Source organism: Eurosta solidaginis, chromosome 2, assembly GCF_040869045.1.
Source record: "Eurosta solidaginis isolate ZX-2024a chromosome 2, ASM4086904v1, whole genome shotgun sequence".
In the NCBI taxonomy this organism is placed as follows: domain Eukaryota; kingdom Metazoa; phylum Arthropoda; class Insecta; order Diptera; family Tephritidae; genus Eurosta; species Eurosta solidaginis.
In genome coordinates, this window is record NC_090320.1 from 173,512,809 (window position 1) to 173,777,627 (window position 264,819).

At 38.9% G+C, this 264,819-nt stretch overlaps 1 protein-coding gene across 4 annotated transcripts; it reads left to right on the forward strand.

Annotated features, from left to right (window-relative positions):
• The first annotated feature begins 10,044 nt into the window (after window positions 1-10,044).
• On the forward strand, window positions 10,045-201,894 carry Cul3 (cullin 3). Of its 4 annotated transcripts, XM_067766441.1 has the most exons (13): window positions 10,045-10,298; window positions 16,082-16,323; window positions 16,417-16,760; window positions 47,461-47,844; window positions 47,901-48,164; window positions 48,410-48,907; window positions 48,974-49,144; window positions 49,215-49,385; window positions 49,440-49,554; window positions 143,373-143,524; window positions 143,582-143,805; window positions 200,981-201,119; window positions 201,183-201,894. In XM_067766441.1, the coding sequence occupies exons 3-13, from the start codon at window positions 16,701-16,703 to the stop codon at window positions 201,333-201,335; spliced, it is 2,331 nt and encodes a 776-aa protein (XP_067622542.1). In that variant the 5' UTR covers window positions 10,045-10,298; window positions 16,082-16,323; window positions 16,417-16,700; the 3' UTR covers window positions 201,336-201,894. The 4 variants fall into 4 exon arrangements, with proteins under 4 accessions (XP_067622542.1, XP_067622540.1, XP_067622541.1 ...); XM_067766439.1 differs by lacking the exon at window positions 16,082-16,323; XM_067766440.1 differs by lacking the exons at window positions 10,045-10,298; window positions 16,082-16,323 and adding an exon at window positions 10,385-10,522.
• Window positions 201,895-264,819: the final 62,925 nt, after the last annotated feature.

Consider the following 264,819-nt stretch of genomic DNA (forward strand, 5'->3'; position numbering starts at 1 on the left):
AGTATTGAGAAAACGCGAAATAGAAGGGTGGTTCATTTGGAAAGCTGGCAGCGGTTAAATGGGAAAACTTGTCTGATCGAGACGATCAGACTTAGGTGGAGGTAGTGTGGTGAATATTAGCATTTATAACATCACTATGCTGTTGGTAAATAAACACAACGACAGAAAGCCATTTACACACATACATAGAAGGAAACGAAGAATATTTCACACACATAGACAGCAGCTTGAAGCGAAGAGATTATATCACATAAACATACATATGTAGTCAGCACATCAGTTATCATTAAATAAGAGCAGAAATTGTTACTCAAACATACACACGCATATAGCTAGTAGAAAAATATAAACTACAGATATACATTATATAGCTAAATAACCAAGTATACGATACAACTGTTCCAGAAGGCATGTGCGTGAAAAGTCTAGAACTTAGGAGAAATAGGTGAACGAGGCTAACTGAGAATATAAAAGCAGCGCGGTGCAAGCGATAAGGGATCCGTTTAATTTTAACAAGCTATTAGTGAAGTATGCGAGTATTGTGTTAACCTTGAGTGCAGGGACTAGTGTCTTCATACATATCATAAAGCGTAAGAACAAGTATTGGCTATGTGAGCGAGCTATACCTATGCCCAAAAATTAATAAGCAGCTAGAATTATTTATAGTCCTTTCGAAAAGGTCAAGAGGGAGAGCGTAGTTAACGTTACGGAGACCGCCTTAAACTGACATAACTTCGGAAGACTGTCGTAAAAGTAACAATTCTTAGAACCCGTGGAGCTTCTATATGCCTGGTACCGTACTGCCAAACTGTTATGTTATTCTACTGAAACATGGAGTTGGGCATTGAATATACCGTTTTCGTTACTCAAATAGGTCTAACACCTGCAAAAGAAGCTAGCAAATGAAACCGTTTTGAAATGCACACGTCATAATTTTGCTGTGAAAAGCTTCACACAAGGATTCCCCCTTATAATTGTGCACAGAAATCCCTTTCCCATTTTAAAGAAAAAAAAAACTAAACTAAAGACTACTCCGTGTTGCAAAACGTTGAAAAAAGGACTGCGAAGTAAACAATTTTCACAATAAAGGTAAAAAATAAACAAAAAATGTAAACAAAGTTGGACAACCACCAACCACCAAAGTTTGACAACCATCACCAGCCCCCTACAAAAAATTAGGTCACAAAACTTACCCGCGCCCAAGCAAATGTGATTATGAAAATAACCTATGACTGTCAAATGACTAGTCAAATGACGTGGAATGACGAGAGCGTTTTTGCAGGGCCTCGAATGAAGAAACATATAAAATGCAACTCTAATGCTTCACAAATTACACACACAAGATTGCGCATTGCGCATGTAAACAAAAGATCAGCTGTTTTTATGGGCAATTTTTACGTCACTTTCCTTTAGCTCTTGTTTTTTTCTCTCTTTAATTCATTCGCTCAAGCAGTCAAGTGTGACGTAGATGCGCAGAACGAAGCAGTTTTCAACTCGTAAATGCGCAATCTTATTTGTGTGATTTGTGCTAATGCTTTTACCTGATACCCTACCCTACAAGGCAGGTACTCGTCACCTAAGCGATTACTTAATCGTCACCGATCACTTGGTCACCTATCTTAAGCCGCAGTCATTGGTGCCATAATCAGCTGTTTATCGTTACGACGGTAAACCAAAACCCAATTGGTTGGCTACGATACGGTTACGACCTTAGCGGCACCAATAATCGTTTGCATTGATTCTCATAAGGTTGGTCGAATCAGCTGCTATAAGGTTACCGATACGGTTACCGATGAAGCTCCAATGTCTCCAGCTTTAATCACTTTTACATTGATGTCGTGAAAAAAGTAACGCACGCGCTCTCTCAAAATAATGCACGTGTGACTCGCTTTCTCGCTCTTACCTATTGTGTTTTCGACATTCCTTCTCGCTCGATGTTATTTACATTTTGAAGTTACTTCTTTAGGTATGTTTTCGTTATCGCTAACCAAAACATATGCAACAACAACAATACGGGTAAAGCGTCAGTTACCCACGAACGTACGTAGAAAAAACGTGTCAGCTGACACGACCAAACTTATGAGTGTGAATGTAATCGAAAACCCACCGACGTTCAACGTACGTACGTACGTAGCCCGGAAAGTAGAAATCAAATCAATTTTGATTTTTTCCGTGAGAAGGTGTCAGGTGATCCTCTCTCACATGACAGAGTTGCCTATTAAATATCTTGTGTGCCATGTTTGGACCGTTTGCAGTTAATATACAACAAGGCCTAATGCATGTTTCAAATTTTGTTGAAAAATCTCGAAATTATTATAAAAAATTGCAGGTTACAAATATATAGTATTTGTTTCTGCCATTTACGCCATGGAAAATTGTTATTCCAAGAGTTTATATTTGCATAAGCATGCCTGCAAACTGGTCAATGGCAACAGTGCTTTGCTGTAAACAATACACACACAAATATTTTATGTACATATACACAGATGCACACATTGATTTCTACGGGCTTGAGGGTTCGCTCAAACGTATTTCGTACGACAAACGTCCTTACGTACGACATACGTCGGTTCATAACTGAAGCTTAACTGGCCTGCCGGTTACCTTCTGTCAAATCGCTTTTTACATGAATGAAAGGCGTTATTTTTGCTTAAATAACATTTAATTATAAATTATGTATACAATGGTTTTTACAAATAATTTTCGAGTAAACCTTACATATGTGCATATTTATATGTACAAACTACATATGTAAACACATGAATTCATTCGTAGTCGTGCCCTTTCTGAAACCATTTTGAGTTTCGGAGCTCAGAGTGATGGTGCCCAATTTTTCCTGCGCTGGTGGTGTTGTTAGCATCAGTTTGCAGAGATATGGGTGTTGTAGATATAATTCCGGAATATATGCAGCCCCAATTCGTGCTATCAAAGTCGATTTGTAGGTGATTTTGAGCCTTTGAACTTGACCCTTTCCCAAATACGGCACCTGAGAACACAGCCGTATGAAGCTGAAAAATACAAGCAGGTCCTCAGTGAACTGCACAAACAGGCGTCGGACCTTGTTGTTGTAGCAATGTTTCGCCCCACCTAATAGCTGAAACCGATCACAAATTGTCATCAATATCCTCTAACGGGAGGCCAAGGAAACTTGCTGTTTCGACAGGGGTGGACCATAATGAAAGGGGTGTTAAAGGCGTTGGTTGCACATTACAATTAAAGAGATGGTTGGAGTCATGTGGGGACACATTGCAAGCGGGGCATACATTTTGTATGTTGGGTTGATTCTGGATATGTAAAAGTTTAACCTGTTACAGTATCCAGAACGAAGTTGAGCCAGAGTGAATCGTGTTTCCCTGTGGAGTATGCGTTCCTCTTCCGCAAGTTTTGGGTACTGTTCCCTGAGTACTAGATTCACCGGGCAATTCCTGGCATAAAGGTCCGACACCTGTTTGTGGAGTTCACCAAGGACCTGCTTGTGTTTTTTGTTTCATACGGCTGAGTTCTCAGGTGCCTTATTTCCTCAAAATGCTTACGGAGATGACTCCTTAAGTCCCTAGGCGGTGCTGGCTCATCAATCAGATGTCTGTTGGTATGCCCAGGTTTCTGGGTATTCAACAGGAACTGTTTGGTTAGCATCTCATTTCTCTCCCTGATGGGGAGTGTTCTCGCCTCATTATGTAGATGGTGTTCTGGGGACATAAGAAGACAGCCCGTGGAGGTTCTGAGCGCAGTATTTTGGCAGGCCTGTAGCTTCTTCCAGTGGGTAGTTTTTAGGCTTGGCGTAGCACGCAAACGGCTAGCCAATTGCTTTGTATGTGGTAATGAGCGTTTCTTTGTCTTTTCCCCAAGTACTGCCAGCAAGGAATTTGAGGATTTTATTACGGCTCTGGATTTTCGGAACAATTGCGGCTGCGTGCTCACCAAAATTTAGATCCTGATCAAACGTCACACCCGAGATTTTGGGGTGTAGGACAGTCGGTAGCGTAGTGCCATCGACGTCGATATTCAAAATGGTCCACATTTGGGACGTCCAAGTTGTAAATAAGGTCGCGGATGATTTAGTCGGTGATAATGCCAGGTTTCGCGAGGCGAAAAAACTGGAGAGATCTGGGAGGTAGCCATTTATTCTGTTGCAAAGCTCATCGACCTGTGGGCCCGGGCCTGTGGCCATTATTTTGCATTCATCGGCGTAAGTAACGATAGTAACTCCTTCCGGTGGCGAATGTAGTTTTGATATGTAAAAATTAAACAAAAGTGGGGATAGGACACCACCCTGTGGCACCCCTTGTTTAAGTTTTCTTGGATTTTATTTTGTGTTTCTGAATTGCATAGATGCCTGCCGACCACCCAGATAATTTGCGGTCCACCTTTTAAGACATGGGGGAAGGGTAGACTCTTCCAACTCTTGCAGTAACGTGCCATGGTTGACCGTGTCAAAAGCTTTTGATAGGTCTAGCGCTACGAGTACTGTTCTATGGTGGGGCTTCTGATTTAACCCACAATTTATCTGGGTGCTAATGGCATTTAGCGCGGTGGTGGTGCTATGGAGTTTTCTAAAGCCATGCTAAAGACAGGCTAGCTGCAAATTTGCTTTGCAGTAGGGGAGCAAAATGGCTTCAAGCGTCTTGGCTATTGGAGATAGGAGAGATATCGGGCGATATGACTCTCCTATGTTAGCTGGTTTCCCAGGCTTTAGTAGCGGGACCACCTTGGCCATTTTCCAATTTTCGGATATGACAAAGGTGGAAAGAGACAGGTTGAAGACATGTGCTAAATATTTGAAACCCTCTTTCCCTAGGCTTTTAAGCATCGGCATGGCTATGTCGTCTGGGCCCACTGCTTTGGATGGTTTAGCATGACCGATGACATTCTTAACCTCTTTGGCGGCGATGGTAATTGGTGACGCGCTGAACTTATGTTTACGTGCGTGTCTGTTGGCCCTCCGTCTATTTTTGTCGACCGTAGAATGCATTATGTATTGTGGGCAGAAAGCGCTCGCGCATTTTTGCGCATCCGACAGCACTTTGTCGCAAAAGGCCATTGTGCCTAGACGGATTCGATAGGAACTTTACAGTGGACCAAAGTTTACCTACACCGGCAGAGAGGTTACAACCGCTTAGGTGCTCCTCCAATTTCGCCCGCTTGTGTTCATCCACAAGCAATGTGATGCGTTGGTTTATATCCCTTATTTGAGGGTCGCCGGGATCGAGCTGTCTAATAAGGTCACGTTCTCTCGCTAAACTTGCGGCCTCTGCCGGGAAGCGGGGCCGAATTTCGGGAATTCTACCGGCAGGAATGAAACGAGCCGAGGCGGATTCAATGACCTTGCGGAAAGCACGCTCCCCTTAGCGGGCATCATTTGGGATAGGGAGGGCAGCAAAGCGGTTGTCTGTAAATGATTTGTAATTGTTCCACGTTTTTCTGCGACGATGAAGTCGGCGGGACGCTCGAGTGAAATAAGTATAGGCAGGTGGTCGGATGCCAATGTTACCATCGGCTGCCAGTTGACGCAGTTTACGAGTTCTGCGCTCACGATTGGAATATCCGGCGAACTGTGACAGCTTCCTACCATACGCGTGGGGGCGTCTCCGTTTATAGTGCAGAACGTCGTTTCTTCTATTTGATCCGCTAACATCTTACCCCTACTGTCCACCCGCATGTTTGAATGCCATAGATCGTGATGGGCATTGAAATCGCCTAAGATAATGCGATTCTTTCCAGTGAGTACGGCGCTTGGGACACCGCCTCCATTTCCGCTGGCAAACAGTGCAAACGGTGGTAGGACTAAGAGTCTGTTTCCCTGACCTACACGATTGCTGCCGGTTAAACTCTTACCTATCCAGAATCAACCCCAACCGCGGCCTTCAGACGTGGCAATTGAAGTTTATTACGCCTTGTCCATTCACATACAAAATTTCGCGAAGCACTGTTATAAACATTCTCCCTATACAACAAAAATACTTGCTAACATAGTTTGTGACGCATTCGATTGTTATATTGCAGTTTTTAATTGCGAAAAATGTTAGAAAATTTATCAACCATTGGGAAATATAATTTCACTTGCAGAATTTGCCAACACCTTTAGCCAAAGCAAATGTCAAATTCTCCTTCATATGATTTGCTTGGAACATAATTGGGGAGTTGGCTACTTTTCAATATTAGATGGCGCCAGTGTCGCTCATTCTACCGTTCTCCATAAAAATGCATGCAATCCACTCATAATGCATAAGCATGTGTTAAACTAATCTATATGAAAAAGTGCTTATGTGTCGATCCTATGAATGTGAGTTAAAGCGACGCAAACATTCACGGTGACATACATAATATGGGCCTTAATTTCGATCACGGATCGTATAACCCGATACGAGCTATTCGCTCAAAGTGTATACTCGATTATCTGGCAGGACTTTGACATTTTAAAGTATTGATCAATAAATATTGCTTTTGTTATGTTGTTGTTGTTGTAGCAGTGCTTCGCCCTACCTAATAGACGCGACCGATCACAAACTGTCATCAATATCCTCTAACGGGAGTCCAAGGAAACTTGCTGTTTCAACAGGGGTGGACCATAGGGAAGGGGTTTTAGAGGCGTTGGTTCCACATTACAATTATAGAGATGGTTGGTGTCATGTGGGGACACATTGCAAGCGGGGCATACATTTTGTATGTCGGGTTGATTCTGGATAGGTAAGAGTTTAACCTGTTACAGTATCCAGAACGAAGTTGAGCCAGAGTGACACGCGTTTCCCTGGGGAGTATGCGTTCCTCTTCCGCAAGTTTTGGATACTTTACTTTGAGTACTGGGTTCACCGGGCAATTCCCGGCATAAAGGTCCGACGCCTGTTTGTGGAGTTCACCAAGGACCTGCTTGTGTTTTTTCGCTTCCTACGGCTGTGTTCTCAGATGCCGTATTTCCTCAAAATGCTTACGGAGATGACTCCTTAAGCCCCTAGGGATGCCCAGGTTTCTGGGTATTCAACAGGAACTGTTTGGTCAGCATCTCGTTTCTTTCCCTTATAGGGAGTATTCTCGCCTCATTATGTAGATGGTGTTCTGGGGACATAAGAAGACAGCCCGTGGCAATTCTGAGAGCAGTATTTTGGCAGGCCTGTAGCTTCTTCCAGTGGGTAAATTTTAGGCTTGGTGACCATATGGGTGACGCGTAGCACGTAATCGGCTGGCTAATTGCTTTGTATGTAGTCATGAGCGTTTCTTTATCTTTTCCCCAGGTACTGCCAGCAAGGGATTTGAGGATTTTGTTACGGCTCTGAATTCTCGGAACAATTGCGGCTGCGTGCTCACCAAAATGTAGATCCTGATCAAACGTCACACCCAAGATTTTGGGGTGTAGGACAGTCGGTAGCGTAGAGCCATCGACGTGGATGTTCAAAATGGTCGACATTTGGGACGTCCATGTTGTAAATAAGGTCGCGGAAGATTTAGTCGGTGATAATGCCAGGTTTCGCGAGGCGAAAAAACTGGAGAGATCAGGGAGGTAGCCGTTTATTTTATTGCATAGCTCATCGATCTGTGGGCCTGGGCCTGTGGCCATTACTGTGCAGTCATCGGCGTAGGAAACGATTGTGACTCCTTCCGGTGGTGAAGGTAGCTTAGATATGTAGAAATTAAACAGAAGTGGGGATAGGACACCACCCTGTGGCACCCCTTGTTTAATTCTCCTTGGCTTTGATGTTTCGTTTCTAAATAGCACCGATGCCTGCCGACCACCCAGATAATTTGCGGCCCACCTTTTAAGACATGGGGGAAGGGTAGACCCTTCCAGGTCTTGCAGTAACGAGCCATGGTTGACCGTATGAAAAGCTTTTGATAGGTCTAGCGCTAAGAGTACTGTTCTATGGTGGGGGTTTTGATTTAAACCGCAATTTATCTGGGTGCTAATGGCATTTAGCGCGGAGGTAGTGCTATGGAGTTTTCTGAAGCCATGCTGATGGGAGGCTAGTTGCAAATTTGCTTGGAAATAAGGGAGCAAAATGGCTTCGAGCGTCTTTGCTACTGGCGATAGGAGAGATATCGGACGATACGACACTCCTATGTTAGCTGGTTTACCAGGCTTTAGTAGCGGGACCACCTTGGCCATTCTCCATTTCTCGGGTATGACAAAGGTGGAAAGAGACAGGTTGAAGACCTGCGCTAAATATTTGAAACCCTCTTTCCCTAGGCTTTTAAGCATCGGCATGGCTATGCCGTCTGGGCCCACTGCTTTGGATGGTTTAGCGCGACCAATGGCGTCCTCAACCTCTTTAGCGGTGATGGTGATTGGTGACGCGCTGAATTTGTGTTTATGTGCGTGTCTGTTGGCCCTCCGTCTAACTTTGTCGACCGTAGAATGCATTATATATTGTCGGCAGAAAGCGCTCGCGCATTTTTTCGCATCCGACAGCACTTTGTTGCCAAAGGCGATGGAAACTTGGTCTTTGTGCTTAGTCGGATTCGATAGGGACTTTACGGTGGACAAAAGTTTACCCACACTGGTAGAGAGGTTACAACCTCTTAGGTGCTCCTCCCATTTCGCCCGCTTGTGTTCATCCACAAGCAATCTGATGCGTTGGTTTATATCCCTTATTTGGGGGTCGCCTGGATCAAGCTGCCTTATAAGGTCACGTTCTCTCGCTAAGTTTGCGGCCTCCGCCGGGAAGTGGGGCCGGATTTCGGGAATTCTCCCGGCGGGAATGAAACGTGCCGAGGCGGATTCAATGACCTTGCGGAAGGCACGCTCCCCTTGGCGGGCATCAGTCGGGATAGGGAGGGCAGCAAAGAGATTGTCTGTAAAGGATTTATATTCTTCCCACTTTCCTTTTTTAAAGTTTATGAAAGTGCGTTTTTCGGTGACGATGAAGTCGGCGGTACGCTCGAGCGAAACAAGTATAGGCAGGTGGTCGGATGCCAATGATACCATCGGCTGCCAGTTGACGCAGTTTACGAGTTCTGCGCTCACGATTGAGTTATCTGGCGAACTGTGACAGCTTCCTACCATACGTGTGGGGGCGTCTCCGTTTATTGTGCAGAACGTCGTTTCTTCTATTTGTTCCGCCAACATCTCGCCCCTACTGTCCGCCCGCAAATTTGAATGCCATAGATCATGATGGGCATTGAAGTCGCCTAAAATAATGCGATTGTTTCCAGTGAGTAAGGCTCTGATATTAGGGCGGTATCCACCGGGGCAACAGGTGGCAGGGGGGATGTAGATGTTGATGATTTCTAGGTTTGCATCGCCTGACCGGACAGATAGGCCTTGACGTTCTAAGACGTTGTCCCTTTGGTCGATGCCAGGATCAAATATGTGATATTGCACAGAGTGGTGTATTATAAACGCGAGGCCGCCTCCATTTCCGCTCTCGCGATCTTTTCTGTGGACATTATACCCAGAGCAGGTCTGCAATGCAGATCGTGCTGTGAGTTTAGTCTCTTGAATCGCAGCGATGCGGATGGTGTGCCGCTTCATGAAATTGACTATCTCCGTAATCTTCCCAGTTAGTCCATTACAGTTTAACTGCAGAATTCTGAAGTGCATGATGGGAGACGTCGCCACTCTGGGGGTAAGTGACGGGTGACTACGCCTGGGTTGAGGAAGGCCAGGACGCAATTGCTGTTGTGGCCCTGGGACTGGCCGTCCTTGGGCAAGCATTGGGGTACCCGGATGATTTGGGTTTGCGACCTGGCAACATGGCGCGATGAAACCCGTCGAGGGGTTGCCGTCGCGGAGACCAGAACATCTAGGAAAGTGGCACCACCCAAGGCAGGAGCTGCATTGGGCGGATGTCGCAAACATATATATTCTGTGCTGGCAAACGATGCAAACGGAGGTAGGGACTAAGAGTCTGTTTCCCTGACCTACACGATTGCTGCTTTTGTTATCATAGTGAAGTGTAAATAATAAACAACTGATCCTTAAAATGTAATGATAGTTATTTTATTTTGAAGGTGGCGCGACTCGTCGTTTAGAGAACAAATTTTTTATCACTCAACTAACGGAAACACGTTTACAACGTATCAACAAAAAAGGTGTTTGCTGAAAGCGCTCATTGTTTTCACCTTTCTCGTGTGATTATTTTTGCAGTAGCAGCACATACATATAAATAAATGTTTATTATTGGAACTATTATTTAAACAAGTTAGTTTACATAAAATAAACATTCTTGGTAGTAATTGAAGCAAGTGCGATTTATTTTGACCTTTATAAAAGTGATTGTAAAGTCTAATAATTTGGTGTAAAATTTTAATTGTGAAAACCGAATCTAGGAGTTGTTTGTAGTATATATACATATGTATATACAGAGGTAAATAATGGGTATATCCATGCATAATTTTTGTATGACAATTTAAACCTGAAATCATTCCTAATTTTCACGCCAATCTGACACTATTTCATTAATCGATAGTGAAAAAACGGTAATTCTATAGCATGACACTGCTAATACGCCTCCAAAAATATCGAAAGAGGTGTCAAAAGACGCGTATTAATCTCGACAACAATAATCCGAAGCCGGAAAATATAAATTTGGTAATTCTATGCGACAGCATGACACTGCTAATACGCATCCAAAAATATCGAGAGGTGTCAAACCGTACCCACAAAAAATTGTGCATCACCGTAGCGGTATCCACGGTTATACCACACACCCGGACTTGGCATGGCGTAGCCTAGGGTTATTTTTTATGGTAATAGTCTAGTTGAGGGGTCGACTGGGTAATAGTCTAGTTGAGGGGTCCACTTCTAATAAGCTACCAAAAATATCGAGTGAGGTGTCAAAAGAAGTGTATTAATCTCGAGAACAATAATCCGAAGGCGGAAAAGAAAAATTTTATCTCTGTCCGGAGATATTTGCAGTTGAAGTTGGCGATTTCCATGTGGTTGTTGTTGTGTTTATACCCACAAAAAAATGGTGCATCACCGTGGCGGTAGCCACGGTTATACCACACACCCGGACTTGGCATGGCGTAGCCCAGAGTTATTTTTTAGGTAATAGTCTAGTTGAGGGGTCGACTGCTAATACGCTACCAAAAATATTGAGAGAGGTGTCAAAAGACGCGTATTAATCTCGAGAACAATAATCCGATGGCGGAAAAGAAAAATTTTATCCATGTCCGGAGATATTTGCAGTTGAAGTTGGCGATTTCCATGTGGTTGTTGTTGTGTTAGTACCCCCAAAAAAAAGTGTGCATCACCGTGGCGGTAGCCACGGTTACACCACACACCCGGACTTGGCATGGCTTAGCCCAGGGTTATTTTTTATAAGCGCGGCCGAAGGCCGCCAACGTAGAAAGGTGTTCTGCGCAAAAATATCCGAAGGCGGAAAATAAAAATGTTAACGCGTTCAAAAGATATTAATGAAAAACAGAAAAAAGACCCGCGGGTACCTCCGAAACCGGGGGTCGGATCCATAGTATTTTTGCGCAGAACACCTTTTTGCGTTGGCGGCCTTCGGCCGCGAATTTAAAAAATAACCCTGGGCTACGCCATGCCAAGTCCGGGTGTGTGGTATAACCGTGGCTACCGCCACGGTGATGCACAATTTTTTTTGGGGGTACAAACACAACAACAACCACATGGAAATCGCCAACTTCAAATGCAAATATCTCCGGACAGAGATAAAATTTTTCTTTTCCGCCATCGGATTATTGTTCTCGAGATCAATACGCGTCGTTTGACACCTCCCTCGATATTTTTGGTAGCGTATTAGCAGTCGACCCCTCAACTAGACTATTACCCAACTCACAAAGGTGTTCTGCGCAAAAATACTATGGATCCCACCCCCGGTCTCGGAGGTACCCGTGGGTCTTTTTTCGGTTTTTCGTTAATATCTTTTGAACGAGTTAATATTTTTACTTTCCGCCTTCGGACTATTAAGATTATTTTTGGTAGCGTATTAGCAGTCGACCCCTCAACTAGACTATTACCTTTTTTATAAGCGCGGCCCAAGGCCGCCAACGCAGAAAGTAATGTGATAAAAGTAAAATTGTAGCTGTGCCCACAAAAAACATGCTCCTGAAAAAAATTTACACAACCAAGTGCTTCCACTTTTCTGCCTCTACCTTCAAAACTGAAAGGGGCACATCGAATTTGAAGCCCCACGTATTTTTAGTCCCTGGCAGGCTATTATCGTGAATAATCCAAATTTCAATACTCAGATGCCTCAAACAGCTATAAGCAAAAAACTGTCAATATTGAAAATGACAAAAAAAAGTATCGCTACTTTGATTGATGATAGTTTTGAGTATTGGAGGGGCACATTAATTTTGCCCATACTTTTAGAATCTCCGTCTCAAAAACAACATTCAGTTTGAACTCCATAGCGTTTCAGCGCTGCCTCATAATTTTATCGAAAAAATTAAAAAAAAAAAAATTAAGAGTAATCGACGTTTTTTACGTTTCGAAGTTCTGCAAAAACTTATTACCAACTTCTTTGATTTTTAAAATCATCAGATCGGATAGTCAAAAGGTCAAAGTTAATGCCCTTGTACTTTTTTCTGGCCTTAAGTTTTTTGCCCGTGTGTAAACCCCGAGTATCCAAAAAAGTAAAAGTTTTTGGGATTTGCCCATATATCAATCGTGAGCGCAGGACTCGTGAACTGCGTCAACTGGCAGCCGATGGTTACATAAGAATCCAACCACTTGTCAATACTTATTTCGCTTGACCATATCGCCGACTTCATCGTTACCGAAAAACGCACTTTCACAAACTTTAGAAAATGATAGTGGGATGAATAAGAATCCTTTACAGACAGCCGCTTTGCTGCCCTCCCTATCCCGACTAATGCTCGCCAAGGGAAGCGTGCTTTACGCAAGGTCATTGAATCCGCTTCGGCTCGCTTTATTCCCGCCGGAAGAAATCCCGAAATTCAGCCTCATTTTCCGGCGGAGGCCGCAAATCTAGCGGGAGAACGTGACCTTATAAGACAGCTCAATCCCGCTAACCCCCACCTATCCGCGGCGAATCCTGTTTCACTAACAGACGAGGCTCTGGCGACCCCAAGCTCCTCATGGAACTTGCGGGTGGGGAGGGAGGGGATGGACTGAAGGTTTCATGTGGACACATAAATCGTTCCCGTGATGGTCGGGCTAGCACCTTAATAGTGCTATGGTACCGGATCTGTATCCGGCAAAGGACCATCACATCGATAACACTCCCCAAAGCCTTCGGGGAGGAACCTTAACGCTACAACAACAACAACAACAACATCCCGCTGACCCCCAAATAAGGGATATAAACCAACGCATCAGATTGCTTGTGGATGAACACAAGCGGGCGAAATGGGAGGAGCACCTAAGTAGTTGTAACCTCTCTGCCGGTGTGGGTAAGCTTTGGTCCACCGTAAAATCCCTATCGAATCCGTCCAAGCACAATGACAAAATTCCCATCGCCTTTGGCGATAAAGTGCTGTCGGATGCGAAAAAATGCGCGAGCGCTTTTTGCCGACAATATATTACGGCGTTTTAAGCCTAAAACTTAGATTATTACAAATTATAAATACATTTTAATAATAATAGGATTTCTAGCGTTTGGGGTGTCGGAATGCATGAGATTCCGATCAGCACGGGAACTGGTGGTCCCAACGGGCGAGTCTTGGAGTCATATCATTGGGAGGTTGGAAGGACGTGTTCTCAATCCTGCCCTACTCCAAGACGTATGATTACACAGTTTTATTATTTATGCTGTCGGAATGCATTTGATTCCGGTCAACCCAAAAGCTAGCAGCTCAGCAGAATGAGCCACTCTTATCGGACGGTTGGAAAGGTCGTGTTTCCAATCCTCCCTATACCAACTTTTATGTAAACATAATTAACTATAATATTTCATTGTTGTAGGAATATACGTGATTCACATGAACACTCCAACTGTTTGTCTGGGACGATATTTTCAGGAATTCTTTCCTAATTTGATTGCGAGCGATATATGTATTTGACCTGATGCATAAGGTTCCTCTGTGTCTATTTGGATTGCCGTGTACGCTCAAGGATCAGTAACATGAAATACTGATACAAAATATTTTATCTTATTAGAAGGGTTTTGCAATATTCTAATAAACTTTTTATGAAATCCGTCGGGGGGTTGCCGTCGGGGAGACCAGAACATCTAGGAAAGTGGCACCGTCCAAGGATCTGCATTAGGCGGATGTCGCAAACCAGGGATGCAACTTAGCGTTAAGCTAATCGTTTATCAAACAATTTTCACCGTTTCCGTTGAAACATTTCGAAATATTATCGATAATGAAATTATCAAGATAAATTGTATATCGTTTTTAACCGAAACGAAAAGCTTTCGTTAACGTTAAAAACGTTAACAAAAACATGATACTTTAAGTTTGAATTGTGCTGGCAATGCTATAGCCATGGTGAAGCCGTAAGGTGGTAACAGCGAGCGGACATACACGCAAACTCCATGTAATTTGTTTGTGTAATTCGTTGGTGCTAATGTCAAAAATACTCTGAGAAATGTTCGTACTGTCAAAATTCATGAGAAAAGTTGCAATCAGCTTGGCTAATGCTTTCACCTTTAATGACTCCGCCATCAATCAGCTTTGCCAGCATAGTTTGAAATTAATAATCAACATAAACGATTTGATTTCGTTTTGATATGGCAGAAAACGAAACCAAATCATTTCGTTAATTTGACGTTCTTAACGTTAATAAACGAAACGAAATGACTTTGTTTCGTTTATTAACGTTAATTATCGTAATGAATGATATCGGTTCGTTGGTTAACATGCCTGAGTCTGTTTCCCTGACTTACACGATTGCTGCCGGAAAAGAGGGGTGAGAAGACGGGGGGCCGGGGCTGACGCTACCCCAGCGGGTTAGGGGATCAGAATATACCCGCGGTAGGTATGCCTGTCGTAAGAGGCGAAATACCAGATTCAAGGGGCTGTGTAGCGCAACCTTTCAGGTTGCCAGCGCAATATATAGCTTCTCCAAACCCAATTTTCAACCTCAACTATCCGCGGCGAATCCCGTTTCACTAACAGACGAGGCTCTGGCGACCCCAAGCTCCTCATGGAACTTGGGGGTAGGGAGGGAGGGAATGGCCTGAAGGTTTAACGTGGCCACATAAATCGTTCCCGAGATGGTCGGGCTAGCACCTTAATGGTGCTATGGTACCGGAGCGTACCGGATTTGTATCCGGCAAAGGACCATCACATCGATAACACTCCCCAAAGCCTCCGGGGAGCAACCTTATCGCTACAACAACAACAACAACAGGGGCTGACGCTCGGCATTGCTACCGACTCTACTACGGAGATTGTAGATATGAGTGGGAGCAGCCGTATGAGTTGGTGGCGCCGTGGGGCGCGAGCAGCAGCGAGTACTTGTGGCTTGCTGAGCAGCGGGGCTGCTGAAGGTAGTGGGGGGGGGGGGGCGCTAAGGCGTAGACTAGGGACGCCCTTGGGCGTGAACAGCAAGGAGCACAAAAGATTTATAAAAGTTACGTGGACGTCGGGTTTTAGCCACCAGCAGGAGTCACCATTGTATCCTACGCCGATGACTACACGGTAATGGCTACAGGTCTCGGCCCACCCATAGATGAGCTATGTAATAAAATAAACAAGTAGCTCCCTGATATCTCCAGATTTTTCGCCTCGTGAAACGTGCCATTGTCAACGACCAAAACATCGGCGACCTTATTTACTACATGCACATGGAAAAATTTGACAATATTGGATATCCACGTCGAGAGCATTACGCTGTCTTACACCCAAAAATACGTGCGGTTCACTGCAAGTTCCTTGGACTCCCGTTAGAGGATATTGATGAAAACTTGTGAGTGGTCGCGCCCTTTGGACGGGGCGAAGCACTGCTACAACAACAAGAGATATTTGCAAGAAAACTTTAAAAATTTCATGTGGCTGTTGTAATTTTGATAATTTTGTCGTACACAGAAAGAAACTTAAGAAAAGTGTTTTGTTCGGACATAATTTTGATCCCCAAACCGGTGTTGGGTAAGAATTTACAATAGGGGTCACTTCTAGTACACATACGAAATAGTCGTCAGAGGTGGTGAAAGACCCGTCTAACCTCTGTATAATCTGAAGCAAAAATATTAACTTCTGCTTTCATTTATAGGGTACAAAACGCGTCTATTGACACCCTTCCTTATATATGAACGTCGTATAGAATTGTCATTTCTTATAAGAGGCCGAAACCCGCAAATCGGTTTTTTATCTAATGGTAGAACAAAATTATTGATACATAAGTCAAGACGCGTCTTTTGACACCTCTCTCGAAATATTTGGACGTGTATTTGCAGTTGAACCCCGTTATAAATCATTAAAACGAATTGGATATGTATTTCTCAGCAAACAAAGGTGACATGGAACGTTTTGCAGTATCACCGACAATATAGAGACACCCGTCAAAAACTTCTACATTATTAATATAAATAAATTTTTATTTTGCAGCCACTGGATACTACGAAATTGTTCTGCTCAAAAGTGCACAATTTAGTCCATTAAGAGAGTTAGTGGCATCGCGGCTGGAGAAAATTGTGGAAAATCAGCTATACTGCATATGTTTTTATCTCAATAGTCTAAGCAGTACCTGAAATTAAAATTTTTTGGAAACAGGATACCAAACGGAAAATACCGCTACATATCTGCTCGCGCTTTCATCGGCCAGCGATCAAGATTGTCACTGGTGAGGGTTTTGCAAAAAAGTGGAGGAAAATTGCCGACGTGTTGAAACTATGAATATAAGGGGCTCTGCTCCCAAGAAGGAGGGCAAAATGCGTATTCGCGCGTTTCCGGTAAGTAACATTGCATAGGTATATGAATAAACAAAACTAGGCACCGGAGTTACATGGGCTTTTTTTCGGCCTAGAGCTGTAGTCTAAATGTAACCACATTTACAGCCAAAATCGCCAGCTTTGTTTTTGGTCGAAAAATTATAAAAATATTAGTAGAATTTTTTTGATGATATCCAACGGATTACCGCCCCATCCGACACGAGGCGCGCATCCACATGATGTTGTTGTAGCAATGCTCGCCCCACCTAATAGCCGCGACCGATCACAAATTGTCATCAATATCCTCTAACGGGAGTCCAAGGAAACTTGCCGTTTCAACAGGGGTGGACCATAAGGAAAGAGGTGTTAGAGGCGTTGGTTCCACATTACAATTAAAGAGATGGTTGGTGTCATGTGGGGACACATTGCAAGCGGGGCATACATTTTGTATGTCGGGGTTGATTCTGGATAGGTAAGAGTTTAACCTGTTACAGTATCCAGAACGAAGTTGAGGAAGAGTGAGACGCGTTTCCCTGGGGAGTATGCGTTCCTCTTCCGCGAGTTCTGGATATTTTTCTTCAAGTACTGGATTCACCGGGCAATTCCCGACATAAAGGTCCGACGCCTGTCTATGGAGTTCACCAAGGACCTGCTTGTGTTTTTTCGCTTCATACGGCTGGGTTCTCAGGTGCCGTATTTCCTCAAAATGCTTACGGAGATGACTCCTTAGGCCCCTAGGCGGTGCTGGTTCGTCAATCAGATGTCTGTTGGGATGCCCAGGTTTCTGGGTATTCAACAGAAACTGTTTGGTCAGCATCTCATTCCTCTCCCTGATGGGGAGTATTCTCGCCTCATTATGCAGATGGTGTTCTGGGGACATAAGAAGACAGCCCGTGGCGATTCTGAGAGCAGTATTTTGGCAGGCCTGTAGTTTCTTCCAGTGGGTAGTTTTTAGGCTTGGCGACCATATGGGTGACGCGTAGCGCGTAATCGGCTGGCTAATTGCTTTGTATGTGGTCATGAGCGTTTCTTTATCTTTTCCCCAGGTACTGACAGCAAGGGATTTGAGGATTTTATTACGGCTCTGAATTCTCGGAACAATTGCGGTTGCGTGCGCACCAAAATGTAGATCCTGATCAAACGTCACACCCAAGATTTTGGGGTGTAGGACAGTCGGTAGCGTAGTGCCATCGACGTGGATGTTCAATATGGTCGACATTTGGGGCGTCCATGTTGTAAATAAGGTCGCGGAAGATTTAGTCGGTGACAATGCCAGGTTTCGCGAGGCGAAAAAACTGGAGAGATCAGGGAGATAGCCGTTTATTTTATTGCATAGCTCATCGATCTGTGGGTCTGGGCCTGTGGCCATTATTGTGCAGTCATCGGCGTAGGAAACGATTGTGACTCCTTCCGGTGGTGAAGGTAGCTTAGATATGTAGAAATTAAACAAAAGTGGGGATAGGACACCACCCTGTGGCACCCCTTGTTTAATTCTCCTTAGTTTTGATGTTTCGTTTCTGAATTGCACCGATGCCTGCCGACCACTCAGATAATTTGCGGTCCACCTTTTAAGACATGGGGGAAGGGTAGACCCTTCCAGGTCTTGCAGTAATGAGCCATGGTTGACCGTATCAAAGGCTTTTGATAGGTCTAGCGCTACGAGTACTGTTCTATGGTGGGGGTATTGATTCAAACCGCAATTTATCTGGGTGCTAATGACATTTAGCGCGGAGGTAGTGCTATAGAGTTTTCTGAAGCCATGCTGATGAGGGGCTAGCTGCAAATGTGCTTGGAAATAAGGGAGCAAAATGGCTTCAAGCGTCTTTGCCACTGGCGATAGGAGAGATATCGGACGATATGACTCACCTACGTTAGCTGGTTTCCCAGGCTTTAGTAGCGGGACCACCTTGGCCATTTTCCATTTCTCGGGTATGGCAAATGTGGAGAGAGACAGGTTGAAGACATGCGCTAAATATTTGAAACCCTATTTCCCTAGGTTTTTAAGCATCGGCATGGCTATGCCGTCTGGGCCCACTGCTTTGGATGGTTTAGCGCGACCAATGGCGTCCTCAACCTCTCTAGCGGTGATGGTGATTGGTGACGCGCTGAATTTGTGTTTATGTGCGTGTCTATTGCTCTCCGTCTATCTTTGTCGACCGTAGGATGCATTATATATTGTCGGCAGAAAGCGCTCGCGCATTTTTCCGCATCCGACAGCACCTTATCGCCAAAGGCGATGGAAACTTTGTCTTTGTGCTTAGTCGGATTCGATAGGGACTTTACGGTGGACCAAAGTTTACCTACACCGGTAGAGAGGTTACAACCTCTTAGGTGCTCTTCCCATTTCGCCCGCTTGTGTTCGTCAACAAGCAATCTGATGCGTTGGTTTATATCCCTTATTTGGGGGTCGCCTGGATCAAGCTGTCTTATAAGGTCGCGTTCCCTCGCTAAGCTCGCGGCCTCCGCCGGGAAGTGGGCCGGATTTCGGGAATTCTCCCGGCGGGAATGAAATGTGCCGAGGCGGATTCAATGACCTTACGGAAGGCACGCTCCCCTTGGCGGGCATCAGTCGGGATAGGGAGGGCAGCAAAGCTGCTGTCTGTTGCAGATTTATATTCTTCCCACTTTCCTTTTTTGAAGTTTATGAAAGTGCGTTTTTCGGTGACGATGAAGTCGGCGGTACGCTCGAACGAAATAAGTATGGGCAGGTGGTCAGATGCCAATGTTACCATCGGCTGCCAGTTGACGCAGTTTACGAGTTCTGCGCTCACGATTGAGATATCTGGCGAGCTATGACAGCTTCCTACCATACGTGTGGGGGCGTCTCCGTTTATTGTGCAGAACGTCGTTTCCCTACTGTCCGCCCGCAAGTTTGAATGCCATAGGTCGTGATGGGCATTGAAATCGCCTAAGATAATGCGATTGTTGCCAGTGAGCAAGGCCTCGATTTTAGGGCGGTATCCACTGGGGCAACAGGTGACAGGAGGGATGTAGATGTTGATGATTTCTAGATTTGCATCGCCTGACCGGACAGATAGGCCTTGACGTTCTAAGACATTGTCCCTGCGGTCGATGCCAGGATCAAATATATGATATTGCACAGAGTGGTGTATAATAAACGCGAGGCCGCCTCTATTTCCGCTCTCGCGGTCCTTCCTGTGGACATTATACCCAGAGCAGGTCTGCAATGCAGATCTTGCTGTGAGTTTAGTCTCTTGAATCGCAGCAATGCGGATGTTGTGCCGCTTCATGAAATCGACTATCTCCGTAATCTTCCCAGTTAGTCCATTACAGTTTAACTGCAGAATTCTGAAGTGCATGAGGGGTGACGCCGCCACTCTAGGGGTAAGTGACGGGTGACTACGCCTAGGTTGTGGAAGGCCAGGACGCAATTGCTGTTGTGGCCTTGGGACTGGGCGCCCTTGGACAAGCATTGGGGTACCCGGATGATTTGGGTTTGCGACCTGGCAACATGGCGCGATGAAACCCGTCGAGGGGTTGCCGTCGCGGAGACCAGAACATCTAGGAAAGTGGCACCACCCAAGGCAGGAGCTGCATTGAGCGGATGTCGCAAACCTATATATTCTGTGCTGGCAGACGGTGCAAACGGAGGTAGGGACTAAGAGTCTCTTTTCCCTGACCTGCACGATTGCTGCCAGAAAAGAGGGGGGGAGAAGAAGACGGGGACAGGGGCTGATGCTCAGCATTGCTACCAGCTCTACTACGAAGGTAGTAGTTATGAGTGGTATCAGCTGTCTGAGTTGTTGGCGCCGTGGGGCGCGAGCAGCAGCGGGTACTTGTTGTGGCTTGCTGAGCAGCGAGGCTGCTGGAAGGTAGTGGAGGGGCGCTTAGGCGTAGACTACGGGACGCCCTTGGGCGTGAGCAGCAAGGAGCCACAATAGATTTATAAAAGTTACGTGGACGTCGGGTTTTGGGATCAAGCCCAGAACAACCTGTCCGATGCAACCATCCCTTGCACGAGACACACTGAACAGAGTATGACCGTCCTAAAAAGATTCTTTTCTGGCAAATGCAGCAAAACCATTTCTCAGGACCGGGGTCAGGAGACGGACCCGGATTGGGTTCGATACCTTCCCGGAGTAAGAGAATATGTAGCAGTCCTGCTGCAAGGAGCTGCTGGGAGGATGACAATTTGTGGGAGGGACGAAACAAATTAAATGGGGTCACACTGAAATGACAGTCCTTGGTCGGGAAAAATCCCGAGTCGCTCCGGTACATAGAACCGACTGCCTTGGGAAGCGCCAACACATGTGTGTTAATTTGTTGTTGTTGTAGCAGTGCTTAATTTGCCGCTTATTACTCTCATATTATTGTTGCTGTACCAGTACTACTTATATTGTTGTTGCAGAAGTGTTTCGCCCATCGAATAGGTGCGACCACTCACAAATTGTCCAATGTCCTATATCGGGAGTCCGAGGAAAGTTGCGGTTTCAGCTGGGTTAGACCAGAGATATTTGGCTGTTAGAGGTGTTTTTGCACATTTATTTATTCAGTGCAGTCTTTTGGTCTTAGATTAAATGTATCTTTCGATTTTGCATACATGGTACTCCCTCAAAATATATATATTTTTTTTATAAAATTCCGATCTTACAATTAGCAAATAAAAATTATTTAATAATTTGCGAAAAATTTGAACAACATCACATCAGGACGGATAAGGACCCCCAGCGGGTTAGGGGGTCAGAATATACCCGCGATAGGTATGCCTGTCGTAAGAGGCGACTAAACTACCAGATTCAAGGGTTGTGTAGCGCAACCCTTTCAGGTTACCAGCGCAATATATAGCTTCTCAAAACCCAATTGTCAAACTCACCTATCCGCGGCGAATCCTGTTTCACTAACAGACGAGGCTCTGGCGACCCCAAGCTCCTCATGGAACTTGAGGGTGGGGAGGGAGGGATGGCCTGAAGGCTTAATGTGGCCATATAAATCGTTCCCGAGATGGTCGGGCCAGCACCTTAATGGTGATGTGTTACCGGAGCGTACCGGATCTGTATCCGGCAAAGGACCGTCACATTTATAACACTCCCCAAAGCGTTCGGGGAGAAACATTATCGCTACAACAACAACAACAACAGGACGCACAAGGGGGCCAACAGACGCGCACATAAACACAAATTCTGCGCATCCCCAATTACCATCACTACCAAAGAGGTTGAGGATGCCATCGGTCGTGCTAAACCATCTAAAGCAGTGGGCCCAGACGGCATAGCCATGCCGATGCTTAAAAGCCTAGGAAAAGAGGGTTTCAAATATTTAGCACATGTCTTCAACCTGTCTATTTCCACCTTTGTCATTCCCGAAAAATGGAAAATGGCCAAGGTGGTCCCGCTAATTAAGCCTGGGAAACCAGCTAACATAGGAGACTCATATTGCCCGATATCTCTCCTATCGCCAGTGGCAAAAACGCTTGAAGCCATTTTGCCTATTTCAAAGCAAATTTGCAACTAGCCTGTCATCAGCATGGCTTTAGAAAACTTCATAGCACAACCACCGCGCTAAATGCCATTAGCACCCAGATAAATTGCTGTTTAAATCAAAACCCCCACCATAGAACAGTACTCGTTGCGCTAGACCTATCGAAAGCTTTTGATACGGTCAACCATGGCACGTTACTGCAAGGCCTGGAAGGGTCTACCCTTCCCTCAAATCTTAAAAGGTGGACCGCAAATTACCTGGGTGGTCGGCAGGCATCGGTACAATTTAGAAACGCAACATCAAAACCAAGAAGAATTAAACAAGGGGTACCACAGGGTGGTGTCCTATCCCCACTTTTGTTTAACCTCTACATATCAAAGCCATATTTCGCCACCAGAGGGAGTTACTATCGTTTCCTACGCTGATGACTGCACAATAATGGCCACAGGCCCAGGCCCACAGATCGATGAGCTTTGCAACAAAATAAACGGCTACCTCCCTGATCTCTCCGTTTCTTCACCTCACGAAACCTGACATTATCACCGAATAAACCATCGGCGACCTTATTTACAACATGGACGCCCAAATGTCGACCATTTTGAACATCCACGTCGATGGCACTACGCTACCGACTGTCTTACACCCCAAATTCTTGGGTGTGACGTTTGATCAGGATCTACATTTTGGTGAGCATGCAGCCGCAATTGTACCGAAAATCTAGAGCCGTAATAAAATCCTCAAATCTGTTGCTGGCAGTACTTGGGGAAAAGATAAAGAAACGCTCATTACCACTTACAAAGCCTATTCCATGCTACGTGTCCCCGATATGGTCGCCATGCCTAAAGACTACCCACTGGAAGAAGCTACAGGCCTGCCAAAATACTGCCCTCAGAACCGCCACGGGTTGTTTTCTTATGTCCCCAGAACACCATCTACATAATGAGGCGAGAATACTCCCCATTAGGGAGAGAAATTAAATGCTAACCAAACAGTTCCTGTTGAATACCCAGAAACCTGGGCATCCCAACAGACATCTGATAGATGAGCCAACAATCACATTGTGGACATATTGCGTCCATTATTCCAATATATCCGTACATACTATAATCAATCTGACTGTTGTCTGTCAATCTAAAAGTTGCGTTCGTGCCGAACAGACGTGTTTTATCTCGCTCTCTGTTTTTTATTCTTTTTATCCAGTTTTTATATATTTATTTTACCTATTTTACCTATTACGGTATCTGGTGTAATGGATAAATATTGTGCCAAGTGTGACAAGCATTTTTCGCGTTCGGATACCCTTATTGTGCCTTGTGGTGGCTTTTGCAAGAAAGTCTACCATCATTCTTGCTGTGAAGGCAACTTTTCAGAGTACGACGTGAATTTGCTTATGAAGAACCGCTACCTAAGTTATATGTGCGCGGATTGCCTAAACGCCTACGGCAAGCTTTGTAACGCCTATGACGCTGTTATGGCATCCCATAAAGCTACAATGGAGTCCACAATGCTTGCCTTGGACCTTAAATTTAAGGATTTGTTTGCGGAGATGGCTGATATGAAAAGTGTCATCAAAAAACATTTTAAAGATAATGAAGACGACTCTAACAAAAACAATGAAAGGTGTGTGGAGGTGATGGCTGATGGCATAAATAAAATAAAAAATGTTGTTAGCTCTATCACTAATCCGATCCGATTTCACCTACACTAATGTAGCCATGTATACATTGTCACTTGCTCGCCCGAACACCTGTTTATGCGAGTCCAATTTCTGCTGATAACAATAGTGAGCCTTTTTGCGTTCACTCAGCCACCCCCTCGCATGATTTCAATACACAAATGTCTTATGCTAAACGATTGACAGCACCTGTTAATAATGATGATATTCTCAATACAACTGTTATCCCCAGTGCTGCTGCTAACTTTGCAATGTCTAGTAAGAAGAAGACCCCAGCTTCAAAAAACAAAGCGAATGCTGTTGGGAACAGCACTAATTCTGTTAATGCTGATGATTCTGATGCTGTTAATGTTCCTGCTATGCAACCCAATTCTGGAAATGATTCGACTGCTGTAACAACAACCGCACTCGCAGCCCCAATCACAGCCCCTGTTTCCGAATCGGTTGCTTTAGAAACTGGTGCTCCTAGGGAGGTGACTGCTGTTCCCCCCCGTAGGTCCATTTTTGTATCACGGCTCCACGCATCGCTGACGGAAGCTGATATATCTAACTACGTATGCTCAAAGCTTGGTGTTGAACTTAACAGCAATATTAATGTTTATAAATTTAATTTTAAGTCTGGGAGAGAGATCTCTTCTTTCAGAATCTTAGTTCCTGACACATTTTTTGATAGGGTACTCGATTCTACTTTCTGGCCGAAGCACTCTGTGGTGAATTTGTTTACTAGAAAGTCGAACCGTGACCGCGCTACTCTAAAAGCATCAAAAAACTTGCCAGACAACACTCCAGAAGTGGTACAAACTTAAATTATGTCTTATCAAACGTAAATAATATCTCACTTAGTATACTTTACCAGAACGTTAGGGGGTTGAATACCAAACTAACGGAAATTTTTCTACGGAGTCATGAGAGTCCTTATGATGTACTCGTTTTTACTGAGACTTGGCTAAAACCAACAGTTTTTAATGCTGAAGTTTTATCGAGTTCGTTTCAAGTGTTTAGAAAAGACCGACTGGCCAGAGCTGGTGGAGGTGTGTTAATTGCCGTTCACACTAGGTTTTCCGCGGAGGAACTACATTTTCCTGACTTTGAGGATGTTGAGCTTCTTTGTGTAAGAGTAAAACTTTCCTCAACCTACAAATATTTTATAGCCAACTACGTTCCCCCACAATCTGACATTTCCTTATATTTGAATCATTCCTCAATAGTGAAATCTGTGTGCAGTACTGCCAGGGCCTGTGATTCTGTCACTGTACTTGGCGATTTTAATCTGTCATGTGTGTCATGGAGTCTTATCGATGGGAAGCTAGTCCCTACTTCTTCTCGTGCTATCGACTATGATTTCCTAAACGAGTTTGCAGGTGTTGGACTTTTTCAAGTTAACAACATTCAGAATAACTTCGGTAAATGCTTGGATTTAATTTTCTCAGACGATTCAAATTGTTTTGTAAATCGATTTGACCCCCTTGCCCTGCCTGAAGATGTGTATCATCCTGCTCTCGCGATGTTTATGGAATCTTACAATTTTTCTGAGCGTTCCTCCAACGTAGTGCGAAAGCCCCTCACCGATTTCTGTTTAGAAAAGCTAATTGGTCTAAAGTAATACTCGAAGTATCGAGAATAAATTGGCCTGAGTACGATGGGTATATTGATGACAGTATATCCCATTTTAATAATGTATTATACGGAATATTTAAAAAATGCATACCTACGTCAGAAACCACTACTATATCATCATCGGCTTGGAGCACTAAAGAATTGAAACGCCTGAAAAACCAGAAGACGCGTTCATTCAAACGTTACAAACTTTCTGGATCAATGACTGACTATGCGGCCTACTCAATTTTACGTCACAAATATAACACATTGAACAGAATTTGTTACAAGAACTATATCAGTAGGATTAAATGCCAAATTTTTGTCAATCCTAAGTCGTTTTACAGCTTCGTTAATTCAAAAAGGAAGATAAAAGGGTTTCCTTCTACAATGAAGCTAAATGATCAGATTTCCAACGATAGCTTCGAAATTGCTAACATGTTTGCGGATTTCTTCGAATCTGATTATTCAAACACCTATGATTACCCGCCATCGAATTATCCTTTCAGATTGTCTCCTCTGGATTCCCAGGCAGTCCCATATATATGTACTGATGCTGTTTTAACTCATCTGGAAAATCTAAAAATTTCTTACTCTAGTGGTCCGGATCATATTCCGTCGGTAGTGCTGAAATTTTGTGCTCGATACTTACATATATCGACCTCTAACCTGTTTGTTTAATGCGTCCCTGAAGCTAGGGGTATTCCCCAAGAAGTGGAAAGAATCATTCATTATACCACTGCATAAAAATGGAAGCAGAACGTGGGTTATAAATTATAGAGGAATAGCCAAACTCAACACTTTTCCTAAGCTATTTGAATTGATTATCACAAAACAGATTGCTTTTAGAGTATCTTCATTAATTGACTTTTCACAACACGGCTTTTGCAAGGGTAAATCAACGGTGTCCAACCTGCTCGAGTTTACAACCTTTGTATCCAAAAGTTTTAAGACTAATTGTGAAGTTGATGTTATTTATACTGATTTTAGTAAGGCATTTGATAAAGTTTCTCATTCTATACTTTTATTCAAACTTGATCGGTTAGGGTTTCCTCCTTTGCTTCTATCTTGGGTTTCTTCTTATGTGAGGGAAAGAAAACAAACAGTTATATTTAATAATTGTTGGTCTCGGTTCATAAACGTAATTTCTGGTGTTCCCCAAGTTCTTCGAAAGATTTATGGACCTCTACGCGTTGGCGATGGCGAGTACCGAAGAAGATTTAATGATGAGCTGTACGAGCTATACGCAGACATCAACATAGTCCAGCGAATTAAAACGCAGCGGCTGCGCTGGCTAGGCCATGTTATGCGAATGGAAGATGACGCTCCGGCCAAGAAAGTGTTTCTATCGGAACCCGCCTATGGAAGCAGAGGTAGAGGCCGACCCCCACTCCGTTGGAAGGACCAGGTGGAAAACGATTTAAACTCCCTTGGTGTGACCAATGGGTGCCGGTTGGCAGAGAGAAGGAGCGACTGATGCGCCTTGTTGGACGGCCATAACCGTTTAAACGGTTAAGCGCCAGTTGAGTAGATAATTAATTGAGGATCGCACTGCGACCATTGGTCTATTGTGCGCTCAACTGCTTCACAGCACCTCATCCAAGCCGACTTCTCTGATGAACCCTAGCAGTTCACCTGGCTTGAGGGATTTGATGTGAGAATGCTCTGGCCATAGGGAGCCAATAAAATTAGCTCTTGCGTCACATTCCAGGAGTACATGTTCCGCCGTCTCCGCTGATCGATCACAAAATCGGCATGTGTTGTTCGATAGTATGCCCAGCTTCTGCATGTGGCTGTTCAGTCTACAATGTCCTGTAAGAATAGCTGTTAGGATCCTTAGGTTATCTTTCGAGTGGCCTATTAATGCCCTATATCGAGTTGTGTTGTAGCCCCCTAACAGTAACTTAGATTGCCTCAGGCCGGGCATACTGCGCCAGTGTTCTTCCCTCCCTTTCTTCTACTAGTAGATGCCCTCTGATTTCCTGCGGGCCTACTGGCAGGAACGACTCAGGACCAATAGGTCGTGTCGTTGCCAGGCTGTCCGCCTGCTCATTACCCTCAACTCTCCTGTGGCCAGGAACTCAGGCCAACATCAGTTCCTAGTTGATTTAGCTTTTCAACGCACTCAAGGACTAGTGCTGATTTTATTTCAGACGCCGAGATCGCCTTGAGGGCGGCCTGACTGTCACTGAGTATGGCAATTGTTTCATTGGAGTATTCGCGCTGAAGGTTCAGGTCAGCACACTGGCTTATAGCGAATACTTCCGCTTGAAAAATGCTCGGGTGTGCTCCCAGAGGCGTTGATATCTTGACTCTGGATCCAATGACTCCAGATTCAATCCCCTCTGTCGTCTTGGAGCCATCGGTATACCATACTATTCTATTTAGCTGATGAATGTACTCACTTCTGCTTTCTTTCCACGTACCCTTGTCTCCCAGTTCTACTTTATACCTTCTCTCATAGACTATCTGCCGGAGGACATCATCCCTCGGGAGTTGAGAAATTGGGTCATTATCTCTCAATTCCTCCATATTTCGGGACGATATGACTTTACCTATGCCCGAGCCCTCCTTAGCGAGATTCAGGGGGGTTCGCTTGGCTGACTGCTCTATTGATGTATGCATCGGGATCAGATCGAGGATAGCCTCCAGCGCTACTTTAGGGCATGTACGCATAGCTCCCGTGATGCATACACATGCCAGTCGCTGAAGTTTCGACAGTGCTTGCCTCGTCGTCGCCCGAGTTGTTCTCGATGCCCAGGTTATCGAGCCGTATGTTATCATAGGTTTTACTATCATGGTATACATCCATCTTAGCACGTGCGGGCTACAGCCCCATGATTTGCCTGCTAAACGTTTGCATACCATGATGGACCTAGTGGCCCTAGCTCTCATGGAATCGAAGTGCTGTTTCCATAGTAGCTTGGCCAGTTGAGTAAGTAATTAAAAAAAAAGTTTTTTTTTCTTTGAATTTTAGTTTTCAACGAATATCTAAATTTTTGGCTTAACTTTCATGCCATTTTCAAAACTCTTTAAATTGTTATTAGATATTTTCGATGTCTGATAACAATACATTTTTTGCTTTTTAAATTAGTACAGTACTCATATCAAACATTCTTTAGTCGGCAATTAAGGGTTTTAATGAAATTTTGTGTGTATATTCACGAGAATGGGCTTTTATCTCTATTCGGTCTGGAAATATCACCACCCATCAAATCGCTACCAAAATCTGTGAAAAATGTGTTGGTTACGGCCTTTGTCAATTAAGGTGACGATATGGGTATCAATCAAATGGTATTGATGAGGGATTCAATATGGGAGGGTTATTATTTCAGAAATCCACTTAGGTTTGGGTGTATTGGACTAAATTTGGACCCTGGAAAGTGTTTATGCAATATAGGTATCAAACGAAAAGCATTGGCGAGGACATAAATACGAGTATACATATGTAGGGTGCTTTACTTTAAATACGTCATTTTGCTTCGGAGATTTGTGAAAGGAGCGTAGTTTTCAATATTAATTTTTGGCACGTATATACTATAGTGTCACAATAGTACGCTTACCATTCCTAAATACAAATTCTCTTTCAACTTGGGAGCAATCGTCCTCTAGAGAAAACATCAAATGTGTACCCAAATTGGGCGGCCTACTAACAACAAATATTTAATCTATTTATGTAAGTGAATTTTGTTTTGGTGGCATAATATTTGTGAAAAATCTTATTTATGTAGCTTTTTTCGTTAGCGAAATATAGCTTTTCGAATTTTACAGACACATTTTCAGAGTTATTATAAAAAAGTTCATTTTCATATACTTCAATCACGTTGACCTGGAACATCCAACGATTCCAGAAGATATATTCTAATCGAAATCGAAATACTGATAAATAAAACGACAATATATAACGCATATAAACAACAAGCTTTGTACACCTGCTAACGTTCGAATCGCTGAACTGCGGAATAAATAACTCCAGTATTCAGTATTGCAAAATGGTATATATTCGCCTAATTTGGGTGTAGTACTTCACAACTAATAGCGTGTTTAAATCAAAGTGATTGACTATTGCTTGCATCGCGCTGCTTTTATACACATTTTTACCTCGTTCGCATATTTCTCCCAAGGTCTAGACGTTTCACCTTCTAGAACACTTGTATCCCCTGCTTGGTGTATGTGTGTGTATGTGTGAGGAACAACTCTTAGCTAATGTCTACATATGTGTATGTGAGAGAATTGCTTTAAGCTGCTGGTTATGTGCATTAATTATTCTTCGTCGCCTTCTATGCATGTGTGTAAATGAAGATTGGTGTGTTAATGTACACAATCGTAGCTTGCTTTATTTAGTAGCAGCACAGTTATATATAGAACTGCTAATATTCGCCAAAGTATATTATTTAATATTGTATGGGCTCGAGCTTGGGAATTTACAAACATTATTAAAACCAGGCATGCTTAACCAACGAAACGATATCATTTCGTTACGATAATCAACGTTAATAAACGATACGAAGTCATTTCGTTTCGTTTATTAACGTTAAGATCGTCAAATTAACGAAATGATTTCGTTTCGTTTTCTGCCATATCAAAACGAAATCAAATCGTTTATGTTGATTATTAATTTCAAACTATGCTGGCAAAGCTGATTGATGGCGGAGTCATTAAAGGTGAAAGCATTATCCAAGCTGATTGCAACTTTTCTCATGAATTTTGACAGTACGAACATTTCTCAGAGTATTTTTGACATTACCACCAACGAATTACACAAACAAATTATATAGAGTTTGTGTGTGTATGTGCGCTCGTTGTTGCCACCTTACGGCTTCACCATGGCTATAGCATTGCCAGCACAATTCAAACATAAAGTATCACGTTAGTAAATCGACCCATTCTAATATATATATTCTAAGTATTACATTTAAATACAATATACAATGAAAAATAATGGAATAAAAACAAATATATATGTTTTCAAACGCCCAAACGAGTGAAGTGCAATGTAACTGCGCCATAGAGTAGAAAAGATCACTTTTTACGGTTATGTTTTTCAGCATAGTTAAAAAAGATCTCTCCACAGTCCACATGCTCTACTATATAGTTCGTAAAAGTAATTTTTCCCTCAATACCTTGCTATCGTTCTATGTTGTTTGGTAACCCGTTCGGCAAAGAGAAAAGCATAATACAGAGGATTCAACCGATGTGTTAGTTGTTGTCATACAGTGAATAGGAAATACGCTCACATCATGCTCTTTGGTTCCTTCTCTTTGTTCTCTACGTTGCTTTATTCCTACGTTATTAACGAAGTATATGTAGAAGAAGAATGTGGTTTATATATAAGAGGAGTAGTTACAAGTAAAAAATAAAGGTGGTTATTTTCAGTGGGTGGTTAAACTGTAGTATATAAGTTGCCTAGCTTATAACGCTGCTACTTTATCTATTAAAAAATTGAAACGATCAAAAGGCAAGGTTAAACTAAGCCGACCTTAACTGCAGCTTAAATTCACAAAGAAAATTTAACCAAAAATGTTGCCTTCAATGTGGCTAATTAGAAATAGTTGTGTTAAAGAAAAATTTGATAAATAGCGTTATAAAGTACGATATAAATATATTGACAATTACCTTAGTAGTATGGTTTCATTTGACTTGAAAAAAGTTTCATTTGACCTGAAAATGCTATATATCATTTTATTAACATTAACACCACGCAAATCGACATAGCAGAAGTAACAGTCATCGAAGTGATTTGTTTGTTCTCTCCATTGCATAGGCACCCCGAATCTCATATGACTTCTTTTACCATTGACCCACTGTCTCCAGTGTTCACAGCACATTTTGCAAACTATTCGAGGTATCCACGGCTTGTTTTTGTCTACAACTTGAAATTTAAAGTACACAAAATAAGCACTTTTTATAAAATCTTTTATTCTTTTCCTGAATTTTTGGACTGTGTGTTCCCCACAAATGTAGCAAAACACATTTGGGTCATTGACACAAACAACTTCCTCGTGATGAAGACATGATATTGAAATATTTTTGTTTATTTATAGAAAGGCACTAACACTTGAAACCGCGCTCCCGAAAGTACTAATTACAGAAAATTAAAAAAATAAAGGGGAAGGAAAAATTTTTATAAAATATAATTTTTTTTTTCACAGTAGAAATGTAATAAAGTAGAAAATCCCAGGAAGATCTACGCGGATATAAAAAAGTTAAATGTCTTTGAAAACAGAATTAATAGGGGATTGTTTTAAAATAATTTATATAGGCACTGGTTGACAAATCATTCGAGATAACTGTGATTACAAATGAAAAAATTTAACAAAAAATTTAATTTTTCACATTATTTTGGCAATTTCTCTGACGTTTGTGAAGACATATTAACAACTTGTATACTGATAGAAGCGGCGAAATGTACTCTTCGACATCAAAACTGTGTTGATAGAATAAACAGAAACAAAGTTATGGGGCCACACATGCCTTAACCTCTTAAAAAGGGGTTCTTGACCCTATCTAGAAAACTGTACGTAGTATTAAAAAAGTAAGTATACAGTTCTTATCAGGGTACTGATTACTACCAAATTTGGTTACAAGTAGAGCTGCACCAAACCAAAAGTCTTATTTTGTTGACCTGTGTTATCGAAGGGAAAAATTTATATGGGAAATCTAGTAACAAAACAAGTAAGGAAGGCTAAGTTCGGGTGTAACCGAACATTACATACTCAGTTGAGAGCTATGGAGACAAAATAAGGAAAATCACCATGTAGGAAAATGAACCTAGGGTAACCCTGGAATGTGATTGTATGACATGTGTATCAAATGGAAGGTATTAAAGAGTATTTTAAGAGAGAGTAGGCCATAGTTCTATGGATGGACGCCATTTAGGGATATCGCCATAAAGGTGGACCAGGGCTGACTCTAGAATGTGTTTGTACGATATGGGTATCAAATGAAAGGTGATAATGAGTATTTTAAAAGGGAATGGGCTCTAGTTCTATAGGTGAACGCCTTTTCGAGAAATCCCCATAAAGGTGGACCAGGGGTGACTCTAGAATATGTTTGTACGATATGGGTATCAAATGAAAGCTGTTAATGAGTATTTTGAAAAGGAGTGATCCTTAGTTCCCTAGGTGGACGCCGTTTCGAGATATCGCCATAAAGGTGGACCAGGGGTGTCTCTAGTTTTACGATATGGGAATCAAATGTAAGGTGTTACTGAGCGTTTTAAGAGGGAGTGGGCATTAGGTCTATAGGTGGACGCCTTTTCGAAATGTCGCCATTAGGGTGGGCCAGGGGGGACTCTAGAATGTGTTTGTACGATATGGGTATCAAACGAAAGGTGTTACTGAGCATTTTAAGAGGGAGTGGGCATTAGGTCCATAGGTGGACGCCTTTTCGAGATATCGCCATTAGGGTGGGCCAGGGGTGACTCTGGAATGTGTTTGTACGATATGGGTATCAAATGAAAGGTGGTAATGAGTATTTTAAAAGGGAGCAATCCTTAGTTCTATAGGTGGACGCCTTTTCGAGATATCGCCATAAAGGTGGACCAAGGGTGACTCTAGAATGTTTTTACGATATGGGTATCAAACGAAAGGTGTTACTGAGCATTTTAAGAGGGAGTGGGCACTAGGTCTATAGGTGGACACCTTTTCGAGATATCGCCATTAGGGTGGGCCAGGGGTGACTCTAGAATGTTTGTACGATATGGGTATCAAACGAAAGGTGTTACTGAGCATTTTAAGAGAAAGTGGGCATTAGGTCTATAGGTGGGCGCCTTTTCGAGATATCGCCATTAGGGTGGGCCAGGGTGACTCTAGAATGTGTTTGTACGATATGGGTATCAAATGAAAGGTGGTAATGAGTATTTTAAAAGGGAGTAATCCTCAGTTCTATAGGTGGACGCCTTTTCGAGATATCGCCATAAAGGTTGACCAAGGGTGACTCTAGAATGTTTGTACGATATGGGTATCAAACGAAAGGTGTTACTGAGCATTTTAAGAGGGAGTGGGCATTAGGTCTATAGGTGGACGCCTTTTCGAGATATCGCCATTAGGGTGGGCCAGGGGTGACTCTAGAATGTTTGTACGATATGGGTATCAAACGAAAGGTGTTACTGAGCATTTTAAGAGGGAGTGGGCATTAGGTCTATAGGTGGACGCCTTTTCGAGATATCGCCATTAGGGTGGGCCAGGGGTGACTCTAGAATGTTTGTACGATATGGGTATCAAAGGAAAGGTGTTACTGAGCATTTTAAGAGGGAGTGGACATTAGGTCTATAGGTGGACGCCTTTTCGAGATATCGCCATTAGGGTGGGCCAGGGGTGACTCTAGAATGTTTTTACGATATGGGTATCAAACGAAAGGTGTTACTGAGCATTTTAAGAGGGAGTGGGCATTAGGTCTATAGGTGCACGCCTTTTCGAGATATCGCCATTAGGGTGGACCAGGGTTGACTCTAGAATGTACGATATGTTTGTACGATATGGATATCAAATTAAAGGTATTGATGAGGGTTTTAAAAGCGAGTGGCCCTTAGATGTATATGTGAAGGCGTTCTCGCGATATCGACCAAATGTGGATCAGGTGATCCAGAAAATCATCTGTCGGGTACTGCTAATTTATTTATATATTCAATAACACTAACAGTATTCCTGCCAAGATTCCAAGGGCTGTTGATTTCGCCTTGTAGAACTTTTTCATTTTCTTCTACTTAATATGGTAGGTGTCACACCCATTTTACAAAGTGTTTTCCAAAGTTATATTTTACATCAATAAACCAATCCAGTTACCATGTTTCATCCCTTTTTTCGTATTTGGTATAGAATTATGGCATTTTTTTAATTTTTCGTAATTTTCGATATCGATAAAGTGGGCGTGGTTATGGTCGGATTTCGGCCATTTTTTATACCAAGATTAAGTGAGTTCAGATAAGTACGTGGGCTAAGTTTAGTAAATATATATCGGTTTTTGCTCAAGTTATTGTGTTAATGGCCGAGCGGAAGGACAGACGGTGGACTGTGTATAAAAACTGGGCGTGGCTTCCACCGATTTCGCCCATTTTCACAGAGAACAGTTAACGTCATAGAATCTATGCTCCTACCAAATTTCAAAAGGATTGGTTAATTTTTGTTCGACTTATGGCATTAAAAGTATTCTAGACACACTAAATGAAAATGGGCGGAGCCACGCCCATTTTGAAATTTTCTTTTATTTTTGTATTTTGTTGCATCATATCATTACTGGAGTTGAATTTTGACTTAATTTACTTATATACAGTAAAGATATTAAATTTTTTGTTAAAATTTGAATTAAAAAAAATTTTTTTTTAAAAAGTGGGCGTGTTTTTCATCCAATTTTGCTAATTTTTATTTAGCACATATATAGTAATAGTAGTAACGTTCCTGCCAAATTTCATCATGATATCTTCAACGACTGCCAAATTACAGCTTGCAAAACTTTTAAATTACCTTCTTGTAAAAGTGGGCGGTGCCACGCCCATTGTCCAAAATCTTACTAATTTTCTATTCTGCGTCATAACGTCAACCCATCTACCAAGTTTCATCGCTTTAACCGCCTTTGGCAATGAATTATCGCATTTTTTCGGTTTTTCGAAATTTTCGATATCGAAAAAGTGGGCGTGGTTATAGTCCGATATCGTTCATTTTAAATAGCGATCTGAGATGAGTGCTCAGGAACCTACATACCAAATTTCATCAAGATACCTCAAAATTTACTCAAGTTATCGTGTTAACGGACGGACGGACATGGCTCAATCAAATTTTTTCTGGATCCTGATTATTTTGATATATGGAAGTCTATATCTATCTCGATTCCTTTATATATGTACAACCAACCGTTATCCAATCAAACTTAATATACTCTGTGAGCTCTGCTCAACTGAGTATAATTAGAGATTAGGGGTTAGGTGCGATCTGGTGTCCAGATTTGAAATCTCCAATAGAACAATTACAACAAAAATGGAAAGATAATAATCCGAGGTATGAATAACAAAAACTCAGTCATATATGCATACATACACAGTAGACAGTACAATTATTATATGCATATTTGCAAGGTATTCATACATTTTCGAATGAAAGTCCTTGATATATATAATGTTACGGACTTACTGTCATTGTTATACATCTATCATTACAGTAATTGTTGAGGAATGATGTTCATTTCTATAAACGATGAGAAAATGCCAGATCAATTTACATACATAACCAATAGAGTAATATAAATTTTCCTTCCTTTTCTTGCCAGAATATCCAGTATCTGGTCATGTGCATGTTAGATTGAACTGGCCGGTCAATAAAGACCTCACATAAACTGAATGTGTCCATAGTTTTACCAGAATTTGTTTGACGACCAAACGGAAGAACCGCAATCACCTGCCAGGACATACGTAATAGAATAACTCCGACCTATTGGCAAATACTAGCAGTTTTCTAGGACCCAGCTTAATTGCTGCCTCGAGATCTGGCAACTCTGCCGCCCCTAATAGCTTGAGCCTTGAGCTGGTGAGCGCAGGACACGAACACAGAACGTGCTCAACCGTTTCTTCCTGTAGCTCACACTTCCTGCACTTGCTGTTACTGACGAGGCCTAACTTATAGGCATGTGACGCCAGAAGGCAGTGTCCAGTCAGTATGCCCATGTGAGCCTTAAGTCTTCTCTCTTCAGAGATATGAGCCACTTTGTGAGTCTAATATCGTAGGCTTTGCACATGATCTTAAAAATTTTGTAGCCCCGCGATTTTGTCCCCGCCTCTCCCGCTTGATGGATCATATGCAACTGCTGTCTCCTTTTGATTTCTCCCAAGCGGATTGGGACGTCCATCGTCGACTCAGCGAGTGTTGCACCCTCCTTTGCCAACTCATCCGCCGTTTCGTTACCTTCTATCTCTGACCGGGAACCCAGTAAAGATGTATGGTCCGACCTAAGCGAAGTTTTCCCAATGCTTCTTTTCATTCCAGAACACGTCTTGATGAAGTACTGTGTGAGATTATTGCCTTAATCGCAGCCTGACTATCAATATATATATTGACGCTTTTTTCACTGCTATAATTTCCGTCTGAAAACGTTGTGGTAATCTGGCAGCCTGCAGGATCTACTTATTTGTGGGTCGACACAGTAAACAGCAGACCCAACCCCTTTCATTAATTTGGAACCATCCTTATACACGTGTATGTATGTTCTGCACCCCGGCACCAACCCTCCGGCTAATTTTCCCGATATTGGATGGCGCTATACTGCGGTGGCCATAAGGTCTGCACTCAAGCTGCCCCGAAGCCTTAAGCCTTGTTGCAGTTTGCTAATGTGACGTTTTTGGCCATTACGTCTACAGGCGGGATGTGTAGAATGGCATGCAATGCTGCTGTCGGGGTAGTTCTTAAGGCTCCCGTTATGCTAATCATAGATACTCTGCATACCCTCTCAAGTTTTTTGGTAAACGTAATCTTTTGTGTGGCTGTCCACCAAACAAGAACCCCATAGTAAAGTATACCGTAAATACCCAATGAGAGAGTTTGGGTGATAGGTCCCAGGTGCATCCTAGGATCCTCTTGCATGCATAGAGTGCCGTGGAGGCTCTCTTTGCCACAGTAGACAGTACAATTATTATATATTTGCAATGTATTCATAAATTTTAGAATGAAAGATATATATAACGTTACGGACTTACTGTTATTGTTATACTTCCATTACAATAATTGTTGTGTAATGATGTTCATTTCTATAAACCTTGAGGAGATAACGCCTGATCAATATACATTAGGCCGGGTCGATTTGTGGGGAGGTAAAAAATCGCCCATTGCTCTGTGAAAATCATATTCTAGGGATCAAAATAAGAAAATTTGCCGAAGGAACCATACCTCTAAAACGAATTCTGATGTCCCTCCCTTTGGGTCGTAGGGGCAAATTTTGAAAAATCCCACTTTGAAATGCCTATGTTTTTTTCTTTTTGGAGTTTATTTTTCTCCTTAGAAACTTATTTAGTCAGAACATATGTAAATGAAAAAATGAATTTAACTTAGTAATAGAAAAGAAATTAAAAAAAATTATTAGAAATTAGCGTTTTTACAACCCCCTTTTAAAACCAAGGCATCACTGTGATGCATTTGCATGTCGTAAACATAGTTGTGTGGGTTTTTTATTCAACCGTTTTAAAAAATGAAGGTATCACAGTGACACAATTGCCAAAAGTTCGACCCAAAGGGGGGGACATCAGAATTCGTTTTAGAGGTATGGTTCCTTCGGCAAAGTTTCTTATTTTGATCCCTAGAATACGATTTTTACAGAGCAATGAGCGATTTTTAAATCGACCCGCCCTAATATACATACATAACGTATAGAGTAATATTCACCCTTATCGCGAGTTTTGTTTTCACCCGAAAATATTCACAGTTTTTGTTCACCCTATCGCAGAGGATTGCGAAAAATTTTTCGTGTTCGAAAAAGATTTCACCTTGTCGGAAACTCTTTGTTCGGGCGAAATGAACAGCGGGGAAGCCCAAATTTGTTCACTTATATTTTACAGGCGAACGAGAGGAAAAGTAAATGTTAAGTAATTTTTTGTTTTGAAATTTGATACTCTTATGATTATATGTACTTTTGTTATTAGAAATACATCAATAAATAATGCATAATCGGAAGCTGAGTGGAAAAAAGTGAAATTCCTGTATTCCTAAGTATGTAAATTCTATTTTTTATGACAACGTATCACTCGGCCAAGTTATCCATTGTGGACAAAGCGACGATTCCAAAATGTTGAACACCTCACTGGAACAAGATTGACTAATACCCATTTCGTCCTTTCCATTGCCTTTTCCCTATGCGAAAAAACGAATACATGTACTCATCTTTACAATTGGTGGAACTCAAAATTTTTTCTTCAATGGTGGCAAGGAGTTGGTAAGAATATCTAGCCAATATTAGAATGCCGGCTTGTTTAGCCTGTAATATTGGCGAAAGCTAATTGAATAAAAATTAACTTGTTATTCAAAAGTGCTGACAATAGTAATTTTTAGCTTACAGTGAATCAATTAGCTCCAAAGGGTTAGAACCGTCCCTTTATTGTTCCGAATCGCTTTCACATTTATATTATCCCCTCATGCTCAATCAATACCAACCTAATTGCAATACTAAACATTATTTTATAAATTTTTTATTTCTTTTTTTGTTGTATTTTAGGGAAATATATACTTTGTTACAAAATTTACACAATTGTAAGTAAATTATTTGTTCACTGCTAATTCACAATAGAGCATCAGCTGTTTCGAAGTGAACTTTTGTTCGCCCGAAATTGCCGATAGGCGGAAAAAGTTCACCCGAACAAAAGAAGTGAAGGCGAACACTTTTCCGCGTGAACTTCGCGATAAGGGTGATTAATTTTCCTTCCTTTTCTTGTCAGAATATCCAGTATCTGGTCATAAGTAACTTCGATATCTCTGTGAATAGTCAACATTGCCCATCCATTCAAACGTTCTTCCCCAGTTTTATTATGCAAATAGGTGTTTACGCTCGGTAAAGTAGGGGATGAACGTTCGCTTGAAGCTACAGTAACTGGCAGTGTAGCACCTATACTGAGAAAACTGTTTATTTTGTGACGGATTTTTCCTTTGGTTTTCCGGGGTAAGTGTGCATTCAATTCAACTTTACATTCAATAAAGATTGGGAAAGGTTCCTACATTCACACTCTATATTTAATTATATATATATAAGATTTATAATATGCAACCAAAAAAGCACAAATTTTTAAAAGAATGCTGATAGAATGCACACTGAATTGATTTAATCTTTTTACAGCTCTGGGGATTATGCAGTTCAGTATTTATTGGGTATTTGTAAATTAATTGCTTCTTATTTCTACTACTAATATTTTTCGAAAAATCGCAAAGGAACAACACAGTTTACGGATGTCAATTCGATTCGGAAGCAAAATGGCTGCAATTTTCAAAAAAATTGTCAGCCGAGCAAACCTCTTGTGATTGAATAATGGGATAACATCATGATTCAATCACAAGAGGTTTGCTCGTAATACACGTTTTTTGACAATTACATCCATTTTGTTAACTGTGTTGTTTCTTTGCGAATTTTCGAAAAATATTAGTAGTAGAAATAGGAAGCAATAAGTTTACAAATACCCTATAAGTTCTTAACTGCATAATTCCTTAGAACAGTTATTTTAATTTTATGATGAATTTATTAACTATGCCATGATCTATTAGTGTGGCTGAACATAAGTTTTATGAAATGTACGGACATCAAGGGATCGTGCACTTTCGTAAACCTATGAACATACGAAACCTAAACCAATTCAAAATTCATCGTTCAACGTCAAAACCTCGACTATTAAATCGATTCATGTAAAAATGTCATTAGTAAATAATGGAGATGCCATAACGAAATGTACTCAAATTCTAACGTACGACAACAATAATCCTAAGGCAGAAAAGAAAAATTGTATTTCTGCCCGGAGATATGTGCAGTTGAAGTTGGCTATTTTCATGTGTTTGTTGTAATGTTTTTGTGTACTGAAAAAGATTTTGTGTACAAAGAGATTTTGCACGCATTTAATTTTGATCCGACCTCATTGGTGGACCGGCCAGGGCAATTTTTTATAAGCTCGGCTGAAGGCCGTCAACGAAACCCGGGGTAATTTTTAGTTTTTTGTCAATATCTTTTGAACGAGCTAGAATTTTTGTTTCCGTCCTCGAATTATTGTTATCGAGGTCAATACGCGTCTTTTGAAACTTCTCTCGATATTTTTGGGCGCGTAATAAAAGTCGACCTTCTGTTCTATTAATTCCGTATGTTCGGAACATTCGTCTCCATTTAAGAATTTGGAGAATCGTTGTATATTTGGAATATTATGTATATTCGGACCTCGTGAGGTAGTATCAAATGAACATATTCCGAATATTCTAAATTAACCGTTTATCCGGAACGCTTCCATGAATACTTAACGGAAAAGAGCTTTCCGAAATTTCAGAATAAAAAGGTGAATACTCCCTGTGTAGTGGCAGAACCGCACAAAAGCTTAACTCTTCTGTCAAAGTCAAGGTAGGAATATAAAGTTCTAAGACAATAAGCCATTTTCTTTTATTTTTGTTTTTGTCAATTCATTGCGGCTGCTAAGTAGCGTATCACCCCATGTCGGCTGCCTGTTCAAAATCATGCTATCTCAAAATATTTTTCAAAAATTTCCCAATTCAGGATTTGTCACAAAACCGCCCTATATTAGAGTTAAATTGAAGAACGCTTCATCTCAGAATGCTTTTCATTAACACCCTCTTATGACAAGATGCATTGAACTTATTTATGCACATGTAGGGAGTTTTGGAAACAAATTTTGAGATAGTGCATTTTTGAATAAAATTCTAACGTACGGCATTCTTCAAACAATTTCTGAAAGAATGACCAAACCAACGTAACTTTATCAATTCACGAAATATTTAGTAGAAAATGAATTATTTTTCCAAAAACTTTTGGCATTTACAAATTTATTATCACTATTATTATCTACCAAGATACTTGTCTACTACAATTTCACTGAAGGGGATTGAATTATTCCCCATTTTCCTTACTTCGTAAAAGCAACCCGTCCAGAATTTTCAATTTGGGAGTGTCAAAGATCTGTCATCATTGAAGAACAAACCTCTAGTAATTGAATCATGTGATAGGAGTTCCTTCGTTAATGTAGTACAAATGAATAGGTGGACTTGTAAAAAATTTAACATTTTTTAATTAAATAACATTCTTTATACAACCTACTTTGTACGATTGATAGTGCTCTAAGAATCCAATAATTTCAAGTCTATATAAAGTAAGCCTCATTATTGGCACCGCTAACAATTTCTTTTATTTCATATAGTTCAATGACTTCTTCAGTAGTTTTTGTTAAATAAAATTAAAGAAAAAAAAACTTTTTTAAAAATAAGCTTTTATTATTTTGGTTAATAAAATTAACTAAAAAGTAAACAATAAATTGACTCTAAAGAAATATAACACTTTATAAGTTCATTGTAAGCTTAAACGATAATTAGGCTTTTTCGTCTGCGACAAAAAAATTCTATATTGTACATAATTATATATTTTTAACATTAAACAATTAGGACTGTGATATAAACTGTAAGATTTAATAATTTAGGTGTAAAGTTTTAATGTTAAAAATATATAATTATGTACAATATAGAATTTTTTTGTCGCAGACGAAAAAGCCTAATTATCGTTTAAGCTTACAATGAACTTATAAAGTGTTATATTTCTTTAGAGTCAATTTATTGTTTACTTTTTAGTTAATTTTATTAACCAAAATAATAAAAGCTTATTTTCAAAAAAGTTTTTTTTTCTTTAATTTTATTTTTTACTTTTTAGTTCGTTTTATTAACAAGTAATAGAAGCTTGTTCTTATAAAAGCTTTAAATATAAGTATAGGGGGTGAAACCAAAACACATATATCAGTTACATCTGCGTATAATGCGTATTGGAATTTATTAGTACACATTTTATGCGCAGCAACTTCAGAGGTGTATTTAAAGTTTAAAGCATTGTAAATATAAGTATTGAAGTCATGAGCCTGGGCATTCGCGCAATTTTAGTGATGTAAATTGCATGGCGCCAGCGCCAATGCGGTGCCAGCTCAATGGTAGCTCATTGACGAAATTACTCCAAGCGAATTTTTGACGCTTCTTAGTAGTGAGTGCGTAGTACATTTTACTTGCGCTATTGAGTGAAACGACTTTTGTGTGTCAGGCACGAGTTTGGTGTTATTGGCGCTACCGGCAGTGATGACACTGAGCTGTTGACGGTAGCGCTGGTAGTTCAGATTTTGAATCAGAGAAAGAATTGATGACCCGTGTGAATTATTATGGCTTTGGCCGTGTAAATTATTATGGTGTATTTGTATATTTTAGATTTGATGCACAATTAATATTTGTGTGTTTGAGCGGCCAAATAATAACAGTAGTATTGCTAAAGTGCTGCTTAGTTGATGGAATGTCGCTAATTTCTTAGCGATGATCAACAGATTGTCAATATTTCGTTCAACGGACGCGCGAAATTGCCACATCTGCTCAAATTTTCCAAAGATTTTCCATTCTTGATTTAACTTAAGCTGTTATGCCAATATTTTTCAGCCAGCTTTTTTCAAATAGGTAATTTTTCCAAAAGCAAAATAAATTACAGAAAAGATTACAGGGTTAAACAGCCTTAAATTCAGCTATGTTGGTTATACACAGAAATACAACAGAGGGTTGTGTCTCCGCTTTTCGCAAGCGATGAGATTCACCACGCGTGACACGTGATTCACCACGTCCAAATATCACAATCCACGGATAGGTACCGGCGTGTTTGTATGGGACTTAGGCTGTTATGCCAAAGTAAATACAAATCTTTACCGATAACTGTGTTATCGATTAATTTATCGAATTCTAACAAAGTAATATTGCATTGTCATCGGAGTTATACATGTGTGCAAAATTTCAGCTCAATCGGACACCGGGAAGTGTATCAAATTTAACTTGCGAGATTCCATTACAGACAACAAAAGTGAAAGTAAATAAAAGCTTATAAAAATAGCGCTTTTTATACGTCGTCCCCTTAAAGTTGACTGATTTGGCTTTAATATTATTTGTGAACATTGATTAAAAATTTGAAAGTTCACGATATTTTTAAAATAACTGCATGGCTTGGAAACCCTTTGTTAAAACATGATTAGTTACAAAAGATTTTTATTATAAATAAGATAAACCATTACCATAAAACTTGTCGCTAAAGCTTTAAGGTACTCCAGAGCAGCAGTACCAACGAAAAATATGCCCTGCTACTGCTCCGGCTCTGAACATGAACAGAGTAAGGAGCAGAGCCGTAGCACAAAAAGTGATAAAACATTTTAGGCTCTGCATTTTTTCTGCTATTTTCCCCGCTCTAAAACGCGACGTAGTTCATAGCCTAAGGGATGCTATCACTGTATTATGCTACGGCTCTGCTCTATGCTCCATACATGTTCAGAGCAGGAGCGAAAGCACAAAAAAAAAACAAGTAAGGAACACTAAGTTCGGGTGTAACCGAACATTACATACTCAGCTGAGATCTTTGGAGAGAATGTAAAAAAATGTAAGGCGCGATAACCTCCGAAGAGATCTAAGGCCGAGCTTCTCTTCCAATTTGCATCGTGCTCCTCTTGATTTTCCCTACAAATTGGCCGGACGGGACCTACATGTTTTAAGCCGACTCCGAACGGCATCTGCAAGGCAGATGAGTTTTCACTGAGAGCTTTTCATGGCAGAAATACACCCGGAGCGCTTGCCAAACACTGCCGAGGGGCGACCCCGCTTAGAAAAATTTTCTTCTAATTGAAAAACCTTATTTCTAAAATTTTGATGTTGCTTTGCCCGGGGTGTGAACCCAGGCCATACGGTGTGGTAGGCGGAGCACGCTACCGTCACACCACGATGGCCGCTTTGGAGAGAAAATACGGGAAAATCACCATGTAGGAAAATGAACCTAGGGTAACCCTGGAATGTGTTTGTATGACATTGGTATCAAATGGAAGGTATTAAAGATTATTTTAAAAGGGAGTGTGCCATAGTTCTCTAGGGGGCGCCATTTCCGGCTATCGCCATAAAGGTGGAACAGGGGTGACTCTAGAATTTGTTTGTACGATATGGGTATCAAATGAAAGGTGTTAATGAGTATTTTTAAAGGGAGTGGGCCTTGGTTCTATAGGTGGACGGCTTTTCGAGATATCGCCATAAAGGTGGACCAGGGGTGACTTCAGAATGTGTTTGTACGATATGGGTATCAAACGAAAGGTGTTAACTCTTCTGTTTTTAAATGGGAGTGGGTCTTAGTTCTATAGTTTGACGCCTTTTCGAGATATCGCCATAAAGGTGGACCAGGGGTGACTCTAGAATGTGTTTGTACGATAGGGGTATCAAATTAAAGGTATTAATGAGGGTTTTAAGAGGGAGTGACCCTTAGTTGTACATGTGAAGGCGTTTTCGAGACATCGACCAAAATGTGGACCAGGGTAACCCAGAATATCATCTGTCGGGTACCGCTAATTTATTTATATATGTAATACCACGAATAGTATTCCTGCCAAGATTCCAAGGGCTTTTGATTTCGCCCTGCAGAACTTTTTCATTTTATTCTACTTAATATGGGAGGTGTCACACCCCTTTTACAAAGTTTTTTCTAAAGTTATTTTTTGCGCCAATAAACCAATCGAATTACAATGTTTCATCCCTTTTTTCATATTTGGTATAGAAATTTTAAATCATTGGTTTAAGAATGCTTTCTCTTCATATATTCATTCCTTGCTAAGGAATGTGGCTTAAAAGTCAACCCATTCTTCATTCAGTAGTGGAAAAAAAGAATGCACTCCTTAATTCATTCGAAGAAAGAATGAATGAAACACAAACATTTTTCAACACAGAATAAGCATTCAATTGAATGCAGTCTTTGCTGAGTGTGCGCACACTTTTCTATTACCAATCAATTATGAAAAATATCGTACATGCACAAAACCCGCTCAAATATCACATGGTTTATCGAAATTCTCGGAATTAGGAAGCTCCAACCAAATCGCCGATGGGCCTATGCACTTTTATGTATTTAAATGACTTAAACTCAAGTATCTGTTTTTATTATATTATCGACAAAAAATATCCACAATTTACTCTATTTGGTCAATGCACAATGTGGTCCTGTACAAAATGCATTTTACAACAATAGCAAAATAAGTAGTAACATTTTGACATATAGCAAGAAAGCAATAGATTGTCTTTGCGAAGTTTCAGCCAAATTCGACTATATCTTCATGTCTTTTGAATACTTTATATAATCAAGAGCCCTATGGTTTTATGTAAGCGAGTTATCCGCGAGATTTACCTAAAAAGGTAACCAATCAACTCATAAGAGCCTAACATTTTTTGATCTTACACGATTAATTAAAAAAAAATCAGCCCAATTACGAAGTATACAAAATCTGCTATGAAGTACTATTTCTTGTATGTCTTATGTTCGGACACCATGAAGATGATTTAAGACTTTCCTGGTATATAATTAACTACTTGTTTGTTTGTTTTCGAAATGGTACCATCGGAATATACCAGTAGATGCTTCTTTCTTTTCAGTTGCGCTCTTAAATAAACATAATAATTGATATTCAATAATTATAAGCCGGTGTTAAGCTCATGAATTCTTAAATATTAAACTACTTGAATAATTAGAAGGGGCTATTTTTCCTATTGACCAATTTTACGCCTTTTTTGCACCCAACTCCTAAATTGATTTAACATATCTGTTGGCGATGAAAGTATACAAAAAAATAACCTTGGGGAAAAAGTATTTAGTACTGAATGGAAAAAAAGTGTGCATTCAATTCAACTTTACATTCAATAAAGATTGGGAATGGTTCCTACATTCACACTCTATATTGATTTATATTTTACCGTTCAATAACACACACACTTTAGTTTTGAGTTAAAGTATTTTAAGCCATTCAGGAATGGAGATTTGTTATATGCAACCAAAAAATCACAAATTTTTAAAAGAATGCTGAGAGAATGCACACTCAATTGATTCAATCTTTTTACAGCTCTGGGGATTATGCAGTTCAGTACTTATTGGGTATTTGTAAATTGATTGCTTTTTATTTCTACTGCTAATATTTTTCGAAAAATCGCAAAGGAATAACACAGTTTACGGATGCCAATTCGGTTCGGGAGCAGAATGGCTGCAATTGTCAAAAAAATTGTCAGCCGAGCAAACCTCTTGTGATTGAATAATGGGATAACATCACCATATATTTAATTAGCCTTGATTTCAACCTTGCTTTGATAATTGTGTCATAACAAAATCTGTTGTCTCCGAAAAAATTTAATAATTCCAGAAGTTAGGAAAAAAAAAATTTATATTTGTGAAAAAACACATCATCTGTTGCAGAGTTGTTATATTTAGCAAAGAGAAGGGGCCGAGAGCGAAAGTGGGGATCGGATGAAAAACTCATACACGTAAAAGGGAATTTCTTCAAGCACCACAAATAAAAATATATGATAATTTAGTTGGTGTTTGGTATTCTTTCAATCACTAAAGCCAACAGGAATCAAAAACAAAAATTAGTGTTCCTATATGGTGAAGCGGAGGAGTAAAAAGTGGAAGAGCAACAATGTTAAAACTCTAATAAAAATAGAAACCAATGATTGAGATTAACAGATACAAACGGCCAGTCTACCCTCAGAAGGAAAAGCAAAAAATTATTAAACCCCTGTCTTTATCGTAACAAAATTAAATTTCCATCTATAATTTGCATTGGTACTACAAGTGCGAAACGTTTCGAGTTACTTTGCGTCCAGAAAAGCTGTTTAGTTTCAGAATATACAAGCTAAAACGCCTATAATCAAGACAAAAGTTAAGCGGAAACCCAATGCCCAAAGATAACAAATTTGGAGCACAGGAGCGTCAAAAGAGTTTACTATTTAGCAATAGCAATAACAGCCATTCATCGAGCAGTTCTGCGAATGGTGGTCGTTATCGAAAATTTTTTATACGTGGGCGCACAACAGTGGGTGTTCAAAGTTCGACAGCTGCTGGCAGTGGGCTACGTGACCAATATGCCGGAACCGCAAGTACCAGTATCCTTCAATCTACTACAAGTAGTAATGTACCTGCTTGCGCAAATCCCAAGCAACAAAAGTTGCACGAAATTCAACGGAAGTTCCCTCTTTGGCTGCCTGAATATAAAACCAAAGCTTTCAATGTTAGCCTCACAACGATTGTAACCTTTCATGGTTTTTTACTATATTGAAACTTATTTATCATTTAGCCTCATTTGCAGAACGGCAAGTTAATTTTTTAATTCAGAGTTAACCTGGAATGGAGGTTACCAATCATACATGTTGAACAATTTTTTAAATTAACTCTGAGCTAACAAAATAATTTGCCGCTCTGGAGGTGGGCCCTTAGGTTTTATTTCTTATTCTCATTTCTCTCTTTACCTAATAGGCCTCCATGGATGAAAAATATGTTGAATCAATTTGGGCAAGCTTAAAAAATGCTATACAGGAGATTCAAAAGAAAAACAACTCTGGACTGTCATTTGAGCAACTATACCGTAATGCTTATAATATGGTTCTTCATAAGCACGGTAATCGGCTCTATTATGGTTTACGTGAAGTGGTATCCGAGCATTTAGAACACAAAGTGCGTCAAGATGTTCTTGAAAGCTTGCACAATAATTTTTTACCAAGGCTGAATCAAGCTTGGAACGATCATCAAACCTCTATGGTTATGATACGTGATATATTAATGTATATGGATCGCGTTTACGTACAACAACGAGAAGTGGACAATGTGTACAATTTGGGACTGATATTGTTCAGGGATCAGGTAAAACGTGTATATATTAATATATATGAATATACAATATATTTTTTTCTGTATAGATTGTCCGCTACTCTGAGATACAGAAAGCTTTACGCGAAACTTTACTTGGCATGGTAATGGACGAGCGTAGTGGTGAAGCTATTAATCATTTAGCAATCAAAAATGCTTGTCAAATGCTTATGTCATTAGGAATTAATACGCGTTCTGTTTATGAGGATGATTTCGAGAAACCTTTTCTAGCACAATCTGCATCGTTCTATAAGTTCGAATCGCATAAATTTCTCAATGAAAATAATGCTGGCGTTTACATTAAAAAAGTAGAGGTATGTACAGATTTGTCGGGTATATCAGTGAATTAATCGTAGTCCAAAAAAACATCTAAAATGATATGCTCACTGAGTCCGACTAACTATAGTTGAAAATGTATATTTAAAGTATAAGCTAAGCTCTAATAACAAGGCTTTAAGCGAAGGGGTTTTCATAAGTTTCAAGAAAAAAAAAATATATATATATATATATAAATATATATGTATATACTATAGTTAAATTTCGATTCAATGTCTTTCAGGCTCGTATACAAGAAGAATCTGCAAGAGCAGCTCTTTATTTAGATAAAGACACGGAACCGCGAATTGTTAAAGTTGTCGAAGATGAGCTTATTAAAAAACATATGCGCACGATTGTTGAAATGGAAAATTCTGGGGTAGTTTACATGATAAAAAACTCAAAAACTGAAGACCTTGCATGTACTTATAAACTATTTTCGCGCCTAAAAGAGGAGGGCCTGAAAGTAATTGCCGATACCATGTCTTCATATTTGCGTGAACAAGGTCGAATACTAGTAAAGGAAGAAGAAAATGGCAACACAAATCCCATAATATTTGTGCAAAATTTGCTAGATTTAAAAGATCGTTTTGATCAATTTTTGCATCATTCGTTTAACAATGATCGGTTATTTAAAAACGTTATATCAGCTGATTTTGAACACTTTCTAAATTTAAACCAAAAGTCTCCGGAATATCTTTCGTTATTTATTGATGATAAACTTAAAAAAGGTGGTAAAGGCGTAAGTATCTATAATGTTAAATTAAAATTCTTAAAAAAGTGGCTATAATAAATGAAAATATTTTAGATGAGCGAGCAAGAAATTGAAACAATATTGGACAAAACTATGGTTCTTTTCCGTTTCCTTTTGGAGAAGGATGTTTTCGAACGCTATTACAAAACACATTTAGCTAAACGGCTGCTACTAAATAAATCAGTCTCAGACGATTTTGAGAAGAATATGATCTCAAAACTGAAGGTGATGTTAAATATATTTTAATTATTTATATATACATTTTGATCATCATTCAAATTGTCATTACTTATAGACTGAGTGTGGCTGTCAATTTACATCAAAACTAGAAGGAATGTTTAAGGATATGTCTGTATCTAACACTATAATGGAGGAATTTAAGAATTATGTCAATATACACAATTTACCATTATCAGGCGTTGAACTGACAGTGAGAATACTTACTACTGGGTTTTGGCCCACTCAGGTACGTGGTTATAGTAGAATGTTGTGAACGGGACTACATGTGTAACAAATTTAGACATCAACGCCAAACTGCAATATACCATCGGCGCCGCGGGAAGCTTTTGAAATATTTAAAAAGTTCTACTTGGATAAACATTCTGGAAGACAGTTAACACTGCAACCACAAATGGGTAAATAACTCTTAAACTTAACAAGTTATAGATGTTAAGAAGTCCTTGATTTCCCAAGGAGTTTTTTACGAGATGCCCCTAAAGTTTATTAACGGCTTTATTATGTATAACGCATTGTGACGCGAGGAGTCACTTTCACCCAAGTGAACCCAAATTAGTATCATATAAGAGCATTCACTCCCTTCAGTGACTTGTTGTTGTGTCAGTGACTATCGGTGACTGCCGGTGATTGTATTGTCTCCCGTTTGCTTCATTCATTTCGTTTTATTATATTTTTGGAGTCAAAATTGAAGAATGTGGACATTTCATGAAAAAAAATTGCAATTAATTAGTCCATAGACCACCGATAAAGGTTATATTTAGAACTTCGTTCAGTGTGTGTGCATATTTGGTAAAAATTTACAGGAATAAATAAAATTTCCGAAACCTATAAAAATCATAACCCTTCTTCCCTTAGTAGTAAAAATTCGTCAGAGAAAATTATTTCGACTTAATTTTTTAATCCGAAAGAAATTATTAAATCCGGACTTTTATTTATATGCACGAAAATAAAACTTAAATCCGAAATTTTATTTTTTAGGGACAGAATAAAAGTCTGGCGCTATGACTATGGAACGGCTCCTCCAAATGAAACATGTTTTTTTGTACCGAACCCTTGTTTCAACAGAAATCCGTGCATCAAACTTTAAGGCAATATCTCAATTAGATCAAACTTTACTCATGGCGAGAGAACATGTGTACGTCTGCTATGGAAAAGTATAATTATTTTACTTTGAGAGTTATAGGTTTTCGATAAGAAATTTCCAGTATTATTTAGAAAAATTTGAAAGCGTTCCTTCAGGTTCCAAATCCAGATATTTAGGAGAATCGATTGGTAAAAAATTCGTTTAATTTGTATAAATCGTACCTTAGTCATGGGCCTGAACTTTTATTCTGTTCTTAAAAAATAAAAGTCCGGATTTTACTCTTATTTTCATTCTTATATAATAAATGTTCCAATGTTACTCTTATTTTCGGAGTTATTTAAAAAAAAATTTAGAAAAATAAAAAAAGATGCATGATTCGTCATGAAAACGCTATGCCTCGAAATCTGGAAACTCTGCCGCCCCTAATATCCGGAGCTTTGACCTGGAGAGCGCAGGATACGAACACAGAACGTGCTCAACCGTTTCTTCCTGCAGCTCGCACTCCCTACTGTTACTGACGAGGCCTAGCTTACAAGCATCCGAGGCCAGAAGGCAGTGTCGAGTTAGTATGCCCATTATAAGCCTTAAGTCTTCTCTTTTCAGAGATATGAGCCATTATGTGAGTCTCGTATGCTTTGCATATGATCTTAGAAATTTTGCTACCCCGCGCTTTTGTCTACGCTCCTGCTTGATGGATCACATGCAACTCCTGTTTCCTTTTGATTTCTCCCAAACGGATTGGGGCGTCTATCGTCGTTTCAGCGAGTGTTGCACCTTCCTCTGCAAATTCATCGCCAGATGAATTTCGCTACCTTATATCCCTTTATGACAGGGAACCTATACCAATGCAGCCCGATATTTTGAGAGGGTTCTGTTAAGCTCCCTATCTGGTTGTTCCCGTTCTAACATTAGTTCTTTGTCCGGGCTAGTATGCCGCTCCTTTACTGAGCGCACTGACTGCACACTATCAACGCTATCCGCGTCCGAGTCATCGCTGATAGCGATTTCCTCTTCCCCGGCTGGCGACGCCATGACCTTTTCCTTCTCATAGTTAATTTCGTTAAAAGTTTTTGAGCTAATCTTGGTCGTACACAAGGCGGGCTCAGCGGTCTAATGCTAAACATGGGGATAAAAGCCGTCCGCTACAACAGAGCCCCTTACTTTGGTAAGGTCATCATTACTTGCCGAGGCGGCCCGGTATCGCGAAGGCTGCGTCCAACTACAGCCGAATATATCCCCTGGCTGCAAATCGTCCAACGGGCACGGTCCGCATAACACCCTGGATTAGGGGGTTGGCATTCTTGGTCACCGACATCCCGCCTCCCTCCTATGAAGCGAAACGGCGTAGATGCAGGCCCTAAACCGCTCAGCCGCAGAGTCGGAAGCTACGGAGTTTGGCTAAGCCCTCACACCAATGACAAGGTGCCTGCTATAGTGAGATGGATAACTTTTGTTAGTAATGTTTTTCGCAGACTCTGTGTGGATAAGACTTAGGGGTTCCTTATAGTTTTTAGATTAAACAGCTGTGCAGGCCCAATGTCATCATAGTGCTTGATCAAGAAGTTGTTTGTTGGGGTGTACCTGTTTGTTCGAATTCACCAAAAACTGTCTGTTCAGCACTTCATTATGCTGCTTTATGTTGAGCCCTTTTGCTATACTATCTACTGAAAAAGTAAAAAGTTCTTAATAAAGATCGTGACTATGCTCTCGTGCCTTGAGCTTCGAAGGGCATGGGCCACAATTGAGCCGGAGGGTTGGTGCCAGGGTGCAGAAATGGCAGAACATACTATACACGCGTATACGGATGGTTCCAAATTAATGGAAGGGGTTGGGCTTGTCGGGTTCAGCCGATCGCTGCCTCTTGCCTTTGAAGGATTCTTCCTCTTCGATGCGGTTGTAAAATTGACGGTTGCTCGCAGAAAAGTTTTCGTAAGTGAACATTTCTCCTCTGTCTCGCGGGCCCATGCTAAGCGATGTGGTTGTTGTCCTTTGCCGGATGCAGGTCCAGTACGTTCCGGTAACAAGCACCACAAAAGTACTTGCCCGACCATCTCGGGAACGATTTGCATGCACATGCAACCTTCTAGGCCATACCGCCCTCCCACCCCCTAGATCCATCAGGAGGTCGGGGTCGCCAGAGCCTCGGGTGTTAATGAAACAGGATTCGCCTCGGGTTGGTGAGGTTGACATTTGGATTGGAGAAGCTGTATATTGCGCTGGCAACCCCTTGAGAGGGTTGCGCTACACAACCCCTTGAATTAATTTGGATTTTAGTCGCCTGGACTGGGGCGTTTACCAAGGAGGCTAACTAGCCGGAATGGCCGGAACCGAACCGCAAAATCTTCAAAGCGGATCGAAGAGGGAGTATAAATACAGGAAAGCCATGTACCTCAAAAGCTGTAATACAGGAAGGGGATTGAGAAGCAAATACACAAATGTTAATAACAAATGTTTTCACCGAAAAGATGAGTGAAGTTGCGAAGCAGTCCCTGACTGTGGCACTACTAGATTGCAGCGTCACCAATGCGCAGATGTCAACCTAAAGGTGGATATCCGTAGAAGGGGAGCTGATCACTATGATGATCAAAATGATGCATGATGAACCGAACATTCCGCTACCAGCCTTCGAAACAGCTGGATGGCACCATGGGGTTAAACTGATGACCTGCACCAATAACGCGACTTTATAATGGCTGCAGAGAGTTGGTCCAGACCTTCAAAAACAAGAAAGTGCAAGATTGAAGGTGGTGGATAGAGCACTGATCCCCACGATACCAAAGGCCAAGGTTTGGATACCCCGAGTCGTGAAGGTGGAAGACATACTAAACATGCTGCAGTGGCAGAACCCGAACATACTAACACGGGATTTGCTCCAAATTAATAAGGAATCGGATGATCTGTTGCACTCACAGCTTAGGGAAATGTCCTGGGGCGCAGGTAGGTTATTTTTGCGCCTTAAAAAGAGGAGTCCTCAGGACAATAACCCCGATACGCTAAAAGCAGGGGAGGTGGAAAAGGACCTCGATAACCAGAAATAGCGCAAATTGACGGGAGAAAAGGCGTAGTGGCAGAGGTGCTAATCAATGGTGCTGAGAACCGTAAGAAAAACCAAAACATGCTAAAAGCAGGAGAGGTGGAAAATGACCACGATGGCCTGGAAGTAGCAGGAAAAGACAAGGGCATACACGTAGAAGCGGAAGTATTGGAAGTAGACAAACAGCTCAATGATGCTGCGAATCTAACAAAGACGATTCGAACAGGAGAGGAAGAAACGGACCTCCAGACTCAGAAAACAGCGGAAAAAATCCATTGCGTGAGCGCAGTGTAACAGCAGCCTTATAATCTCACCCTGTTTCCCACTTGGTGCAACCCTGTTTTCTATTGTGAATGGACAACAGGTGTTGAAACAAGTTGGAAACGGGGAGGTCGGCTCGAAAAATAAGAGCGGCCATTAATATAAATTTGGACGAAGAAAAGAGGCGACACGAACTAAGTGGAAAGATTAAAAATCAATTTAAGTGTACAAACTAAAAATAAAACTAAATAAAGTGTACGGTAATTTAAGAAACATTTATTAAACTACAAACAAAAACTAAAGTAAGTAAAACAAAAGAACATAAACTTAAACATAAAATACGTGTTTGATAATTGGAAGTGTGTGCGCGTATTAGTAGGGTGTGCGCGCAAGAACAATTTTTTTGGAGAAGTTCCAAAATGGAACTTCACATGGCGACCGTGAGGCAGCGTGTCGGATCAAATGTAGGATGGAGCACCAGGCCACCTTCATAAGGCAGCACAATTTTTGAAAACCGTTAAACGGGCCTAAATGGAAAATATATAAAACATAAAATGCAGAAATCTACGAAAAAAATATAAAATACAAAAATCTTCACAAAAAAAAATACAAAATACAAAAACTTCAAAAAAATAAAAATCAACAAAAAAATCTTCAGTACTACAAAAATTTCATCATAAAAAATCAAAAAGAAACTGTACCACGTCATAACGGGATAAGGCAGATCACGCCACCCCGACACAAAAAACGAAGGCACCATAATTAGCGGCACATCGAAAAAAATAGCAGCAGTAAGAGGAAGCTGAACGGGAAAAATTAGCAGGGCGAATGGACGACGGCAGCAGCAGAACGCCAGCAGCGGCGGCAGCGTATGGTGCGGTTTGCAGTATGTATGTATGTATATATGAAATGTAATATGTAGTTGCTTTCGAAATGTGTACATATAATTTTTTCATAAATATTTTTCGCTAACATACTTAAATTCTTTTTAAATTCGATCAATCATAAATCTAATCGCAATATGTGTGTTTTATTCAATTTTGCCAATTTTCATAATATTTTTATACAAAATAGATTTAAATTTTCATAAGTAAAGGAATTTAGATTTGCAACAATAATGTGTATAGCTTGAAATATAATCAGTCTAAATCAAACTTGTATATGTATAACTCACAAATTTGCTTTTCAACCAATGTAATTACTAACATTCTGGCAAATACGTACTGTTAACATTGTTCAAAATTGAAGCAAAATGGACATTCTCAAATTTATTTGTTAATTAAAGTAGTTTGCGATATCTTCATATACGTAATAGACGTAGATCGAAACAAAATTGATTTTGAGATTTTTTTTTTTGCATCAATTTAAATTATCAACTATTTTCAAATTTTTTTTTTACACAAATCGAAAAAGTGAAATTGGTCATACATATATATTTTCTTTGTAAAATATACAAAACAATATATTTAGAACAATAAATTTTTATAGAGTGTGTATGTATATGCATATATTACATAAATTGTGGCTAAAAGCGAAGCATTAAAAAAAAAAGACGTATGCATATACATAGTACATAGTTTGAAAATTTAAGTAATTTTAAATATATCCAATACTTTTGAAATACTTTAACAAACTTTAAAAATTCAATACATTGAAAAAAAAAAACAAAACAGTTTTGGTGAAACGGTGCGGCCGACACGTTAAATAATGATGAAAACTTAATAAATTTTTACAATTATATACTCAACATTTTGCTGTGTAGCGGTGCGGCCGACACGTTAAATATTACAATTTAATACTTTTTGTGCAACGGTGCGGCCGTCACGTTAAACAATATTGTAATAAATACTAAATTGCAATAAACATATCACGTTTAAAATTAATATCATCTTGTGAAAATTGGGAAAAATAGATCAGTCTTCCATTGTAGGTCGTATATGGTAGCACACCCGGTACAAATCAAAATTTTTCAAAGCCAAAACTTAATTGACGGTTCATCTGGAATACAATTCAATCCACTTTCAAGCAATTCTAACTTCAAATAATCCCAACAAATTTATGCCAAAATTCAATACACAGTTCGAGTAAAGCGGTTTCAAATTAGTTTATACAATCATTTAAACTTTCTTTTCCCATTCATAACAAAACTTGCCACTTTCTCTAATTCAACTCAGGTGATAAAACCATTTCAACTTCTCTTTCAATTTAAATTTGTTCAAATTCATAACTCAAATCTGCAGCAACAATTCAATTTAGGTTAATACATTTTAGGTTTCTAAAATATTTGAAATCTCTTTTCCATTCAAATTTGTTCATATTCATAACTCAAACAATTTGGGTTATAAAACCATTCCAAATTTCTTTTTCATTCAGATTCGTTCATATTCATACCACAAACTTGCAACTTTTTCACAATTCGATTTAGATTATAAAATCATTTCAACCTTCTTTTTCATTCAAATTTGTTAATATCCAAGCATACAAAGCTGGAAGTGTAAGAGTTTTTCTTATGCTAATGTCAAATTTCGAAACAAAATTCAAAGAATTGAGAGAAAATTTCTTTAAAATTAGAAAACGCGTTTTACATACAGGTCGTTCTTTACCGACAAGGCAAGAGAAGTTAGATGAATATAAAAATTAATTAAATGAGTCTTATAATAACATTTTAGTAGAAGTAAAGGGTCATTTTGAAAACCGACCTAGACCAGTTGCTGTGAATAAAAGTTTATCACGTTGGAGGGAAGAATTAATTAAATGTTTTACAAAACTCAACTACACAGTTAAAGTACCAAACAACTGAAGCGACTTAGTCCAAGATAACATTTTTATATCAGATACTGATCGGGAAGAAAAATAATCCTTCGACGCATACAAAATCGATTTTGAGGAAGAAGAAGAATTCTCTGACTCAGCAAAGCCGAAAACACTCGACAGTCGTATCGGTGAACAAAGTTGTTCTTTACCTCATACTGGAAATATTTCATTACAAGAAAACTTCTGTGGTTTCGATAACCCAGTTGTTACATCAAACAATTCTTTAGGGCTTTTAACAACTTTTTCAAATTCCAACCAATCTCGTACTAATTTTCTAGAACCAACAATAATGGCTACACCAGAGCAAAAGAAACAGTTTATTGGGTCGTGGGCGCCCTATAACGGTGACCCCTTAGCGCTAGAGTCTAGATCTTAGAGATTTACAGATCTAGATCTTACGCCAACTTTCATTTCATTGGGTAAATAGAAGCTCGAAGGGAAAGCAAGAGAAGCAATTCCGACAAATATAACATCTATCCAAGAAGTTAAGATGCGCTTAAAAGTCGAATAAAACCAGACAATTCAAAAGTCGTTGCAGGAAATAGCTTCACTTAAAGTAACCAACAACAATCTAACCGAATTCGCTAAACGCGTAGAAGAATTGTCTGATGCTTTAGAGCGGTCTTTAATTATTTAGGGCATGTCAAAGGCCAAAGCGCACGAGATGGCAGTCGAACAGTCACTAAACGTTTGTAGGCTAAATACGCGCTCAGACTTAGTCGAAGCAATTCTGGCAACAACCTCTTTTTATGACGCGAAAGACGTCGTAGCAAAAATGATAGTCGATTAAAACAATCAGGCTACAGAAAGATAGGTATTAGCTTTTCGATCAAGGTTTAACAATCGAAATAATTTTCGCAATAACAATAGAGGCAATAACTACTACAGCAACAATAACAGATACAACAACAATAGCAATTTCATCAGGTTCAATAACAATAGGTACAACAACAACAACGGTAGATACAACAATAACAATCAAAATAGGCAAAACAACAATTATAGACAAAATAACGACAATCGAGGCAATTGTAATTCCTGTAACACTAGCAATAGTCAAAATAGGTTAGAAAACAGAACCAATACTAACGCCGGAAGTTCAAATACGCGAAATAATGCAAACGTTCGCTCTTTAAACTTGGACGCCCCTCAGTAGCGAACACTGAGGGACGAGGAGATGAGCGAATAAATACTTAAAATGCTTTTTGTCTAAACCTAAATTACTCAGATTTTATCGAAATTTATATAACCGGATCTAACAAATTATGTACATTTTTACTAGATACACAAGCTGATATTTCTCTGATTAAAATTTCAAGCTTCAATAAGCAAATTCCAATTAATTCTGACGATATAGTTAATATCACTGCTGTAACATCAAACTCAGTTCCTACCCTGGGTAAAATAAACATAGACCTAAATTTTTCTAATAATCTAGTCGAATATAGCTTACATGTGGTAAACGATGACTTCAATATCCTACCAGACGGTTTACTGGGTAAAGATTTTCTTCATTATAACAAATGTGTAATAAATTAGATTTGATTAAGCTGGTCAACACTTTTTGAATATGTATGTAATAGAAATAGGCTGCAATGACCAAAATTTGCTTTAGTGCAAGTCAAAGGACTCCACTATTCAAGCCCTACGTTTCGCTAATCTTCTTAGCTTCTTCAGGGGCAGACTGCATTTATTAAATAATAGTATAATACACCACAACCAACAACGTTGAACATGAAACATGAAAATAGAAAATTATAGAACTTAAAATTGAAGAACTTTTTGTGTAAATATCACATTAAGATAAAAAAATCTCATGCTCTCATAGCGTAAAGTCGTGCCTAGTCGAGCTCATTCAATTTTCTTTGACAGTAAGTGATACGTTAAACACACCACAGTCGGTTTTATTGTTGTTTTCTTCACAATCGTTTCATTAATCGATACGGAGTGAGCAATACCTAAGTGTTACACCACCATGGCCTCCGCCTCCGGAGGCAATTACTTTGCCTTATTAGATCCGGATGGATATAATTCGGCTCCAAAGAGGAGAAAAAATCAAACAAACAAGCTCAACTTCTCAAATAAAGCGGAGTATCCACTCCTCTCTACAACTAACAAAACAATTAAGACATGCTGCCCAAAATTCATTTTGATGAAGAACAAAAACGCTGATAAACCACTAAATACAATGAACATTTTTCTTCTATCGAAAGCGCTAGAAGGCATTACCTCTCAGCAACCAAAAAAAATTACATTCACACGTGACGGTGATCTTTTGATATTGACACAAAACGAAGAACAAGCAAACCGGTTTCTACAGGCCACACAATTAGCAAACATATGCGAAATAACAACTACACTACACCCGACGCTCAACACCATAAAAGGCGTAATATTTGCACCTCCACTGAAGGAATTAAGTGAAAGTGAAATTGAAGAAGGCTTAAAAGACCAAAACATAGTAGCATGCAAAAAAATCACTAAATTCATTGACGGCAAAGTCATTAATACCCCACTACATATTCTTTCTTTTAACTGCTTCGAACTCCAGAGGAATTAAAGATCGGATTCTTAAACTTTAAGGTAGAGGCCTATATTCCAACGCCACTTCAATGCAAAAACTGTTTCAGATTGGGTCACACAAAAAAACATTGCCGAACCGATGCTAAATGTGACGTTTGCGCCGTCAGCATACATGATCCTACTCCATGCGAAAAAGTTCAGTGCATCAACTGCGACTAACAACACCGCGCAAGTAATAGAAACTGTCCCACGTTCAAGAAAAAGCAAGACATTTTAAAAATAAAAACAATAAATAACTGCTCCTACAGCGAGGCTACTCAAACGGCAAACGAAACTACAAATAGCAGCTACACCTCACCCGTCGAATCGCTCGAAGAAGCAATAAATACAAGGCAAAAGAGAATAAAGGCAACAAAAATCAATAACGAAAACATGATCATCAATGAACACACACAAAATCAAAGTAAACAAATTCAAGAAGAAACAGGTATCCACTTAAAATTTTCAGACTCAAATCTAACAACAAAACACACGTTTAACTATTTAGACACCATAAAATCAAAACAAAATAATTCACCAAATCCCCTTCCTTCATATGCAGGGGATAATGTATTACATTCACTCACTCCAAACAACACACTTACTCAACCACACTACTCATTATACACTAACACATCCCTCCCACAGATCGTCGATGAAAATAAAATGCTCACAATATCTCCCAGTGATACAACAAAACCCAGATATACTATCCTTACAAGAGACTCACCTGAAACCCAATCAAACATGTAAAGATTTATTAAAAAACTTTAACTCTCACTTTAGCACGCAATATAATCCCATGCGTTGTAAAGGTGGTACAGCACTCTGCATCAAAAATCGATTCAGTACAGAATATTAAGTCCACCTAGTGATATCCAAGCTGTAGCTGTGGAAATCTGTCACGATATAAAATTCACAGTATTTTCAATTTACGTCCCCCCATCCGAAACATTGTCCGCGGTTAAATTAAACACTTTGCTAAGTATTAGCACTCAACCGGCCATTTTCCTTGGGGATTTTAACGCTCACAGCATTCTTTGGGGTTCACCCAAAACCAATTCTCGTGGAAAAACAATGGAAACTTTTTTCCTACAAGAAAATCTCTGCCTCCTGAACGACGGGTCTCCTACGCATTTATCCACCCACTCCACCTTATCGTCGGTCGATCTATCATTTGCAGCGGCCACCTTTTCGCCCCTTTTATCCTGGGGCGTAGATACCGAACCACACGGAAGTGATCATTTTCCCATTTGGATTACCATCAATGACGGAATAACCCCTCAGACCACAGCCCCCAGCGCAAAAATTCGTACACGATTTCGGACAGACAAAGCTGATTGGGAACGTTTCTATAATATTGCCTCAAGCAGCTTCAGTAATTCTGACATATCGGAAAATATCAACAAAGAGGCGGCTATTGTTCATAGAAAACTCATATTTGCTGCCAATCAATCTAATCCCCGTTACGTACAACCCCACTGCAATAAAAAAAAGGTACACTGGTGGAATAAAAAAATTGCAGAGCTTCGTGCGAACAAACAGCATCTTTGGCATATATTTAAAAATAATATCTCAAAGGAAAATCTGCTAGCATACAAAAAAGCCAATGCCATATTTAAAAGGGAAGCAAAAATAGCTAAAAGAGAGTCCTTTGCTGTTTTTACATCAACGATTAATCCCAATACCTCAATTAAGTATTTATGGAATGGCATAAATAAGTTATATGGTAGGGACAAACATTTCTCCATTAAGAACATAGTAACAAGAAGTGGCGATCATTTATCCAACGCATCCGAGATCGTTGAATTCTTCGCTGAGTCTTGGTCTAACAACGCTCGGGATACTAACTTCAGCCCGGAATTTATTAGAGAAAAATATCGCAACTTCGAAGTATCCTATCAGCCACCCCTATCGGCAAGACTAATAGAATCGGATATTACTATCATAGAAATAAATGCAGCCCTATCCACTGCCAAAGGTAAAACACCAGGTTTTGACAAAGTAAACTATGATATGCTCAAAAACCTGCCTCCAGCAGGAAAAATACATCTACTAAATATGTATAATTCAATTTTTAAACATGCAACTGGAATTGTGGAATGGAAAATGCATTAGTCATTCCACTTAAAAAACCAGACAAACCAGCGATTAAAATAGAGGGATACAGACCCGTTTCCCTAATTTCGTGCACTGGCAAAATATTAGAAAAAATAATAGCCAGGAGACTAGCGTGGTTTTTGAAAAGAAACAGTCTCATTCATACTAATCAAGTTGCTTTTAAAAGTTCAAAAGGCACAATTGACGATCTCTTATTCATAGATCTCAACATTGCGAATACACTTTCTGCAAAGGAACATTGCTCAGTAATATCATTAGACTTCGACAAAGCGTTCGACAAAATTGGGAGCCACACAATTTTGGACCAGCTACTGCAATGGAAAGTAGGAAATAAAATTTTTTCATTTGTAAAAAGCTTCCTATCCCACAGATTTATAAGGGTTCGAAATAGCTCAGCTTACTCTAAATTATATCCAATAAACAACGGAATACCCCAGGGTTCACCCCTCTCCGTTATACTATTTCAGATTGCCTTCGAGGCACTTAATAAAATAATTGTTAGACACACATTTTTTAAGCACTGTATTTATGCAGATGACCTGTATTTGATAGCTAAGAAAAAAGATAATTCAGGACTGCAAGTTAAGTTCGAAGCTTTGATGGAGGACATCCTGGTTTGGAGCAATATAAACGGAGCCAACATATCGATTGAGAAAAGTAAAGTCCTCCATATATGTCGTAAACAAACTTGCAATCCAGATAATCTATATATACGGACTCACCAACTAAACTATGTAGAAAGTCTGAAAATTTTGGGTGTTTATTTTAGTCATAATTATAAGTGGGATGTACATACAACACACATTAAAAAAGCGCTAGTAAAACGATTAAACTTAATAAAATGCCTTGCCAGCCACCATAGCAACGCTCATCCCAATATAATAGTAAGGGTTGTAAAGGCAATCATAGTGTCTAAAATCGACTACGGCCTTCCTATTTACGGGCATACCACAAAAGGAAACCTACCGATGTTGCAGACAGTATACAACGCGGCGGCCCGATATAGCATAGGGGCTTTTCGTTCCACGCCAATAAGAAACATTCTCATTGAGACAGGTCTAATGACAATAGAAGAAAGGTTTAAAATGCAAACTGCTATACTGATTCCCAAAATATACATGCCAACAGAACCGATGTTTCCACGAAACATTCATACCCACAAAACCAGACGGGTACAATCCGCTTTGGATCACATTACCAAAATAACTCACGAAATGGATTTAGTGCTGAAACCAAAACGAACATATATCAATACTAGGCCCGCTTGGTTGCTAAAGAAGCAAAGTTTGTTGAAATCTCTTGCACAACTGCCGAAAAGCTCCACGTCTCCAGCAACATATTTAGCTCACTTTGCCGAGATCACCAACACCCACTCGGACTGGTCTTTCGTTTTTACTGATGGCTCCAAGACAGATACTGGAACAGCTTTCGCGGTCGTCAATCAAAAATTCGAGGTACTCAAATTGGCACAATTAAAAAACCACTGCTCAGTTTACACAGCCGAAGCGGAAGCCATCTCGTACGCTGTTGAAGCACATCGCTCTCTACGTGGTAAATATATAATATGCACAGACTCCTTGTCCACTATCAACGCCATAGAAAACAGTCTCAATGAAACCTCTACGATAGCAAAAATCAGAGATATATTAATAACACACCCCAACAAACTAAAGTTAATGTGGATTCCAGGCCATATTGGGATAATAGGAAACCATAAAGCCGACGAAGCTGCAAAATACGCTACCAAAGCACCAATTCTGCTGAAAGAGACATATAATATAATTGATATAAAAAAAGCGGTTAGAACTTACTTCGTCAATGAACGCATACATGTATGGAACAACTATCATCATTTTTATAAGAGATTAAACCCTTGCGGGTACGCACCAAGATATCCGACAGAATGCTCAAGAATAGAAATTCAAAAATACACCCGCTTAAGAATGGGGCACACACGGCTGACACACGGTTACCTTATGGAAAACGCTCCAAATACTCCTTGTCCCCTATGAAACAATACTCCAACCACAGTAACACATCTCATCGACGAATGCAACGGATTAAACAGATACCGTATCGACAATAGCACAATCATTAACTTGCTTAAAGACGTTACTCACAATAACATTAAGAAAATTGTCCAAATATTATTAGACTGTCACATTTATTATAAAATATAAAACCCTACCACAAATAATTTTATTAAATATATGGCCGAAGACCTTAGTTGTTATTGCCTAGTTATAAGCTTATTTGTAAAATTTATTTTATAAATAAACTGTACATAATAATAATAATAATGGATAATTTGGAGGGAGACAAACAGCTCAATGGCGCTGCGAGTCTTACAGATAAACCTCCAACACAGTAAAGTGGCATCTAGCTGCCCTGACTCTTGAGATACGGGCCATGGCTCTCATCTGGAGGAAAGGTTTCTGGACCCAGCGCTCGCGGACTCCACGTTTATTACGCAAAGACGGAGAGCAGGGTTAGAGCTACAGTCGTGGTAAGGAAACCTGCACTCGTGCATGCTATCTAACTTCAGCACAGAAGACCTAGCGGTAGTCGCAATAGAGAGAAAGAAAGAACCATCCCTTATCCTGGCGTCCTGTTACATGGCCCATAACGTGGCAGCCCCACCAGAGGAAGTTTAAAAGGTTGGTGGATAAAGAAGGGTGCAGAGGACGGCTTGTCATAGGCGTGGATGCGAATGCGCATCACAGTGTATGGGGAAGAGACGATATTAATGTTAGAAGTGAGTCCCTCTTTTGTTACATACTAGAGTAGTCTACAGGTGGCCAATGGGTAGCGTGCCTACATATGCTGGTCCTACGTCAAGCAATGTGCTTTATATCACTTTGAGCTCTGAGCAGGATATATCGGGATATGAATAGAGAATCCTTGATAGGCCGTCATTGTCAGACATGCATATATCAGCTTCGGAATCCTCCTAAAGGGGGTAGAGAACGGACGGTAGGGCAACGGACTGGTACAAATTTCAGAAATGTGTATCAGGAAGACTGGGGCAGCCTAAAGGGGTTGCCACTGTAGAAGGGTTGGAGGAGTGCAACAACTTCTTATCAAAGGCGCTGACAACTGCGTACAACAGAGCTTGTCCTCTTAGAAGATTTAAGCTGAAAGCAAAGCCACCATGGTGGAGTAAGGAGCTGGGTCTTCCTAGAGGACAGGTAAACACGAGTTTTAATCTGGCAAAAGTTGGACATAGGGGAATGGTCACACAATATTGAAGAGTCCCTTGAGGCACTACTTTACACTTCCCATCAGGAGATGATGCGGAAGAGTTATGTAACCACGTCCACAGTCCTAATACGGAGCGAGAGGTACAAGGATTGGTGACAAATACCAAAATTGAATAGGTAATAAAAAAGTTTGCTGTGTTCTAATCGCCGGGACCCGATGGGATATTCCCTGCTATGCTGCAGATGCCCAGTGGAACGATTATAGCATGGCTAAGAATAATCTTTGAGGATTGCATGCAACTGAACCACGTCCCGCAATCTTGGAGAACGGCTCGGGAAGTCTTCCTACCGAAAGCGGGAAAACCCAGTCATCTGCACCGGAAAGACTACAGGTCTATTAGTTTGCCATTTTTCTACTCAAAACCCTAGAGAGATTAATAGATGTGTATATAAAATCAAAAATGAACCAGAAATTATTCTCTTCAGCAAAACATGCTTAGACCAAAGGCAAGTCAGTCGAAACTACATCGCATAGGGTGGTTATGAATATTGAGGAGGCCCTGGAACACCCGGAATATGCCTAGGTGTTTTTGTGGACATTGCCGGAGCTCTCAACAATGTATGGAAAAGAGCAATCATGTACAGTCTCAACTCGATTGAAGTTCATCTAGCTTTAGCAAATTGGATCGGCTGTAAACAGAGGAATGCCGCAGGGTGTGGTTTTATCACCAATGCTGTGGACGCTGGTTATAAACCAATTGCTTAGACGGTTCGACGGAGGACCAGTCAAAGTTACGGCATATGCAGATGACGTTTCAGTCATCATAAGCGGCAGATGCCCAACAACAACAGCTCTCTGGGGTTGGGTCTGCCGTTTACTGTATCGACCCAGAAATAACTAGATCCTACAGGCTACCAGATTACTGCAGCGTTTTTCAGGCGGAAATTGTAGCAGTGAAGAAAGCAGCATAAGCTCTGGAGGAAGCGTGCATAAGCTGCAGTCGGGTCAATATATGTATATATTGATAGTCTGGCTGCGATTAAGGGAATAGTCTCACACAGTACTTCATCAAGAAGTGTTCTGGAATGCAAAGAAGCATTGGAAAAACTTCGCTAAGGCCGTGCCATACATCTTCACTGCGTTCACTGTAATAAAAGGATACAAGGTAACGAAAAAGCCGATGGATCGGCAAATGAGAGAGAGGGATAAATCAAAAACAGGAGTTGCATTTGATCCATCAAGCATGAAAGGCGTGGACAAAAACGCGGGGCTGAAAAATTTCTAAGATCATGTGCAAAGCCTACGATATTAGACTCATAAAGTGGCTCATATCTCTGAAGAGAGAAGACTTAAGGCTCACAATGGGTCACATGCTTATAAGGTAGGTCTCGTCAGTAACAGCAAGTGCAGGAAGTGTGAACTGCAGGAAGAAAAGGTTGAGCACGTTCTGTGTTCATGTCCTGCGCTCGCCAGGTCAAGGCTCCAGCTATTAGAGGAGGCAGAGTTGACAGATCTCGAAGCAGCAATTAAGCTGGGTCCTAGAAAACTGATAGTATTTGCCAAGAGGACGGACTTATTCTATAACATTTGTCCTGGCACTTGATTGGGATTCTTCCGTTTGGTCATCAAACAAATTCTGGTAACACTATGGACACATGCAGCCTATGTGAGGTCTTTATTGACCAGCCAGCAGAGGGGAGCAGACTACCTAGGGTAGGGATGGGCCTATTTTCGGCTCCTAAATCAGTTTCAGTGCCAGCGAGTGCTAGGTGAGACGTTTGGAAATATCGTACGCTTCGTCTCAAACGATATTCATCGCAAGAAGGTTGCGGAAACACTAAAAAACTGAAATCGAAATATTCTTTCTCAACCTCGAAAACCAATTCCGAAACCAATACGAAAACAAAAACATACATTTTTTGGCAAGAAATACGAAAAACGGAATAACCATAGACTGAAGTCGACTTTATGTTAAGCAGCGCATTATTGACATTCATTTCGCCTTCACATATATTTAATTATATGCAAGCCGATTCATTTTGCAATATATACATAAAAGTATTTGAAAAAGTATTTTTAAAGTAGTAGCATTAGAGGAAGTAGTAGTATAAAAACGTACTAATGCACGTTTCGTATACAATCGTGGGAAAACGAAACCTTTCTCAGACTTGTTGGCAGTGTTGCCGTGAGCCTAGAAAGAAATGTATCGGTTTACAAATAAAAAAAGGTACCAATCGCATAAACAACGACTAATTTTACCAGTTTTGTTATAAACATAACTGCTTTCATTTATAACTTTCAAATTATGGAGAAATTTTCAAATTTCTTCAGCTCACATACATATATCGTTAAATCCACACTGCAAAAATTGTTGGAGCATGTGTTGCATGTGTATTTAATTTACGGCGACCATTTTTCTAATTTTAAAACTAGCTTTGTTTATGATTTGAATCGTAAAGGAACTTTTGAAATTACAACTGAAAATTCAGTTCGAGTTATGAAAAACAAAAGCGACGATACATATTTGTGGCCTTTAATGCGAGCGAAGCCGCCGGTAAATAAAGGCTAGTTTATCCTAAAACGCTTAATAATTTGAACATAATAAGAGCGATGGCAGCTCTATTTTCCACATATGTATAAGGCCAAATACTCTATCTTTATCAATCTTGTGTGTGTTTGTATATTATTTTGTTCCTGTGTTCTTCGCCCCACATACCTGCACTTGATCGTCCCTCACCAAGCACTTAAATGTGCAAAGCGTGCCCGTATGAGCAAAAGGATGTTCTTGGCTAGGTCCCAACATCCGTTGACCCCGTATTTTTTACAAATCGTTTGTGGCACCTTGCTGCTCACGCCCACGGGCGTTCCGTAGTCTGCGCCTTATCGCCTTCCACTACCTTCCAGCAGCTCCGCTGCGCAGCAACCACAACAAGTACACGCTGCTGCTCGCACCCGACCGCGCTCAACCTATTACTACAATCTCCCTAGCAGGATAGGTAGCAATGCCGAACACCACCCTCTGCCCCCGTTCTCCACCTCTTTCCGGAACTAGCACACGAGTAGATCAGGAAAACAGTATCTTAGTCCCTATCACCTTGTACACCGTTTAGCAGCACATAATATATATGCTTGCGACATCTGCTCAATGCAGTTCCTGCCTGGGACGGTGCTACTTTCCTAGATGCTATTGTCTCAGCCACGGCTAGCCCGCGACTGGTTTCATCGCACCATGTTAACAGGCCGCACACCCAACTACACCGGGTACTCCGATGATTACCCAGGGACGTCCAGTTCCAGGGCCCCAATGCGACCTAGCCTCCCTCCAGGCGCAGTCACCCGTCACGGAGATAGTTGATTTTATGAAGCGGCACAACGGGAGACTAAACTCACGGCAAGATCTGTTCTGGGTACAACGTCTACAGAAAAGATCGCAAGAGCGGAAATGGAGGCGGATACAATTTGTCCCCACTGCTCAGTGCAGTATAATCTATTGATTCCGCAATCGGTTTGGGGAAAGCGTGCTGTAACGAGAAGGTACATCTGTCCGCTCAGGCGATGAAAACGTAGAAATTATCAGCATATATATCCTTCCTGTCACCTGCTGCACATTTCCGCAAGGTATTGAATCCGCGTTGGCTCGTTTCACTCCCGCTGGAAAAATCCCAAAAATGCAGCCACACTGAGGCCGCAAGTTTAGCGCGACCCTGGCGACCCCCAAATAAGGGACATAAACCAACTCATCAGACAGCGGGTGGAAAGGGGGGAGCATTTAAAAAATTATATCTATCTAAACGTGTGTCACTCTAGCTCAACTCCGATCTGGATAATGTAACAGGTTAAACTCTTATCTATCCAGAATTAACCCCGACATACGTAATGTATGTCCTGCTTGCAACTTGTCCCCAAAAACACCAAACTATTTTTTAATTACAATGTGGAACTAACGCCTGTAACAGCCCCTTCATTCTGATTCAGTCCTGTTGAAACAGCAAGTTTCCTTGCCGTTCGAGGATATTGATGACAATTTGTCAGTGTGTCACGTGCAAGGAATGGTTGTATCGGAGAGGATGTTCTGGGCTAGATCCCAAAACCCGACGTCCCCGTAACTTCCATAAATCATTTGTGGCTCCTTGCTGTTCACGCCCAAGGGCGTCCCGTAGTCTACGCCTTAGCGCCCACCTTCCAGGAGCTCTGCATGCTCTGCTGCTCAGCAAGTCACAACAGGTACCCACTGTTGCTCGCGCCCTACGGCGCCACCAGCTCACACGGCCGCTCCCACTCATAACTACAGTCTCCGCACCAACCCCCGCCCCGTCTGCTGCGATTCAAGAGACCAAACTCACAGCAAGATCTGCTCTGCAGACTTGTTCTGGGTATAATGTCCACAGAAAAGATCGCGAGAGCGGAAATGGAGAGGGTCTCGCGTTTATAATACACCACTCAGTGCAATATCATTTATTTGATCCCGATCGGTCAGGCGATGTTAGCCTAGAAATCATCAACATCTACATCCCTCCTGCCACCCTTTGCCACAGTGGCGATAATCGCATTATCTTAGGCGATTTCAATGCCCATCATGATCTATGGCATTCAAACTTGCAGGCTGACAGCAGGGGTGAGATGTTGGCGGATCAAATAGAAGAAACGACGTTCTGCACTATAAGCGGAGATGCCCCCACTCGTATGGTAGGAAGCTGTCACAGTTCGCCACATATATCAATCGTCAGCGCAAGACTCGTAAACTGCGTCAACTGGCAGCCGATGGTAACATTGGCATCCGACCACCTGCCAATACTTATTTCGCTCGAGCGTACCGCCGACTTCATCGTTAACGCACTTTCATAAACTTAAAAAAAGGAAAGTGGGATGAATACAAATCCTCTCCGCTTTGCTGCCCTCCCTAACCCGACTGATGCTCGCCAAGGGGAGCGTACTTTCCGCCTCGGCTCGCTTCATTTCCGCCGGAAGAATTCCCGAAATTCGGCCCCATTTTCCGGCGGAGGCCGCAAATCTAGCGAGAGAACCTGACCTTTTAAGACAGCTCGATCCTGGCGACCCCCAAATAAGGGATATAAACCAACGCATCAGGTTGCTTGTGAATGAACACAAGCGGGCGAAATGGGAGGAGCATCTAAGTAGTTGTAACCTCTCTGCTGGTGTGGGTAAGCTTTGGTCCACCGTAAAGTCCCTATCGGATCCGTCCAAGAACAATGAAAAAATCTCCATCGCCTTTGGCGATAAAGTGCTATCGGATGCGAAAAAATGCGCGAGCGCTTTTTGCCGACAATATATAATGCATTCTATGGTTGACAAAGCTAGACGGAGCGCCAACAGACGCGCACATTAACATAAATTCCGCGCGTCCCCAATTACCATCACCGCCAAAGAGGTTCAGGCTGCCATCGGTCGTGCTAAACCATCTAAAGCAGTGGGCCCAGACGGCATAGCCATGCCGATGCTTAAAAGCCTAGAAGAACATGGTTTCAAATATTTGGCACATGTGTTCAACCTGTCTCTTTCCACCTTTGCCATTCCCGAAAAATGGAAAATGGCCAAGGTGGTCCCGCTACTAAAGCCAGGGAAACCAGCTAACAGGAGACTCATATCGCCCGATATCTCTCCTATCGCCAATAGCCAAGACGCTTGAAGCCAATTTGCTCCCCTATTTCAAAGCAAATTTGCAACTAGCCTGTCATCAGCATGGCTTTAGAAAATTTCATAGCACTACCACCGCGCTAAATGCATAGCAACAGACATCTGAATGAAGAGGCTCCACCCAGGGACTTTAAAAGCACCCAAGAACTTAGTCGTATGCAGAAGAACAACACAAGGAAGTCATCAGTGATATCCAAAAACAGGCGTCGGACCTCTATGCCAGGAACTACCCGAAAAACCCCGTTCTCGCAGAAGAGGAAAGCTATTCCATAGGGAGATGCGCATCACTCTAGCTTAACTTAGATCTGGATGCACTTACCTGTCCAGAATCAACCCAGACATACATAATGTATGCCCTGCTTGCAACGTGTCCCCACATGATACCAACCATATTTTCAATTGCAATGTGAAACCAACGCCTTAACACCCCTCTCACTCTAGTCCATCCCTGTTGAAACTGAAAGTTTCCCTGGAATCTGCTTAGAGGATATTACGATTTGTGAGTGGTACCACCTATGGGGCGAAGCACTGCTAACGATTTCAAAAAAAAAAATCCTATTTAACCCACGCTTGTCGCTGGTACATATTGACATGCACACGTGTACTTATCCAGCAAACATTCGGGGTCATAAAAGAATAAAAAAGGAGTCTGAAATTGGAGCGTTTACGCTCCTTATGAGCTCATTTAGGAGGCCGATACGAATGATATTCCTTCCTGTGATGGTGGTTCGATAGGAGCCTATTTCCATATACGATATGACCCTGAATATGACTCATATATGACATATCGGCGTCATAAACAGATCGCTTTCGGCCCATATTGGACTCCGAACGGAATCCATTTTGAACTTTTTCGGAGCGATTTATGATCCTTATAAATCTCATACATATGTATATATTGAAATTTTTGCTTTTGAATTTCATCTTTTTGACATTTGGATAAGGCTATTAAAATAGTGAAGTATATTCAAAGGATCGTTTGGAAAAATGGTTGTTGTTGTAGCGATAAGGACACTCCCCGAAGGCCATGGGGAATGTTATCGATGTTGACGGTCCTTTTCCGGATGCAGATGCTGTACGTTCCGGTAACAAGCACCATTAAGGCACCAGCCCGATCATCTCGGGAACGATTTTGTATGACCACATGAAACCTTCAAGGCCATACCGCCCTCCCACCCCCTAGATCCGTGAGGAGCTGTTAAACGGCTGTTAAAGTAAAAGGATTCGCCAAGGGTAGGTGACGTTGACAATTGGGTTGGAGAGGCTATATTTTGCGCTAGCAACACCGTGAACAGGTTACGCTGCACAACCCCTTGAATCAATTTGGTATTTTAGTCGCCTCTTGCGACATGCATACCTGCCGCGGGTATATTCTAAGCCCCCTGACCCACTGGGGGCAAATTGTCTAAGCAGCTAGCTTGGAATTAAAAGGGAAAGTATCCATATGAACAGCAAACCAAGGAAACAATAATGCTTTGAAAATGTCTAGAGTTTTTACGCTTGTGGGATACAATGAATGGAGACGGCCAGCAACAATGAAATAAACCACTTCCATATCAATGTGCAACTAAAAGCGACAAAAGTTCAAAAAAATTTACATAAACAAATTTTTATTGAAATGAAAAATTTTCCATAATCAAATATGAATATTTGTTCAAAGTTGCGTTGTTAACAATACATTCCTAGCAACGGGTCATAATTTTCATGATAACGGAGTCATAAATGACTCTTATAGGATGACATTTCTCAGGATCATATTTTTCACTTATTTCGGACTCATATCAGGCTTCTAAATTATGAGCGGTTCGAGAATTCTTGATGAAGATATATTTCTGTATGTACAGCTGCATATGTGCGCTTATTTTTGTTTGTTTGGGGTTACTTTGTTAATATTCATTTAATTCAGTTATACATACTTACGTAAACAAAGTTGTGCTAAAGTCTTTAGCAAGAGATATCGGGATCGATAATCACTGCACTGATCATAAAATTTTGTTTATTAGTACACGTGTGTGCCGGGCTTGGTGACCGATACCAAGATCGAATGGGAAGTGAAGACGTTTTCTAAGTTTAGATCTCCGGGCCCCGATGGTATATTCCCGACTATGCTACAAGTTTCAAGTAAAGCGGTCGTGGAATGGTAAAATAATATTGTATGGGTGCATAAGACTGAATCATGTACCACACTCTTGGAGAACTGCTCGTGTAGCTTTCCTACCAAAGGCGGGGAAGATCGGTCACGTGTATCCCAAAGACTAGACCCATTAGCTTAACTACATTTCTGCTTAAAACCTTTGAGCAATTATACAATGTATGGCAGGATTAACATATGAAAAAGTAGTGAAAGTAAAACTTATGAATAAGTGGTATGATTATCTTTTAAACGAGTCTAGACAAACAGGAAATTGGGACAATTATAAAGCAATAAACAAAAGATATAAAGAACTTATCAAAAAGAAAAAGCTGAAATATATGGAAAACAAAATCTTAATTAGTAACAAATAAGGAAGGCTAAGTTCGGGTGTAACCGAACATTACATACTCAGCTGAGAGCTATGGAGCCAAAATAAGGGAAAATCACCATGTAGGAAAATGAACCTAGGGTAACCCTGGAATGTGTTTGTATGACATGTGTAGGTAGGAATGAAAGGTATTAAAGATTATTTTAAGAGGGAGTGGGCCATAGTTCTATAGGTGGACGCCATTTAGGGATATCGCCATAAAGGTGGACCAGGGCTGACACTAGAATTTGTTTGTATGATATGGGTATCAAATGAAAGATGTTAATGAGAATTTTAAAAGGCGTGGGCTTAGTTCTATAGGTGGACGCCTTTTCGAGATGTCGTCATAAAGGTGGACCAGGGGTGACTCTTGAATTTGTTTGTACGATATGGGTATCAAACGAAAGGTGTTAATGAGTATTTTAAAAGGGAGTGGGCCTTAGTTCTATAGGTGGACGCCTTTTCCAGATATCGCCATAAAGGTGGACCAGGGGTGACTCTAGAATGTGTTTGTACGATAGGGGTATCAAATTAAAGGTATTAATGAGGGTTTTAAAAGTTTACACCAATACAAAGTGAGTTCAGATAAGTACGTGAACTGGGTTTAGTAAAGATATATCGGTTTTTGCTCAAGTTATCGTGTTAACGGCCGAGGGGAAGGACAGACGGTCGACTGTGTATAAAAACTGAGCGTGGCTTCAACCGATTTCGCCTATTTTCACAGGAAACAATTATCGTCATAGAATCTATGCTCCTACTAAATTTCACAAGGATTGGTTAATTTTTGTTCGACTTATGGCATTAAACGTATTCTAGACAAATTTAATGAAAAAGGGCGGAGCCACGCCCATTTTGAAATTTTGTTTTATTTTTGTATTTTGTTGCACCATATCATTACGGGAGTTGAATGTTGACATAATTTACTTATATACTGTAAAGATATTAAATTTTTTGTTAAAATTTGACTTTAAAAAAAAATTTTTTTTAAGTGGGCGTGGTCGTGGTCGTTCTCCGATTTTACTAATTTTTATTAAGCATACATATAGTAATAGAAGTAACGTTCCTGCGAAATTTCATCATGATATCTTCAACGACTGCCAAATTACAGTTTGCAAAACCTTTAAAAGTGGGCGGTGCCACGCCCATTGTCCAAAATTTTACTAATTTTCTATTCTGCGTCATAAGTTCAACTCACCTACCAAGTTTCATCGCTTTATCGATCTTTGGTAATGAATTATCGCACCTTTTGTGTTTTTCGAAATATTCGATATCGAAAAAGTGGGCGTGGTTATAGTCCGATTTCGTTCATTTTAAATAGCGGTCTAAGATGAGTGCCCAGGAACTTACATACCAAATTGCATCAAGATACCTCAAAATTTTTTCAAGTTATCGTGTTAACGGACGGACGGACGGACGGACATGGCTTAATAAAATTTTTTTCGATACTGATGATTTTGATATATGGAAGTCTATATCTATCTCGATTCCTTTATACCTGTAAAACCAACCGTTATCCAAAGTTATTATACTCTGTGAGCTCTGCTCAACTGAGTATAAAAATAATAGCAAAGAAATGTGGAAAAACCTAAAGCAAACCATAAACCTGAAAAAAGATCATCAAGAAATCAATAAAATTCAAATATTATATAAGCAAATCGAAGAAAAGAAAGAAATGGAGGCAGCAATTCACCGCGCAGAGATGAAGAACCCGATCCCGCAATCGATGATGATGGAATATATGTCCCCCCGCCCGATTATGACGAAGTTAGAATAGCAATAACCAGATTGAAAAACAACAAGGCCGTGGGCGCTGATGGATTGCCTGCGGAGCTATTCAAGTTCGGCGGCGAGGAGTTGGTAAGGCGCATGCAGCAGCTTCTTAGCAAAATATGGGCGGACGAAAGCATGCCCGACGGTTGGAATCTAAGTGTTCTTTGCCCAGTCCACAAGAAGGGGGATACTGCAAAATGCACCAACTATCGTGGAATCAGCCTTCTTAATATCGCATATAAGGTCCTTTCAAGTGTATTGTGCGAAAGATTGAAGCCCCCCGTGAACCGGCTGATTGGACCTTATCAGTGCGGCTTCAGACCTGGTAAATCTACCATCGACCAGATTTTCACAATGCGCCAAATCTTGGAAAAAACCCGTGAAAAGAGAATCGACACACATCACCTCTTCGTCGACTTTAAAGCCGCCTTCGACAGCACGAAAAGGAGCTGCCTATATGCCGCTATGTCTGAATTTGGTTTCCCCGCAAAACTTATACGGCTGTGCAAAATGACGTTGAGCAACACCATCAGCTCAGTCAGAATTGGGAAGGACCTCTCCGAGCCGTTCGAAACTAAACGAGGTTTCAGACAGGGTGACCCCCTATCGTGCGATTTCTTTAATTTGATGCTGGAGAAAATTATACTAGCTGCAGAACTTAACCGCACTGGAACAATATACTATAAAAGCGTGCAATTACTGGCATATGCTGATGACATTGATATCATCGGCCTAAACACCCGCGCTGTTAGTTCTGCTTACTCCAAGCTGGAAAAAGAAGCGGTAAAGATGGGTTTGATGGTGAATGAGGACAAAACGAAGTACCTGCTGTCATCGAGCAAAGAGTCAGCGCATATGCGCCTTGGCAACCACGCTACTGTTGGCAGCCATAATTTCGAAATAGTAAAAGACTTCGTTTATTTGGGAACCAGCATCAACATTAGCAACAGCATCAGCACTGAAATCCAGCGAAGAATCAATCTTGCCAATAAATGCTACTTTGGACTAGGTAGGCAATTGAAAAGTAAAGTCCTCTCTCAGCGAACGAAAATCATACTCTACAAGTCACTTATCGTACCCGTCCTGCTATATGGGGCAGAAGCATGGACCATGACAACAGCAGATGAAGCGGCTTTGGGAGTGTTCGAGAGAAAAGTTCTTCGAAAGATTTATGGACCTCTACGCGTTGGCGATGGCGAGTACCGAAGAAGATTTAATGATGAGCTGTACGAGCTATACGCAGACATCAACATAGTCCAGCGAATTAAAACGCAGCGGCTGCGCTGGCTAGGCCATGTTATGCGAATGAAAGATGATGCTCCGGCCAAGAAAGTGTTTCTATCGGAACCCGCCTATGGAAGCAGAGGTAGAGGGCGGCCCCCACTCCGTTGGAAGGACCAGGTGGAAAACGATTTAAAATCCCTTGGTGTGACCAATTGGCGCCGGTTGGCGGAGCGAAGGAGCGACTGGCGCGCCTTGTTGGACGGCCATAACCGTTTAGACGGTTAAGCGCCAATTAAGTAAGTAAGTAAGATCAACGCCTTAGATTGATGAGAAGTGTCATGGCTACTATCTAGGACCTACCTAATTATTTTCTAGCTTTTAGTATTATTATTACTTAATGTGAGTATTGTTTTAAATAAAACCGTTTAACAAAAAAATTTTTTTTAAGTTATTTTATTTTCAAGTTTTTAGTCTTTATTTGATTGCCTATTATTTCTCATTCTATTTAGTTTATTTAGTGACTCATTACAAGGACTTTCCTGACAATTTGTTACAATCTACGTCCTCGAACTCCAAAGTATTTTGATGTCACTTCTACCGGATTATATGTAATATTTGTTCCAAATATGAGCCAAATCGGACCACAGATACGAGTATTTTTAATATCTCGATCCTTTTTTCATAGGTCGCTTTCTATTCCTGTATGTATTATGTGTTCCAAATATGAGCCAAATCAGACCACAACGTTCTGCACAATAAACGGAGACGCCCCCACACGTATGGTAGGAAGCTGTCATAGCTCGCCAGATATCTCAATCGTGAGCGCAGAACTCGTAAACTGCGTCAACTGGCAGCCGATGGTAACATTGGCATCCGACCACCTGCCCATACTTATTTCGTTCGAGCGTACCGCCGACTTCATCGTCACCGAAAAACGCACTTTCATAAACTTCAAAAAAGGAAAGTGGGAAGAATATAAATCTGCAACAGACAGCAGCTTTGCTGCCCTCCCTATCCCGACTGATGCCCGCCAAGGGGAGCGTTCCTTCCGTAAGGTCATTGAATCCCCCTCGGCACATTTCATTCCCGCCGGGAGAATTCCCGAAATCCGGCCCCACTTCCCGGCGGAGGCCGCGAGCTTAGCGAGGGAACGCGACCTTATAAGACAGCTTGATCCAGGCGACCCCCAAATAAGGGATATAAACCAACGCATCAGATTGCTTGTGGACGAACACAAGCGTGCGAAATGGGAAGAGCACCTAAGAGGTTGTAACCTCTCTACCGGTGTAGGTAAACTTTGGTCCACCGTAAAGTCCCTATCGAATCCGACTAAGCACAAAGACAAAGTTTCCATCGCCTTTGGCGATAAGGTGCTGTCGGATGCGAAAAAATGCGCGAGCGCTTTCTGCCGACAATATATAATGCATCCTACGGTCGACAAAGATAGACGGAGAGCCAATAGACACGCACATAAACACAAACTCAGCGCGTCACCAATTACCATCACCGCTAGAGAGGTTGAGGACGCCATTGGTCGCGCTAAGCCATCCAAAGCAGTGGGCCCAGACGGCATAGCCATGCCGACGCTTAAAAACCTAGGGAAAGAGGGTTTCAAATATTTAGCGCATGTCTTCAACCTGTCTCTTTCCACCTTTGTCATACCCGAGAAATGGAAAATGGCCAAGGTGGTCCCGCTACTAAAGCCTGGGAAACCAGCTAACGTAGGTGAGTCATATCGTCCTATATCTCTCCTATCGCTAGTGGCAAAGACGCTTGAAGCCATTTTGCTCCCTTATTTCCAAGCACATTTGCAGCTAGCCCCTCATCAGCATGGCTTCAGAAAACTCCATAGCACTACCTCCGCGCTAAATGTCATTAGCACCCAGATAAATTGCGGATTGAATCAATATCCCCACCATAGAACAGTACTCGTAGCGTTAGACCTATCAAAAGCTTTTGATACGGTCAACCATGGCTCGCTACTGCAAGACCTGGAAGGGTCTACCCTTCCCCCATGTCTTAAAAGGTGCACCGCAAATTATCTGGGTGGTCGGCAGGCATCGGTGCAATTCAGAAACGAAACATCAAAACATAGGAGAATTAAACAAGGGGTGCCACAGGGTGGTGTCCTATCCCCGCTTTTGTTTAATTTCTACATATCTAAGCTACCTTCACCACCGGAAGGAGTCACAATCGTTTCCTACGCCGATGACTGCACAATAATGGCCACAGGCCCAGGCCCAGAGATCGATGAGCTATGCAATAAAATAAACGGCTATCTCCCTGATCTCTCCAGTTTTTTCGCCTCGCGAAACCTGGCATTGTCACCGACTAAATCTTCCTCGGCCTTATTTACAACATGGACGCCCCAAATGTCGACCATATTGAACATCCACGTCGATGGCACTATGCTACCGACTGTCCTACACCCCAAAATCTTGGGTGTGACGTTTGATCAGGATCTACATTTTGGTGCGCACGCAACCGCAATTGTTCCAAGAATTCAGAGCCGTAATAAAATCCTCAAATCCCTTGCTGGCAGTACCTGGGGAAAAGACAAAGAAACGCTCTTGACCACATACAAAGCAATTAGCCAGCCGATTACGTGCTACGCGTCACCCATATGGTCGCCAAGCCTAAAAACCACCCACTGGGAGAATCTACAGGCCTGCCAAAATACTGCTCTCAGAATCGCCACGGGCTGTCTTCTTATGTCCCCAGAACACCATCTGCATAATGAGGCGAGAATACTCCCCATCAGGGAGAGAAATGAGATGCTGACCAAACAGTTTCTGTTGAATACCCAGAAACCTGGGCATCCCAACAGACATCTGATTGACGAACCAGCACCGCCTAGGGGCCTAAGGAGTCATCTCCGTAAGCATTTTGAGGAAATACGGCACCTGAGAACCCAGCCGTATGAAGAGGAAAAACACAAGCAGGTCCTTGGTGAACTCCTTAGACAGGCGTCGGACCTTTATGTCGGGAATTGCTCGGTGAATCCAGTACTTGAAGAAAAATATCCAGAACTCGCAGAAGAGGAACGCATACTCCCCAGGGAAACGCGTGTCACTCTTGCTCAACTTCGTTCTGGATACTGTAACAGCTTAAACTCTTACCTATCCAGAATCAACCCCGACATACAAAATGTATGCCCTGCTTGCAATGTGTCCCCACATGACACCAACCATCTTTATAATTGTAATGTGGAACCAACGCCTCTAACACCCCTTTCCTTATGGTCCACCCCTGTTGAAACGGCAAGTTTGCTTGGACTCCCGTTAGAGGATATTTATGACAATTTGTGATCGGTCGCGGCTATTAGGTGGGGCGAGCATTGCTACAACAACAACAACAACTCACACTTCGATCACGGAGCGGGTAGTGCCGGGCTTGGTGACCGATTCCAAGATCGAATGGACAGTGAAAACGTTTTCTTAATTTAAATCGCCGGGCCCAGACGGTATATTCCCGGCCATGCTACAAGTTTCAAGTATGGCGGTCGTGGAATGGCTTAAAATAATATTGGATGGGGGCATAAGGCTGAATAACGTACCGCACTCTTGGAGAACTGCTCGTGTAGCTTTCCTACCAAAGGCGGGGAAGGGGGAAGATCGGTCACGTGTATCCCAAAGGCTATATACCCATTAGCTTAACAGCATTTCTGCTCAAAACTTTTGAGAGGCTGATAGATGTGTACATAAAGTCCAACGTGGATGAAAAGCTGCTCTCCACAACACAGCATGCGTACACCAAACGCAAGTCGGTAGACACCGCATTGCATAGGGTGGTAATATGTATAGAGGAATCCCTGGAATATAAGGAGTATGCTCTAGGGGTCTTCTTGGACATTGCCGGGCTTTCAATAATGTTTCTAAATGGGCGATTATGGATGGTCTTAATTACATTAAAGTACATCCCGCCTTAATCAGATGGATCGGCTGCATGTTAAATTGCAGGAAGATTACATCACAATGAGGATTGTACGAGGCCACGAAATCAGTGGACAGGTGCACGCCGCAGGGAGGGGTGCTATCACCTCTGCTGTGGACGCTGGTCATCAACCAACTGCTGAGGCGATTCGATGAGGGACCCGTAAAACTTACGGCTTACGCAGATGACGTTGCAATTGTCATAAGTGGAAAGTGCTTTCCAACGATTAGTTCTTTGATGGAACGGGCGCTTCGGGATACTCATACCTGGGCATCTAATGTCGGGTTGAAAGTCAATGCGGAGAAGACGGATATGGTCTTGTTTACAAAGAGGTACAGAGTCTCAAATTGGACTAGGCCTAAGTTAGGAGGGGTGACCTTACAGGAGAAACCTTGTGCAAAATATCTAGGAATTATCCTAGACAGTAAGCTGTCATGGAAGCTCAACGTGGAGGCCTCAACGGCACTCTATGCATGTAAAAGAATGCTGGGGTGTACGTGGGGCTTATCACCCTCTCTTTCTCATTGGGTTTTTACAGCGACTGAAAGCCCTATTCTATACTATTGAGTTCTTGTTTGGGGGAAAGCCACACGAAAAACAACATACCTCAAAAAATTAGAGGGGGTATGCAGACTATCGATGCTTAGCATTAAGGGAGCCCTGAAAACAACCCCGACGGCTGCACTGTATGCCATTCTGCACATTCCACCTGTAGACCTGGTAGCAAAGAACATAGCATTAACAACCGCAACCAGGCTCGGTGCCTCGGGGCAGCTTGAGCGCCGACCATATGGCCATAGTAGTATAGCGTCATCAATCACAAGACGAACAGACTACCTGATTCCCTATATGCGCTTCGAGGGAGATCTTAAGGCGACAATAGAGGTGGACACTTGGCGCAAGGGTGCGCAAATGGCGGACGAAGCGATACATGTGTACACAGATGGTTCCAAAGTAATGGAAGGAGAGACCCTACTCCATACTCCGGTATACTGTGCTGATCCGGAAATAAGCAGATCCTACAGGCTGCAAGATTACTGTAGCGTTTTCCAAGCGGAAATATTAGCAGTAACCAAAGCAGTAGAAACCCTGGAAGAGAATAGCTTAAGCTGCAACCGTGTTAACTTTTATATTGACAGTCAAGCAGCAATTAAGGCAATAATCTCGTATAGCACAGCATCTAAATGCGTGTTAGAGTGTAAGCAGTCTCTGGAGAGAATCGAACTAGCTAAAAAGAGCGCATCCCAATTAAACTGGCGAGATTAAGCGAAGGCGAGAGGTGCACATGATCGACCAAGCGGGAAAGGCGTGGGTTCAAGCGCGGGGCTGTAAAGTGTCGAAGATTATGTGTAGGTCTTACAACCTTAGACTAACAAAGTTGCTTCTATCATTAAAAAGAGAGGACTGTATACTCATGACTCTGACTGGACACTTCCTTCTGGCGTCACATGCCTTTAACTTAGGCTTGGTCAGTGATAGCAGATGTAGGAAGTGCAGTTTGGAGGAGGAAACGATCGCACACGTTCTGTGTTCGTGCCCTGCACTTGTGAGGCTAAGACTACAGCTATTAGGAGTGATACAGCTGTCAGATCTAGAAGCCGAAAGTGGCTTAAGTCCTAGGAGGCTTCTAGTATTTGCCAAGAGGACGGAGTCATTTTATAACATAGGTCCTGGTTTTTGATAGGGCTTTTCAGTTTGGTCGTTAAAACAAACTTCTGGTAACACTACGGACTCAATCAGTCTATGTGAGGTCCTCATGGACCGGCCAGTTCAACCTAACCTATAATTTTTTTATAGTTTTTAATAACAAAAATACGTTTTTTTTAACTTTTGTTTTGTCACTTGGTGGTAAGGTATCGGTAAAAAGTAAGCCGTATTTTGCACACTGCTACGATGACGGCACGGCTATAGATTCGCCAAAAATACGACTTTCCAAAATGTTGGCCGATGAAAATTACTTTAAATTTTTCCAATTTTTTTATTCCATTTTTAACGCCCTATGGTGTAACGACCGCCTTCCGACTAACTACGCCCCTGTGCACCTATTAGCGCAAGCGCCCCTGTCTTTGCAGATAACCGTGCCAACAGTCCGAAAACCGCTCTTGTACTACGTGGGGATGTGTGTGTGTATAGAGTTGAACGCAACATGTCCGACGCCTATGTGAATTTTTGAGTGTTTTTAGTAGGCTGGTTTAACCGCAAACTATAAGGCAAAACGGTAGCTGCAACAGGGCAGAGATTGTCTTTAAAAGGGGGTTACTGCAGTCCCGGCTTTCAAAAATAGTTAACCGTAGTGCCGTCAGTTAAAGTCGCGAGTGCAGTGAAAGTGATCCAAGTTAAACAAAGTTATCGTTTCTAAAAAGAAACGGCATAGTGCAAAAAATTGAACAAAAAAAAAAAAAACCCAAAAAAGTGCAGCAACCCAAAAGGAACACCAAGCATCCGACCCCACCAATCCATCAACACCAACAACGGTAGGTTGAAGCCAAAAACCCTAATTATTTAGTTTTTTTTAATTGGTTATGAAATTCAAAAGCCCCTAACAAAACCTACCCCTGAGTGACTGCTAAGAGTTTTTTTGTTTATTCTATTCTAGAGCAACGCCACACAATGCAACATAACTGTGACTTCATCCACCAGCGTCATCGGCGCTCAGCTTTCAGTAGCAGATATCAACCACCATATACATTCATAGAAAAAGTACGGAACACGATAGTTAACAATACACACATCAGGTGCACGCATACATATAAAACAACCGGCAACAAACTAAGGAACTCCACCATACTTACGATAACACCACCAAAACATCAACATCACTGGTGCGAGGCACCCAACGGTCACAACCACCACCTACAACAATTGCAGGAAACCAACACAGAACACAAAACACCAGCACCTCATAACAAAACACTCAAAGCGCAAAACATACAAGCACAAACACCACAGCAACCCAACACCAGCAGCATACAATCACATTAAACTAAACAACAGCGACTCGATTCATAACAAATATACCCAAAGGCGCGCAACAATAATAAAAAAATCCTGGTAAGATCGAGCATCTCTAAAACACATAGGACAGGTTGGTGGGTGAGTTGCCATAAGCCGGTCGCTGGCGTGGTGTGATTTCATCATAAGTGAGCAGATTCAGCGGGCGTTCTGGTGTAAAGATCGCCAACGGAGAGAGCGCACTACACACTACCACTGAAGGGTGGGCACTAGCCCCAGCGGGTTAGGGGATCAGAATACCCGCGGTAGGTATGCCTGTCGTAAGAGGCGATTAAAATACCAGATTCAAGGGGTTGTGTAACGCAACCCTTCAGGTTGCCAGCGCAATATATAGCTTCTCCGAACCCAATTGTCAACCTCACCTATCCGCGGCGAATCCAGTTTCACTAACAGACGAGGCTCTGGCGACCACAAGCTCCTCATGGAACTTGGGGGTGGGGAGGGGGGAATGGCCTGAAGGTTTAATGTGGCCACATAAATCGTTCCCACTCCCCAAAGCCTTCGGGGAGCAACCTTATCGCTACAACAACAACAACAAAAACAACAACTGAAGGGAAAAACACCAAACTGCAAGAAAACTTAGGAAGGGCGACCGACCAATGTTCCAGCTAACTAACCCTTATATTTAACCTTTTATACCTTTCATGAAAATGAAATGGTATATTAACTTTGGCCCGAATCTCAAAATGTAAGTCCTTAAAGGAAAATAGATAGACCCACCATTAATTATACCGAAATAATCAGGATGAAGAGCTGAGTTGATTTATCCATGTCCGTCTGTGTGTTTGTATGCAAACTAGTACCTCAATTTTTGAGATATCTTGGTAAAATTTGGTAAGCGGGTTTATTTAGGTGTCCGATTAGACATTTGTTGGAACCGGCCGTATCGGACCACTATAGCATATATCCTCCACACAACCGATTTTTCAGAAAAAGAGGATTTTTGTCATATCTTCCTCAATTTTCAGATCGAAGCTTCAACTTCATCATATGCTTTCGCACATTGCACATATCGTTGTCTGAAAAAATGGATGAGATCGGTCGTATATATAGTATATATCCCCCACAACCGATTGTTCAGATAAGAAACTTTTCGTAATTACTTCCCCATTTTAAGAGCTAGAGGTTTAAAATTTCAACGAATGCTTACGTATATAGCATATATTAATGTCTGAAAAAATCATAGAGATCGGTGGTATATATAGTATATATCTCATACAACCGATTGTTCAGATAAGAAACTTCGCAATTTCTGCCCCATTTTAACAGCTGGAAGCTTCAAATTTCACCAATTGCTTACGTATATAGCATATATTGATGTGTGAAAAAAGCATAGAGATTGGTGGCATATATAGTATATAACTCATACAACCGATTGTTCAGATAAGAAACTTTTCGCACTTTCTGCCCCATTTTAACAACTAGAAGCTTCAAATGCGTATGTAGCATATATTGTTGTCTGAAAAAATCATAGAGATCGGTGGTATATATATATATATCCCATATAAACTGTAATTTTTGCCCCTTTTTACGGCTAGAAGCTTCAAATTTTATCAAGTACTTACGTTTACGTGATATATTAATGAAATAAGTGATTCGTAGTCATAGTTTTTACATGCAGACTACAAAAAACTTGAAACTTTGCATCCTCGTACAAAGTACCTACCTGTTTTTTTATTTTATATTTATCTTAAAAATCGTTTAGGTATGTACATCTGTTCACTATATATTTCTTATTTTATACAGCCAATTATTTGGAGATTACGAATGGGATAAGATTATTGTTCAGCCCCATTCATGAAAGATATGAAGTCTTCGGCACAGCCGAAGACAGTCCCGTCCTTACTTGTTTATATTTGTCCTAAAACACACTTTTTTTTTGCATATTTGTATCATTACTTTTATGTATATTCATACTTTTTTTTTATTTAAATTTTACGGAATTTTTTTGGTTCTACGACCATTATTAAGAAAAAGAAATTCGCCACTGAATTTGTAGAAGATAATTTTTTTGTTAAATTCCTTTCTTTTCTTCTTTTACAATCGGATTTGTTTCTTTTGAAATTTTGAATTCACGATTACCACGAATTTATTTTTGCGATTAAAACAAAGGAAAATTTGAATAAAAAGGAGAGCAAGAAGATTCCTTAGTAAACCATCACATGCTTTGCCTTCATTCATACGTTTGTATGAAGATCCCTAAGCCACTATAATTCATTTCCCATGCTGTGGGAAAAGAAAACGAGTTTCTTTTTAATTTTTTTTAACTAAGAAATTTTTTTATCACTATTAAACACAAATTTTTACCTTTTTGTTTTTAATGATTAACGCGATCACCATGAAAGTGTGTATACTAATCTGGGTCGATTTATTAACCTATATCGCGCCATCGATTTTTCTATAGGATTTGGGCTCAGGAAAAAAAGTTCCACTACGCATACCCAAAAAATAATTTTTGAGCCTGCAAAATTTCAACGATTTTTCGGTTTTTATGCATTTTTTCATTTTCATTTTTCGTGTCAATTTTATGGAGATTTAGAAGAATTTTGGTCGAAAAATCGACCAAATAATTTTTTTGGGTATGCGTAGTGGAACTTTTTTTCCTGAGCCCAAATCCTATTGAAAAATCGATGGCGCGATATAGGTTAACTTTCGTCCATACAAATCGACCCAGGTTAGTGTATACGCATACTTTTATAAACCGGAACTAAAAGTTCTTCGAGGTGACTTCCATTGGTCACCCACGTGAAGACATTCTGGTGTACATAAGTGCATATACATATAGAGAACTTGTTTTTTTTTCTTCTCTTATTTTTATTTGCAGCTTCCCGCCGCTCCAGCTTTGGTACCATCGTCTGGAGATGAGCGTGGTGAGTTTGGTAAAAGGGTAAATTTTGTTAACATTTCTTTATAATCTCTTTTTTTAGCTCTGTATACGCACATACATATACACATATTTAATTGGTATTAAAAGAATTGAGAGTTAGTTGAAAAAAGGGTGTTCCCTTGGATGAGTTATATTTTCTTTTTGTATTCCTTTCTTTTATGTTTACCTTAATTAAATTTTCCTTGGTTTTAGTTGGCCCTCACTTGAATTTATAAAAAGAGTGTTCCGTTTACAAGTTTATATTTCTTTAGTTTTATTTCATATTTTATTTTTCAATTAATTAAATACCTAGTATCTAGGATCCGGTTATTGGGAATTAATAGTTAAAACCGTATTCGTGTTGTTTGTGTCTGTCATTTCAATTATTGCAGGTTTTAATCTATCAATAGGTATAGTTTTAATATTATTATCTATTTCAAGTTTAAAACATTTTTGGTCTTTTTCCACAAATTTGTAAGGTCCTTCATATGGTTGTTGTAATGAATGTTTATTAGTGACTCGAACAAATGCAAATTTACAAGTTTGAAGCTCTTTTGGAACATAAATTCCAGTATCAGCATCTTTATGACGACTTAAATTTGATCTAACATTTCGAAAATGTTCACGTAAATTACTTAAAATTTCAGTTGATGAGAAATTTTTAGCTGATGGCACAACAAGTTCCCCTGGCAAACGTAAATTCTGACCGAAAACCATTTCGGCTGGCGTAGCCGAAATATCTTCTTTGTAAATAGATCGCAAACCAAGTAATATGACATTTTGTATGACGATAAACTTTAGACTTTTGACAATTAAGACACTCTTTTGACCAAATATTAATATCCTTATTCATATTAGGCCAATAATATTTTTTAACTATGAGCCGTCGTGTAGCTCTGTACCCGGATGTGCTATTCCATGTAAAATATCAAATACTATCTTTCGCAAATTACTCGGTACAAATGGCCTAGGAGGAGTTTGTCCTGCAATTTCACACCAAATATTAAAATTTAAAATGGGAATATTAATTAACTTTAAATTTAGATATTGAGAATCAGAAACAAGTTGATCTAAGTCATCTTTTTGTTGTTCAGTTTGTAAAATTTTAAAATTCAGTTCTGTATTATATATTGCATTAACCTCAAAAGCTCTAGATAGCGTATCTGCTACAACATTGGATTCTCCTTTAATGTATTGTATGTCATCAGTAAATTGTGCTATAAATTCCAAGTGTCTCGTTTGTCTAGGACTTCGTTCTGTTTTTGAATTTAAAGCAGTAGTCAAAGGTTTATGGTCCGTATAAACTGTAAATTGTCGCCCTTCCAAAAGATATCTAAAATGTTTTATATTTAAATAAATCGCCAATAATACCCTATCAAAAGCACTATACTTAATTTCAGTTGGAGAAAGTTTTTTAGAGAAGAATGCAATGGGCTCAATTTTATTATTGTAATTTTGTTGTATAACGCCCCAATCGCTGTGTTAGATGCATCTACTGTTAAAGATAATTTAGCATCTTTGTTAAAATGATTTAACAATATCGTAGATGCAAATTTATCTTTAATGCATTCAAAAGCTTCATTCGAATTCTCGTCCCATACCAAAGTTTTGTCACGTTTCTTACTTACTTTGTTAATTAGATCATAAATTTTGTTTGTAAATTCTGCTAGTTTTGGAATGTATTTATGATAATTATTTACCATACCAATAAATTTCTGTACCTGCATAACTGATTTTGGACGTTCGAAATTGCGAATAGCTGATACCTTTTCATCGGAAGGTCGAATACCTGTTCCAGAAATGTTATGTCCTAAAAAATCTATATATGTTACACCAAAAGTACATTTAATTGGTTTAATGTTTAAACCGTACTCTGTAAGGCGTTGAAAAAGGATACGTAAATCTTTTAAATGTTGTTCTTCGTCTTTACTTGCAATAAGTAAGTCGTCGATGTAAGCATATACAAAATCTAAGTCACCTACTACCTCATTTATGAATCTTTGAAAGGTTTGTGCAGAATTTCTAAGTCCGAAAGGCATTCTCATGAATTCAAACATACCGAAAGGAGTTGTAATAGCAGTTTTGTAAATATCTTCTTCAGCCATAGGAATTTGGTTATATGCCCTAACTAAATATAATTTTGAAAATATATTTTTATTATGAAGGTTCATATTAAAATCTTGAATGGTAGGTAAGGGATAACGATCGGGAACAGTTACAATATTCAATCTTCTAAAATCACCACATGGACGCCAATCATTCAACTCTTTTTTAGGTACAAGAAGGCTATCGGAAAGAGATGGGAACTCTCGCCAAGAATAGTACACTGGCTTTATGAGATGGTGGTCAAACCGATTCTGCTATATGGGTTGCTGGTCTGGTGGAAAGCACTGGACACGGCGAGCACCTCCAAAATGTTAGTGTCAGTGCAACGGACGGCGCTGATCGGTATCAGTGGCGCTCTCAGAACAACACCTACCTTGGCACTGAACGTCATGCTGAACATATACCCAGTAGATATTGCGGAAAGGCGGCCGCGGCAAGGTCGTTGGTCAGGCTTCGTGATATGGGATATAGACTTTCTGACCGCGGACACTCTAGCCTTCTTACCAGTTTCGACTTCATCCCGGACAGAACGGACTACTGTATGCCGATAACTGCTCCCTATACAACCTTCACCCCAGTTATTCCAGAGAGAGAGGATTGGGGAAGTGGAATTATCTGGGGCATGGTACCGGTTAACTTGTTCACGGATGGGTCAAAGCTGGATGGAAAGGTTGGTGGGGGGGTCTTTTGTCAAGAGCTAAATTTAAGCCGCAAGTTTAAGTTGGCTGATCACTGCAGTGTATTCCAAGCGGAAATTGCTGCGATTAAGGATGCGGTGGATGGAATGCTATCCCGTGCTATCACGGTTAGGGAATTTAACATCTACTCTGATAGCCAAGCGGATATCAAGGCCTTGAGCTCAACTACAGTGCGATCGAGGGTGGTCTGGGAGTGCCTGACCTCGCTTGCGATTGCATCGAATTATTTTACAATTAAGATTATCTGGGTCCCGGGTCATAGTGATATCCCGGGTAACTGTCAAGCGGATCTCTTAGCCCGCATCGGTACAACTGAACCGGATGAAGATGGCTGTAGGGATTCCGGGATCCCGCTGGCCACCTGTGGATTGCTCCTCCATAGCTGGGCCTCGAATCAGCTCAGCAAACGTTGGGCGAATACCACGTCTTGCAGGGTAGCAAGATCTTTCTGGCCAAAAGTGGATGGCAGGAGGTCTGCTGAAATAATTGGGTTCACTAAGGCTCACCTATCAATGGTCATTGGGGTTTTGACGGGGCACTGTCCCATGGGTATCCATGCGGTACGTCTCAATATACTGGAAACTCCATCCTGCTGCAGCTGTATGGAGGATGATGAGGTGGAATCACCAAATCACTTTATGCTTGATTGTCCAGCTTTTGCCAGAACTAGGCGAAAGTACTTCGGTCGCGACTCACTTGGATCTCCCGAGGATATATCCAAAGTTGAGATCGGTATCATTCGGAGCTTTATCGTTGCTACCCAGCGATTCTCTAAGTAGCTAGATCTAAGTCACCGTTATTTTTGGTGTATGTGGTATCACAACGAACCTTCGTGTTGTCCAAGTGAGCTATCCTTATCAGGGCAGCTACCACCTAACCTATCCTATCCTAGGTACAAGGTGAAGTGGTGATGCTACTGAAGAATTTGAAGGCCTACAAATGCCTGTTTTAACTAAGAAATCAAACTCCGTTTTCGCGACTTTGTATTTTACCGGATCTAAGCGTCTGGGCTTAGAAAATGGAAGACTACCTTCTGTTACAAGTCGGTGTACTGTTGTATGTTTAACAGGTTTAGTATAATCTGGCTCTGAAATAAGTGACGGAAACTCTTTTAATAATTTTGTAAATTTATTGTCAACCACAAATAATTTAGGTAATGGAATATCACAAAAGTAGGATACTGCATTAACTGAGAGATTGGTTAATGGATCTACTAAACGTTTATGTTTAATGTCAATAAGAAGACCATATTTACAAAGAAAATCAACGCCAGTTATTGGCTTGGCTATATCCGCAATCAAAAATGTAAAGGGAAATTCACGTCTTAAACCTAAATTTACGTTTAAAAGTAAGTGGCAATTGTTGACCCATTAGCTGCAGTGAGAATTATGTCTGAACGTTTCGTATGAGGAAATCTAGACGCGGGTAATACCGAAATTTCTGCTCCACTATCAATTAAAAAATTTTGTTTGTTTTCTCTATCAAAAATAAATAAGCGACCCGTCGAAAATTCTAAATTTCCGTTGTTCGTCGCTGCAGCAACGGAAGAATTTAGTTTGTTGAATCTTTGTTTTTGTTATAAGAACAAGGATGTTCACAACTTCTAGCATTAATTCCAAATTTGTAGTGAAATCTACACAACCAATTTGGATTATTACGCGAGTTAGAACGATGCCTAAAAGAATTTCTAAAATTATTCTTAGAATTAGGAACTAGGTCGCGTAGATTTATTCCGGTACACTTCTGTTTTAATTTCTGCTAATTCCAAAGAAAGTTTCTGAAAACTTTCACACATCAAAGAGGTGGTTTTAACTAGATTTTCAATAACTGAATTTTTAGCTTTTGTATCTGATATTGTATTTACTGAGAAAACTTCTTTTTTATTCATAACTTCAAAAATGTTATCCGCTAATTTTACTAATTCATTAATATTATTAGTACTTGAGCTAGCCAAAATTGCATTTATATTTTTGGGAAGTTTTCTCAACCAAATCCTCTTTAAAATATTTTCACTAAAATTTGAACCAGCTAACAAAATTAATGACCGATAAAATTCAGAGGGCTTCCGATCACCCATTTCAGAATCATTTAAGATTTTATCAAGCTTTGAATTTTCACTAAGAGAATGTCTTTCTATTAAAACTTTTTTGAGTTCATTAAACTTGTTAGTGAGGGGAGGGTTTTGGATAAAATCTAAAATTGTTTTATTACGTCTTGTGGAAGTGCTGTTATAATATGTTCGTATGTATTTGGTATTCTCTTGAGTTATATTTTTGGTGCTAAATTGTGTTTCAGCGTGTATAATTTATAATAACTGTTTAAATAAACAATTTATATATATTTAACTTAGAACAAACCAACCTCAAAATTCTTCTTCCAAAATTTTGTTCCCTTTTAAATTGTGTAATTGCTTTAAAATTGATTGATGAAATTTGACGATGGTTTTAATATTGTGCAATGGCTTTAAAATTGATTGATGAAATTGGACAATATATTGTGCAATGGCTTTAAAATTGATTGATGAAATTGGACAATGTATTGTGTAATGGCTTTAAAATTGATTGATGAAATTGGACAATGTATTGCAATGGTAAATCAAGTATGACAGTAGTTAGTGAAAATGCACTCCGCTGCTTTCAAAAAATTTAGTTGTGCAGTAGCCCTTCTCCCTTTATTGATATTTTCCAATTTTCGTTATACAATGTTTGGTCATTGGTATTTTTTAGTTTTAGTTGTTGTTGTCACTGCTCCGAATTTTAAATACGCGTTCTATGTATGTAGGTATATGTTAATGATTGGATCGCTGATCGAACTGTTGTTGATGTTTTAAAGTTTATATGTAAGGACGCTACGTAGAGCGTACAAAAGAAATATACACGCTTTTCGGTTTTTTTTTGCGTGTGACAAGCAAAGTTTGAACTCTGCTTGATTGTGACTTGGCTCACTGGGTACACGTGGCTAACGAAGCTCTAATTTAGTTCTTTAGGATGCGGTGCTTATTGTTTATTAAGTAAATGTCTGGTTATCGTTGCGTGTGGCTTCTGTGTTGTAAGCTTTTTATGTGACTTTTGGTTGCCTTTATATTAAAACACTTTTCTTGTTATTGAGTTCTTCCAACAGCACACTACACTGGTTCAAGTTTTTCTTTTGTCAATTTACTACACCTTGATATTTTTCACTTGTCTCCGTCGAACTTCTAAAGTCGCGTTGGTATAATGGTTTTTGCTTTATGTCCGCTTTTGATTTACGGCTGGTGCTGCTTTATTGTTGCTGCCACCTTTTGTCTGCTTTTTGTTGTCTGTTTTGATAATTTTCCTCCGATCAGATTTTGCTATTGTGTAAACAAATTTGCTTTATTTAGTTGAATATCGCGAAAACTGAATTGCAGCGAATGCGTTAGAACTTTTTATGTTTCACAGACTGGCTGATCGCCAATGTAGTAATTGAAACCAGGTTTTTATTTTATAACAAAACTTTATATTATAGTTTTTAAAACGCCTAAAAGTATGCGTCAAGTTCTTTCTAAATTTTTCACCATAATCCAAAATTTTTGAAAATTGAAAAATCAATATTGAAAATTAAAATATTGATAAAACATTTTAAAATTACAAATGGCAAAGTAACTAAAATACAAAGTTATATAAAAATAATAAGAACCCTACACACACGTATACATATTATTGTACTTATACAATATACTCTTTTATATTATTACAAATATTAAACACTGAACTTTTAATTTACCTCCAAACGTTTATTTTTGAATTTTTTATTTGCGAAATTATTTAATTGATTATCTTTTCACCTTTTTAACATAAGTTTTTTTGGAATCTTCGGGGGTACTTCCATTTCCATATATATTTTAATTTCCTTTTCTTTTGATTGTTTATTCGGTACCTCATCGAGGTTGTGCATGGATAAGCATCAAAATCGGGAAAAAATACCGAGGTCAGGGTTAGGAATTCTTAGTCGCAACAGAGAGGAGCCGGTTACACGCAGCATTACTAGGGCACTCGAAAACCAAGTGGCCGGTTCTATATTCACCCAGATAGACACGTGTATAGAGATACCGGTAGACTTTCTAATGGAAAGAGGTTGTTGTCTCAAATTCGATAATAATGGATAACGTACAGAATTCCCTTAGATTTTTGCGCAAGTTGTCGTTGTTGGATATGTCCGAGTCGGGGGATGTTCCACAAATGGGAGGTGCTTTTGGAGGTGCTATACCATGAAGGCCAACCGGAAATACAGAGAAGGAACGCGGATCCGCAACAGCACGGCCGGCAGCTCACATCGACAACCTCAACGCCATTATGGAGACGATATCCCAACAAAATCAGATCGTTCTATAAACTATGGATGAAATCGGGAAAATGAGAGCCGATGTGTCAAGATTAAGTAATCGTCTAGCTGACGTAGAATTGTCCGTGCAAGGACCAGCGCCACGACCACAATCAGCGTCAACTTCGACACCAGGTCGAAATAATGATAGGGAAAATAGGGAAACGGTTAACGAGGGAGAGCAGCGGGACGAGAGGACCAGGAACATTTATGGTAGGAAGAGAATTGATCTTAACAAATGGCACGTAAAGTTCGATGGGTCACCCAAGGGGATGACTGTGGAAAGCTTTGTATTTAGAGTAGAGAAGATGAGGATGCAGTAAAATTTGACATATGAACAGCTTCTAGCTGACTTTCACTGTTTGGTGATCGGGTTAGCTCTCAAATGGTACTGGCTGGTCCTAGAAGATAATGCTGACGAAAATATTTCGACTACTTTCGCCTTAAGGCTGAGATTTTAGCTCAATTTAAGTCTGCAGACTCTGATTATGAGGTGACTCGCGAGATCATGGAAAGGAAGCAACTCCCACAAGAGAGTTTCGATGAGTTCTACGCGGAAGTCCATGATCTCACGTTCAGACTGAGGAAAAAATTCCAGAGCAGAACTCGTCAATATAATAAAAGGCAATCTTAAGCCCTTTTTAGCTAATTTAACGTTTGCCACCAAATTATGGACCCTAGCTGAGTTAAAAAATTAGTGCAAGCGAGCTGAAAAGCTCATGAAGGAGAATAGGGCTCGGTTTAAAGGGGTGTGTGAGCTAGAAGTTAGCAAAAGGATTTGGTGTACAGGGGCAGACGGGGAAGTAGAAGTTGAAGCCTTCAATAGGGATATCTCAGGGGCAAGCAAAATGAAGGCCGGGCCCGCCTCTTCCCGTGATCCGTCCCAATCCCATCCTCCATCCTATGATGGAAACGTACGTGATTCGTCCCATAATCAAAGTAAGTGTGTTATAGTGTCCCAAACCAATCCTTTTGTCCATCTCCATTCCACCCCATGAAACGCAGGAAAGAAGCGGGTGAGTTACATAGCGAAGAGCGTATGGGAAGTAAACAAATAGCAGGAAAGGAGAGCCTATATACCAGAAAACTGAGGTATGAAGAAGCTCGGAGACGTATATTTTGCGAAGAAGTAGGTAGGCAGAAGAAGGGAAAAGGTGATAGGAATTTCAATAAAATAAAGAAAATGAGGGAGAAGAAAAAGAATTTTAAGGGAATTAGAAGCAAAACAATAGCAATAATCGTCACAGTGAAAGGGGATAATAGATTCTTTGTCAAGACCGAGATAGGGGGCGTTGTTAGACTCGGGTGCAGGAGTTAGCTGTTTAGGTAAGAATTCGAGTTTATTGTTAGAGGGAAAAGAGCACTTGATCTAGCAGTCAGTGTTCAAAATATACGAACGGCAAATGGAGGCGAAACACCTGTCAGAGGTGTCATCACGCTGCCAGTTGTGTGGGATGGCATGACGCAGGATCTCGAATTTCTGATTGTTCCTGGTCTACAGCAGGAAGTCCACTTAGGGGTTGACTTTTGGCAGGCCTTAGACCTTAGTGTTATTAGTAGGGGACGGGTTGCTGCGGCCAGCAAGGCCGTGGTATTCTCGCACCCGCCGAGGAGGACCTGTGTTTTGATGCGGTGCAACATATTCTGAGCCCTGAGGAGTGTAAAGCGTTAGAGAGCATAAAGGAACAGTTTCCGTCGTGCGCTGTTCTTGGTTTGGGGAAAACAGACATTGAGGAGCACGTGATTGAGGTTACAGATGAACACCTACCCGCGAAGCAACGCCATTATCCTATATCGCCAGCCATACAAAAATAATATTCCACGAACTCGACCGCATGCTAGAGATGGGAGTCATAGAAGAAAGCAACAGCTGCTGGAACTCGCCGGTGTCCTTAACCATCAAGGCAACCAAGAACAGACTGTGCCTCGACGCTCGCAAGGTTAATGAACGCACCAAAAAGATGCTTACCCACTCCCTCATATCGATGGTATCCTAAGCCGACTTCAAAATACACGCTATATATCTGCCATCAACTTAAAAGGCGCCTTTTGGTAGATACCCTTAGAGACAAAGTCTAGGGAAAAGACGGCTTGTACGGTGCCTGGTAGACCTTTGTACCATTTTACGGTCATGCCCTTTGGGCTGTGTAACGCTGCGCAGGGCATGTGTCGTTTAATCGACAAGGTCATACCCGCTTCCCTTCGTGAATCAGTGTTTGTTTATTAAGATGACTTACTTGTTTGTTCCGAAAATTTTTAATCCCATTTATATTTGTTATCTGTTGTAGCTAAATGTCTTCGAAATGCGAAATTGACTATCAACGTTGAAAAGAGTAAGTTCTGTTTCAAGGAGGTGCGCTATCTCGGATACGTGGTCGGGCATGGATCCATTGGGACAGATGACAGCAAAATAGCGCGGATCGGGGACTTTCCCGAACCACGAACTCCGAAACAGCTCAAGAGGTTCGTACTGACACATTCGGACTTCAACAGACATTTTTATATATATTGTGACGCATCGTCTGACGGGGTGGGTGGAGTACTGTTCCAACTGGACAAGACAGGCTGCATACACTCAGAGAAAAAATCATGCAAGAACTTAAATTAGCACACGAAGGGAGTAAGAAGACATACAACCTGAGAAGCAGGGAGGTGGTATTCAATGTAGCATAGTAATTTGTTTGTATATTTGTGTATTGGTATAGAAGGTACTGAGGTGCGGATAAGAATGAATATCAATCAGCGGCGCAAAGGCTACGAATAGAGGAAGCCCTGCATTGGGAGTGGGTCGAAGCCACACGTTGGGTTAGAAAAGACTGAATTTGCGGCTGCGTTATAATTTTTTTACGCACACGCTCCATGACGCAGGCAACATCGGCGGATGCGAACCTGTAGCGACAGTCTTCTGCCTAACTACGCCCCTGTGCACCTATTAGCGCAAGCGCCCGTGTCTTTGCAGATAACCGTGCCATTAGTCCGCAAACCGCCTTTATACTACGTGGGGATGTATGTGTGTATAGTTGAACGCAACATGTTCGAAGCCTAAAAGGATTTTTGAGTGTTTTTAGTAGCCTGGTTTAACCGCAAACTATAAGGCAAAACGGTAGCTGCAACAGGGCAGATATTGTATATAATTATATTGTATATACATATATATTGTGTTACTGCAGTCTCGGCTATGAAAAATAGTCAACCGTAGTGCCATGCAGTTAAAATCGGGAGTGCTGGGAAGGTGATCCAAGTTAAACAAAGTTACCGTTTCTAAAAGAAACGGCACAGTGCAAAAAATTGAAAAAAAAAACCCTTAAAGGTGCAGCAACCAAAAGGAACACCAAGCATCCGACCCCACCAATCCATCAACACCAACAACGGTAAGTTGAAGCCAAAAACCCTAATTATTTAGTTTTATTTTTTTTAATTGGTTATGAAATTCAAAAGCCCCTAACAAGTCCTACTCCTGAGTGACTGCTAATAGTTTTTTTTTGTTTATTCTATTCTAGAGCAACGCCACAAATCGCAACAAAACTGTGACTTCATCCACCAGCGCCATCGGCGCTCAGCTTTCAGTAGCAGATATCAACCACCATATACATTCACAGAAAAAGCACGGAACACGACAGCTAACAATACACACATCAGGTACACGCATACATATAAAACAATCGGCAACAAACTAAGCAACTCCACCATACCTACGATAACACCACCAAAACATCAACATCACTGGTGCCAGGCACCCAACGGTCACAACCACCACCTACAACAATTGCAGGAAACCAACACAGAACACAAAACACCAGCACCTCATAACAAAACAATCAAAGCGCAAAACATACAACCACAAACACCACAGCAACCCAACACCAGCAGCATACAATCACATTAAAAAAAAAGCGACTCGATTCATAACAAATACACCCAAAACACGCAACATTAATAAAAAAATCCTGGTAAGATCACTGCAACATCCAACATCAATAACATTCCAGAAGCCAAGCAAAATACACCCCTATGTACACAGCACTAACACCTTCACAGGTAACACAAAACGATTCGCCAACAACAAACACCAACATCCACAATAAGCACAAACACATGCATCTTTATAGTAGGTGGAAGATTCACCACATGCAACACCCATCACAGCAAGCGCATCAGGAGTCTCAGATATTCTTTACGAATTGCACGCACCGAGCATCACTAAAACACATCGAACAGGTTGGTGGGTGAGTTTCCATAAGTCGGTCGCTGGCGTGGTGTGATTTCATCATAAGTGAGCAGATTCAGCGGGCGTTCTGGTCGAAAGATCGCCAACGGAGATTGCGCACTACACACCTCCACTAATTCACCACCACTAAAGGAAAAAACACCAAACTACAAGAAAACTTAGGAAGGGCGACCAACCAATGTTCGAACTAACTAACCCTTATATTTAACTTTTTTATATTTTTCTTTTAAATCACACTTTTTTTGCATATTTGTATCATTACTTATATTTATATTCATACACTGTTTTTATACTCAGCTGAGCAAAACTCACAGAGTATAATAATTTTGTTCGCATAACGGTAATCCGAAACGGCATAAACTAATCGAGGTAGATATAGACTTCTATATTCCAAAATGATCTGGGCGAAAAAAGAAATTCCTTTAGCCATGACCGTCCGTCCGTCCGTCCATCCGTCTGTCCGTAAGCATGATAACTTGTGTAAATTTTGAGATATCTTGATGAAATTTGGTATCTAGCTTCCTGGGCACTCATCTCAGATCGTTATTTAAAATAAACGAAAGCGGACTGTAACCACGCCCACTTTTTCGATATCGAAAATTTCGAAAAACCTAAAAAGTGCAATAATTCATAACCAAAGACGGATAAAGCAATGAAACTTGGTAGGTGGGTTGGCCTTATGATGCAGAATAGAAAATTAGAAAAATTTTGGACAATGGGCGTGGCACCGCCCACTTTTAAATGAAAGTACTTTAAAAGTTTTGCAAGCTGTAATTTGGCAGTCGTTGAAGATATCATGATGAACGTTACTCCTATTACTATATGTGTGCTAAATAAAAATTAGCAAAATCAGATGACGAACACGCCCACTTTAACAAAAAAAAATTTTAAGTCAAATTGTAACAAAAAATTGAATATCTTTACAGTGTATAAGTAAATTATGTCAACATTCAACTCCAGTAATGATATAGTGCAAAAAATACAAAAATAAAAGAAAATTTCAAAATGGGCTTGGCTCCGCCCTTTTTCATTTAATTTGTCTAGAATACTTTTAATGCCATAAGTCGAACAAAAATTTACCATTCCTTGTAAAATTTGGTAGGGGCATAGATTCTATGACGATAACTGTTTTTTGTGAAAATGAGCGATATCGGTTGAAACCACGCCCAGTTTTTATACACTGTCGACCGTCTGTCATTCCGCTCGTTTGGGCGTTTAACACGATAACTTGAGCAAAAATCGATATATCTTTACTAAACTTAGTTCACGTACTTATCTTAACTCACTTTATCTTGGTATTAAAAATGGCCGAAATCCGACTATGACCACGCCCACCTTTTCGATATGGAAAATTACGAAAAATGAAAAAATGCCATAATTTTATACCAAATATGAAAAAGGGATGAAACATGGTACATAATTGGATTGGTTTATTGACGCAAAATATAACTTTAGAAAAAACTTTGTAAAACGGGTGTGACACCTACCATATTAAGTAGAAGAAAATGAAAAAGTTATGCAGGGCGAAATCAAAAGCCCTTGGAATCTTGGCAGGAATACTGTTCGTGGTATTACATATATAAATAAATTAGCGGTACCCGACAGATGATGTTATGGGTTACCCTGGTCCACTTTGTGGTCGATATCTCGAAAACGCCTTCACATATACAACTAAGGGCCACTTCCCTTTAAAACCCTCATTAATACCTTTAATTTGATACCCATATCGTACAAACGCATTCTAGAGTCATCCCTGGTCCACCTTTAAGGCGATATCTCGAAAAGGAGTCCTCCTATAGAACTAACGCACACTCCCTTTTAAAACACTCATTAGCACCTTTTATTTGATACCCATATCGTACAAACACATTCTAGAGTCAACCCTGGTCCACTTTATGGCGATATCTCGAAAAAGCGTCCACCTATAGAACTAAGGCCCACTCCCTTTTAAAATACTCATTAACGCCTTTCATTTGATACCCATATTGTACAAACAAATTCTAGAGTCACCCCTGGTCCACCTCTATGGCGATATCTCGAAAAGGCTTCCACCTATAGAAATAAGGCCCACTCCCTTTTAAAATACTCATTAACACCTTTCATTTGATTCTCATATCGTAGAAACATTCTAGAGTCACACCTGGTCCACGTTTATGGCGATATCTCGAAAAGGCGTCCACCTATAGACCTAAGGCCCACTCCTTTTTAAAATACTCATTAACACCTTTCATTTGATACCCATATCGTACAGACACATTCTAGAGTTAGCCCTGGTCAACCTTTATGGCGATATCTCGAAAAGGCGTCCACCTATACAACTAAGGCCCATTCCCTTTTAAAATACTCATTAACACCTTTCATTTGATACCCATATCGTACAAACACATTCAAGAGCACCCCTGGTCCACCTTTATTGCGATATCTCGAAAAGGCGTCCACCTATAGAACTAAGGCCCACTCCCTTTTAAAATACTCTTTAATACATTCCATTCGATACCCATGTCATACAAACACATTCCAGGGTTACCCTAGGTTCATTTTCCTACAGGGTGATTTTCCCTTATTTTGTCTCCAAAGCTCTCAGCTGAGTATGTAATGTTCGGTTACACCCGAACTTCGCCTTCCTTACTTGTTATTATTATAGTTGTTTTATCAATTTAGTTCCCATTTTAGGGTTTAAATTTGAAGAAAACAAAACCGGAGAAAGCAGGACGATGAAAAAATTGTGTCTAAATGTGTACATAGTCAAGTACAGAATAATACTATGAGTGACTAGCACATAAAATAGAAAATGCATACGAGTGCCCCGCAACACATAGGTCCCATGCATAAATAACATTGTTGAGTATAAACTGAAATCATAGTCGCTCTAACTCAGTAGCACGTTGGTTTCGTGTGTAATACACTGTATACTTCGTTTATTATCGGTTTTTCTTTAGCGCTGTATTCAGTTTAGTTTCGTGTACATCGTTGTGTTGCTAGCGCCAGAAGCAGTGTTGGCAGATTGACGACGCCGTCGTCATTTTGACGATTTTCAACTAGAATGACGCTTGGATGATTTTGTAATGAAAAATTACGATTTAAGCCTGCCTTCCATGTAAGATTTATTTTAAATATTCAAACACCAAGAAATAGATCGAATAATGTTGATTTTAGATGGACACTACAGTAATAAATATTGAAGTGATCAACTTAGCTCGTGAAAACGGAGTGGTGATGATATCGTTGCCTCGGCATTCCACTCATAAAATGCAACCGCTAGACAGAGCATTCATGAGCCCACTCAAGACTTATTCCAGCAACGAATTAAAGCGTTTTATGAGAGAAAATGGACGAAACGTTACTCAATTCGATTTAGTTGGTCTCTTTTCCAAAGCGTATTATAAAGTTCAGACTGGCCAGGTTGAAGTTAACGGTTTCAGATATACTGATATACCCATTCGATAGAAATATTTTTACTGATGCAGACTATTGCTGCAAATGATATGTATGAGCACGTAAATGCCGACAACTCTGAAGTTTCCGAGCAAAATAATGCAACTTCGGATACTGGACGTACTCTAACTTCACCGACATCTAATAAAGATCGAGTGACTTCTCCAGAACCTGTGGCATCAACCAGTAAAGTAGTCGTTTCACCATGGCAGATTTTACCATTGCCAAAGATTAGAAAGCCAGTTGCTACCGGAAGAGACAGAAAGTCAAAAGCGACAGTATTAACAAAATCACCATATAAGAATCAGTTGGAAGAAAGCATTCGGAAGATCCGGGAAAAAGTGAAGCCAATAATTAAAATAGAAAAGGAACCTTCAAAAACCCAGCAGCGAAAGCTAGAAAAGCTGAATGTGAAGAATCAACCAGTGACTCCGAAGTAAGCGTCGTCTACGCAGAATCGAACCAAGGGGATTTTGTTGAAATACCTCCAGACGGAGCAATTTGCTCCTTTTGTGAAAAGTTATGCAAGTACGAAAGAAATATATCTGAATGGAGTGCTTGTTTACAGTGCCATACCGTTTGGGCTCATAACGTCTGCATTCCCAAAAAAAATCCAATTTTTATTTGCGAGTCTTGCACAAATTGAAGTTTTTAAGCAATTTATTTTATCTTTTGAGAAGCTATTTATCTTTTATTAATAAAATGGGTAAATTTTAAAAGAAGTTATATAAAATTAGTAAAACTGATCTGGTTATTATTCGGGTTAAATGATATATTATACCAAATTAGCCTACGTTTGCGTACCACATTACCCGCCAATTTTTGGGGAAGCGGCATTTCGTGCTCACCCGAATTTCGTCTTATAAATTGTAAACTGATGGTGGTACATGCGCGGTTCCAGGGAGGGGGGGGGGGAATTTTTTTGTATTGACTGTAATGAAGTATATAATACAAATCTGCATAGTAGTTTCTTATCACAAAACGGATTTTTACTAATTTTTAATTTTTCTTGCTTTTTTACGTTCTAGGGGGGGGGGGGGGGGGACTTTTTTTTTTAAATATATATAATAATAACGTAAAAAAGCAAGAACAATTAAAAATGAGTAAAAATCCGTTGTGTGATAAGATACTACTATGTAGATTTGTATTATATACTTCAATACAGTCAATACAAAAAAAAGTCCCCCCCGCGCATGTGTGGTATACAACTTTTGATAAAGTACGCTATAGATGATATTTCACCAAACAAAATGTGACGAAAAAGAGGTGAATTAGACTTTGGTTAGGCCAAAATTTCCCAAAAACTAAACGCTATACCACAGCCGCAGTTCATCTTTTTTGAAGACATTTCTAAGGTTCCTCCAGAAGTTCTACTATCAAAAGAGCTGACTCTACATACGCTTTTTCTAATTTATGTGCATTCGTTGCAGATCTAATGTGCTTGCCACACTCTTCAGCGAAAGTAGAACAAATTTTTTCTAAAATAAATTTAAACCAAACAAAAATTCGAAACCGTCTGGAAACTGATACATTAAAAGGAATATTGCTAGCACAAGATTATTTAAAATTGAATAACTTTTCCTGTCATAATATTGAACCGCAAATAAATATGCTAAAAAAATGAACGCGAAAGTGTATTACTGAGAAACTAAAATGATATAGGAAGTTCGATTCGAGCTCAAAGAAAAGAAAAATGATAATTGCTAAAATGACTGAAAACAAGTACCTTTTGTATGTAATACAAAATTTTTCTTTTAAGACGTTATTGTTATTTGTAAAATAAAACGAAATAAATTAAAAACGATTTTATATGTTCCATATGACAACAAAAAATAACAATCAAGACAATTTTCAGAAAAGCGCTTTAAAAGTTAATATTGTTGAATGAAATCCGGCGACCTCATCTCAACTTCGTCCTAACTCAATTGGTTGTTGCCATAGATATGACGATTTTTGACAATTTTTTGGGCGGCGTCTGACGACTTGGAAAAAAAGTATATGGCAACGCTGGTCAGAAGACTGATATGACTATATTCATTTTATTGTACTGTAGTCTTACTTATTCCAATTAGTGTTTCGTATAACACAGCTGACTTTCTTGCTCAATAAGACAATTGAGTACTGAACTGCTTCGTTGCTTATGAGTGGTTATTCATTTTACGAAGCATGACTATGTAAATGTGTTTTAGTGGATATAAGTGCTTGATATTCTTTGTTTGTGTCCGCACTAATACTAATTTTTTGGTTAGTCCACTAATAACCTTAAAAGATTAATAATTGCAGCTCACTGATACATAGCCAAGCTATTTTTATACTCAGCTGAGCAGAGCTCACAGAGTATATTAATTTTGTTCGCATAACGGTACCCTGTAACGGCATAAACTAATCGAGATAGATATAGACTTCCACATATCAAGATGATCTGGGCGAAAAAAGATATTCGTTTAGCCATGGTCCGTAAACACGATAACTTGAGTAAATTTTGACGTATCTTGATGAAATTTGGTATGTATGATCCTGGGAACTCATCTCAGATCGCTATGAAGTCGAACTATAACCACGCCCACTTTTTCGATAGCGGAAATTTCGAAAAACTGCGATAATTCATTACCAACGACGGATAAAGCGTTGAAACTTGGTAGGTGAAATTAGCAAAATCAGATGGCGAACACGCCCACTTAAAAAAATAATAATTTTAAAAGTCAAATTTTAACAAAAAATTGAATATCTTTACAGTGTATAGGTAAATTATGTCAACATTCAACTCCAGTAATGATATGGTGCAACAAAATACAAAAATAAAATAAAATTTCAAAATGGCCGTGGCTCCGCCCTTTTTCATTTAATTTGTCTGGAAAACTTTTAATGCCATAAGTCGAACAAAAATTTACCAATCCTTGTGAAATTTGGTAATGGTATAGCTTCTATGACGATAACTGTTTTCTGTGAAAATGGGCGAAATCGGTTTGAATCCACGCCTAGTTTTTATACACAATCGACCATCTGTCCTTCCGCTCGGCTGTTAACACGATAACTTGAGCAAAAATCGATATACCTTGACTAAACTTTGTTCACGTACTTATCTGAAACCACTTTATCTTGGTATTAAAAATGGGCGAAATCCGACTATGACCACGCCCACTTTTTCGATATCGAAAACTTCGAAAAATGAAAAAATTCCATAATTCTATACCAAATACGAAAATCGGGATGAAACATGGTGATTGGATTGGGTTTTTGACGCAAAATATATCTTTAGAAAAAACTTTGTAAAACGGGTGTGACATCTACCATATTAAGTAGAAGAAAATGAAAAAGTTCTGCAGGGCGAAATCCGAAGCCCTTGGAATCATAACAGGAATACTGTTCGTGGTATTACACATATAAATAAATTAGCGGTACCCGACAGATGATGTTCTGGATCACCCTGGTCCACATTTTGGTCGATATCTCGAAAACGCCTTCACATATACAACTAAGGGCCACTCCCTTTTAAAACCCTCATTAGTACCTTTAATTTGATACCCACATCGTACAAACACATTCTAGAGTCACCCCTGGTCCAAGTTTATGGCGATATCTCGAAAATGCGTCCACATATAGAACTAAGGCCCATTCCTTTTTAAAATACTCATTAACACCTTTCATTTGATACCCATATCGAACAAACACATTATAGAGCCACCCCTGGTGCACCTTTATGGAGATATCTCGAAAAGGCGTCCAACTATAGAACTAAGGCCCACTCTCTTCTAAAATACTCATTAACACCTTTCATTTGATACCCATATCGTACAAACACATTCTAGAGTCACCCCTGGTCCACCTTTATGGCGATTTCTCGAAAAGCCGTCCACCTATAGAACTATGGCATACTCCCTTTTAAAATACTCTTTATTACCTTCCATTTGATACCAATGTCATACAAACACATTCCAGGGTTACCCTAGATTCATTTTCCTACATGGCGATTTGCTCTTATTTGTTCTCCGAAGCTCTCAGCTGAGTATGTAATGTTCGGTTACATTCGAACTTAGCCTTCCTTATTTGTTTTTGCATATTTGAATTTTACGGAACTTTTTTGGCTCTTCAACCATTATTAAGAAAAAAAATTTGCCACTGAATTTGTAGAAGATAATTTTTTTGTTAAATTCCTTTCTTTTCTTCTTTTACAGTCGGATTTGTTTCTTTTGAAATTTTGAATTCACAATTACCACGAATTTATTTTTGCAATTAAAACAAAGGAAAATTTGAATAAAAAGGATATCAAGAAGATTCCTTAGTAAACCACCACATGCTTTGCGGTCATACATTCGTTTGTATGAAGATCCCTAAGCCACTATAATTCATTTCCCATGCTGTGGGAAAAGAAAACGAGTCTCTTTTTATTTTTTAAACTAAGAAATTTTGTATCACTATTAAATACAAATGTTTACCTTTTTATTTTTAAAGATTAACGCGATCACCATGAAAGTGTGTATACGCATACTTTTATAAACCGGAACTAAAGGTTCTTCGAGGTGACTTCCATTGGTCACCCACGTGAAGACATTCTGGTGTACATAAGTGTACATATATACATATAGAGAACTTGTTTTTTTCTTCTCTTATTTTTATTTGCAGCTTCCCGCCACTCCAGCTTTGGTACCATCGTCTGCATTTGAGCGTGGTGAGTTTGGTAAAAGGGTAAAGTTTGTTAACATTTCTTTATAATCTCTTTTTTTTGCTCTGTATACGCACATACTTATAGACATATTTAATTGGTAGATTATAACTAAAAGAATTGAGAGTTAGTTGAAATTTTTAATTAATTAAATACCTAGTATCTAGGATCCGGGTATTGGGAATTAAGAATAGTTAAAACCGTAATTATAGATTTAAGTCTTCGAGTATGTCGACAAACTAAACTTAAAGTTGTTAAAAATAAATTTTCAGAAAAAATATGCTTTCTTTAGTATTCATTTGTTGAGAAGTAGTAGAAATGATGCAGGCTTAGCTTCCCTTTGGTGCTAGTGTGGGTGTTGCCCTTGCGGCACACTAGGAATGAGTGAGGTGTTGCTACTAGACTGACAGACCATGTATTAGGCCCGACTTTAGACTTTAACAGACGGACGAAGTCAGGACAAGGGAACTCCACTCGGTTATCGGAGTCAAAGTGGAGTTCAAGGTTGTTCATGCCTCATGAACAAGAGGGGTGGGATGACTCCTCCTGACACGGACGGTCTCCTACCACTTTTCTTTTTTTCCTCTCCATTGTTTTCTTTCCTTTTTTATTACCTTTTCTGGTCTCTGTTTTCCACAAACAGGCATGATATTTCTAATTTTGTTTTTGTAATTGCGGTTCGAGGGAGGTGGCAAGAACCGCGCCTCAACACCGACGAGCCTCAGCCGGGCTACCAGCATGCCAACCCGCTACCCTTCTCGTCCCGGACCAAGCAGTTACATTACAACGGGTGTACGAATCGGCACTAAAATACACGTGTGCGAATGCAAGTTTATGTTGGGATATGTTTGAGGGCCTTAGACTTCAAAATATATGATTTCGTCCTCAGAAGATGAATTGTTATTTTTGCTACACTCATAGATATTTTTTGTGTTCATTAATTTTAAGAGATCGTTGTTTATTTCAAAGTCATGACAGCATTTATTCAGTTGTTTAAGACCACTTCTTATTGTCAGAAACGAATTCAACATAACTAAACTCATGTTGTTTCTGTATTTACTTTTATTAAACTCATGTTTGAAAACGTTCTTGCAGCATTTCTTAGTGGCAGCACAAAATCGACAAGCTTTTGGAATTATACTGTGACTTAATGTTGAAGTCACATTTTTCTAATTTTGGAGATAGATATTTTTCCACTGTTTTTGTAACCTCGTTATTTCATCAGTGTTATACTTGTTTTTTTCATTTGTGACTCTGATGAGATAATTTTTCTTGGCGACTTCAATCTAACTCATCTATCTTGGTCATTGTACAGTAATACTTTGCTGCCTCATAACTTTCGTTCTGATATTGATAATAATTTTATAGGTACTATATTCTCCTATGGTTTTAATCAGCACAATTCAATTTTCAATGATAACGGTAGATTACTTGATTTAGTTTTTTCTTCCAGTAACTTGAAATTGTCCTGTGAGGATTGCCTGCGTCCAATTTTAAATAGCAGCTTGCATCACAAAGCGATTTTAGTTGTGACCCAATTTTACAATTTCGAAACTATAAAATCCAATGTTTTGGAGGAACGCGATTATTCGAAGGCGGATTATGTAGCGTTAAATAATTTTTTAAATTCAGTGGACTGGGTGTTTCTTAACGGCTTGAACGGCCCGACCCTTGCATATAATACTTTTCGGGAAAATTTAAATTTTGCCATATCTCGCTATGTCCCTGTCAAAAGACTAATTATCCGAAATAAACCACCTTGGGTTTGTTCTAGGCTTTGTAATTTAAAGAATAAACAAAGCATTAAAAAAGTTTAAAAAAAGTAATCTGGAAACTGACCGACTTAATTTCCTTCCCTTAAGAAAGGACTTTGATTATCTCCATGGATTTTTGTTTCGGAATTACATGTATAAAATTAAAGATAACCTTAAATCTAACCCATCATCTGGCGTTTTATTGACTCAAAAATGGTCTCACCACCAGCTTCCATTATAATGGCGATTCTTCTGACAACAGTTTTCCAAGTTTTTCCAAACTGTGTATGAAACCCAAATAATACATTCATGTCCGTCGTTTTCAGCTACTTCTTTGCCTATAATAACTACTTTCACGGTTTCTGAAGAGGATGTCATTTCGGTAATTTCCTCGCTGAATTCTAGGCCAAAGTCGGATTGCGAAGGTTTCCCACCATTATTTTTCAAAAATTGTTGCAGTGCAATTGCTCTCTATATTGCTCTTCTCTTTGAACTATGCCTTAATAATGGAATTTTTTTGAATCAATGGAAGATATGCACTGTTATTCCAGTCTATAAATCTGGTGATCGTAATGATGTCCTCAACTACAGACCAATTGTTAAAAAATGCACCTTGGCTAAATTATTTGACCATATTCTCCAGTCAAAATTATTCGACCCTGTTAGTACAGTTCTTTCAAATTGCCAACATGGTTTTTTCTCAGATAGATCAACCTGTACGAATCTAACCATACTGACAAACCAGATAATTAATGCTTTTGAAAATCGAACGCAATTGGATGTTGTGTACACAGACTTCTCCAAAGCATTTGATAAAGTCACTTTATACTTTTGAAAAAAAAACTGGAGTGTAATGGAGTAAGCGGCAAGCTACTTAATCTCTTTAAGATCTTTCTTACCGGAAGAAAACTCCAGGTTAAAATGGGAGCTGCATCATCAAGAACTATGATAGACGCTGTATCAGGTATACCTCAGGGTACCGACTGTGGTCCACTTCTATTCTTATTATTTATAAATGATTTACCAAATTGTTTCAACTCCACACACTGTCTGATTTTCGCCGACGATGTGAAAATTTTCTCAGTTATACTTACGTGACCACTCTTGTTGTCGTAAAATGCAGCGCGATCTCGAAGCTCTTGAAAAATTGTGTTCTTTTAATCGCCTATAACTGAATATAAATAAGTGCTATTTAGTAATGTTTTCTAGAATGCCTACGAGAAACATTACATTTAACTATGAGCTAAACAGTTGTAAAATATCTCGTTGTGACGAAATGAAAGATTTGGGTGTTATCTTCGATTCGAAGCTCACATTCTCGAAACATATAAGCTATCATCCGGTGGCAAAATCCTGAGCCAGATAAATAATTTTGCATGTAAATGCAACAACAACGATTTGAGCCAGATAAATCCAGATAGAAGTTTGGTTCAATTTGTGAGCCAGATAATTTGTTAATTACTTCTTTTTAGGTTGGCAACGCGGCTTTAATATACCAACTTTTTCAAAAATAGATGTCGCTGCTTAGCCTTTCGCCGTATGAGTTAAGCTGCAGACATTGGTGCTTTATCGGTAACCGTGTCGGTAACCTTTTAACAGCTGATTCGACCAATCTTATGGGAATCATTGCAATCGATTATTGGTGCCGCTATGGTCGTAACCGTATCGAAGCCAACCAATTGGTTTTTGTTTTACCGTCGCAACGATAAACAGCTGATTACGTTAGGGATACGACAGGCATGCTTAACCAACGAACCGATATCATTTCGTTACGATAATTAACGTTAATAAACGAAACAAAGTCATTTCGTTTCGTTTAACAACGTTAAGAACGTCAAATTAACGAAATGATTTTGTTTCGTTTTCTACGATATCAAAACGAAATCAAATCGCTAATGTTGATTATTAACTTCAAACTATGCTGGCAAAGCTGATTGATGGCGGAGTCATTAGAGTTGAAAGCATTAGCCAAGCTGATTGCAACTTTTCTCATGAATTTTGACAGTACGAACATTTCTCAGAGTATTTTTGACATTACCACCAACGAATTACACAAACAAATTACATGGAGTTTGTGTGTATGTCCGCTCGCTGTTACCACCTTAGGGCTTCACCATGGCTATAGCATTGCCAGCACAATTCAAACATAAAGTATCACGCTTTTGTTAACGTTTTTAACGTTAACGAAAGCTTTTCGTTTCGGTTAAAAACGAGTCTCAATGATCCAGAGCATTCCCGTGAGAATTGAGCGTGAGCCGGAGCTGTAAAACTCACTGAAAGACGGCAATAGACTTTATGGTGTCTAAAGCCTATGCTATGCTAGGGTTCATAAGATTCAAAAAATCGAACGCGTACAAAAGATATTTACAAAATTCGCATTATGTAAGCTTCAGTGGCATAGTTTCCTCCCTTCTTATGATGGGAGGCGTAAGCTGCTAGGTTTGCAGTCCTTGCACGACAGAAGGAAATATTTCTCAATTATCTTTGTGTATAATATAATTAATAGACGCATCAATTGCACAGCTCTAGAAAATTTGTTCATTCTACATATTCCTCCTCGTAGTCTAAGGAACGTTCGTATATTTGAAATGAAGTGGTGAAAGTGGTGATAATGAGCCAATTACTAGATGCATCAGGCTTTGTAATACTTACCCTAATTTCGTTAATTTTAATTTGAATATTGATAGGTTTAAATTAAATCGGTTTTTGCTATATAATTAATAATTAGCTTAGAAAGTTTTCTAATATGCCAATTAGTCTGTAAGAATTGTATTTTGTAGAATAAATAAATAAATTAATTAAAAAATATGAAAACCCTTGAGGTTTTACAGTTCTCAATGTGTTTTCAACCGAAAGAAATCTATTTTGTTAAGCGCTTCTATATTGTGCGGCATGCGTTGCCTTAATTGCTCTATTAATTTAATTATGAACTCGCGACATATATTTATCTTTACAATGAATTCGTCTATGTATTTATCTTATTTTTTAATTCGTATATATTCTTCAAAGGTATAATGAAAACAAGTAAGGAAGGCTAAGTTCGGATGTAACCGAACATTACATACTCAGTTGAGAGCTGTGGAGACAAAGTAAGGGAAATCACCATGTTGTAAAAGGAACCTAGGGTAACCCTGGAATGTGTTTGTATGACATGTGTATCAAATGGAAGGTATTAAAGAGTATTTTAAGAGGAAGTGGGCCATAGATCTATAGATGGACGCCATTTAGGGATATCGCCATAAAGGTGGACCAGGCCTGACTCGAGAATTTGTTTGTACGATATGGGTATCAAATGAAATGTGTTAATGATAATTTTAAAAGGGAGTGGGCCTAAGTTCTATAGGTGGACGTCTTTTCGAGATATTGCCATAAAGGTGGACCAGGGGTGACTCTAGAATTTATGTTGTACGATATGGGTATCAAATAAAAGGTATTAATGAGTATTTTAAAAGAGCGTGGGCCTAAGTTCTATAGATGGACGCCTTTTCGAGATATCGCCATAAAGATGGACCAGGAGTGACTCTAGAATTTGTTTGTACGATATGAGTATCAAATGAAAGGTGTTAATGAGTATTTAAAGAGGGCGTGGGCCTTAGTTCTATATGTGGACGCCTTTTCGAGATATCGCCATAAACGTGGACCAGGGTACGATATGGGTATCAAATGAAATGTGTTAATGATAATTTTAAAAGGGAGTGGGCCTAAGTTCTATAGGTGGACGTCTTTTCGAGATATCGCCATAAAGGTGGACCAGGGGTGACTCTAGAATTTATTTTGTACGATATGGGTATCAAATAAAAGGTATTAATGAGTATTTTAAAAGAGCGTGGGCCTAAGTTCTATAGATGGACGCCTTTTCGAGATATCGCCATAAAGATGGACCAGGAGTGACTCTAGAATTTGTTTGTACGATATGAGTATCAAATGAAAGGTGTTAATGAGTATTTAAAGAGGGCGTGGGCCTTAGTTCTATATGTGGACGCCTTTTCGAGATATCGCCATAAACGTGGACCAGGGGTGACAGTAGAATTTGTTTGTACTATATGGGTATCAAATGGAAGGTGTTAATGAGTATTTTAAAAGGGAGTGGGCCTTAGTTCTATAGGTGGACGCCTTTTCGGAATATCGTTATAAAAGTGGACCTGGGTTGACTCTAGAATGCGTTTGTACAATATGGGTGTCAAACAAAAAGTGTAATAAGTTTTTTAAAAGGGAGCGGGCCTTTGTTCTATGGGTGGATACCTTTTCGGGATATCGGCATAAACGTGGACCAGGGGTGACTCTAGAATGCGTTTGTTTAATATGGGTATCAAATGGAAGGTGCTAATGAGTATTTTAAAAGGGTGTGGGTCTTAGTTCTATAGGTGGACGCCTTTTCGAGATATCGCCATAAAGGTGGACCAGGGGTGACTCTAGAATTTGTTTGTACGATATGGGTATCAAATGAAAGGTGTTAATAACTATTTTAAAAGAGCGTGGGTCTTAGTTCTATAGGTGGACGCCTTTTCGAGATATCTCCATAAAGGTAGACCAGGGGTGACTCTAGAATTTGTTTGTACGATATGGGTATCAAATGAAAGGTGTTAATGAGTATTTTAAAAGGGAGTGGGCCTTAGTTCTATAGGTGGATGCCTTTTCGAGATATCGCCATAAAGGTGGGCCAAGGGTGACTCTAGAACTTTTGTGTACGATATGGGTATCAAATGAAAGGTGTTAATGAGTATTTTAAAAGGGTGTGGGCCTTAGTTCCTTAGGTGGACGCCTTTTTGAAATATATCGCCATAAAGGTGGACCAGGGGTGACTCTAGAATTTGTTTGTACGATATGGGTATCAAATGAAAGGTGTTAATGAGTATTTTAAAAGGGCGTGGGCCTTAGTTCTATAGGTGGATGCCTTTTCGAGATATCGACATAAAGGTGGACCAGGGGTGACTCTAGAATTTGTTTATACGATATGGGTATCAAATGAAATGTGTTAATGAGTATTTTAAAAGGGAGTGGGCCTTAGTTCTATAGGTGGGTGCCTTTTCGAGATATCGCCATAAAGGTGGGCCAGGGGTGACTAGAATTGTTTTGTACGATATGGGTATCAAATGAAAGGTGTTAATGAGTATTTTAAAAAGGCGTGGGCCTTAGTTCTATATGTGGACGCCTTTTCGAGATATCGACATAAAGGTGGACCAGGGGTGACTCTAGAATTTGTTTGTACGATATGGGTATCAAATGAAAGGTGTTAATGAGTATTTTAAAAGGGCGTGGGCCTTAGTTCTATAGGTGGATGCCTTTTCGAGATATCGACATAAAGGTGGACCAGGGGTGACTCTAGAATTTGTTTATACGATATGGGTATCAAATTAAAGGTATTAATTAGGGTTTTAAAAGGGAGTGGCCCTTAGTTGTATATGTGAAGGCGTTTTCGAGATATCTACCAAAATGTGGACCATGGTGATCTAGAACATCATCTGTCGGGTACCCCTAGTTTATTTATATATGTAATACCACGTACAGTATTCCTTCCAAGATTCCAAGGGCTTTTGATTTCGCCATGCAAAACTTTTTTATTTTCTTCTACTTAATATGGTAGGTGTCACACCCATTTTACCAAGTTTTTTTCTAAAGTTATATTTTGCGTCAATAGACCAATACAATTACCATGTTTCATCCATTTTTTCGTATTTGGTATATAATTATGGCATTTTTTTCATTTTTCGTAATTTTCGATATCGAAAAGTGGGCGTGGTCATAGTCGGATTTCGGCCATTTTTTATACCAATACAAAGTGAGTTCAAATAAGTACGTGAACTGAGTTTAGTAAAGATATATCGATTTTTGCTCAAGTTATCGTGTTAACGGCCGAGCGGAAGGACAGACGGTCGACTGTGTATAAAAACTGGGCGTGGCTTCAACCGATTTCGCCCTTTTTCACAGAAAACAGTTATCGTCCTAGAAGCTAAGCCTCTACCAAATTTCACAAGGATTGGTTAATTTTTGTTCGACTTATGGCATTACAAGCATCCTAGACAAATTAAATGAAAAAGGGCGAAGCCACGCCCATTTTGAAATTTTCTTTTATTTTTGTATTTTTTTGCACCATATTATTACTGGAGTTGAATGTTGGCATAATTTACTTATATGCTGTAAAGATATTAACTTTTCTTTTAAAATTTGAATTTAAAAAATTTTTTTTTAAAAAGTGGGCGTGGTCGTTCTCCGATGTTGCTAATTTTTATTAAGCAGACATAAAGTAATAAGAGTAACGTTCCTGCCAAATTTCATCATGATATCTTCAACGACTGCCAAATTACAGCTTGCAAAACTTCTAAATTACCTTCATTTTAAAGTGGGCGGTGCCACGCCCATTGTCCAAAATTTTACTAGTTTTCTATTCTGCGTCATAAGCTCAACTCACCTACCAAGTTTCATCGCTTAATGCGTATTTGGTAATGAATTATCGCACTTTCGATTTTTCGAAATTTTCGATATCGAAAAAGTGGGCGTGGTTATTGTCCGATATCGTTCATTTTAAATAGATGAGTGCCCAGGAACCTACGTACCAAATTTCATCAAGATACCTCAAAATTTACTCAAGTTATCGTGTTAACGGACAGACGGACGGACATGGCTCAATCGAATTTTTTTTCGATACTGAGGATTTTGATATATGGAAGTCTATATCTATCTCGATTTCTTTATACCTGTACAACCAACCGTTATGCAATTAAAGTTAATATACTCTGTGTGCTCTGCTCAACTGAGTATAATAAGGTGCGGGAGACAAAAATTTATTATAATGTGAACTTAAAGTGTCGAAACTCTTAGAAGGTGACACTATGCTGTTGCACAAGCTGGAAAGCAAATATACAACCTCATGACACAGTTTATCTATTAAAGTTTTTGTTACCAGTTGAGTGCCGAGATGCCACTTGATACATAAGGAAACAAATAAAATGAAACTTCTCACACACATAAAACACATTACAAATTTCACAATACGTATAGCCGAAATAGATTTGGAGCCAAAAAGGGGCAAACATTCTAAAGAGGGCAAAAAAAAAGAGCTAGGAGCTAAACCGGAGTTTTTCGAGCAAAACGCAAAAAAAGGGCTAGATCTGGCTCCAAAAGCACCAAAATGGCAACACTGCTATACACACATAAATATATTGTAACGATTTTGCGGCAATCCTCTTATTTGCCCTTTTGCTAGATTCGTATCGCTAAACTGTTGAATAAATAACTCCAATATTGAATAATGGAAAAAAAATGGCCTTTATTAAAATAATTCACAATAACACTCAAACTGTGCAACGAATAGCTTAATAACGAAACTGATAGCTTAAATGAAACTGACTTTCAAAATAATACTGCTATTGCTCGCTAGATATCGTCTTAGTCGTAACTGTTTGACAACTCAAATCAAACTGAATTACAGCGCCTCTACATCTGTCGCCTTTTATACTCTTTGGTTTCCTCGTTCGCATTTTCTAGAATCTACTAGCATTGTCCATGAGCTCTCAAACTTCTAAGCTATAACTAAAATTGCACAATTTTATACATCTTCTAGCCGCTTCCAGAATCTACTAGTCCAGTAGCTCTCAAACTTCTCAGCTGTAACTACAATTGCACAATTTTATAATTTTTCTCATTGCATACTTATAGGAGTATCTCATATATATGCATGTGTTAGTGTATTGACTCTCCGCTGCTCGTATACGTACATGGTACATATATGTAGACGCAGTTATTGTTTCGTTTATGTAGATACATAATGATTGAATTATTGATGTGCATTCACGTCACTGCTTAGCATCGGCTTAGAGACGGCAGCACTCCTTAGTTTTGCTAATATTCGTAACACTGCCCTCCACCTAAGTCTGATCGTCCCGATTAGACAAATCTCTCGATTTAACCGCTGCTAGTATCTCCAAATGAACCACTTCCATTTTGGTTCGTGGTTTGCCAATGGTTTGTATGCGGTACACTACATCGTTGATCCGTTTTACAACTTTGTATGGGCCTTCCCAGTTACACTGCAATTTCGGGGCAAACCTTTTTTTCGTTGTGGGTTGTATAGTAGCACCAAATCTCCTTCCTGAAACCCTTCCGAATTAATTGCTTTATCGTACCTCGCTTTCATCTTGTCACTCATAATCTTTGCTCGTTGCCTTACCATATCGTGTATCTCTCTCAGCTCTTCTTCCAAGACACCAGTGGATTTCTTGACATTCCTCTCCGGATCGGCATCTATCCCATACTTCAAATCAGCTGGCAGTCGAAGGTCATTGCCAAAAATTACCTTTGCGGGAGTTTGGCCCGTTGTGTCATGTACTGCCGATCGGTAGGCCATCAAGAATAATGATATGTGTGTATCCCAGTCCTTATGGTACTTGTCTACTACTTTCCTTAAATGCTCCTCCAATGTTCTGTGGAAGCGTTCCACCATACCATCGGATTGAGGATGCAATGCAGTTGTCCGTGTTTTTCGAATGCCCAACTTCTTGCACATTTCTTGGAACACAGCTGATTCAAAATTCCTGCCTTGGTCAGAATGTAACTCCATTGGTACACCATACCTTGCAACCCATTCGTTTTTAACCACGTCTGCTACTGTTTCTGCTTCTTGGTTTGGGATTGGGTGAACCTCTGGCCATTTTCTGAAATAATCTATAACCACCAGTACGTATTTGTTTCCGCGGTTGCTAGTAGGAAATGGACCTGCGACATCCATGGCGATCCTTTCAAATGGTGCACCTGAAATATACTGCTTCATCTGGCCATGACTTCGGGTTTTGGGCCCTTTCGCTCTGTTGCATACCTCGCAGTTGGCAATCCACTCGGTGACCGACTGACGGCAACCAACCCAATAGAATCTCTGCTTAATTTTCTCGAGTGTCTTCGTGATTCCAAGATGACCTCCACTTGGACCATTATGCAGCTCGCTGAGCACGTCAGGAATCCTCTTCCTGGGAACAACTATCAGTTTCTTCTTGCATTGACCATCCTCACTCTCCCATACTCGATGCAAGCAACCGGATATCAATTCTAAACTGTTCCACTGTGCCCAATATGACTTCGCAATGGGACTCTCTGCTGACATCTCCTCTCTGCTTGGTCTTTCGTTTCGTTCGAGCCCTTGCATAACATGTGACAGATCTGTATCTTCCAGCTGACACTTTCTTAGTTGTTCCTTGTCCCATTCATCCGTACACGTTATAGTCATAAGCTGGACATCTATATTGTCTTCTTTAGCCTCGGCCTTTGAGCAGTGCTTGCATTCCAGACACCATGGTCTTCGTGACATTGCATCAGCATTTCCATGGGTACTACCTTTCCGATGCTCAATGGAAAAGTCATAGCTTTGTAGTCGCTCGATCCACCGTGCCAATTGTCCTTCCGGATTACGGAACTGCAGAAGCCATTTCAACGCTGCGTGATCTGTCCTGACACGGAATCGCTGGCCGTAGAGGTATTTGTGAAAATGTTTAATGCACTCTACCAATGCCAACAGCTCTCTCCGTGTAACGCAATAGTTCCTCTCTGGTTTTCCAATTGAACGGCTGTAATATGCAACTACCTTCTCTTGTCCATCGATCAGTTGTGATAAAACGCCTCCTATAGCATATCCGCTCGCATCTGTATCTAGAATAAACGTTGCTCCTGGAATCGGGTATGCCAACATTGGGGCAGTGCACAACCGCTCTTTCAATGTTTGGAAAGCTACTTCTTGCTCCTTCTTCCATTCAAAAGCTTTATTTTTTCTTGTTAGCTCGTGGAGACTATGGGCTACGCTGGCAAAATTTGGTACAAATCGGCGGTAATATGTGCACAGCCCAAGGAAACTTCTCAATTCATGCAGATTCTGTGGTCTTGGCCAATCCTTTACTGCCTCTATCTTTTCATTCGCTGTACAGACACCTTCTGTTGTTACCTTGTGGCCCAAATAACTTACTTCCTTTTTAAACAGCGTACACTTTTTGGGACTTAACTTCAGACCAGCGCCAGCTATTCTCTGGAAAACTTCCTCCAAGTTCTTAAGATGTTCATCAAAATTCTTGCCCAATATGATGATGTCGTCCAGGTACACCAAGCATGTTTTCCAATGTAGTCCTTTCAGTACCTGGTCCATGAGTCTCTCAAAAGTAGCTGGTGCATTACAAAGTCCAAAAGGCATCACTGTAAATTGCCAAAGACCATCACCGACACTGAAGGCTGTTTTCTCTTTATCTTCCTCCTTCACCTCAACTTGCCAGTAGCCGCTTTTCAAGTCCAGTGTGGAAAACCATTTCGTACCAGATAGCGAGTCCAGAGTGTCGTCAATTCTTGGCAACGGGTAGCTATCTTTTTTCGTAACGTCATTCAACTTCTGGTAGTCCACGCAAAACCTCATTTTTCCATCCTTCTTCTTTACAAGTACTACCGGTGAGCTCCATGGACTAGCTGATGGTTCGATGACGCCGCTGTCACTCATTTCTTGTATGATTTGACTCACAACTTCCCGCTTCGTCAGTGGAACACTACGTGGAGCTTGACGGATCGGCCTCGCATCTCCAGTGTCAATTTGATGTTTTACAACATTGGTGCGGCCTGGTTTGGAACCATCCTGGTCAAATATGTTCGCGTACTTTATGAGCAGTTGTTTTGCCTTACTCTGATAGGCTTCCTCTAGCCCATGCGTCCATGCCGTGATATCATTTGAAAGATCAGTATTACTAGATGAAACGTGTTCCTGGAGCTGTTCACAGTTAATAACTACTTCGGCCTCTTGTCTTCCCAAAATAGGTCCTTTGGTCAAATTGAATGGTGATTTGAACTCATTGAGTACTCTTACCGGAATACGTCCATCTTGTTTTGTCATAGCAAGAGTTTTTCCTACAAGTATGTTCAGTGCTGATTTTTTTGCTGCTTCGACAACCCACAATTTGTTTGTCCCACAATCTCCATCAACATTTGCCCAGATGACTGCTTCTGATTTTGGTGGTATTTGCTGACTCTCTTGCACCAGCACTCGTTTACCGCTGTAGCCTCTCTCGTAGCCGAAATTAGGTGGCACATCCATGTTCTTATACCGCATCGTCTTGCTTTGCATATCGATTTTGATGCCTTGGTTGATTAAGAAGTCCACTCCAATTATTATTTCATCAACAATATCTGCCACTATAAAATTGTGTAGTACCGTGACGTTCCCAATTGCTACTTCACATTCTACTTCTCCAATTACCTGGATGTCCTCTCCCGTGGCTGTACGTAATATTGCTCCAAGCAATGGTCTTATCTTCTTGTTGACTAAATCTGATCGAATGATGGAATGGGATGCACCCGTATCTACAGTCAGTAAACGTTCCTTTCCATCCACACTCCCTCCAACAGTAAGATTGCTTGATCTTCTTCCAATTTGCGAGATAAAGATTATGGGGCATTCAATTGAGGGAGCCAGCTGTCGCCCCTTGCGGCTGACTCGCTTTAGTTTAACGATTGAGTGGATTTTGAGATTTGCTCCTCTCCTTCAGCTCTGCGTTTACGGCCACCCACATTGCTGGAACTGTTAGGATTGGCACTGCAATAACGTGCAATGTGCCCTGGCTTTCCACATTTAAAGCATTTGACGGCACCATCGTTTTTCTGCTGCGTTCCTTTTAATGCTTCCAAAATTGTGTTTACCCAGTCTGGTCTTTCCACTTCCACGCGATGGGCTTTGTATGTGGGCTTACTCAAAGGGACGCTGTTTCCTGAGTCAGCACATGGGATACCGTTTCTGCGAATGTGGGTTTTGGGTTTGCATATGTCGCTCGCTTCGTTTCTACGTCCTGTATGCCGTTTATAAAACTCTGGATTTTTACCCTCTCGGTGTACTCCACGGGTGCGTCCGCATTTGCCAAATGAGCCAACCTTTCAACATCTGAAGCAAACTCTTGCAAAGTCTCATTAGCTTTTTGATAACGGTTTTGCAATTCTATTTGATACATCTGTTTCCTGTGTTCGCTTCCGTACCTTCGTTCTACAGCAGCCATCAATGCGTCATAACTGTTCCGTTCGTACTCTGGAATAGTCTGTAAGATTTCCGCGGCAGGCCCTTTCAGTGCCACGAACAGAGCTGCAACTTTATCTTCAGCATTCCATTGGTTCACTGCTGCGGTCTTCTCAAACTGTAGCTTAAAGACCTGAAAAGGAACAGAACCGTCAAAGGATGGTGTCTTTACCTTTGGATTACTCGCTGAAACTGTTGGGCGATTTATTTGCAACTCCTGTATACGACCTCTCAAAGCATCCAACTCGGCCTCGAATTTTTCTTCAAACTGTATTATTTTTTCGTCCATGCGCGATTCGAGTTTTGATGATACACGCGCCTCTTGTGCTTCTAGTTGTACTGTTATGCGTGTCTATTGTTCTTTCAGTTGGGTTGCCATATATGTCTTTTGTTCTTCCAGCTGTGGATATTTGTGATGACATTTCTGTTATACGTGCCTCTTGTGCTTCAATCTTCGCTGTTATACGGTTCTCCTGCGATTCCAGCTGAGTTTCCATCTTGGACGTAATCTGTGTCGACATTTCTGAAATGCGTGCCTCCTGTATTTCCAATTGTGGTGCCATATATGTCTTCTGCTCTTCCAGTTGAGATGACACTGTCGATGTTTGAGCAGATATTGCAGCTAAAATCATGTTCAAGTCTGTGCTGGTAACCGTCTGCGATGTTTCGTTTTTCTCTTCAATTTTTGTTGTCTCCTCGCCATCAAGATGAAAGACATACTCTTCCATATCAATTCCTTCTGCTTCCATTGCCTCTCGTAACCGTGCTTGAAGTTCAAGTTTAACGCCGCTTGTATTCAATCCACGGCTCTCCAACTCCTTCTTTAGTTGCTGGATCTTCAATTCATTGAACTTTGCCATGTCCTTGTTGTCCTCTGGAATTTATTCAACAATTCCTCTTCTGACACCAATTGTAACGATTTTGCGGCAATCCTCTTATTTGCCCTTTTGCTAGGTTCGTATCGCTAAACTGTTGAATAAATAACTCCAATATTGAATAATGGAAAAAAATGGCCTTTATTAAAATACTTCACAATAACACTCAAACTGTACAACGAATAGCTTAATAACCAAACTGATAGCTTAAATGAAACTGACTTTCAAAATAATACTGCTATTGCTCGCTAGATATCGTCTTAGTCGTAACTGTTTGACAACTCAAATCAAACTGAATTACAGCGCCTCTATATCTGTCGCCTTTTATACTCTTTGGTTTCCTCGTTCGCATTTTCTAGAATCTACTAGCATTGTCAATGAGCTATCAAACTGCTAAGCTATAACTAAAATTGCACAATTTTATACATCTTCTAGGCGCTTCCAGAATCTACTAGTCCAGTAGCTCTCAAACTTCTCAGCTGTAACTACAATAGCACAATTTTATAATTTTTCTCATTGCATACTTATAGGAGTATCTCAGATATATGCATGTGTTAGTGCATTGACTCTCCGCTGCTCCTATACGTACATGGTACATATATGTAGACGCAGTTATTGTTTCGTTTATGTAGATACATAATGATTGAATTATTGATGTGCATTCACGTCACTGCTTAGCATCGGCTTAGAGACGGCAGCACTCCTTAGTTTTGCTAATATTCGTAACAATATGTACGTCTACATACATGTGTATGCTCATATGTTCAAGCGATGAGCGTAAGATAAACAGAATTTTTTATTTTACTATTCGTACTATTCGAACTATTCGAATACTTCGGACGTAATATTCGAATAGTGCGTACCGAAGGGAAGGAATTCGAATAAATGGAAGCGAATAAACGAATATAAAGTTCGAATAAAAATTATTCGAATTACGAATACGTGGCGAATAAAAGAGTTTATTATTCTAATAATCTTTATTCTAATAGTCCCATCCCTGCTGCTTATTTTTTTACGTACACTATAAAGCGGAAATCGTAAATTTACTACCAAAACGGTAGGCAACACTTTAACCACTATAAATGTGTAATATTGCACATCTTTATTTTTATAAATCTCGTGTTGAATTTTAGGAAAAAATGTGTAAACTTTAGATATTATATGCCTAAAATTGTACGCACCAATTGCTTATATTTACACCCTAAGAGCGCGATTTTAAACACTAAGGGACTAATTTTTTGTAGCGAAAAAGTTGCAAGAAGCCATCGAACAATTGAATTCGTGGTACACAGTGGTGACACCTTCAACTACGGCGACTTTAGCAGAATGATTTTTTGAAAAATGGACTTCATAGACATTGTGGATTGAAGACATTTTATTGCATTTTGGAAACCAACATTCAAACAAATTGGAACTCAGTTCTCTATGCGCATATAAATGCAAATGATAACTCCCTAATTTGCAGAACTGCTTTGCACACACAAACATATCCAATATATTTGTAAAGCTTATTCGCTTATTTATATTTACATATATTTTAAAGCTTATCACTTATTTAGCTATAAAATATATGTATAGCTTATTCACCTATTTATAGTTATATTTTAAAGCTTATTCACCTTTTTCTACGAGGCGACAAAAGCGACGATTTCACAGACAATAAATATTTACAGTTACGTGAAACAAAATACTGTAACGAATTTACTGCAATTCCTCTTATTTCAAATTCTCTGCTAACGTTCGAATCACTAAACTGTTGAATAAATAACTCCAATATTGAATAATGCAAAAATGGCCTTTATTAAAGTACTTCACAATAACACTTATACTTTGCAACCAATAGCTTGCTTAAACCAAACTGATTTTCAAAATAATACTGCTATTGCTCGCTAGTCTTAAATCCAACTGATTCTCGCGCCTCTACTGTTGCTGCCTTTTATAGTGTTTGGTTTCCTCGTTGACATTTCTAGGCGGTTATGTTCTAGCTTCTACTAGATGGTTATCTGCTATAATTATAACACAGATGTACGTGTATTTGTGAGCAACACTTCCACAATTATAATGGCATATCTCAGATAAGATATCTGCATGTGTTTGTGCGTTGCTTCTCCGCTGCGTGTACGTATATGTGTAGACATAATGATTGAATTATTGATGTGCATACAGTGTCTGCTTAGCATCGGCTTAGAGATGGCAGTACCCCTTAGTGTTGCTAATATTCGTAACAATACGATAAGTGACAGAAATTTACACATTGTGGTGTGTGCACAATGGCACGTTTGGCATTTATACTTTTGCACATTTCTTGCGTAAAACTACGTACTTTTCGGGTGTAAATCAAAATATTACATGTTTTTTTTTATAGTAATATCATCCATTTTTTTATTTTCAACATGAATACGTACAAAAAAATTCGCATTTTTACACCAAACAATTATTTCAAAAGGAATTTAATTTTAATTTCATACAAAAGTTTTAGAGTGTACACAATAGACATATTTTCTGATCGAAAAAGTTTTCGCAAAATAATAATTTTTCTTCCCAATCAATGTCAAACATCTTAAATCACAAAAACAATCGCATACATAACAAGTAAGGAAGGCTAAGTTCGGGTGTAACCGAACATTACATACTCAGCTGAGAGCTTTGGAGACAAAATAAAGGAAAATCACCATGTAGCAAAATGAACTTAGGGTAACCCTGGAATGTGTTTATATGACATGGGTATCAAATGAAAAGTATTAAAGAGTATTTTAAAAGGGAGTGGGCCATAGTTCTATAGGTGGATGCCATTTCGGGATTTCGCCATAAAGGTTGAACAGGGGTGACTCTAGAATGTGTTTGTACGATATGGGTATCAAATGAAAGCTGTTAATGAGTATTTTAAAAGGGAATGGGCCTTAGTTCTATAGGTGGACGCCTTTTCGAGATATTGCCATAAAGGTGGACCAGGGGTGACTCTAGAATGCGTTTGTACGATATGGGTTTCAAATGAAAGGTGTTAATGAGTATTTTAAAAGGGAGTGGGCTTTAGTTCTATAGCCTTTTCGAGATATCGCCATAAAGGTGGACCAGGAGTGGCTCTAGAATGTGTTTGTACGATATGGGTATCAAATGAAAGCTGTTAATAAGTATTTTAAAAGGGAGTTGGCCTTAGTTCTATAGGTGGACGCCTTTTCGAGATATCGAAATAAAGGTGAACCAGGGGTGACTCTAGAATGTGTTTGTACGATATGGGTGTCAAATGAAAGGTGCTAATGTGGATTTTAAAAGGGAGTGATCCTTAGTTCTATAGGTGGACGCCTTTTCGAGATATCGAAATAAAGGTGGACCAGGGGTGACTCTAGAATGCGTTTGTACGATATGGGTGTCAAATGAAACGTGTTAATGAGTGTTTTAAAAGGGAGTGGGCCTTAGTTCTATAGGTGGACGCCTTTTCGAGATATCGCCATAAAGGTGGACCACGGGTTGCCTCTAGAATGCGTTTGTACGATATAGGTATCAAATGAAAGATGTTAATTAGTATTTTAAAAGGGAGTGGGCCTTAGTTCTATAGGTGGACGCCTTTTCAAGATATCGATAAAGGTGGACCAGGGGTGACTCTAGAATGTGTTTGTACGATATGGGAATCAAATGAAAGGTGTTAATGAGTATTATAAAAGGGAGTGGGCCTTAACTCTATAGGTGGACACCTTTTCGATAAAGGTGGACCAGGGGTAACTCTAGAATGTGTTTGTACTATATGGGTATCAAATGAAAGGTGATAATGAGTATTTTAAAAGGGAGTGGTCCTTAGTTCTATAGGTGGACGCCTTTTCGAGATATCGACATAAAAGTAGACCACGGATGACTCTAGAATGCGTTTGTACGATATGGGTATCAAATGAAAGGTGTTAATGATTATTTAAAAGGGATTGGGCCTTAGTTCTATAGGTGGACGCATTTTCGAGATATCGCCATAAAGGAGTACCAGGGGTGACTGTATAACGTGTTTGTAAGGTATGGGTATCAAATGAAAGGTGTTAATGATTATTTAAAAGGGATTGGGCTTTAGTTCTATAGGTGGACGCCTTTTCGAGATATCGCCATAAAGATGGACCATAGGTAACTCTAGAATGTGTTTGTACGATATGGGTATCAAATGAATGGTGTTAATGATTATTTAAAAGGGAGTGGGCCTTAGTTCTATGGGCGGACGCCTTTTCGAGATATCGCCATAAAGGAGGACCAGGGGTGACTCTATAACGTGTTTGTACAATATGTGTATCAAATTAAAGGTACTAATGAGGGTTTTAAAAGGGAGCGTCCCTTAGTTCTATAGGTGGACGCCTTTTCGAGATATCGCCATAAAGGTGGACCAGGAGTGACTGTAGAATGTGTTTGTACGATATGGGTATCAAATGAAAGGTGCTAATAAGTATTTTAAAAAGGAGTGATCCTTAGTTCTATGGGGTGATGCCTTTTCGAGATATCGCCATAAAGGTGGACCAGGGGTGACTCTATAATGCGTTTGTACGATATGGGTATCGAATGAAAGGTGTTATTGAGTATTTTAAAAGGGAGTGGGCGTTATTTCTATAGGTGAACGCCTTTTCGAGACATCGACGTAAAGGTGGACCAAAGGTGACTCTAGAATTTTTTTGTACGATATGGGAATCAAATGAAAGGTGTTAATGAGTATTTTAAAAGGGAGTGGGCCTTTGTTCCAAAGCCTTTTCGAGATATCGCCATAAAGGTGGACCAGGGGTGTCTCTAGAATTTGTTTGTACGATATGTGTATCAAATGAAAGGTGTTAATGAGTATTTTAAAGGGAGTGGGCCTTAGTTCTATAGGTGGACGCCTTTTCGAGATATCGCCATAAAGGTGGACCAGGGGTGACTCTAGAATTTGTTTGTACGATATGGGTATCGAATGAAAGCTGTTATTGAGTATTTTAAAAGGGAGTAGGCCTTAGTTCTATAGGTGGACGCCTTTTCGAGATATCGCAATAAAGGTGGACCAGTGGTGACTATAACATGTTTGTACGATATTGGTATCAAATTTAAGGTACTAATGAGGGCTTTAAAAGGGAGTGACCCTTAGTTGTATATGTGAAGGCGTTTTAGTGATATCGACCAAAATGTGGACCAGGGTGACCCAGAACATCATCTGTCGGGTACCGCTAATTTATTTATATATGTAATACCACGATACTGTTCCTGCCAAGATTCCAAGGGCTTTTGATTTTGCCCTGCAGAACTTTTTCATTTTTTCTACTTAATATGGTAGGTGTGACACCCATTTTACAAAGTTGTTTCCAAAGTTATGTTTTGTGTCAATAAACCATTCCAATTACCATGTCTCATCCCTTTTTTCATATTTGGTATAGAATTATGGCATATTTTTAATTTTTCGTAATTTTCGATTTCGAAAAAGTGTGCGTGGTCATAGTCGGATTTCGGCCATTTTTTATGCCAAGATAAGGTGATTTCAGATAAGTACGTGAACTAAGTTTAGTAAATATATATCGATTTTTGCTCAAGTTATCGTGTTAACGGCTGAGCGGAAGGACTGACGGTCGACTGTTTATAAAAACTGGGCGTGGCTTCAACCAATTTCGCCCATTTTCACAGAAAACAGTTATCGTCATAGAATCTATACCCCTACCAAATTTCACAATAATTGGTAAATTTTTGGTCGACTTATGGCTTTAAAAGTATTCTAGACAAACGAAATGAAAAAGGGCGGAGCCACGCCCATTTTTAAATTTTATTTTATTTTTGTATTTTTTTGCACCATATTACTGGAGTTGAATGTTGACATAATTTACATACTTACATATACTGTAAAGATATTCAATTTTGTGTTAAAAATTGACTTTTAAAACATTTTTTTTTAAGTGGGCGTGTTCGTAATCCGATTTTGCTAATTTTTATTTAGCACACATATAGTAATAGGAGTAACGTTCCTGCCAAATTTCATCATTATATCTTCAACGACTGGCAAATTACAGCTTGCAAAACTTTGAAATTACCTTCTTTTAAAAGTGGGCGGTGCCACACCGATTGTCCATAAGGTCAACCCACCTACCAAGTTTCATCCCTTTAGCCGTCTTCAAACTGGAAAAAGAAGCGGTAAATATGGGTTTGATGGCGAATGAGGACAAAACGAAGTACCTGTTGTCATCGAGCAAAGAGTCAGCGCATATGCGCCTTGGCAACCACGCTGCGGCAGCCATAACTTCGAAATAATAAAAGACTTCGTTTATTTGGGAACCAGCAACAACACTAGTAACAACATCGGCTCTGAAATCCGGCGAAGAATCACACCATCGAATAAGGTGGGCAGTTGAAAAGTAAAGTCCTCTCTCGGCAAACGAAAATCATGCCTTGCAAGCCACTTATCGTACCCGTCCTGATATATGGTGCACAAGCATGGACCAAATAAATAAATAAAATAAGGCGGCTCTGGGAGTGTTCGAGAGAAAGGTTCTTCAAAGATTTACGGACCTTTGCGCGTTGGCGATGGCGAGTACCGAAGAAGATTTAATGATCAGCTGTACGACCATTACGCATACATCAACAAACGCAGCGGCTTCGCTGATGACGCTCCGGCTAAGAAAATATTTTTATTGGAACCCGCTCATACGAGAAGTAACACTTTCAAAATTTTGCGTATGGGATCTCTTTGTAAAAAATGAGTTTAAGAAAATTTCACGACTATGGTGGTGTTGAGCCATACTTATAATTAGCACCTCTGTTACCCGTTGACTAGCGTATTGTGAAGCGATGGGAGGCGATTCGGCTATATTTTCTAACCTCGTTTCCAAAAGTTTGTGGATAAAGAGTTCCAATCAGAAAAAGTTCGTCTGCCGTTTTTATACCATCTAATTAAGGAGCATTTCAAGCCAATTTTGAGTAATATATGCATAATAACTAAAAAAAAATGTTGAACAATTGCTAAAAAGTGGAACATTTTAAGACTATTCAACTTTAACTTTATTAGGGTTATTAAAACATGGCGTGGCAACCGTGGTGTCAGCAGCATTTCTTTAGCATTTATGCCATTTTAGCTTTTTTCAAGTTAGATTTAGCTTTTTTTTCTCCGCTTAGCTTCAAATGTTGCGACTTAGCTTTAAACTTTTTTTAGATCTTTTTAGTTTTTCTTTTAAATTGTAGATAATCTAGATAAATAGTTTTATGTAGATTCAATTTTAAGAACGTTGAATGAGTTCGGCCTAGATTTAAAAAATGTGAGGTGATAACGGCTTGGTTTCCTCCAAAAGCGTTGGCGCTATGTTACGACCGCCAAGGACCGGCCGGTATACTCACCGTTTTCAGCGGAACCGCTTTGGTGGAAACTACGAACTGTTACGGGAGACGATTCCCAAAATTTTATTTTGCGGTTTTGCGTTTTTTTTCTAGTTTTTTTATTATTTTCTTTAAATAAATGTACAAGAAAAAAGTTTAATTTAAAAATTTGTTCTATAAATAATTTCAATCATTTGACAAAATGTTCACTGCTTTGACAATAGCGGTGGCAAAAAACGGTGATGATGAGTTTCTACCGTCATGACGGCCGTATTATTTTAGGTCCTGCCGCTATATTACGTTACGGTGAACTTCACCGTCTTCCTATAGCGTTTTCTTTTATGATTTGTGCTAATCTAAAAAAACAGGAAACGCCTTTACGGGGTATTTCGTTCTTTTGTGAAAATTGTTACCTGTTCGCAACGCAAAAGAGTTACACTTTTACCCTGCATAAAATGACGGCGTGGCAGTGTATCCCTGCCAAACGAGCTGATCGTGACAATTTATTTTCGTAACTTCAAAAATTTTTAGCGAAGAAATTGCTAATGAATTTTTACTATTATTGCTACAACCGTGTTAGTTTTTATACTGACAGTCAAGCAGCAGTTAAGGCAATAATCTCGCATAGCACAGCATCTAAATGCATGTTAGAGTGTAAGCAGTCTCTGGAGAGAATCGGGACAGGGAGAAGCATACATCTGTACTGGGTCACAGGGCATATGGTAATAGATGGGAATGAAAAAGCAAATGAACTAGCCCAAAAGAGCGCATCCCTTGAAGCTTGCTCCGTAGACGTCCCAATTAGACTTGGCGAGATTAAGCGATGGCGAGAGGTGCACATGATCGACCAAGCGGGAAAGGGGTGGGTTCAAGCGCGGGGCTGCAAAGTGCCGAATATTATGTGTAGGCCTTAGAACCTTAGACTAACAAAGTTGCTTCTATCATTGAAAAGACAGAACTGTAGACTCATGACGGGTATTCTGACTGGACACTGCCTTCTGGCATCACATGCCTTTAAATTTGACTTGGTCAGTGATAGCAGATGTAGGCAGTGCGGGTTGGAGGAGGAAACGATCGCGCACATTATGTGCTCGTGCCCTGCGCCTGTCAGGCTAAGACTCTAGCTATAAGGAGTGATACAGCTGTCAGATCTAGAAGCAGCAAGTGGCTTAAGTCCTAGGAAGCTTCTAGTATTTGCCAAGAGGACGGAGTTATTTTATAACATAGGTCTTGGTTTTGGATCGGGTTTTTCAGTTAAACAAACTTCTGGTATGTGAGGTCCTCATGGACCGGCCAGTTCAACCTAACCTACTATTATTGACAACGCGCTTGTGAGAATCAGCTGATACTTGGGGTAGCCATTTATGTTCTTTTCATGCACTATAAAAGTTGACACAGCTATGCAAATATACAAATATCCTTCGTAAAACGACGGACTCGACCCGTTTCAAATCGCATCCACACGTATGGGATAACTCCTTGTTTTTCTGTACTTATGTCAACAGCCATAATATTTATTTGAAAGATACCGTTGTGTGTAAGGCTTATAGCTCATATAAAGTAAAATTAAGTAAGGAATTATGATAAGCCATAAGGCTTATGGACGAACAAAAGTAAGGCTTACTTACATAAGGCCTTATTAAGAGAAACTACTGGCTGTATTAGGACCTTTTATATAAGGCTTATATAGCCCACCCGAAATCAGGCTTACGTAAGCTGTTATAATAACGAGATTGAATAAGGATTGGTGTATCATGGTATAACCTTATCATAAGTTTTATTGCACATATAAAATTGCTTGGGCTTATAATAAGACACCATCGGACTTCAAATTCCTTTATTCTTTAAATTTACGGGGTTTCCGGTATAATCCAGGCGGATTACAGCTGATAAGTGTTAGTGAGTTAAAACACGTCTTTTGCTGTTTTTAGCCAAACCGGAAGTCCCCATTTCCTATTCTTTTTATTATCTTTGTTACATATATATGTATATATCCATGGCTGTGTTTATTGTACAATACAAAGTAGAGTTGCATTCATTACGATAGATTATATATTCCTTATATTAAGCTTACACTGTGTTTCATTATACCGCCTACGCTATATTTACAACTCGGCCAACCTGATACATGGTCGACCTCGATCAAACGCAACAAAGAAGCCTAACCTACATCTAGTGGATCCTTCTCTGTATTCTCGACGCAAACCTTCGGTTGTTGCCGCCACATGTTCATCCGGTGGATCTCTATGACCCAATCATAGGGAATTTGGGTAATCTGGCAATTACCTATGTCGCGAATGACGTCCCTGCCATTCCCTGAAACCTTGTGCACTATGTATGGCCCCTTTGTACAAGTGTATATATTTTTTGTTACTTCCAGCAGTCGTGAGCCTTATTTATAGAAGCCCGCGCGGTATCGTACGGTATGTACAGAGTTATTAATTGCGTATTCGACCTCGAGCAATTTTTTAACCCAGTACCCTGTTCACTCTTTCTCTTGCAGAGAAGCCAATGCGACCTGCACATAGCTAATTATTGCTTCGACAAAAATAAACTAAATTCGAGATATGTGAAGCAAGTGCCTCGATCACTAATTATCTGCCGCGGCCTACTGTAATAACTGAAGTACTTATCTATGGATGCAGAGGCCTCTCTGTGCTAGTGGAGTTAGTTGGATAGAGTTTTACATATTTGGTGAATGCATCAATGACAACCAAAATATGCTTTCTCTTTGACGTAAGTGATGGCAGGGGTCCAAAATGATCCACATGAATCGTATCAAACGGCAGTAGGGTTTTGGGGATGATATGTAAGGTCCTTTCTTTAGCCTGTGGTGGTGTCGCATACATACCTTTTGTCGCATGTTTGGGAACCAGTTATACCATTTTAATTAACGGAAGATGTTGAGAAATCGTCTGAGTATGTTGGTTGACAGCAGTGGACGAACTGCTTTGCGAAGATGTTGAGGCATGTGCGCATTGCAAACAGGTCTATGGGAAGAAAAGGTTGACCACAGCCCCCAAATTGGAATGATTATTGGAGTGAAAATTTAAGCGAAAATTAAGCGTAATGAAGATATATCTTGCATCTTATCGCTTTTTCAAGGGGCCGAGGGTTTGAGCAATTTGCATCGAGGTAGTGGCGCAAGAAGGTGCATAGCGTTGGTAAAGGAAGTACAGCTTTAAGCAATATCGAATCAAAGGCAGTTTGTCGTCAACAATGTATCGTACGTTGCAGTGCGGATCTAGGATTGTACTTCCTTGGGGGTTTTTACTTCATTATTTTATGACGTATATTTGATTGTAACATAATGTAGGCAGGGTGCATTTATTGAGATATGTAATATATTTAAAAACATTACTTATTTTTAGCATTTATATGCAACAAAATAAATATGTAGATATTATTGATACAAATCGATACACAATAAATATATGTTATCTGCCTAAACCACAGAACAGCGCTCAGTCTGCCCTATACATAACTGTATACTATGCATTCTGCTTTAAGGGCCAGTTAATGGTGACTTAACCATAACCAGATAAAACAGCTGATCGAACCAACCTTACGGAAATCAATGTAATCGGTTAATGGTGCCATACCATAATTATTATTGCGTGCTAACGGACGTGTTTTTGGAGCTCGTAAACAAATAAACATTCTTAAGTCTGTGTGCTTTGATAAGCAATAAAAATTGGTAAAACTAACAAAGAAGCAACAGGTGACGTACCAGTATTAATAATTAAAGTGCTTTTCCTGTGAATCTCAATTATATTTAATTTAAATAAAAAGGTTGTGAACATATATTTTGCTTGTGCAGTTATGTGTGACTGTTAAGCAGAAAATGGAAGAAAAGTGCGAGAAATGTGGCAAAAAAATAAGAGGGAAACAGGTGTAAGATGTGAGGGTGTGTGTGGTAAGGTTTGCCATAAAAGCATTGCGTGTGCATCTGTCGATGATTATGGCCTTAATTGTTTGCAAGGTTGTCAATTTTTAAGATTGGTTTGTGATGGGTGCATGACTTATTTTTCCAATGCTGATGAGGCTCTAAGGGAAATCAAGGCTATTGCAGAGGTAAATAGAATAAATTTGAAAGAGCAAAAAAGCGAAATTGAAAAAATGTTGAATAAGCATAAAAGGGAAATAAGCCATTCCATAACTCACAACGAAAGAGATGAAAAGAATAGTAGGAAATATCTATAAGGTGAATTCGGAAAAACTAGAGTTAATGAACAAAATAGAAAGTTTGTGCTTGGAAAATAAGGATAAACTAAGTAAAGCTAGTATACCGAATGCGGCTCTCACTAAGCAAAAGGATGAAATTATTAATGAGGTTAAAAAGGTTGCTAATATGAGGCGTTTAATACACAAAAAGAAGAAATTATAAAAGAGGTTAAGAAGGCTGCCAATCAGAATAAAGGTGTTGTCGGTGCAAATGTTTCTACATATGCCACTGTTACAAAAGGAATCCCTCCAATTGTTATTAAGCCCAAAGTGAAACAAGCCACTGAGAAAACAAAAATCGATTTAAACAAAATAGATCCATCCCATCTAAATATAGGAAGGGTATAAAACAAAAATAATGGCACGTTAATTATAAGCGCTAATAAAGCAGGCGACAAGGACAAAATTAAGATACGCTAACAGAAAAGTTAGATAAAAATGTATATAATGTAGCCGAGCCAAAAGTGTATTTTCCTAGAGTTGTGGTAGCTAATATTAGTGCAGAGCATACCGAGAGCGAAATAGTTAGCCGGATCCTTGCGCAAAATGAGACACTGAGGGAAGCTAAAATGAAATGTATTAAAATTAAACACTCTAAGAAAGAAAATAGAGGGCAACATGTTAATGCAGTTATAGAAATAGAGCATAAATATTATGAGGTCATCCTGATAAATAAGAAAATTAATGTTGGATGGGATCGCTGCCCAGTTTACGACGGTCAAACTGTAAAAAGGTGCTTCAAATGTTTAGGGTTTAACCACATAGCTGTCAATTGCACCCTGAAACAGAGATGTAGTAAATGGGAGAACATGGGGTAGAAAACTGCAAGGAGAGCATACCCATTAATAAATGTGGAAATTGCTTAGATGCCAATAACCAGTTAGGTTTTAAACTCAATATAGAACATAACATAAAAAGTCATAACTGCCCAGTTTATCAAAAGAAGCTTAAACTGGAAAGACAAAGAGTTGGTTTTCAGCTACCGAGACGTACTAGCCCAGTGATAAATGTTTTTGATTTGAAATGTGTCTACTTGAATATTTGTAGTTTGTTAGCAAATAAAGCGTAGCTCGAAAGAATGATAGAAGAAGTGGATCCGGACATTGTTTTATGTTCAGAAACACGTATAACTTTAGATATTCTTGTATTATATTTAGTTTCAGAAGGCGTTATTAAAGATTCGGTATGGTGCAAGGGTTTCTTTTATGCAAACGCTATAAACAAATCCATGGCTACTGGAATACTGCCACACATGTGGAAAATTTCGACAAAAGTACCAATTAGGAAAGTAAAAGATTCAATAATTGAGGAGAACTAAGACCGATAAATACATTACCGAACATAGGAAAAATTCTGGAAATTGTAATAAAAAATCAACTGGTTAATTACTTGGAAAATAATAAAATCCTTATAAAGGAACCATCCGGTTTCCGAGAAAGGCACTCTTGCGAGGCGGCGTTGAATTGCGTCATATCTAGCTGGAAAGAAGAACTGAGTCTAAAAAAACACATACTAGCAGTTTTCATTGACCTGAAAAGAGCGTTCGAAACAATTGATAGGAATATAATGCTCGATAAACAAAAAATTGGTATTAGGGAAAATGAGTTGCAGTGGTTTAGAAGCTTCTTATCAGACCGGAAACAAAGAACAACCATCGAGTTAGTAGTCTCATCCGAGGCACAAGTGCACATAGGCTTACCACAAGGGTCGGTATTAGCACCAATCCTGTTCAACATTTACATAACCGATATATCATCAGCACTGAAATATAGTAAAATTAGGTTGTTTGCAGATGATACGCTACCTGAAGTAAATGAAAAGGACATTTCAATAGCAAGGAGAAAAATGCAGGAAGTTTTGGACTAATTTTTGAGATGGCTTTGCATTAATAAACTCAAGTTTAACGTTAACAAAACAAAGTTCATGGTTTTATCTAGGACGACCAATAAAGAATCACTTAACCCATTAGTGCATAAAGTTTATCCATATACTTATAATAAGTTTCAGTGAAAATTACGGGTTGTGGAGATCACGTTTATCAAGTAGTGAGAGAAAAGTTACACATTTGTCTGTAGTTTGTTGTAAACGACCCGTCCGATTTATCGAACGCTATGCACACCGGCACCTTAAGCTACCTCATGAGAAATAAAAAAGTGTTAAGGCTTCTAGCAAAATTTATTTAAAATATTGCTGAAAATAAGGAAATATAAGTACAAAAATGTTATATAAACATATATTTATTTATTGGGCGCTACATGATACTCCATGAGACACTTCGGATGGAGACCTACTTCACATTTGAGGCACTTGTATTTCGACTTCCCTTCACACTTATTTGCACGCCGGTGTTCTGAATATATTGGAACAATAATTTGGGAAAAATTTAGACAACGTGACATCAGGACGGAAAAGGCGACAGCTGTTTCGATTATACCTTGTAAATCTCTTCAAAGCCTTTTCTCCCGGGAGTGGGAGTCGAACCCGCACGATAGTTGAAATGGTTATAAACGCATTCAGCTACGTCATGCCTTAGTTGTTGTAAAGTTTTTCCCAATTGCCTTCTTTTCGCATATATTATCTTCCACACATCACATAATTTGTATGTAGTTATGTGTTGAAGTTATGCCTGTTTGTAAGGCGGTTTTCAGAGAAACTTGGTATTTGTTGTGGTTTTTGTTCTATTTATAGAACTACAACGAATTAATCAAATGGTGTCTACTTATATGAGTTAACCGGGTATTGGTTATAAACGCATTCAGCTACGTCATGCCTTAGTTGTTGTAAAGTTTTTCCCAATTGCCTTCTTTTCGCATATATTATCTTCCACACATCACATAATTTTTATGTAGTTATGTGTTGAAGTTATGCCTGTTTGTAAGGCGGTTTTCAGAGAAACTTGGTATTTGTTGTTGTTTTTGTTCTATTTATAGAACTACAACGAATTAATCAAATGGTGTCTACTTATATGAGTTAACCGGGTATTGCCCGTATCGCTTTAAATGTATGACAACATTTATTTCAAGCAATTTTTAATTTTATAATTTATTTAATAATTTGGGAAAAATTTAAACAACGTGTCATCAGACGGACAAGGCGACAGCTGTTTCGATTATACCTTGTAAATCTCTTCAAAGCCTTTTCTCCCGGGAGTGGGAGTCGAACCTGCACTCCTACGATAGTTGAAATGGATATAAACGCATTCAGCTACGTCATGCCTTAGTTGATGTAAAGTTTTTCCCAATTGCCTTCTTTTCGCATATATTATCTTCCACACATCACATAATTTGTATGAAGTTATGTGTAGAAGTTATGCCTGTTTGTAAGGCGGTTTTCAGAGAAACTTGGTATTTGTTGTTGTTTTTGTTCTATCTATAGAACTACAACGAATTAACCAAATGTCTACTTATATGAGTTAACCGGGGATTGCCCGTATCGCTTTATATGTATGAAAATATTTATTTCAAGCAATTTTTAATTTTATAATTTATTTAATAATTTGGGAAAGCGATACGGGCAATCCCCGGTTAACTCATATAAGTAGACAACATTTGGTTAATTCGTTGTAGTTCTATAAATAGAACAAAAACAACAACAAATACCAAGTTTCCCTGAAAACCGCCTTACAAACAGGCATAACTTCAACACATAACTACGTACAAATTATGTGATGTGTTGAAGATAATATATGCGAAAAGAAGGCAATTGGGAAAAACTTTACAACAACTAAGGCATGACGTAGCTGAATGCGTTCATAACCATTTCAACTATCGTAGGAGTGCGGGTTCGACTCCCACTCCCGGGAGAAAAGGCTTTGAAGAGATTTACAAGGTATAATCGAAACAGCTGTCGCCTTGTCCGTCCTGATGTCTATGCGATTAGCTCGTAAAGTACCACTTGCATAAAATCCTATTTCTCGGAGGTGCTTCATCAAACTTACGAGATGTAAAGAAATTGTCAAAGTATATTTTTATCCCATTATTAGATGGTAACTTTACCTCTCAGCACTTCTTCCTGTGTACAAACTAAAGGCAACCATATATCCAGTGCTTGCACACAAAGCCCAATTTTTAAATCTAATGGGAATTCCCCTTATAAATTGTTTAGCGTAGTGCATTCCGTAATACGGAATAATGCTTTCATCGACACTGTAATGTTCGTCTATGCCGTGGTGCTTTGGGAAAGAATTCCCTAGGCTATCTAGTAATAGACGCAATTTATACAGTCTGTCAGAAGATGAGCCTATTTGGCTATTATCATTAAGGTGCAAGTTTTGGAGTATTAATTCGAACCGTCACATCTTATATTTTCGGAAAGCAGTTTTGGAACATCGTTGTCTCTGGAAAAATAAAGTCGTTTATTTGGTAACTTGGCGTATCCTGATAGTAGCATTCACATCTTATATTTTCGGAAAGCAGTTTTGGAACATCGTTGTCTCTGGAAAAATAAAGTCGTTTATTTGGTAACTTGGCGTATCCTGATAGTAGCATTCCTCGCAAAATGACATAAATTTCATCTTCACTAACCATTAGCTGTTTATTCCTCTGCCCAGCGTAAATATTGGTTTGCTCCACAATTCGTTTGATCAAATCTTAATTAAAAATAATTTAGAAAATCTACAGGAGTTTTACAGTTACAAGCCTCTTCTGATGATGTTTGTGGGCTGAGGTGGGCTGGGTACAAGTAAAATTTGGAATTTCTTTCTTCCATAAGTCAACCCTTCTTTTCTTTGCTGGTTGTAGCCGTTTCTTCAAGGTCGAGAGTGGTTCATCATCCTCGCATTCGCTACTCGAGGAGGCTTCGTGCAAACGCTGATCTTGATTAGATCCTTTATTTGTACGACAACGACGGAGTTCGTACTTAGTTCGCAATAATTTATGTACTAAGTGGTTCAAATTACCATTCTGCCCTTCATCCGATTTGTCACTGTCTTCATCTGTGGCTTGACCTTCTAGGTCGATTGGTGGCTCTACATAAATAATGTTTTCATTGTCAGTATTTTCATCATCGCGCTCCAAAAGGCTCAAAATTGCATCTACTGTCAATCTAAAAAAAGCAACAAACCAATAAACTTATAGCCTTATATGCATCTCAAATGATGACAGATCTTTGACACTGCCAAATTGAAGAATCTGGACTGGTTGCTTTTACGAAGTAAGAAAAACGGGGAATAATTCAATCCCCTTCAGTGAAAAGTTTAGTAGAAAAGTATCTTTGGTAGTATATTAGTAGTGATAAGAAGTTTATAATTGCCAAAAGTTTTTGGGGAAATAATTCATTTTCTACTAAATATTTCGTGAATTGATAAAGTTAGGTTGGTTTGGTCATTCTTTCAGAAATTGTTTGAAGAATGCCGTACATTAGAATTTTATTCAAAAATGCACTATCCCCAAATTTGTTTCAAAAACTCCCTATATGAGCATAAGTTCAATGCATTTTGTCATAAGAGGGAGTTAATGAAAAGCATTCTGAGATGAAGCATTCTTCAATCTAACTCTAATATAGGGCTGTTTTGTGACAAATCCTGAATTGGGACGTTTTTGAAAAATACTTTGAGATAGCACGATTTTGAACAGGTAGCCGACATGGGGTGATACGCTACTCAGCCGCAATGAACTGACAAAGACAAAAATGAAAGAAAATGGCTTATTGTCTTAGAAAGCTCTTTTCCGTTAAGTATTCATGGAAGCGTTCCGGATAAGCCGTTAATTTAGAATATTCGGAATACGTTCATTTGATACTACCTCACGCGGTCCGAATAAATCAAATAAGTATATACATAATATTCCAATGTAAACCTATTCCCCAAATTCTTAAATGGAGACGAATTTTCCGAACATACGGAATTAATAGAACAGAAGGTCGACTTTTAATACGCGCCCAAAAATATCGAGAGAAGTGTCAAAAGATGCGTATTGACCTCGATAACAATAATTCGAAGGCGGAAATAAAAATTTTAGCTCCTTCAAAAGATATTGACGAAAAACCGAAAAATGACACCGGGTTGCGTTGGCGGCCTTCAGCCAAGCTTATAAAAAATTACCCTGGCCAGTCCACCAATGAGGTTGGGATCAAAATTAAATGCGTGCAAAATCCCTTTGTACACAAAATCTTTTTCAGTGCACAAAAACATTACAACAACCACATGAAAATTGCCAACTTCAACTGCAAATATCTCCGGACAGAGATGCAATTTTTCTTTTCCGCCTTCGGATTATTGTTGTCGAAGTCACCTCTCTCGATATTTTTGGACGCGTATTAGCAGTAGACTCCTGTTCTAGACTTTTACCTGAATAAGTTAACATGCCCAATGAGTACATTTCGTTATGACATCTCCATTATTTACTAATGACATTTTTACGTGAATCGATTTAATAGTCGAGGTTTTGGCGTTGAACGATGAATTTTGAATTATCTATGTTCAATGTTCAGCCATACTTATAGATCGAGGCATAGTTAATAAATTCACTATAAAATTAAAAAAAAATGTTCTAAGGAATTATGCAGTTCAGTACTTATCGGGTATTTTTAAACTGATTGCTTCCTATTTCTACTACTAATATTTTTCGAAAATTAGCAAAGAAACAACACAGCTAATGGATGTTAATTCGATTTGGGAGCAAAATGGCTGCAATTGTCAAAAAATGTGTCTGTCGAGCAATCCTCTTGTGATTGAATCATGTCTATGCATAACGTTCGATATATTGGACGTCACAACTAAATACCACAGAAAATGTTCTCTAATAACGCAAACTTCGTAATTTTTCATGTTTTGCTTAGCAACACACCCGTACTCTAATAAACACTTGTCACCAAAAATTTTTTCTGAAAATATACCAAAAAATATAACAAAATATTTTACCCTTTGCGTGAAAAAGTCTGCTTGCAATCCGCCATACTGAAAAATGTAAAATAACGGGAACTTTTTATGACAGATCGATAAACGAAGTTTCCTTTCGACTACACCATTTAAGCCTCCACACATCACAAACTTGATGCATACAAATTTAATTTTATTAATGTCCGATATATCGAACGTGACGCTGGAATGGGTTAATCCAGATATACAAATAATGAATACGAGCATTGAGGAAGTTAAAATATTTAAGTTCTAAGGGATCCTGATTGACAATAAATTGAGGTTTGCGGATCATATCGATTATATTGTGGTTATATTAAATGGGCAAAAAAATTGGATTTTGGAAGAGATCATGTAAACTTATTAGTAAGAAATATAAGTTGAAAGTTTATAGATCAATCATAGAACCGCACTTCTTACATTGCCCTACAATATTCTTTATTACCAATGAAACACAAGTAGACAGGTTACAAGTTATGCATAACAAAGCTATGAGATTTATATTGGAAATGAGGTACGCCCCTTCCATAAAGAGTATGATCGATGCACTAAACTGGTTGAGTGTGAAACAGCTGATATTTTACCATAGTGTGAAATTTGTATTTAATATCAAGTATGGTAAATTACCAGTCTACCTATGTAAGTGAAAAACTTGTGCATGTGAATGGAACCCACTCTTACATAATCAGGGAAAATAATAATTTTAGATTACCTCTTTTCAAAACAGAAATGGACAATCAAAATATATTTTACAAAGGCCTGCATTGTTTTAATAAACTTCCCAATCCTGTTAATAATTGTGAAAATTTAAACACTTTCAAAAAAAAGTTTATTAGAATATTGCAAAACCCTTCCAATAAGATACAATATTTTGTATCTGTATTTCAAGTTACTAATCCTTGAGCGTACATGGGTAATCCAAACAGACACATACACCTTATGCATCAGGTTATATATATCACCCGCAATCAAATTGGGGAAGAGTTCCCGAAAACATCGTCGCAGACAAACAGTTGGAGTGGTCATAAGAGTCACGTCTATTCCAACAAAAATAATAAGACAATAATATATTATGATTATGTTTATATAAAGCTGGTGCAGGGACGATTGGAAACACGTCCTTTTAAACCGTCCGATAAGAGTGGCTCATTCTGCTGAGCTGCTAGCTTTTGTGTTGATCGGAATCAAATGCATTCCGACAGCATAAATAACAAAACTGTGTAATCTTAAGTTTTGGAACAGGACAGGATTGGAAATACGTTCTTTCCAACCTCCCAATAAAAGTGCCTTATAACTCTGAGATCCGAGTCATATATGTTGATCGGAATCTATTGTATTCAGGCAACAGAAGTAATTCAACTATGTATTCATAAGTCTTGGAGTAGGGTAGGATTCAGGAAACGTTCTTTCCAACCTCCCACTAAGATGACTCCAGGACTCGCCTGTTGGGACCGCCAGTTCCCGTGCTGAGCGGAATCGCATGCATTCCGACAGCCCGAATCTTAGAAATCCTATTATTATTAAAATGTACTTATCAATTGTAGTAATCTAAGTTGTAGGCTTAAAACGCCGTAATAATAAATAATAATAATACCATAGCCAACCAACTGGTTATTGGTTTTTCGCCATATCCAACTTTTTCTAGATTTTATTAATTGTTTTGGATATGTTTTGACTAAGAGATTTATTTTTTGTATATGTTTGCGTTTTCTTAATTTCTATGAAATTTTCACGATTTTTAGGTTAAGGCACCCATAACTGATGCCAATTTGATATGGATAAGTAAAAATATGGTTATGACGCTTTAAACGTCAGAACTATCTTGTATAAGTTAACACAGCCGCCATGAATTAAAATAAGCAATCATATCACCAGCGCAACGGTAGCTGACCGTCTGCTTTCGAACATGTAGATAAGAAGCAAATTAAAAGTATTCTTCGTACCTTTTTATGACATAAAAATTGGTTAGAAGCTGAAATCGGTCAGTGCTGGGTTGAACCCGTGGGGTTGGGTCTTCCATGACAGGTACCCATGTCACTTTTACACTAGCACTACTAGCATCACAGTGAAGCTCCGTTTCTTTAAACGGGTTAAATATTGCCAAGACTAGACTCTTGACTAATCTTGATTTGAGTTGGCAAAAGCGTCAAGGCATTTTTGGTCAAAGTTATGTGGTGAGTTTCTCTTAAAAATATTCTGCAACGTTTTGGCAATTTGGATAAAGGAAGGTACGAAGCGGCGAAAATATGAAAAGAGACCTATACACGATTGTAACTGCTTTGAATTTTCAGAACAGGAAAATTTTGTATACTTCTAATGTAGGAGGCAATATTCCTGAACGTGACACAACATATCCTAAATAATTGACAGCATCGTAGCCATATTGGCATTTATCCAAATTTTTCTTCAGACCCCGCAAGGTCAGTCGTTCTAATACTAATTTCAGCAAAGTTATGTGTTCGTCAAAGTTTTCCGTAGCTTTGATAATGTCATCCATGTAAATAATAATATTTCTGGTGTCTTACATGTCCCAAAAAATAGTATTTATAGATCGCTGGAATACGGCAGGGGCATTCCCAAGTCCAAATGGCATCTTCAAATATTCATACTCCCCGTTAGGTGCTACGAAAGAAGTTAGGGGTATTGACTCGGGAGTCATTTGCACTTGGTGAAACCCGCTTTTTTAGATCTAATACCGAACAGAAGCGTTTGTTTTCTAGGTATTCTATGAAATCATCGATTAGGGGCCAGTGGTGTAGTGAGGAGTGGTAGCAAGGGGGCATCTTGCCCCCGGGCGCTACTCGCAGGTGTACGCCAAATGGTCCGCAAAGCAGAACTTCCTGGATAATTTGTATTTTTATTATAACTGATTTCTGGGAAAAATTTGCTATACTAAAAAATGCATGCATATATCCAGAACACTTGCGATAGTTGTGAAATAATTGAAAGCATATATCTTTTTTTCTCACGTTCAACGGGAATTATTAAAGAATGCTTTAAAAAACTGTCAAACGTGAATCTGAAGCACGATGGAGCGCCAGAATGTGAATTTCTCGTGTTACGAAAAGTGTTCTCGATCGTTTCCAACAAGAAATACGTACAAGACTTACACGACTAAATTACATTAATTTTATATTTGGATTTCTCTTAGACGTAGGAAATTTGTTAAACAAGGATAATAACGACTTAGAAAGAAAATTTAAGAACTTGGGTGAATTTTATAATACAGATTTCGATGGAACAGAACTTTTTATCGAAATATGTACTTCGCAGTAGAAAAGAAATTGAACCTAAAACTCCGTTAGAATTACTTTTATAAGGCCTTGGTGATGTCTTCCTTGGAAGTTGCCATATTAATCAGTGTTTTCGCTGTTGTTCTCGAAAATAATATTATTTGTTGTTGATTTGAGTAATTACCCCACAGCTGGGGGCTTTCCGGTATAATCCAAGCGGATTATAGCTGATAAATCCCGGAAGTCCCCATTTCCTTTTTTTATTTTCTTTGTTACATATATATATGGCTGTGTTCATTGTTTAATACAAAGGAGAGATGCATTCATTATGATAAGATTATACATTCCTTATATCAAGTTTACACTGTGTTTCATTATACCGCTTACGCTATACGAGTATTTACAATTCATATTTGTAGTAACCTATTTTTAAACTTTATTTAACCGGGGGTCACTCAAACAAATTACGAAAACTTATAGACTATAGTGCAGTTTTTTTTATATGTATCCCTTTTAAATTAAAACACAGATATCATCTGCTGACTATTTTTTTAGTTTTTATGAAATTCGAGTGAAAACTACCTAAAATTTGTATTCTGTTACGCCTTTTATGAAAAAAATTAATAAAACGGATAGAAAGTTGCCTTAAACTTTTAGCCCTTAGTGAAAACTCATCTGCCTTGCAGATGCCGTTCGGATTCGGCATAAAAAATGTAGGTCCCGTCCCTATAATTTGTAGGAAAACAAAGGAATACGACGCAAATTGGAATAGCTCTGCCCAAAATATCTTCGGAGGTTATCGTGCCTTACATTTATTTATTTTATTTTATAAATGACTTACCAAAGCTGCTAATATTAGGCACACTGCCCTTCACCTTAGTCTGATCGCGACGATCAGACAAATTTCCATATCTAAATTTTCCATATCTATCGTTGTCAGCCTTTCTAAATGAGCAACTTTCATTTTGTTTCTGTCAGTAGTTTGCATGCGGTAAACAACGTCGTTGGTCCATTTAACAACTTTGCACGGGCCTTCCAGTTGCACTGAAATTTCGGGGACAAACCTTTCTTTCGTTGTGGGTTGAATAGCAGCACCAAATCTCCTCCCGGAAAACCTTCTGAATTTATTTATTTATCGTATCTGGCTTTAATCTTGTCACTCATAATTCTGGTTCCTTGCCTTACAAGGGTATTTTTCTCATTTCTTCCTCCAAGAAATTCGCTGGAAAAGTTCCTCCAAGTTGTTATGATGTTCGTCAAAGTTCTTTCCCAATACGATCTAGGTATACCAAGCATGTTTTCCAATGTAGTCCTTTCAATACCTGATCCATGAGTCTCAAAGGTAGCTGGAGAAGCTGCACGTTATCTTGCTCCATGGAATCATCCTTCAGATCTGCGTTTCTGACCACCCACATTATAGGAACTATTAGGACTGGTACTGTAATGACGTGCAGTGTGCATGTGATAGCGTGTCAGCAAATATTGGCTTTGAGTTCGCGTATGCAGCCTGCTTCTTTTCGACGTCTCGTATTACGTTTATCAAGCTATGACTTTTTACCCTCTTGGTGTATTCGACGGGTGCGTCCGCGTTTGCAAGATAAGCCAATCTCTTAATGTCCAACGCAAACTCCTGCAATATTTAATTAGTCTTATGGAAGCGGCTCTGCAATTCAATTAGGTATATCTGCTTATATGCTTATTTCCGTAGCCTCTGTCGACAGCGGCCATCAATGCTTCAAAACTGTTCGTTTCTCCTCTGGAATGGTCTGTAAGATTTCAGTTGCAGGTACTTTCAATGCGACGAACAGTGCAGCGACACTATCATCAGTATTCCAGTCGTCAAATGCTTGCGTCTTCTTAAATTGAAAGTTAAATATGTGAAAAGGAACAGAGCCGTCAAAAGATGGAGTTTTTACCTGCGGATTGTTTGCTGAGGCAGCTGGGCGATTTAGTTGTAACCGCTCCATACTACCTTTAAAATCATCGACTTCTGCATGAAAAAAAATTCCATGTATTTTCTCTTTTTTTTGTTTTGTAACACTGTTTAATTCGTCCAAAAACGTTATAAAATGAAAATTTCCGTATTCGACTATTCTGGATTCAAGTCCCGGGCAAAGCAGCATCAAAAATCGATTAGAAATAAGTTTTTTTTGGCGGGGTCATCCCAACAGTAATTCGGCAAACAACCCGGGTGTATTTCTGCCATGAAAAGGTACTTAGTGAAAATTCTCCTGCACTGCAGCTGCCGGTGGGAGCCGGCATAAAACATGTAGGTCCCGTTTCTCCAATTTGTAGAAAAAATTTAGAAAAAGGAGCACGCAAATGTGAAGAGGTAAATCGCGTCATTTTTTTTTAAATATAATACAACTGAGTAACCGTAAATTGATGCGGCATTGCCAACACGTATGTTTATATAAAACTTACCTATAACAATATTCTTTAATTTCGATTAGGTACCGCATATATTAACGCTGTTTTTTATGGTCGTAAAGTTGAAAGTGATAAAGATAAAGATGGTCCTAGCTCGAGCATGTCTTCGAGTTCAAATGGATTCGCGGTTCCAACAACTACTCGTAAGCACATCCTCCAAGTGTCCACCTATCAGGTATATTATAGACCAAAAATTATCTAATATTTTCTCATTATAAAGTGTACATTTTAGATGACTGTTCTAATGCTATTTAATAATCGCGACATGTTAACGTATGAGGATATACAACAGGAGACAGATATTCCGGAACGTGAGTTAGTACGCGCCCTTCAATCTCTGTCAATGGGAAAACCTGCACAACGATTACTTGTGCGTAATTCAAAAACAAAGACAAAAGATATTGACCCAACTGATGAGTTCTATGTCAACGATGCGTTCATTTCGAAATTTCACAGGTAAATTCTATAAAAGTAAATTGACAGAAAATTTTCTGACTTAGACAAATAATTTTGCCCCTAATATTAGCGCCTTACTCACTGGCAATAATCGCATTATCTTAGGAGATTTCAATGCCCATCATGATCTATGGCATTCAAACTTGCAGGCTGACAGCAGGGGTTAGATGTTGGCGGATCAAATAGAAGAAACGACGTTTCACTATAAACGGAGACGTCCCCACTCGTATGGTACGAAGCTGTCACAGTTCGCCACATATATCAATCGTCAGCGCAGGACTCGTAAACTGCGTCAACTGGCAGCCGATGGTAACATTGGCATCCGACCACCTGCAATACTTGCTTCGCTCGAGCGTACCGCCGACTTCATCGATAACGCACTTTCATAAACTTTAAAAAAGGAAAGTGGGATAAATACAAATCCTTTACAGACAGCCGCTTTGCTGCCCTCCCTATCCCGACTGATGCTCGCCAAGGGGAACGTACTTTCCGCAAGGTCATTGAATCCGGCTCGGCTCGCTTTATTCCCGCCGCAAGAATTCCCGAAATTCGGGCCCACTTTCCGGCGGAGGCCGCAAATCTAGCGAGAGAACGTGGCCGTATAAGACAGCTCGATCCCGGCGACCCTCAAATAAGGGATATAAACCAACGCATCACATTGCTTGTGGATGAACACAAGCGGGCAAAATGGGGGGGGAGCATCTAAGAAGTTGTAACCTCTCTGCCGGTGTGGGTAAGCTTTGGTCCACCGTAAAGTCCCTATCGAATCCGTCCAAGCACAATGAAAAAATCTCCATCGCCTTTGGCGATAAAGTGCTATCGGATGAACAGTACTCGTTGCGCTAGACCTATCAAAAGCTACGGTCAACCATGCACGTTACTGCAAGACCTGGAAGGGTCTACCCTTCCCTCTCTTAAAAGGTGGACCGCAAATTATTTGGGTGGTCGGCAGGCACCGGTGAAATTTAGAAACGAAACATCAAAACCAAGAAGAATTAAACAAGGGGTGCCAAAGGGTGGTGTCCTATCCCCACTTTTGATTAACTTCTACATATCAAAGCTACCTTCGCCACCAGAAGGAGTTACTATCGTTTCCTACGCCGATGAGTGCACGATAATGGCCACAGGCCCAGGCCGACAGATCGATGAGCTTTGCAACAGAATAAACGGCTATCTCCCTGATCTTTCCATTTTTTCGCCTCGCGAAACCTGGCATTATCGCCGACTAAATCCTCAGCGACCTGCCGACTGTCCAACACCCCAAAATCTTGGGTGTGACGTTTGATCAGGATCCACATTTTGGAGAACATGCAGCCGCAATTGTACCGAAAACCCAGAGCCGTAATAAAATCCTCAAATCTCTTGTTGGCAGTACTTGGGGAAAAGACAAATAAACGCTCATTACCACTTACAAAGTAATTGGCCAGCCGATTGCATGCTACGCGGCCCCTATATATACCCCTAAATGGCCCTATATACCCAGAAACCTGGGCATCCCAACAGACATCTGATTGATGAGCCAACACCGCCCGGGGGCTTAAAGAAGCATCTCCGTAAGCATTATGAGGAAATACGGCAGTTGAGAACTCAGCCGTATGAAGCAAAAAAACACAAGCAGGTCCTCAGTGAACTCCACAAACAGGCGTCGGATCTTTATGCCAGGAATTGCCTGGTGAATCCAGTGCTCAAAGGACAGTACTCAAAACTTGCGGAAGAAGAACGCACACACCCCAGGGAAACGCGAGTCACCTAGCTGAACTTCGATCTGGATACTGTAACAGGTTAAACTCTTACCTATCCAGAATCAACCCCGACATACAAAAAGTATACCCTGCTTGCAATGTGTCCCCACATGACACCAACCATCTCTTTAATTGTAATGTGGAACCAACGCCTCTAACACCCCTCACATTATGGTCCACCCCTGTTGAAACAGCAAGTTTCATTGGACTCGCGTTAGAGGATATTGATGACAATTTGTGATCGGTCGCACCTATTGGATAGGGCGAAGCACTGCTACAACAACAACAATAAGACAAAATTTCACGTGTTTTGATGTTAGTTTAATTTTTAAAATTTCATACAAATAAAAAAAAACGCCCAGGAATTAGAATTTTGCAAAAATTATAATCACCCTGGGAACAACGAGGTTCTAATTTAAAAGTGTCTACTGTATTAACTACATATCTGTTTTTTAATCTAAAACTTTTTTACGCCGTTCTGCATGTTATTTTTAAGTCTTCAGAACTTAAAAATTAAAAAAAAAATGTTTTCCTTATTTCATGCATCCTTGATAAAAGCCATCTTTTGGTGGCTTTTAGTTGGATGTGATGCATCGCAGATGGGAATATATTTTAGCATACCAGTTATATACAACAGGTGGCAGAAACCTGTCTCGTACTTCGACACAAATTAGTTGACCAGTAGTTAGCTGAAAACTATTGCATCCTTTAACGGAAGTCCAAGGAAACTAGCAGTGTCAACACGGCTGTCAGATTTTCTTCACCCAAATTCAGTACTTCCGTCTTTTCATCTCAAAAAAATTAGTACATTTCAGTATACTTTTATTAAACACAAAATCTCTGCAATTTACAAGTACTTTTATCCAAAAAAATATAATAAAAATCCAATTCATTTTAACCAGGGCTTGAAAATGCTTAACCATTTTTAAGTTCTACAAAATATGTTGATTTCTAATTTGGAAAGTACATAAGCTAGCAACACAAAGTAAGCCACCCCAGCGGGTTAGGGGGCTTAGAATATATCCGCGGCAGGTATGCCTGTCGTAAGAGGCGACTAAAATACCAAATTGATTCAAGAGGTTGTGTAGCGCACCGCTTTCAAGGGGTTGCCAGCGCAATGTATACCTTCTCCAACCCAATTGTCAACCTCACCTACTCGTGGCGAATCCTGTTTCTTTAACAGCCGAGGCTCTGGCGACCCCTAGTTCCTTATGGATCTAGGGGGTGGGAGGGCGGTATGGCCTAGAAGGTTTCATGTCGTCATACCATATCGTTCCCGAGATGGTCGGGCTAGTAGCTTAATGGTGCTTGTTACCGGAACGTACTCGGTCGGTAAGGGACCATCAACATCGATAACACTCTCCAAAGCCTTCGGGGAGTGCCCTTACGCAACAACAACAAAGTAAGTTGATTGCAGCTGCCGTCGTCAGCAAAAAATAAGCTTGAATATTTTACTGAGCTTTGAAGCTGTAAGTATTTCACAATCAATCATTTATAAATTTAATTTTTTTTTTTCGGTTTTGTAACAGTCGCAAAAAGGTGGAACCCTTTATTACTGAATAATATCAAAAGAATATTGTTGAGCACCAAATGGTAAGGAAAAAGCTGCATTCGTAGATGCTGCCTAATTATACTACTGAGGACCTCGGAGTGGCCGCCGTCCAGCAAAAATCCTGGCATCCTGCTATATCTTACATACTACGAAGGCACTACCGGGGAAGTACAGGAGGCTAGTGGAAGAGGGTCAAAATTCGGTTGGGTATAGGCGCGAATACAAATATTGACCTTAGAACGTGATATATCAAGGTCTGATTTGATGGTCCTTGCTAGACCATCCTTCTCTTACCATCCGTATTTCAGATTGAGCATGCCTCTAAAGAGGGTAGATAAGGCAGGAACTCTTAGAACCATAGGTCAACGAACTGGAGCAAGGGTAGGTTAGGTTAGGTTTAAGTGGCTGCCGTCCGCATCGGTGCGGTACACCTAGGCCTTTATAGGCCCATTGTGAAACCACACGGATTTGTTCCTAAACTCTCCTAATCAAACCACCACTTTGAGTTTGTGAAGCTAACTAAGCGCCGATGCTGCATATTTTACGCCTACTATATCTATGGGTAGTAGGTTCAGTATTACATTCATAGCCTCCGTTGGCTCCGCTTATGCATAGTAGTGCAGATTTTTGCACCTTTTGAAGAGCAAGAACCGTCGAGGATTTATTCAGGCCGGGCCACCATACAGCCATCCCGTATAGCAATATTGGCCTAACTATGGCCCTGTATATCCAATGCACTATCATAGGGGACATACCCCATTTCCGTCCAATACGTTCCAGATACGTTCCGTGGTATTTTGTGTCCAGTTCAATTTCTTATCAAGTGTGAGCCCTAGATAGTTGGCGGACTAACTTAAGTTAAGCACTGTGTTTGCCAGCACCGGAGTTGAGAGAGGTGGTATCTTATACTTCCTCGTAAAGAGCACCATTTCCGTTTTATTTGGGTTCACGCCCAGACCATTATCAGCGGCCAATGCTTCGACTCTTCTTAATTCCACCTGCATCATATCGCAGAGAGTTTGTGGAAACTTCCCACTTATCACCAAGGCAAGGTCGTCAGCATATGCTATATCTTTACAGCCCCTCTCCTCCTCTATGTCTCTTAGCAGTTGATTCACCGCCAAGACCCACAGCAGACGGGATAAGGCTCCACCTTGGGGAGTTCCCCTACTGACGAACCTGCTCACCGATACCCCTGCAAGGTCTGCCTGTACTACCCTGCATAGCAGCAATTGGTGTACAAGCTCCACCAGCTGCGATCCGATGCCCAGATCAGTCAGTACCTTAATAATCGAGTCGAGTTTGATGTTGTTGAACGCTCCTTCTATGTCTAGGAAGGCTGCCAGGTAGTATTCCTTGAAGGAGAACGATCTCTCTATGCACGATGTAATTTCGTGTAATGCCGTTTCCGTTGATTTTTCCTTCATATAGGCGTGTCGTGCTTCAGAGAGTTGGTCATTCACTGCCTCCCTGATATTTGTTTCCATCAGCCTCTCCACCACCTTTAGTTGGAACGAAGATAGACTGATGGTTCTGAAGTCTTTTGGTTTCGCGTGGCATGCTTTGCCTGCCTTGGGAATAAATACCACCCTAGATCTCTTCCTTTTACATTGGATGTGGTTAAGTGCCACGACACCTCTTATAGCGTATAACCAGTTAGCGCTACATTCCAGTGATTGTTGCAGCTGTATAGGTATAACTCCGTCCGGCACTGGAGTTTTGAATGGTGCAAACGATTGAATGGCCCAAGATATCTTTTCTCTTGTAATTAGCAGTTTCGGTCCACGAACATCGGGCCTTTGCAAGCCTCCTGGGCCGGTTTAGCCGATCTGGAAAGTACTTTCCTGAGTCTCCCCCTTCAGACACTGTTTCCATGGTGCTACAGAAATCTCGCCAGGTGGATCTTTTGGCTTTCCTTAGCTCAAACTTAAAATTTCTGAGTTGTTGTTTGTACATCTCCCAATGCTGCTCATCGCCAGAGGTTGTTGCTGTATTTAAAGCTGTCCTACTTTACCTGCGAAGGTTTTCAACTTGTGAGTTTCACCATGGTGGCTTCTTTTTACCCCTTTGAATTCCCTTGCGGCAGACTTTATCTAGTGCCTTACCGCACGCCCCCGTGAAGTTATTTACCAGCCTTTCCAGTTCTGGTATGCTGCCTGGCGTTTGAGGTACGCTCTCAAGTGGCAATATCTTAACTAGTTCCCTATTGTATTCTTCCCAGTTTGTACTTTTAATATTTCTGGTGGCACCGCTCTGCTTCTTCACCAAGTCTAATTCGAGCTGGATGTAACGATGGTCAGAGAATGAGTGGTCCTTAAGGACCCTCCAGTTTCTGACCAACTCTTCCGCATCTTCTGAGACTAGGGTGACATCGAGAACTTCCTTTCTTGTTTATGTAATAAAGGTTGGTTCAGTTCCCCTATTGCTTATGATTAGTCTAGAGTTTAGGATGAAATGAAATAGTAACTCACCCCTTTCGTTTTCGTCATTACTACCCAAGGTGGAGTGGTGCCCATTTATGTCTCCTCCCAGTATCAATGCACCTGATATAGCTTCCACCAGCTTCCTGACAGTCGATGTCGGCACCATCTTGTCATGGGCTAAATAAATTGATGATAGCCTGCTTTGAACTATACATAAGCCCAGGCTGATCGTTGTTGTGTCTTCATCGCTAAATTGAGGAAGAATCAAAACATTAAGTTTGGTACTAACAAGTATACACGATCTAGGCTTTCCCGAGGTGCCACAATTTACCAATGTCTAGCCGTTGGACTTGAATCCGCAAATGTTTTGTCCTACCACCCACGGCTCCTGGATGAGGACAATATCAGCTCCCCTTTAAATGCCAGTCGGAGCAGCAGTGCAGCCGGGGCTACCTTACTATTGTTGTTGTTGTTGTAGCAGTGCTTCGCCCCATCCAATAGGTCTGACCAATCACAAATTGTCATTCAATGTCCTCTAACGGGAGTCCGAGGAAACTTGTGTTTGAACAGGCGTGGACCATAATGGGAGAAGTGTTAGAGGCGTTGGTTCCACATTACAATTGAAGAGATGGTTGGTGTCATGTGGGGACACATTGCAAGCAGGGCATACATTTTGTATGTCGGGGTTGATTCTGAAGAGGCAAGAGTTTAACCTGTTACAGTATCCAGATCGAAGTTGGGCTAGAGCGACTCGAGTTTCCCTGGGGAGTGTGCCTTCCTCTTCCGCAAGTTTATGGTATTGCTCTTTGAGTACTGGATTCACCGGGCAATTCCTGACATAGAGGTCCGACGCCTGTTTATGGAGTTCACCAAGGACCTGCTTATGTTTTTTGGCTTCATACGGCTGTATTCTCAGGTGCCGTATTTCCTCATATTGCTTACGGAGGTGACACCTTAAGCCCCTGGGCGGTGTTGGCTCATCAATCAGATGTCTGTTGGGATGCCCAGGTTTCTGGGTATTCAACAGAAACTGTTTGGTTAGCAGTTGTTGTTGTTGTTGTTGTTGTTGTTGTTGTTATAGCAGTGTTTCGCCCCCGATCACAAATTGTCATCAATAACCTCTAAAGGGAGTCCAAGGAAACTTGCTGTTTCAACAGGGGTGGACCATAATGAAAGGGGTGTTAGGGGCGTTGGTTCTTAATTACAAGTAAAGAGATGGTTGGTGTCATGTGGGCACACATTGCAAGCGGGGCATACATTTTGTATGTCGGGGTTGATTCTGGATAGGTAAGAGTTTAGCCTGTTACAGTATCCAGAACGAAGTTAAGCTAGGGTGACTCGCGTTTCCCTGGGGAGTATGCGTTCCTCTTCCGCAAGTTTGGGGTATTGCTCTTTGAGTACTTGATTCACCGCGCAATTCCTGGCATAAAGGTCCGACGCCTGTTTGTGGAGTTCACCGAGGACCTGCTTGTGTTTTTTTGCTTCATACGGCTGAGTTCTGCCGTATTTCCTCATAATGCTTACGGAGATTACTCCTTAAGCCCCTAGGCGGTGTTGGCTCATCAATCAGATGTCTGTTGGGATGCCCAGGTTTGTGGGTATTCAACAGGAACTGTTTGGCTAGCATCTCATTTCTCTCCCTGATGGGGAGTATTCTCGCCTCATTATGTAGATGGTGTTCTGGGGACATAAGAATACAGCCCGTGGCGGTTCTGAGAGCAGTATTTTGGCAGGCCTGCAGCTTCTTCCAGTGAGTAATTTTTAGGCTTGGCGACTATATAAGGGACGCGTAGCATACAGTCGACTGGCTAATTGCTTTGTATGTGGTAATGAGCGTTTCTGTAGCTGTAGGACAGTCGGTAGCGTAGTGCCATCGACGTGGATGTTCAAAGTGGTCGACATTTGGGACGTCCATGTTGTAAATAAGGTCGCGGAGGATTTAGTCGGTGACAATGTCAGGTTTCGCGAGGCGAAAAAACTGGAGAGATTAAGGAGGGAGCCGTTTATTGTGTTGAAAAGCTCATCGATCTGTGCGCCTGGGCCTGTGGCCATTATTGTGCAGTCATCGGCGTAGGAAACCATAGTAACTCCTTCTGGTGGCGAAGGTAGTTTTGATATGTAGAAATTAAACAAAAGTGGGGATAGGGCATCACCCTGTGGCACCCCTTGTTTAATTCCCCTTGGTTTAGATGTTCCGTCCACCCAGATAATTTGCGGTCCACATTTTAAGACTTGGGGGAAGGGTAGACCCTTTCAGGTCTTGCAGAAACATGCCATGGTTGACCGTATCAAAAGCTTTTGATAGGTCTAGCGCAACGAGAACTGTTCTATGGTGGGGGGTTTTGATTTAAACCGCAATTTATCTGGGTGCTAATGGCATTTAGCGCTGTGGTGGTGTTATGGAGTTTTCTGAAGCCATGCTGATGACAGGCTAGCTGCAAATTTGCTTTGAAGTAGGGGAGCAAAATGGCTTCAAGCGTCTTGGCTACTGGCGATAGAAGGGAATATCGGGCGATATGACTCTCCTATGTTAGCTGGTTTCCCTGGCTTTAGTAGCGGGACCACCTTGGCCATTTTCCATATTTCGGGAATGACAAAGGTGGAAAGAGACATGTTGAAGACATGCACTAAATATTTGAAACCCTCTTTCCCTAGGTTTTTAAGCATCGGCATGGCTATGCCGTCTGGGCCCACTGCTTTGGATGGTTTAGCATGACCGATGGCATCCTCAACCTCTTTGGCGGTGATGGTAATTGGTGACGCGCTGAATTTATGTTTATGTGCGTGTCTGGTGGCACTCCGTCTATCTTTGTCGACCGTAGGATGCATTATATATTGTCGGCAGAAGGCGCTCGCACATTTTTTCGCATCCGGCAGCACTTTATCGCCAAAGGCGATGGAAACTTTGTAATTGTGCCTAGACGGATTCGATAGGGACTTTCCGGTGGACCAAAGTTTACCTACACCGGCAGAGAGGTTACAACAATCCACAAGCAATCTGATGCGTTGGTTTATATCCCTTATTTGCCCCTTGGCGAGCATCAGTCGGGATAGGGAGGCAGCAAACCGGCGGTCTGTAAAAGATTTATATTCTTCCCACTTTCTTTTTTTAAAGTTTATGAAAGTGCGTTTTTCAGAGACGATTAAGTCGGCGGTACGCTCGAGCGAGATGAGTATTGGCAGGTGGTCGGATGCCAATGTTACCATCGGGTGCCAGTTGACGCAGTTTACGAGTCCTGCGCTCACGATTGATATATCTGGCAAACTGTGACAGATTCCTACCATGCGAGTGGTCCGTATGCGTCCTAGGCTTTCAAAACCCAGGCGTAGTCACCCGTCACTTACCTCTAGAGTGACGACGTCTCTCCCGCTGCACTTCAGAATTCTGCAGCTAAACTGTAATGGATTAACTGAGAAGATCTCGTAGATAGTCAATTTCATGAAGCGGCACAGCATACGCATTGCTGCGATTCAAGAGACCAAACTCACAGCAAGATCTGCTCTACAGACTTGTTCTGGGTATAATATCCACAGAAAAGATAGCGAGAGCGAAAATGGAGGGGGTATCGCGTTAATCATACACCACTCAGTGCAATATCATTTATTTTATCCCGGCATCGGCCGCAGGGACAGTGTCTTAGAACGTCACGGCTTATCTGTCCGGTCAGGCGATGTTGACCTAGAAATCATCAACATCTACATCCCTCCTGCCACCCTTTGCCACAGTGGATACCACCTTAATATTAGCGCCTTGGCGATAATCGCATTATCTTAGGTGATTTCAACGCCCATCATGATCTATGGCATACAAACTTGCTGGCTGACAGCACTGGTGAGATGCTGGCGCATCAAATAGAAGAAACGACGCACAGTGGCGCCTCTGCCGTTAAAGCATGGCAAAAATCAAAAAAATCATGAAAGCGTTCGCTAAATCTAATACATGTTTCTAATAGAGAATTTTCCAGGGATCAAGAATATACAACTGTTTTTTCACAGAAAATTATAGTTTACCAGGTAGAGCCGCTCAAAGTTGACCAATTTTCAGCATTGGGAAAAATTTGAAATTTTTCTTCTTTTTCGTTGTATTTAAAATGGTTTTGTGAGTAAATAAGGCGGCCGGTTGTCGTTTTCTTGTATAGCAATTAAATATAATTTAATTTAGGATTGAAACAAAAAAAAAATTTTTTTTTTTTGTTAAAAGTTGGCGGATATACCTGTTTTTCGAAATGCCTATTTTTAGGCCCTTTTTAAAACTTTGTTGAAAAAAAAAAAAAATTTTAAAATATGTGCTCCGTCAAATTAACAGTAGTTATTTGTGAAATATTCAGTTACCTAAATTCACAAAGTCTACCTGCGTCCAGCTGCAACTTCACTTTTTACATCAAATAAAGTTAAACAACCTTGGGCATAAATACGCGCCTGAGCAGGTATATATAATTCAGTACGGCCGTAAGGTCGTTTTTGTTATTGGAACTTGTTAACAACATACATTTTTTTAGTTACGAATTGTATACCTGAAATTCATTTTAATAATTTGAGTAGGTATATAAAGCTATCCATCATACAATGCACATTATCATTCGTCTTTTGGAGATTAAGGAACTAAGTATTTTGTTAACTTAAATTAAGTGAATAGTATTTTTAAATATAGTTCACAGATTAATATTTAGTCAGATACACTCGAAGCCAATTCTAATATGTATCTAGAAAACTCGAAACTAGTTGCGGTGTTTAAATCTACAAAGTCAAATCTACAAAGCCAGTGCGACTGATGGCGATCAAAAACAGCATTCCCACACCACCAAATGCGCTACCTAGGAAATACACTCCCGAAGAAGCTTTGGCGCTGTTTATAGATATCGGTTTAACGAAAAAAAAAATTTATTATATTGCGTAAGTAATTATTGCAACGTAATGCCGATATTTTACCTGGATACAAAACAATTACTCAAGCCAAGAAAGAAGCAGTTCCTCTAAGTCCCAAAATAACCGAATTATCAGCTGAAATTGAGCTAAAAAACCTAATGGATCATACATCTACACGACTTCTTCAAAGTTTTACTGAAGAAAAGTTGAAATCACTGCCAAAGGAGCTTGCATTGATAACTAAGTGGGGCTGAGATGGATCATCAGGACAAAGCGCATATAAACAAAGAATAAATGTAGACGATGAAACAATTACAGATAGTAATATGTTTATGGCTTCTATTGTTCCATTACGACTCAAAGATGAAGCTTCAGAATATTGGAAAAATCGACGTCCGTCATCAACTATATTGTGCCGCCCGATATTATTTAAATACGAGGAGTCGAAAATCGTGATGATTCAATAACTGACGACCTAAATTTATGGAATATCTCCTTTGCATGCTAGGATAAGATGTATGGAATTTGTTTTGAAGCTGGCTTATACACTACCACAACAAGGAGAAGTTTTCGACGACAATACAACATGTAAGGAGAAACAAAACAGGAGAAAAAAAAAAATTCAGGATGCATTCTATAAAGAGATTGGCCTTAGAGTTGACTGTCCGAAGTATGGATACGGAAATACAAATGATGGTAACTCCTCAAGAAGATTTTTTGAAAACGATGAAGTGACTGCTCGCATAACAGGAGTTGATAGAGATATTGTGAAAAGATTGGGAGTATTTTTAAATATTTTAAACTGCCATGAACCAGTTAATGGACCCAAATTTGGAGAATATGCATCTAAAACTACAGAGCTGCTGCATCAAAAGTAACCTGCGAAGAAACTTGCACCAACGGTACATAAAATTTTAGCACATGGAAAAGATTTAATAGAGTACCAGTGCTTACCATTAGGAGAATTGTCTGAAAAAGCTCAAGAATCTAAGAACAAGCACTACAAAAGATATAGATGTATGAACACCTGCAAAGTATCACGAGTTAACAAAACGAATACCTTTTCAACGTGTTAGCTATCTCTTCTGATCCAGTCATATCATCTATGAGGTATGTAAGAACACAGAAAGATCTTACAGATGCGTATAGCTCAGAAATGGTTCCAGTGACGATGACTATGTTAAGATAAAATAAGTTTCCCACTTCTTATCACAACAATGAAAAAGAGATTTACTAATCAATTTTGTTACTTTACTGAGATATCTATGTACTAAGATATCTATGTACAAGCAAATTTTTTATTTCAAAAAAAAAGAATTAATTTAGTAATTTATAAATATATACTTTTCGTTATTGCATTTCTCTAAAGTTTATCAAATTTATTTTAAAGCCTAGGCATTTCGCCTTCAAACGAGTATTAAATTTGTATAGAAATCAATACGTCTATCGAGTTTGGTATAAATTGGTAAAGCGGTTACTAAGATCAAACTTTTTAGCATAAATGGGCAGTGCCCCTCCCTTTTTCCAAAATTCGTTGGCTGTTTAATCTTTAGCTGAAATAAAATTTCATTGAACCACTTTCAATAACTTTTAGTTATTAATAAAATACATATTTGGCTTGTAATTAAAAAAAAAAAAAAAACCTGTAAAATTTTACGATGAATTTTGAAGCACCTTGTTATTGTGGCACCAAAAACGGACATTTGAGTTTTATAGGAGTATTGCCATTTAAAAGAAACAATACCTCTATCGATTTTGGTAGTTATTGATTACGTGACTACTTAGATACAACTTTTTATCATAAGTGGGCAGCGCCACGCTTATCAAAATCATTAGTTTATCTTATTTAATGCTTAAATACGTCATTATAAGACAAATCTCATTTTATTTTTTTTTTTTATTTTTTACTAAAAACATTTTGTTTTGGCAATTTTCTAAACATTTTCGAATTGGACGAATTTTTTTGAAGCACCCTGTATCTGTGACATTCTGAGCTTTCACACAATAAAACTTCAAATAATTAGCTTTCATTTGCATTTTAAATTTTTAAAATATCTTCATTCGTTCAATGATTTTGCAAAGAAAAAACTCAAAAGGCGCCACTGTGCGACGTTCTGCACTATAAACGGAGACGCCCCCACTCGTATGGTAGAAAGCTGTCACAGTTCGCCACATATATCAATCGTCAGCGCAGGACTCGTAAACTGCATCAACTGGCAGCCGATGGTAACATTGGCATCCGACCACCTGCCAATACTTATTTCGCTCGAGCGTACCGCCGACTTCATCGTTAACGCACTTTCATAAACTTTAAAAAGGAAAGTGGGATGAATACAAATCCTTTACAGACAGCCGCTTTGCTGCGCTCCCGACTGATGCTCGCCAAGGGGAGCGTTCTTTCCGCAAGGTCATTGAATTCGCCTCGGCTCGCTTTATTCCCGCCGCAAGAATTCCCTAAATTCGGACCCATTTTCCGGCGGAGGCCGCAAATCTAGCGAGAGAACGTGACCTTGTAAGACAGCTCGATCCCTGCGACCCCCAAATAAGGGATATAAACCAACGTATCAGGTTGTTTGTGGATGAACACAAGCGGGCGAAATGGGAGGAGCATCTAAGTAGTTGTAACCTCTCTGCCGGTGTGGGTAAGCTTTGGTCCACCGTAAAGTTCCTATCGAATCCGTCCAAGTACAATGAAAAACTCTCCATCGCCTTTGGCGATAAAGTGCTGTCGGATGAGAAAAAATGCGCGAGCGCTTTTTGCCGACAATATATAATGCATTTTATGGTTGACAAAGCTAGACGGAGGGCCAACAGACACGCGCACAACATAAATTCAGCGCGTCCCTCAATTACCATCACCGGCAAAGAGGTTGAGGATGCCATCGGTCAATATAAACCATCTAAAGCGGTGGGCCCTGACGGTATAGCCATGCCGATGCTTAAAAGCCTAGGAAATGAGGGTTTTAAATATTTGGCACATGTCCTCAACCTGTCTCTTTCCACTTTGTCATTCCCGAAAAATGGAAAATGGCCATGGTGGTCCCGCTACTAAAGGCTGGGAAACCAGCTGACATAGGAGAGTCATATCGCCCGATATCTCTCCTATCGCCGGTAGCTAAGACGCTTGAAGCCATTTTACTGCCCCATCTCAAGGCAAGTTTGCCACTAGCCTCTCATCAGCATGGCTTTAGAAAACTACACATCACTACCACCGCGTCAAACGCCACTAGCACCCAGATAAATTGCGGTTTAAATCAAAACCCCCACCATAGAACTGTACTCGTTGCGCTGGACCTATCAAAAGCTTTTGATACGGTCAACCATGGCACGTTTCTGCAAGACCTGGAAGGGTCTACCCTTCCCCCAAGTCTTAAAAGGTGGACCGCAAATTATCTGGGTTGACGGCAGGCATCGGTGCAATTTCGAAACGAAAACATCTAAACCAAGGGGAGTTAAACAAGGGGTGCCACAGGGTGGTGTCCTATCCCCACTTTTGTTTAACTTCTACATATCAAAGCTACCTTCGCCACCAGAAGGAGTTACTATCGTTTCCTACGCCGATGACTACACAATAATGGCCACAGGCCCAGGCCACAGATCGATGAGCTACGTAATAAAATAAACGGCTATCTCCGTGATCTCTCCAGTTTCTTCACCTCGCGAAACTTGACATTATCACCGACTAAATCATCGGCGACCTTATTTACAACATGGACGTCCCAAATGTCGACCATTTTGAACTTCCTCGTCAATGGCACTACGCTACCGACTGTCCTTCACCCCAAAATCTTGGGTGTGACGTTCGATCAGGATCTACATTTTGGTGAGCATGCAGCGCAATTGTACCGAAAATCCAGAGCCGTAATAAAATCCTTAAATATCTTGCTGGCAGTACCTGGGGAAAATAAAAGAAACCACTTACGAAGTAATTGCCCAGCCGATTGATGCTACGTGTTCCCGATATGGTCGCCAAGCCTAAAGATTACTCACTGGAAGAAGCTACAGGCCTGCCAAAATACTACCCTCAGAACCGCCACGGGTTGTCTCCTTATGTCCCCAGAACACCATCTACATAATGAGGCGAGAATACTCCCAATAAGGGAAAGAGATGAAATGCTAACCAAACAGTTTCTGTTGAATATCCATAAACCTGGGCATCCCAACAGACATCTGATTGATGAGCCAACACCGCCCAGTGGCTTTAGGAGTCACCTCCGTAAGCACTATGAGGAAATACGGCACCTGAGAACACAGCCGTATGAAGCCAAAAAACATAAGCAGGTCCTTGGTGAACTCCATAAACAGGCGTCGGACCTCTATGTCAGGAATTGCCCGGTGAATCCAGTACTCAAAGAGCAATACCCTAAACTTGCGGAAGAGGAACGCACACTCCCTAGGGAAACGCGAGTCAGTTTAAACTCTTACCTATCCAGAATCAACCCCGACATACAAAATGTATGCCCTGCTTGCAACGTGTCCCCACATGACACCAATCATCTCTTCAATTGTAATGTGAAACCAACGCCTCTAACACCTCTCTCATTATGGTCCACCCCTGTTGAAGCAGCAAGTTTCCTTGGACTCCCGTGAGAGGACATTGATGACAATTTGTGATTGGTCAGACCTATTGGATGGGGCGAAGCACTGCTACAACAACAACAACAGTAGTGGCTTGCAGACCAGCGGAGCTGCTGGAATGTAGGGGGGGGGGGGGGGGGCGGCGCTAAGGCTCAGACTACGGACGCCTTTGGGCGTGAACAACAGTGAGACACAAAAGATTTATAGAAATTACGGGGAAGTCTGGTTTTAGGGTCTAGCCCTGAACAACCTGTCCAATGCAAACATCCATTGCACGAGGCACACTGACAAGAGTATGTCGTCCTAAAAAGATTATTTTCGGACAAACCCAGCAAAACCATTTCTTAGGTCCGGGGTCAGGAGACGGGCCGGATTGGGTTCGTTACCTGCCCGGAGCAGGAGAGTATGGATCAGTCCCGCTGCGAAGAGCTGCTGGAGGGATGACAATTTGTGGGAAGGACATAACGAATTAAATGGGGTTACACTGAAATGATAGTGCTTGGTCGGGAAAAATACCAAGTCGCTCCGGTACATACAACCAACTGCCTTGGGAAGCGGCTACTTTACTGTGGTGCAGGTTTATCTGGAGGACCCGCACCATCCTCGCACCCTATCGCTCCCTCCTTGAGCGTGGAGTTAGCCGCATCTTCCAGCATCCGGCTCACCCCCATTTGCCTTCATATCTACGTCCCCGTCGCTCCCTTCTTCTGGCTCTACCTCGGCTGCCAAGTTTTTATCGGCGTTGACGTAGTTACTATAAACCTTTATGGTGACTATGTCTAGACCATAGTTTATCTCGCCTCCAGTTTTCTGCAATACCGTAAGCGATTCCTCATTTAAAAGACAGCCTGACGTTTGGCTCTGTCCCATTTCTCAACGTTGACAACCCTCCAGTTGGCGGCTGGCAGCGTCGGGTTGAGGATCCTTATCATATTCAGTATCCTCTTTGGTTCAGCTGGTTTTTCCGGTAGCCACACCCTTGCTCGTGGCCGTGACGGTATATCCTTGAAGTCAACCACCCTGAGCTTCGCTCCAGGGTAGACTTCACCAACGGAATCTATCGCCTTTTTGTAGATAGATGCGGACTAGGCCAAATACCAGAAACATTCGGAAAGAAAACCTGGAGAACCCAAAGAGGTTGCCAGTGTGGGGAACTGGGCGAGTGCAATGACTTTCTATGAAAGACGCTTATGACTGCGAATAAAAGAGATTGACCTCTAAGAAGATTCCGGGGTAAAGCAAATCCGCAATGGTGGAGCAAGGAACTGAGTCTTCTTAGAAAACACGTAAAAGAAATGATGAAGATTTACAAGTCTGAAATTCAAGGGGGAAGAGTCTCATGGAAAAATTTCCGTGCGGACATCGAGTGCACCAGCGAAACAGTGCGGTTTAGAAAAGTCCTAGCAAGCGGAAACATAGTCCAGGGACTAATAAAGAACGAAAACGGATAATGGTTACGTAACAGTGAAGGGCCCCTTGTAATGCTTATCGACAAACATATATCATCGGGAGTTTGATTCCGAAGAGCCAGAACTTACACTTCGATAACGGAGCGGGTGGTGTCAGGCTTGGTGACGATGCCAAGATCGAATGGGCTTTTCCCACGGCAGCCGGTTCTGTGTACCGGAGCGATTTTTTCACCGACCAATGGCTGTCATTTCATTGTAACGCCATTTAACTTGTTACGTCCCGCTCACAAATTGTCTTCCTAGGAGCTGCATCTTTGTGGGGAACTGTTTCATACCCTCCCGCTGCCGAAAGGTATTGACCCCACCTCCGGTCCTTAGAAGTGATACTTCTGCATATGCCGGGAAAGGTTCTATCAGACGGTCGTACTCTTATCGGTTTGTCACGTGCAAAAGATGGTTGCATAGTTCGGGATGTTCTGGGCGAGAACGCAACATTCATCGACCCTGAAACTTCTACGAAACTATGGTGGCTCCCTGCTATTTGGCTGCTTCTACCTTCATACATCTTGCGAGCTTAGCTATGGCAACCGTCCGACGGGTTCATTCGTTACCCCGTGCTGCCAGAACATAAGTACCAACCCATCAACACCAGGCACACAAGCAGCAGTCGAAGAGCACACGACAAAGCGCGCTACTTAGTCGCGAAAACGGTCTTATTCTTGGCGATTTCAACGCACACCACGAACTCTGGCATTCCAGCTAGCCAGTCGACACCAGAGGTAGGCAACTAGCACAGCAAATATACAATACGACTTTCTGCACGATAAACGGCGATGCTCTCATTTCCATTGGAAGCGTAGGGTTCATAAACTGCATCCAATGGCAGCCGATGCTTACTTTAGCATCTGACGACTTGCCCATACCCCTTTTAATACAGCGACCAGCTAACTTTAAGCGGGGACTGCCCTGATTGCTTTTAAATGTTTGAAAACAATTACTGGAATCAATTTTTAATTTACAATCTATTTAATAATTTTGGAAAAAAATTAAACAACGTGACATCAGGACGGACAAGGCCGCAGCTGTTTCTAATATACCTTGTAAATATCTTCAAAGCCTTTTCTCCCGGGAGTGGGATTTGAACCCGCACTCCTACGAGGTTTAAGTGTTACAAACGCATTCAGCCACGTCATGCCTTAGTGTTGTAAACTTTATCCCAATTTCCTTCCTTGCATATTTTATTCTTTTTGCACAGTACATACTTTGTATGTAATCATGCGTTGAAGATATGCTTTTTGTTGGCGGTTTCAATGAAACTGGTATTTTTGCTTTTGTTCTATTTATAGAACTACAAAGAATTAATCAATGATTTTTGTATAACTTTAAGCAGGGTAAAATATATTAAATGTTTTATTCTCGGTTTCCTTAAAATTTGAAATAGTAAAATGATACAAATTTCATGTCATTGCCATTAAATTTTCTTAATATTTTGATTGCCAGCATTGCTTTCCAGCTTCAAATGTAGCTTATCTAATGCCCCTATTACCGTTTACAACTCAACTCTGGTTGGGTAGAAATTTCGCAATTTGGTATTACAGATTACAACTCAACCTGTAAAAAAATGTCGGTTGAGTTGTCTAGTCTAACAACTTTTTGTGGCATTACCGTTTACAATCTTGTGTTGGTGTAGTTGTCAAAGGCGTCAAAATCTTACAACTGATTACTAGCAGTTGTCTCATACAATTTTGCAGTTGTTTTGAAAAAATGTTACGTTTTGGAAGACCGTTCACCCCTAAATCAACTAACTCATCAATTGTTTTATGTAATAGTGGCCTAAATATTTCTGATCCCACAACTGTAGCAAACCTTTTTAATAGTCACTTTTCAGCAATCGGGCAAACTTATACAACTACTTATACATACGAACTTTCAATGAATAACTCAGATATTTCAAATTTAGGTAGTAGTTTTTTCTTTGAACCTTTTACTGGCACTGAATTACTGAAGGTAGTAAAATCGTTGGACAACTCCAGATCTTGTGGCTCTGATGGTGTTTCAAATCAGGTTTTGAAAAAAGTCGCTTTAAATTTGGTTAACATTTTAATTTATTTGTTTAACAAAAGCGTGTACTCTGGAACTTTTCCTACTGATTTAAAATGTGCTGTTGTCATTCCTTTATATAAAAAGGGGAACAAAAAAGATATAAACAATTACCGACCAATCTCTTTACTTTCTTTTATTTCCAAACCTTTGGAAAGCTTGTTAAAAGTAGAATTCTTTATTTTCTTAACAACAAACATTTTTTCAGCTCGATGCAATACGGATTTAGATCTGGACTCTCAACAGAAGATGCCCTGCTGAGCTTTTGTTCCGTTATTTATGGCGAGTTAGACAAAAAGCAGAACTGTGCTGGCCTGTTTATTGATATCACGAAAGCATTTGATATGGTTGATCACCAAATACTGTTAGATAAATTGTTTTGCATAGGCTTTCGTGGCTTTATGTACAATTGGCTCAAATCATATTTATCAGGAAGAGTGCAGAAAGTAAAGGTTGGCAATTGTTTAAGCAATTCTGTGACAACTACCTTAGGAGTACCCCAAGGGTCTGTTCTAGGTCCAATACTGTTCCTTGTTTATTCGAATTCTTTATTTTCTTTGCCGTTCTATGGCAAGGTTACCGCTTTTGCAGACGACTTTGCTATAGCCTATAGTTCATCGAACTATCTGGATTTGGTAGCAGGCGTCAACTTCGATGCTCATTTGTTGAGAGTGTGGTTTGCAAACATAAACTGATCGTCAGCAATAAAACTAAACTGATGTATTTCAATTTACATCCAAGAACCTCACCTGATATTGCCATTATATTCCACGCCACTGACTGCAGACGTTTCTCCCTTAGCAATATGTCGTGCTCGCCTGAAGGTATACATGCGATCTACTCTGCGCTATTTTTATAGTCTAAGGAATATATGTTCAAACGCAACGCTGAAGACGCTTTATTACGCTTTGGTTCACTCTAAGCTTCAATATGGCATATGCTGCTGGGGTGGTGCGTCTTACAGTAAAATCCAGCTACTTCTTACTATTCAAAAATGTGTCATAAGGAAAATATGTAATGTGAACCGTTTCCACCACAGCATGGAGTTGTTTAGAGAGTTGAAAATTCTTCCAGTAAAACACATGTACTATTACAAGACTTTAAAAATATTCTTTATTCATTGTGGGTATTTACACAGCCTAGTCACGGATAATTATAATTTGAGGCAAAACTCACTCGGACTTGTTGTTGTTCCCACATCTCGTACTACCCATTATAATAACTTTTTTACTATCGTATCTTTTAAAGCTTTCAATACGCTACCTGCGTCTATACGTGTCATTAGAAATATGCGTGAATTTTTAAAACATATCAAATCATTTTTATTAGAGCAGTCACACGACGACATCAAAACTTTGCTGACCCCTGTCACTTAGTAATTTAATTTCAACATTGTTATTTTCTATTGTTATACATTTTATTTTACATTTTGTAACTTTAACTTCAACTTATTAACTATTTTCACCCCGCACACATTTGTATATATTTATTAATGTTTTTGAGATGGCATTCAAAACTAAAGTTTTAGATAACTTTACAGAATGTCTTACTTTTCTTTAAATTTCAATGTATTAATTTAAGTGGCAATTTTATATATGTAAACATGTAAAAAAATATTTTGATTTGAAAGAAAATGAATAAATCTAATCTAATCTAATCTAAAAATCATCACTTTCCTAGGTTGGCAACACCAATTCAATTCAACTGAAATAAGTTGTAATTCGTAATACCAAACAGGAGTTGAATTGTCTTAAAGTTGAGTTGTTTTAATTACAACCCAACTAAGTTGAGTTATATACCATAATAGGGGCATAAATTCGCTATTTTGTTAGCAAACTCAAAATTAAGTAGCTCGAGTTGTTAATGTTTTAAGTGCGCACATAACTAGTTTTATTACAAATTACCATTCTTATCATAACTTATATTCGACTTTATTATCGGGATTTTATTTGAAAAATTATAAGCAAACTTGTCGCAAACTTGTAATGTTTCGGTCTGTATTTGTCGGCTATCGGGTTGTATCTGTATTTCCACTTTTTGTTGTGTCATTGACCTTGTTTGTACTGCCAATATATGTTTCGTCGAATTTTTTATCCCATCTATAGTTATACAGGAAAGATCATCTGCACCTACAGTTGTTTTACCTTTCATATAAATTTTATAAAAGCATTTATTTACGTTGAGTATCTTACGAAGACTGACTTGCTTAAAGCTAACATAACTTAATTCTTGCCCTAACCTTCCCGTTGGCGCTGCCGTGACAAAAGGTTTTGAAGATGTTGCATGCGCGAACTTCAGTGAAAAGCAGCGGAGCTTCACAAAATTCTAGTAGGTCACTTCCACCACACCACAAATTTTAACACGATTTTTAACATAATTTAAGCACACAAGATACACCGATTGTAGTTTTGGAGTGTAAAAATGTGAATTCTGAATACATTAGCTGAATAAAAAGTGTACAAATAATTGTTAAATAATAAATACAGACAGTGGTAGTTTAACAAATTCTGCTGTGGTAAGTGGTGAATGTGCCCTACTAGAGGTTTTGCGAAGCTTGCTTCACACTATTTTTCGTCCCTGCAATGTCTCTATGTTAATATTGTCTCTGGCCGTGATCACCGTTGTTGTTGTTGTCGCTGTCGACTGCGCGTGCTTGCTTTATCGCTGCCGCTAAGACGTTGCGCTCACCAGACGCTAAATCAGCAAAAACGGTTTCCCACACAAATCGTGGGAATCTTTACGAATGCTTAGTACTTAGCTTCTGTCGAAAATTCACCAGACGCTATCGTCACCAAAAACAGATTCCCACACAGTGCATGGGTATCACCTGCTTATTGCGTAGCTGACGATAACTCTTAAAAAAAATTAATTTTTTTCAGTTAAAAAAAAAAATTTCTTTAGCTTTAACATTAAAGTACGTGTATTTAGAATATGATATGAAAAAGGTTACATTAAAAACTCAAGCGCATGCGTCGGCTTTTTTTTTGCCATTTCATCTAAAACTTCATCAATGGTAATAATTTGATCACGGTGGATGCTTAGTGATGCACAGCCATTCAATCGATTTTCACTCATTGTGTTTCTCAAATAGTTTTTAATCAGCCTAAGAGTTGAAAAATATCTCTCGTTCGTTGCCGTTGTTACTGGAAGCGTACACAAGATTTTCAACAACATGTGAACATTAGGAAAAGCCACAGAATCGCAATATTAATCATAGATAAATTGATAAAAAAAAAACCGAAGTACCTCCTTCAGGAATAAGTAGAATTCATGCTTTTTTGCCTATGCATGAGATCTAACGTATACGTATATAAAATTCAAAAGAAAGAAACTGATCGAATAGAAAAAAAATTTATTTAAAAAAGTCATATCTACACGGAAAAAACACTAATGTGTTTTTTACATTTTACACATTATTTTTTCATTTATCAAATAATTTGAATTTTACATTTTTGAAATGTGTTTTTGATATGAAAAAAAAAATCTAGATATTACATTATAATAATGTGTTTTCCACATTGTAAATAATGTCAAATTTCCATTATATTTCAAAATAGGAAATGTGTACTTCGAAAAAATGATGTAAATTTAACATTATTTAAATGTGGAGAATAAAATCAAAGCACGAGAATCAGTATCGTTTAGTTCGGCAAACAAACAGAACCGTAAGCAATGTTTATATGTAGCTTGTCGCCGTGACGTAAGGGCAGAAGAATCATGCAAATATTCAGACGCATGGGGGGGCAAGGGGGGGCGGGCTAAACCCCCAATTATGTACAATATGGAATTTTTGTCGCAGACGAAACAGCCTAATGTGTTTGTACGATATGGGTATCAAATGAAAGGTGTTAATGAGTATTTTAAAAGCGCGTGGGCCTTAGTTCTATAGGTGGACGCCATTTAGGGATATCGCCATAAAGGTGGACCAGGTCTGATTCTGAAATTTGTTTGTACAATATGGGTATCAAACGAAAGGTGTTAATGAGTACTTTAAAAGGGCGTGGGCCTTAGTTCTATAGGTGAACGCCTTTTCGAGATATCGTCATAAAGGTGGACCAGGGGGGACTGTAGAATTTGTTTGTACGATATGGGTATCAAATGAAAAGTGCTCATGAGTATTTTAAAAGGGAGTGGGCCTTAGTTCTATAGGTGGACGCCTTTTCGAGATATCGTTATAAAGGTGGACCACGGTTCACTCTAGAATGCGTTTGTACAATATGGGTATCAAACGAAAGGTGTTAATGAGTACTTTAAAAGGGTGTGAGTCTTAGTTCTATAGGTGGACGCCTTTTCGAGATATCGTCATAAAGGTGGACCAGGGGTGACTCACTAGGTATCAAATGAAAAGTGTTAATGTGTGTTTTAAACGGGCGTGGGCCTTAGTTCCTTTTCGAGAAATCGCCCTAAAAGTGGACCAGGGGTTACTCTCAAATTAAAGGTATTAGTGAGGGTTTTAAAAGGGAGTGACCCTTAGTTGTATATGTGAAGGCGTTTTCGAGATATCGACCAAAATGTGGACCAGGGAGACCCAGAACATCATCTGTCGGATACCTCTAATTTATTTATATAAGTAATACCACGAACAGTATTCCTGCCAAGATTCCAAGGGCTTTTGATTTCGCCCTGCAGAGCTTTTTAATTTTCTTCTACTTAATATGGTAGGTGTCAGAGCCATTTTACAAAGTTATTTTCTAAAGTTATATTTTGCGTCAATAACCCCAATCCAATTACCATGGTTCATCCCTTTTTTCGTGTTTGGTATAGAATTATGGCATTTTTTCATTTTTCGTAATTTTCGATATCGAAAAAGTGGGCGTGGTCACAGTCGGATTTCGACCATTTTTTATACCAATACAAAGTGAGTTCAGGTTAGTGCGTGAACTGATTTTAGTAAAGATATATCGATTTTTGCTCAAGTTATCGTGTTAACGGCCGAGCGGAAGGACAGACGGTCGACTGTGTATAAAAACTGGGCGTGGCTTCTACCGATTTCGCCCCTTTTCACAGAAAACAGTTTCGTCGTAGAATCTAAGACCCTACCAAATTTCACAAGGATTGGTAAATTTTTGTTCGACTTATCGCATTAAAAGTATTCTAGACAAATGAAATGAAAAAGGGCGGAGCCACGCCCATTTTGAAATTTTCTTTTATTTTTGTATTTTTTTGCACCTTGTCATTGCTGGCGTTGAATGTTGACATAATTTACTTATATACTGTAAAGATATTCAATTTTTGTTAAAATTTGACTTAAAAAATTGCTTTTTTTAAAGAGTGGCGTGTTCGTCATCCGATTTTGCTAATTCTGTTTTGGAACATATATAGTAATAGGGGTAACGTTCCTGCCAAATTTCATCATGATATCTTCAACGACTGCCAAATTACAGCTTGCAAAACTTTTAAATTACCTTCTTTTAAAAGTGGGCGGTGCCACGCTCATTGTCCAAAATTTTACTGATTTTCTATTCTGCGTCATAAGTTCAACTCACCTACCAAACTTATCTTGTTTGGTTGATTTTCCGACAGGGTGGATAAATGATGTATATTGGAACGATTTTCCGTCATCCCTTGTCAAATTTGGTTTTGAGACAAACCGGTTTCGGCGTTGTGCCATCGTCAGTGTCGATTTTCGTTCTGACGATGGCACAACGCCGAAACCGGTTTGTCTCAAAACCAAATTTGACAAGGGATGACGGAAAATCGTTCCAATATACATCACCTACCAAACTTCATCGCTTTATCCGTCTTTGGTAATGAATTATCGCACTTTTTCGGTTTTTCGAAATTTTCGATATCGAAAAAGTGGGCGTGGTTATAGTCCGATATCGTTCATTTTAAATAGCGATCTGAGATGAGTGCCCAGGAACTTACATATCAAATTTCATCAAGATACCTCAAAATTTACTCAAGTTATCGCGCTAACGGAAAGACGGACGGCGGAGGGATATGGCTCAATCAAATTTTTTCGATACTGATGATTTTGAACTCGATTCCTTTATATATGCACAACCAACCGTTATCCAATCAAAGTTAATATACTCTGTGAGCTATGCTCAACTGAGTATAAAAACCATAAGTTTAAACTTATTTATAAACAAAACCCTTCACGTAAACTGAATTTTCTTAATATAAAAAAATATAATAAAATAATTTTAAGACTTCCTTTATATAAATGGACATAAATCAGCGAAAAATGTTGTCATAATAATTAATGTTATCTCAAAAAATTTAAATTTACAAATATTTAAGAGCGTTCTATTAAAAATAAAATTTTCCGTTTAAGAAAAGTATTAAACTAACCACTAGTCATAGTAATAAATATATTTTTTTGTTATATTAGCATTGTAACCAGAACAAATTTACACATTTCAGTTTTTTTTCTAAAGGATTTCATTAAGTTTAATTTTATAATTTCGAGTACCAAAAAGTAAATATTCATTAGATGAACAATCAAAAATAATTTTTAAATGTTTTAGGTTTTTTTAACATTAAATTTTAAATTGAAGAAATAAATTCTAATACTTTAATAAGGTCTTTGCATCATTAAAAATCCCGAATAAAAGTTAAATAAATTTTGGTACTATTTTAATGTATGAATATGGCAACGCTTCTTTTATCATAGTTAGAAACCTCACCGAAAGAGAAACGAATATTTGAATATCCATTCGCTCACCAACAAAAAAAAAAAATGGGAGAAATTAAAAAAACAATAAAAACTTACCACTTAGGCTCCAACGTTGAAAGATCTTTCAGCAGAGGACCTGGAACTAAAATGATGACTGAAATCAAAATACATGGTTATTGTTATGGCTTTCGATTAAACATTTTCTTAATTAGCACTTATTTATTTCCCTTTCCTTTCGCAGGTTCGAAATGATATATGTCACTCAACATTAAAGTGAGATTATAACAAACGCATGCAATTTATATTGCATCCGAAAAATCGCACGCGATAAATATCGCAATTAGAACTCTATGGCATTTATAATAATGCAAAGTTTACTAATTTGGTACACTAACACATTAATTATTTAAATTTTCAACTTCCATACTAATTAAGAAGAAAACCCCTAATTTTGAACTTCTATTTTACGTATTTTTAGCTAAGTTTCAATAAAAAATATTGTTATTCTTTATCTATCGAAGCAAAACAAAAAGTACTAAAATATGTATATACAAGTGTTTGTAAACTAATTGACGATTTAGGTATACATATTTTATTTCGCACAATATGTTTTTAAAACATGCTTTCGTGTTTTATGTATTCTTGATTGACACTAAATAACAAAGTTATTTTATGAAGTGTTTTGTTTTAAAACCCAATGGTTCGAATACTAACAATAGTTCAAAATTACTTTATTTACTTGGCATAGTGAAATAGCACTATATTATTTCTGCTTCTTCTTCTTCAAGCTAGAAAAGATATAGGCACTCAACTTTTTATGTACATATGTATGTACATGATTAAATGTTTGTACACGTTTTATGATATTTTTAACATTTTCTTTTTTATAGAAATTTTTAAGAAGAGTTTATTTTTATGCAAATTTCTCAATTTTATTAGAAACAGACAAAGGAATTTCACAATACTAAAATAAATATTAGATATCTTGTATCTTAGAAAAATAAAAAAAGGTCCAAAACTATATTAAAGTCTAACATTTAACTGCACTGTCTTATGTACAACTAACAAAAATTATGCGGCATCCAATTTCTTGACGGGAGGTAGAAAACGCTGCCAAACGTCGTCCTCTAAAGTGATTATAGTGATGATGATTGCATCCTGGTTTCGGGAACCTTTTCCCATTAAAGATGTATAATGAATTTCGTAGGTTTAGAAGTTTATTAAATATGTGTGTTTATTAGATTTTTGTATCGCGATTATCGCAAACATTTTCAGCGAATTAAAACGACTTTAAATTTTTAATAAAAGGTGGAACACGATAGTCACACTTTAGAATCTATAAATTTTGGAAACGTTAGAAAACGATGTTCACTGTCTGCTTGTCCAAAACCAAAAGGATCGAACCACCCCAGTCATAGCCTTCGCTAAGCCGCTCTTTGCGGAAATTTTCCAATATCTTAATTTTCATGCTTAATCATCGCGAGTGGCGTGATTTTCATGGAAATTTAAAAACACGTAAAGATAAATGTCCGGGTAAAATAAAAAATGTACTAACTTATCCGAGAACAAACCCATAAGTTCGATCTTTTCGATATAAATGAAATCCAAATTCGGTACTTCTTATTAGAATTTAGTAATAATTATATAAACTAATTTTAAATATATTAGTATATATGTATAAGTAAATAATTATTAATATGGTAGAATAACCTATTTGAAGAAAATTTATACAAGTAGTATAGTAATAATTAGAAAAAATAGCATAACAGTAGTAGATAGTATAAGTGTGTAGATAAAGGTATACTAAACGTCCAAAAAAAATAATGTACTAATAGCAAATTTATGTGGCTTAGGTCTTGTAGAAAAAAAATAATTAGCAAGGAAACTAAACTGTTCGTTTTGAGGTAGGAATGATCATTTGGCTACAAGCGCCACTACACCATGTAAAGCATCGTATGATTGTGGGCCACCGGGAAAATTAAAATTTTCTTACACACTAATTTAGGTTTGGGATATTTAATAAGTAAACAATACATCATTATTCTGTAGTACTTTGAACTTAAAGACCAACATTAAATCGGTTATTGTTGTGTCTAAGAGCTGTTCATGTTCCATCAATGCATTAACTTCACGGTTATGAAGCAATAGAGGATTCAAAATACCTATCTTTGCCAGAGTGATGAAAAAATTATATTATCTAATTGAATTATTATTGCTCGATTGCGGGCAAGCAGCATTTCAAACAGATGACATGTCTCAATGTTTTCCTTACCTACCTCCGCAATCATTTTATTTACTACTTCTGTTATATCATTGATCTGTTCCTGAAGCTGAGTGTTTATTTGTATTTGATATTTATTCGCGTCAATTAATTCTTCTATTTTTACCGCTGTCTTTTGAAAATCATCTAAATCCGGTGTTCCCGCTTTATCTTTACTGTCGTTCCCAGAAAATTCAAACTTCGCTTATGTTGGTGTTGAATGCCTGTTGTATTCAGCAATTGATGAATTTGGTTAAAGTCGGCCTCTAGCAGCTTAGTCGTAGAGGACGTTGGAAAAACTTATACATCGGGATATCTCCGCTAAAATACTATAAATCTTTGCACTTGACCATTTGATGTGCTATGATGATACATAGTTAGATAGCATTGACTTTATTGTATTCGAGTTAAATTATCGCTCATTGTCGCAGTAGATCACAATTTTACCCGAAAAAAGTTCAATATCTGCAACAACTTTGGCTCAACATCTACATTTGTCCGCGAGTCTATTGGTTGTACAATAGCAAACTTTGAGAATTTATCAATACAAGTTATGTAATGCCTCGAGTCCGTAGAACAAATATCAATGTGAAGTATTTCGCCAGGATGGGTAGGAATCGGGGTGCTGGCAATAGGATGTTTCACCGGATGTCTATTATATTTTGCCAGTGAATAAATTTTACAGTATAAAGCCACCTTCCCCACCAACTGGCTCATTTTTGGAAAGAAATAGTCATTTAACATTTGCTTGACGTTCTCTTGAGAGGCCCTGTGCGCCCTATTATGTTCAGTTACTACAATTTCCTTTTGTTCATTAGGGTCCACTATATAAATTACAAACCTCTTTTTGCATACACAAAGTTTGTAGTTGGAAATGCCTCTACTAGGTTATGTTGAATATGGGCAAGAATCGGTAGTACGCAATGCATTGCATTCACCACATCTGCGTTCACCGCATCCCGAAGCAAGTCCAATAGATAATACCTATCAACAATATTTAAAATATGTCTCGGTTTCTTCCAAAACATTATAAAATTCGCTTTGATGGATATTCAGCTTCCTCAATTATAGTTTGGTTCCTGTAATAATTCACCGGTTTATCAGTGGTGTTAATTGTGTAGGTCCAAGATTCCTTGCTGTGCACGGTTGCACAACCAGAGGCTACGTCTTCCTCCAAAACATTTATTGGCTGTCGCGACAAAACATCTGCCACATAGTTTTCCTTTCCTGGTTTATAGTGTAACTGTAACGTTCGTCGATGAAAGCTTTCCAATGCTTAATCTTTGCGTTAGTGTTTCTGTTCGAAACCGCAAAAGTCAACGGCTGGTGATCAGTAAATATGCTAAGATTTTTCACACCATAAAAATATTAGCTAAGGGTCTTTAGAGCCCACATAATCCCAAGTAGTTCCTTTTCGTTAGCAGCAAAGTGCAGTCCCCGTCTTTTAGAGTTCTCGAAATCATCGTTATGGGTTTCTCTTCTTGGGAGAGCATTGCTCCCAACCCATAAGCCGATGCATCCGTCGTTAAATCAAACCCCTTTTCAAAATTTGGATATTGCAAAATTACTGTAGAATACTTTGTTTTTATTAATATTAATATTCACAGAAATTACTCAAAAGAAAATATTATAGGTATCTTGATGTAAAGTTTAATAATAATTGAAGTTTTAAAATTTAAAAATTAATAGTTAAATTAAAATATTGGTAAAACGTATTAAAATTACAAGGTTCAAAGTAACTTAAACACAAAGTTAAATAAAAATAATTGAATCAATATAATTTAAACCCCCTACATTACTCCCCCTTCCAGAGAATTAATATTAAATAAATTAAATGTGACTTTATTTTTTGTTCCAATGTTATGTGATAAGTGTTAGAGTTGTTGGTAACGTTTCAATAATCGCTGGTTTGGCCATGTCAATCGGAATAGTTTTGATTTCATTATCAATTTCAATCTTAAAATACTTGTTTTTTGAAGTACCTTGTATGGACCTTCATACGGTTAATTAAACGAATAAAAACAAATTTACATGTTTGTAAATCTCTCGGAATGTAAATACAATACATTGGAGTTGTGATGATTAAAACTCGGATGAACATTTCTAAATTTTATACGTAATTTACCCAAAAATTCATTTGACGATGAATTTTCAAATGTTGGAGCAATACCTAAGCTCACCGGGCAACCATAAATTTTGTCCAAGAACCATTTCAGCCGGTGTAGCTGAAATATCTTCTTTAAATGTTGATCGCAAGCCTAATAGTATTATAGGTAGCTCACCATACCAATCTCTGGTTCTATTTGTAGCCATTAAAGAAGATTTTAATTGTCTATCAAATCGCTCTACAATGCCATTCGCTTGAGGATGATAAGCTGACGTTGTAATTTTATGACTGCCTAATTTTGTTAATTCTGTAAATAATTTTGAAGTAAATTGAGCACCCTGATCAGTAGCTATTTCTAGAGGTACACCAAACCGAAGTATATATTCACATAAAAATTTATTTGCAATTGCTTCTGCAGAAATTTTCCTTAATCCGTGTGCTTCTGGCCAACGTGCGAACCTATCGATAATAGTCAAAATATACCGATGTCCCTTTGAAATAGGTAAAGGTCCTACAATATCTAAATTAATATGTTCAAATCTTTTGCTCGGTATTGAAATTTTACTAACTTGTGACTTCGTATGTCGATAAACTGTAGATTTTTGACAAATAATACATTCTTTGGACCATGTTTGGCCAAAAATATTTTTTTATAAGTAGATGACGAGTAGCTTTAGTTATTCCATGTAACTTATGTTGTTGTTGTTGTTGTTGTTGTTGTAGCGATAAGGTTGCTCCCCTAAGGGTTTGGGGAGTGTTATCGATGTGATGGTCCTTTGCCGGATACAGATCCGGTACGCTCCGGTACCACAGCACCGTTAAGGTGCTAGCCCGACCATCTCTTGAACGATTTATGTGGCCAAATTAATCCTTCAGGGCATTCCCTCCCTCCCCACCCCGCAAGTTCCATGAGGAGCCAAAAGGCATTCGAATGAACTCAAACATGCCAAAAGGAGTAGTAATCAACGTTTTATAAATATCTTCTTCTGCCATTGGTATTTGGTGATACGCTCTAACAAGATCTAACTTTGAAAATATTTCTTTATTTTTTAGATTCATATTAAAATCATGAATATGTGGTAAAGGATAGCGGTCAGGAACAGTAATAATATTAAGTCTTCTAAAATCACCACAGGGACGCCAATCATTACTCTCTTTTTTTGGTACTAAATGAAGTGGTGATGCTAACGAGGAATTTGATGGTCTACAAATTCCAGTTTTTACAAGAAAATCCAATTCAGTTTTAGCTACCTTAAATTTGATTGAGTATAGACATTTTTAATATCAATGAGAAGTCCATATTTGCATAAAAAATCCGCACCTATAATCGGTTTCAGCGATCAAAAAAAAAAAGGAAATTCTCGCCTTAAACCTAAATTAACGTTTACAAGGTTTTTTTTTTTTCATATGTAAAAATCGTTGAACCATTAGCTGCTGTTAAGATAATATCTGATGATTTTTTTGTACACGTGAATTTTGAAACTGGAAGCACTGAAATTTCTGCTCCACTATCAATCAAAAACTTTAATTTGTTTTCTATGTCAAATATAAAATGATACTTCTGAGATTCCGTTATTGGTCGCTGCAACAACGGAACATTTTAGTTTGTTGGATTACTATTTTTCACAAACGCACACGGTTCTTCACATCTCCTAGCTTTATTTCCGAATTTGTAATGATATCTCACATAACCAGTTGGGATTATCACGAGATTTCCAAGGATATCTAACGGGACTTCTAAAACTACTTCTACTTGTTGAACGTGATCTTGAGTAATTCTGAATAATTTTTTTTTTAATTTCACTTAATTTCAAAGATAATTTTTGAAAATTTTCACAAATTAAAGATGTTGTCTTAACCAAATTAGTAATAATAGAATTTTCTCCTTTTGAATTTTGGGAACTGTTTATCAAAGCAATTGCATTTTTACTGATAACTTCTAAAACGTTATCAGTTAATTTAGTTAAATAATTTATGTCATTGGAATTCGAACTTCTTAAAATTACATTCAAGTTTTTGGGTAATTTTCGCATTTAAAATTTCTTGGCTAAAATTAGAACCAGAAAGTAGGACCAGAGATCAGTAAAATTCCAAAGGTTTACGATCACCCATTTCAGAATCGGACACCACTTTATCTAACTTCGCATTTTCACTTAAAGAATGTCTTTCAATCAAATTTTTTTTAATGCAGAATATTTATTTATTTCCGGTGGATTTTGAAAAAAATCTAAAATAGTCATTGTGACTTCCTGAGGTAATGCAGTAATAATATACTCGTATTTAGTTGTTTCTTGAGTAATTTTTTTAGTATTGAACTGCATTGTGTATGTATGAACCATGCTTTAGGGCAACTTGTCCAAAACTGAGGAAGTTTCACTGAAGTGCAAAAAATTTCGCTATTGTTTTGGTTCGCATATGGATTTATTAGATCATTTTGCGAAGAAGCACCTTCTAAATCAATAAGCGAATCGTTAATCCGATGTGTTGGTGTAGACGTGTTTCTATCGTTTGGTGGCGTGCGAAACATAATTGAAATGTAATGTCAAAAATTTATATTTAAAATAACGTTCAAAACTCAACGTGTTGTTAAATGTAAAATATTCTTTTAAACCTCCAGAAGAGGGAGTTGACAACTCTTTAAAACGTATTAAATTTAATTTCAGATAAATTTATATTAATATAGCTATATATGTATATATATTTAAAATATATGAAAATGTATATAAACAGTTCTAAATAATATGATAGCTAACCATTACTTTCTTATTTTGATTTGTTGTTACTTGTTATACATATCTATCGTTGTGGTTATTGTTGTGACTTACGTTTCTTCCTATACCTTTTAATTATTGTTCCTTAATTTTTTCGAGTTCTGCTAATTGATGTTACTTGTTGTTGTTATTTGTATCAATTGGTTTACTTCCCACACTGTTGCTGCAAGCACAAATGTAACGTTGTCTTTAACTTTATAATTTTCGCATAAAAGAAATATGATTTTGATCTGTCGATTTTTTTTGGTTGTTAATTGACTGCAATGCGTTTAAGCCTTTACGCCAGGGATGCACCTTTACGTTAAGCTAATTGTTTATCAAAAATTTCCACCGTTTCCGTTGAAACACTTCGAAATATTATCGATAAAGAAATTATCAAGATAAATTGTATCTCGTTTTTAACCGAAACGAAAAGCTTTCATTAACGTTAAAAGCGTTAACAAAACCGTGATACTTTATGTTTGAATTGTGCTGGTAATGCTATAGCCATGGTGAAGCCGTAAGGTGGTAACAGCGAGCGGACATACACACACAAACTCCATGTAATTTGTTTGTGTAATTCGTTGGTGGTAATGTCAAAAATACTCTGAGAAATGTTCGTACTGTCAAAATTCATGAGAAAAGTTGCAATCAGCTTGGCTAATGCTTTCACCTTTAATCACACCTCCATCAATCAGCTTTGCCAGCATAGTTTGAAATTAATAATCAACATAAACGATTTGATTTCGTTTTGATACGGCAGAAATCATTTCGTTAATTTGACGTTCTTAACGTCAATAAACGAAACGAAATGACTTTGTTTCGTTTATTAACGTTAATTATCGTAACGAAATGATATCGGTTCGTTGGTTAAGCATGCCTGCTTTACGCAAAAGGGACGGCGACTAATATTGTCAGTGTTATTAATGCTGTTTGGGCTCTTGTGGGCCACATACATTATTTTACAAATCGAACAACTTTTGAGATTTCATAATTTTGATTCGGCTCAAACTTTTTTAAAATTGCTCGCACGAAATAAGCCTAAGAATAAATATCTGTATCAGGATTTCCTGGAAAAAAATTTTTTTTCAAGGATCTGCATGTGCTCAGATTCGATGGGGAAGCAAACTTGCCCACATTCAAAATGCTATATCTTTGGTTCCACTCGTCGTATCTTATTAAATTTTGTTTTATTTTGAAGGTAACAATATTTGCTTTATAACTGCGTTGAAAAAATATTTAATTTTATAAAACCAAAAAAAAGAAATGAATTTTTTAAATAATTATTACGTACTCACCCTTATTGTCATTGTCGTCGTCGACATCGTCGTCGTATTTGAGTCGACATCACATCGTATCGACGTAGTCGTCACTTCGACACCAAATCGGTATTGGCTAAGCTTTTTGAGACGACGACAATTTATCGATAAAACGAAAGGAAAATATACCATCTCTGTCATTTATGGATCAGATGCTCGATTTTTTTTACTATTTCTGTATCTTTTTTCGTGATTTGAGATTTGTTTAAATATTTCATTTCAATATTTTACAAAAATGTTTTATTATGAGCTCTAGTGATGAAAATAATAAAAATTAGAAATAACTCCGATTTTTTCCAGCCCAGCTACAGGCCCTCGAATTATTGCGCACTCGTTATTTTCATTTTGAATATCTAAAAAAGCAATGCATATTACATATTTGTATATTTAATTAGTTAAAAAAGAAATGTTTTACTTAAAAATTTTCCTTCTGTCGTCAGTAAAACAGCGTCGGCAAAATGGCGTCGTGTGAGTGCGACGACGACAGCAAATTTGCTTAACCAATACTAAACATGTATCGATAGTCGTCAATAGTTATCGAAAACGACGATGGCAATACCGAATTTAATACGTTGTCGTGAGTCGTCGTCGTTCAGTGACGACGACGACAATGACAATAAGGGTGACTGTTTTCCCCTACGAATATATTCGAAAAAATATATTTAATATGCGATACACTTTCATCTAAAAACGGTTTTTATTTTAAGTTGGACAATTTTGTGGTTCAAACGATATTAACTCATTTCTGACCTGACCTCAAGCAACTTGCTTACATTTACTTGCAGCAGGTATGTACGTGCTACAATTGTATACAGCCAACGTCTGCATGTGTATGCATGCATGGTCACCTTAACTACACCATACATACATATGTATATACTTGTAAACAAACCTACTAATCACTTAACATTAGCTAGTATTTGTGTTTTACCAAATCATTATTGTAGTACATTAGGCAATAGAATACAAATAAAAAAACAATTTCTATTTTTTTAGTTATTTTTAAAATGTATTTACATATATTATTGAAAATAAAATGGGAATGCACACTTCAAAACCGTCGTAAGAAAATATGTATATGTGTGTGTGTGTTTAGATACTACATGAAACAGTTTTTATGTTTGTTTGTTTAATGGTGTGTTCAATTTATACTTATTATTAAGAATTCATGAGCTTAACACCGGCTTATAATAATTGAATATTCAATTATTATGTTTTTGTAAGAGAAACTGAAAAGAAAGAAAGAAACATTTACTGGCATATTGCGATGGTACCATTTCGAAAACCGCCAACGTAATCATCATCAGGCAATTTCGTAATGTTATCAAAGGTTTCTCCGAGATTCGAACCGCGACTGCAGTTTCACCGTGTGATTCGCGGTTCGAATCTCGGTGAAACCTTTGATAACATTACAAAATTTCCTGATGATGATTACGTTGGCGGTTTTCGAAATGGTACCATCGCAATATGCCAGTAAATGTTTCTTTCTTTCTTTTCAGATTCTCCTAGAAGAACATAATAATTGAATATTCAGTTATTATAAGCCGGTGTTAAGCTCATGCATTTTTAATAACATGTAACAATATAAAAAACTTAGTATTCGAAAATAGAATTTAATGATTTCTAATAATATGGGATTTAATAATTTATAATAAAAAATTATAAATTATAATACTTATTTTTGTAAGATTATGATTTTGCAAGTTATTTTTATATTATTATATTTTATTATTATAAGTAGAAAATGAGCAAGGTTTATTGAACGTATTCGGTCTAATATATAAACAAACTTATACAATATCAATTTTACAAAAATAACAAACTCAGTCTTGAAGACGGCAATTGATATACTAATTAATTACTACAACCTAACAATATTTTTAATTTAATTTAAATTTATACATATTTCATAATAATTATTTTATAACATGAACTTCAACTGAATGATCATCCAAAGAAAAAAACTTTCCTTTTACTGTTCCTTCTGCCACTGGAATCATGCAGTGGTATGTCAACGTCCCTTTCACTGCTACTGCCTTTTTAAATCTATTTTCAAGTTTCTTTTCTTCTTTGTAGTATTCCTCGTTTTCCACATATTTAAATGAAATATTAGGGATAGCCGCTATTGCCCAATCAAATAATTCTCTTGGCGTTTAAAATAAAAATAAATAAATGTAAGGCGCGATAACCTCCGAAGAGATCTAAGGCCGAGCTTCTCTTCCAATTTGCGTCGTGCTCCTCTTGATTTTCCCTACAAATTGGCCGGACGGGACCTACATGTTTTATGCCGACTCCGAACGGCATCTGCAAAGCAGATGAGTTTTCACTGAGAGCTTTTCATGGCAGAAATACACCCGGAGTGCTTGCCAAACACTGCCGAGGGGCGACCCCGCTTAGAAAAATTTTCTTCTAATTGAAAAATCTTATTTCTAAAATTTTGATGTTGCTTTGCCCGGGAGTTGAACCCAGGGCATACGGTGTGATAGGCGGAGCACGCTACCCATCACACCACGGTGGCCGCCTCTTGGCGTTTGAATTGGATTATTCGCTCTCTGTAGACTTGCTCTGGCAGCCAATCTTTTCAAGGTGCCACCTAAACCATCGCATGCATTTTTGCCATGTGAAGTTGGAAAAAAGTGCCACTCCGCACTCAAACCGATATCTTGTTGATGGTGGGTAAGATTAACAAAATTCTTTTTGTTTTTATAGTGTGCACTTGCCACATCAGAAAAATATGTAATTTTGGAAATATTTTCAAAGTTATTTTTAACATATTCCACTAGATATTTTTGAAAAAAAAAAAAAATGCACGGCAATTGTGTTGTGATGTAAACAGTCCGAAATGACAACAAAGCTTTTCATACGAATTTCGCCGCTTTCATGCCTGTAATAAATGGCAAATGGATGAATTGTTGCCTGACTGTTATTCCAATGAATTCCTTGAGCCGCATTTTGCAAGACAAATGCATAATTTTCGAAAAAATCACAGAGATAGATGCATTCATTTTCTGGTAAAGATTATTTTTTGCTGCTTATAAACGTTTTGGATTTTAACTATGTATGAATGCAACACTATTTTTTTTAAACCCGACTAATTTTTGTAAGTATTCATCAACTGGCGGCCACCGTGGTGTGATGGTAGCGTGCTCCGCCTATCACACCGTATGCCCTGGGTTCAACTCCCGGGCAAAGCAACATCAAAATTTTAAAAATAAGGTTTTTCAATTAGAAGAAAATTTTTCTAAGCGGGGTCGCCCCTCGGCAGTGTCTGGCAAGCGCACCGAGTGTATTTCTGCCATGAAAAGCTCTCAGCGAAAACTCATCTGCCTTGCAGATGCCGTTCGGATTCGGCATAAAACATGTAGGTCCCGTCCGGCCAATTTGTAGGGAAAAATCAAGAGGAGCACGACGCAAATTGGAAGAGAAGCTCGGACTTAGATCTCTTCGGAGGTTATCGCGCCTTACATTTATTTTTTTTTTTTATTTTTATTCATCAACTGGGGATACCATTACTTGTAAAGTGGTTCTATCGTCGCACAGTGGCGCCTTTTGAGTTTTTCCTTTGCAAAAATCATAACTTTTGAACCAATGAAGATATTTTAACAGTTTAAAATGCAAATGAAAGCTAATTATTTGAAGTTTTATTGTGTGAAAGCTCAGAATGTCACAGATACAGGGTGCTTCAAAAAAATCGAAAATTTTTAGAAAAATGCAAAAACAAAATGTGTTTAGTAAAAAATAAAAAAAATAAAATGAGGTTTGTCTTACAATGACGTATTTAAGCATTAAATAAGATAAACTAATGATTTTGATAAGATAGCGTGGCACTGACCACTTATGATAAAAAGTTGTATCTAAGTAGTCACGTAATCAAAAACTATCAAAATCGATAGACGTATTGTTTATTTTAAATGGCAATACTCTTATAAAACTCAAATGTCCGTTTTTGGTGCCGCAATAACAAGGTGCTTCAAAATTCATCGTAAAATTTTACGGTTTTTTTTTTTAATTTACAAGCCAAATATATATTTTATTAATAACTAAAAGTTATTGAAAGTGGTTCAATGAAATTTTATTTGACCTAAAGATTAAACAGCCAACGAATTTTGGAAAAGGGGAGTGGCACTGCCCATTTATGCTAAAAAGTTTGATCTTAGTAACGGCTTTACCAACTTGTACCAAACTCGATAGACATATTGATTTCTATAAAAATTTAATACTCGTTTGAAGGCGAAATGCCTAAGCTTTAAAATAAATTTGATAAACTTTAGAGAAATGCAATAACGGAAAGTATATATTTATAAATTACTAAATTAATGAATTCTTTTATTTGAAATAAAAAATTTACTTGTACATAGATATCTATTTTTTCAATAAAGTAACAAAATTGATTAGTAAATCTCTTTTTCATTGTTGTGATAAGAAGTGAAGGAAGGTTTTAAGACCGGGGCAAACTCCTGTAGGAATGAAAACGGCGACCTTGTAACTGATGTCCAGAGAGTGCTTAGATTATGGAGGGAACACTTCTCTGCTCTCCTAAATGGAGGCAGCAATTTACCGCGCAGAGATGAAGAACCCGATCCCGCAATCGATGATGATGGAATATATGTCCCCCCGCCCGATTATGACGAAGTTAGAATAGCAATAACCAGATTGAAAAACAACAAAGCCGTGGGCGCTGATGTATTGCCTGCGGAGCTATTCAAGTTCGGCGGCGAGGAGTTGGTAAGGCGCATGCAGCAGCTTCTTAGCAAAATATGGGCGGACGAAAGCATGCCCGACGGTTGGAATCTAAGTGTTCTTTGCCCAGTCCACAAGAAGGGGGATACTGCAAAATGCACCAACTATCGTGGAATCAGCCTTCTTAATATCGCATTTAAGGTCCTTTCAAGTGTATTGTGCGAAAGATTGAAGCCCACCGTGAACCGGCTGAGTGGACCTTATCAGTGCGGCTTCAGACCTGGTAATTCTACCATCGACCAGATTTTCACAATGCGCCAAATCTTGGAAAAAACCCGTGAAAAGAGAATCGACACACATCACCTCTTCGTCGACTTTAAAGCCGCCTTCGACAGCACGAAAAGGAGCTGCCTATATGCCGCTATGTCTGAATTTGGTTTCCCGCAAAACTTATACGGCTGTGCAAAATGACGTTGAGCAACACCATCAGCTCAGTCAGAATTGGGAAGGACCTCTCCGAGCCGTTCGAAACTAAACGAGGTTTCAGACAGGGTGACCCCCTATCGTGCGATTTCTTTAATTTGATGCTGGAGAAAATTATACTAGCTGCAGAACTTAACCGCACTGGAACAATATACTATAAAAGCGTGCAATTACTGGCATATGCTGATGACATTGATATCATCGGCCTAAACACCCGCGCTGTTAGTTCTGCTTACTCCAAGCTGGAAAAAGAAGCGGTAAAGACGGGTTTGATGGTGAATGAGGACAAAACGAAGTACCTGCTGTCATCGAGCAAAGAGTCAGCGCATATGCGCCTTGGCAACCACGCTACTGTTGGCAGCCATAATTTCGAAATAGTAAAAGACTTCGCTTATTTGGGAACCAGCATCAACACTAGCAACAACATCAGCACTGAAATCCAGCGAAGAATCAATCTTGCCAATAAATGCTACTTTGGACTGGGTAGGCAATTGAAAAGTAAAGTCCTCTCTCGGCGAACGAAAATCATACTCTACAAGTCACTTATCGTACCCGTCCTGCTATATGGGGCAGAAGCATGGACCATGACAACAGCAGATGAAGCGGCTTTGGGAGTGTTCGAGAGAAAAGTTCTTCGAAAGATTTATGGACCTCTACGCGTTGGCGATGGCGAGTACCGAAGAAGATTTAATGATGAGCTGTACGAGCTATACGCAGACATCAACATAGTCCAGCGAATTAAAACGCAGCGGCTGCGCTGGCTAGGCCATGTTATGCGAATGAAAGATGATGCTCCGGCCAAGAAAGTGTTTCTATCGGAACCCGCCTATGGAAGCAGAGGTAGAGGGCGGCCCCCACTCCGTTGGAAGGACCAGGTGAAAAACGATTTAAACTCCCTTGGTGTGACCAATTGGCGCCGGTTGGCGGAGCGAAGGAGCGACTGGCGCGCCTTGTTGGACGGCCATAACCGTTTAGACGGTTAAGCGCCAATTAAGTAAGTAAGTAAGATAAGAAGTGAGAAACTTATTTTATCTTAACATAGTCATCGTCACTGGAACATATATCTAACAATCAACCATTTCTGAGCTATACGCATCTTTAAGATCTTTTTGTGTTCTTACATACCTCATAGATGATATGACTGGATCAGAAGAGATAGCTAACATGCTGAAAAGGTCTTCGTTTTGTCTAACTCGTGATAGTTTGCAGGTGTTCATACATCTATATCTTTTGTAGTCCTTGTTCTTAGATTCTTGAGCTTCTTCAGACAATTTTCCTAATGGTAAGCACTTGTACTCTATTAAATCTTTTCTATGTGCTAAAATTTTATGTACCGTTGGTGTAAGTTTCTTCTCAGGTTACTTTTGATGTAGCAACTCTGTAGTTTTAGATGCATATTCTCCAAATTTGGGTCCATTAACTGGTTCATGGCAGTTTAAAATATTTAAAATTACGCCCAATCTTTTCACAATATCTCTATCAACTCCTGTTATGCGAGCAGTCACTTCATCGTTTTCAAAAAATCTTCTTGAGGAGTTACCATCATTTGTATTTCCGTATCCATACTTTGGACAGTCAACTCTAAGGCCAATCTCTTTATAGAATGCATCCCGAATTATTTTTTTTCTCCTGTTTTGTTTCTCCTTACATGTTGTATTGTCGTCGAAAACTTCTCCTTGTTAAGGTAGTGTATAAGCCAGCTTCAAAACAAGTTCCATACATCTTATCCTAGCATGCAAAGGAGATATTCCATACTCATAATTTAGTTCGTCAGTTGTTGAATCATCAAGATTTTCAAGACTCCTCGTATTTAAATTATATCGGGCGGCACAATATAGTTGATGACGGACGTGGATTTTTCCAATATTCTGAAGCTTCATCTTTTAGTCGTAATGGAACAATAGAAGCCATAAACATATAACTATCTGTAATTGTTTCATCGTCTACATTTATTCTTTGTTTATATGCGCTTTGTCCTGATGATCCATCACAGCCCCACTTAGTTATCAATGCTAGCTCCTTTGGCAGTGATTTCAACTTTTCTTCAGTAAAACTTTGACGGAGTCGTGTAGATGTATGATCCATTAGGTTTTGTAGCTCAATTTCAGCTGATACTTCGGTTATTTTGGGACTTAGAGGAACTGCTTCTTTCTTTGTTTGAGTAATTTTTTTGTATCCAGGTAAAATATCGGCATTACGTTGCAATAATGACTTACGCAATATAATATATTTTTTCTTCGTTAAAACGATATCTATAAACAGCGCGAAAGCTTCTTCGGGAGCGTATTTCCTAGGTAGCGCATTTGGTGGTGTAGGAATGCTGTTTTTGATCGTTATCAGTTGCACTGGACTTGCTACCGCAACTGCTTCTGTTATATGAGACTTCACGTTTTCTTCATATTTTTTATATTTAATAGCCAGTGCTTCTGAAAGATGAGCCGTGGCCATAGCTTTTGTGGTATCAGACAGCTTCCTTTTCCTTGCGTAGGTAGAACACTATTCTATGGGTTTTTTTGGTCTCCCTCTAGTTGGATTGGTCGACGTGCTAGGCGTTCTTTCGTCCAAAAAAGTTTTGTCAGCTAGCCACTTTTCATGCTTACTTAGAAATTTTGAATTGTTACGATAGACGTCCTTCCATTTTCTTTCTATCATAATGTAGTGTAAACCAATTTTTTCTTCCAGGCCTTTCTTTTCTTTAATGCTTGTTTCACTCGCTAATTCCTTCATAATAGGCTCAACTAAGTCCCGTCTTGACTTTGTAGATTTAAACACTGCAAATAGTTTCGAGTTTTCTAGATACATATTAGAATTGGCTTCGAGTGTATCTGACTAAATATTAAACTGTGAACTATATTTAAAAATACTATTCACTTTATTTAAGTAAACAAAATACTTAGTTCCTTAATCTCCAAAAGACGAATGATAATGTGCATTGTATGATGGATAGCTTTATATACCTACTCAAATTATTAAAATGAATTTCAGGTATACAATTCGTAACTAAAAAAATGTATGTTGTTAATAAGTTCCAATGACAAAAACGACCTTACGGCCTACTGAATTATAAATACCTGCTCAGGCGCGTATTTATGCCCAAGGTTGCTTAACTTTATTTGATGTAAAAATTGAAGTTGCAACTGGACGCAGGTAGACTATGAATTTAGATAACTGAATATTTCACAAATAACTTCTGTTAATTTGACGGAGCACATATTTTAACATTTGTTTTTGTTTCCATCAAAGTTTTAAAAAGGGCATAAAAATAAGCATTTCGAAAAACAGGTATATCCGCCAACTTTTAACAAAAAAAATTGTTTTTTTTTTTTTTTTTGTTTCAATCCTAATTTAAATTATCTTTAATTGCTATACAAGAAAACGACAACGGGCCGCCTTATTTACTCACAAAACTATTTTAAATACAACGAAAAAGAAGTAAAATTTCAAATTTTCCCAATGTTGAAAATTGGTCAAATTTGAGCGGCTCTACCTGGTAAACTATAATTTTCTGTGAAAAAACAGTTGTATATTCTTGATCCCTGGAAAATTCTCTATTAGAAACATGTATTACATTTAGCGATCGCTTTCATGATTTTTTGATTTTTGCCATGCTTTAACGGCAGAGGCGCCACTGTGCGCCGTTCACCCATTGTCTGTAAGTTATTTCCTCAATGAAGCTATCCTTATTTCATCGATCAAATTTGTTGCCCCAGGGCACTGGGCACATTTTCCGGAATAACAATTTGTTAAGTGTTTTTTTTTACTTTTCTCAGAGTCCCGTAGTTTTTGGTGTTTGGGTGCGGAGACAAATCAAATGGATTAAAACATTTAACTTTCGGCTTTTTCCGTATAATATTTATTTAAAACTCGCTATAATAAAACAAGAACTTTCTGAATTAAGGAAATGAACGATGTTTCTACATTGAAATAAAATTTAATTCTGTTTTCTATTTACAATCTTACATCTACTTATACTGATTCCGACCTGCTAAGTGATTAGTAGGTTTATTTACAAGTTTTACAAGTACATATATGTATGTATGTTGTAGTTAAGTGGACCATGCATGCATACCAGGGATGCATCTTAACGTTAAGCTAATCGTTTATCAAAAAATTTCCACCGTTTCCGTTGAAACACTTCGAAATATTATCGATAAAGAAATTATTAAGATAAATTGTATCTCGTTTTTGGCCGAAACGAAAATCTTTCGTTAACGTTAAAAACGTTAACAAAAACGTGATACTTTATGTTTGAATTGTGCTGGCAATGCTATAGCCACGGTGAAGCCGTAACGTGGTAACAGCGAGCGGACATACACACAAACTCCATGTAATTTGTTTGTGTAATTCGTTGGTGGTAATGTCAAAAATACTCTGAGAAATGTTCGTACTGTCAAAATTCATGAGAATTTTAATAATATTTTTATTGGAGCTTTTCGGCCGGCGTTTTTTTTCCTTACATCTATAAATACATCATTGACACACTGTACACCCTTTGCTTTCACCAGTCATTTAAAACATTGTTTGATTCTAAAAATTTTTCGGGGAATTTTGCCCCAAATGAATAAAATTCAATTCTACATGCTTCAGTTCTGATTGAAATAAATAAGAAACATGAATAAATGAGTTAATACATTCATAAAACATAATTGGAATAAAATATTATTTCCTAAAAAATAATTTCCAATCATAAATCCCAAATGTGGTTCTCGCATTCAATAGTGACGGTAACTCTGACTCAATGTTTTGACATTTTATATTGTTAAACTGTATTTTGGTATTTTCTACAAAAATAAGCATAATTTTTTTAAAAGTTAAGTAGAAATCAATTGCCACATAAATAAGGAATATAATGAAGTGCTTTTTGTAGAATATAGTGCAGTGAAGGTGGAGAAAAATGCGTTTGAAAACCTGAAACGGTATACGTCAAATAGTTGTGCACAGTGTTCCACTTTATATCAAAAACACATAAAATGTGATTTTATTATTCAAAGGCCCAGCATTTCTTGATCTTCCCCAAATATATATTCTCAGACCACGAGACTATTTCACTTGCAGATATAAGCTTGCCTTTGCAATACAATCATTTCTTGATATGGAATTTTGTTCCTCTGTCTATTTCAACATGCAGAAGCAACTTGAATTCTTTTTGAGGTTTCGTTCCTAAATTAAACCCACACTTGTCGGCGATTCAGATAATTTGCGGTAAATCTTTTTAGACAAGAAGGAAGGCATGCATCTTTCGACAGGTCTAGTGCTACGAACACCGTGATTTATCTGGGTGTTTATGGCGTTACGCGGGGGGTATTTTACGCATTTTGGGGAAGCCATGTTGATGGGTGGCTGGGCGAAGGTTCGCAGTGAAGTGAGGAAGCAAAACGGTTTCCAATGTTTTCGCCGCTGGCGAAAGGAGTGATATCGATCGATATGACTCGCTCTCTCTAGCTAGTTTCCCATGTTTTAGTAGTGTTATTTTCCATTCTTCGGGAATGACAAATATCTTCAATGACAGGTTGAAAACGTGCTCGAGGCAGTTTATTCCCTCAACGCCAAGGTTTTTTAGCATTGGCATGACTATTCCGTCTGGGCCTATTGATTTAGAGGACTTGGCTTTTATGATGGATTCTTCAAAGTCTTTTGGGGGGGGGGGGGGGGGGGGTAATTCTAATTGGTGAAACATCGTATTTATGTTTGTGTGCACGTCTGCTCGCACGACGTCTGGCCTTGTACACTGAAGAACGCATTACAAATTGCCGGCAAAAAGCGCTCGCGTGGTTCGTCGAGTCCGACAAAGTTTTTTGGCCAAAGGCGATGGATACTTTACCATTTAGTTGCTTTATCGATTATACAAGGATTTAACGGTTGACCACAGTTTATCAACAGCCGCCAACAGATTGCAGTTCTTTAAATGCTCTTCCCATTTGGCACGTTTGTGTTCATTTACCAGCCGCATAGTATCCAAGTTGAGACTCCTTATATGGGGGTCTCTAGGGTCGAGTTTTTTCTCTCGGTCGAATTTTCTAACTAAGTTTTCACCTTAAGCCGCTAAATGGGGTATTAGTCTAAGAGCCTGTGACTGCCAGACCTTTATAATTTTATAAAAGTTGGAATTTCGTCAGTGCATACTTCCAACTGAAGCAGGATCGTTGGTCTATTATAAAACTTGAGTCATCGTGGGTTTAACAGATATCGTGAAAAAAATTTGCTAAAAAATATACCTTTCTTTCGTCATTTTATAAAGACTGATTTTTATATATGGTCTTCGTCAAGATATAAGATGCCACTAGCCTTATTGCCATACACTTTCCATAGTGGCTTTGTTTGGGAGTTTATGGCCTTTAGCGCGGTGGAAGTGCTATGCATTTTGCGGAAGCAATGCTGATGGATGGCCAAGCGAAAATTCGCAGTAGATGAGAACGGTTTTCAACGTGTCGCTACTGGTGAGATGAGTGATATCGGTCGATATGACTCATCTTTGTACGCTGGTTTTCCATGCTTTAGTAGTGGAATTATCTTTGCCATTTTCCATTGTTCGGGAATGACAAAGTCCTTCAAGGAAGGATGAAGATGTGCGTCAGGTAGCTTACTCCCTTATCGCCAAGGTGTTTCAGCATTGCCATGGCTATATCGTCTGGGGCTATTGACTCAGAGGGCTTGGCCTTTTGAATGACTTCTTCAATCTGTGTGAGCTATGGTAATGGGTGGCTGTTTGTGTTTATGTGTCTGTTTGCGTCTAGCCTTGTTTACTGAAGGATGCATTAAAAGTTGCCGGCAAAAAGCGCTCGCGCATTTCTTCGAGGTCGACAAAGTTTTATTGCCAAAGGTGAGGGATACTTTATCATTTTTTTTTTTTTTTTGTTGGATTAGACAAGGGTTTGACTGACGGTTGACTACAATTTACCAACACCCCTGCAGAGAGGATGCAGTTCTTTAAGTGCTCTTTTCATTTAGCAATTTGTGTTAATTTAAAAGCCGTACATTATCCAAGTCGAGTTTTTCTACTAGGTCACGTTCTCTTGCTTAGTTTGCGACTTCAGCCGGGAAATGGGGTATTATTTCGGGTATTCTACCCGCCGGAATAAAGCCGAAGCTGAAGCGATGACCTTGTGAAACGCACGCTTGCCTTGCCGGATATCAGTAGGAATGGGAAAATCAGCATACGATTAATTTGTGAAGGCTGTATAGTCTTCCCAGTTAGCTTTTTTGAAATAAATTAAAAAACGTCCCACTCTTCAGAAATGATAAAATTAGCTGGTCGCTGTATTAAAAGGAGTATGGGCAGGTGGTCAGATGCTAAAGTAAGCATCGGCTGCCATTCGACGGAGTTTATGAGCCCTACGCTTACAGTGGAAATGTTTCGCGAGCAGTGACATTTACCCGCGATGCGATTGGTGTTAGAGATAGGTGAACACGCCTTGAAGGATTTAGGCTTTTTCGTGTGTGCTGTTTGCTTTTGCAATGCTTTCAATATCAAATGCACAAAACTCTGAACTGCCTTCATACATATGTTACATAAATCGTAGTTCACTGCTTCAAAACTAACATCGTTTGATTTCTTTAAAATTGCCATAAAGGTAGGTAGTAAAAAGTAATATCCATTATGGATAAGTACAAGTTTAAGCGTTAAAATAAAAGAAACGTCGGCTATTAAAGTTCGATTTATTCTGCCTCTCTTCAACTGTACAAGGTTGGCTTCTTCGAAATCATGCAATCGTCCGTTACAATATGGCTTTTTTGGTTGCCATGCCTACTGCGTCGCTTTTATATATATTCAGCCCAATTCTAAACGAAAATTCCGTGCGAGTTTTTTCCCTTCTCCCATTCCTCGTATTCTAAATAAAAATTCCTGTTCGAAAAAGCGGAAACCGGTTACGGAAGAAAAGTAGGTATTATGAATGTGAGTGAGAGGGAGATTTCTCTGCTATTTCTTAGGAGTTTTTTCACTTGTTAAATTAAAGGGAATGCATCAAAATAATTAAAGAAAAATGATTCTTTTAAGAAAGAACTTATTTGTACAAATTTGTGCTAAAATATGTACATTTTAAGTCGAAAAGTATATCATAAGCAACGGAAGAGCTCTTGGTATATTTGATGCAGCCATCCAGAAATTGTGCAAAGATTTTTTAAGAAGGCTTAAATAGATTTTGGCATATGACGAAAGACGAATTCAACTCGACTTGTCCGCCAGAAAATTGCTTTGCTGAATGGAAGAAGACAACTCCAACGGATTTGTATTATCCCGCCGTCTAATTCTTCTTCTTCTGCTCCTTTGTCGATGTTGCTGTGGCACCAATTCATTACTAATTTTAGTCAATTCCATATGAAATGCAATATTGTGTATTGATCATATTTTATTTCTAAATTTTAACAAACTCGCAGCAATAATTAAACTTTTCAATTTCTTAAACAAAAATAGAAATGCGCAACGAAATTTCAATTGGCAAGACAGCTGACTTCGAAAATTCGAATTTCCTATTCCCCAATTATTCTTCTCCCTAGGAGAACAGAATTGGTGGAATTTTTCCGCGGGAATAAAAAAATCCGCGAGAACAAAATTCCGCGAGAACATTTAGAATTGGTCTGATTATGTTGCACATACAAGCATGCTATCATGGTACATATACTTATTTGTAGTAGTTATATATTTATGTACCCTATCACATATACTGATATGCAGCAGTATTACATATACTTTATTGTGGCTGTCATTATACCACGGTTACATACCTATGCAATGATATGCGACAGAGCTGCTACAACTCGGTCATCCTGACCAGAGAGATCTCCCGATCTCTTAGGTCAGCATTTGCGCTCCCATTGAACCATGGACACATGTTTCCTACTGCCCACACGCTTTTATAAGGTACTCTTGACTGCTGAAATCCTTCTACATCTTCTAACATGTATCTATCGTTACGTAGCACTTTCACTACTTTATAAGGACCTTTAAATTTTGGAATTAATTTCTTTGACGTGCCTGAATTTAAATCAAAACTTTTGACGACGACGTAGTCGTCCACTTTATATATATGTGGGCTTTGCCTCTTTTTATTTACATAATTTCTATTGTATTATTGTAGCTTTTCTTCATTTTTAGCTGCTTTTTCTCGTATTTGTGCATGATTTTTACATTCTGAATCTGACCCATTTTCCGTTAATTTTTCTTTTAGGGCATCTTCGACCAGACCGCGCTGTCTTACTCCAAAGAGCATCACGCTTGGATATTCCTTAATTGTCCTATGTAAAGTGTTATTAAGGGCATACTCAACGGATTCTACAACATTATCCCAGTGTATATTTCTCTCAGGGTCTGTCAGTTTTGCAATCATTGGCGCCAAGTTTCTATTAACTCTCTCCACTTGTCCATTGGCTTGTGGCGACCCAGTTGCAATTTTTTTATGGCGTACGTTTTCTTTGTCTAGGTACTGGTGAAATTCTCCTGATGTAAAGCAACTACCTCTATCCTCAATGCATTTATAACCTCCCTCGTATTTGTTGCCTTAGTCGGGTATAACGTCACAAACTTTGTGCTCGCATCAATGATAACTAATAAGTGCTTTTTCGCCCTTTCATGGTCAACAGGACCAAAATGGTCTATATGTATTACCTCGAATGGTTTACCACCCTTCGGAATGTTGTGCAAATAACCTTCTTCACGTCCATGCTTTGAAGAATAAACGATGCACTTTAGACAATTTCGGATGTGGTTCGCAATTTTTTGCTTCATATTTGGAAACCAGAAGTTTTTCGAGACAAGATCCAACGTTTTTTCGATCCCTGTATGACCCAGTTCATCATGATATTTGAGAAACATATGATTTTCCATACCCTCCGGTACGTAAAATAATAATCTATCATTTTCTTTTTTCCTATACACCACCCCGTTGCGCATTTCATACTATTTCACTTTTTTTGCAATATTTCACGTAACTCCCTAATCTTAGTATCTTTTCCTTGACAAATTATAAGGTTTTCTGAAAACGTATTCGATTCTAACACTACAATATTGCTAAGAGCATCAACGTGTTGCATACGGGTTCCTGAACGATGCTCCAGAATGTAGTCGTAATTTTGAAGCTCCAAGGCCCACCTAGCGATTCTTGGGTTTAGCTCTTGTTTATTTAATGTCATTGTCTGCGAATTGCAATCTGTGACAATTTTAAATTTTAAACCCTGTAGGTAGACCCTGAAGCGTTGTAAAGCATAAATTATCGACAAAGTTTCAAGCTCGAAAATATGGTATTTCGACTCAGCTTCACTAGTTCGCTTCGAAAAATAAAATACTGGATGCAATTTGGAATCACCCTTCTTTTGCATCAGAATTGCACCGAAACCTGTCGCGCTGGCATCACAGTGCAATTCTGTTAAGTTTGAGGGACCATACAAAGCCATTATTGGTGCCTCTAAAACTTTTGCTTTAGTGTTTCGAAGCTCCTCGGTTCCAAATACAAACTTCTTATCTTTTCTTGTCTATTCGTAAAGAGGCTTGGCTATTATGGAGAAGTCTTTGACAAACCTACGGAAATAGGAACATAAACCTATAAAACTCTGTACTGAATGAGCCTTAGTGGGGATAGGACAATTTTTTATTGCCTCTAGACCTCTCTCGTCTGCTCGGGTACCATTTTACGTGATGGTATACCCTAAGTATTTCACTTCCGATTGGAGAAACTCACATTTGTCTCACCTTAATTCCAGTTTATTATCTACTAGTCTACGAAAAATTTCTTTCAGAATATCAAAATGTTCATCTAAATCTTCGGTGGCTACCATTATGTCATCTAAGTATATTATAACCCTATTGTCCATGACCATGTCTGCAAAAATTTTATTAACAAAGCGCTGAAATGTGGACGGAGCATTTTTAAGTCCAAACGGCATACGAAGAAACTCAAATTGCCCTAATGGGGTGGTAAACGATGTAAATTTAATTGCATCCGGATGCATGAAGACGTGAAGGAAGCCATTTTTCAGAAAATTTCTTTTTAGTGGAATCGGATAATTATGCTTTGCCGTTACTTTATTAAGGACCCTGTAGTCTACACACATTATTAATTCGCGTGTCTTCTTTCGTACCAAAACAAGCGGAGATACGAATTCCGATTCACTGGGTTGTATATACTTTTTTCCTAAATATTCGTCTAACACCTTTTCAGCTCGCCCTTTTCAGCATACGACAACCTTCGTGGTGGGCAGTTGAACGGTTTCACATTATGAAAATTTATTTGTTTATTAGTTGAACAAAGTGGTTGTGACAGTAAGACGGAGTCTTTTATAGCACACCATCCGTTTTATAAATACAATATAATTACCATAAAATTAAATTCGAGTTTAAAATTAAAAATAAAACGATTTTCTTATAATTCAGATTAATGTTAAAACTAAATTTAATGTTAAACCTTAAATACACACTTAAGACTAAAGAGTAGAGACATTTAAATATGGTAGGAAAGAAAAACAGAGTGAGCAAGTGAAAGAGATATAGTCATACAGTTATGTTGAAATCACAATATTCACACTGAACTGAAGTAATCACGGATCACCTTTTTGTAATTGCTCCTACTCAAAGCAGCCTTGAGAAAATCGGGTATAGAGTTCCAAAGCCTTGCGTCATTTACAAAAAATAGCCTCGATGAGGTCAGATAGTAATGTTTGGGTATTATCAGATTGCGGTGCCTACAAGACTTTGGGAATTTAAGCTTTTCATAAAGATATTGAGGGGTTTTGAACTCGATGAGCGTGAACATATAAATACAGTTTCGCGCCTCAATGTACTCAAAAATACTGCATCCTAGAATTTCTCGCTTAAATAGAGAGATGTGATCATATTTTCTTAGGCCGTAGACATAACGCGTGATATTGTTGAAAGCAAACTGACTATAAACTAGCTCTGAGTACGTTATGTGTGGGACTATAAGCTGAACAGCTAGCTTTTTTCTTGTGTCTAAAGGAGTAACGAGGCAGACATTCTCAATCTACGTAAATCCGAATAAAGATTACTCACGACTTTATTAACGTGGTCAACACAGTTCAACTTAGAATTTATCACAGAACCCAAATTCCTAATTTTGTCAGTAAACGAAAGGACACTATTGCCAACTAACAATTTAGGAATATCTTCAACGTGCACAACACTGTTACTAATGGGCAACACATAGGACTTTTGAGCATTTAGACAGAGACAGTTTTCAAACGCCCATTTCGAAATTGCAGACAAATCACTGTTAATTTTAAAACACAAATCCTCTACGAGACCAACACGGCTAGACAAATATAATTGAACGTCATCGGCATAAGCATGGACATTTACGTACTGGCAAACAGAGAACACATCATTGAAAAAAAGACTAAACAGGAGAGGGCCTAGTACAGAGCCTTGTGGTACACCCGAGGAAACAGTACATGGTTTTGATGCAGAGCCTTTGCATAACACTTTCTGGGTCCTTCTCGCCAAATAACTGGTCATAAGCTTTACAGAACTGTCAAAGAATCCAAAATAGGACTCAAGCTTTTTGCATAGAAGACTATGGCCGACTGAGTCAGATGCCTTAGAGAAACCAAAAACACAGGAGAGTAAGGTCACTATTATTGTATGTTATGTTAATGTATTCTTATATTGTCAGGTATTTTTAGTATTGCAGTAGAGCAACTATGCTTGGATCTAAACCCTGATTAGACTGGGTTTAAAAGGAGCCATCAAGGACTTACACACTTGCAAAAGCAGATAAGATGCTAATAGGCCTATAATTACTAAGCTCGACTGCATTACAAACAAAATAGTCATTAAGGGTATCTGGGTCAACCTGACACTCAGATTGCTGCTTACTGTGTATATTTAGATTTTTCAAATTGCACCATAAGTCTTTTGAAGGTAGTGACGGGTTTAGCTTATAATCGCAGTACATCTGTCTCGCTTTTCTGGTAATAACAGTGGCTTTATTCCGGGTCGTTTGTACTGCGACCAGGCAAACTCTGTTTTGCTCCTCTTCCACTTGGAGTCAAGCTTGTTACGATTTTTAATGACATATCTCAATTTTCCGTTATACCAGGGAACAGAGTTAGCTTTAACACTCACTTTTTTTATTGGGACGTGTATATCATAAAGTTTACCAAGAGTTTTATTCAAAAAGTTCAGCTTCGCATCCACCGTAGCGATACTCCAACACGCGGTCCAGTCGACATTAGACAAATCCAAAAACAACGAGCGTACATTTATAGACTTAAAATCACGATATACAGTAGTAAGAGTATCAACAGGGCAATTAAAGGTAACATCTAGTGTACAAAAAACTAAGTCATGGTCTGAAATAAAGCTACGTTGGTAAAATTTAAGAATATGGTCCGAAGTTGACGTGATAAAGAGATCTAACAAGCTCGGAGTCGTATTTTGCGAATATCTTGTTGGTAAATGTGTGTTTACGATGGTGAGACCTGCAGCTGAGACATGATCAAGCAATTTATTGGTATATGAGTCATCAACAAGATTATTAACATTAAAGTCACCACGAGTCTAACAGAAAACACTTATGGGGGTTGTATACACAGGATACTAATACTTTTTTCGAGTTATCTGAGATTTCAGCAATAATAAACTCCGTATCATTGTTTTTTGATTCCACTAGGGTTCTAATTTTAAGGGAAGTCTTGAAATAGATGGCAACGCCGCCTCCCTTTTTAGATGTTCGATCAACTAAAGTTAATTTCATTTCGCATTTCACATTCGGCTCAATGGGACGCTTTGGTTCTAAATAATTACCGTTAAATAACTTATTGCACTTTTGCTTATGAAAATTGCTAATATCTTTTCCAATTTTTATCGATAATCTGTCTTTTTTATCATATGGCTGAAACGATAGCAATTCTTTGAACAACTTAGCATTTTCTATATCTTTCTCATCATTCACTCTTATTCTATCTTCATTGTCTTTGGTGTTTAACTTTTCGCCTATCTGTTGTCTATCACATATATTTATTATTTCAGGTTCTGAATCTATTTTATCATTTTGCTGATTAACTACTTCGCATTCTTCTTCGCTTATTAATTTATACTTACATACCCGAAGAAAATCTCTTCCCAGAACTGCCTCATAGGTCATTGTTTCGTCAGCAACAATAATAAAATTAATTTCAAAATGTTTTTCATTTATTATGATTGAACATGGAAATATATATTTTTACTTTTGACTTATCTAAACCAAAATACATTTCATTTTCATTTTTAAGAACATTTTTAAGGAATTTAAAATTCAGTTTAGATTGTACGATTGACCTCCGTATGAAGCTTATTGGGCTGCCGGAATCTATGTGGCATTCTAGGGAAAAATAAAATAAACTTTCGTTCTTAATAGTAAATATAAAAGACCTTACGTATTCGCCATCGTCAACCAGCTGGACCCGATTCTTACGTTCTGGACACTCTGCTACCCGGTGTGTCATCTTCCCACAAGCGTAGCACGCACCTTTTTCCCTTTTTGCCTTCTTACAATCGGAAGCGTAGTGGCCCAAACAATTGCAGCTGAAACATCTTTTCGTCTGTGTGGTTGCTGCGGTAGAAACATTTGGTTTACTGGGTTTTAAATTAATCTTCGAAAATGCTTGTAGCTGTGCTTTTGACGCATAGCATTGCAAGTACGCCTGTGTCCGGAGCTGTTCATCGCTTATGCCTTCAATAAGGTAGTCCATCATCTCATCGTCTTCGAAGTGTAACAAATTTGACAGGGCGATTTTGTCGCCGTAATATTGTAAAAAACTTTCGCCAGCTCTCCATTTCCTGGCTTCGAACTTTCGACGCAATACTAATTTGCTTTCTTTCGTACTAAACGCTTCCCGCAGCTAAGCCAGTAAATTTTGTAGCTCTTCTGTTGCAAAGTTTGGTTAAGAATGCATCCACGATAATGCCTTGCCCCTCAGCTTGCTTAACAGCAAAACGCGCTGTAGATTGTCGTCGATACCATAGGCCACGCTTACACTCTGCAACTGTGATAGCCAAATGTCTACGCTGGTTTTCCCACCGTACTCGGGTACTATATTTAAAATAACGTCAATGGGGACTGACTTGGCTTGATCGTACTGGTGCTGTTTCGCTGGCCACCACCGTATTAATGTTGAGATCTGCCAACCGTCGTAGAATTTGCAACTCTTTCTCTAATATTTCTTTTTCACGCCTCATTAGTTCGTCTTTCATGTGCTGCATCTGTGATATGGTCACATTGTCGCCGTATACACGTTCATCGCCCCCGTTGTAATTACCGCCAGCATCTGCACCATTTTCATCCTCATCGTTACCATTATTGTTGCTTCGCTCATGTATGTCGGTGGTTGGTTCAACAATTTCGACTCCATCGCTTCCAACTATCGGACATTGCCCACGCTCCGCTACCGGGATTTGGTTCAGCCGAATTGCTAATGCGCTCTTTACGCCACTCGATGGCAAATTCAGCTGCTGAAGCCAAGCACGCAATTGCTGGCTTGTAAAATCATTCGCACTGATCGATTTCATATTTCGTTTCCACACTTATTAAATTGCAATTTTTTCTAACTTCAATTAATTTGTCTGTCCGCTTAAAACGTGTTATTTTCACTCATTTGTTTCAACGCTCAATATATATTTTTTTTAAATGTCCGCGCCACAATCTACTTTTTATTTAAAAAAAAAAAATCTGGAAAGGGAATGCGGTCCCACTTCTGAGACTTTAAGCGTTAAAATAAAAGACACGTCCGCTCGGTTTAATAGTTCGATTTATTCTGCCTCTCTTCAACTGTACAAGGTTGGCTTCTTCGAACTCATGCAATCGTCCGTTACAATATGGATTTTTTGGTTGCCATGCCTACTGCGTCGCTTTTATATAATGTTGCACATACAAGCATGCTATCGTAGTACATATGGGGTATTCCATCCCATTTCGACCAATTTTGAACCCGACCCCTTTAGAATTGGCTGAAAGTTTTTCTTCTTTTTCTAACTTACGAAAGACCTTTTTCAGAATTTTTTCAAATTTTTTCATCCAACTCAAAAAAAGTTATGAATTTAAAAAAAAACACCGTTTTTGTTTTCAAACTGCTATAACTTTTTCAAAAATTGACCGTTTGGGACCTTTTTTTAAATTTTTTTTTAAATGTACTTTTCGGAAAAAATACAAAAAAATGTTTAAAGTTTTTTTTTGTAATATTTCAGTTTTTCGAGATTTTTCGAATTTCGCCATTTTTTTTTTCTCATAAAAAACTTCAATCAATTCTGCAATCATCCCCACTAATCCCGGAGTGGGCCGATTTTTGTTTTTTTTAATTGAAAAAAAAAATTAATTTTTTTTGTATTTTTTCCGAAAAGTACATTTAAAAACAAATTTAAAAAAAAAAAACAGATCCCAAACGGTCAATTTTTGAAAAAGTTATAGCATTTTGAAAACAAAAACGGTGTCCAACTCAAAATAAGTTATGAATTAAAAAAAACGGTGCTTTTTTCAAAATGCTATAACTTTTTCAAAAACTGACTGTTTGGGATCCTTTTTTTTTAAATTTGTTTTTAAATGTACTTTTCGAAAAAAATACAAAAAAATTTTTAAAGGTGTTTTTTTTTTCAATAAAAAAAAAAAAAAAAATCGGCCCACTCCGGGATTAGTGGGGATGATTGCAGAATTGATTGAAGTTTTTATGAGAAAAAAAAAAAAAAAATGGCGAAATTCGAAAAATCTCGAAAAACTGAAAAATTACAAAAAAAAAACTTTAAAAATTTGTTTGTATTTTTTCAGAAAAGTACATTTAAAAACAGTTTTTTAAAAAAAAAAAGATCCCAAACGGTCAATTTTTGAAAAAGTTATAGCATTTTGAAAACAAAAACGGTATTTTTTTAAAAATTCATAACTTTTTTTGAGTGGGATGGAAAAATTTGAAAAAATTCTGAAAAACGTCTTTCGTAAGCTAGAAAAAGAAGAAAAACTTTCAGCCAATTCTAAAGGGGTCGGGTTCAAAATTGGTCGAAATGGGATGGAATACCCCATATACTTATTTGTAGTTAGTATATATTTATGTATCCGATCACATATACTGACATGCAGCAGTATTACATATACTTTATTGTGGCTGTCATTATACCACGGTTACATACCTATGCAATGGTATGCGACAGACCTGCTACACAAGTGTATTCACTTACTTCTGACAGGATCTCGGTTAAGTTAGCATAACGGGAAAATCTGGGTTGCCACTGTTGTTTCGGTTGAAAGCGGTCAATTAGGGTTCTGTGCAGAGACGTTAAAGATTGAAATAGGGTTTATGTAATCACAAAAGTGTTGCTGTGCTCCACAACATTTTAATTTTATATCATGGCGAAAATTGTTCAGTTCAGGATTAGTGCATGAGGTCACTTCTCTAAGTCTTAAAAGCATAGAAAATGAAGAGTTTTTCAAATTATTGTGAAAATCTTTTTAAACTCGAGAACAAAGTATAGCTGTAAAATATTTTATAGTATTTCTGAATTTCTACACCCAATTTCATTATATTTGTGTGAACGGCGGCCACCGTGGTGTGATGGTAGCGTGCTCCGCCTATCACATCGTATGCCCTGGGTTCAACTCCCGGGCAAAGCAACATCAAAATTTTAGAAATAAGGTTTTTCAATTAGAAGAAATTTTTTCTAAGGGGGGTCGCCCCTCGGCAGTGACTGGCAAGCGCTCCGAGTGTATTTCTGCCATGAAAAGCTCTCAGTGAAAACTCATCTGCTTGGAGATGCCGTTCGGAGTCGGCATAAAACATGTAGGTCCCGTCCGGCCAAGTTGTAGGGAAAATCAAGAGGAGCACGACGCAAATTGGAAGAGAAGCTTGGCCTAAAATTTCTTCGGAGGTTATCGCGCCTTACATTTATTTTATTTTTTAGTATTTTTGATGAATAGGGAGAATGTTTTATAGTGCTTCGCGAAATTTTGTGTGTGAATGGGCAAGGCGTAATAAACTTCAATTGCCAAGTCTGAAGTTCCTTCATATTTACGAACGCAACATCTTGGTTGATTGTGGCGATGTTATTGGAATGCATAAGCTTGTGTTAAACGCATCTATATGAAAAATTTCATTGTTCCGCGGCCTTTATTGACACACTTGGTATGGTACACTATGGTAATATCTTCATTGCATTTTTTTTAAATCGTAGTTTTTTTTGTTTCTAGTAATAAATAAATTAGAAAAGGTTACGGACTGAATCATAACCAAATTTTGCTGGAACTATGAACACAGCCTTGATTATCTGCCAAAACAACATATGCCCTATATCAAATATAAAATTATCCCATTTACAGGGTTAAAATTCAAACAGTTGCTGCTAAGGGAGAGACTGAGCCGGAACGCAAGGAAACTCGTGGTAAAGTTGACGAAGATCGGAAGCATGAAATTGAAGCCGCCATAGTTAGAATAATGAAAGCAAGGAAACGTTTACCGGTATGAAAAGCTATGGTTTTATTTATCTCTTGCTTGGATATTAATAACCATTTTTTATTGCAGCACAATTTACTTGTTTCTGATGTTACATCACAGCTGAAGTCCCGATTCTTACCATCGCCCGTTTTTATCAAGAAACGAATAGAGGGCCTTATCGAAAGAGAATATTTAGCCAGGACGCCAGAGGATCGAAAAGTGTATATATACTTGGCATAAACTTTTATCGATATAAGCTCTCTTCTAAAGAGGACAGCAGTCAAGAGTAACGATCATGAGTTTTTAAATAATAGAAAATTAGCCTCTTATTCAGACTTTTATACACTCATGTGCATCGTCTGCATCAAAACAGAAACAGCTGTCGAAGTTTTCCCTACTCATTTACTCTCCACCTCTGATTCAGTCGAATATTAAATAATTTAATTTTTTGGGCATTTTCAAACGCCCTGTCCATATTCGATTTTACGTGTTTGTACACAGACGAAATTCCTTCGAAAAATCTTTCACAATTGCTGCTATAGTTTATAAACCGCAAAATGCTGACTTCATTGCTTACTGAATTAAAAAAACTTCTAATAATAAAAAATTCGTTTCTTGTAAAATTTCACGTAGGATTGGTGTATGACTGTGTATAGATGAAACCAGAGTATAACCATTGTGTTTTACATTTAGATGGCACCAATTTATTTATAAATTAGTTATACTTTATGCCTAAATTGTGAAGTAAATTTTTATGTGAGAACTGCATAATTAAACGCATCGAAAATTGACAGCGCCACTTCATTTTAAGTATTTTCCTGGTTATAAATCTGTTGTAATGGAAATACTAGCTGATTTGATGATATGCATATATTTCATATTCTCATATGGACATTTTAAAAAATTGCATCAAAACTGATAATGCCACTTCATAAAGTGTTAATCCTTCAAAAAAAAAAAAAAAAAAAAAAAAAAAAACAGTTTGGATTACAAGTTTTGAAATCCCAGCTGATTTCATGATAAGCATATTTTTCATATTTTCATATGGACAATATTTACTGCACAAAAATCAATCAAGAACTGAAAATGCCACTTATGTCTCTTAATCCTGATACAAAAAAAACAGGTTGGATTTCAAACCTGGCTGCTCCTGTTTTCAAGAAACTGTACTTTCGTGCACAAATTACTAAGATGAGTTCCAATGCAAGTTTGGATGGATTTTGGGTATATATATTCTACTTTTCATGGAACTTCTAGATACATCACTTATTTATTTTTATCATATATGACATTTCCCAAATGTCATAATCCTAGGGTTCAGCCAGCGAAACTTATTTGCAAAAAAATAAACTTTGAAAATCAACCAACGGGTTTTTTCTTTTTTTTTCAGCGTCTATGGGAACAAAACTCCACTGCCTACTTTGAAAGGTTAACAGCATCCAAACATGGCCCAATTCACATTTAAAAATGATGGTCTGGAATAAAAAACACTGATTTATGGTGTATATCTGGAGAACCTCTCAATAATCCTACTGTGATTTTATATATATGTATAACCAGATAGCTCTCAAGTTAATATTTAACTTCATTCTCCAATCACTATCCAACCTTTGAGAAATATTCTAAAGGAAGAGTTGATCTCTACGTCATTATAATTAACAAATTATTATCCAACCTTTGAGAGACTTTGAGAAATGTACAGTTCTCAAACGAATCTCCAACAGAAATCGCCAGTTGATATCATACATTGGATATCGAGCTGAGGTGGAGTTGTAAACAAATACTCACGTGGTATCACCAAAGCCAAGAGCTGTTTATTGTGGGAAATAAACACCTGGTTGATAGCAAAAATGAAGCGTTATTAATTAAATATAAATTATACACGTTTTATTTTATTTTTGTGAAAATAATGTAGTATTGGAATCTTACATTTGAGTCCAGTTAGAAAACCACAAGTTCGGAATTGTCTTTTTTCAAATTAAGTAATAGCATGTTTTGCTTTACAAAAACTCTAAAGATGAGCCACTGTTTCGAAACAACCCTAGATATTATAGAAGTATGCTTAGTTATCAACAAGAGCTCTAATGGTACTCAAGCAAAAATGCTTGTTGCAAATAACTGATAGGTTAACTAGAGTTTCACGCTGCCATATCGGACGCTTTAGCTCGGCTTGAACTTCAGGTAAGGTATACTGAAAACTACAGAATAAGTTCAACAGATAAATCTCCAACAGAATTAAGTGGCGTCGAGCGAGTACCTCCTGACTCTTGAGGAGGGTTTGTTTGATGTGGCGCTTATGCAACAGCTACGGCTCTCATCGGGTGGAAAGGTTTCTGGACTCAAATCGCGCTTATTCAACGTTTATTACGCAAAGACAGAAAGCAGGGTTAGAGACACAGTCATGGTAAAGAAACACCTAAACTCGTGTATGCAATCTAACTTCAGCACCTAAGACCTAGCAGTGGTCGCAATAGAGGGGAGAAAAGAACCGTCCTTGATCCTGGCATCCTGCTATATGGCCCATAACGTGGAAGCCCTACAAGAGGAGTTCAAAAGATTGGTAGATCGGGAAGGGTGCAGAGGACGGCTAGTCACGGCATCACAATGGGGAGGGGACGCTATTAGCGAAAATGCGAGTCCCTTTTTCGTTATGTACTATAGAGTAGTCTACAGGTGGCTAAAAGTGGCAGCGTGCCTACATATTGGGCTAATGTCAAGCAATGTGCTTTATGAGCATTATACATCAGGGTATGAATGGATGGTCCTTGACAGGCCATCTTTCTCAGACCGTGCATATATCAGCTTCAGCATTCCCCTGAAGATGGTAGAGAAGGGGAAACCCCTTAGAAACCCTAGTGCAACGGACTGGTACAAATTTCAGAAATGAGTAGCTGGAAGGGGGTTGGAATATACCTGCGGTATGTATGTCTGTCGTAAGAAGCGACTTAAATACCAGATTCAAGGGGTTGTGTAGCGCAACCCTTTCAGGTTGCCTGCGCGATATATATCTTCTCCAAACCAGACAGACAAACGAGATTTTTAAGCTGGCAAAAGTTGTTGAAAGCGAGAACTGCTGCGATGAATGTAGAAATCTGTTGAGGAACGTGAAATCAATAGGTCGAAGACGGTTTCATGGAAAAATTTCTGTGCGGAAATAGAACGCTCCAGCGAAACGGCGAGAGATATTGCGGAAGAGTTATGTAATAACGTCTACACTCCTAATACGGAGTAAGAGGTACCCGGATTGGTAACAAGTATATCAATTTAATGGGCAATAAAATCGTTTGCAAAGTTCAAACGGCTCGAGTAGTCTTCTTACCGAAAGCGGGAAAAAGCAGTCATGTACACAGGCCTCTTCGTTTGACTTATGTATTTTCTACTCAAAACCCTAGAGAGATTAATGTGTGTATTAATAAAATCAAATATGAGTGGAAAATTGTTCTATTTAGCACAACATACTTAAACCAAAGGCAAAAAGGTGGATACTGCATAGGGTTGTAATGAGGGATTTCCTATGAATTTTCTTATTACTTTCATATCCGCTGTCATATTTGCATCATTCTCTATCAGAATATGGAATGGAGGTATTCCCACTAAGTGCATCAGCAGGGGCGGTTCTCATCGCACCCGTTATGCCAACGCAAACTAGTCGATGCAGTTTACTTAGTTTAGTTGTTGCCGTTCTTTGCGTGGCCTTCTCCCACCAAACTAGGGAAGCATAGGTGACTATTGGCCTTACAACAATATTAAATGTCCAATATACCATTTTTGGACATATCCCCCATGTTTGAATATAAGACCAAGTGATTTTTCAAACCCTTCTCATACGTGCATATGTTTTCAACTTACGTATGAGATGAGAATCATTTCAAGGGAGTATTTAAACAACTGGAACCTACAACAGACCTTTTCATCATTCATATCGCTTATTCTTTTGGCAATCGGGATAAATCATTTTTGAAAATATCTGCAATTTTTTTGGATAACTTGCATTTTTAGACCAGTTGAAAACATGTTCGATATGGGTGATTTAATTTGAATCCATATTTTATTTATTATTTTTCTGGAAAAATTATGCAAAGTTAGCATTTAATTATACTCAGTTGAGCATAGCTCACAGAGTATATTTAGTTTGATTGGATAACGGTTGGTTGTACAGGTATAAAGGAATCGAGATAGATATAGACTTCCATATATCAAAATCATCAGTATCGAAAAAAATTTGATTGAGCCATGTCCCTCCGTCCGTCCGTCTTTCCGTTAGCGCGATAACTTGAGTAAATTTTGAGGTATCTTGATGAAATTTGGTATGTAGGTTCCTGGGCACTCATATCAGATCGCTATTTAAAATGAACGATATCGGACTATAACCACGCCCACTTTTTCGATGTCGAAAATTTCGAAAAACCGAAAAAGTGCAATAATTCATTACCAAAGACGGATAAAGCGATGAAACTTGGTAGGCGGGTTGCGCTTATGACGCAGAATAGAAAATAAGTAAAATTTTGGACAATGGGCGTAGCACCACCCACTTTTAAAAGAAGGTAATTTAAAAGTTTTGCAAGCTGTAATTTGGCAGTCGTTGAATATATCGTGATGACATTTGGCAGGAACTTAACCCCCTTTAACAATATGTGTTCTAAATAAAAATTATCAAAATCGGATGACGAACACGCCCACTAAAAAAAATTTTTTTTGTGAATCAAATTTTAACAAAAAATTTGATATCTTTACAGTATATAAGTAAATTATGCCAACATTCAACTCCAGTAATGATATGGTGCAACCAAATACAAAAATAAAAGAAAATTTCATTTAAGTTGTCTAGAATACTTTTAATGCCATAAGTCGAACAAAAATTTACCAATCTTTGTGAAATTTAGTAAGGGCATAGCTTCTATGACGATAACTGTTTTCTGTGAAAATGGGCGAAATCGGATGAAGTCACGCCTAGTTTTTGTACACAGTCGACCGTCTGTCCTTCCGCTCGGCCGTTAACACGATAACTTGAGCAAAAATCGATATACCTTTACTAAACTTAGTTCACGTACTTATCTGAACTCACTTTATCTTGGTATTAAAAATGGGCGATATCGAAAATTTCGATAAATGAAAAAAATGTTATAATACTATACCAAATACGAAAAAAGGGATGAAACATGGTGATTGGATTGGTTTTTTGATGCAAACTATAACTTTAGAAAAAACTTTGTAAAATGGGTGTGACACCTGCCTATTATGCAGAATGAAATTAAAAAGTTCTGTAGGGTGAAATCAAAAGCCCTTGGAATCATTGCAGGAATACTGTTCCTGGTATTACATATATAAATAAATTAGCGGTACGCCACAGATGATGTTCTGGGTCACCCTGGTCCACAGTTTGGTCGATATCTCGAAAACGACTTCACATATACAACTAAGGGCCACTCCCTTTTAGAACCCTCATTAGTACCTTTAATTTGACACCCATATCGTACCAACGCATTATAGTCACCCCTGGCCCACCTTTATGACGATATCTCGAATAGGCGTCCACCTATAGACCTAAGGCCTACTCTATTTTAAAATACTCATTATCACCTTTCATTTGATACCCATATCGTACAAACGCATTATAGTCATATATATAGGCCTATCGCCCTCTCTTTCTCATTGGGTTTTTACAGCGATTGTAAGCCCTATTCTATACTATGAAGTTCTTGTTTGGTGGAAAGCCACACAAAAAACAACATACCTCAAAAAATTAGAGGGGGTATGCAGACTATCGATGCTTAGCATTACGGGAGCCCTGAAAACAACCCCGACGGCTGCACTGTATGCCATTCTGCATATTCCACCTGTGGACCTGGTAGCAAAGAACATAGCATAAAGTAGGCCCTAGTAGTACAGCGTCATCAATCACAAGACGAACAGATTACCTGATTCCCTATCTGCGCTTCGAGGGAGATCTTAAGGCCACAATAGAGGTGGACGCAAGGGTGCGCAAATGGCGGACATGTGTACACAGATGGTTCTAAATTAGTGGAAGGAGTAGGGTCTGCCTTGAAGCTTGCTCCGAAGACGTTCGAAGTAGACTGGGCGAGATTAAGCGAAGGCGAGAGGTGCACATGATCGACCAAGCAGGAAAGGCATGGGTTCAAGCGCGTGGCTGTGAAGTGTCGAAGATTATGTGTGGGTCTTACAACCTTAGACTAACGAAGTTGCTTCTATCATTAAAAAGAGAGGACTGTAGACTCATGACAGGTATTCTGACTGGACACTGCGTTATTTTATAACATAGGTCCTGGTTTTTGATAGGGTTTTTCAGTTTGGTCGTTAAAATAAACTTCTGGTAATACTACGTACTCAATCAGTCTATGTGAGGTCCTCATGGACCGGCCAGTTCAACCTAACCTAAACCATCGGTAACAGAGGAGAGCATAAAAAAGTATACTGCCAAACATGCCAAAATTAATGCCGGTACTCTTTCTTGTGTAAAACTGATAATGCTGATGCTGTGGTAATACTTCCCGAGGTGGCCCGGTATCGGAAAGGCTCCGTTCGAATACAGCCGAGTTAATCCCCTGGCTGCAAATCGTCCAATAGACACAGTCCATAACACCCTGGTTAAGGGGGTTGGCAGTTCTTGGTCACCGACATCCCGCCTCCCTCCTATGAAGCGAAACGGCGTAGATGCCAGTCCTAAACAGCTCCGCCTCATAGTCGAGCGCTACGGAGTTCGGCTAAGCCCTCACACCAACGACAAGGCGTATACCCTAGTAAGGGATAAATACACTGAACCAAAAAATACTAAAAACCACGTAAAGTTAACATTTTTTGTTTACAATTCTCAACTGAAATGAAAAAATAGTTAGTTTTATCATTTCGACTCTATCATTTTTACGTGAAGTTTACGTATATGAAATACGTGCAATTAACATGCCGATCATGTATTATTGATATGATACTCATGCATAATTTACATGATATTTATTGCCCCTATTATGGTTTACAACTCAACTTAGTTGGGTTGTAATTAAAACAACTCAACTTTAAGACAACTCAACTCCTGTTTGGTATTACGAATTACAACTTATTTCAGTTGAAGTTGAATTGAGTTGCCAACTTAAGAAAGTGATGATTTGACAGATAAATGAACAGTTGATCAATTTGTGGCGGAAATTTAAGCATTTTCAAAAGTGATTTTGTTATTAAAAGCAAAACGGATATTATATGAAATCTATTTTATAATGGCGAAAATGTTGGTGATTGACATGTCGCGAATACGGGAAACATTCCCGTGATCATTCCAATCCCATTGAACTACCAAGCACCAAGTAAGAAAAGGTTTAAGTGACAAATGATGAGCTTCTAATGAAGTTATTTTGTAGATTTGGCTTCCTTTCAAACAACATTTAAAAAATGTTAATTGGAAATGATATTTACGTGAAAGCAACGTTAAGTCTACATTTAAAAACTGTTGATTTGAAATGAAAGTCACATAAAATTGAAATTATTTTTAGTATGTTTACGAGCCGGACCCATGCGCATCTTGCGCAACCAATATAAAAGTCTCTTATCAAATATCAACAGAAATCAGCTGTTGTATCAGCTTGCGCTGCCCTCTGGAGTATGGTAGCAACTGCCGGTAATGCAGTGCAAATATTCACAATAGTGCCATAGTACAAATAGATTTCTTTGTGTGCTCCCAATCGTTTATTTTTAACAAATTATTTTAATAAAATATAGCTAAACAACACTACGACCAAAATTGCCTAAATCTTGCTAATAGCCCGAATCTCTATCTCTACAACCAAAACTATATTTATAGATTTAGATTCTAAATAAGAGCGAAAAAGGGACCCGTACATAAAAACAGCACATCCAATTCAATAAAATATTTTTTTTTGTAATAAACAGGCACTTATTTACATATTTTTTTAATGAATGAACAGGAACTAAAAATTCGTATTTCTTATGATAGGAGCATGATTCAATCACACGAGGTTTGCTCGACCGACACATTATTTTACAATTGCTGCCATTTTGCTCCCTAATCGAATTGACATCCGTTAACTGTGTTGTTTCTTTGCGAATTTTCGAAAAATATTAGTAGTAGAAATAGGAAGCAATCAGCAATCAGTTTCAAATACCCGATAAGCAAATGGCTGCATAATTGCTTAGAACATTTATTTTAATTTAAGATGAATTTATTAACTATGCTATGATCTATTAGTGTGGCTGAACACAGGTTTTATGAAAAGTACGGACACGAATGAATCGTGCACTTTCGTAAACCTATGAACATACGAAAACTAAACCAATTCAAAATTCATCGTTCAACGCCAAAACCTCGACTATTAAATCGATTCACGTAAAAATGTCATTAGTAAATAATGGAGATGTCATAACGAAATGTACTCATTGGGCATGTTAACTTATTCAGGTAAAAGTCTAGAACAGGAGTCTACTGCTAATACGCGTCCAAAAATATCGAGAGAGGTGACCTCGACAACAATAATCCTAAGGCGGAAAAGAAAAATTGTATCTCTGTCCGGAGATATTTGTAGTAGAAGTTGGCAATTTTCATGTGGTTGTAATATTTTGGGGAATGAAAAAGATGTTGTACAAAGGGCTTTTGCAAGCATTTAATTTTGATCCCACCTCATTGGCGGATCGGCCAGGGTAATTTTTTATAAGCTCGGCTGAAGGCCGCCAACGCAACCAGGGGTCATTTTTCGGTTTCTCGTCAATATCTTTTGAACGAGCTAAAATTTTTATTTCCGCCTTCGAATTATTGTTATCGAGGTCAATACGCATCTTTTGACACTTCTCTCGATATTTTTGGGCGCGTATTAAAAGTCGACCTTCTGTTCTATTAATTCCGTATGTTCGGAAAATTCGTCTCCATTTAAGAATTTGGGGAATAGGTTTACATTGGAATATTATGTATATACTTATTTGATTTATTCGGACCGCGTGAGGTAGTATCAAATGAATGTATTCCGAATATTAGAAATTAACGGTTTATCCGGAACGCTTCCATAAATACTTCTTTATTTTTGTTTTTGTCAGTTCATTACGGCTGCTGAGTAGCGTATCACCCAATGTCGGCTGCCTGTATATAATACGACTTCTGAGATAGTTAGTGCGATCTTCAATTGCATGAAAGTCTCCTTCCGCAAGTAAGTTTTTGATAGGTGTTGTCCTAAATGCGCGTAGACTTCTCCGTACTGCAGCGTGGAATGGTGCCTTGATTTTATTAATGTCATCGGCATACAAACAATACCTAATGTTACGTTGGAGGCTCATGATTTTGCCAACCTCTTCAAAGGCTATTAAGAAAAGGGTTACAGAGAGTGGAGATCCTTGGGGGATTCCATTGTGTTGAGTGTAAATGGGAGAAAGGTGGTTGTTTGCCTTGCAGCGAAATTTCCGGTTACTTAGAAATGATTTAATATAGTTAAATATTTTGGGTCCCACTCGCCACTCTTGAAGTTTCCTGAGGACTATGTGGCCTTCGATCTTGTCAAAAGCGTTGGCAAAATCAATTGCCAGTACAGATGAGTGATTTTTTGAGGAAAATTGTTTGGAGAGATAATGGTCTAAGAAAAGTAAAGCATCTAGCGTGCTGACGCCGGCTTTAAATCCGACCTGAAATGGTGGTAAATGTTTTTTAGTTGTTAAGAACCACATTAACCTTTTTGATATAGTTTTCTCCATTATTTTGCTCATACATGATAGTAAGGAAACGGGGCGGTAACTTTCTATAAGCGAGAGGTCTTTTTGTGGTTTTGTGGTTTGGGAGATAATTCCGGTGTTATATATTGAATTGTATAGTTGAACTAGTCTTTGCTTCAACATTTCATAATTTATTTGGTCAAACCCAGGTGACTTTCCTTTGCATGTTTTTAAAGCCGACTCGATTTCCGAGAAATTAATGGCGTTTTCAAGGTAGAGAGCAAGCTGGTCAGTTGTGTCCGCTGCACGCATGTGTGGAATGCTGTGCGCGGAGGCTATGAACTGTAGCGAAAAGTTAGAAGTTTCGGAAGACTTTGATATTTTATGTGCAAACTCTGATGAAATTGATAAAGGATTTGTGATGGTAGTGTTATTTATCGTTAATGAGGGGATATTATGGGGACTGTATCTTCCCGTGAGAGTTTGTATCCCTTTCCATATTTTTTGGGTAGAGCAGGTAGGGTTTAGTTCTTTAGTGAAATCTTCAAAGCTTTTCGTTTTTGCTTGTCTCTTTTCCCTGTTAAATCGAGCGTTGCACTTTTTGTAAGTTATCAGAGAGTCGAGAGTTGGGCACCTTTGGTATTCCCTCCAGGCTTCCATTTTTTCATTTCGTAACTTGTTCAGTTCTCCAGACCACCATGGGACATTTCTTGACGCTTTTCGCGGGTTAGTTCGAGGTATTGCTAAGTTGGCTGCCTCTCTTATAGCCCTTTGAATTATTGCGGCTTCTTTATTTGGGTTATTGTTGTCGAAGTCGGGTAGAAGCTTGTCATTTAGCACTTTTACAAATTTGTCCCAGTTGGCTCTCGTGGTATTATATCTAGAAGATCTGGTAGGGTTGGGAGGATTCTGGGTGGAGATTGACAGAGAGCAAACTATCGGAAAGTGGTCGCTGCTATGAAGATCTTCTAGGGTATACCAGGATATAATGGGAAGTAGTTGTGGTGAACAAATGGTTAGGTCAACGTGTGTAAAGGATTTATGGGTGGAGAAATGTGTAGGACTGTTGTTATTAAGTACACATAAATTCGAGGCTAGGATAAAATCTTCAATTATTGTACCTCTGTGATTAGCGCTTGGTGACCCCCAGAGAGGGCTCCAGCCATTAAAATCACCGCATATTATTACTGGTGTACTTACTGACGAGATAAGCTGTTGTAATTCTAAGTGTGAGAAGGTTTGATTTGGTGGGATATATGCAGAAATTATAGTGATGGGGTATTGAACGTTGAATTCTACTGCAACTGCTGATATGTTGGAAGTAATGTTGACTCTTCTATGTTTAAGGTTTCTGTGAATTAATATGCCACAGCCTTGTTTGGCGTGGCCGATGTTATGGAAATTATGGAAATACGTTATGTACTTCTTTGGGCAGTATGGTGAGTGGGTGTGTTTGATATGGGTTTCTTGTTGGCAAACTATTTGTGGTTTGCGATCTTTTAAAAGGGTTTCCAATTCTAGGTAATTATTTTTATAGCCTTTGATATTCCACTGGAGAATATCAACAATCATTAATAATAATATTAACTTTACTATTAGATTTATTTTCTGCGAAAATAGTCTATAGTTCGGGCTCTGGGAGCTCGCATTCAATATCGTTTTGTGTTTTTGATATTGAGGTTAAAAGGGATTGGTTCAATGTGTGTGTTGTTGTAGGAATGGTGTGAACGAAGGAGATTTGAGTATGGAGTAGACGAAGAGGAGGTGGTAGGGGCGGTTGGGGTATCAGTGGATGTTTTCGTTGCTACTATTGTTTTGACTGCAGTTCATGGATCTAACAGGTAGGGTGGTTGCGGATTGAGTGTGAGAAACAGTAGAAATATTTGTGGGTGAGCACATTCTGTGTTGTGCGTTTGATTTTTCTGAGAGAGATTGATTATTAGGTAAAGAGATAATATTTGTAGAAGTGTGGGAGTGAGTGTGATTAGAGAAGAGAGATTGAACTTTAGGTAAAGAGTCGGAGTTAGCAATCAAATTGTTGGTATACACTGCAGTGGTCGGGTAGTCTGAATGAGAGCTGGAGGTCAAGGTCCCTTGAGTATACTCCACCCCCAACTCTCCCGTTTAGCTTGGAGCTGTCCGTGTATATGAAAATGCTGTTGCTCATAGCAAGGCACTTATCCGACTCCGTCCAGTCATCCCTGCTGGGTATGTTTATCTTAAAGTTGGTTTCCGCAACTGTTGTGGTCGCACAGCGATCCGTGCTAGGAGGGAGAAAACTATTTGTTTAGTATACTTGAGTGTCCTGTGGTCCTGTTGTTCCAGCACGACAACTCCCTTAGACGCAGTGCTCGATGACCAGCCAAATCCAATGGAAAGATGTCAAGAATGACCTGAAGAGCTTCGCTAGGCGTTGTTCTTAGAGCCCCGCTTATGCTTATCATGCTGGATCTGTGGACTTTACCCAACAAGTTTAGGTCTGGCGCCTTGCTCAAGGCTGGCCACCATACGACTACCCCATACAGCAGTATGGGTCTGATAATCGCGGTATAAATCCATCTGCATATGTTGGGGGTGAGTCCCCATTTTTTGCCAATGGCTCTTTTACACGTATATAATGCAATGTACGCTTCCTTTTGTCGCTGGATAACGTTGTCCTTCCAGTTCAGCTTTTTGTTTAAAACTACGCCTAGAAATTTGGCTTTATCTGCATAAATAACTCCAATATTGAATAATTGAAAAATGGCCTTTATTACAGTACTTCACAATAACACTTATACTTTGCAACGAATAGCAAGCTTAATAACCAAACTGATTGATAGCTCAAATGAAACTCTACTATTCAAAATAATTCTGCTATAGCTCGCTAGATAGCGCTTAATCGAAATCTCAAATCAAACTGAATTACTTATACTCGCCTGCCCCGCTTTTATAGTTTACGCTGCATACTTCTAGGCTCTTCGATTTCCAAAACTTACTAGTTAGTTTCGGCTACAAAATCGCCAGCCACAACTACGTGCACAAATTATTGCTCTCTCTTGTGACAACTCAGATAAGATATATGCATGTGTTTGTGCATTGACTCTCCGCTGCTCGTATACGTACTTGGTACATATATGTGGACGCAGTTATTGTTTCGTTTATGTAGATACATAATGATTGAATTATTGATGTGCATTCACGTCACTGCTTAGCATCGGCTTAGAGACGATAGCATCGCTCAGTGCTGCTAACATTCGTCACAGTATGATATAAGCAGAGTAATTAAGTTTATGTCGAAAAACTAATTGAAAAGCACATGTTTGTCGCACTTATGCTCACGAAAATTTGTTGAACTACGGATCACACTTGCTTAGCACAACTGCACTGAAAGAGAGTTAGTCGGTGACTGGGCTTTAATATTATTTGTGAACATTGATTCAAAAGTTTGAAAGTTCACGATATTTTTAAAATAACTGCATGGCTTGGAAACCCTTTGTTAAAACATGATTGATTACAAAAGATTTTTATTATAAATAAGATAAACCATTACCATAAAATCTGTCGTTAAAGCTTTAAGGTACTCCAGAGCAGCAGTACCAACGAAAAATATGCCCTGCTACTGCTCCGGCTCTGAACATGAACAGAGTAAGGAGCAGAGCCGTAGCACAAAAAGTGATAAAACTTTTTAGGCTCTGCATTTTTTCTGCTATTTTCCCCGCTCTAAAATGCGACGTAGTTCATAGCCTAAGGAATGCTATCACTGTATTATGCTACGGCTCTGCTCTATGCTCCATACATGTTCAGAGCAGGAGCGAAAGCAAAAAAAAAACAAGTAAGGAACGCTAAGTTCGGGTGTAACGGAACATTACATACTCAGCTGAGAGCTTTGGAGAGAAAATAAGGGAAAATCACCATGTAGGAAAATGAACCTAGGGTAACCCTGGAATGTGTTTGTATGACATTAGTTTCAAATGGAAGGTATTAAAGATTATTTTAAAAGGGAGTGTGCCATAGTTATCTAGGGGACGCCATTTCCGGATATCGCCATAAAGGTGGAACAGGGGTGACTCTAGAATTTGTTTGTACGATATGGGTATCAAATGAAAGGTGTTAATGAGTATTTTTAAAGGGAGTGGGCCTTGGTTCTATAGGTGGACGGCTTTTCGAGATATCGCCATAAAGGTGGAAGAGGGTTACTTCAGAATGTGTTTGTACGATATGGGTATCAAACGAAAGGTGTTTATGAGGGTTTTAAGAGGGAGTGGCCTTTAGTTGTACATGTGAAGGCGTTTTCGAGATATTGACCAAAATGTGGACCAGGGTGACCCAGAATATTATCTGTCGGGTACCGCTAATTTATTTATATATGTAATACCACGAATAGTATTCCTGCCAAGATTCCAAGGGCTTTTGATTTCGCCCTGCAGAACTTTTTCATTTTATTCTACTTAATATGGGAGGTGTCACACCCCTTTTACAAAGTTTTTTCTAAAGTTATTTTTTGCGTCAATAAACCAATCGAATTACAATGCTTCATCCCTTTTTCATATTTGGTATAGAATTATTTTTCATTTTTCGTAATTTTCGATATCGAAAAAGTGGGCGTGGTCATAGTCGGATTTCGGCCAAGATAAAGTGAGTCCAGATAAGTACGTGAAATAAGTTTAGTAAAGATATATGGATTTTTGCTGAAGTTATCGTGATAAGGGCCGAGCGGAAGGACAGACGGTCGATTGTGTATAAAAACTGGACGTGGCTTCAACCGATTTCGCTCATTTTCACAGGAAACAATTATCGTCATAGAATCTATGCTCCTACCAAATTTCACAAGGATTGGTTAATTTTTGTTCGACTTATGGCATTAAACGTATTCTAGACAAATTAAAAGAAAACGGGCGGAGCCACGCCCATTTTGAAATTTTCTTTTATTTTTGTATTTTGTTGCACCATATCATTACTGGAGTTGAATGATGACATAATTTACTTATATACTGTAAAGATAATAAATTTTTTGTTAAAATTTTACTTAAACAATTTTTTTTTTAAAGTGGGCGTGTTCTTCATCCGATTTTGCTAATTTTTATTTGGCACATATAAAGTAATAGTAGTAACTTTCCTGCCAAATACATCATGTTATCTTCAACGACTGCCAAATTGCGGCTTGCAAAACTTTCAAATTACCTTCTTTCAAATGTGGGCGGTGCCACGCCCATTGTCCAAAACTTTACTAATTTTCTATTCTACATCATAAGATCAAACCAGCTACCAGGTTTCATCGCTTGATCCGTCTTTGGTAATGAATTATCGTACTTTTTGAATTTTTCGAAATTTTCGATATCGAAAAAGTGGGTGTGGTTATAGTCTGATTTCGTTCATTTTAAATAGCGATCTGAGATGAGTGCCCAGGAATATACGTACCAAATTTCATCAAGATACCTCAGAATTTACTCAAGTTATCGTGTTTACGGACGGACGGACGGACGCACATGGCTAATAAATTCTTTTTTCGCCCAGATCATTTTGATATATAGAAGTCAATATCTATCTCGATTAGTTTATGCCGTTACGGATTGCCGTTATGCGAACAAAGCTAATATACTCTGTGAGCTCTGCTCAGCTGAGTATAAAAAAAAACTACATTGCATAGCATTTTCAATGGATGGCCTTCAAATTAACCATATAGAAAACAAGTCGTTTATAAAAAATCACTTCTTACCAGTTGTAAATTTCCACACGAAACACCTTGCGTCACAATCTCTGCATTTTCACCAATTTTTACAAGTGTTTCTTTTAGAAAGAAATCCTGCCCAGCGTTTTTCATTACCAGCGAAACGTTTTCGCCAAGTAACAAGCAATCATCACTCATTTTCACTTTTATTTAATGTCTTCACCTTGTTCTTTAATCAATACTCCCACTTTTTATACTTTTAAAATGGGTACACATTGGTTGGATTTAATGCGATTTTCTATGGAGCTAGCGTTTTTTAATAAATAATCTTTTTTCATATCAATTTGACGTGAAAGCTTTTACTTTAATCATTTTCAATGTTAGATGGTGAAATGTTTTATTAACATGAGAAATTGATATGACAATGTAATACATGCCAATGTTGATTTAATAGTTATCATATCAATTTAACGTGAAACCTGCTGATTTGATCATTTTCAACGTTAAGATGACATTTTTCGCCGAAATTTGAAATTGATAATTTAGAAATGTTAATTTTACATGAGACTTTTTTTTCGGTGTAAAGGTACTTCGATTGACTCTTTAAAGAGTGAGAACTTCAAGCTTGGAGTCCCAAACCATCACTTTAAGAGATTTTATATTTTATTTATTTATTTAATGCTTTCAGTCTAAAAGTACATGCTTTCTTACTTACTTACTTAATTGGCGCTTAACCGTCTAAACGGTTATGGCCGTCCAACAAGGTGCGCCAGGCGCCCCTTCGCTGCGCCAACCGGCGCCAATTGGTCACACCAAGGGAGTTTAAATCGTTTTCCGTCTGGTCCTTCCAACGGAGTGGGGGCCGCCCTCTACCTCTGCTTCCATAGGCGGGTTCCGATAGAAACACTCTCTTGGCCGGAGCATCATCTTTCATTCGCATAACATGACCTAGCCAGCGCAGCCGCTGCGTTTTAATTCGCTGGACTATGTTGATGTCTGCATATAGCTCGTACAGCTCATCATTAAATCTTCTTCGGTACTCGCCATCGCCAACGCGTAGAGGTCCATACATTTTTCGAAGAACTTTTCTCTCGAACACTCCCAAAGCCGCTTCATCTGCTGTTGTCATGGTCCGTGCTTCTGCCCCATATAGCAGGACGGGTACGATAAGTGACTTGTAGAGTATGATTTTCGTTCGCCGAGAGAGGACTTTACTTTTCAATTGCCTACCTAGTCCATAGTAGCATTTATTGGCAAGATTGATTTTTCGCTGGATTTCAGTGCTTATGTTGTTGCTAGTGTTGATGCTGGTTCCCAAATGAACGAAGTCTTTTACTATTTCGAAATTATGGCTGCCAACAGTAGCGTGGTTGCCAAGGCGCGTATGCGCTGACTCTTTGCTCGATGACAACAGGTATTTCGTTTTGTCCTCATTCACCATCAAACCCATCAAACCGGGTGTTTCAGCCGATGATATCAATGTCATCAGCAAATGCCAGTAATTGCACGCTTTTGTACAATATTGTTCCAGTGCGGTTAAGTTCTGCAGCTAGTATAATTTTCTCCAGCATCAAATTAAAGAAATCGCACGATAGGGGGTCACCCTGTCTGAAACCTGATTTAGTTTCGAACGGCTCGGAGATGTCCTTCCCAATTATGACTGAGCTGATGGTGTTGCTGAACGTCATTTTGCACAGCCGTATAAGTTTTGCGGGGACACCAAATTCAGACATAGCGGCATATAGGCAGCTCCTTTTCGTGCTGTCGAAGGCGGCTTTAAAGTCGACGATGAGGTGATGTGTGTCGATTCTCTTTTCACGGGTTTATTTTCCAAGATTTGGCGCATTGTGAAAATATGGTCGATGGTAGATTTACCAGATCTGAAGCCGCACTGATAAGGTCCAATCAGCCGGTTCACGGTGGGCTTCAATCTTTCGCACAATACACTTGAAAGGACCTTATATGCGATATTAAGAAGGCTGATTCCACGATAGTTGGTGCATTTTGCAGTATCTCTCTTCTTGTGGACTGGGAAAAGAACACTTAGATTCCAATCGTCGGGCATGCACTCGTCCGCCCATATTTTGCTAAGAAGCTGCTGCGTGCGCCTTACCAACACCTCGCCGGCTTACTTGAATAGCTCCGCAGGCAATCCATCAGCGCCCACGGCCTTGTTGTTTTTCAATCTGGTTATTGCTATTCTAACTTCGTCATAATCGGGCGGGGGGACATATATTCCATCATCATCGATTGCGGAATCGGGTTCTTCATCTCTGCGCGGTGAATTGCTGCCTCCATTTAGGAGAACAGAGAAGTGTTCCCTCCATAATCTAAGCACTCTGTGGACATCAGTTACAAGGTCGCCGTTTTCGTTCCTACAGGAGTTTGCCCCGGTCTTAAAACCTTCCGTCTGTCACCGTATTTTTTGGTAAAATTTTCGAGCGTTATTCCTGGTGGCTAGCAGCTCAAGCTCCTCGCAATCACGCCTTTCTGCTTCTGCTTTTTTCTTCCTGAAAAGGCGTCTCGCTTCCCTTTTTTGTTTGTTGTTTTTTCGTGGCCGCCGGTAACCAATTTTTCCTCGGCGGCAGTACGAAGTGCTTTGGAGATATGCTCCCACTGCTCCTGTATTCCTTCAGGATGAGTTGTGCTCTCAGAGAGCAGGTGTGAGAGTCGAGTTGCGAAATCTTTGGCAGTCTGCTGTGATTGAAGTTTTCGACGTCTGGCTTTCCTTGTGTTTTTTGCTCCTTGGTTTTAGCCGCGCTGAGGCGGGTGCGTATTTTGGCTGCAACGAGATAATGGTCCGAGTCGATGTTAGGTCCTTAGATCGTGCGCACATCTAAAACACTGGAGGCATGCCGTCCGTCTATCACAACGTGATCGATCTGATTGCGAGTATTTCGATCAGGAGACAGCCATGTAGCTTGATGTATCTTTTTATGCATGAACCTTGTGCTGGATATGACCATGTTTCGAGCACCGGCAAAGTCAATCAGCCTCAGTCTGTTAGGAGAAGTTTCATTGTGTATGCTGAACTTTCCGACTGCAGGGCCAAAAACACCTTCTTTGCCCACCCTGGCGTTAAAGTCGCCAAGCACGACTTTTATATATTGACGGGGAAGCGCTCGCATGTGCGTTATAATTGTTCATAAAAAATTTCTTTCACCTCATCGTCCTTCTCCTCTATCGGCGCATGGGCGCAGATGAATGATATATTAAAAAATTTTGCTTTTATTCGGATAGCGACGAGACGCTCGTCCACAGGTATGAACGCCAGAACTTGGCGACAAAGTCTCTCTCCCACCACGAATCCGACGCCGAAACTGCGCTTATTCGTATAGCCACTCCAATAGATGTCACAATGTTTGATCTTCTTTCTTCCTTGCTTCGTCCAACGCATTTCTTGGATAGTGGTGATATCAGATTTTGCTTAGACGGGGGCATCACCCAGCCGGGCATCTGCACCAATCCCATTCAGGGAGCGGACGTTCCAGGTGCATGCCCTCAATTCATTGTCCTTTCGTTTGCCATGGTCGTCATCAATAGAGAGTGTATTTATCCGAGGCTTGTTGTTATATTTCATTGGAGTATGGTTTTACGTGGCGGGTCCAAGCCCAGCGCACAACCCGCTCAGCGGGGGTGAAAATATTACTTGCACGTTTATATAGCGAGCCGCTTGCTCCAAGACAGACGCCCGCTTTCAGCCGCACCTAGAGGTGTACAGACGCTGCCGATGAGATCTCCCCCCGGCTAGCCCTTAACCCGATTATGTCAGAGTGGCCTAGCCAGGTTTTCGCCTTCTCACATTAGCTCACCGCTAAACGGATGTTTAGCGGCTACCCAAAGGATACTTGAGCGCAAGCGACTAGCAGTAGTGAGCTGCTTGAACCGCATGCAGGAGAATCGCTCTGGCCATTTCCAGGTGAATGTCGGTCAGAAGCTTTCCCCACTTTCGTGGACTTCCACACATGGCTCCACCCTCCACATGCTTTCTTACAGACTAGTTAAAAATAGAAATTATGTACCGAAGTTTGACCAACTGATGTAAGAGTTCGTCCATTTAAATTTTTTCTTAAATTGGGAGTTGGCCAGCAATCGGGAGTTGCCCAGCAGTCCAAGTAGACAATCTTGAACATTTCATCATAATTCCAATTTCTCTGTGTATTACCAGAACGTTAGCTGTATGCTTACAAAATCAGTACAAATCTACGGCCAAACATCAATCCATGAACATGACACATTTGCCATCACTCAAACATGGCTTGATGATAAGTTTTTATCAACAGAATTTTTCGATGATTTCTACGTTGTATATCGACAAGACCGTTGTGCTGATGTTACAGGCCAAACAAGAGGAGGTGGAGTTTTGCTGGCAGTTAGAACAGATATTAGTAGTACTAAAATTATTTTAAATACATACAATAGCATCATAGAACAAATTTGTGTTCAATTAAAATTTTGTAATCATAAGTCAATTTATGTTATTTTAGCATACATTCCATCAGTAAGTGGTATTGAAATTTATGAAATGCATCTATTTGTTATATGTATATATATATATATTGGGAGCATGAAAAATACGGATGACCAAATTATATTTCTAGAGGGTTTTAATTTAGGTAACATTTCGCGGTCACATCATAATAAAAAGTTAAATCTGATATCGATAATTTACTATGCAATTTTTTTTATTCGATGGAGTTTTATCAGTTCAACGGCCATCTTAATGATAACGGTCGCATTTTAGATCTGGTATTCGCCTTTAATGAGCGTATCTTGCATGGAATGCTCATCGCCCTTATCTAGGAATAGTACGTACCATAAAGCCCTTGTTATTAGTTTAAGTTTTATAACTTTGCTCGAAACAGTGACAGTTTTTATGATCTTGCCAAATCGGACATTTACGCTATTAATGAAGTCCTTAACTCTGTCGATTGTTCCATTCTGAACTCTGCCGGCGTTTCATGTGCCTCTTATGAAGAATTTCGTAATTTGTTACTATACTGCCTTTCAAACTTTGTTCCCTTGAAAAAATCGGTTGTCTGCATTAAGCCTCCGTGCTTCAACGCTAGGTTATGTCACTTAAAAAATTTGAAAAACAAGGCGCATAAGAAATTAAAGCAGTCCAATAGTGTGGAGGATAATCTACTCCTAAATTGAAAAAAAGAGTACGATTGTTTTCATAAATTTTTATACAACCGATATATTTCTAACGTAGAATTGTTATACAATATAATGTATTATAAGTAAAACGTCATTGTTGAAGGGTCGAATTGAATTTTATTGGAAAATAATTTCCATTTTATACAAAATTTTCTTACTTTACAAATACCTATTTACACTAATAATTACAAAATAAATGTACATAATTTCCTATATGCAAATCAGCATTACAGTAACCTATTTAGATACATATGTACATATCAGGCATGCTTAACCAACGAAACGATATCATTTCGTTACGATAATCAACGTTAATAAACGAAACGAAGTCATTTCGTTTCGTTTATTAACGTTATGATCGTCAAATTAACGAAATGATTTCGTTTCGTTTTCTGCCATATCCAAACGAAATCAAATCGTTTATGTTGATTATTAATTTCAAACTATGCTGGCAAAGCTGATTGATGGCGGAGTCATTAAAGGTGAAAGCATTAGCCAAGCTGATTGCAACTTTTCTCATGAATTTTGACAGTACAAACCTTTCTCAGAGTATTTTTGACATTACCACCAACGAATTACACAAACAAATTACATAGAGTTTGTGTGTGTATGTGCGCTCGTTGTTGCCACCTTACGGCTTCACCATGGCTATAGCATTGCCAGCACAATTCAAACATAAAGTATCACGTTTTTGTTAACGTTTTTAACGTTAACGAAAGCTTTTCGTTTCGGTTAAAAACGAGATACAATTTATCTTGATAATTTCTTTATCGATAATATTTCGAAGTGTTTCAACGGAAACGGTGGAAATTTTTTGATAAACGATTAGCTTAACGTTAAGGTGCATCCCTGGTACATATATATGTGTGTACTAGGTTAGTCGGTCAATTTGACGAATTGACAAACGTAAACAAATGGGATTCATATGTGCAATTATGCATAAATGCATGCTGAGCTCAAGTGGCTATTTTCGGTATTAATATTTGGCTACATGTGAGTATGTATGTATTGAATGCAGTGAAAGTAGAACGAATTCCAACACATACATACCATCCGTCTTTGAAGAATAGTCATACATAATTTGTGCACCAATTATGACATAATTAACTTTTATGTGTGTCGTTTTGTATCGTTTCACACATGGTACAATAACCAGGTAAAAGCATCAGAGTTGCATTTTACATGTTTCTTCATTCGAAGGTGGTCATAAAATGTCAAACTATGTTTATGTAATTTTTTTTGTTTATTTACTTTTGATGTGAAAATTTATTAGGTAATTTTTTACTTTAGCTCACAACTACTAAAACTCGTCCAAAAATATCGGGAGAGGTGTCAAAAGACGCGCTTTGGACCCAGGACCACGAATCCGAAAACGGAAATTGAAAATTTTATTTCTTTCCAGATATATTTACAAAGTTGAAAATTTTACTGTGGCTGTTGTAATTTTGATGGTGTTGAGTACCCACAAAAAACTGTGGGTAAAAGTGTTTTGCGCGGTTATAGATTTGGTCTCCCATGGTAATTTTTTAGGTAATAGTCTAGTTGAGGGGTCGACTGCTAATACGTTACCAAAAATATCGAGAGAGGTGTCAAACGACGCGTTTCGACATCAGTATTAATAATCCGAGGGCGGAGAATAAACGCGTTCAAAAGATTTTAACGAAAAACCGAAAAAAGACCCGCGGGTACCTCCGAAATCGGGGGTCGGAACCTTCGGCCGCGCTTATAAAAAATAACCCTGGGCTACGCCACGGTGATGCACAATTTTTTTTGGGGGTACTAACAACCACACGGAAATCGCCAACTTCAACTGCAAATATCTCCGGACAGAGAAAATTTTTCTTTTCCGCCTTCGGATTGTTGTTCTCGAGATTAATACGCGTCTTTTGACACCTCTATCGATATTTTTGATAGCGTATTAGCAGTCGACCCCTCAACTAGACTATTACCATTTTTTATAAGCGCGGCCGAAGGCCGCCAACGCAGAAAGGTGTTCTGCGCAAAATTACTATGGATCCCACACCCGGTTTTGGAGGTACCCGCGTGTCTTTTTTCGGTTTTTCGTTAATATCTTTTGAACGGATTAAAATTTTTATTTTCCGCCTTCGGATTATTAATACTGATGTCAAGACGCGTCGTTTGACACTCTCTCGATATTTTTAGTAGCGTATTAGCAGTGGACCCCTCAACTAGACTATTACCTGCGCAAAAATACTATGGATTCCACCCCCGGTTTCGGAGCGCTCCGGTGCCATTTTTCAGTTTTTTGGGAATATTTTTTGACAGAAATAAAATTTTTAATTTTCGCTTTCGGATTCGTCGTCCTGAGTCCAAAACGCATTTTTTTGACACCTCTGCCGATATTTTTGCACAAGTTTTTGCAGTTGTGAGATAAAGTAAAGAATTACCCCGCAAGATCAAGGAAGAGGACAAATTGGGAGAAAGCTTGTGACGTTAGCTTCCCTAAAATGGCTTAATTTTTTCGCTCCATTTTCAGGCCTGTGACCTTATTGTGGAAGCTCAGAGAGTAAATTTGATGCCCAACTCCACTCCATCGCTATATTTACCATCTTTGATGTAAATATTGCTTCCCGAATGTTGTAAGATAAAAAATATAATATAATTTTATGTATGACTTAGCAGTGCTAATCAAGAGTTTGTAAAAAATGGAAGTTGTCTCATCGTCCCCAACGGTCATTCCTACAGTTATCTACCAAAATATCGAACAATACTTTTGCCGCTACAACGTGAAGGAAGGACGAAGGATTTTAAAAAATCCCTTCTACATGTTCGCTTTTTTTAAGTAACACCGTTGGAACGAAAGGTCAATACTTCGCACGGAACAGCTGCAGCACACAAACGGATATGCATGATGTACCACGAATAAGCCGTGAAACCGAGACGCAGTAACCTCCCCTAGTTTCAGGGCCACCATTAGTTTACAAAGAGCGAAAATATGCTATACAAGTATACGCAAAACGGCCCTTATCAGGGCCACAAACAGTTTGCGAACAGAAAATATTGCTAGACAATAATGGTTCACATGCCATAGATTTACTTTTGGATTATTTATGTCATCCATATGATGACAAGAAAAAACTGGAGTATAACCGATACTGGAGTTGAAAACGGAAATATTCCAAGCAGAACTTTTACCGTAGCCGGTACCGATACCAGATTCAACCTAAAGCCGAAATTGCTACAAAAGCCTCCTGGCTAGAGCCAGACGGAAACCCCGGAACCGTAATTGAAGTCAGTACTACAACCGAACTAGTATCCAAAAATTAAACCGAAAGCAAAATCGGTTCCGAACAGAGGAGCCAAAAGAAAAATTGGACCAAAACAACCATGCAATGGCGCTGAACCCGAAAGTTCTGTGGCATGGCGACTCATTTGAAATTTTCAACACACCCGTGCTTTTTTAATTAAAAAAGATTACATCTAAAGACATGGAGTACATATCCTTCAAAGAAATCTGCACCTCAAATACCGACACGACGAGTTTCCAACGTTAAGCGGTATTATGTATATATGTATCTTCGATATTTATTAGGTTACTAAATTACTTAATTTTTACTTTACAAAATACATGAAATTTGAAAATAAATCAGTACTTATTCATGAACATACTATTATATACAATCTCATCCCAAATTTTCAACATATCTTGAAGACAGTAACGTTGGCACTCATACATACATGTATTGAAAATAAGGTCCACTACAAAAAACATTTAGCAATAGCATTTCCCAATATAATTTTAATACTACAAAATAACGACCTTAGGCAGATAAAGTAGGAACAATATAATTCCTAAAAAGTTGTATTTCACTTTACATTAAACTGCTTTGGAATATAAATACATACACTAAAAGATGCATACAATACAAAACGGTCCCTTATTTATATATCATAAACAAAATATATGTAGCGACCATTGGATATTTTTCAAATCAATTGGTTCTAGCACCATTTCCCATAATGGAGACATTTCACGTAAACGTTCGACATGTTTGATGCAGGTATCGGTAATATAATCAACCTCTTCAATGGTGGTAAAACAACCAATAACAAATCTATAAAAATTTAACAATAAATTACTTTCAAATTAACTAAACAATTCAGTACGATAAACTCGTATACCTTATTGAACTATGTGCCAAATCCTCATCAGTTCCAATCGCACGTAGGTTCCAGTGATGCAGAGGTACATGCTGAGGCACTAGACAACGCCACATCTTTTAAGGCCATAAGTAATAATAAATTTAATAAACCACTATACCTTTGCTCTGGATCAGCATTACATATACCATTTGATAATCTTGAAGTGATGCGATCATATAAACGTTTGGACAGAAAATCTATAAATTTCTTATCATATTCCATTTCTTTGAGTGCAAGATAACATGCAGCACCAAATCCAATAATCCGAAGGCGGAAAATAAAAATTTTAGCTCGTTCAAAATATATTCCCAAAAAACCGAAAAATGACCCCGGAGTGCTTCGAGACCGGGGTGGGATCCATAGTATTTTTACGCTGGCGGCCTTCGGCCGCGCTTATAAAAAATTAATCTGGGTGGGTCCAACACCGGTTTGGAGACCAAAACTCTGCGCATAACACTTATGTCCACAATTTTTTTTGTGGGTACAAATATCATCAACATTACAACGCGCACATGAAAATTTTCAATTGAAAATTTTCAACTTCCTTTGTAAATATTTTACCTCCGCTGTGAAGTGGTTCAGCTGCTATATGGAAATAAATAATAACAATAAATTAAATATATATCATTTAAAAATCATCTAATTACCTTTATTTTCCATTAAAAATGCCTTTTTCCTCCAGCTTCATCAGCAAACCAACTTTTTTCTTTTTTTGTTTTGGCTTTGTTGACGAAAATTACATGTGACATTTCTCTTCTTCCATCACTTTTGACAGAAGAAATTGAAAGAACGATTGACAGTTTATGTACAATCGGCAACAACAAAATACACGGGAGGGTTGCATTTTCGCTAATGCTTCTACCTGGTAATTGTACCATGGTTTCACATTTATGACCCACTTAAAATTTGCTTGTGTTTACAAAATTTTTATTGTTCTTTCACATTCAATCGTTGTGTGGTCGTAATTTATGACATAATGGTAAGTTGACGCCAAAAGGCAATGAATTTGTTTGTTTATGTAGTTTTTATTTAGATTTTTCGACACTATTCTAAAAGGTGAGAGTTTCCGAGCATATTACTAGTACATACAAAAACAAGTAAGGAAGGCTAAGTTCGGGGTAACCGAACATTACATACGCAGTTGAGAGCTATGGAGACAAAATAAGGGAAAATCACCATGTAGGAAAATGCACCTAGGGTATCCCTGGAATGTGGTTGTATGACATGTGTATCGAATGGAAGGTATTAAAGAGTATTTTAAGAGAGAGAAGGCCATAGTTCTATGGAAGGTGTTAATGAGTATTTTAAAAGAGAATGGGCTTTAGTTCTATAGGTGAACGCCTTTTCGAGATATCGCCATAAAGGTGGGTATCAAATGAAAGGTGTTAATGAGTATTTTAAAACGGAGTGATCCTTAGCTCCATAGGTGGACGCTGTTTCCAGATATCGCCACAAAGGCGGATCAGGGGTGACTCTAGAAGGTGTTTGTACGATATGGGTATCAAACGAAAGGTGTTACTGAGCATTTTAAGAGGGAGTGGGCCTTAGGTCTATAGGTGGACGCCTTTTCGAGATATCGCCATTAAGGTGGGCCAGGGGTGACTCTAGAATGTGTTTGTATGATAAGGGTATCATCAAATGAAAGGTGGTAACGAATATTTTAAAAGGGAGTGATCCTTAGTTCTATAGGTGGACGCCTTTTCCATATATCGCCATAAAGGTGGACCAGGGGTGACTCTATAATGTGTTTGTGCGATATGGGTATCAAATTAAAGGTATTCAGCCCTATTCTTGAATCCATCGTATACTCGATTTTCGTAAATTCTACGAAAGTACGTTTACTGAATCCATCGTAAGTTCGAAATTCGTTGAAAGCCTTCACTGAACACACTCGAACTGTGAAATCGTAGAGTTTCGTACAAATTTTCTACGACGCGTATCAGTTTGCGGGAAAAAGTAAAATCATTAAAAATTCAGAATAAAAAGGGATATTAAACAAATAAAATATAAGTATATTATTAAAAGTGATATGTATACTAATTTAATTACAATCTGTTGTTATAATAGGTCAAAAATTGTCACAACTCGCCAACAATGTTCCTGCTTACTTGACCTATTGCAGCAGCACCCTGAAATGGCGCTAGGCTTTACAAAGTGCCCAACGGAGGAGGTTAACAAATTTTCGGAAACATTACAAATAGTATTGCGCCACTAACAAAAGAGGCAACTATCTGGAAAAAAGTTATGCTTTTGTAATACGTATGCATATCGGCAACTTAGCTTCACAGATTTGGAAGAAGGCTTAAAAGAATTAAATTACTAAAATATTTATTTTAATTTTTAAGGGTATTATAATAATGACAATTATTGCAAAAACTATAAAACATGATTACACCCTGAAACCTATATTTTTCGTAGAACTCCCTTTTTACGCTACGTTTCTCTTCGTTGGTCATATCTAAGTATATCAATTGTGGACATAGCCGCGTTTGGAAAATTAGTAAGGCATCTTTCAAAACTTTGGAAAATGTGGTCTGACACATCGGAAAGTCAAAATCTTTTCCAACTCCGTGCTCCTTGCTCGTTGCTCCTTCCGCAAAAAAAAAAAAAATTTTACCGATGCTAAGCGAATTATAGAACTCATTCAACATGACCCACCGAACGGTGTACTTCCTTCATTTATAACACCGAGCACGTAGGTAAACGCAGCCTTGTTTAGGCGGAAAGTTTTTATAAAAAACAATTTTTGAAAACCTTTATTAAAATACGAATCCTTTCACATACATAGCCTCTTCTAATTTCAAGACTCCTCGCAATTTTTAAATCACGCCTTTCTTGCTCATTTTCTTCTAACAAAGCTGCAAATGATATGGAATCCATTTTAAGCACTAAACTTTTTTTTAAATGATATAATGCAATTTTAAACTAAAATTTAAATTGAAATTTTTTATTTACAATCGCTCAGCTGACTTCGAATAACCAAAATTTGACATTATATGTTGGCAGCACTTTTTTCGGTTTCACATGAGTTCAGTGATATCAAATTCTTCGTATTCGTAGCGGAGGGTTGTATTCGTAGATTTTCTACGATGGATTCAAGAATAGGGCTGATTAATGAGGGTTTTAAAAGCGAGTGGCCCTTAGATGTATATGTGAAAGCGTTTTCGCTATATCGACCAAAATGTGGACCAGGGTGATCCAGAAAATCATCTGTCGGGTACTGCTAATTTATTTATATCTGCAGTACCACGAACAGTATTCCTGCCAAGATTCCAAGGCCTGTTGATTTCGCCCTGCATAACTTTTTCATTTTCTTCTACTTAATATGGTAGGTGTCGCACCAATTTTACAAAGTTTTTTCTAAAGTTATATATTGCGTCAATAAACCAATCAAATTACCATTTTTCATCCTTTTTTCGTATTTGGTATAGAATTATGGCATTTTTTTAATTTTCGTAATTTTCGATATCGAAAAACTGGCCGTGGTTATAGTCGGATTTTGGCCATTTTTTATACCAAGATAAAGTGAGTTCAGATAAGTACGTGGACTAAGTTTAGTAAAGATATATCGGTTTTTGCTCAAGTTATCGTGTTAACGGCCGAGCGGAAGGACAGACAGTGGACTGTGTTTAAAAACTGGGCGTGGCTTCAACCGATTTCACCCATTTTCACAGAAAACAGTTACAGTCATAGAATCTATTCCTCTACCAAATTTCAGAAGGATTGGTAAATTTTTGTTCGACTTATGGCATTAAAGGTATTCTAGACAAACTAAATGAAAATGGGCGGAGCCACGCCCATTTTGAAATTTTCTTTTATTTTTGTATTTTGCTGCACCACATCATTGCTGAAGTTGAATGTTGACATAATTTACTTATATACAGTCAAGATATTAAATTTTTTGTTAAAATTTTACTTTAAAAAAATTTTTTTTTAAAAAGTGAGCGTGTTCTTCATCCGATTTTGCTCATTTTTATTTAGCACATATATAGTAATAGTAGTAACGTTCCTGCCAAATTTCATCATGATATAGTCAACTACTGCCAAATTTCAGCTTGCAAAACTTTTAAATTACCTTCTTTTAAAAGTGGGCGGTGCCACGCCAATGTCCAAAAACTTACTACTTTTCTATTCTGCGTCATAAGGTAAACCCATCTACGAAGTTTCATCGCTTTATCCGTCTTTGACAATGAATTATCGCATTTTTTCGGTTTTTCGAAATTTTCGATATCGTTAAAGTGGGTGTGGTTATAGTCCGATATCGTTCATTTTAAATAGCGATCTGAGTTGAGCGCCCAGGAACCTACCTACCAAATTTCATCAAGATACCTCAAAATTTACTCAAGTTATCGTGTTAACGGACAGACGGACGGACGGACGGACATGGCTCAATCAAATTTTTTTTCGATACTGATGTTTTTGATATATGGAAGTCTATATCTATCTAGATTCCTTTATACCTGTACAACCAACCGTTATCCAATCAAAGTTAATATACTCTGTCAGCTCTGCTAAACTGAGTATACAAATTTAGTAGCTACAGTTATTGCAAGAGCAAGGTAAAAGTAGTTAACCAATGGATCGAAGGAGGTACAGTGGATGCAAATTTTTATTTTCAGCTATACTTTTTATAACGTTTTTCATATTTTCCAGCAATATTTTTATCTGATCTTGTGTGTCATGCGATATTCTGGGGGCCATTATGATATTTATGAAAAATTTCTTTTTCATTTCTATCTATTTCTATTTTATTATTTCTTATCTTATATATTATTTTTTATTATATCGACTTTTGTCACATGCATAACTTCTGGAGTTTATGCAATTATTAGATTTTTGAGAACTTTGGTACCTATTTTCGTAAATTTGCCTACTGCAGTATTTATTATTCTTGAACAATTTGTCTCCTAAGGGACAACTGTATTTTAATTTTTTACAAGTCCTAGATTGCCGACATATTTCAGCCTGGTAAAGTATTGTCCTAAGTCAATCTTATCCTCAACAATTAGGTTTCTTGTATCTATATTGCTTCGAATTTTGTATCCTTTGGGGAATTGAAAACGATCGCGATATGTCTTTTGCAAATTTATTTAGCGCTTCATATATCATAAGGTTCTCTTTGTGACTTTTACTTTCTTCATTCTTGTTGTTATTATTGGCAGTTTTTTTCTAATCTTTTAGTATTTTGCATACTTCCACCGACATTTCTTTTAGATTTTTAATATTAATTTTCTTTTCCAGGTATGTACTTCTTGGGGTATTAATTGTGATATTACTATCAGAAGTTGTGTATGGTCTATCAAGAATCAAAAGCATGGACAGAAGATCGGGGCTGCAAAATGTCTAAGATCATGTGCGAATCCTACGATATGAGCATTACAAAGTGGCTCATACCTCTGAAGAAAGAAGACTTAAGGCTCAGGATGGGCATAGTAACTGGTCACTGCCTTCTGGCGTCACATGCTTAGGCCTCGTCAATAACAGCAAATATAGAAAGTGCGAGCTGAAGGAAGAAGCGGTTGCGTACGTTCTGTTGTTGTTGTAATAACATGTGACAGACTTTTCCTTTGGCCGGGATATGCTCAGTCCGTCCAGGGTCCCTGTGGAAAAAGAATATTATTCCTATCTTCTCCTTTTAAAGCGAAACCCCTGTTTCAATTTCAAACGTTATAACTTGTTGTATTCAATTTAATTTCAATACTACTCTTAGGACTAAAGGCCGCGGGGTTGGAAAAAACCACCACTTCCTCCCAGTCGGCAGTTGGAAACCCCCACCGAGTATGATCTTAAAGAATCTAAAGGCCGCGGAGGTGGAAAAACCACCACTTCCTCTCAGCCGGTGGAGTTGTAAAAAAGGATACCCTGTTCTTCCTGAAGGCTGCGGGGGTGGAAAAACCACCACAATCCCTCTAACGATGGGGTTCGAAAACCCCCCAAATTCTCAAAACTAAAAGACTCGTGAGCTGGAAAATCCCAGGAGTCCCATTCACCGCTAAACAAGGCGTTATCAGGCTACTATACCTAGCTAGCTACTACTCAACTTCTTACAAAATTGTCGCCCTTTTATACTAGTTTGCGCGCAGGCAAACCGTTTCTTTACACTAACAAATCCTCATTATTCGGGTTCTCTCGCGGTGTGTACGGTGCCGTTAGCTGGTGCTTTGTGCCAGCGTCTTGCAAAAATTCCTTAAAATGCCTGCTCGTGAACTGTGCTCCATTGTCTGTGATTAAGGTTTTTGGCGCACAAAATCCTCTCCCTCATTCCTCTGATCAGATTCTTTGTCCTCGCCTTCCGTATTGCTATGATCTTTACCCATTTCGAGAATTTATCCACGAAAACTAGTGCCATCGTATTTCCATGCTTCGAGCGCGGAAGTGGTCCAACGAAATCTGCGCAAACCGTAGCAAAACGTTCGTCGGAAATCTGCGTGAGCATCTTACCTGCAGCCTGTTGTTGGCGGGGCTTGTAGACTTGGCATGTGTGGCATTGTTGAACGTACTTCCGTACGTCTCTAAACATTCCAGGCCAGTAGTACCGCATCATTGCACGCGCGATGGATTTCCGTATACCCATGTGTCCTGCGCTCGGTGAGACGTGTATTTCTCTGAGCACTCTTCTTCTCTCTGGTGTTGGTACGCATAGTTTCCACGGTACCGCATCCTCGCCATCCATTTGACACCTTATTCTGCGATACAACCGCCCTTCCTCCATCACGTAATGGGGGAATTTCTCCGGCTCCTTCGTTACTTCGGCCATCTTCATCGTGTACCATTTTCATGTAATAGCATCCTCCTGTATGCTTCCCAAAACTTCTTCCAGTGGCTGCCTTGAGAGTGCGTCTGCGACCACATTCATTTTGCCTTTTCTGTATTGTATGTCGAACGGATACTGCTGTAATTCAAGAGCCCATCTTGCGATCCGGCCCGATGGACTTTCGATCGCGTTCAACCATTTTAACGCCAAGTGATTGGCGATTACCGTAAAATTGCACCCCTCCAAATATGGCCTCATCTTCCTGGTAGCCCAAACGATGGCTAGACACTCCTTCTCCGTTGCCTTATTCAACCGACGGCTCGCGTATGCTATCCCTCGTTCCTCGTCGTCCAACCCCTGAGTAAGAACTGCACCAAGGCCGTAATCGCTCGCATCAGTTTGTAACCGGCACCTCTTTGTAAAATCTGAGCACGCCAATGTTGGTGCTTGTATGAGCGCGTTCTTCAACGCTGCGAATGCCACCTGTTGTTTCCCGCACCATTTGCATCACCTTCCTTTCTTCAACGTTGATGTTAGTGTGTGTGCAACCTGTGAAAAGGCGGGTATGAACCTTCGGTACCACGAAACTACTCCTAGGAATCGCCTTTTCTCTCGTATGTTCTGTGGCGGCGTCAGCTCCTTGATGGCGGCGGTTTTGTCAGGATCCGTATGGATGCCCTCTTAGCTGACCACGTGAACTAGATATTTTAAACTTTTCTTAAAAAACTCACATTCCTCCGGATTGATCTTCAAGTTCGCTCGTTTTAGTCTCTCGAAAACTTCTCTGAGGTGGGTGATATTCTCTTCCAGTGTCGTGCTAGTAATTATTATATCGTCTAGGTAGGCAAAAGCATGTGGTTCCAACTCTGGGCCAATGACTCGATCGAGTGCTCTCTGAAATGTGGCCGGGCAGAGTGCAATTCAAACGGCATCACCTTCCACTGGTACAATCCTCGTCCGGCCACCATAAATGGTGTGAATTGCTTACTACTTTCTTCCATCGGGATAACCGTGTTTGAGATCCAAGCTGCTTATAAACCGCGCGCTGCGTTATCTATTTGAAATGTGCTGTATTCGAGGTTGTGGGTAAGTTTCTGGTACTGAGCGAGCGTTGAGTTGTCGCTAGTCGACGCAGAGTCTCCATTTGCCGTTTTTCTTTCGGACCAGAACTATCGGCGCGCTGTGGGCTACGGGATGGCTTGATGCAGCCTTTCTCTATGAGCTCGTCTATCTCCTTGTTTTTTATCTCTTGCATCTTTGGATTCTTTGGAAAATATCGTTGCTTTATCGGCCGATCATCTCGCATTACTATCTTCTGGGTGGCTACGTTCGACAAGCCGGTCATCTCTTCAAAAATCTGTAACTCGTGTTTGATAAAGGTACTCACCGCATCATCCATGTTGTCCTCTGCTAGTGGGACTTCTTGCCCACGCCCCTAGATCTCCTTGACACCTTTGTAATCTCCTTGGTCTACCATCGTCGTACCTGTTGCCGCCGGCTGCTTTTGATCATCAACTTGTAATACTAATTTTTCTCCACCATACTTCAGCTCCAACTTAGCCTTTGCCAGATAGTCCGTGCGAATCACCACGCTGCCCACTAGCCACGGTAAAACTTATAGCTCACTCGCATACATTTGTTCGCCCAACTGTATATCTGCCTCCAGCGCTTGGATTACCCCCTGTGCTCTATCGCTCCCGTATCGATCGATGCCATTATTTCTCGTTCCTCCAGTGTAATTGCAGCCAAGATTCGCCCTTGGGTCTGCCTGAGTGTTTTTGTTGTGCGCGACACCACCCCTCGCTATAAATGGGGTCTCGGGCCATTTCCCGGCTGCCTTCGACAGCAGGAACGCGTCAAGACGCCTAATCGGCCACACTGCCAACAGAAGTCGCGTCGCTCGTTGCGGCACCCATAGGCGAAGTGTCCGCACTCCCCGCATCGACTGCACGCGCTTCGTGGGTCTATAGACCCTTGCTTTAGTCTAGTTGCGCTGCCTTGTGCTCCTGCGGTCTCCTGTCTCGGGTATTCCTCCTCTCTCTCTCGCCTGTTTGCATGTACTGATACCTCCTCCGGTGTTCGTGGTACGAATGGTCTTGTTGTGGATTTTACTGTTTCCTTCTCTGGTGTAATGTTTTCGTAGTCCTCGACTAGACCAATCCCTCCAGGCTACTAAACTCGCTTCTTTTTACGTACAGCTGGCACTCTCGCCGCGAATTTCTATATATTCTATCCAGCTTTTTGTCATCGGTGTAGTCGGCGTGTCGCATAAGCCCCTGTAACGATAGCACGTAGCCTTTAAAGGCCTCACCTGGTCGCTGGACTCGCTACCGATTCTCGTCATCCAAATGCTCAAAGTACTGTAACTTAGGAAAACCCTTAGGATGTTCTTCTTAAAGGCTTCCCACTCTTGCCAGTGCCGGTTGTTGTTGCGGTACAATACCAACGCCTTATATTTCAAGAGTTCTGGTAGCGCTCGCGGGATGGAGTTGCGACCAACTTCGTAGCTGTCGGCCAGCTCCTCCACCCGTTCAATAAAGCAAAGCGGGTCCTTGCCGCCTTCATATTTCAGACCCCACTTAGGTACTAGATCCATTATATTTGTGTGTGATGCTGGCTGGTACATCGCGTATGTCTGCTGATCCTCGTTTCTGGGTGTATCGACCGGATTCTTCTTCTGCTCCATCGTTTGTTTCGCGGCCGAAACGCCGCTGCTGCCTGGTAACACTAGCTGGTCGTCAGGCCTTGGAGTTATTGGTCTTGGATGCGGGGTCTCTAATTCGATGAAATGAGCCTCGAGGCTTGACTCGCTACCTTGCGCTTGAATGAAGCTCGCCAAGCGCTTTCGTAGCTCATCCATTGTTCCACTGCTCTCTAGTTCAAATTCTACCGCGTATTTCTGTATTCTTATATTTCCGTAATTCAGGATGCTCTTCGTATATTCTCCGTTGTATTATCTGTGGTTATCCTCGTGTTTTTAATTATCTTTGTCTCCTCTTGTAATTATCCTCGTATTGTCAGTTGTTTACCATGTGACTCTATGTTCAGTGGCTCTGCTCGGGCGCCATTTGTGACGGACTTTTCCTTTTGCCGGGGTATGCTCAGTCCGTCCAGGATCCCTGTGGAAAGAGAAAATGATCCCTATCGTCTCCTTTTAAAGGGAAAGGCCCTGTTTCAATTTCAAACGTTATAACTTGTTTTATTCAATTTAATTTCAATACTACTCTTAGGACTAAAGGCCGCGGGGCTGGAAAAATCACCACTTCCTCCCAGTCGGGAGTTGGAGACCCCCCACCGGGTATGATCTTAAAGAATCAAAGGCCGCGGAGGTGGAAAAACCACCACTTCCTCCCAGCCGGTGGAGTTGGAAAACCCCCACCGAGTATAATCTTAAAGAATACCCTGTTCTTCCTGAAGGCTGCGGGGGTAGAAAAACCACCACAATCCCTCTAACGATGGGGTTGGAAAAACCCCCAAATTCTCTAAACTGAAAGACTCGTGAGCTAGAAAATCCCAGGAGTCCCTTTCACCGCTAAACAAGGCGTTATCGGGCTACTATACCTAGCTAGCTACTACTCAACTTCTTACAAAATTCTCGCCCTTTTATACTAGTTTGCGCGCAGGCAAACCCTTCCTTTACACTAACAAATCCTCATTATATCTTAGTACATAATTTACTGACATTTTCTAACAGTATTTTACATACTTATGTGAATATAATATTTTCTTATATATATATGATAATTTCCCCTTCGGCCTGGAATACCCCCCTCATATGCAAACATCTGTTGGCTAGCACTGCATCGATCAGCAGGTATTCAGCTGGACATTCGTTGGGTGGTCTTTCTGTGCTCCCATGGTCAGCTGTCTACGCACTAACAATGTTCTTCTCGTTTTTGCTTTATGATATGGCTGCGCGCATTATATTGTCCATGGGCTCAATGTATTTTGTTCGTGTAACATTTGGTTCAGTGCGTTGGTGAACTTTTGCTGCTTATTGTCTTGTTGTATTTCCATTGTTGTTTTCCTTTCTTTAGAATTCCAGCCGGCTATGGGATATCTATGAAAAATATAATGTCCAACCAAAATATTCACCGTATGCGGGCGAAGACAATTATTTAAGCGAATTAATTAGATGTCTTCATGAATGTTTGTATGTATATTAGGGTGATTCAAAATGCAATATTTTTTATGGTTGGAAATTCAATTTTGTTAATTCAAATATATAGGGGTATCTATGTTTTACATAATATGTATGTGTACGGATATAAATTTAATATTATATATGGGGTATTCCATCCCATTTCGACCAATTTTGAACGAAAGTTTTTCTTCTTTTTCTAGCTTACGAAAGACGTTTTTCAGAATTTTTTCAAATTTTTTCATCCAACTCAAAAAAAGTTATGAATTTTAAAAAAACACCGTATTTGTTTTCAAAATGCTATAACTTTTTTAAAAATTGACCGTTTGGGATCTTTTTTTTAAAATTTTTTTTTTAAATGTACTTTTCGGAAAAAATACAAACAAATTTTTAAAGTTTTTTTTTTTGTAATTTTTCAGTTTTTCGAGATTTTTCGAATTTCGCCATTTTTTTCTCATAAAAAACTTCAATCTATCCTGCAATCATCCCCACTAATCCCGGAGTGGGCCGATTTTTTTTTTATTGAAAAAAAAAACTAAAATTTTTTTGTATTTTTTCCGAAAAGTACATTTAAACACAAATTTAAAAAAAAAAGATCCCAAACGGTCAAATTTTGAAAAGTTTATAGCATTTTGAAAACAAAAACGGTGTCCAACTCAAAATAAGTTATGAATTAAAAAAAACACGGTGTTTTTTTCAAAATGCTATAACTTTTTCAAAAATTGACCGTTTGGGATTATTTTTTTTTTTTAAATATGGTTTTAAAAGTACTTTTGGGAAAAAATACAAAAAAAATTTTGAAGTTTTTTTTTCAATTAAACAAAAAAAAAAATAAAATTCTCGGCCCACTCCGTGATTAGTGGGGATGATTGCAGAATTGATTGAAGTTTTTTATGAGAACAAAAAAAAAAAAAGGGCGAAATTCGAAAAATCTCGAAAATCTGAAAAATTACAAAAAAAAAACTTTAAAAATTTTTTTGAATTTTTTCCGAAAAGTACATTTAAAAATAAATTTAAAAAGAAAAAGATCCCAAACGGTCAATTTTTGAAAAAGTTATTGCATTTTGAAAAAAACACCGTGTTTTTTTTTCTAATTCATAACTTATTTTGAGTTGGACACCGTTTTTGTTTTCAAAATGCTATAACTTTTTCAAAATTTGACCGTTTGGGATCTTCTTTCTTTAAATTTGTTTTTAAATGTACTTTTCGGAAAAAATACAAAAAAAATTTAAAGTTTTTTTTTTCAATAAAAAAAAAAATCGGCCCACTCCGGGATTAGTGGGGATGATTGCAGGATAGATTGAAGTTTTTTATGAGAAAAAATGGCGAAATTCGAAAAATCTCGAAAAACTGAAAAATTACAAAAAAAAACTTTAAAAATTTGTTTGTATTTTTTCCGAAAAGTACATTTAAAAAAAATTAAAAAAAAAGATCCCAAACGGTCAATTTTTGAAAAAGTTATAGCATTTTGAAAACAAATACGGTGTTTTTTTAAAATTCATAACTTTTTTTGAGTTGGATGAATAAATTTGAAAAAATTCTGAAAAACGTCTTTCGTAAGCTAGAAAAAGAAGAAAAACTTTCGTTCAAAATTGGTCGAAATGGGATGGAATACCCCATATATAATCCCTCCGGGCTACTAAACTCGCTTCTTTTTACGTACAGCTGGTACTCTCGCCGCGAATTTCTATACATTCTATCCAGCTTTTTGTCATCGGTGTAGTCGGCGTGTCGCATAAGCCCCTGTAACGATAGCCTTTAAAGGCCTCACCTGGTCGCTGGACTCGCTACCGATTCTCGTCATCCAAATGCTCAAAGTACTGTAACTTAGGAAAACCCTTAGGATGTTCTTCTTAAAGGCTTCCCACTCTTGCCAGTGCCGGTTGTTGTTGCGGTACAATACCAACGCCTTATATTTCAAGAGTTCTGGTAGCGCTCGTGGGATGGAGTTGCGGCCAACTTCGTAGCTGTCGGCCAGCTCCTCCACCCGTTCAATAAAGCAAAGCGGGTCCTTGCCGCCTTCATATTTCAGACCCCACTTAGGTACTAGATCCATTATATTTGTGTGTGATGCTGGCTGGTACATCGCGTATGTCTGCTGATCCTCGTTTCTGGGTGTATCGACCGGATTCTTCTTCTGCTCCATCGTTTGTTTCGCGGCCGAAACGCCGCTGCTGCCTGGTAACACTAGCTGGTCGTCAGGCCTTGGAGTTATTGGTCTTGGATGCGGCGTCTCTAATTCGATGAAAGGAGCCTCGAGGCTTGACTCGCTACCTTGCGTTTGAATGAAGCTCGCCAAGCGCTTTCGTAGCTCATCCATTGTTCCACTGCTCTCTAGTTCAAATTCTACCACGTATTTCTGTGTTCTTATATTTCCGTAATTCAGGATGCTCTTCGTATATTCTCCGTTGTATTATCTGTGGCTATCCTCGTGTTTTTAATTATCTTTGTCTCCTCTTGTCATTATCCTCGTATTGTCAGTTGTTTACCGTGTGACTATGTTCAGTGGCTCTGCTCGGGCGCCATTTGTGACGGACTTTTCCTTTTGCCGGGGTATGCTCAGTTCGTCCAGGATCCCTGTGGAAAGAGAAAATGATCCCTATCGTCTCCTTTTAAAGGGAAAGGCCCTGTTTCAATTTCAAACGTTATAACTTATTTTATTCAATTTAATTTCAATACTACTCTTAGGACTAAAGGCCGCGGGGGTGGAAAAAACCACCACTTCCCCCCAGTCGGGAGTTGGAGACCCCCCACCGGGTATGATCTTAAAGAATCAAAGGCCGCGGAGGTGGAAAAACCACCACTTCCTCCCAGCCGGTGGAGTTGGAAAACCCCCACCGAGTATAATCTTAAAGAATACCCTGTTCTTCCTGAAGGCTGCGGGGGTAGAAAAACCACCACAATCCCTCTAACGATGGGGTTGGAAAAAACCCCAAATTCTCTAAACTAAAAGAGTCGTGAGCTTGAAAATCCCAGGAGTCCCATTCACCGCTTAACAAGGCGTTATCAGGCTACTATACCTAGCTAGCTACTACTCAACTTCTTACAAAATTCTCGCCCTTTTATACTAGTTTGCGCGCAGGCAAACCGTTCCTTTACACTAAAAAATCCTCATTATATCTTACTGACATTTTCTAACAGTATTTTATATACTTATGTGAATATAATATTTTCTTATATACATATATATGATAATTTCCCCTTCGGCCTGGAATACCCCCCTCATATGCAAACATCTGTTGGCTAGCACTGCATCGATCAGCAGGTATTCAGCTGGACATTCGTTGGGTGGTCTTTCTGTGCTCCCCTTGTCAGCTGTCTACGCACTAACAATGTTCTTCTCGTTTTTGCTTTATGATATGGCTGCGCGCATTATATTGTCCATGGGCTCAATGTATTTTGTTCTTGTAACATTTGGTTCAGTGAGTTGGTGAACTTTTGCTGCTTATTGTCTTGTTGTATTTCCATTGTTGTTTTCCTTTCTTTAGAATTCCAGCCGGCTATGGGATATCTATGAAAAATATAATGTCCAACCAAAATATTCACCGTATGCGGGCGGAGACAATTATTTAAGCGAATTAATTAGATGTCTTCATGAATGTTTGTATGTATATTAGGGTGATTCAAAATGCAATATTTTTTATGGTTGGAAATTCAATTTTGTTAATTCAAATATATAGGGGTATCTATGTTTTACATAATATGTATGTGTACGGATATAAATTTAATATTATATATGGGGTTTCCATCCCATTTCGACCAATTTTGAACGAAAGTTTTTCTTCTTTTTCTAGCTTACGAAAGACGTTTTTCAGAAGTTTTTCAAATTTTTTCATCCAACTCAAAAAAAGTTATGAATTTAAAAAAAAAACACCGTATTTGTTTTCAAAATGCTATAACTTTTTCAAAAATTGACCGTTTGGGATCTTTTGTTTTTAATTTTTTTTTTTAAATGTACTTTTCCGAAAAAATACAAACAAATTTTTAAAGTTTTTTTTGTAATTTTTCAGTTTTTCGAGATTTTTCGAATTTCGCCATTTTTTTCTCATAAAAAACTTCAATCTATCCTGCAATCATCCCCACTAATCCCGGAGTGGGCCGATTTTTTTTTTTTTATTGAAAAAAAAAAACTTTAAAATTTTTTTGTTTTTTTTCCGAAAAGTACATTTAAAAACAAATTTAAAAAAAAAGATCCCAAACGGTCAAATTTTGAAAAAGTTATAGCATTTTGAAAACAAAAACGGTGTCCAACTCAAAATAAGTTATGAATTAAAAAAAAAAAAAACACGGTGTTTTTTTCAAAATGCTATAACTTTTTCAAAAATTGACCGTTTGGGATCATTTTTTTTTTAATATGTTTTTAAATGTACTTTTGGGAAAAAATACAAAAAAAATTTTAAAGTTTTTTTTTCAATTAACCAAAAAAAAAAAAAAAAACAAATTCTCGGCCCACTCCGTGATTAGTGGGGATGATTGCAGAATTGATTGAAGTTTTTTATGAGAACAAAAAAAAAAGGGCGAAATTCGAAAAATCTCGAAAAACTGAAAAATTACAAAAAAAAAATTAAAAAATTTTTTTGAATTTTTTCCGAAAAGTACATTTAAAAATAAATTAAAAAAAAAAAGATCCCAAACGGTCAATTTTTGAAAAAGTTATAGCATTTTGAAAACAAAAACGGTGTTTTTTTTTTAAATTCATAACTTTTTTTGAGTTGGATGAAAAAATTTGAAAAACTTCTGAAAAACGTCTTTCGTAAGCTAGAAAAAGAAGAAAAACTTTCAGACAATTCTAAAGGGGTCGGGTTCAAAATTGGTCGATCAGATTGTTTTTAGAAAATGACATGTTATATCAATTCGAAAACGATTCATAAATATTCAAATAAGTTGAACAAATATATAGGTTCGAATGTGTGGGCCCCCAAAGCCGGTGGATTTGGGTCTTCACAAACAGTGCTTCGATGGGCACGACCACTCACAAATTGTCAAAGATGGTTGGTGTCATGTGGGGATACATCGCATGCAGGACATACATTACGTATGTCGGGGTTGATTCTGGACAAGTAAGAGTTTAACCTGTTGCAGTATCCAGAACGAAGTTGGGCCAGGGTGACGGAAGGGAGATTTGATATTAAGAAATTAAACAGAAGCGGGGATAGGACATTACCCTGTGGAACCCTTTGTTTAATTTTTCTGGGTTTAGAAATTTCGTTCCTAAATTGAATCGACGCCTGCCGACCATTTAGATAATTAATGTCATGGGGTAGCGTGCCGTGTCTGACTATGTCAAAAGCTTTTGACAGGCCAAGTGCCCCGAGCACCGTCCTATTATGGAGTTTTTCCTGATTTAATCCGTAATTAATCTGAGTGTTAATGCTATTGAGCGCAGTGGTGGTACTGTGCATTTTACGGAAGCCATGTTGGTGCGTCGCTAGGCGAAGATTTGCCGTGAAATGAGGGAGCAAAACGGTTTCCTATGTCTTTGCTACTGGTAAAAGGAGTGATATCGGTCGATAACACTCGCCTTCGTTAGCTGTTCTGCCAAGCTTTAGTAGCGGAATTATCCTTGCCGTTTTCCATTTTTCGGGAATAACGAAGGATTCCAGTGACATGTTGAAAACATTTGTGAGGTATTTTATTCCTTCATCGCCAAGGTGCTTTAGCACTGGCATGGCTATTCCGTCGGGGCCTATCAACTTGGAGGGCCTGGCTTTGCGTATGTCTGCTGTGGGGGTGATGGTAATGGGTTGGACGTCGTGTTTATGTTTATGAGCTCGTCTGTTACCACGACGTCTGACTTTTGTATACAGAAGGATGCATTATAAATTGTGGCAAAAGCCGCTCGCACATTTCTTCGAACCCGATAAACTTTTGTTGCCGTAGGCTATATATAATTTATCGTTGTGTTTAGTTGGACAAGGATTTAACGGTTGACCATAATTTACCAACACCCGCAGAGGGGTTGCAGTTCCTTAGATGCTCCTCCTATTTGGTACGTTTGTGTTCATTTACCAGCCGCATGATATCCAAGTTATGACTCCTAATAAAGGGGTCACTAGGGTTGAGGTGTCTCGCCAGGTCACGTTTTCGTGCTAAATTTGCGGCTTCAGCCGGGAAATGCGATATGATTTCCGGTATTCTACTGGCCGGGATGCGTGTAGAGACTGAAGCGATGACCTTGCGGAACGCAAGCTCGCCTTGCCGGACATCAGTCGGAATGGGAAGAACAGCAAAAGATTGATTTGTAAAGGTTGTGTAATCTTCCCAATTGGCTTTTTTAAAATAATGAAAGTCCGATTTTCAGAGGTGATAAAAGTCGAAGGTCGCTCAGTTGAAAGGAGTATGGGCAGGTGATCAGAAGCTAAAGTAAGGATCGGTTGCCATTAAACGCAATTTATGAGCCCTGGACTTATGATTGAGATGTTAGGCGAGCTGTGGCAATTACCTGCAATTCTGGTGGGAGCATAGCCGTTTATCGTGCAGAAAGTCGTATTGTTGTCTATTTGCTCTGCTAGCTGCCTGCCTCTGCTGTCGACTGGCAAGCTGGAATGCCAGAGATCGTGGTGAGTGTTGAAATTGCCACAGAGTAGCGTACTGATATCAGGGCAATAGCCACTTGGACAGCAGCTTGGAGGGGGAATATAGATGTTAATTATTTCTAGGTCAACATCGTCTGACCGGATGGTTATGCCTTGACTTTCTAAGGTATTATCCCTACGGCTGATGTTAGGTTGCACGGTGTGATGAGCGATAAAGGCAAAGCCAACACCATTACCCCTTGTGCGATATTGCCTATGAATGTTGTAGCCATCGCAAGTTCGGAGGACCGATGTGGCAGTTAAGTTTTTTTCTTGAATTGCGGCTATACGGATATTGTTTTTATTCGTGTGGTTAACTATCTCTGCGACCTTGCCAGTTAATCCGTTACAATTAAGTTGCAGTCGTCACTCTGGGAGTTAGAGATTGATGAAGGCGCCTTGAATGATAAACATAGGAGTGTGCTGTCCTATTGCTGCTGGGGTGCCTGGTGTCAATGAGTTGGCACTAGTGTTTTGGCAGCAAGGTGCAACGAATGTACCGGTCGGGTGGTTGCCGTTTCTAATCCCAGAGCATCTATATGAAGGTGACATAGGCCAAGGCTTGAATAGCATTGGGCCGGTGGCGCGATCGTAAATATTCTGAGCTGGCATACCGAACATACGGTGTGGGGGACAAGGAGTTGATGACTCCTTACTCGAGTACTGTAGGGTTATATTTATATTCACCTTTAAATGTACCTACTTTAAATAAATTGAATTTTTGGTTCTTGTTAATTTTTTATATTTCAATTTTGAAATGATTGTTTCAAAAATTTTCATTCTGATATAAAATTTTAAAAACGAATTATTAGCATACTTTTAGGAGTCATTATAATAAAGATATTTTATAAAATAAAATAGTGCTTGTACAATAAATAGTGGTATAATTAACAACTACCACATTGGCGATCAGCCAGCTTTTTTAAAAGCGTACAAAACAATCCATAATATAAAAAGATTAGCAGAAAATTTACAAATGCTCAGTGCCATTACTTGGTCATCTTGTTGAGATCCTGAACGCTAAATGTATTAAAAGATAGAAAGCAAACAAGCAAATATTAAATAATAATAACACAAAAACCGTGCAAGAAAAGCAAGCAGCAACAAAAGCAAAAGCAGTAGTAACAAAAATAGCAAGAAGAAACACGCTCCTCGTTGATGTAAATTGCTAGAGCAATCAATAATTACAAGAAGAAAAATATCTCAGCTAAAGCTATAACGTTGGTTCATACACAATTTTAATTTTTTTATATGATATCAAATAACAGTAAAACAAAATAGTTGGAACCGAACAATACATTGAGCTGAGAGCGTAATCCTTGTGCATTTTAAGGCGGAATTTTATTAAAAGACAAAAATTAGATACACAAAATAAGCAGTGCGATTTATTAATATTACAATATCCTGTATACAATTACAATAACTCAAAAATAAAATTTAAATTTAGCTAAAGAATTCATTTGAAATAAAGAGCAGTGAACTGCAACAACTACAATAGAGAGCAGGAACAAACAACAACAACAAATGTAATAGAAACAACAGCCCGCCCGTGAGTACAGAGAACGTCTGGAGAAGGAACTTAGGACATTTGTTACGAAATTTTGGATCTTCTGGACAAACACCTTATTTCAAAATCAGTAAAAAATATATAATTGCGACAACTATCAACAACAAATAAAGGGATTTGGTGAGCTGTATCCAACATTTAGTTTATTTAAATTTATATTATTTATATGTATATGTATATGTATCAAAATAGATTAAACATTTTTGTTTTGTAAACGCTCCTTTCCGGACATTTTTTATTTCTTCCTATAATATAATTTTTGTTATTATTTTTATTAACAATGTTTCATTCACCATCAAATAATACACGTACATGTACACCACGAAATCAAGTAAACGATTCGCTTATTGATTTGGATAATGAAAATTATCAAAATGATTTACCAAATCCATACCCGAATCAAAATAACGAAATTTTTGCTACATCGGTAAAACTTCCCCAATTTTGGACTAATTGCCCTGAAGCATGGTTCATCCATGCTGAAATGCAATTTAGTCGAAAGAACATTACTCAGGAATGGACAAAATATGAATATGTCATAACTGCACTTCCGCAGGAGGTAATTATGACAATTCTTGATTTTATTCAAAATCCTCCTGAAGATTTCAAATTTTCTGCATTAAAGAACATTTTAATTGAACGGCATTCATTAAGTGAGAATGCCAAGTTAGATCGAGTGTTATCCGATTCAGAAATGGGAGATCGTAAACCTTCTGAATTTTATCGGTCTCTAGTGCTACTCTCTGGAAACAATTTTAGCAAGGAAATTCTTAAAAAGCTTTGTATAAGGAAGTTGCCAAAAAATTTAAGTATTATCCTTGCTAATTCGAATTCGACTGAAATAAGTGAATTAGTTAAATTAGCCGATAATATTTGGAAAGCTTATAATAAAAATGAAATAGCTTCAGTTAGTAATTTTCCAAATTCTAAAAGCGAAAATACAATTATTTCAAATTTAGTTCAAACAACTAACATTATTTGCAAAAATTTTGAAAAATTATCATTAGAGATCAGTGAAATTAAAAATCAGATGAGTCAAAATTATTCAAGGTCCCGATCTTTTAGTAGGAATCGCTTTAGAAGTCCCTCTAGATATAGATCAAAGTCTCGTGACAACCCAAATTGGCTCTGTAGGTATCATTATAAGTTTGGTAATCAGGCTTTGAAGTGCGAACAACCATGCGCTTTTAAAAATAACAATAGTTCGTCAAACTAAAGTCATCCGTTGTTGCGGCGACAAACAACGGAGATTTAGACACCTTTACACGTCGCTTATTTATTTTTGATAAAACAAACAAATTGAATTTTTTAATAGATAGTGGAGCAGAAATTTCAGTGCTTCCGGTTTCAAAATCTTCATGTTCGAAAAAGTCATCAGATATTATTTTAACGGCAGCTAACGGTTCAACGATTTCAACATACGGTAAAAAACTTTTAACTATAAATTTGGGACTGCGTCGCGAATTTCCGTTCACGTTTTTAATAGCAGATATAGCTAAACCAATTATCGGTGCTGATTTTCTGTGTAAATATGGTCTCTTAATTGATGTTAAACGCAAATGCTTAGTAGATCCGGTAACAAAGTCTTTCAGTTAACACAATTTCATGTGTTTGTAATGTTTCGCTACCAAAAGTTTTCGCTGTTGATAACAAATTTACAAAGTTATTGAGAGAATTTCCTTCTTTATTTTCTGAACCAGATTATTCACAACCAGTTAGACATACAACAGTTCACAGACTAGTCACTGAAGGAAATTTACCATTTTCCAAACCAAGGCGTTTAGACTGTCAAAGTATTAAATTCAAAGTAGCTAAAACTGAATTCGATTTTTTAGTAAAGACAGGGATATGTAGGCCTTCTAATTCAGCGGTAGCAACTCCTTTGCATCTTGTACCCAAGAAGGAGTTAAATGACTGGCGTCCTTTTGGATATTTTAGAAGATTAAACGTTGTAACAGTCCCTGATCGTTATCCTTTGCCCCATGTTCATGACTTCAACATGAATCTCAGAAATAAGAAAGTATTTTCGAAGCTAGATTTGGTAAGAGCTTACCACCAAATTCCAATGGCAGAAGAGGATATCTATAAAACTGCAATTACTACGCCTTTTGGCATGTTTGAATTTGTACGAATGCCTTTCGACTTAGAAACTCCGCACAAACTTTTCAACGGTTTATTAATGAAGTAGTTAATGATTTAGACTTTGTTTTTACATATATTGATAATCTCTTAGTGGCAAGCAAAAATGAGGAACAACATTTCAGAGATCTTCGCGTACTATTTCAGCGCCTCACGGAGTACGGTTTAAATATAAAACCAAGTAAATGTACTTTTGGCGTAACAAATGTTGACTTTTTAGGACACAATATTTCTGAAACGGGAATTTGGCCCTCGGAAGAAAAAGTTTTAGCCATTCGAAATTTTGATCGTCCAAAATCTATTAAGCAGGCACAAAAATTTATTGGTATGGTTAATTATTACCATCGATATATACAAAAATTAGCAGAGTTTACGACAGTTATCTATGATTTAATTAATAGAACAAATAAGAAGCGAGACAAGAGTTTAGTTTGGGATGATACATCTAATAAAGCTTTCGAATACATTAAAGAAAAGTTTGCATCTGCGATATTGTTAAATCATTTTAACAAAGATGCAAAACTTTCTTTAAGTGTAGATGCATCCAATACGGCAATAGGTGGTGTCATACATCAAACGTTTAATAATAAATCAGAACCACTTGCATTCTTTTCAAAGAAATTGTCTCCATCCGAAATTAAATATAGTGCATTTGATAGGGAACTGTTAGCTATTTATTTGAACATTAAACATTTTCGTTACCTTCTTGAAGGACGTCAATTTACAGTTTTCACAGATGGCTTGTGATCTGTGTGCTTGTGATCTAGTATTTGCTTTAAATTCAAAAACAGAACGCAGTCCAAGACAAACTAGACATATGGAATTCATTGCACAGTTTACGAATGACATTAGGTATATTAAAAGACAGGAAAATGTTGTAGCTGATACATTATCTCGTGCGTTTGAAGTAGAAGCGATTAATAATTCGAACATTAATTTATAAATTTTACAAAGTGAACAACAACAAGATAGTGAATTAGGCAAACTTACCTCAGAGCAAATATTTTTAAATTTGATACTAATAAAAATTCCTGTTCTTAACTTTAATATATGGTGCGAAGTGTCAGGAGAAAATCCTAGACCATTCATTCCAAACAATTTAAGAAAAAAATATTTGATATGTTACATGGGATTTCACATCCTGGTAGTAGAGCTACACGTCGTTTGACAGTTAAGAAATATAAATAAAATATGAAAAAATAAAAAATGAATAAAGACATCAATACTTGGTCCAAAGAATGCATAGGTTGTCAAAAATCGAAAGTACATCATCATACAAAATCTCTAGTTGTGAAAATTCCAATTCCAAAAGCTAGATTTGAACACATTCACTTAGATATTGTCGGACCCTTGCCTGTTTCAAAGGGATATCGTTACATATTAACTATAATTGATAGATTTACACGTTGGCCAGAGGCATTCGCGCTAAGAGATATTTCTGCAGTTATGGTTGCAAATAAATTTTTTAAGGAATATATTTCACGTTTTGGGGTTCCATTGGAAATAACAACAGATCAGGGATCTCAGTTTACTTCAAACTTGTTTTCAGAATTAATGAAACTTCTTGGAAGTCATCACATAACGACTTCTTCCTATCATCCCCAAGCTAATGGAATGATAGAACGTTTCCATAGATAGCTTAAATCTTAAATAATGGCTAGGAATGGGTCCAGAGATTGGTATGAAGAGTTACCAATAGTGCTTATGGGTTTGCGATCGATTTTTAAGGAAGATATTTCGGCAACACCAGCTGAAATGGTTTATGGCCAAAATTTAAGATTACCTGGTGAATTATTTGTTTCAACTACAGAGAACATAACTTCAGCGGATGTTTTAAGTAGTTTGCGTGAACATTTTAAAAATTTTAAATCAAATTTGGAACATCATCAAAATTCTACCGGTATTTTTGTTCCAAAAGATTTAAAAGATTGTCATTTTATTTTTGTACGTGTAATAAACAAACATTCCTTGCAGCATCCGTATTAGGGTCCTTATAGAGTTATTGAAAAAGATATTAAAAACTTTAAAATTGAGATAAATAATGAAATTAAATCTATTCCTATTGATCGTTTAAAACCAGCAATGATTGATAAAATACAGATACCTAACACAAAAACAATAAAGAAAGTTACTTTTAATTTATTTAACGTAAAATCTCCGGAAGGGGGAGTATTGTAGGGTTATATTTATATTCAACTTTAAATGTACCTACTTTAAATAAATTGAATTTTTGGTTCTTGTTAATTTTTTATATTTCAATTTTGAAAGAACTGTTTCAAAAATTTTCATTCTGATATAAAATTTTAAAAACGAATTATTAGCATACTTTTAGGAGTCATTATAATAAAGATATTTTATAAAATAACATAGTGCGTGTATAATAAATAGTGGTATAGTTAACGACTACCTAGTGCATGTACAATAAATAGTGGTATAATTAACAACTACCACAAGTACGAGTGTCGGAAAGGGAGGGATGGGACGGGAGTAAAAGCTGGTGCTCGGCGTTGCTATTGTCCATGTTACGTAGATTGTAGCGGCCGCGTTAGGTGGAAGCGCCATTTGGCGCTAGCAACAGCGGACAGTTGATGTGGACTGCTGAGCAGCGTCGCTGCGAGAAGGTGGCGGAGGTACGTTTAAAAGTGAACCGCGGGACGTCCTTGGACGTGAACAGCAGGGAGCCGCAAAGGTTTTATAAAAATTTCGTGGGCGACGAACGTTGGGTTCTAACCCGGAACAGCCCGAACGATGCAACCATCTTTTACACGTGACACACTGGCAAGGCTATCACCGTCTGAGATATGTATGTATGTATTATGTATGTATTTATTTGAAAATTTGTTCCTAGCACAACAATTTTGACATTTTATTTAACAGTGCTAGTCATGAATAGCATGGGCTATAAAAATTTAACATTTATAATAATAAATTAGATTAATCAATTTTAATTAAATATAACAGATAATAGTTAAATATTTATGTATGTAGATGTAAATCTTAAAACTAAAGAAAAGTAATTAATAAATATTAAAAGACAGCAGTATTGATGATAACCTTTGGCTGATTATAGATCGAATAGTATTTAACAAATAAAGAAAGAAGACACAGAGAAAGGAAAATGGGCTTAGAAATGAACATTTTAACAACAACAATTTGAGATCCAGTTTAAGAGTCGTTAAAAAATGATGTTAGCTCTTTTTTGAAGTGCAGAGCATTACTTAAGAGTCGAAGACTTGTAGGTAGGGAGTTCCAAAGACGTATTACAGTAACAAAGAATTGGCGTTCAGAGGATAGCGTGCGGTATCTAATGTGCATAAGAAGAAGCACCGATCTTGATGATTGCAGAAAAATAAGCTTACGATATAGATAAAAAATTCATTTACAATTGTTCTAAATGCCGTTTTATCATAAAATGTTAAGAATACATCTGTTAAAAGGACTTTTCACATTAAATTTGTTTTCATCGCACATAAATTTTAAGATAAAACGGTCTTAAAGTTATTAAATAGCATAAATAATAATTATTTGTAATCACAATCTTTTTTTTAAGTATTTACTAAACTATAATATTTTTTATATAAATTAAAAAAGAAATACAAATAACATTGAAATAAAATAATATTGAGTAACAACGTAATATTCGGATTTTTAACATTAAAATGACATTTGTTTATTTATCAAAGTAATTAATTCGATAATTGATAAAATATCAAAGCTGATTAGGTCGAGCTTCTAAAAGGGCAATTCCATTAAAAATCATTCAATCGATAAGCTAAATTTTTCAAATCAATTGAATTTAAGGATTACTGTGATAAGTATCTTTTTAATTCTATTATTTAATAAAGGAATTATTAGCTTTTTCATCACACGATTTAAGAAAATTTTATATTTGTCAGAGAGCCAGTCAATTATTTTTAACAAAAAGCCACAATGAATGAAAAATACTTGTATAACTTTGCAAACAAATTACTTACTACAGAGGTGTTTTTCTAAAATATACAAAATTTTGGAAACAACTTTTTGATTCGATTGACAGTGTTATCAAAAGTACAATAATTTAATTATATTTCTTTTGGTATATGCTTAAACTAGAAACTCATTTGCAAGGAGTAAAAAACATACACTTTTTTTACAACTTTACAAAATTTTACCAAGCTTTCCCTAGCTATATACATGTATCTCTTATTTTCCAAAAATTTTTAAAAATCGGATATAGATCCAAACGATAGTAGTACGGAAAGAAAAGTAATCAAATTATCTTTCTTTTGATATATGCTAGCATTTATAACTCGTTTACAATGAGTGAAGAATATTCACTTTCGTTACAACTTTATAAAATTTCTCAACATTTTTACTAGTTACATATATGTGTATCTAAATTTGAAAAAAATTTCAGAAATCATTTAGATACACTAAATTTGAAAAATTTTCAGAAATCGTTTATCAATTTTAACGATAGTAGCATCGAAAGAAAAGTAATCAAATTACCTTTCTTTTGATATATACTAGCATTTGTTACTAGTTTACAATGAGTGAAAAATAGTCACTTTCGTTACAACTTTAAAAAATTTCTTAACATTATTTCTAGCTATATAAATTTAACTAATATGCAAAAAAAAATATTTTCTCCGTTCCCAGCAGATCCATATCAGCGTGAGTGGTTCTCGTGCTGTTCCTTATGTTCCCAAAGATATATTTGCTATTGGAAAAATAGAAAAAATATGAGACAAAATTAGTTATTGATTCAACATAACTTCAGAGACGGGCTTTATTTACCTTTTCCAAAGTTCTGCTTACTGAAGCTATGGTTGCATCCTGTGAATAAAGCAGGTTTAAGTATTTTATTTCTAAGAAGAAGAAAAGAAAAGTAAAAGTCAAAATTAGAAATCAATTCAACAAAATTGTCTAAGTCTGAATCTTCCCTTTTTTAGAGTTCGGGTTAACGAAAGACACTATTGCTGAGGTGAATTTTTGCATTGCTGAAATAAAAAGCCAAAATTAATTCTTTATTAAACGCAATTTTTAAAAACTTGATCTTCCCTTTTTTAGAGCTCGGGTTAAACAATAGCTTTTTCAATTTTGCCAGTCAATTGCTGAGAAAAAAAAGAAAATTCTAAGATGTAATAAAATTCAACATAATTTTTTAAGAAGACTTCATCTTCCCATTTTGAAAAGCAAAAACAAATTAAACAATTAATTTAGAAAATTTTAGTTCCAAAGTAGAATATACATATACATAATTTTACAAATAAATTAGAACTTTTTAAAATAACTATTATGTATATTTTTTTTTTAATAATATTTATTTTAATATTTATTTTATTAAAAATATATTATTACTAATTGTATACAAAGAAATAAATAGTAAAAACAATGCAGGTTAATTATGTACAAAATCAAGAAGGAAACGGAAATACTTAAATAGTAAAAGGAAATGGTGAAATATATCTACAAACTACTATTTACAACGGCTATCTTAACTATATGTAACCTATGCAAATTTATAAAATAAATTATGTAATAACAGAATTAAAATAAATCTAGGGCCTACAGGTATAGAATAATACTTAAGGACTAAATTTTCTTTGTTTATAATATGTATGTCCTCATCTATAAGTTGAGCTACTAAAATACCTAATCCAGATGAGGACACAAGGGGCTCTATAAAAACGTTTCCAACTTTTGTTAAAACTCGAACTACGAAACTATTTTCGTTTTGTTGGTTATCAATCTTTATAGAACCCAATGTACTACTTAAGAAGAAACTGTCCTTATCATTCTTAAAATTTATAATAAAATTATCATTTTTTAAAATTTTACTACAATCCGTAAAATTATTTCTTTCTTCTATTCTCAAAAACAATTGCTGCAGTATCTTAGATGGATAGTGAATAAGTTTTTTAATTCTGAAATTTATATGCTGAAAAAGAATCTAACGGACCAAATTGTTTTACGCAATCGCTTAAATGCAAAAGGCCGTGGACATTGAAACTAATTAAATTCGCGTCAAAATAATGACTAAATAATTTAACAAACTCTTTTAACATTTCATTGGCAACATTAGATTCTACTTTACAAGACTTATCACAGGAGATAAGTCGAACAGCACAATGCAACAAAAGAAAGTGATAATAAAGGTTATTCGGTATGCAGTCTTTCAAAACGAAAATGCCAGAATACAGTAAAAACTGCCGGTATTCTGTCGATTTCCAGTTGCTTAATTCGTCTAGATCACGGCTTCGTCTAGAAAACTCAGAGGGAACGTACTTATTCAGAAACATCAATTTGTCGTTCATTCTCGTTACGTTCCCTCTTTTAATAAGCAACTGTAGTAGTTTTTTTGTTACTCCTAAGTCCACTAAATGCATGGGTTCTAAGAGAAACTGTGAAACCATGCCAATATTTACGGATTCTAGCAAAATATCCCTCTGCCTATGGAATGACAAATCTAGCCTATTTTTAAATTAATCATCTGTTCTTAGCTCGCCCACTTCTTGGGATAGGCACACCCGATCTAAATGTTGCCCCATTTGCAAACATTTCGGGTAGATATTTTTTGCTGTATGACCCTTTACCCCAGTTATAAATGCCCGAGCTGGTGAATCGCAAGTAAATAGCCTAACACTAAATTCCTTTAACAATTGTGTAGATCCCGCTTTCACCCCATTCTGAGCTAAAGTGCCTACCTCCTCGCAAAATTCTTTTAAAAAATAATTTAGATCTGGGGGCTTACTCATCCCTGAATAACAAGCTACATATAATAAATGGTTCCGAATTGGGGAAATCTACAACGTGGCCCAAATTGGCCATAATACCCAGTTAGAATTTTTGAAAAATTTAAGCCCATCTATTCCCACATCTATTGAAATTCGCTCTAAACTTTGGAGAGAATCAAATTCTTTAAAGTAAAAATTATATTCAATCCCAAAATTCAAAAACTCGCCCTCTGAAAAAGGCCTAATACTTACTAGTTCCCTGCTTGTACCCAGAACTGTTCTGGCGTCCACTGGTAATCCCTTAAGTCCTGCTCCTTCCAAAGAGTGCAAAAGATCAGAAAGACTACTCTGTGATGTTTTATTTCTAAATGCCCAACCTTTCAACGCTGAACGTACCCTTCCCGTCATGTCCGTGGGTCCTACCTCTTCTACACTCTCACCTAGTTAATTATCTTCAAATAAATACCTCTCATATTCACTATCGCTATCATATTCACTATCGCTGTCATAACAGGAAGGAAGTTCCCCACCAGCGCACGGTGCATCATTGGCAGATGAAATATGAGACACCACCCCTGTACTTGTTGATGGTACATCATCACTATCTAAAGAAATCACCCCCACACTAGTTGATGGTACTTCATCTCTATTTAAAGAAATTGCCTCCCCCCCCCTGCTAGTTGATGGTATATTATCTGTATCTTGCCCAGATGATTCATTTAGTTTCCTAAATGTTTCTTTCAATTTCTCAAAATATGCCTTTTCTTTGCTCATTAAATTTGAGAACGTTCTCTTGTTCATCGTTAAAATATAAATAATAATAATAATAATAAAAACAATAGTAATATTGATGATGATGGTGTTGATGATGATAATAATTATAAAAAATTTTGTAGGTGTTATCCTGTTTTGTTGTGCTGTTCTGCAGTGTGTTCCTCAAAAGAACTGGAAATAAAAAGTTAAAAAAAAAATGTTAAAAACTAATATATCAACATAAATGAGAGCCATTGAAAATACAATGGGCGCATTTAAAGCACCGACTTATTTAGTCGCATCTAAAGAGAACGATGTTCCTAAAACTTAAATATTTTTATGCTGGACGGATCCCGAAAACTATACAGAAATTATCCCGTAAAAGTCCTGAAATGTCCCTGACATAGTCCAGAAAAAGTCCCAAAATAACCCCGATCCGAACCCGGGATCCGAAAACCACCCAGAAAGGATTTCGAAAGGGTCTCGACATTACCCTGACGGGATTACAAATAAGGTGAAGCTAATTATAAAAGCATGTTAATAAGGCAGCAGGCGCGTTGAAGCGAATGAAGAGTTACAAACATACATACAGGTAAAGCTAATAAAAGCGTGCTGATAAAAGCAATAGAAGGAGGGAAAATGGCGGGGGGAGAAGAAGAGGACCACTGATCGTTTGTCCAAAATTATTTATATCTCGATTTGTATGTGCCAGATACCAAAAACTATTGATTTGGGAGAAAATTTATATTGAGTTGTAACAATTTATAGTTTTTACACCAGAGGGGGCGAGAAGGGGGGCGGAGGGTGTCACTGCTCACTTTGTAAGCCCTCGACTTATTTGACCCATTGAGTCTGTAATATTGGTGAAGGCCAGTATACGTAAAGTTATGTGTAAACATTTTTAAAAAGTAATTATTCGAAGAGGTCGTGGGAACCGCTCCCCCTTTCCATGTTCCAAAAAAATTTCGCAGTAGACTATTGTCTCTGTCCCAAATTTCATCAAAATCCGTGCAGCCGTTCTGGCGTGATTCAGTCACAAAGACGAAAAAATACAATAATTAAATTATAACTGTCCCTAGGGAGCAGGGACCGCCCCCTTTTAAAAAACATACAGCTAGTAGATCCTTCTAGACTATTGGCTATATGTGTGCCAAATTTGATCCAAATCCGTCCAGCCGTTCTTGCGTGATTGAGTCACAAAGATAAACGTCTGGACAAACATACAAACATCCAAACTTTCCCATTTATAATATACTAGCCTTTACCAGCGGCCCCGTCCGCAAGGAGAAAATAAAATATATGTGCTATTCACGTTAGCCTGCTTATCAAATTATCTGTTTAAAAATTATTTTTGTCTAATGTATTTTATTTTTGTAATTTAGTAAAAAAAAAGTACTAAATGAGAACATAAGCTGAAAGGCACGCTTTCATGAATAGTACAATACAGTTTTTTCGAATTAAAAAAATACATTTTGTTTTTAAATTAAATTAACTGATATGAGAGGGGTGAAAGAATTACTACTCATAGAATAAAGGAGTGAAACTACAATTAGCTAAAACCAAGGAGAATTTTTTAGATGAAAATAGGGTTGCATTTTCGGGTATTTAATTGGTTAAAATTTTACAAAAAGTGTTTTTAATGTATTTTTATTGGCAACCCAAATCACATGCTAACCAGTTTATGTAATCGCATCGAACTCTTCATGTTAGAGAGCCGTGATTGGCATTATTGGCTGTCACAGACAGTTCATCGCGACGATTGTTGTCAGGCAGTCACTGTGTTCTGCCAACCCCCTAATCCAGGGTGTTATGCGGACCGTGTCTATTGGACGATTTGCAGCAAGGGGATAAATTCGGATGTATTCGGACAGAGCCATCCCGATACCGGGCCACCTCGGGAAGTATTGATGGCCTTACCACAGTAAGGTACGTTGCTGGGGCGGGCGGTTCTTTCCCCGTATATAATACTGGACCGCTGAGCCCGCCTTGTCGGGCAGATGGTCGTACGACCAAGATGAACGACTCACTACCTAATTGTAATATGGTCGAAGATAAGAGGAGGACTGAGTCGCAAGCCAAGGAGGTCAAATACGCATTAAGTGGTGCGTCAGACTCGGGGAGAGAGAGCAGTGCTGATTCAATGAACTCCATGTTGGAAAAGCATACAAATGAAAACGGAGCAGAAGAGTGGAGAAGGATGCGGAGCAGAGGAAGTAAAAGAGCTCTCTCGCAGTACCGTGCAGCACTAAGAATTGTGAAACGCCTGGGAGCGGTGGTCGACCCAACAGATGGAGATCGACCGCTTGGAATGGGCCCATGAGGCGGTGGAAGTAGGTCGAAGGCAGTTCAATATGTTTGCTGCGAGAAACCCTCAGTTCTGCAACCGGTATAAGGAGGAAGAAGCGTCGAATGGCAGAATGAATAGGCAACGTTCGGCGGAAGGCGACAAGCCTGCTTTCAAGAGTCAGAAAGGATCCAGTCCCAGAGCCGCTAGACAGGGTAGTCGCATAGACAAGACAAGTAGGCCCAAAGCTGTAAGACAAATGGGCTCCAATAGCGAGGTAGCAACTACCTCGAAAGCTGCGAGTCAGAGGGAAGTTCCAACTACGGAAGTAGGAGATAAGCCAAAAGAAGATAACACTAAGACTCCGGCTTTTCCCGAGAAGATGAGTGATGTGGAAAAGCAGTCACTGACTGTGGCGCTGGTTGATCGTAGCAGTCCTTCCGGACAGATGACTACTGAAAGGTGGAGATCTGCAGAAAGGGAGCTTATTAACTTAATGCTTAATATGATGGGGGAACAACCAAGTAAGCCCCTCCAAACTTTGATTGGGGGGGGGGGGGGGGTGTGGTGGTGTTATAATGGTGTGAAGATGATAGCGTGCGACAACATCGCGAGCTTGCGGTGGCTGGAGGAAGTGGTTCCAAACCTCCAAAGGCAAGGCACGAACGCGCGATTTGAGGTGGTGGATAAAGCGCAAATCCCCACAGTACTAAAAGTTAAGATATGGATACCATGCATGATGAAGTCGAAGGATACGCTGCGACTTCTGCAGAATCAGAATACAAACATGCCGACAAAGGATTGGAAGGTACTTAAGGTATCTTGGCCTACGGAGGAAGGTCAGTTCTACATCTTCCAAATAAACAAGCAGGTAGAGGATATATAATACACGCAACTTAGCAAAATGTCCTTTGGTACAGGCAAAATTTACATGCGGCTCAGCAAAAGAAGTCTTGAAGATAAAAATCTTAACACACTAGAAGTGGACGAAGTCGAAAAGGACATCATAAGCCTGAGAGAAAAAGGGCAGATGGAGGTATCCGGCGTCACCACGAAGGTGCTAGAAGAGGACCAACAGCCAAATGGTGCTGCGAGTCGCACAGAGGAGCACCCGGCACAATAGTTGCGACAGGCTCAAGGGGCCTCGAACACTGTAAACCAAAAGGGTAAGGTGAGGTACACCAAGCATGTTTTCCAATGTAATCGTTGGTGCGACCTGGTTTGGAGCCATCTTGGTCAAATATGTTTGCGTATTTTCTGAGCAATTGTTTTGCTTTCCTTTGATAGTCTTCCTCTAGTCCTTCCGTCCATACCGTGATGTCATTTGAAAGATTAATCTTGCTAGTTGAAACGTTTTCCTGGAGCTATTTACAGTTAATAACTACTTCAGCCTTTTGGCATCTTCCCAATATAGCTCCTTTGGTCAGTTTGAGTGGTGACTTGAACTCATTGAGTACTCTTACCGGGATACGTCCATCATGTTTTGTCATAGCCAGGGTTTTTCTTACAAGTACATTCGGTGTTGATTTGTTTGCTGCTTCGACAACCCACAATTTGTCCCACAATCTCCATCAACCTTTGCCCAGATGACCGCTTCTGATTTTGGTGGTATTTGCTCACTCTCTTCCACCAGCACTCGTTTACTGCTGTAGCCGAAATTAAGTGCCACATCCATGTTCTTATATCGCATCGTCTTGCTTTGCATATCGATATTGATGCCTTGGTCGATTAAGAAGTCCACTCCAATTATGATTTCATCAACAATCTCTGCCAATATAAAATTGTGTACTACCGTGACGTTCCCAATTGCGACTTCACATGATACTTCTCCTAGAACCGTGGTATCTTCTCCAGTGGTTGTACGCAATCTTGCTCCATCCAATGGTCTTATCTTCTTGTTGACTAAATCCGCTCGAATGATGGAATGAGATGCACCCGTATCTACAGTCAGTAAACGTTCCTTTCCATCCACATGCCCTCCGACAGTAAGATTCTTTGACCTTCTTCCAATTTTCGAGATAGAGATTATGGGGCATTCAATTGAGGGAGCCAGCTGTCGCCCCTTTGCGGCTGACTCGCTTTAGTTTAACGATTGAGTGGACTTGGAGATTTGCTCATCTCTTTCAGCTCTGTGTTTACGGCCACCCACATTGTTGGAACTATTGGGACCGGTGCTGCAATGAGGTGCAATGTGCCCTGGCTTTCCACACTTAAAGCATTTGACTGCATCATTATTCTTCTGCTGCGTACCCTTCAATGCTTCCAAAATTGTGTCTACCCATTCTGGTCTTTCTACTTCCACACGATGAGCCTTGTATGCTGGTTTACTCAATAGGGAGGCAGTTTCTTGAGTCAATGCATGTGATACCGTCTCTGCAAATGTGGGTTTTGGGTTTGCAATTGTCGCTCGCTTCGTTTCAACATTTCGTATTCCATTGATAAAGCACTGAATTTTTACCCTTTCGGTGTATGCCACGGTTGCGTCTGCATTTGCCAAATGAGGCAACCTTTCAACATCCGAAGCAAACTCCTGCAAGGTAACGGTTTTGCAATTCTATCTTGTGTATTTGATTCCTGTGTTCGCTTCCGGATCACCTTTCTAGAGCGCCCATCAATGTTTCGTTCTCCCTCTGGAATGGTCTGTAAGATTTCACCTGCAGGTCCTTTCAATGCAACGAACAGCGCAGCAACCTTATCTTCAGTATTCCAGTGGTTAACTGCTGACGTCTTCTCGAATTGAAGCTTAAATACCTGGAGAACCGTCAAAGGATGGTGTTTTTACCTTAGGATTACTCGCTGAAACTGCTGGACGATTTAGTTGTAACTGCTCGATACGTCCTCTCAAAGCATCCTCGGCCTCGATTTTTTCCTCAAACTGTAAAATTTTTGTATCCTGGGCCTCCAGCTTCGATGATACCCTTATATCCTGTGCCTCCAGCTGCGAGGATATGCGGGCCTCCTGTTCTTTCAACTGCTCAGCCAACTGATATGTCATATATGTCTTCTGTTCTTTCAGTTGAGATGCCATATATGTCTTCTGTTCTTCCAGTTGAGATGACATTTCCGACGACATTTCTGAAATGCGTGCCTCCTGTGTTCCATTTTGGATGTTATACAGTTCTCCTGCGATTCCAGTTGGGATGCCATATATGTCTGCTGGGATTCCAGTTGAGATGCCACTGTCGATGTTTGAGCAGATATTGCAGCCAATATCATGTTCAAGTCTGTGCTCGTAAATGTCTGCGGTGTTTAATTTTTCTCCTCCAATTTTGTTGTCTCATCGCCATCAAGATGAAAGACATACTCTTCCACGTTAAATCCTTCTGATACCATTGCCTCTCGTATTGGTGCCTGAAGTTTGAATTTATTGCCGGCTGTATTCAATCCACTGCTCTCCAACATCTTTTTCAGTTGCTGGATCTTCAATTGACTCCACTTTGCCATGTCCTTGTTGTACTCTGCAAATCTGGAGTTTATTCAACAATTCCTCTTCTGACACCAATTATGACGAATTTAGGGAAACTTCGCTTATTTTACAGCTTCTGCAAACGTTCGAATCGCTAAATAGTCGAATAAATAACTCCAATATTCAGCAATGCGAAATGGTCTTTATTAGATTACTTTGGGAGCGGTACAATTATACTTCACTTCACAACTGATAGCGTGTTTAAATCAAACTGATTACTGACTACTCAGCTTTCGCTGCTTTTGTACTCTATGTTGCTTCGTTCACCCATTTCCCCTAAGGTCTAGTAACTTCGCGAACTTCATGCTTGGTTACCAGCCATATATGTACATGTATATTTGTAGTTTATAGTCTCTCGCATAGCCATATGCGTGTGTATATGTGAGTACTACTTCGGCTGATGACTACATCTTTGTGTGATTTATCTCTTCGTTGCCTTGTGTGTATGTAAGTAAATGATGATTAATGTGTTTATGTAGCTTGCTTTAATGTTTTTGTTGTTGTGCATTTATTTAATGATGTGAAAATACGCCACAATATTTTAAAATGTGTTCATAACTATCTGCTCAAATTTAATCTATTAACTTGATTTTAGAAATGAATATTAATATGTAGTCTGATTTTCTATACGTATTTAAAAGAAAAGCTGATTTTAAACACAAATCTGCATTTCGTGGTACTTCAATTTAATAACCTCGAGCAAAAAACAAAACCTTTCTTCCATTCTCTGGCCATTCGCGACAGTCGTTTTCCGTATCAGATATTATTTGGCAGGTATGTATGGCAATGGAGGAATTGAAAGATATTTCACTTGTATGAATTCACAATGTATGGTATAATCAGTGTGAATTCATACAAGTGGCGAATGTTTGAAAAAAACTTTCACAATTGTAAACAGCCTCGATCAACTGTTCAATCGATGTTCGATTACTTGAATCATTTGCCAGTAGTGTTATTCAATCATATTTGTAAACGACGAATGTATTGAATTATTTGCAAATTTTTACTGGCTGCTTTTATTTTATTTAACAACTAGATTTTAGAAATTAATAGCAATATGTAGTCTGATTTTCTGTATACACAATTAAAAGAAAAGCTGATTTGAAACACAAATGGGTGAATCATGGTGTTTCAATTTAATAACGGCGAGCAAAAAACAAACCTTTCTTCCATTCTCTGGCCATTCGCGACAGCCCTTCTCCCTGTCAACCATTGTCAGACTAAATATTGACTTTAAAAAAAATCTCTCTATTAAATAAGATATGAGCAGCCAGAGCAGCAGAATTGTAAAGTATGTAAATAATGCAATATACCAGTTGTTTACAAAAATTTTTGAAAAACACTTCTGGCAAATAATTTAAGTAATCGAACAGCGATTGAACAGGTGATGGAGGCTTTTTACTATTGTGAACGTTTTTTTTCAAACATTCACCACTTGCATTGTGAATTCATACAAGTGAAAAATCTTTCTTTTCCTCCATTGCCATACCTAACTGTCAAATAATAGCTGACAGCGAGAAAGGCTGTCGCGAATGGCCAGAGAATGGAGGAAAGGTTTGTTTTTTGCTCGCGGTTATTAAAATGAAGTGCAATGAACTGCCCATTTGTGTTTCAAATCAGCTTTTATTTTAAATGTGTATACCTAATATCAAACTACATATTAATATTCATTTCTAAAATCTTACTTACTTACTTACTTAATTGGCGCTTAACCGTCTAAACGGTTATGGCCGTCCAACGAGGCGCGCCAGTCGCTCCTTCGCTCCGCCAACCGGCGCCAATTGGTCACACCAAGGGAGTTTAAATCGTTTTCCACCTGGTCCTTCCAACGGAGTGGGGGCCGCCCTCTACCTCTGCTTCCATAGGCGGGTTCCGATAGAAACACTTTCTTGGCCGGAGCATCATCTTTCATTCGCATAACATGGCCTAGCCAGCGCAGCCGCTGCGTTTTAATTCGCTGAACTATGTTGATGTCTGCGTATAGCTCGTACAGCTCATCATTAAATCTTCTTCGGTACTCGCCATCGCCAACGCGTAGAGGTCCATAAATCTTTGGAAGAACTTTTCTCTCGAACACTCCCAAAGCCTCTTCATCTGCTGTTGTCATGGTCCATGCTTCTGCCCCATATAGCAGGACGGGTACGATAAGTGACTTGTAGAGTATGATTTTCGTTCGCCGAGAGAGGACTTTACTTTTCAATTGCCTACCTAGTCCAAAGTAGCATTTATTGGCAAGATTGATTCTTCGCTGGATTTCAGTGCTGATGTTGTTGCTAGTGTTGATGCTGGTTCCTAAATAAACGAAGTCTTTTACTATTTCGAAATTATGGCTGCCAACAGTAGCGTGGTTGCCAAGGCGCGTATGCGCTGACTTTTTGCTGGACGACAGCAGGTACTTCGTTTTGTCCTCATTCACCATCAAATCCATCTTTACCGCTTCTTTTTCCAGCTTGGAGTAAGCAGAACTAACAGCGGGGGTGTTTAGGCCGATGAAAGCAATGTCATCAGCATATGCCAGTAATTGCACGCTTTTATAGTATATTGTTCCAGTGCGGTTAAGTTCTGCAGCTAGTGTAATTTTCTCCAGCATCAAATTAAAGAAATCGCATGATAGGGGGTCACCCTGTCTGAAACCTCGTTTAGTTTCGAACGGTTCGGAGAGGTCCTTCCCAATTCTTACTGAGCTGATGGTGTTGCTCAACGTCATTTTGCACAGCCGTATAAGTTTTGCGGGGAAACCAAATTCAGACATAGCGGCATATAGGCAGCTCCTTTTCGTGCTGTCGAAGGCGGCTTTAAAGTCGACGAAGAGGTGACGTGTGTCGATTCTCTTTTCACGGGTTTTTCCAAGATTTGGCGCATTGTGAAAATCTGGACGATGGTAGATTTACCAGGTCTGAAGCCGCACTGATAAGGTCCAATCAGCCGGTTCACGGTGGGCTTCAATCTTTCGCACAATACACTTGAAAGGACCTTATATGCGATATTGAGAAGGCTGATTCCACGATAGTTGGTGCATTTTGCAGTATCCCCCTTCTTGTGGACTGGGCAAAGAACACTTAGATTCCAACCGTCCGGCATGCACTCTTCCGCCCATATTTTGCTAAGAAGCTGCTGCACGCGCCTTACCAATTCCTCGCCGCCGTACATGAATAGCTCCGCAGGCAATCCATTAGCGCCCACGGCCTTGTTGTTTTTCAATTTGGTTATTGCTATTCTAACTTTGTCATAATCGGGCGGGGGGACATATATTCCAGCATCATCGATTGCGGGATCGGGTTCTTCATCTCTGTGCGCTGAATTGCTGCCTCCATTTAGGAGAACAGAGAAGTGTTCCCTCCATAATCTAAGCACTCTCTGGACATCAGTTACAAGTCGCCGTTTTCGTTCCTACAGGAGTTTCCCCCGATCTTAAAACCTTCCGTCTGTCGCCGTATTTTTTGGTAAAATTTTCGGGCGTTATTTCTGGTGGCTAGCAGCTCAAGCTCCTCGCACTCACGCCTTTCTGCTTCTGCTTTTTTATTCCTGGAAAGGCGCCTCGCTTCCTTTTTCAATTCACGATAGCGTTCACATACTCCTCTTGTCGCGCTCGCTTTTAACGTAGCCCTGTAGGCAGCGTCTTTTCTTTCAGTTGCAACGCGGCATTCTTCATCGTACCAGTTGTTTTTTCGTGGTCGCCGGTAACCAATTTTTTCCTCGGCGGCAGTACGAAATGCTTTGGAAATATGCTCCCACTGCTCCTGTATTCCTGCAGGATGAGTTGTGCCCTCAGAGAGCAGGTGTGAGAGTCGAGTTGCGAAATCATTGGCAGTCTGTTGTGATTGAAGCTTTTCGACGTCTAGCTTCCCTTGTGTTTTTTGTTCCTTGGTTTTAGCCGCGTTGAGGCGGGTGCGTATTTTGGCTGCCAGGAGATAATGGTCCGAGTCGATGTTAGGTCCTCGGATCGTGCGCACATCTAAAACACTGGAGACATGCCGTCCGTCTATCACAACGTGATCAATCTGATTGCGAGTATTTCAATCAGGAGACAGCCATGTAGCTTGATGTATCTTTTTATGTATGAACCTCGTGCTGGATATGACCGTTTCGAGCACCGGCAAAGTCAATCAGCCTCAGTCCGTTAGGAGAAGTTTCATTGTGTAGGCTAAACTTTCCGACTGTAGGGCTAAAAACACCTTCTTTCCCCACCCTGGCGTTAAAGTCACCAAGCACGACTTTTATATCGTGACGGGGGCAGCGCTCGTGTGTGCGTTCTAATTGTTCATAAAAAGTGTCTTTCACCTCATCGTCTTTGTTGTTGTTGTTGTTGTAGCGATTAGGTTACTCCCCGAAGGCTTTGGGGAGAGTTATCGATGTGATAGTCCTTTGTCGGATACAGATCCGATAGGCTCCGGTAACAGCACCATTAAGGTGCTGGCCCGACCATCTCGGGAACGATTTATATGGCCACATTAAACCTTCAGGCCATCCCTCCCTCCCCACCCCCAAGTTCCCTGAGGAGCTTGGGGTCGCCAGAGCCTCGTCTGTTAGTGAAACGGGATTCGCCGCTCGAAGGTGAGGTTGACAATTGGGTTGGAGAAGCTATATATTGCGCTACACAACCCCTTGAATCCCACCTCATCGTCTTTCTCCTCTGTTAGCGCATGGGCGCAGATGATATATTAAAAAATTTTGCTTTTATTCGGATAGCGGCGA

What these genes read in the sequence shown, in the direction of transcription:
- Cul3 (XM_067766442.1), top strand. Translation starts at nt 46,883, where the DNA reads ATGCCCAAAGATAACAAATTTGGAGCACAGGAGCGTCAAAAGAGTTTA. An exon ending in TCCAAGTGTCCACCTATCAG is followed by an intron (nt 143,525 to 143,581) that starts GTATATTATAGA and finishes TGTACATTTTAG; the next exon opens with ATGACTGTTCTAATGCTATT. An exon ending in AAGCAAGGAAACGTTTACCG is followed by an intron (nt 201,120 to 201,182) that starts GTATGAAAAGCT and finishes TTTTTATTGCAG; the next exon opens with CACAATTTACTTGTTTCTGA.